The following is a 288,358-nucleotide window of genomic DNA, read 5'->3' on the forward strand; positions in this document are numbered from 1 at the left end:
AGTGGTGAATCTTTGAAATTCTTTGAAACCTGTGGAGGCCAAGTCTTTGAGCATTTTCAAGGCTTAGATCAATAGATTTGTAATCAGTTGGGGAATTGAGAGTTCTAGAGATAAGACAGGAAAGTGGATTTAATACACGTTAGATCAGCCACAATCTTTTTAAATGACAGAGCTTGCTCTTTTGCTCTTATGGTCTAATGGAAATAACTCAAGAACATAATTGTGCTGTTTTTTTCCATCTGTATCATATCTTTATCTATATGATAGTGTATGTAAAAATGTTGCATTTAAATCTCCAGGGCCAGTGTATTACAATAAATCACCTTCTTTATTTTTAAATTCACAAATGCTTGCTGCTGGAATAATTTAAATTGGGAAAAATCACTCTGAGGGTATGAAAACATACTGCCTCACATATTAGGACTCTTTGATTATGAATAACAATAAAACACAAAACATTTGTTCATGACAGTAGTTAATATAATTAGTTTAATCCATTTTGCCAAGCTGCATTTATTTTCTTGGCTTCAGCCTGCTGCAGCCTTCGTCTGTCAAAATAATTGTTGATATATAACAGCTGGCTCATCTTTGTCCACCTGTCCTGCTATTGACGACTTCTTATCATCCTAAGGTGGATGCTCAGCCTTTATGCCTCTGCGCAGTGAGGAAATTCCCTCACCCATTTTTGGACCAAGTCAACCAAGTCAAGAGGAGATTGAACGTACATTATGACAAGGGGGCCATCTCTACAGAAACCATATTCGGGAACGGTCACAGTACCAAAACCTAATTGTTTAATTAGAATCGTCCTGGACTCGACTCAATTAAACTCAGTAGAGTGTGAGCGCCACCTAAATGCATCTGTGGATGAAAGTCCCGCCAAATTCGCAAAAAAACACTTCTTTACAAAATTGGATGCATGCAGCGGCTTCAACTGTTGCCTCTGGACAAATAATCCAGATTGCTAACTACTTTTGCCACCTCATTTGGCCACTATCTTTCAGTAAGTTTATCATTCAGAATGGCTTCTGCATCTGAGATATTCCAAAGTCTCAGTCCCTGGAATGTGTGGAAGGAGTAGTATGCCACATGGACGATTTTCTCGTATGTGATTCATCGAGGGAAGAACATGGCCATTGAGTGGAAGCAGTTTTCAAGGTTCGCTGTGAAGCAGGTGCAGGTTTGACATTAAATGGCAGGTGTGCATTTGCAAAGTTGACTGTACAATAAAATTCTGAGGGCACATTGTCCAAGTTTCGGGGATTACTGCTGACCCATAGAATATCAAGGTGATTAGAATTCCCACAGCCTTGAACCATCACAATAATTCAAGGATTCCTTGGGATGGTCAATTGGATAAGTGGCTTCCAATCAAACGTGGCAGAAATCAACGAGCTGCTTTTACAGCTGTTGTGACGAGGTGGTGTAGGAACGTGGACCAGCAAATTGCCTTTGGAAAGATCAAAATTCTCCTAATATCACCAGAAATTGTAGCACACTATGACCCAGAGCTGCGAATAGTTGCAGGAGCAACACATCATCTGCAGGCTTTGACACAGTGCTCTTTCAAGTTCAAAAAATGGACAAAAGATACCAGAAACCTGCATCTGCTTCACAGCGAAGCTTGAAAACTACCAGTTTATTACACCCCAAGATCGCTCACAGATACAAAGAAGAGGGAAACAACCATTAAGAAAGAAGCATTAGAAGTCACATGGGTCTATGAAAGGTTCTCTGACTAGGTCATGGGATTAAGGTTTAAAATTGAAACTGACTGTGGTGTTCTTTGTGTTGCTGATTTTAGGATGGTTGCCATGGTGTTCACAAAGACCACAAATAACTTTTAACTTGAACAAAGCTATAAATTCATTAACACTACTTAATTTGATTTGACACTTACTCCTACATAATACAGAGCTGATAATGACACTATAACCTTCAACTAATCGCTACACTGTTTGGGGGCAGCACAATAGCATAGCGGGTAGCACTGTTGCTTCACAGCTCCAGGGTCCCAGGTTTGATTTCCGGCTTGGGTCACTGTCTGTGTGGAGTCTGGAGTTCTCCCCATGTCTGCGTCGGTTTCCTCCGGGTGCTTCGGTTTCCTCCCATAAGTCCCGAAAGACGTGCCGTTAGATCAATTGGACATTCTGAATTCTCCCTCAGTGTACCCGAACAGGTGCCGGAATGTGGCGATGAGGGGATTGTCACAGTAACTTCATTGCAGTATTGATGTAAGCCTACTTGTGACAATAAAGATTATTTTATTACATTAACTATGATCTGCTCTCACTCACACTATGTTTACTTCAGTCTGTCCTCTAGCTTTCTCCTCAACCTCTCACCCACAAGTCTTAGCACAATGTCTTATATAATTGTACATCTAGCTCCCACTAGTGGTTGATTTAGACATTACATTAACCCTTACAGTTCTTTACATTTATGATAATGTCACACTGACGACAAACTTTGGTTCTTCTCCCTAACCTACAGGAAATTGCAAAAATACTGATGAGAATTCAACAGTTGAGACTGAGACTCATGGTGCATGGTTCAGTTCTCCGTATGTTCTGTCTCTGGTACATCAAGGGATGTACCAGAGACAGGAAATGCATTTTCAGGAATACCAGTGGAAGGAGTCAGACTGGACGATTTACACTGTATTGAGGAAGTAGAAATATGTACTTCACTCATCTTTAAGCACCTATCAGCCAGGGATAGAGATTACAAGAGATTAAGCAAGCACAACAACAGAATGACAAATGCATCCAAATGAAAAAGCATTGCCAGAGAAAATGACCAGATTATACGCCCAAAAATCCAATACATCGCCAATACTTCAAATAAAGGAAACATTTCAAAATCATCAATGATTTCTTAGTTATTAATGATACATTAGTTATTCTCAAAACAATTTGACTTGAAATCCCCCAGAAAATCCATCAAGGTCACTTGGGAATAGCAAAATGAAGAACAAGAGCCTGGCAGTCAGTCTGGGGCCAGACATCAGTCACTCCATTGACAAATTTATCATGGATATTCTTACAAGTGCAGCGAACAGCCAAGAGCAGAGTGAACCACAGGCAGAGTTAATCACTGGCACCTTCAACTTCTCCTTCGAAGCCAAGATAGTGCTTGGGAATGGATTTATTTGAGTTTAAAGGCAATGGTTTTATCATCATCATTGATTACTACTCCAGATGGTTTGAGGTAAGTTTACTGCACAGCATCACGGTGGAGGCATCAATACATCACTAAAAAGAATCTTCACGACGCATGGTATCCCAGACATTGTGGTGTCAGACAATTATGCTCAGGTTGCTAATGAGCTGTTCCATAACTTTGTGCCGGAATATGGTTCCATGTGGGTGACTAGCTTTCCTAGATATCCTCGATCGAATGGAGAAGCAGAAACAGGAATTCAAACAATCAAGGAATTAATAAAAAGGAATGAAATACCAACATAACCTTTCTTAACTACAGGACCTTACCATTGAAAAAGAGGTTCTCACATTCGAATTATTGAGAGGAAGATGGCTGTGAAGACAATTTCCAGCTCTACAACAAAAATTAGAATCTAACATTACCTCAGATGATCATGAGAGAGTTAGAAACTGTGAGAAGCAGCATAGAGACAGTCAACTTCAGAATTTCAACTTAGACACAGAAACTTGAAAGTGTTACAGCCCGGGGTGAGAGTATGGATACAAGATCATCAGAAAGGCAAAGTAATCAAAAGAGCTCCACAGCGAGATCTCATAGAATTGATACAGTCCAGGGAAATATCAGAAGGAACCAAAGAACAAACCAATATTCTATTGGACATACTATTAGATCAGGATGAAGGCAGGGAACCAGAAACAAGTTGGTACTGAGAAACTCTGCTTAGCAATCCAGGGAGCCTTCCTAAAAGGATTGCAACATGTCTGGCAAGTGGCACTCAGTTGGAGGACAATCTGAATGAATGACGAGAGAGTGCAGTTCATCTTCAACCTCAAAATGAAATCAGGACCAGATCAGCGAGATTGGTCAAGGCACTACAGAGACTGATCCTGTGAAGTCTGGGGAAAATGTAGAGTAAATGGTTATGATCAGGAACACCTGATACTGATGTGACTGCTGATATAACTATGGTACAATGCTGCATGTCTGAATAACAGATCTGGAGAGAAGCAGAAGTATAACCTTGTGTAGAGGACTGAGATGCATCTCGGTCTGTAAATGAATGAGAATGTTTTTACGAATAACAGTCCATGGTAGCATTCTTAATGTACCAGGCAAACCCTAAAGAAACTCCATATAGACCCTGAACTCAGGCAAAAAAACAGCACCTCTCTTCCAGCCTTCAGTGGAACCTGAAACTTCGGCCCAGAGTGTAAGCATCTGTCAAAATCTTAGCTCCCACATTTACAGGCAGTAGTGCAAACTACCTGGCATTGACACTACAAAATTAGTTACGGTTGGCTCTGGGTTACCCAACAGCCAGATGTAGATATTATGAGCCAAAGTGCACCCCGCTGACAGTGTCAGTGATGGGCAGTTGTGCTCTAATTCCTCTTATTTTGTCTCTTGCTCGGCAGGTTACAATCCTTTTTGGAGGATCCCTGGATTGTTGAGCAGCGCTTCTTACTACTAAGCTGTTCTGCATTACCTGCACATCCCCAGCTACCAAAAAGTGAGTTGCATCTGACCACATACTTGGATACCTGCCATTATATTGATTGTTCTGACAGTTAGATTTTCCAGGTAATTTTGTTACCAGGACAACCTTCGCAAACACTGAAGTATATACTTTAAAATGCCAACAGTTTCCATAGGGAAACAGCTCTGAATGTATTTTGAATAAACATAGGTAGTGAATTACTTTTAATTGGCTGCTCCCCTTTAAACATAGCCATCAGCATTTGTACACAGTCCTTAAATGCTTATTTACACATAATTATCACTTCCTCTTCCAAATCTTTAACACCTGGATCAATATAGGCAAGGAACATGCCACATTGTTTAAAAACCAGTGCAAAATCAAGCGATCAACCCATGGTTGGGTAGGTATAATGATTCACATCTGACTCATGGACGATGGGAGTTCAAATACAAAATTTTGCCCTTTAACTCCACATGTCACTTTATTTACTGTATGATGATGCTTCGAGCAGCAGGTAATCAGAATGGAGATTCAGGTAATCTTTTAGCATTACATAGATGACACTGAAAACATTTTTTCAATCGCTCAAAATCCATGAAAAGGCATAATGTTAGCAAACTTTAATTGCATATTCTTTATCCATTTAAATGCTATTTTAATCATGCCAATGGTATTTATTTACTTGGAGAGAAAAATCTGTATTACATGCAACATTTTAAGCCCTTCAGTAAAGAAGCCATTTATAATTTTGTTATGCATAACATGGAATTGGAATCTTCTTTATACAGTATAGAGTGTGAGTTCTTGAAATATGCAAGTGCTGTATTAAAAAAGGAAACATTATAATCTGATTTAATTTTAAAATGTAAATTGGAACAGCAGCAAATTAGAATCATCCCTCCAATCTTTAAACAATCTGAAGAGCATAATTACTGTTTTGTAATAAATTTGCTAATTAATTGGACAAAATTAGATCCATTTTTGTAACAGGCACCAATTTGAGACTTTTAACTCTTTGGGCCTAAGGGATTTCAAGTTTCATTTATATTATTCTATCAATATAATGTCAGGCTCCATCAAAAGGTTAAATCCCCGAGATACAGAAGGCATTTAGAATGTTAATTAGGACATTCAGGTGGAATACCAGATTGAAAAACCATCACATGATGTACTTTTGCACATCGTGTTAGTTTTGTGAGAATGGTTATTAATCGAGCACAGCACAGAATAATTCCCATCCAGGCCTTAGAATGGATTTTCATTTCATACATTCATCAGAGGTAGTTGGAACTTTCCAATCAAGGGGACAAAATTCCATTCAAAGTGTTAACTTTGATTGGCACCAGAACTGGGAGGTCCCTCCTCTCATTCAAGAAATGAATATAAGTCAGTCTGGAGCAGACAGAGAGACAGTGCAATCACACTTTCCAATCATCTTTGAAGACTGCGAGACTCGTGACGAAAGTGTTAATATGAAAATTTACAATAGAAAGAGTTAATCCTAGTCTGATCAAACGTCAACATAGACGTGAGTTCTGTTGGTGGTAGGAAATAGATGAGCCAAAATCGCAAATTTTGTCTTTTCATTTGAGTCTTCTGTGGAACAATATCAGCTCCATCTCACTGTGTTTTTCAATCTGTCCCCTGAGAAAGACACACCATAAGGTAGCAAGCACCAATAGCTCATAGTTAGTGACCTATCTGACCATTTTGCTTTCATAACAGGAGTGCTGAACTCAAAAGATAATATTGTCTGAAATATAGTGAAACATAATCGACGGAAAGGCTCATGTAAACCTAAATGGCAACAAGGGAAGAAACAGGACAAATATGCATAAATGAGCTTGTCGGGAATTCCTTTGGGGTTTCTCTCAATCTATCTCCACAACTTCATAAGTAGATAGGCGGAACCTAGTCATTTTTAGCCACTTGTGCCCTTTCTTCAAGGGTTCCGCGAGAGTTACTACAAGCAATTGGGAAAACTATGTGGAAAATTCACTGACATTGTGTCTTTTCTGTAAACTTCAGGATATTTTTCACCCGAGAGCAGTGAAAAATGGTGTAGCCAATGCCCTTTTAAGGCCCTTCATTGAGAATTTATGGATGGTCAGCAACATTATTATAGATATGCTGTGACTGGCTACTCAATCATATTTAGTTGAAATACGATGATCTCCAAGAAAGCATAACCAGTGAGTTAAAGAGCAAATGAAACCTGAGGAGAACATTTTCACTCCGATATTATATAGTCTGTTGGTGTGCATTGAATAAACACTGACTTTTTCCATGTACACAGCTTATGATTTATCAGCTAATGAGATACTATGTAATTGTTACTTGGCTAATATATACAGTTCTGTTTCTGAGCCATCTGTGGAAAAAAATAGAATGAACTTAATTTGTCAATAATGACAAACTAGCATCACAATAGATTTAGTCCCGAGCTTAATACATTAGAACTTGCTACCTTATGCTATTGGGGAATTTCAATTGTCTAGTTAAACTCATTAGCATAAACAATATATTAATATAACAGTTACACGTTTTTCAGAATTTTTTTCTAATTAAGGAACAATTTAGCGTGGCCAATCCAGCTAGCTGCACATCTTTGGGTTGTGGGGGCGAAACCCATGCAAACACGGGGAGAATGTGCAAACTCCACACGGACAGTGACCCAGAACCGGGATCGAACCTGGGACCTCAACGCTGTGAGGCAACGAGAATGTTAATGGCAACGGGAAAATGTTTACTTTTCCATTAATTACACTCCTTTCCAATTCCACACCGATATTTGCCTTGCTAGTTATGAAAGCAAATCTTGCAAACTGAATGCCAGCCCCACACCCTCCCCCACCTCCACACAATTGTACACTTAGTAATGTTTTCTTCATTCATTTACGGGATGTGGCACCACTGGCTAGGCCAACATTTACTGCCCATCCCTGGTTTACCTTCAAAATGTGGTGGTGAGCTGTCTTCTTTAACTGGTGCAGTCCCTGAGGTGTAGGAGCATGTACATTGCTGTTAGGGAGGGAATTCCAGGATTTTGACCCAGCAACAGTTGAAGGAACGGCGATTATAGCTCCAAGTCGGGATGGTGTTTCCAGGTGTCTGTTGCTCTTGTCCTTCTAGATGGCAGTGGTCATGGATTTGGAAGGTGCTGCCTAAGGAGCCTTGATGAGTTCCTGCCATTCACCTAGTAGATGGTACACACTTCTGCTACTGTTCATCAGTCATGGAGGGATTGAATGTTTGTGGAGGGGTGGCAGTCAAGTTAGCTTGAATGATGTTGAGCTTCTTGAGTGTTGTTGGAGATACATTCATCCAGGAAAGTAGGGAGTACTTCATCACACTCCTGACTTGTGTCCTGTAGATAGTGGACAGGCTTTGGGGAGTCAGGAGGTGAGTTGCTCTTTGCTGTATTCCTAGCCTTTGTGCTGCTCTGGCAGCCACAGGGTTTTTATGGCTAATTCAGTTCAGTTCCTGGTCAATGGTAATCTGGCGGATGTTGATAGTGGGGGATTCAGTGACGCTAATGCCATTGAATGTCAAGGGCTAATGGTTAGATCCTCTCTTGTTAGAGATGGTCATTGCCTAGCACTTGTGTGGAGTGAATGTTACTTGCCATTTGTCAGCCGAACACAAGATATTCTTCAGGTCTTTCTGAATTTGGACATGAACTGCTTCAGTATCTGAGGAGTCGCGAATAGTGCTGAACATTGTGCAGTCATCTGCAAACATCCCCACCTCTGACCTTATAATGTAAGTAAGATCATTGGTGAAGCAGCTAAAGATGGTTGGGCCAAGGACACTACCCCGAGAAACTCCTGCAGTGATGTCCTGGAGTTGAGATGATTGACCACCAACCATCACAACCATCTTCCTTTGTGCCAGGAATGACTCCAACCTGCAGAGACTTTTTTCTCCTGATTCCCTTGACTCCAGTATTGCTAGGTTTCCCTGATGCCATACTCGGTCAAATGATGCCTTGAAGCTGAGGTTACTCATTTTCACCTCACTTCTGGCATTCAGCTCTTTTGTCTATGTTTGAACCAAGATTACAATGAGATCAGGAGCTGGGTGACCCTAGTGAAACCAGTTACAGAACAAAGAGATCTAGGAATACAGGTTCATAGCTCCTTGAAGGTGGAGTCGCAGGTGGACAGGGTGGTGAATAAGGCATTTAGCATGCTAGGTTTTATTGGTCAGAATATTGAATACAGGAGTTGGGGCGTCTTGTTGAAGTTGTACAAGACTTTGATTATCCCACACATGGAATACTGTGTTCAGTTCTGGTCACCCTATTATAGGAAGGATATTGTTAAACTAGAAAGAGTGCAGAAGAGATTTACGAGGATGCTACCAGGACTTGATGGTTTGAGTTATAAGGAGAGACTGTATAGGCTGGGACTTTTTTCCCTGGAATGTAGGAGGCTTAGGGATGATCTTGTAGAGGTCTATAAAATATGAGGAGCATCGATCAGGTAGATAGTCAACATCTTTTCCCAAAGATAGAGGAGTCTAGAACGAGAGGGCATAGGTTTAAGGTGAGAGGGGAGAGATACAAGAGAGACCAGAGGGGAAGTTTCTTCACACAGAGGATGGTGAGCATCTGGAATGGGCTGCCAGATCATTGAGGATGGTGATATTTGTGGAAAGTTTAAAAATCAGTTGGACAGTTACATGGGCAGGGAGGGTATAGAGGGAGATGGGCCAAATGAAATGAAAATCGCTTATTGTCACGAGTAGGCTTCAATGAAGATACTGTGAAAAGCCCCTAGTCGCCACATTCCGGCGCCTGTCTGGGGAGGCTGGTAAGGAATCGAACCGTGCTGCTGGCCTGCTTGGCCTGCTTTAAAAGCCAGCGATTTAGCTGAGTGAGTTAAACCAGCCCCTATGCAGACAAGTGGGACTAGCTTAGTGATAAAAACTGGGCGGTATGGACGGGCTGGGCTGAAGTGCCTCTTTCCATGCTGTAGACATGTAAGAGTAGACTGATAGGGTGGTAATTGGCAAGGTTGGATATTCCTGGGCAATCTTCCACATTACCGGATAGATGCCAATGTTGGAATTGTACTGGAGCGGCAACTTCTGGACCACAAGTCTTCAAGACTATTGCCAGAATATTGTGAGGGTCCATCGCCTTTGCAGTATCCAATGCCTTCAGCTGTTTCTTGATATCATGTGGGGTGAATTGAATTGGCAGTCCACAGACTGACATCTGTGATGCTGGGGACCTCCTGAAGGCTGAAATGGGTCATCTACACAGCACTTCTGGCTGAAGATTATTGGGAATGCTTGTCTCTTGCACAGATGTTCTGGGCTCCCACATCCATTGAGGATAGGGATATTTGTGGAGCCTCCTCTTCCAATGTGTTGTTTAATTGTCCACACAGCTGGCTGTGGCAGGACTGTAGAGCTTTGTAGCCATCTAAGATGGACACTGGGCTACAAAATGGAGAACTGCTAAGGCTGCAGGGAAAAACAGTCTTAGTGAGGACAAGCAGTTTGCAGAAGACTAATTTGCATTCTGCACGTACAGAAACCAGTTTTTGGCCAGGTGCAGAGTTTCAGCCAAAGGTGCAAATGGAAACAGATCTGCATAGTAATGAGGTGATCCAGATCCAGACCCCACACAATAGAAACATTTAAGTATCAATGGATACTTTTGCGAAGACGCCAAGACAGAATGGCGCCACAGCAACCAACACAAAGAGCCGTAGGGAACGCCCCACCCATCGAGGAACGACCCTCAGATTGGGGGGTTTGGAAGATATCGATTGGGAAAGGTCCAATCGATACCTGGCAGGTAAAAGAACCGCCCCAAGGGGGCACGGACTTCTAGGACCTATAAGAGTAGACCCCACACATGGTTCGGTCTGTTGTTGCTCCGGCTCTGCTCTGCTTTGCTTGCTACATCGCATCCTGACTCCAGTTTCATCACCAGCCGTTGAGCCATCAGCCATCGAACTGTAAGTGCCAATACAACAATCGCTACGTGACCCAGACCTTGCTAGATTTTGACAACTTTACGATTCAGAGAGTTGCAGACCAAGAACGGGACAAAGGCCTTGTTCCCTGACCTTGCCTGTTCCTGTCTAGATAAGTATTTAGTTGTTTAGTATTAGAAGTAAGTTAGTCTCTTTATTGTATGCATGTGTATTTATTATATTTGTTATAATAAACACCAATCGTTTGGACTTACTAATCGGTGTACAGATTTACTACTTTGAACCTGACCTTGATATACTTGTGACGGTGTCTCAATACGGCACCTGGCGACTCCGAGCATAATTACATATACAGAGCCATAGTAGTGTTAAGCACACGGCCTTTAAACGGAGGCGTGTTAATCACACTCCAGTAAAACGAGCAACAGCTTAGATCTGATTCTTTGGTAATGCCAGGGCATCAACAGTGCTATCAAGCAGCACTTACTCAGCAATTACCTAATGGACACACAGTTCAGGTTTCGCCAGGGTCAGTCAGCTCCTAATGCCAGGCCATGAGGTTATAGATTGTGGCTGATAGCCCACAGAGCCTCATAGATACCCAGTCTTGAGTTGCTCGCTATTTTCAAAGTCTATCCCATTTAACCCGATGGGAGTGCCTCACATCACGATGGAGGGTATCCTCAATGTGAACATTGAACTTTGTCTCAAGGACCGTGCGGTGGTCACTCCTATCGATAGTGTCATGGACAGATACATCTGCAGCAGGCAGGTTGGTGAGAATGAAGTCAAGTATGGTTTTTCCTCTTGTTGGTTCACTCACCATCTGCTGCAGTCTCAGTCTTGCAGGTATATCCTTTAGGACCTGGATAGCTCAGTGGTGCTACCAAGCCACTCTTGGTGATTGCAACCCTCACTCAGTGCTCCCTCCAAGTGGTGTTCAACATGGGAGGAGTACTGATAGCACGTGGTAATCAGGATTTGAACTAGTGCCATGAGACTTCATGGGGTCCAAAGTCAATGTTGAGGACTTCCGGGGCAACTTCCTCCTGACGGTAGAACACTGTGCCTCCATTTCTGCTGGGTCTGTTCCACCAGTGAGACATACCAAGGAACAGTGATGGTGGGATCTGGGGCATTATCTGTAAGGTAAGTATGACTGTCAGGCTGTTGCTTGACTAGTCTGTGAGACAGCTTTTCAAAATTTGAGTTAGTAAGGAGGACTTTACAGGATCGACAGAGCTAGGTTTGCCATTGTCATTACCAGTGCTTAGGTTGATGCTGGGTGGACTGTTTGGTTTCATTCCTTGTTGTTTTCTTTGTAGCGGGTGAATACAACGGTGTGTATTGGCCATTTAAGAGTTTTCCATATTGCTGTGGGTCTGGAGTCATGGTCGGCCAGACCAGGTAAGGACAGTAGGTTTCCTGTTGGGTTTTTATCAACAATGGTTTCATGGTCATCATTAGACGTTTAATTCCAGATTACTGAGTTTAAATTCCACCGTCAGCCATAGTGCGATTTTAAACCCGGGTCCCTGGTGGATTATTACGAATCCAGAGAATAATACCATTGCGCCACTGCCACCACCTCCCTTTATGTTTAAGCAGGTGTCCAATCTGCAGAGTTTGTATATACATCCAGCATACATTTTCATGCTATTTTACAAATGTGCTGTCATAGTTGACAGGGGAGGAATAGGAGAAATGACCACTATTTGCAGCCTGTCATAACTGTGCTCACTGCTTGAAATGAATAATTTATACCGCTTAAGGAACTTAAATTCGTTAATGGGTCCCCACACAGCTAAGGCTGCTTTGGTTCTGCTCATTTGATGTTCATAACATCTTGGAAGGGTTTTAACTGAGAATTCAAAAGGTAGCTGTGAACTTTACATGTATGGAAAACTGGTAATGTTTCCAATCAGGACATTTCTGATCTTGCTGGTGGACTACTCATCCCAGAACGTTAGTGGGGGAAAGTGACTGGTCAGTGAATGCCTAAATACCTCAGAGATGATGTAGAGGGCACAGCGTTGTTATGAAGCCAATGTTCTCAGATTTTGTATGAAGAATCAGTGGCACATCTCTATATGCTTCCTAACTACTGTTATGGATAAATTCTGACATGTAAATACTGAGGGTGTAGCATCAGAAAAGACAATCAAGTTCATCACGGATTGGGAGAGAATAAGAAATAGGATATTAGGTGAGGCCAGACTAAAAGGGAATACACCAAGGACTATATTAGGCTTACAGTCCATGTATGTAAATACATGAGGTGTGGTAAATAAGATTGATAAGCTTCAGTTCAAATAGCCAGATGGGAATATGATGTTGTGGTGATAACAGAGGCCTGGCTCAATAAAGAGAAGAGCTGAGTATTGGCAACCTTGAAAGAGGAGATGGTTTGGATATGGTTGATGTGCATTTCCTAAAGGTGAAAAATTGGAGCAAACAATTCACTGAATGCCAAAAGAGATAGAGTTGGATGAAGCTGCAAAAATGATTATGACAGATGCCAGCCTGACAATACAAATGTGAACCACTATTAGGATTACACAAGATGCAGGCCATTTGGCTCAACCAGTCCTTATCGGTGTTTGTGCTCCCTTCAAACCTCCTTGCACCTTTCTTCAACTGAGTTATCATCATAACCCTTTATTTCCTTTTCCCTCATATTCTTGTTTAGTTTCCCCTTTAACACATCTATATTATTCACTTCACCCACTCCCTGTGGTAGTGAATTCCATCTTCACACCACTCTTTGAATGAAGAATTGCTTCTGAATTCCCCGTTGAATTTTTTTTGGTGACTATCTAATATTAATGGCATCCAGATATGTTCTTCCCACAAGGGAAAACATTCTCTCTTAATCCATTCCATCAAAACCTTGCATAATTTTAAATAACTCTGAGGTCACCCCTCAACCTTCCTTTTTCAAGAGAAAAGACGCAGCGGTCAATCCCTTCCCAATAGCTCTCCCCACTTTCTGGTATCGTTCTTGTAAGTTTTCTTTGCACCCTCTCTGCTGCCTCTGTATCCTTTTTCTAACATAGTGACCATAAATGCACCAGGCTGAAGACAGGAAGTTCGGAGGGGAATTGAAAAAGCAAGAAAGAGAGAGCATGAGAAGAGATCGGCAGCCAATAGGGTCTTATAGAAAGATAGAAAATAAGAGCAGGAGGAGGCCATTTGGCCCTTCAAGCCTACTCTGCCATTCATTATGATCATGGCTGATCATCCAACTCAATAGCCTAATCCTGCTTTCCCCCATATCCTTTGATCCCCTTCGCCCTCAATGCTATATATAACTGCTTCTTGAAAACCTACAAAGTTTTGGCCTCAACTACTTCCTGTGGTAACAAATTCCCAAGCTCATCACTCTGTGGGTGAAGAAATATTTCCTCATCACTGTCCTAAATGGTCTACCCCATTTCCTCAGACTGTGACCCCTGGTTCTGGACACCCCTACCATTAGGAGCATCCTTCTTGCATGTATTCTGTCTAAACCTGTTAGAATTTAAGGGTTTTTATAAGCTTACCCTCATTCTTCTGAACTCCAGCGAATACAATCCTAAGCAACTCAATCACTCCTCACATATCAGTCCCGCCATCCCAGAAATCAGTCTGTTAAACCTTCGCTGTACTCCCTCTACAGAAAGAAAATCCTTCTTCAAATAAGGAGACCAAAACTGAACACAATATTCCTCACCAAGGCCATGTATAATTACAGCAAGACATCCCTGCTCCTATACTCAAATTTTCTTGCAATGAAAGCCAGCATACAGCAAATCTGAGTTGCCCGTTTTTATTTTTTTTTAAATTTAAAATGAGCCACGAGCCAGCATGGCTCGTGCCATGCAAGTACCTGCAAGTTTACTTCCAGTGACTTGTGTACGAGGACACCCAGTCGTTGTACATTCCCCTTCCTAATTTATGGCCAGTCAGATTTCCTGCTTTCTCATTTTCCTTACCAAAGTGGATAACCTCATATTTATCCAAATAATACTGCATCTGCCATTCATTTGCCCTCTCACTTAAATTCTGCAAATCACAGTGAAGGAACTCTGCATCCTCCACAAAGCTCACCATCCCACACAAATTCGTGTCATCTGCAAATTTGGAGAGTTACATTTTTTTCCCTTATCTAAATCATTCATGTATATTGTGAATAGCTGGGACCCTGGCATCGATCCCTGCGGTATCCCACTAGTCACTGCCTGCCAATTTGAAAAAGACAAGTTAATTCCTACTCTTTGTTTCCTGTAAGCCAACCAGTTTTCTATCCATCTCAATACACTACACCTAATCCCATGTGCTTTAACTTTACAAGCGAATCTCGCTTTTTAAAATTTAGAGTACCCAATTATGTTTTCCAATTAAGGGACAATTTAGCGTGGCCAATACACCTAACTTGCACATCTTTGGATTGTGGAGATGAAACCCAAACAGACATGGGGGGAACGTAACTCACTAATTTCTTATGCGGAACTTTGTCAAAAGCCTTCTGAAAGTCCAAATATACATCCACTGGCGTCCCCTCATCAACTCTACTAGTTACATCCTCAAAAAATTCCAGTAGATTTGTCAAGCATGATTTCCCTTTCATAAATCCATGCTGACTCTGTCCAATCCTGCCTCTGTTTTCTCTAAGTGCTCTGCTATAAAATTGTTGATAATGGATTTAGAACTTTCCACACTATCAACGTCAGGCTTATTGGTCTATAATTCACTGTTTCCTCTCTACCTTCCTTTTTAATTAGTGGAGTTACATTTGCTACCCTCCAATTTGCAGGAATTGTTCCAGAGTCAATATAATCCTGGAAGATGACCACCAAAACATCTGTTATTTCCAGAGCCACTTCCTTAAATTATCTGGGATGTAGATTATCAAGCATAATGATTTACCAGCCTTCAATCTCATCAATTTCCCCAACACCAATTCTTTACTAATAGTGGATCTCCTTCAATACCTCCTTCTCACTAAACCCTGCATTCCCCAATATTCCTGGGAATTTATTTTTGTCCTCATTAGCGAAGATAGACCAAAGTATATATTTAGTTGCTCAGCACGGTATTGTCCCCTATTATATATCCCCTGTTTCTGACTGTATGGGCCTACGTTTGCCTTCACCAATCTTGTTCTCTTCACGTACCTATAGAAACGTTTACAGTAAGTTTTTATCTTCCCTGCAAGCTTGCTCTCTTACTCTATTTCTGCCTTCTTAATCAATCCCTTGGTCTCTCTGTGCTGAACTATAAACTGCTTCCAATCCTCAGACCTGTTGTTTATGGTCAATTTGTACGCTACTTCCTTGGATTTATCTTCCCTGCAAGCTTACTCTCTTACTCTATTTCTCCCTTCTTAATCAATCCCTTGGTCCCTTTTGCTGAACTATAAACTGCTTCCAATCCTCAGACCTGTTATTTGTGGCCAATTTGTATGCTACTTCCTTGGATTGAAAACTATCTCCAAATTAATAATAATCTTTACTGTCGCAAGTAGGCTTACATTAACACAGCAATGAAGTTACTGTGAAAAGCCCCTAATCGCCACATTCCGGCGCCTGTTCAGGTACACTGAGGGAGAATTCGGAATATCAAATTCATCTCACCTAACAGCATATTTTTCTGGACATGTGGGAGGAAACTGGAGCACCTGGAAAAAACCCACGTAGTCACAGGGAGAATGTGCAGTCTCCACACAGTGACCCAAGACGGGAATCAAACCTGGGACCCTGGTAAGCGAAGGGTTGGCCATCTTTCCAATTTTACTTCTGTGCAAGACATGAATAAACAATTGTTGCAGTTCCCCCATGCGCCCCTTGAATGTTTGCCATTGCCTATCCACTTTAAGTAACATTCCCCAATCGATCATAGCTAACACATGCCTCATATCACCGTAGTTTCCTTTATTAAGATTCAGGACCCCAGTCTCAGAATGAACTACTTCACTCTCCATCTCGGTGAAATGTTCTATCATTATTATGGTTCTTCATCCCCAAGGGGTCTCATAGAACTAGATTGCCATGATTCCGTTCTCATTACACAGTACACAGTGTAGGATGGCCTGTTCTCTAGTTGGTTCATCAACGTATTGGTCCAAAACAAAATCCCGTAAACACTCCAGGAGTTCATCCTCTATGATATAGTGGCAAATTTAATTTGCCCACTCTGTATGTAGATTAAAATTTTCATTTCAAAATCACCAATAATTACAGATGTTCCTTTATCGTATGCATCTCTAATTTCCTGTTTAATGCCATTCCCAACATCACCACTGCAGTTTAGGGGTCTATATATGATGCCCACTAAGGTTTTTTGTTCCTTGGTGTTTCTCATCACTACCCTCACTATTGCAATAATTTCCTCTTTAACCAGCACTGCAATTCCACCACCTTTTCCTTTTTGTCTGTCCTTCCTAAATACTGAATACCCCTGGACATTCAGTTCCCATCCCTGGTCACCCTGCAGCTATGTCTCCGTATGTCCGATTATATCATAACCATTTACGTCTATTTGCGTAATTAATTCATCCACTTTATTGCAATTAATTCACCTGCGTGTTAAGGCATGAAGCCTTAACTTGTCTTTTTAACATTACTTGTCACACTCCCAATATTTCTCATTGTGTCCCTGTTTGAATCTGGCCTTTGGTTTATCTGCCTATCATTTTTCTTTTTCCCTTTCTGTCTTTTGTTTTTGTCCTTTTTTCCCTCCTCCTCTGACTCCTTGCATAGGTTCCCATCCCCCTGCCTTTTTAGTTTAAACCCTCCCCAGCCACTCTAGAAAATACCCCCGCAGGACAGAAGTTCCGGTCCTGCCCAGGTGCAACCAGAAATTATGAGCATTAAAACAGTGAAAGGGTAGTAAGTGGGACGGGGGACTGAAAGATGGATCTATACATGTAGGCAGGGGCCATGGCTGAAGTGTTAAATTATGCTATTCTATCTTTATCAAGGAAGATTCTGTTCCCAAAACCATTGTGAAATTTGAGGTAACTATGATTCCGGATAAGTGAAAAATTGATGAAGAGATAAAGTTGATAAGTCGCGAGGACTGGATGGGATTCGTCTGAGAATGCTGGGGGAAAAGTAAAGGTAGAAAGTTAAGATGTTGTTTTCTTTTATTTATTCTTACATGGGATGTGGATGCCACTGTTACTTATTCCCAGTTGTCCATGAGAAGGTACTGCCTTCTTGAACTGCTGTAATCTTCCTGGTGCAGGTCTTCCCACAGCGCTGTTGGAAAGGATGTTACAGGACTTTGATCCCAGGACTATAGGCAGCAGGGTAGCACAGTGGTTAGCACAGTTGCTTCACAGCTCCAGGATCCCAGGTTTAATTCCTGGCTTGGGTCACTGTCTGTGTGGAGTCTGCACATTCTCCCCGTTTAGAGTAGGTTTCCTCCGGGTGCTCCGGTTTCCGCCCACATTCCAAAGATGTGCAGGTTAGGTGGATTGGCCATGCTAAATTGCCCTTAGTGTCCAAAAAAGGTTAGGTGGGGTTACAGGGATAGGTGGATGTGTGTGGATAGGGTGGAGGTATGGGCTAAGGTAGGGTGCTCTTTCTGAGGGCCGGTGCTGACTCGATGGGCCGAATGGCCTCCTTCTGCGCTGTAAATTCAGTGAAATTCTATGATCCAGTTATAGGTCATCATTTGTTTGCTGCCCTTGTCCTTCTAGGTGGTAGAGGTAATGGTTGGGAAGGTTCCGTCAAACAAGCCTTGGTCAGTTGCTGGTGGTGGAGCGTGTGACTCTTTATGTTGGTAGGTCGGGTGTCATTTAGGTGGGCTGCATTTCTTGGATGGTGTCAAATTTCTTGAATATTGTTGGAAGCTGCACTCATCCAGGCAGGTTTGCGGAGGATATGAAATTTGGAAGCATTGTGAACTGTGAGGAAGATCGTGCAGTACTTCAAAAGGGCTTAGACAAGTTAGTGGAACAAGTGGCAGGTGACGTTCAATGTGGAGAAATGTGAAATGATTTATTTTAGTGGAAGAATACGGAAATAAAATATAAAATTAAGGGAAGAACTCTAAAGGGGGTGTAGGTGCAGAGGGACCTGGGTGTACATTTGCAAAAATCATTGAAGGTGGCAGAACAGGCTGAGAGTGCGATGGGCAGAGTGGGCTAATTCTGCTCCTATGTCTTATGGTCTTAATAAACATACAGTAACCTATTATCAATGGGGCATAGAGTACAAGAGCAAAGACTTATGCAAAGCTTGCCCAGGACACTAGTTCAGCTTCAGATGGGGAACTGTTCCCAGCTCTGGGTGCCACACTTGAAGAAGGATGTGAAGGCATTGGATGGCGTGCATAATAGATTCAAGAGGATGGTTCCAGGGATGAGGAACCTCAGTTAAGAAGATAGATTGGAGAAGGTAGGACTGTTTTCCTTGGATAAAAGAAAGTTGAAGAGATTTGATAGAGTTGTTCAAAATCATGAGAGAGTCTGGATAAAGTAGATAGGTGGAAACTCGTCCCACTCATGAAAGGATCAAATACAAGGGGCACAGATTTATTGAAGTAATTGTTTTTTTTTAAAAAGCAAAGTGTCATGACAAACCTTTTTCATGCAGCGAGTGGTTAAAGCAACTGAAATGTAGTTTCTAAGAGTGTGGTGGCGGTAAGTTCAATTCAAGCATTCAAAAGGAAATTAAATAGTTATTTTAAATGGAAGAATCTACAGGGCTCTGGGGTGAAGACAAGAAAATAGCTCCAAGTGAATTGTTCATTGGGAGAGCCATTGGAGATGTGATTGACTGAATGACCTCTTTCTATGTTTCTGCATTTCTCTGTAGCATTTACAGAATCCTGGTCATCACACTTTAGTGTGCTTGTCAATTTTTGTCATCACACTTTATGTGATGGTTTTGGAGAGGGTGGAGGAAAGGGGTACGAGGATGGTTTCAGGTATGATGGATGTCAGTTATGTGGACAGATTCATGACTTTGGTGTTATTCACCTTTAGAGAACAGAAAGTTGAAAGGGGATTCAACAAAGGCATTCAAGATCTGAGGGGCCGAGATGCAAGTGGAAAAGATAATTTTTTCCCATTGGCAGAGCAACCAAGAATCAATGGAGACAGATTTACGATGATTGGCATAAGAAGCAGTCAGGACATGAGCAAGAATTTGTTTTTACACAAGTGGTTATGGTTTGGAATTCACAGCATGAGACCGTGGTGGAGGCAAATTCATCTGTGGTTTTCAAAAAGGAATCAGATAAGGTTCTGAAGAGAGGATATTTCACAGCTACGTGAAAAGGATGAGAGAATGGTTCAGTTTCTGCTGCAGAGAGTGGGCATGGACACAAAAGGGCCAAATGCACTCATTCTGTCCTGTAATCATCCTGTGATTTGATGACAAAATCATTAAGTGTTAATACAGAAATACAAAAAGTAACCAAAGAGGTTGATGTAATGTTGGTCATTATCTCAAATGAGTTGTGACATTAAAGTGTGGAAATGATGCTTCAGTTCTTTTGAGTGTCGGTCACACTCCCATCTGAGCTACTGCAGTTCACTTTTGGATACAGAACATCATGAAAGATATATTGATCTTGGAAGAGGTTCAATTCTGATTCACCAGAATGATAGTGACATATAAAGCCAGGTTGCATAACGTTGGTTTATAATTCCATGGAGTCACGAAAGTAGGCAAGTGACTGAATTGAATGAAGTCTTTAGAATTGTAAAGAATGTGGTAAAGTGGATACAGAGAAATGATTTTGGGAAACTCCAGAATGGGGATGGGGGCACAATATTAAAATTAGAACTAGGGTATTCATGAGTCAAATCGGGTGGGGGTGGATAAAGATAACAAAAGTCAGAATATTTCACAACAGGTTCTGGATGCCAGGTAAATTCCAACTTCCAGGGGCAAGATAGATAAATATTTTAAGTAAAAGTGTGAATGAATATGAAAGTAATGTCCAAATCACCTTTGATCGCATTGTGGTTAGCACTGCTGCCTCACAGCACCAGGGACCCGGGTTCATTTCCGATCTTGGGTAACTGTGTGGGGTTTGTACATTCCTCCTGTGTGCGTGGGTTTCCTCCGGGTGCTCCGGTTTGCTCCTGCAGTCCAAAGATGCACAGGTTAGATGGATTGAGCATGCTAAAAATTGCCCCTTAATGTCCAAGGATGTGCAGGTTAGCTGGATTGGCCATGATCAGTTACAGGGTTAGGTCGGGGGAGTGGGTCTAGATAAAGTGCTCTTTCAAAGGGTCAGTGTAGACTTGTTGGGCCAAATGTCCTCTTGCACAGTAGGGATTCTATGAATGGCTTATGTCCATTGACGTTATACTTCTAATTGTCTTCAATGGTGAATCTAGGGGATCAACAAACTCATCAAAACATAACCAAGCAAATTTTAAATTACAATTTGCCAATTGGGTGGCAATAATCAAATGGTAACTTAAACACTTCGTAGCTAGTCAGTTCAACAGTAAAGTTACAGACAAAATGTGTGGCAGTATCCTGAGGCTTGGGAGGTGAACATTTTAACACACTCCGAGTTTACGTTTACAGCTATCTGAACAATGGCTTCCCACTGAACCTTTCACATTTTTATGTCGCTAATATTTCTGTACGAGATGGAAGGGGCCATTGACATATGTGTTTTGGGCATTTCTGACGCGAATGGGTAAATAATGAGAGCTGCCACAAGGCGGCGCCATTGAAAATTAAAACGAGGAGTGCGATTCAAAGCTGCTTTGAGTCCAAGTGGTGACATTTTTTACAGAGGCTGAATAAAATGGGTAGATTAACGTTATCTTCAAACAACAACATTTAAACTTGTTTACAATTTCCCACCCTTGAAACAATTGCAGTGCACTGTTTTATATGCACAAGACCGCAGCTGAACTTTCCAATCATATTTACAGATTTTTCTTCACCTAAATCATATTCCTAGATGTTAAGTTGCATGAAAACGCCCGATCTGTAAAACACTCTTTGTTTATAAAAAGCAGATTCACTCGTGATTTAAAAAAATAGATACAAGAAAGGCCAAACATGAACGAAAAGGACAGTGATAAACTATTCGACATGTCTGCGTGTAAAGTACTGTGGGAATAAGGAAGTGAATTTAAGACGGGCACTGTGCATCTATTGCATTTTCACCGGGGTTGCACTTATTGCTGCTTGCTCGTGTCTTTTATTTCTTCATCTTGTTGTCCTACTTGGGGGGTGGCGGTGGAGTGGGGAGGATGACTTAAATTCGGACAGGATTTTATTTTATTTTATTTTCCTTTAAACAAGGGGACGGGAGAATTCATGAGCACCGCTTACTCCTGCTAGTCTTTGAAAGTGGAGTCGGTTGGTGACATCAAAAACCAGAGGGATTCGCGACGACACCGACTCCTAACTGCAACCACTTCTGGCACCTACCCCAGAGTAGACAAGGAGCGCTCTGCAATCTGGCTGGCAGATTCAGCACTGAACCTCGGCAATCGATAGCTCGCCTCGCATTCACCAAATCGGACAGGGGATATTACTAACTGATATGGCAACGTCAAGTCATGTTTTGTTTGACCAGAGACTTTCCCATCGATAATTCGCACAGGGACTTATACATCAAGAAGGGAGAGGGGTGGTGGGGGCTGTGTGTCCTCTCTCTCTCTCTATTTTTTTTCAAGTCCGAGAAGAGATACTTGCAAGGGACGGACGAATGTGAGGTGCAATGTTTTCAGGAGGGGGTTCTGCTGATTCATATTGGAGTATCCAGATATAGAGCGGATTAAGAGGAGCTGCTTTCGCCCTTGCAGCTGATATCTGGGAAGAAGGAAGGAGGGGGAGAATATCCCGGAGTTCAGCTGGACGGGACAGAGAGAGAGAGAAAGAGAGAGAGAGAGAGTGAGGCTTGCTTGGAGATCTTTTGGTTGCAGAGTGGTGGGATTGGCTTCTGGCGAGAGAATGGCGCTGTCCATGGTACTGATACTGGTGGCTGCCCTGGCGCTGTCCATGGAGCCGGTGCTGACACAGAATGACACCGAGCCCATCGTCCTGGAGGGGAAGTGTCTGGTAGTGTGCGACTCCAATCCGACTGGTGACTCCAAGGGATCGTCGTCCTCTTCCTCCCCGCTTGGGATCTCTGTCCGCGCCGCTAACTCCAAGGTGGCTTTCTCAACCGTGAGGAGCACCAACCACGAGCCATCCGAGATGAGCAACAAAACTCGGATTATTTACTTTGATCAGGTAAAATCCGGGGAAGATTTAGAATTAAGAACAACACTGCCGGGGATTTCACTTCAAAAGACAGCGTGCAGATAGAGGGACAGTTGGCAGATGTAAACCAACGTTAAGCGGAAAGGTGGAGGGGCTTGCTTTAAGGGTCCAGATGTTTCAAACGCAGCGATGCAGTCGCATTGTACAAGGGGTTAAATGTTCTGTGGGTATTTCACTCCATAAATCGATTTATTTACACATCTCCCTATCTGTTAAGAGACCTAGTATTATATTTAAGGAAAAAAGAGGTGGATTGGGAGCGGGACACATTGGCGAATGGTGCAACAAGTGTTAATAGGCAAAGAGTGAGTCTCGGTTATATCGAACTGCCTGGTATTACTGACACAAAATACACCGAGAGGAAGAGATAAGCGTTTTGAAGAGAGGGTGTCGGATTAAATCAGGAAAGATTTAAAATGAGAAAAATCGGAAAAGATGGGCTCAAAATATATATACAATTACAGGATCACCGCCAATAAATAGGAATGGTATTCAATAATGAAATAATAAGAGAGGCTGAATATAAAACAATTCATTCAAGTCGTGCATTATCCGCACTCTAATATTCATAGGTTCCAGTAAGTGAGAGATATTACAGTCATGAACTCAGTTTGATAATATTACGCAGCTTCAATTTTAAAAATTGCCCGTGAGGGATTTTGCACTTTGGCAAGATGAATAAAGTTGCTGGGTAGAAGTAAGTGGCTTATGTGTCTGGTTTCAGGTAATAGGGTGTCTCTTTGGAAGTGCTAGCTAGCTGCGTATTTAACAAAGAAGTCACGTGAAGAAGCATAGACACACATTGCGTTAATAACCTCATTCACCTCCGTTAACATCTCTTAAAATGTAAGCATGGGTGAATTTTGCATGTTAATCGTTTAGGACAGAGAGTGTACGTTGCAAAATACAAGCCTGGGGTCACCAGCTCACTTAATCAGCTTAGCTCAAATCCCATATTTTTTCCCCCGCAAATAATTATTTTCTCCGCAAAGACAAAATGATGAATGATTTAAATTTGACTCAAAAACTTTTTCACGTTCTATTTTCAGGCCGACACCTTCATCTTTAAGCCAGGCATCAATATTAAAAATCGGCCGTTATTAATAATCACTCGGCATGTAGGCTGGAGGAGTATCGACTCACGAGACATGTATAGATCTTTTCAGACCAACTCGATGTTGAATTGATACAGATAGCATCAATATCACTCAGGGCAATGATGGGATGGAGAGTTGGAGATATATGTTTCCATTTTGGACAATTTTAAGTAGCACCAACTGGGGAGAATGTATATAATTGTAATATATTGTATTAAAATACTATAATATATGAAAATGAATGAATATATGAAATTTCCAGCCGTTCTGAACTGGATGATTTCCCCACCTCCCCAGGCTGACAGCGTGCTCTGATCGAGTTCTCTCTCTCTCTTGCAGATATTAGTAAATGTCGGTAACTGTTTCACGCTGGAGTCAGTCTTTGTAGCCCCCAGGAAAGGCATTTACAGTTTCAACTTTCATGTCATCAAAGTGTACCAGAGCCAAACTATTCAGGTCTGTATGTTAACGTTTGTACCTATTGAAAGTCCCATCACCGCAATGTGGTCATTTAGCTCTCTCGGTGGCTATCCAAATGCAGTCAAGCTGTGATGTATATGACTCATGCTGCAAAGTCACGGGGACTGACATGTGTGAACTCTGGACATTCTCAAGGCATTTTCTGACAGAAATCTGCCATAGAAGCCATGGGATCACTGAAGGATATGTTGTTGCTGCCGTCTTGTTCTTTACCAGGGCGATTGAGATCTCATTAGGAGCGTCAAATGTTATTATTTTAAATTGGTTATTTTTCAATAACAATCAGGTCCAAATCACAAATAGGAAATTAGGGTCAGAACCGCCCTTTGAACTTCCTCTGAGGACTAAGTCTGATACTGGAACTTGCAACTGACAAATTGCAAACTGTGCAGAGATAAACTTTTAAGAAACGCACGATTCACTGCACAAAGTGCCTGGCATTTGATTACATTAACCACGTGGGAGAGGAGAGACTGAAGCTCTCGGGTTATAGAAAATTTATAAGGAACCTTTCAGCCAGTTTCAGTTCTTTTGATATAATGGCTTTCACCCTGCAGCACTAACTAACTGTATCATTCAGATCATTGGTTAATACTGACTTTAAGGAAGAACTTTATGCATCTATGTTGTTTGAATTCCATCATTGTGTGGAATTTGTATTTGTGAAGTCTTCCACTGGTATTTGCAAGATACATCTTAAATGCATCAATGTACCATTTGTTTATTTATAGTTAAAGTTTTGGTAACATTATATGTGTGTGTATATCAATGCTGCAACATAGAGCTTGCACTCTGTTATCAGTATCAAATATTCAGATGTAGTGGGGTTAGCTTCAGAAATACACTTCACCTTTATTAACCATTCTTTAACAGCAACTGTGTAACTCTTGCCTTTACTACACCAGCAATTAGTTTTCCGTTGTAATGGGTCCAGCAATTTAAAACAATTACAAGAAGATTACAAGCAGTTCATGTGTTGTCTATAAGTCAACTTGGAACTGTTTAAATTTTTTGAATGTACTTCACTATAGACAGAGAAGTTCTTTAAGCTGGGATGAACTCCAAGTGAAAAAGCAGAGTGAAGATGATACTGCAAACCCAATTCTCTGTTTATTTCGATTTGAGCCTTTCCCTGTAATGTTATGAACTTCTTTCTATACATGGATGACGTTGTTGATCTTTATTAAGTGTGGAGATTCCACAACGGGTGAATATTTTGCCTTTTTTAAATGGCATGTTTAATAATATATTGGACCTCTGGTGACCTTTTTTGCAGACTATAAGGTTGTGTCCACACTAAGCTCTGATCATATCTCCCAAGGTTTATCGGAGATGTAACATAAAGCCAACACTGATCCAAATAAGGAGATATGAGAATGCATCAATCAGATGGGTTTAAAGGACCTTCTTAAAGAAGAAAAAGAAGGTAAAGAGGTAGAGCGTTTAGCAAGGGCACTCCAAAGCATCCATTCGGCATGGCTAAAGTCATGTCTGCAAATAGTAGGGTAAAAAAAGCATGAGGTGCACCAGAGACTGAAGTCAGTGGAATGAATAATTGGGATGGGAATTTAGGACTGGAAGAGGTTCCAGAAGAGGAAGCGCTATTATCTTAGCTGATGTTGCTACTGGACAAGTCAGATCTCAGGGTGGCTTGATAGACCCTAACTTTTACTTTATGTTTAGAAACATGGAGGATGGCTACTGAACAGTGCAATAGGAGTCTGCTAATGAACTTTCAACAGATTAATAAAACATTTAGTCAACAAGAAAATATGAATTATACTACGCTACTCCTTCACCCCAAAACAGAGATGTATATACAACTTGGTAAAGTTAACACAAGTGACAAAGTTCACCTTCTACTCTAATGTTCACAGTAAGTATACAGTCCATGTAAACATGTAGGTGAATTGCAGTCAGACACAGCACACTCCAAAACCAAGCTTCTATGGATTTTTCATCAGTCCCCAGAAATTTGTCACATCATGAGCAACTGGTCTCACTGACACTGTGGCTTTCTACAATATCCAGATTCAAAGAACACACCTATGAATTCTCTCTCAAATGATGCTTTCACTCTGATGTCACCAACAAGGATCCACCTCCAGTATATCAACCTCTCTTTTCAATGTTCCTTACCCTTCAATCTGCATGCATTTAGGCTGCACCTCCATGCACACTATGAGCTATTTGGCCATGCCAAATATAACACCGCTGCTCCAAAGGACTGTAGTAAGGAGTCACTATCTTTGCTATCTCTTCAGATCTATTGCCTTCTCGCAAGCCCCCTTTGTTCCAAATTTTCTCCCTGAAACTCTGTCTCTTTAATGTAGAGTCTTCTCTTCTGCTCCTTACTTTCAATTCTACTAAACAGGACTTGTTTCTGATTCCTGTTTGTTCTCCTTGACTGTCTTCTTGCAACCTCTTTCTGTCCCACCCACTGGTTTTGTTCTTCCTTCTTCATTTTGGGACTTTCTCTCGGTCTCTCTCCAGTCTCCAGCTTCTTTTGGCACTTATTTCTGAATGGTGTTCTCGTCTATGTCTCTTGACCTTTTTGCGCTGTTTTGTTTTCTTCCACCTTTTTCATCTGTGTAGACACTGGGAAACAGTTTATAAGTTAAATAAAATAAAATAAACAAACTGTGCATGTGTGAGGTGCGCTTTAGGCCTTAAGACATGAACATGCCCCAGCTACACATGTGTAGTCATTCTCTGGCGGTGCATGTTAACAGAAGATTGCTCACAGAAAAAGATGATCTGTGCACTTGCAACCATTTCAGGACTGACATATGCATAAATAAATATACCACAGCGTAAATATGCCTGGTGAAGGACAATGGGATGATGTTTTCATTTTTAAGATTGTGTAATTATAGGTAAGGTAAAGTTACCATATTTCTTATGACCATGGGCTGCTTTCCCCTTTGAGGAGGAGAGCTGACTGGTGGGGGTTCAACCTGTGGATCACCACACTTCAGGTGAGGTGCGAGGTTGAGAAGGCGAGGCCTTCATGAATAACAGGAACTGAATCCACGCTGCTGGCCCCACTCTGCATCACAAACCAGCTGTCCAGCCAATTGAGCTGAACAAACTTATAGCTTTCTTTCGAGCCACTTTATTTTCTCTTTGCTGCGCCAATGTGGATTTGCAGTATCTCAATTTTCTTATTTTCATTCATTCCACGTTTAGTTTGGATATTCGGCCATTCTCCTTAGTTGATGATGCTGCTTGTTGCTTTCTTTCTCAATGTATTCTTATCATTTTCGTTATCGTCACCAGTTCCTGAGCTCATCCCTGCTTCTGGGATATAGTCCAGCACTTCCTCAGGTAGTAGTATTTAATTTGCTATTCTTCAGCATCCTGAGCCCTTTCCTCTTTTATTATGACTATTCTTCACTGTGGTTACCACCAGTGATGGTGTGATCTGCCCCATTTGCTCCACCACTGTTTCCATGAGTCACACAATTCCAAGTTTCAATGGATCCTGATTCGTGGGGCAACAATAATAGGATTTCCTTCTCATTTTGGAACAATCATCAAATTTCCTGTATTTTTTTAGTAGCCTGTGCTCTGAAGCATTGTTATATATAATAATGCTATGATGCATTATTATAGCTCTTTTAACATTGAGTGCTTGCAAGAAGATTATCGATTAAATTATTTTGATGCCAAGTCACAAAAAGAGATATGAGGACTTATAACTAAAAGCTTGGTCAAATAATTTGTTTTTAAAGATAAAGGAAGAAAGGGAGATGGAAAGTAAGGACGATTCAGAGAGCAAATTCCAGAGCTCAGGGAGCAGGCAGCTGAAAGCATGGTGGAGCGATTAAAATCAGGATGTGCAGGAGGCCAGATTTTATAAGTGCAGAGGTCTAGAAGGCTTGTAGGTCTGGATAAGTTTACAAAGATAGGAATGGCTTCGGCCATGTAGTGATCTGAAAAGAAGGTTGAGGATTCCAACACTGTTGAATCAGGAGTCATTATAGGGCAGAAAGCACAGGAGTGGTGCTTAAACAGAACTCGATAGGAGTTAAAAAGGCAAACAAATTTGGATGAGTACAGTTTTACATGGGGTTACAATCGTGATCAGGGTCAATCTGATGAAGGCCAGGAGTCTGATGAAGGCCAGGAGTCTGATGATGGTCAAGTCTGATGGTTGTAGTGGTGACTCGGGGAGTAGGGGTGCGAACATACAGATCATGGTGTTGGTCATGGAGATGTAGTAGTGGGGTCATCCCTTTGCTCAGCTGTACTGGGGCTAAGGGCTGTTGTAAGGATGCAGCATGAATGCAGCAAGAGGTGAAATTCCAAATCATGTGCTCAGGTGGCATAATTTATTGTTTTTATTGATACACCGTTTTATAAGGAAAAAAACATTCAGTTGGGTTGGGAATACCTATTGGAGCGTAATTCTGACTGAGCCACACTCACGCCTTTGAGTGGCTAACACAATGAATCACGGATGAAACACAGAAGAATATGGTGGCTGAAGAGATGGTGTGAGAGGGAGGGTTTCAGATTCCTGGGGCATTGGGACCGGTTTTAAGGGAGTCTGGACCTGTAAAAACTGGACGGGTAACACCTGGGCAGGACCGGGACTGATGTCCTTGTGGGTGGGGGGGGGGGGGGGGGGGGGGGGTGTACTTGCCAGAGTGGTTGGGGAGGGTTTTAACTTGTATGGCAGGGGGATATGTGAGGATTCAGAGCAGGGGGAATCAAGAACAAGAGAAAAACACAGCAAGGAGAATAAGAAAAGTGCTAGGCAGAGAAACCGAGGGGCTGTATCAGATAGAACATAGAACAGTACAGCACAGAACAAGCCCTTCGGCCCTCGATGTTGTCAATGATCACCCTACTCAAACCCACGTATCCACCCTATACCCGTAACCCAACAACCCCTCCCTTAACCTTACTTTTTAGGACACTACGGGCAATTTAGCATAGCCAATCCACCTAACCCGCACATCTTTGGACTGTGGGAGGAAACTGGAGCACCCGGAGGAAACCCACGCACACACGGGGAGGACGTGCAGACTCCGCACAGACAGTGACCCAGCCGGGAATCGAACCTGGGACCCTGGAGTTGTGAAGCATTTATGCTAACCACCATGCTACCGTGCTGCCCTCACACTGTTAAAAAAAATAATAGGGATGGGTCAAGGAACATTAAAACAACTAGCCTTAAGGTTTTGTACCTGAATTCTCAGAGCATTCAAATTAAAATGGATGAATTAGTTGCACAGATAGATGTAAAGGGGTATGTGTAGTTCGGATTACGGAGCCATGGGTCCAAGGTAACCAAGGATGGGAACTAAACATTGAGGGCCACTCAGTTTTTAGGAAGGATAGACAGAAAGGAAAAGGTGGTGGAGTTGCATTGTTGATGAAAGAAAATATTGATAACAATATTTAGGAAGATATTAGCAAAGATGATATGGAATCTGTATGGGTTGAGTTAAGAAACAACAGGGGGCAAAAATCATTTGTGGGGGTGGTATACAAACCACCAAACTGCAGTGTAATGTTAGGAATAGTATTAGATAGGAAATCAGATGTGACAAATGAACATCTGTGATTATGTGTGACTTTAATCTGCATCAAGATTGGGTGAGTCAAATTAATCACAGTACAACAGCTCTGGTTTCCTCCCACAGTCCAAAGATGTGCAGGTTGGGTGGATTGGCCAATCTAAATTGCCCCTTAGTGTCCAAAAGGTTAAATGGGGTTACTAGATTATGGGGATAAGATGGAGGCATGGGCTTGGGTAGGGTGCTCTTTCCAAGGGCTGGTGCAGACTCGATGGGTCGAATGGCCTCCTTCTGCACTGTAAATTCTATGAAGTTCTGAGAAACACAAGTTTTAGTGAGGAGCAGAAGGAAATTAGTATCAGTCGATAAATAGTTTTGGGGAAATTAATGGGTTTGAAGGCAGGTAAATCTCCAAGGCCTGATGATCTTAATTCCAAACTATCTAAGGAAGTAGCCCTAGAAATAGTAGAGCCATTGGTGGTCATCTTCCAAACTGTTTTGGACCCGGGAATTGTTCCTAAAGGCTGGAGGGTAGCCAATATAACCCTGCTATTCAAAAAGGGAGGTAGAGAGAAAACCGGGAACAATAGACCAGTGAGCCTAACATCAATAGTAGGGAAGGTGCTAGAGTCCATTATCAATAATTTCGTAGCATAGCATTTGGAAACCAGTGGTATAATCAGACATAGTTAGCATCGATTTATGAAAGGGAAATCATGCTTGACAAATCTACTGGAATCTTTGAAGATGTAACTAGTAGAGTTGATCAGGGAGAACTGGTGGATGTGGTTTATTTAGACTCTCAGAAGGCTTTCAACAAGGTCTCACGTAGCAGATTACTATGTAAAGTTAAAGCGCATGGGCTGTGGGTAGTGTCTTGAGATGGATGGAAAGCTGGTTAGCAGATAGGAAGCAAAGGTTGGAATAAATGGATCTTTTTCCAATTGGCAGGCAGTGATTAGTGGGGTACCGCAGTGATTTGTGCTAGGACCTCAACTGCTCACAATATATTTTAATGATTTTGATGAGGAAACTAAATGTACTATCTCAAAATTTGAATATGATACAAAGTCGGGTGGGAGGGTGAACTGTGAGGAAGATGCAGAATTGCTTCAGTGGGATTTGGACAGGCTGAATGAATGGGCTTATGCATTGCAGGTGCAGCATAATGTGGATAAATGTGAGTTATCATTTGGTTAGCAAAAATAGAAAGGCAGATTATTATTTGAATGGGTTTGAATTGAGAGAGGTCATTACTCAGTGAGACCTTGGTGACCTCATGAAAAGGTCGCTGAAAGTAAGTACACAGGTACAGAAGTAATAAAGAAGGCAAATGGTATGTTGGCCTTCCTAATGACAGGATTTGAGTATCGTAATAGGGGTGTTCTACTACAATTGTACAGGGCGTTGGTGGGGCCCCGCTGGAGTATCTGAGGAAGGATTTTCTTGCTCTTGAGGGAGTGAAGCAAAGGTTTACCAGGTTGATTCCTGGGCTGGCATGACTGTCATTATGAGAAGAGATTAAGTCAGTTAGGATTACGTTTATTGGAGAGGGGATCTCATTGAAACGTATAATGTTCTAACACGATTAGACAGGGTAGATTCAGAAAGAATGTTCCCGATTATGGGGGAGCCTAGAACTAAGGATCATTGTTTGAGGATAAGGGGTAAACCTTTTAGGACTGAGGTGAGGAGAAATCTCTTCACCCAAAGGGTGGTGAATTTGTGGTATTCACGACCACAAAAAGTCGTTGAGGCCAAATGTTTTGTAATTTCAAGAAGGAATTAGATATAGCTCTTGGGGCTAAAGGGATATGGGGAGAAGTCAGGATCAGGATATTGAACTTGATGATCCGCCATGATTATAATGAAATGAAATGAAAATTGCTTATTGTCATGAGTAGGCTTCAATGAAGTTACTGTGAAAAGCCCCTAATCGCCACATTCCGTCGCCTGTCCGGGGAGGCTGGTACGGGAATCGAACCGTGCTGCTGGCCTGCTTGGTCTGTTTTCAAAGCCAGCGATTTAGCCCAGTGAGCTAAACCAGCCCTGAATGGCAATGAATTGCGGAGCAGGCCTGAAGTGTCGAATGGCCTCTTCTTGCTTCTACCTTCTATGTATGCGTCTATGTAATTCCTGCAGTAGTTGGTTTACACACCCGTTTCTCTTGGACCACAGACTCATGAAGGCACTTACATCATGGATTTAACCTTTCTTGCTTCCTTCCAGTTGCTGAGTTTCCCAAGGTCTGGGAAACCTCGGTAACTTGCCTTGAAAATTGAATAACTATTAAAAGGAAGGCATGGAAACTCATTGTAATATTTATATAACCAAACTTCTCCTTGCGAGCTGATTACTCAATCCTTGTTCCACCTCCTTTAAAATCAGATGTGTGAGGGCAGGTCCAAGGTGAGTTAGGTTCCATGTTCTGATTTTAAAAAATAAATTCTAACCTCTGACCTGATACAAAGGCACATATTTTGGGGAATCAAAATTATATTGGTGGCATTAGTTTTTCCAATATTTAGCTGATAGATTGTCTGCGGTCTGGAACACGGCCGTGATGTTAATGGGTAACCTAAAGTCCACTGAAATTAAAATGGGAGAAATGGCTGAGGGACTGCTCATCCGATTGCACTCTGTTTCACACTGGACAGAGCAATGGTAGATGGAATTTAATCCTGATAAGTGTGAGGTGTTGTATTTTAGGAAGTCTATTAGGGATAGGTTGCACACAATGAACACTAGGTCTTTAGGAAGTATTGAGGAATAAAGGGACCTTGGTGTAGTAATCCATGGATCCCTGAAGGTGGCAGCACAGGTAGATAGGGTGGTGAAGAAGGAATACGAATGCCTGCATTCATTCGCCAGGGAATTGAATATAGGAGCAGGGAGGTCTTTGCAAAACTTTGTAAAACATTTGCTCGGCTGGAAATGGAATATCGTATGCAGTCGTCATCGGAAGGACATGATCGCACTGGAGGGGGTACAAAGGAGATTCACCAGGTTGTTGCCTGGGAAGGAAAGTTTCAGCTATGAGGAGAGACTGATAGGCTGGGTTTGTTTTCCCTGGAGCAGCGGAGGCTGAGGGGGGAATCTGAAAGCGGCATTCAAAATGATGAGAGGCATAGATAGGGTCAATCGTAAGACTCTTTTCCACATGGCAGAGCTATCTAAGACCAGAGGGTATAGGTTTATGGTGAGGAGTAAGTGGTTTTGAGGGGACCTGCGGAAACATTGTTTTTCACCCAGAGGGTGGTGGAAATATGGGACGTGCTGCCTGAGAGGGTGGTGGAGGCAGGTACTCTCGCAACATTTAGGAAGCATGTGATCGAGCACTTAAATCAGCAAGGCATAGTAGGCTATGAACGAAGTAGGACAGTACAGTACCACAGTGGTTAGCACTGTGGCTTCACAGTGCCAGGATCCCAGGTTCAATTCCTGGCTTGGGTTACTGTCTGTTCGGAGTCTGCACGATCTCCCCGTGTCTGCGTGGATTTCCTCCGGGTGCTCCAATTTCCTCCCACTAGTCCTGAAAGATGTGCTGTTAGATAATTTGGACATTCTGAATTCTCCCTCTGTGTACCCGAACAGGCGCTGGAAAGTGGCGACTCGGGGCTTTTCATAGTAACTTCATTGAAATGTAAACCTACTTGTGGCAATAAAGATAATTATTATTATAATTACAAGTTCTGTTAAATGCGATAAGTATAGATTGGCACTTGATGGTTGACATCAACATGGTGGGCCGAAGGGCCTGTTTTTGTGTTTTACGACTCTCTGTCTCTAAGTATTGGCTAAAGTAAACATGATTGTCAAACCACCCCTCCGTCCAAATTCTCCCACCCCCTTTGCTTAGCTTACGGTGATGATCACACTTTCAGACCAGTTAATTGGCTTTGTGGAAAGTTAGGATAATGTGAACCATGATGAAGCCCCATTCTTTTTCTTTATTTCAATTTATTATTAGATCAATAAATATTGATTCTTGTAAATGTTAAATTTATTTGCTGCAGATGATTACATGGATAAATATTTATGAAATGAACATTGAAGATCTCAAGAAAATAAAGGTTTGAAAAGTTAGAGAAATATATTCCGAAAAAAAAAATCAATTGCTGTGATAAAAGGATAGCTAAGAATGTTTTATTAATGAAGAAAGAGTCCAAAACTCTACCAGAGATTGCTTAGGAGGTCTGGGTTGCTTCAAGCTGGAGTTAGAGTTCACATGAGGCAGGATAAGTCTGCAGGCTAAATCTCCGAAACAGTAAGCTGTAAAAAGTTAGGTAAAAATTTATTGCGGAGGGGAAAATCAATTAGGTTTAGCAGAGTCAGAGTCAGAAGCCAGGGGAGACCCTTACTTTTTTTTGTGGAGGTAAGTAAAACAGCTGGACTGGGGCTAAGGATTAGTGTGAGGATACAGCTCAAATGCTGAATTTCTGGACTGATGGGCCACAAATAATTTTGTTGCATAGAAATAATTCCGTCCTACGGGTGACATTTGTTTTTTTTAATTTCAGAGTACCCAATAATTTTTTTGCCAATTAAGGGGCAATTTAGCATGGCCAATCCACCTAACATGCACATCATTGGGTTGTGGGGGTGAAACCCACGCAGACGCTGGGAGAATGGGCAAACTCCACATGGCGGGTGACATATTTCTAACATTGAATGATAGCGCGTAGGTGATGGTATGCTGGTATTATCATTGTATTAGTAATCCAGTGATTCAGAGTACTGCTCTGGGGACCCTTGCTTGAATCCCACCACAGCAGATGGTGAAATTTGAATTCAGTAAATCTGGAATTGCTAGTCTAATAATGACTATGTAAAAGGATTGTCAATTTTGATGTTAAAACCCATACGGTCACTAATGCACTTGGAAATGGCCTAGCAAGCAACTCCGTTCAAGACCAATTAGGAATGGGCAACACATGCTGGTCTTCCCACTGATGTCGACATCCCATGAACAAATAAAAAATATTTTATAAGGAGAAAATTTGGATTATAAGTGCCTATTGGAGCATGTTCTGAGTAGATTAATCGCATAACCTCCTGCCACCAACCATCCCAAACTCCTGGTTTTGCCACACACATCAATCTGTATGGTAATTGGTTAACAATGGTGATAACTAACAATTCTCGGTTCACGAGAAAATGCTTTATCCACTGTAAAATTATATCAGTCAGAGAATCATTTTTACCATGTGCATTGTGGGTGCATTCCGGCCCTGATATTAGTTCTGAGTCTGGCTGGAGTGATTTATTTCTCCTGATTTCCTGCAGCAACGTCCAGGAAAGCAATCTTTAATTCTGGGTGGCTTCATTAAAGTATGAAACCCGAGTGTTAGATCATGTAACACACATAATGAACAATGTTAATGCAGATGTGGTCCTTTACAGCTGTTGTAACCCCAATACTGGTCCTGAGATCCGGACTATATGATTTCCCGTAATTCCCCAGACCATGAACTTCCCCTTTAATTCAGGCAGGCCTTCCCCTTTAAGGGGGCGGGGTTTTCCCCTTTACAAGAAGAGCCCCAGTTGTATAAAAACTCCGGCCTTGCTGCAGGTCAGTGAAGGAGGCCCTTAGGAGAGTTCAGGAGTATTGTAATTGTATCAATTATGGCATTAAGTGAGATTGCTCTCCTTTATTTTGATATCTATGCTCTAATGCTCAGAGTTGCCAGGTATCAAATGATACCACCACAAGGTTCAACCAGCTATCGATCAAAGAGCCAAACACCAGTTAGTTAGTTCAAGGTCAAGGGTACTTTATTTACACACAATTAGTCATGCAACATAAATGCTACTAGTTAACTACGCCTATCGAGTAAGACAACCTGTACTTAACTTCAGGCACCCGGCTTAGGTCAGAGAAACAGTGGCCGCTGTTCGATTCTGGATCTATCGAGTCCGAAGGAGTAACTGCTGCTCAGCTAGCCTCATCCGTCTGGTGGCAAGCGTTGAACTTGGACTTGCTTCTGATGTTGCTGCAATTGGAGATGGCCGTGACCGGGGTACCAGGTTCAAGAGAGGATGAACATATGGCAAACTCTTCTTCTTATACTTGGGGGTGTTCGTGCTCTTTTGGGCGGTCCTTCAGTTGGGGCTTCACTAATTGGGTGATCCCTAATCACTCCATTCGACTCCTAACCAATAAGTGGGCGGTGATCTGGATGGCTGGGCGTGTCCCAAGCGGTCACTGACCCCATTGTTTATGCTTCCCTTGAACAGGGAGTGGCGCCGAAATGTCTGGGACTGTACCGGTCGCTCGAGGGTACCAGTCCTTTGTTTTGGTGAGGATGGGCCATCAAATGCTAATCGGCCCCAACAAAATGCTAATTGGTCGGAGTTTCGATACCGTCTGGACTTCTTGCTTGCAAATATGCATTTCAAGCTCTGAGCCTGCCTGAGTCTTGCCTTGCCCATTTCACCCACTAGACTTTGCGAATTTCTCTGACCCTAGTTATAAGTGGCCATCCCAGATGGCTACTGTTCTGCCAATCGCGGGTTCAACACTGGCTACAGAATGCGGTGGAGCTGCCGTCGTCACCGGTTGATACATGCCAGGCCCAACTCATCCAGGCTTCGGCAGGCCCCACTACTAGCTATCAAATTTCCGCTCATAGGAAAGCTGGAACCTTTTGATGCAGGTACAGACGGTTGGGGGCAATATGTTGAACGCATCAACTAATTTTGTCGAAAGAATAATATTACCGGTGATGCATTTATAAACTGTGATATTACTGATAGCTTGTGGAGGGCCCACCTACAGTGTGATAAAGAGCTTGACACACCCGCATGCCCCAGATTCCCAGTTGTTCGCCACCCTAGTGACTCTATTGGGGGGAGCTTTTCGACCTGAAATCAGCTCTCATCGTACGTCGTTTCCAGTTCCACACGGCTGCTCAGGATGAGACTTGTTTATTCGGAGTGTCACTGACTGAGACACTCAGAGACCATTTGATTTGTTGAGTCTGTGATGCGGCTTCGCAACGGAAATTACTAGTTGAGGTTCACCTGAACCTGCAACGCATGGTGGTGAAAGCTATCTCCAGAGAAAGCCCTGAACAAGTGGTCCAGGAAATCCTGGGACCGACAGTGCTCAGTCTGGGATGCAATCGCAAGCACCTATTACACTTGGTTAGACCTGAGGAGGCTGGCCTCCTACAATGGGACACCTACTGGAGGAACCCCTCTGTAATAGAGGCCGAGGACACTGCCAGATATTCTCCCCCGATCAGGAGGAACGGGAATATGACACCAGCCAGCATGGGCCGGCACAGGTGGTAAAAACCAGAGAAACAGGAGGCCCTGTGAGCATTTACCCACTCTCATTTTCTAATGAGAGTGCTGCAGCAAAGCTCAAAGTCTTCAGTCCGCCACCAGTCCTTTCCTTCTAGTGAAGTTCAGCGCTTCCTCGGGCGACTCAAAATAAAAATGTTGCTCCTCATATGTGACCCAGAGATGGGCCGGATACAGCAATCCAAACTTCACGTTTTTCTTAAAAAAGGGTCGCCTTTATTTGATTGAATTCCGCTCTTCTCCTGGCCACCACCGCACTCAGATCCTGATAGATCCGCAGGATACTGTTCTCCCACTTACAACTCCGTGTCTGCCTGGCGCACAGTAAAATATGCTCGTTGTCCAAGTACCTGTGGAATATCACCACCATTGCCTTCGGGAGGTTCTTAGAGCAGTCGTTAACAATTGACTGCTGGGTCGACAAGCCAGGACTCCGGTCATCTGCCATGCTTTCTCCCGCTGCAGTTTCAGCCCAAGCCATCTCTGTCCGTCCCTTTCTTCCTTGTGAACACTTCCAGTCCGCCTCTCCATGCACCGTTGTAGGAATCCACTCCACAATTACCTCTACCATCAATTTAGCAAATCCGTTCTGATAAAAAATCGGGGAAAAAGGTCTAAAGGTCCGACCCGAGCAGGAGCCACCAAATGTGCGACCTGCTCCTTCACAGCTGCCACCGGAAGCCTTCTTGTCTTTTTTTTTCCTACTGCGGATTCAACAAACTACAAAGTATAATTGCGCTAAGCAAACAACATCTTAGGTCAAGCAGGGTTTACTTGTTGTCCGGTAAGTGGGATATTGCAGATTGGAATATCTTGGTCAGCTTCAGGCTGCCTATCGGGAATATCCCAAATCTTCAGATTGTAACCTTTGAAGGATGCCACTTACACATGATGCAAATGCCGACCCTGAAATTTCATTTGAGTCACTCTATTGGCTGAGGTAGCCTGAGTGAGAAAGCTCAGATCCCATCACGAATTACAAGACTAGGGTCATTTTAAAATACCTCAATATCCTACCCAAATGGGGAGCTAGAATGTTGCCGCTCCTTCAGACTACTCCAATGGGGAAAGAAGACTTGGCTCATTGGCGAAGAACACTTGGAAATCTTCAACTCTTCAGAAGATGTGCTGATCAATAATCAGTGGCACCTGAAGATGATTTGCAAGTTCAATATTCTCTCAGATATCACACCCATGCTTGGCTAGAAAGACCTCTAAGCATGTGGACAAGGGTGGACAATCTGCCAGATATATCATTGGCTTTTAAACTAGCCAAATAATAGACTGATTATCTCTCAGTCTTGTGATATTATGTCTGGTGTCTATACCTGAAGCGTTAATGTAATATTTTATCCTTCCACCAGATGGAGCTGGGGAGCAGACCTATAAAAAGGAATGCCTCTCAGACTTCTGGGTTAAGGCGGGAGAAGGTTGGAGAGATTAGAAGGAGAGCAGAGAACAAGTAAAGATAGTGTGCGTGAGATAGGTGTTGGTATAGTGTAGATTGTAATTATAGTTTATAATATTGCTAGCTTTAGGAATAGTGTTTGAACTGTATAATAAATAGTATAATAAAATTTAGCTTTGCTAAATTAACTTACACTATGTCCAGAATCCATCCTGAGTATTACCACACAAAGAACACCACAAGTCTTAAACAAATCTATTTGGTTATTATTAAGGCATTTGGAAGAAAAACCTCAGGGCAAATTTCAAAACTATAATTGAAGGAAAATTAATCAAACATTCTTTTGTTAAACCAAAGGCTGTTGACAAAACAAAAATACATCTTAAGTTGCTTTTCCCATTACAAATACATTACAAACATTAACAAACCTTTTGAAATGGAAGAGAAAGAGACATCTTAAATTGTGTTTATAAAAAGATTATGAGTTTTGAGAGCAAACAGAGGGCTGGAAATTATTCCTCACCATTTTTGTGGTGTGGGGGTCATCATTCATGACTTGCTTATGTTTGTCGCTGTCAGAGTCAGCATCAGGCAAATTTGGTGCTATTCCCTAATTTTGAAGAGTGCTGGGCCGACTGGGACCTGTGTTGCTGGCTGTCTGAACAATCAGCAGTGTAAGGTGATAGCACGTGGTACAGCCAGCTTTCTCTTCTTAAATACAGTCTGTTCCTCTTAAAGTGGAACTGCACTAAATTATAGGAGATTATAGGAGGCCACTGCTGAATTCAATTTCTGAAATTATACACAAGGAAAATGGAACACCGAAAACCAAGATAAGGGTCCAGGGTCATGGATATGGTGCTGAAAGCCTTAGTGGTTGAGATCAACAGGCTGGGAGATGCCATTGTTTTGCAAAGTGTCAGCAGATCTTTTTGGGCCATCTCCCAAAGGGATTTGGACAAGCTGGCCATCAAAGTTAATTCCCAGCATCTGAGCACATAACAACAGTGCTACATGAGGTTGAATGACTTCATGTGGGTGGTCCAGGCAAGTGATTGCACCTTCAACCTCCCAAGCCATGAGCCTTCCCAATGTGCCATACTTCTTTCATTCACTCACTGGGACGCCCTGGTACTCAGGACTCACATTTAACATCCAGATGCTCACCCTTGCACATTCCAATTACACATTCCACATTCCATTACACTGGGGCTGGTTTAGCTCACTGGGCTAAATCACTGGCTTTTAAAGCAGACCAAGCAGGCCAGCTGCATGGTTCGATTCCCATACAAGCCTCCTTGGACAGGCGCTGGAATGTGGCGACTAGGGGTTTTTCACAGTAACTTCATTGAAGCCGACTCGTGACAATAAGCAATTTTCAAATTTTAATTTCAATGCTGTCAGACTCGCACCCAGCTCACTAACAGTGTAACACAATCATGAGCATTCTCTTTCCCCTCTATCGCAGGACAAGGGGCAATGGAGTACAAGGATACAAAGGAGTACTGTAATGGAGATAGTTCTGACAGTGTGACCATGGTGCTCTTGCTTTCCATCCCAAATACCGTCTCTCACCACAACATAAAGCTTCACTTTCAGGAACTAATTACGAAACACCATGTTTAATGGTCAAAGGTCTCAGGCCTGGGTTGCTCTGGCTGGCTGCCAGCACATGCTGTCTTGCTCTCCCTTCATTGCTGGCGACATCAGGAGCCAGATTTGGAAAGGGTACGTCAGCGAGATTTAAAAGTCACGGTTCCTGACGTCTTCTCAGAATTCTGACGGCTCCAGAACAAGGCAGAAATTTCAGAGGGCGAGCAGTGGGGAGAAACTAGAATCGGCAACTGATGGCCCAGTAAACACCCTAATAATATTGTTACAGTGCCTTTTGCAATTGCAATTCAGAACCTTCAATGCGGCAAACCGCAACGATCTAGTGCACGTTCGCGCACAGCTGTGCAGCTATCAGAAACATTCACTGCAATTTATTCAAACTAAGCTTTGTCAAACCTCCTTTCACCAGTTCCAGCACTCTCACCAGCATCTATGCTGCATGGTTCCTTTCACCGTCATGGGTGCCACTTGTCTTATGATGAGCTGCCTACTCTAATCGGTAAGGCAGTCACAGTCCCCAACTTGACTGCTACCTGTGTTTGCCACTGGCATCAAGCTTATAGCTCCTGCCTCCTGGACAAAAAGCTTGGAGGGAATGAAGGTTGTGAGGAGGATGCTTCAAGGGGATTTGCACAGGCTAAATGAATGGGTAAGAATATGGCAGATGGAATATAATGTGAATAGGATGCAGTTCTCCACACGGGCAGAAAAGAGCTAAAAAAAAGGCAGAGTATTTATTAAATGGTGAGAAAGTGGGAAGTGTTGATGGGTTTCCTTGTTTATTTGTTTTTAGGTGTCCTTGTTTATGAGTCAGGAAAAGCTAGCAGGCAGGTGCTGCAAGTAATTAGGAAGGCAAATGGTATGTTGGCCTTTATTGCAAGGGGTTTTGAGTACAGAAGTGTAGATGTGTTTCTGCAATGAGAAAGATTCTTGGCGACGCCGCACCTGGTTTACTGTTTACAGTTTTGTCTCCTTACCTAAGGAAGGATATACTTGCCGTTGAGGGAGTGTAATTACCTCCTGGGATGGCAGGATTGTTTTACGAGGAGAGATTGACAAAATTGGGTCCATATTCTCTCGTGTTTCAAAGAATGAGAGGTGAACTCATTGAAAGCTATAAAATTCTAACAGGGCATGACAGGGTAGAGGGAGGGGAGGCAGTGGTGTAGTAGTATTGTCACTGGACTAATAATCCCGAGACCATGGGTAGTGCTCTGGGGACATTGGTTTGAATCCTGCCATGGCAAATGTTGGAATTTAAATCCAATAAAAATTTGAAGATAGAAGGCTAATGATGACCATGAAACCATTGTTGATTGTCCTAAAATCCCATCTGGTTCACTCATGTCCTTTAGGGAAGGAAATCTGCCGTCCTTACCTCGTCTGGCCTACATGTGATTCCAGACCCACAGCCATGTGGTTGACTCTTAAGAGCCCTCAGGGATGGGCAATAAATGATGACCCAGCCAGCGACACCCACATCCCATGAACAAATAGAAATAAAGATGTGGATGTGATGTTTCCCCTGGTTGGTGAGTCTAGAGCCAGGGGATCGGTCTCAGAATAAGGGGCAGGCAATTTAAGACTGAGATGGGGAGTATTTTCTTCATTTAGAGGGTGGTGAATCTTTGCAATTTCCCACCCTTGAGGGCTGTGGAAGCTCAATCATTGAGCATGTTCAAAACAGAAATATATAGATTTCTGGATACTAATGACATCAAAGGATATAGAGATAGTGGGGAAAAGTGGGCATAGAGATAGATGGTTGGCCATGATCTGGTTGAATGGTGGGCAGTCTTGATGGGCTGACTCCTACTCTTATTTTCCGATTAAAAATTGAACTAACCTTCTTGATGCACTCTACTTCTTAGCCCTGCTGTTATTTACTGAAATGTATGGCATAAATCATCATTGTTATATTCCAAAAGATCCTTTGACACACAATGAGCAATACCATGTGGGATACATTAGTAGTCATAAAAGACTGAGTATATTCTATCAGGCAAACTAATAAAGTTTGGTGCTTGTAGAGAGCACTGCTTGGGAAATAATGAGCCTACAGACCAGGCTCAGCCCTATAATTTCCCAGCTCATGTTCCCTTCTAGCACTGCCCCTTACTGTTGAGAATCAGCCCTTCCTTTTTTTTTTAGAACAAGTTAAACATATGGTGCCCAATCTAACCAAATAGGAACAGAGTTCAAAGTGACTGGGTTTAGCCACATTTTCTCCGGCGCTTGCAGTGTCGAGAAGAACAATGCTTTCTAACGTGACTCCGGTTTGATATGGGGCCTCAGCGGGGAATACGCAGCCGAGGTTGCACTTAGTCCCGTTTCTTGCACTGAGAAGCCTCACTCACCAGAACTCATTGCAGTGAGACATTGGCATGCTATGTTTTAATGGCCTTGTGATCTCTCAAGCCCCCGACATCACTCCTGAAAATCCCCAAAGCCTCAACATGCCCCTAAGGGGTCCCTGGACCTCCCCGGACACCACCTCACAAGCACAGGCCACCCTCCAGGCCTGATACCCATCAGTAAAGAAATGCCAGCTTGGCACCTTGGTACTCCCAGCCTGGCATCCTGACAGTGCCCCTGCCAGCTGGCAGTGCCAACTGGGCACCTTAACAGTGCCAGGCTAACACCATCAGTGCCAGAGTGCCACTCTTCCCAGGGACAAGCTTGGGAGGCTCTAATCCATTCGGAGACCCCCACAAGTGCCGTTCTGCTTGGTCCCCATTTTTGGGAACCAGCACTAAATGGCACTCGTTTGAGGTCTCTGAGGCAAAGGGGATAGATACCAATGCCTCGGTTACCTCAGGGAAGTGTACATGAAAGCTGTCTTGCTCTAGTATGCAGATTTGCCAAAAAGTGATCCCACTCACAATGGGCGGGATTCACATTGCGTTAGATCTCATGAGGCTTAGCGAGCCGGGTAGATCCCGGGAGCCTGGTCTCCCGGCATCGACCTGCCTTGTTGAGCTGTGGCACGCTGACTTTCAGATCGCTCCCATGATTTTCCTCTAGTTTACAGTTAAGGTTCCAGTTATTGTAGAAAGCCAGTATCACCAACATGGCTATCACATAGCTGAAGGTTTTGAATTTACTGCTGACTTTAAATTGCCCTATGTTTGTTTACAGATTCTACCTTACAAGTTGTAATATTCTGATAAACCATTTTAATGAACCTTAATTATAATTGCATAAATGTAAATGGTTCTGTCCAATTACACTAAATATCCCATTGAGGAATCTTCTGAAATAAAATTACTAAACCATTTTGAAATACATTTTCACTGTAGTAATTCATTCCAATACAGAACAATTGTTTTTTTAAAAACCTGCTTTTCAATTGTTCTTTAAGCAGTCCAACTTAATACAGTGTAAGCATAATCATCACATTTCAATATGAAGCATTTCTCCCATGGTATGTGGTATACTGGCATCCTGACAGTGCCCCTGCCAGCTGGCAGTGCCAACTGGGCACCTTAATGAAATGAAATGAAAATCGCTTATTGTCACGAGTAGGCTTCAATGAAGTTACTGTGAAAAGCCCCTAGTCGCCACATTCCGGCGCCTGTCCGGGGAGGCTGGTACGGGAATCGAACCGTGCTGCTGGCCTGCTTGGTCTGCTTTAAAAGCCAGCGATTTAGCTTGGTAAGCTAAACCAGCCCCAAACAGTGCCAAGTGAACACCATCAGTGCCAGAGTGCCACTCTTCCCAGAGGACAAGCTTGGTCTAATGCCACAGTTTCTCCCTCACTTGATTGCAAAGCCATTAGAGACTCCCACACACAACTTCACCCTCTGAATTTCCTGCTCCCTGCAAGCAGACAGCCTGCACGTTGCAACTCCTCCGATTAGCAGGTAGGAGTTGAAGCTTTGTCAATCTCTCATTGCACGGGGATAACTTTCTGAAATCTCTAGTGCAAAGTATAATTAGCAATACCACCAGAATTAGCTTTCTTCCATTATTTGATTTGAGAAGGATAGGCGAGGATCAACATCAGGGCCTCTGTGGTAACTGTCATCTCATATTCTTTTAGAGGAGACTAGGAATGTTTCCCCATAGACTTTTATACTCACATTCTCATTACATATAGAATAATGTTCTGCCTTGTGGATCACAGGTGCCCATTCAAAGTATTTTTTAAAGATTAAAGTCAGCTCTGTTCATTGTTTTAAAATGAATTAGCTTTGGTCTACCATTCGACACAGTTCCTCTTGTAGTTGTACAAACTTTCATTCAATTGCTTTAATTTATTTGAAGAGCTAAGCCCATTCCAATCTAAGCAGCAGCCTTCCGGTACTCTGGGAATTCAATTAATCTGTAAGCAGTTATATGATTGAGGAACAATGGAGCTAATTTTATACCCGCAAACTGGGGGAGTTTGTGTCAGGTGAGAAGTGAAAATCAAACTTCTGACCTGCCTGAAACCTATTGACTTCCAAGTTTAGCGGGGTTGGGATGGGGTGGCAGGGTTGGGGAGGATGGTTGCTGATGGGAACAGGTGACCTGCCCAACACTTGAGGGTTGGTCAGCCAGAAAACATTTTCAGGAGGTGAGCTGGCTCTATTCCAAGAACAATTTTATTATTTAGTCATAGGCTGAGTTATCCTGGTCAAAGGAGGCAAAGGCTGGGTGGCATGTGGCGCAGTGGTTAGTACTGGCACTGCGGCGCTGAGGACCCGGATCCGAATCCCGGCCCTGGGTCACTGTCCGTTTGGAGTTTGCACATTCTCCCCATGTCTGCGTGGGTTTCACCCCCACAACCCAAAGATGTGCAGGTTAGGTGGATTGACCATGCTACACTACCCCTTAATTGGAAAAAAAAATAATTAGGTACTCTGAATTTATTTTTTTTAAATGAGACAACGCTGCAGCCATCAGACAATTGTGTTTAAAGCACTGCTTGTGGGTCATGAGGAACAGGAGTAATTTCTCACAGCTGGTTTACCTTGGGGAACCTCACAATCTGTCTGACCCAGGTGCCATACCACAAGTGTCAGCCCCCTCCCCATTCAACATTTCCAACCACCTGATTGTGATACATTCCCTGACCACAATCTCCAGCCCCTACAGCGATCTCTTCCCACACACCTTCTGTAATCTCTCCCCATCCACCATCTGGATTTCCAAAGTGATTTGGAATTGGGTTTAATGTCATGTCATGTGTACCAAGATACAGTAAAAAGTATTGTTCTTCGTACAATTCCTGACAGATTATTCCATACATGAAAAAAAACATAGGACATAAGATTGATACAAAAAGTAAATACATAGATGCAGATATCAGGCGAAGCATACGGAGTGTAGTACTACTCAGTAGGGAAGATGTGTGGAGAGGTCAGTTCAACCCATAAGAGGGTCATTCAGGAGTCTGGTAATAGCAGGGAAGAAGTTTTTTTTTAATCTGTTAGTGCATGTACATAGACCTTTTCTTCAATCTCTTCCCACTCCGTTCCGAGGTTCCCACCTGGTTCAAGAAGGCCAATATCATACCGGTGCCAAAGAAGAAACAGGCAACGTGCCTCAACAACTACCTTCCAGTGGCCTTGACATTGATCATTATGAAGTGCTTTGAGAGGTTGGTCACATCAACTCCATACTCCCAGAATGCCTTGATTCACTACATTTGGCATACCGCCACAACGAGTCCAGAGCAGATGCCATCTCGCCTGGCCTTACACTCATCCCTGGAGTGTCTCCTATTCATTGACTACAACTCCGCCTTTAACCAAGCTCAATTTTAGCCAAGCTCATATCAAAGCTCCAAAACCGAGGACTTGGTTCCTCCCTCTGCAACCAGATGCTCAACTTCTTGGCCCATAGGCTACATTCAGTAAGGATAAGCAACAACACCACCTCCACAATAGTTTCCAATACCAGGGTCCTGCAAGGCTGTGTACTTAGCCCATACTGTACTCCCTATACACAAACGACTGTGTGGCAAAATTTGGCTCCAACTCCATCTACAGGTTTGCTGATGACACGACCGTGGTGGGTTGGATCTCAAATTACAATGAGTCAGAGTACAGGAGGGAGATAGAGAATCTAGTGGAGTGGTGTAATGACAACAATCTCTCCCTCAATGTCAGCAAAACTAAAGAGCTGGTCATTGTCTTCAGGAAGCAAAGTATGGTACACACCTCTGTCTGCATCAATGGTGCCAAGGTGAAGATGCTTGACAGATGCACATCCTAGGTGCGCACATCAGCCAGATCGAAGAGAGAATAACCCGATGGGAGGGGTCTTTGATTATACTGCCTGCTTTCCCAAGGCAGTGGGAGGTTTAAATCGAGTCAATGAATGGGAGGTGGTTTCGCGTGATGGACTGGGCTGTTCACAACTCTTTGTAGTTTCTTATGGTCTCAGGCTGAGCAGTTGCCATACCAGGTTGTAATGCAGCTGGATCGGATGCTTTCTATGGTGCATCTGTGAAAATTGGTAAGCGTCAATGTGGACATGCTGAATTTCCTTAGTTTCATGAGAAAGTAAATGCATTGTTGTGCTTTCCTGGTCATAATATCGATGTGGGTGGACCAGGAGAAATTGTTGGTGATGTGCACACCTAGGAATTTAAAATGGCCATCTTCACCTGGGCACCACTGATGCGAACAGAGGTGCGTAGGATACTTCAAAGAACAAAGAAAGAACAAAGAAAAATTACAGCACAGGAACATGCCCTTCAGCCCTCCACGCCTACGCCGGTCCAGATCCTCTGCCTGAAACTGTCACAAATTTTCTAAGGATCTGTATCCCTCTGCTCCCTGCCCATTCATGTATCTGTCTAGATAAATCTTTAATGACGCTATTGTGCCTGCCTCTACCACCTCCGCTGGCAATGCGTTCCAAGCACCCACCACCCTCTACATAAAGAACTTTCCACGCATATCTCCCTTAAACTTTTCTCCTCTCACCTTTAACTCATGACCCCTAGTAATTGAGTCCCCCACTCTTGGAAAAAGCTTCTTGCTATCCACCCTGTCTATACCTCTCATGATTTTGTAGACCTCAATGAGTTCCCCTCTCAACCTCAGTCTTTCTAATGAAAATAATCCTAATCTACTCAACCTCTCTTCATAGCTAGCACCCTCCATACCAGGCAACATCCTGGTGAACCTCCTCTGCACCTTCTCCAAAGCATCCACATCCTTTTGGTAATGTGGCGACCAGAATTGTAGGCAGTATTCCAAATGTGGCTGAACCAAAGTCTTATACAACTGTAAGATGACCTGCCAACTCTTGTACTCAATACCCCTTCCGATGAAGGAAAGCATGCCATATGCCTTCTTGACCACTCTATCGACCTGTGCAGCTACCTTCAGGATACAATGGACCTGAACACCCAGATCTCTCTGTACATCAATTTTCCCAAGGGCGGGCAGCATGGTGGCGCAGTGGGTTAGCCCTGCTGCCTCACGGCGCCGAGGTCCCAGGTTCGATCCCGGTTCTGGGTCACTGTCCGTGTGGAGTTTGCACATGCTCCCCGTGTTTGCGTGGGTTTCGCCCCCACAACCCAAAGATGTGCAGTGTAGGTGAATTGGCCACACTAAATTGCCCCTTAATTGGAAAAATGAATTGGGTACTCTAAATTTTAAAAATAAATTTCCCCAGGGCTTTTTCGTTTACCATATAGTTAGCTCTTGGATTGGATCTTCCAAAATGCATCAACTCGCATTTGCCCGGACTGACCTCCATCTGCCATTTCTCCGCCCAACTCTCAAATCTATCTATATTCTCCTGTATTCTCTGACAGTCCCTTTCACTATCTGCTACTCCACCAATCTTAGTGTCATCTGCAAACTTGCTAATCAGACGAGTTACTGACTCGTGATTTCTTCATTTTTCCGCTATACTTGCTTTTGAAAGAGGCAGCACCAATTTTTATTTGGTTGCTCCAGGTGCAGCAATCTTGGGTTATCTTATCTCAGAAATCAATTGCGATATCAAAACTCCGAAGTGAAACCTTCAAGTGTCCTTGTAGAATTTTCTTTGATAGTCATGAGAGTGCACCACAGTTTTCCATCAAAGATTTGCTTTGATACGCGAGTGCCAGGCATTGCGGTTATATTTTCAGCCCAACTCAGCTGTGATTGTCTCAATATGATGTGGATGCTTGGCATGCCAGCTCGGATGGGGACTTTGGTTCCTGATATTTTGTACTGCCATTCGATCTTCTGAAGGTAGCTCAGGTGAAAGTGATTGAGCTTCTTGACATGACGCTGCAGAACTATAGCTCCATACTTTCCATTTGGTAGGCAGACTTACTCTTTGTTTGCAGACTGAAGTTTAAAGTCTATGAAGGTTACATTTGACCTGACCTCACTACCCAACTGGACAAGGGGAGTGGGGCGGGGAGACCCTCCGACTCCGGCGCAGTGTAGTAAAGTCAGAGCGGAGTGGCAATTCATGGTGATTGCCACCCCTTGGAAGATTTGGGCCAACATAAAATGGGTGCCAGTGAGTCGGCAGCACACTTTACAGTTCGCCAGGCTTTTATTTCCTTTGACTTCAATGGTATCAATTGTTATCACATATTTTGCACCACAGCACAAACTGAGATCCAACCTACAGTTTTTCAATTTATTTTCCAAAGTATGAATCTTCTGTTTATTTTGTCTTTAAATTAACATACATTATCATGTTGACCTCCGCCCAAAGAATAACAATGATTATGATATATTTTCTGAAGGGCTATCAGCAAATTGCCACATGCTTCAAGGGTTAACACTTGGAATGATCCTAGCTATACTATTAACAGAACTATTCAGCCTGATCGTTAAGCTTAAAACTTGTGACTGAGGGGCCAGAGCAAAACTAATTTGTTAGCTATTTTGGAATATATATTAGGAGATACATTTTGTCAAACTGCATTTGCAGTATGAGGCCTTGCTCATTTAGGCTGCGGATTAAAGAATCGGACATGGAGGATAGCATGCCGGATTCACAGCATTCCCAATTTTCTAGTGATTTGCAAAAAGTTGAAAGAATCGGACGATATGTGTATTCTCAGAAGGGAGCATTTTGAGTGGCTGGAACTGCTTATTTGAGAAATACAGCTCATCTGAGATCTCCATATTACTGGATCCACCATTACCTCCCAGCTCATGTTCTGCAGCAGAAATCTTGGGATTTCAATATTGAAGTAAAAATCCTTACTAAGAAATTTTCAGTTTATACACATATAATCACTGGCTCTATCTTTATTTAAGTGAACATCTGGAGAACTATTTTTCCCCTGTTTTTACTAATATAAATCTCTTCATCCAAGGGAGTAGCCATGCTCAAAGTCTGGGTTTGAGAGGGAACTATTGTCTGGTTCCCTATGAACATCACTCTCTCTAATAACTTGCACGCACTGAATTTCCTTTATAATGTAATGCAACATCTTTTTTAAAAGGAGTTGCAATAAATCTAATTTTTGAGTCTGAAGAATTTTGCAAGCCTTTGCTGTTCAAGCACGTTTAGATCAATGTGATCCTTAAACAAGGATACGGGACAGTATATTGTGCAGCTTTTATAGAATCCAGTGAGTTAGATTTTTTTTCTGTTCTGATTTGGTGGATCTCAGGGGGCAGGATGAAGAAACATGATCAACAACGTCATATCTCCACCCCGAACAACTTTCACATGGTTATGTCAGTGGTTGGAAGGGCCCATGGATGAACTGCCTGACAATGGCAGTTCAATTCGTTGTGTGATGAATAGAGGAATTTCAGATATATTGTATTGTACGTATTTGGTGCAGTAAGGGTTTAACGTCTGGGCTAGTGTGTGACTGCTACAGTCATGTTTTGAAAAACCTTGGTCTGATAGGTATCAGACACTTTTTGGAGACAAAGGTGCAATTGAAGCATCGTAAAAGTGAGATCATAATTCATTTCCAGCCGTGGATATTGTTTGCTGAAGTTGGGCTAATGGAATTGTGTTTATATTAAGAGAGTTCTCTGGGGAGTAGATAATTAGAGGCATTGGACACAATTCAGCCATCGTGTTGTGTCCACCACGGGTGAAGCCTGGTAGAGCCCCAAATCGGGCTTTGCGCCGGGCAGATTGCGAATCACTCGACTCACTATGCCCAGTGCGATCTGGATCACTTCCCCACTGGGTGTGATCCAAATATTGATATTTAGATGAGCCATTAGGCACATTTAAATATCCTGATGCCCCATTTACCGGAAGTCCGGGAGTCAATGGCCGTGCCTGCAAAGTTTCAACCGGGCACCGATTGGTACAGGTTTCCACAAGCATGGACCAGACGTGATGGTACCTTGAAGGGTCTTGGAGGTCATTAATGCCCCCTGGATGGTTTGAGATAGGACAATGTAGTACCTTTGCATCCCCCCTGGCATCCAGGCAGTGCTAACTTGGCAACCTGGCAATGTCCAGTTGACACTGTCAAGTTGCCGGTGCATTGTCAGGGTTCTAGGCGACAGTGCAAAAGGTCTGGGGGGGGGGGGGGCATATCCTCTCAGAGGTTTCTGAAAAGGCTGGCAGTTCAATCAGTAGTTTGAGACTGGCAAGAGTCTGCAAGCTGTTTCCTGGAGGATCTCTCTCTTAAAGTTGGTCAGCAAAGACGTCTCTTTACAGCAAGTATTCCTGAGTCTGCCAACTGAATTTAACATTGGTTAATCATCTGTCCACAATACAGCATTATCTGCTTGAGCTGCATTTTGAGGTTCATTTATATTTATAAAGCGTGTAAGGAGATATTATCCTCACCAGCACCAACCCCTCAACCCCCTCTTCACACCTCCACCTCGATCCCCAAGCATTGTTGCATGAGGGCCCTCCCAAAAAGTCTCCTTTAAAAGCTCCCCTTTCTCGCTAGCATAAGCCCCTCCCCCCCGCATCAATCACCAGTACCAGCACCACCCCGCACTCCCAAGGTGAGCAACACCCCACTATCGGGTTGCCAGATTCCCCATTTCAGGCCCTTCCCCTTGGCAAAGCTAACCTGGCTATGCCATGGTACTGCCTTGCCATGTTCCCAACCACCTGGGGACTCTAATGTCCTCAGAGCCCCCCACCCGTAATGGTCATCACCCTGATATCTCATTGTAGCGACTTGTAGTGATTCCCGCCGTCTTCACGCTCCACCTGTGGGAGTGGGGACGGGGGTGTAGATGTGGGAAGGATTGTGGGAGCCGGGTGAAGCAGCCTCAAACCATCCCAGCATATTTGAATCCATTTCTAAATTTGATAATCTGGTTCACTCCAACCTGCAGCAGGCTGGGAACATTGCGCTCTATTTGAAGCCGGGTGTGACCCCTCTTTTTGGTGCTCTTCCTACGTAGCGGGGTATGCTCCAGGAGCAACGTGACCGGAGAATAACCCCCATTAGATCAGATGATGATGATAAACTTAATCAGAGAGGTAGGTTTTAAGGAGTATTTTGAAGGTGGGGTGGGAGAGAGCAAGGCCGGGAGGTGTTGGGAGGTAATTCCAGAGCTTGAGACTTTGGCGACCAATGGTGCAATAACGATTGGTAATGCAGAATAGGTCAGAATTAGAGTGCAGACATCTCAATGGTTGAGGGGTTGGAGAAGATTACAAACATAGGGAGTGGCAGGGCCATGGAGGGATTCAAAATTAAGACTGAGAATTTTAGGGCAGCACGGTGGTGCAGTGGTTAGCATTGTTGCCTCATGGCGCTGAGGTCCCAGGTTCGACCCTGGCTCTGGGTCACTGTCTGTGTGGAGTTTGCACATTATCCCCATGCCTGCGTGGGTTTCGCCCCCACAACCCAAAGATGTGCAGGGTAAGTGGATTGGCCACACTAAATTGCCCCTTAATTGGAAAAAAAAAATGAATTGGGCACTCTAAATTAAAAAAAAAAGGAATTAAAATTTTAAAATCAAGACATTGCTTGTTCCTACAAACCTATCATTCAGTGTGAGAGGCTATGAAATGTCACAGTCTGCAAAGTTCAATTGACTGCGCTGACATCACCCTTTACAAAAGCTATCAACCTTTCTCAGTAGAAAGTTCACCCAATGAGTGGTAACAGATCATATGCAACTGATAATGCATGCCATGATTCTTCTATTCCTGTCAACTGTACCACCATTGTTTTAATCTTAACCCCAGGTATCTGAGTGGTTTACTCAGAGATTAGGGTTCACCTCTGCTGCAGTAGCTGACAATCCCACTGAAATCCATGCTGAGCACCTGTTCTAATGGAGCTCATGCTGCCTTCAGAGTCATAACAGGATAGATTATTGACATTTGGAGGAATGCTCAGGTGCCTAGGTAGATCTGGGAGGAGCTCTCAAATAATATCCATCCTGGTATTCTCAAACGTTGTAATTTGCCATGATGTGGAGATGCCGGCGTTGGACTGAGGTGAGCACAGTAAGAAGTCTTACAACACCAGGTTAAAGTCCAACAGGTTTGTTTCAAACACTAGCTTTCGGAGCACTGCTCCTTCACCTGAGGAAGGAGCAGTGCTCCGAAAGCTAGTGTTTGAAACAAACATATTGGACTTTAATCTGGTGTTGTAATTTGCTGCACGTTAAATCATTTTCCAACTCTTGGTACTGGTGAACTTCCAGGAGGTGGTAGAGGAAATTACGCAGTCCAGCAGGATAAACAATGACCCAGATCCCTCTTCATGCATGATGTGGAGATGCCGGCGTTGGACTGGGGTGAGCACAGTAAGAAGTCTTACAACACCAGGTTAAAGTCCAACAGGTTTGTTTGAAACACTAGCTTTTGGAGCAATGCTCCTTCCTCAGGTGAACGGAGAGGTATGTTCCAGAAATATATATATAGACAAATTCAATGATGCCAGACAATGCTTAGAATGCGAGCATTTGCAGGTAATTAAGTCTTTACAGCTCCAGAGATAGGAGTAACCCCAGGTTAAAGAGGTGTGAATTGCATCAAGCCAGGACAGTTGGTAGGATTTTGCAAGCCCAGGCCAGACGGTGGGGGATGAATGTAATGCAACATGAATCCCAGGTCCCGGTTGAGGCCGCACTCATGTGTGCGGAACTTGGCTATAAGTTTCTGCTCGGCAATTCTGCATTGTCGCGCGTCCTGAAGGCCGCCTTGGAGAACGCTTAGCCAGAGATCAGAGGCTGAATGCCCTTGACTGCTGAAGTATTCCCCGACTGGAAGGGAACATTCCTGCCTGATGATTGTCGCACAATGTCTGTTCATTCATTGTCGCAGGGCTTGCATGGTCTCGCCAATGTACCACGCTTCGGGACATCCTTTCCTGCAGCGTATGAGGTCGACAACGTTGGCCGAGTCGCACGAGTATGTACTGCGTACCTGGTGGGTGGTGTTCTCACGTGTAATGGTGGTATCCATGTCGATGATCTGGCATGTCTTGCAGAGATTGCCATGGCAGGATTGTGTGGTGTCGTGGTGGCTGTTCTGAAGGCTGGGTAGTTTGCTGCAAACAATGGTTTGTTTGAGGTTGCATGGTTGTTTGAAGGCAAGTAGTGGGGGTGTGGGGATGACCTTGGCAAGATGTTCATCCTCATCGATGATGTGTTGAAGGCTGCAAAGAAGATGTCGCAGTTTCTCCGCTCCAGGAAAGTACTGGATGACGAAGGGTACTCTGTCAGTTGTGTCCCGTGTTTGTCTTCTGCGGAGGTCGGTGCGTTTTTTTGCTGTGGCGCGTTGGAACTGTCGATCGATGAGTCGAGCGCCATATCCCGTTCGTACGAGGGCATCTTTCAGTGTCTGTAGATGTCTGTTACGCTCCTCCTCGTCTGAGCAGATCCTGTGTATATGGAGGGCTTGTCCATAGGGGATGGCTTCTTTAATGTGTTTAGGGTAGAAGCTGGAGAAGTGGAGCATCGTGAGGTTATAGAACGATACAGCGCAGTACAGGCCCTTCGGCCCTCGATGTTGCACCGACATGGAAAAAATCTGAAGGCCATCTAACCTACACTATGCCCTTATCATCCATATGCTTATCCAATAAATTTTTAAATGCCCTCAATGTTGGCGTGTTCACTACTGTTGCAGGTAGGGCATTCCACAGCCTCACCACTCTTTGCGTAAAAAACCCACCTCTGACCTCTGTCCTATATCTATTACCCCTCAATTTAAGGCTATGTCCCCTCGTGCTAGCCACCTCCATCCGCGGGAGAAGGCTCTCGCTGTCCACCCTATCTAACCCTCTGATCATTTTGTATGCCTCTATTAAGTCACCTCTTAACCTTCTTCTCTCTAACGAAAACAACCTCAAGTCCATCAGCCTTTCCTCATAAGATTTTCCCTCCATACCAGGCAACATCCTGGTAAATCTCCTCTGCACCCGTTCCAAAGCTTCCACGTCCTTCCTATAATGAGGCGACCAGAACTGTACGCAATACTCCAAATGCGGCCGTACTAGAGTTTTGTACTACTGAACATGACCTCATGGCTCCGGAACTCAATCCCTCTACCAATAAAGGCCAACACACCATAGGCCTTCTTCACAACCCTATCAACCTGGGTGGCAACTTTCAGGGATCTATGTACATGGACACCGAGATCCCTCTGCTCATCCACACTACCAAGAATTTTACCATTAGCCAAATATTCCGCATTTCTGTTATTCTTTCCAAAGGGAATCACCTCACACTTCTCCACATTAAACTCCATTTGCCACCTCTCAGCCCAGCTCTGCAGATTATCTATGTCCCTCTGTAACCTGCAACATCTTTCCGCACTGTCTACAACTCCACCGACTTTAGTGTCGTCTGCAAATTTACTCACCCATCCTTCTGCGCCCTCCTCTAGGTTATTTATAAAAATGACAAACAGCAACGGCCCCAGAACAGATCCTTGTGGTACGCCACTCGTAACTGAACTCCATTCTGAACATTTCCCATCAACTACCACTCTCTGTCTTCTTTCAACTAGCCAATTTCTGATCCACATCTCTAAATCACCCTCAATCCCCAGCCTCCGTATTTTCTGCAATAGCCGACCGTGGGGAACCTTATCAAACGCTTTACTGAAATCCATATACACCACATCAACTGCTCTACCCTCGTCTACCTATTCAGTCACCTTCTCAAAGAACTCGATAAGGTTTGTGAGGCATGACCTACCCTTCACAAAACCATGCTGACTGTCCCTAATCATATTATTCCTATCTAGATGATTATAAATCGGATCTTTTATAATCCTCTCCAAGACTTTACCCACCACAGACGTTAGGCTCACCGGCCTATAGTTACCGGGGTTATCTCTACTCCCCTTCTTGAACAAAGGGACCACATTTGCTATCCTCCAGTCCTCTGGCACTATTCCTGTAGCCAATGATGACCTAAAAATCAAAGCCAAAGGCTCAGCAATCTCTTCCCTGGCTTCCCAGAGAATCCTAGGATAAATCCCATCCGGCCCCGGGGACTTATCTATTTTCACCTTGTCCAGAATTGCCAACACTTCTTCCCTACGCACCTCAATGCCATCTATTCTAATAGCCTGGGTCTCAGCATTCTCCTCCACAATATTATCTTTTTCTTGAGTGAATACTGACGAAAAGTATTCATTTAGTATCTCGCTTATCTCCTCAGCCTCCACACACAACTTCCCACCACTGTCCTTGACTGGCCCTACTCTTACCCTAGTCATTCTTTTATTCCTAACATACCTATAGAAAGCTTTTGGGTTTTCCTTGATCCTACCTGCCAAAGACTTCTCATGTCCCCTCCTTGCTCGTCTCAGCTCTCTCTTTAGATCCTTCCTCGCTTCCTTGTAACTATCAAGCGCCCCAACTGAAACTTCATGCCTCATCTTCACATAGGCCTCCTTCTTCCTCTTAACAAGAGATTCCACTTCTTTGGTAAACCACGGTTCCCTCGCTCGACCCCTTCCTCCCTGCCTGACTGGTACGTACTTATCAAGAACATGCAATAGCTGTTCCTTGAACAAGCTCCACATATCCTGTGTGCCCAACCCTTGCAGCCTACTTCTCCAACCAACACATCCTAAGTCATGTCTAATGGCATCATAATTGCCCTTCCCCCAGCTATAACTCTTGCCCTGCGGGGTATACTTATCCCTTTCCATCACTAACGTAAAGGTCACCGAATTGTGGTCACTGTTTCCAAAGTGCTCACCTACCTCCAGATCTAACACCTGGCCTGGTTCATTACCCAAAACCAAATCCAATGTGGCCTCGCCTCTTGTTGGCCTGTCAACATATTGTGTCAGGAAACCCTCCTGCACACATTGTACAAAGAATGACCCATCTAATGTACTCGAACTATATCTTTTCCAGTCAATATTTGGAAAGTTAAAGTCTCCCATAACAACTACCCTGTTACTTTCGCTCTTTTCCAGAATCATCTTCGCCATCCTTTCCTCTACATCCCTAGAACTATTAGGTGGCCTATAGAAAACTCCCAACAGGGTGACCTCTCCTTTCCTGTTTCTAACCTCAGCCCATACTACCTCAGAAGAAGAGTCCCCATCTAGCATCCTTTCCGCCACCGTAATACTGTCCTTGACTAGCAGCGCCACACCTCCCCCTCTTTTGCCCCCTTCTCTGAGCTTACTAAAACACCTAAACCCCGGAACCTGCAACAACCATTCCTGTCCCTGCTCTATCCATGTCTCTGAAATGGCCACAACATCGAAGTCCCAGGTACCAACCCATGCTGCCAGTTCCCCTACCTTATTTCGTATACTCCTGGCATTGAAGTAGACACACTTCAAACCACCTACCTGAACACTGGCACCCTCCTGCAAAGTCAAATCTGTGCTCCTGACCTCTATACTCTCAATCTCCCATACCCCAAAACTACAATCCAGGTTCCCATGGATCCCATGTATCCGTGGGCTTGCGGTAAAGCAAAGTGCTGAGGTGACCGTCCTTGATGGAGATGAGTGTGTCCAAGAATGCAACTGATTTTGGAGAGTAGTCCATCGTGATGTAAGACTTCTTACTCCTCTTCATGCAGATATTGCATATGAGTTCTACCAGCCATTTGTGACACAATGCATAAAGGACATCTTTATTGTAACTATTACTTAGTCACTGCAAAAAAGAATCCTGGCATTAAGACAGCACAGTAGCACAGTGGTTAGCACAACTGCCTCACAGTGTCAGGCACCCGGGTTTGATTCCAGCCTTGGGTCACTGTATGTGTGGCGTTTGCATGTTCTCCCCCTTTCTGCATGAGTGTCCTTCGAGTGCTCCAGTTTCCTCCCACAATCTAAAAATGTGCAGATTGCTGGATTGGCCATGCTAAATTTACCCTTAGTGTCCAAAGATTAGATGGAGTTATGAGGTTGTGGGGAGTTGGCCTAGGTGGGTCCTTCAGTGGGTTTGTGTAAACTCAATGGGCCAAATGGCCTCTTTCTGCACTGTAGGTATTCTATGATCATATTCTACATTTTCTATGAATGCTAAATGGTTTATTTCTAGACATTTTAACCCCACACGTAATAATGTGGGCTTCTATTATTAAACATACACCAATGCATTTCCCACCTTGTTCTGAAGCAGGTCTCCACGTAATAGGACAAAAAAAATCCTTTGGGCCAAAAAACCGAGACACACATGGGGCTGTATCCCAAGGAGGAGGCCAGTGGATATCCCAAAAATGAGCCATAGATAAAACTGATACTATCTGAGTGAGCCGCTGACACCTTTCGCAAATTCACAGGTAGCTCTGCCCTTTGACAGCATTGAATTTTGGGCCGCTTGTATAGCTGAAGGCAACGGACAATCCAGGAGGGACTTACAAGTGGCTCTGACTGGATGTGCTGGGAGACAAGAGAGATTCTTCTCACTGAAAAATTGAGAAATGTTCTCTTTGTGCTGTGTCGGGGCTTGTGATGATTGTAATATGCAATCTTGTACGGCACGCGTGGCTGTATTCCAAACTGCCAAAGTTTAATCTGGATTTAAATAATTTTCAATTCAGACTTTGGTAAGGTTAAATAGAACAGAACTGTGAATATTTTCCTCCATTTTTGTGGTTCATTTTAGCTGTATTTTGCCTGTGCACCTGTGACATAACATGATAATTCAGAGTGCCTTCTCACCATTGATTATGATCAGTAATCCAACCTTTTCACTCTCAACAAAAATATTGGCAGGAAGGACATATTTTACGAATGATTGTTACGACCCAGGTGATCACTATTTATGGCTGGGAAACTAAATTACAACCAAGGTGGATATACAATTTAATTCAGAAGGCAGAATTTTTAGCTCAGTGGACTAGACAGATGGTTTGTAATGCAGAACAAGGCCAGCAGTGCGAGTTCAATTCCTGTACCAGTTTATCTGAACAGGTGCCAGAATATGGTGACTAGGGGCTTTTCACAGTAACTTCATACTTGTGACAATAAAAGATTATTATTATTAGCTGCCTGAATCACCTGATGCTGTTGCGCTGTCTCCTTCTCATCAATTCACTTAACCCCTGTGCCTGGAGAACTTCTCCTTCCTCACCCCTTGGATCATCCTTGCCTTCAGCACGGTAGCATAGTGGTTAGCACAACTGCTTCACAGCTCCAGGGTCCCAGGTTCGATTCCCGGCTTGGGTCACTGTCTGTGCGGAGTCTGCACGTTCTCCCCGTGTGTGCGTGGGTTTCCTCCGGGTGCTCCGGTTTCCTCCCACAGTCCAAAGATGTGCAGGTTAGGTGGATTGGCCATGCTAAATTGCCCTTAGTGTCCAAAATTGCCCTTAGTGTTGGGTGGGGTTACTGGGTTACGGGGATAGGGCAGGGGTGTGGGCTTGGTAGGGTGCTCTTTCCAAGAGCCGGTGCAGACTCGATGGGCCGAATGGCATCCTTCTAAACTGTAAATTCTATGATTCTATGATTCTTAACCATTCTGCAAGTAATTTCACTGGAAAACCATGCATTTTTAAAATTGTAATCGGTCCTTCTGTTTGAGCAGCACATTATAATTACGAGCAAAATGCTTCACTCGCCCTACCTCCCACGGGCCTGCGCGCTTTCAGAATTAATTAATCCGTGAAAGCAGAAAGAAAGTTCTGCACCCACACATCAACTGTCCAAGTGTCAAAATCTTACTTTAACAGCAGCAGTGCGTTTACATCGTAGTCAGTCCACAATGGTTTGATTAACATCGACATTAAATCATTGACATATGATTAAATATATCTATTACTGCATTCCAATGAAACCACCATTATTCAGTAACTTTGTCTTATTTGTGAAGACTGATTTGTGCCTATGTAACATCACTCGATTTTTAGTTTTACTTTTCTCCCTTTTTTTGCTGGAAGAATTCTCAATGCTTTCCAGGGTAGTGATCAATTAATAGATTGAGCAGATGTGGGAAAGGAAAATGGATTGGTGGAAGGGAGTGAGGTGGATGGGTGGGTGATGGTGACAAGGAGGAGATGTTAGACTGGCAGTGGGAGTATCACCGGTGGAGGGCAGAGTGTGGACTACATGAGATAATGTTGGTGTTGGATGAGCAATGGGTGCAGGCAGTGATGTATGACTAGAGGAAATGGTGCAAGAATTTGAACTCTCTGATGTGGGGGAACTGTTAATTCAACAGGCCGAGAGTTACATGTGCAGATTAATAAGGACTTGGATAATGAAAGTCCAAATTATGAGATAGTTAAAGATGCAACAAACGTACCAAACCTTCTTTTACCTACACCTTCCAAATTCATGACCACCATCATGGTTTGATTGAATGAAACAAAGATGGAACCTAGAATAATAGCATTGGAAGAAATGAGACTTTGGGTAATGAACGTATGGATATAAGTTTTTTTTAAAAAAAACTTCATTCATGGGATGTGGGCTTCGTTGACTAGGCCAATATTATCGCCCTCGAGAAGGTAATGGTCAGCTGCCTTCTTGAGCCACTTCAGTCCATGTGAGGTAGGTACATGCATGTTGCTGTTAGGATGGAGTGTCAGGATTTTGATTCAGTGACAATGAGGAAACAGTGATACATTTCCATGTCAGGATGGTAAGTTGCTTAGCGGGGGGGGGGGGGGGGAATCTTCCAAGTGTTTGTACACCCACGTGTCTGCTGCCCATATCCTTCTAGTTGGTAGTGGCTGTATGTTTGGAAGGTGTTGTTAGAGCTCCATTCATCTGGGTAAGGAGAGCGTATTCCACCATAATCCTGACTTGTGCTTTGTAGATTGTGGACAGGCTTTGGGGAGTTAGGAGGTGAGTTACTCGTCACAGGATTCCTAGCCTCCGACTTGCTCTTGTCACCACAGTATTTATATGGCTAGTCCAGTTCAGTTTCTGGTCAATGGCAACTCCCAAGATGTTTATAATGGGGGCTTCAGTGATGTTGGAGGTGGTCATTGTCTGGCACTTGTGTGGCATGAATGCTACTTGCCATTTGTGAGCCCAAACTTTCATTGAGTATCATACTCAATGTGAAATATTATATATTTTAAAAGTGTTCTTTTTAAAACGGTACTGAGAGTTAAATTTTAAGATGACTTCTTGGGGATCAGATAATCTATGAAACTTCATCACAGACGAGAAGCTTCCGGAAAGTTCAAAATTGAATTATAATGGATGGCGCCCTCCCCCTTAAATCAACATGCTTAAACAGCTCTCCTTTGTGAAGCTTCACATCTGCTATTATTGATACTTATTCCAAAACACAGAGACAATGGATCCCTAGATTCTATGGGGGTGATTTTCAGCCTGTAATCGCCTTCCGAGAGAATGGAAATGTGGGCAGAAATTCTGAGGAAATCACGTTTTGTTGCTCGTTCTGGGTGAGTGTGCTTTACACTCAATTGGCTCTGTTTTATTCCTTAGCTCTAGAGTCGCCAGGTATCCTTATGATACCACCACGAGGTTCAAGTTCAAGTTCAGATCAATGACTCAATGCACCAATTAGTAAGTTCAAACAAGACACGTTTATTATTACACAGTTATTTACTACTCATGTATATAACACTATTCCTACCACTAACAGGCCAATACTTATCTGGAATAAGGGAACGCCGGATCAGGGAACAATGGCCTCTTGCTTTGTCCTCGATCCGCAGGCTTCCAGTTGGTGTGGACTAAAGTGGTCAGGAGTGTCTACTCTCGTAGCGTGCGTTGTATGACACTTACTTGATGGCGGCTGCTGACCAGGCCTCTCCTTCTCAAGGTCTTCTGCTGCAAAGGTGTTCTGCTGGGAGGGCCGGCTGGTCAAGAAGAAAGAATCAGTCCTGGGACCTGACTTTTATGGGTCCCAGGGGCTTCGCGCCCTTCTGGGCGGACTCTCTATAAATTTGAATTTCCCCAATAACGGGGCTGTTCCTCGATCACTGGGCAGTTCTTTCCACCTTATTTGTGTCCTTTGTTTTAGACTCCACTGGCGCCGGGATGTCTGACCTTCTGTAGGATGTATCAATCTCTTCTAATTGTTGTGTCCATTGTGCCTGGGAATCACCGGGAATCGCTCATTTAATATGCGCAACTCGTTAGTTACAATGCTGTCTGGTTTCTTTAGCAGCTAGAATACACGGAATTCTGCAAACTGCTTATCTCTTTGCAACTGTCCATTTTTCCCTGTAACCTTTGCGTTCTTCCATTTTGTGTGAGGAAGTGGCCAACCCAGGTGGCTACACTTTCCCAATTTTTTTTTCCTGCTCCTCACTGGCGACATCACAAGGTTCATGAGGGTGGGAACCTCATTTAAATGGATTATCATAAATGTTAATATTATTAATCGACCACCCTACCACATGATATTCCTTCCTTTAAATATTCACGAATGCAAGGTTTACAACAGTTATTTTAGGGATTCTTCTGAAGGCACAAAGGTAAATGTAGCCTTCACAGGGTGAGGGACTTGCCCTGACACTCTGGCAGTGCCAATCTGTGCCAGAAGCTCTCATGGTAGCCCCATGTGGCGGGGGTCCATTTATTTGTAGTGGGAGGTAAGAGAGTGTGCAGTGAGGGGGGGAACTTGCAGGCCTGGGGTGGGAGCGATCATTAAGTGGGGGGGGGGGGGGAAACACCGACGATATCTCCGTAATGGCGGTTAGAGAGCGAGCCCGATGATTGTCCGGGAGGAGGGCTTGGGTGCGGGCATGTGGAGTTCCTAATTAGTGATTTTCCGAGAGGTGCTGGTGGCAAAAATTTCAGTTCTAATCCGGGTTCCTTTTAAAGATGGCGCCTTGATCTCTGTGGAACCGGTTGCGGTTCTATCAGGCCCCGCCCTGACTCTAATTGGTGAAGGCATTGCCCTGCCAGAGTGATGGCATAAACCACACCCACTCGTTATTTTCTTTAAAGAGACTCAAGATTTGGAGAGAAAGATGACAAGTGTGGCTGGAGAGTTACAAACCAGTTTTCATTCTGAGCCTGACAATTTGAAAAAACATAGTAAAATTCCCTCCTCTGTCTCCAGTTTGCAATATAACAAAGAAAAGCTAATGAGACTAGTTATTCACAAGTGTGAAAGGCTAGCCTTCACCTTCTATTGATTATCAAACACCTTTGACCATGTGACTGAAACTGGTCCCCTGATACTGAAACATTCTTATCTCAAAACACAAAATAACACCAACCAACCTACAATTACACCGAAAGGCTGTGCAACCTTCCTTCACCTTTCAAGAACGGCAAGGCTTAAATGTATTTTTAAAAGCCTGCTCAGGCTGATTCAAAAAGCTTTGAGTTCACCTGTGAAGAAATTGGACTGCTTGATTCAACAGCTACAAATAGACATGCTTGAACATCTTCATGACTTGCTGAAATATTGCTGAAAAAAAGTGACCTTTTGTCAAAGCTTTCTGTGTTGCACTCATCAGGGCAACCCAAAGAATACGCATGTCAGGAGAAACAACAAATTTCTACTGCAAGAGAAGAGAGTGCTGATTGGCTGACAACTGGACTCTGGTAGAAATGTTTCCATGGAGAATTCACAAGGTCTTGGTGACCAACAGTTAACTGCCAAGCAATTTTTTTAATTATAACATTCAGCTTGACTCTAATTGGTGAAGGCATTGCCCTGAAGAATGAACCAGTGAATGGCTTTCACTTACTCTGCTTAGCTGTAACAGGCGCAATGTGTGTACATGTTCTTTATGTCTGCAAAGAACATGGCCCTATACACTAATATAGCTAGGTTCCAGTATGTGCAAATGCACCACACTGCAAGTTAGACTGACAATCTTAAACTGGTTGTTAGTGTAACAAATGTTGTCCAATTTGCGAATCATATATGATGTTGGATTCTGTCTTTTGAGGTTTGCAAGCCCCGGCTTGTTGGATGGAGTCTGTACCTTGCCATTTTGAACACTGGAATGGACATGCTGTTTGATCCAATCCATCAGTCTTTTGGTGATTGGACAACATTTGCTAAATGCTAAGCTGCTGATTGATGTGGGCCTCTCATAGTGCTGGTTAAATGTCAAGGGCAGTAAAAATTGATGCCTTTAAGTGAGCAATCATGGCCCATTGAGGCCCACCAGCTTTATTGCGGCACGGTAGCACAGTGGTTAGCACTGTCGCTTCAGAGCTCCAGGGTCCCAGGTTCAATTCCCGGCTTGGGTCACTGTGTGGAGTCTGCACGTTCTCCCCATGTCTGCGTGGGTTTCCTCCGGGTGCTCCGGTTTCCTCCCACAAGTCCCGAAAGACGTGCTGTTAGGTAATTTGGACATTCTGAATTCTCCCCCTGTGTACCCGAACAGGCCCCGGAATGTGGCGACTAGGGGCTTTTCACAATAACTTCATTGCAGTGTTAATGTAAGCCTACTTGTGATAATAAGATTATTATTATTATTATAAAGCTCTGTCACCAAGGATGGGCAGTATTGAGGCACCTGTTGCTTCTAACATGTCCCCGTCTTTAAAACCAACAGCCAGGAGAGCATTAAAATCAGTGCAATTATGAGGTCCACAGTTCAGCCAAGCATTTGCAATGGTCGTTCAATCTGAAAGAAAATTCGTAAATCTAAACAAAGGAACACATGAAGATATGAAGGGCAAGTTGTCTGAGGTAGATTGAAAAACTACATCAAAAGGCTTGATGATGGACAGGAGTGCATATAAATAATTAATACAGGATTAACAACAAATATATATTGATTTAAGGAACAAAAATCTAACAGGAAAAGTGATGCAAGTGTGGCTAACAAGAGAAGTTAAAAATTGTATTAGATCGAAGGAAGAGGCTTATAAAGTTGCCACCAAAAATTGTAAACCTATGTATTTGGAGCATTTTAGGTTTTGACAATGGAGGAAAGAGAAAATGGAATATGAGAGTAAACTAACGAGAAACATGAACAATTGTAAACGTCCTATAGGAATGTAAAAAGGAAAAAGTTAGCAAAAACAAATATGGCAGAGTCAGGAGAGTTAATAATGGGGGATAAGAGAATGGCACAGAAACAAAAAAAAAAAGTTGCCGGGTATTCTCTTGATAGAAACCTACTTTATTATAGGTAATACTGGGTTCAGGGAAGTAATGATTTTAAGCCAGGACAGCAGATGCTGAGAGCATGAGAAAGGTCTGATAAAGATAGTCAGTATTCACATTGCATTGTTATCATTACTGGGCAAACCTTCCAGTTCTCGAGAATATGATGGGAAAGCAGGTGGTCCGACCACACCACATTATGGAAACATAGCAAAATCTTCCCATGGCATATTGTCTCTTAAAACTTGATTTTCTGACCCCTCGGGGGTCAATCCCGCCCCCGCCGTGGCCCAAATTCTCCGCCACCCGGGAATCGGCGGGGGCGGGAATCGTGCCGCGCCGGTCGGCAGGCCCCCCGTGGCGATTCTCCGGCCCGCGATGGGTCGAAGACCCGCCGCTGGCAGGCCTTTCCCGCCGGCGGGAATCAAAGCACGTCTGGTGCTGGCGGGATTGGTGGTGCGGGCGGGCGCCGGGGTCCTGTGGGGGGAGGGCACGGGGCGATCTGACCCCAGGGGGTGCCCCCACGGTGGCCTGGCCAACAATCGGGGCCCACCAATCGGCCGGCAGGCCTGTGCCGTGGGGGCACTCTTTTTCTCCCGCCTCCGCCACGGTCTCCACCATGGCGGAGGCGGAAGAGACCTCCTCCCCCGCGGCATGCGCCGGGATGATGTCAGCAGCCACTGACGCTCCAGCGCATGCGCGGACTTCCGCCGGCCGGTGAAGGCCTTTCGGCCCCGGCTGGCAGGGCGCCAAAGGCCGTTCGCGGAGCGGAAACCACTCCGGCGTGGGCCTAGCCACTATAGGTGCGGCAAATTCCACACCTTTGGGGAGGCCCGACGCCGGAGTAGTTCTCGCCACTCCACAACGCCGGGACCCCCCGCCCCGCCGGGTAGGGGAGAATCCCGGCCTATGATTTCTTTAAGAGACCAGGAAAAACCTTTTGCACTCTCTCGGAATTCATCTTAAACTTAGCTACAAAATCTATTTGTACTTTGCTTCGCAAACAGCTATTTACTTTCGTTCCAGTGTTAGATAGATAGAACAGTACAGCACAGAACAGGCCCTTCGGCCCTCGATGTTGTGCCGAGCAATGATCACCCTACTCAAACCCACGTATCCACCCTATACCCGTAACCCAACAACCCCCCCCTTACTTTGTAGGACACTACGGGCAATTTAGCATGGCCAATCCACCTAACCCGCACATCTTTGGACTGTGGGAGGAAACCGGAGCACCCGGAGGAAACCCACGCACACACGGGGAGGACGTGCAGACTCCACACAGACAGTGACCCAGCCGGTAATCGAACCTGGGACCCTGGAGCTGTGAAGCATTTATGCTAACCACCATGCTACCGTGCTGCCCGTGTTGTATCGTGCATTTTGCAAACTGAATTGTATCTCAAATTCGACTCATTCATCTGTATTTGCATTGGACAAACAACTTTTAAATTCTGTATTCGTATGAAATTTGACTTGATCAATGGACTTTGCAACTGACTTAAATACTGACATAAATAAAGATATTTTTGACTTCACTCAAGAAGCCGAGTCTCGAGTTCTGTATGATTGATATATAAGTGCGGCGACACATAAAATTATTAACAAAATACAGATCCATCAGCTGGGTATTCTCCGGCCATTGGGATTCTCTGGGCGCGATTCTCCCGACTTACGAAAAATCGGAGAATAGCGGGCGGCGTAAATTTTTACGGACACGCTGGTCCGACGCCCTCCCGCTATTCTCCCCCCCCAAGCCCGCCTCCCGATACGAATCGCTGCCCGCCGTTTTTTTACGGCGAGCAGCGATTCACTCCTGGCCAATGGGCCGATTTCCAAGGCCTTTACGGCCGTTTTTACAAGCGTAAAACACACCTGCTCTGACCGTTCGTAAAAACGGCCGTAAAGTCCCGTTCTCGGGAACCATGGCACCGATTGGCACGGCCGTACCGCGATCAGTGGGCACCGATCGCGGGCAGCGGGTACTTACCCCGCGCACTCTTTCTCCCTCCGCCGCCCCCGCTGGATCCATTCGCGGGGCGGCTGAGGGGCATACCGGCCCGCGCATGCGCGGGTTTCACGCATATGCGTGATGACGTCATCCGCGCATACGCGGGTTGGAGTCGTCCAATCCGCGCATGCGCGGCTGACATCATGTGACGCGTCAGCCGGCGCAAACTCTGGCAAGCGGGCTTAACGAAATTCGTTAAGCCCGCGATGCCGGAGTTTACGGCGGCGGCATGCTAGCCCCGACCGGGGACCAGAATCGGTTCCCGGTCGGGGAGGGGGAGGCTGGCGTCAAACCCGCCCGGATTTGACGCCAGCCTTACGATTTCTCCCTCTCTGGGAGAATCGCGCCCTAAGTGTTGGAGCCAGGGCAGAATTTGTGGACTTCTATGATAGCAAAACCGTTGCTGCACCTTGACTAATTAAGTGACTGTTAAGGGGGTAGCACTGTTGTGTCACAATTGATTCCAATGAGAAACGATGCAGGATTTACCAGATTCACGATTGACACTCAGGCGGCTGACAAGCTGCAGCCATATAAACAGACTTTGCTTCCCACACACACCCCATCGCAGCGAACAAGATGGCAGCGAGGAGAGAGGCCGAGCTCAAGACCCTGCTGGACACCGTGGAGGAGAGGCGGGCAAACCCGTACCCTGGCCCGGGAAGGAGGCTGCCAGCTGCCGCTGCTCACTGTTTGGCATTCCTGGGCGCAGGTGGCAGAGGCTGTCAGTGTCGTCAGCTACATCGGCCAGACAGGCCAGCAGTGCCTTAAAAACCTGCGCAACCTCCTCAGGGTGGCCAGGATGAGTAGGCAGCACTGTACCCCTGGCACCAACACCTGATCCACACACCTTCTGCCTTCATCGAGAGGATAATTTTGAAGGTGATATGCAGCATAGCAAAGAGGGAAATGGAGAAGTGAGTTGGTGAAATGGTAGCCTTATTTGACACCAGTTTTCACTGATATGGCCAGGATTCTCTGACCCCCGCCGTATCGGAGAATTGCCGGGGGAGCGCAGGAATAGCACCATGCCGCCCTGATGCCGGCTCACCGATTCTCGGCGCCGATTCTCGAGTGCCCGCGGAATAGTCGGTGAGCCGGTTGGGAGATGTTGAAAGTAGCCCCTCCCAGCGATTCTCCAGGCCTCGATGGGCCGAGTGCCCGCCAAGTCTTGCCGGCATGGGTTACGTATGGTCCCACCCAGCAGGACCTCAGAGTTCTGTCTGCGGGGGTCGCCCTAGTGGGAGGGACAGGGGGATCTGACTCTGGGGGGGGGGGGGGGGGGGAAGGGGTCCTCCACGGTAGCCTGGTCCGCGATTGCGGGCTACCGATCGACCGGCGGGCTTGTTCTGTGCGGGCCTATGTTCCTCCATGCCGGGCCCCTGTAGGGTTCCGCCATATTGCCCTATGGGCCGGAGCTGAGATGGAAACCCACGCGCATGCGCAAACACACGCTGGCTCTAGCGCACATGCACAGACTCACGCCGGCTATGGTGCGCATGCGCAGATGCGCGTCAGCCGTAGTGCGCCGGCTTTCAGGCGCCGGAGCTGCAGACATCACTCCGGCACTGTACTAGCCCTCTAATAAGGGGTGGATACCTGCCACTTGAGGCCCATTGACGCTGGAGTGGCTCATGCCGCTTTTCACCCAAGTGTCAGAACATGCCCGTGGGTTTGGAGAATCCCGGCCAGGGTCAATGTGGTCCCGTTGGGGAAGATATTAGCCCGCATCATTGTGGAGTAGGCAGAGAATGGCGACAAATACATGAAGTGTTCCAAATTTAAGGAGGATGTTCCATAAGCTTTCATGGTTGACGGAGTTATGATCTCAAAAAAGGGCATGTACAGAGTTGGTTCTGTTCCTTGGATTTGTCTGGAATTTGTTGGGCAGTAATGATTATGTCTGTGGTGCTGCTCAATGGGTGACAATCAACTCAGGAATGGGTTCCCACTGAACCACGACATACAGTGTGGGCAGAATATTCCTCACTGATACCAAGGTTGGCTTCAATTCTGGTTTGGGAACTAAGAAGTGCCATGGTGGAACATCAGTCCTGGTCTTCCCAGAGGCAACTAATTCAGCTTGGCGCGCAATGCAATTAACCTGGAGGCCTAATCAGAAGATTTGCAGCATTCTGGAACTGACAACTCCACTCCAAGTGGTGGACGTTGCAACATAGGTAGGATTAAACAAGGCTGTCCCAATATGGAGGTCGTCTCTGATATATTTTCAAATATGTGTGGCCACAATTGCCAGGTCAAAAAGCGAGTGGGGATTCATAAGGATAGATGGCCTCCCGATCTACCACTGACAAGCTGTCTCCAGGCAACAGCTGGGCTTCGACCTCAGTGAGGGGCCTGTTAAAGATTGGGAAGGTCCCAACAACATTACCAATTTACCTAGAAATGAGGACCTAATTGAGCCAAATTAGCTACTCTCTGTTGCTGGGCTGGTAACTGATGCTAATCCGACCCAAATTGGGCAAGAGCACTCCAAGGCTGGAACATGTCAGGAAGCTACCACAACATGAGGATCTCTCATTTTTGGTCTTGATCCCAAATCCAAACCCTTCTCTGGAATTGTGTAAATGCAATCCCATATGGGTGTTGGTCAGGAATAGGAATAGAAACACAACAAAGCCTCCATTAGTGACTAAACTATTAATATAGCTTTTTCTTTGTAATTGATGACATATATTGTAATCCATTGTTGTACATTACTGAGGTTAATAGGCTTTGAAATGCTTGCATCTGAATCCAATTTATAGAAACAATTATATGTTACAAATTATACTGGAACTATTTTTTTTCACAAGAGGATGAAAACTTCACAGTAAACTTTGTATTTCAGTTTTTCATTCGTACCCTGCCAACAATGGTAATTTAATGAAAATATAATTTTTAACTGAAATTTCTAAGTTTGGTACAATTTGTCTGAGTAAGTAATGAAATCCTGAGTAAGTAATGAAACACTGGTCAATACACTTAACACACTTATTCAGTTTACATCTTACATCTGAATTGACAAAATAATAGATAAACTGCTATTGTTTCAATTCACAGTTTAACCGCATATATTTCTATTTCAGACTTCAATAAATGAATATATACGTAGTTTGCTAATCTGTCAGAATTCATTGCTTTCTGTTTCCTTCAGCCTTTCCTTAATCTTTTTCATTTCAATTGTTTTCATCATCCTACACTGCTTAGTAATGGAATGTTCAGTCCTTGCCTGCTACACCTTTTATTTCCAATTTGTTTTCAACTTAGTTCTGTTTCTGTGTGTTTCTTTTTCTTGTATCCATAAATGTTAATGAAAGGCTCAGTAGTCTGGCTAATTTTGAACAGTCTCCAAATACTTACTGCATAAAACGGATTTCAAACGTGATTCTATTTTTGTTATTACTTCTGAATTATACAAATAAGCCTGAGGATATCAAGTACATTAGCATCAAAACCTCGCTAAATGGATAAAGAAAATATATTGTGCAAAACATTTAAAAAAATATCTCCACAGAAGGCCTCAACCATCTGGAAAAAAAAAACCCAGCAGACAGATGGAAAATGATTGCTACAATTAATACATATGTGATAAAGCATACATTGACACATTTAAGTTTACCAAACATTTAGCAACCCCCAGGCTTTTGAAACCTTTTATTGAGAGATTTTGATTTGCCACACAAGAGTAGGCCATTTGACCCATTTTGTTAGTGCTGGTGTGGAGTTCCATAGCTCGTGGGTAGATGAATTATATTTGGTGATTACAGCACATAAAGATTGGAGGTGATCTCTCTGGATGCATAACGATGATCCCATTAAATTTTGAGATTTCACCTCCTGCAGATATGGAGTAAATTTTGTAAATTAAAGTGTAAATAAGGGTGTTATTTAAATTATTTGTAATTGCAGAGATAAAAAAAAATCACCACTGCTAAGATTAGCATTGACTCTGGATGTACAATTACAATTGCCATTGCCCAGATCTCATGAATGAATGAGATATAATAATTCCTTAGTGCTTGGAAAACAGTGCTGTAAAAATAATGCTGTAATACAATGATTACCTGGAGAGAATGCTGTAACATTAAATCTCCATAGACAGTGCTGTAATACGTTAGTGATCTGGAGATAGTGTTGCAATGGAGATGAAAATATGAATTATTGCTGCAATGTTTTAATGTCCTGGAGATATATTAGATTTCTTGGAATGTAGCATATTGATGCTGTTTAGAAGATGCTGGACACTATTGGAGCTCTGTGGAAAGTGCTGCAATGCAATTGGGTTATGATAATGCTGCAATATATCAGTGCTTTGGAAATAATCCTGTAGTATAGTAGTCCTGTGGAAAAGAACTGTAATATATTAACACTCTGGAGTTATGTTCTGGAGATGGTTGTTATTGTCTAGCAATCGGGAGTTAATTGTGTTCAGGTGGTGGCTATTAATTTGAAACACACCTGTGTTCAAATAGAGGCAGAATGAAAGTAGGGATTATTTTGAAGATCTGTGATGAGTAATGTGTGCCTCTGTAAGTAAAAGATTATACCTGAGTCAAGATGGCTTCTAGTATTCTGTCCCGTACGCTTTGCTATCTGAGGTTTCACAATCTTGCTATAATATGTAGGTGCTTGGGAGATAATTATGTCATACACCTGGCAATTATGCTAGGCTATTTCCGTGTCGGGGATGGCGTTAAAGTGTTATCAGTGCTCTGGGGGAGAGGGTTTGGTGTTATCGACGTTCTGGGGGAGAGGGTTCGGTGTTATCGGTGTTCTGGGGAGAGGGTTTGGTGTTATCAGTGTTCTGGGGACAGGGTTCGGTGTTATCGACGTTCTGGGGGAGAGGGTTCGGTGTTATCGGTGTTCTGGGGAGAGGGTTTGGTGTTATCGGTGCTCTGGGGGAACGGGTTCAGTGTTATCGGTGTTCTGGGGGAGAGGGTTCGGTGTTATCAGTGTTCTGGGGAGAGAGTTCGGTGTTCTAGGATGAGGATTTGGGGTTATCGGTGTTCTGGGGAGTGGGTTTGGTGTTATCGATGTTCTGGGGAGAGGGTTCGGTATTGTTGGTGTTCTGGGGAGCGGGATTGGTGTTATCGACGTTCTGGGGAGCGGGTTCGGTGTTGTAGATGTTCTGGGGAGAGGGTTCGGTGTTATTGGTGTTCTGGGGGAGAGGGAACGGTGTTATCGGTGTTCTGGGGGAGAGGGGCCGGTGTTCTGGGGGAGAGGGTTCGGTGTTATCGGTGTTCTGGGGAGAGGGTTCGGTGTTCTGGGGTGAGGGTTTGGTGTTATCGGTGTTCTGGGGTGAGGGTTTGGTGTTATTGGTGTTCTGACGGAGAGGGTTCGGTGTTCTGGGGTGAGGGTTTGGTATTATCGGTGTTCTGGGGAGAGGGTTTGGTGTTATCGACGTTCTGGGGGAGAGGGTTCGGTGTTATCGGTGTTCTGGGGAGAGGGTTTGGTGTTATCGGTGCTCTGGGGGAACGGGCTCAGTGTTATCGGTGTTCTGGGGGAGAGGGTTCGGTGTTATCGGTGTTCTGGGGAGAGGGTTTGGTGTTATCAGTGTTCTGGGGACAGGGTTCGGTGTTATCGACGTTCTGGGGGAGAGGGTTCGGTGTTATCGGTGTTCTGGGGAGAGGGTTTGGTGTTATCGGTGCTCTGGGGGAACGGGTTCAGTGTTATCGGTGTTCTGGGGGAACGGGTTCAGTGTTATCGGTGTTCTGGGGAGCGGATTTGGTGTTATCGATGTTCTGGGGAGAGGGTTCGGTGTTGTTGGTGTTCTGGGGAGCGGGATTGGTGTTATCGACGTTCTGGGGAGCGGGTTCGGTGTTGTAGATGTTCTGGGGAGAGGGTTCGGTATTATTGGTGTTCTGGGGGAGAGGGAACGGTGTTATCGGTGTTCTGGGGGAGAGGGGTCGGTGTTCTGGGGGAGAGGGTTCGGTGTTATCGGTGTTCTGGGGAGAGGATTCGGTGTTCTGGGGTGAGGGTTTGGTGTTATCGGTGTTCTGGGGTGAGGGTTTGGTGTTATTGGTGTTCTGATGGAGAGGGTTCGGTGTTCTGGGGTGAGGGTTTGGTATTATCGGTGTTCTGGGGAGAGGGTTTGGTGTTATCGGTGCTCTGTGGGAGCGGGTTCAGTGTTATCGGTGTTCTGGGGGAGAGGGTTCGGTGTTCTGGGGAGAGGGTTCGGTGTTATCGGTGTTCTGGGGAGAGGGTTCGGTGTTCTGGGGTGAGGGTTGGTGTTATTGGTGTTCTGGGGGAGAGGGTTCGGTGTTATTGGCGTTCTGGGGAGAGGGTTTGGTGTTATCGGTGTTCTGGGGAGAGGGTTTAATGTTATCGAAGTTCTGGGGAGAGGGTTTGGTGTTACCGGTGTTCTGGGGGAGAGGGTTCGGTGTTGTCGGTACTCTGGTGAGAGGGTTTGGTGTTATCGAAGTTCTGGGGCGAGGGTTCGGTGTTATCGATGTTCTGGGGAGAGGGTTCGGTGTTCTAGGGTGAGGATTTGGGGGTTATCGGTGTTCTGGGGTGAGGGTTTGGTGTTATCGGTGTTCTGGGGAGAGGGTTTGGTGTTATCGGTGGTCTGGGGGAGCGGGTTCAGTGTTATCGGTGTTCTGGGGGAGAGGGTTCGGTGTTCTGGGGGAGAGGGTTCGGTGTTATCGGTGTTCTGGGGGAGAGGGTTCGGTGTTCTGGGGGAGAGGGTTCGGTGTTATCGGTGTTTTGGGGGAGAGGGTTCGGTGTTCTGGGAGAGAGGGTTCGGTGTTATCGGTGTTCTGGGGAGAGGGGTCGGTGTTCTGGGGTGAGGGTTTGGTGTTATTGGTGTTCTGGGGAGAGGGTTCGGTGTTATCGGTGTTCTGGGGAGAGGGTTTGGTGTTATCGGTGTTCTGGGGAGAGGGTTTAATGTTATCGAAGTTCTGGGGAGAGGGTTCGGTGTTACCGGTGTTCTGGGGGAGAGGGTTCGGTGTTCTGGGGGAGAGGGTTCGGTGTTATCGGTGTTCTGGGGGAGAGGGTTCGGTGTTCTGGGGGAGAGGGTTCGGTGTTATCGGTGTTCTGGGGGAGAGGGTTCGGTGTTCTGGGAGAGAGGGTTCGGTGTTATCGGTGTTCTGGGGAGAGGGGTCGGTGTTCTGGGGTGAGGGTTTGGTGTTATTGGTGTTCTGGGGAGAGGGTTCGGTGTTATCGGTGTTCTGGGGAGAGGGTTTGGTGTTATCGGTGTTCTGGGGAGAGGGTTTAATGTTATCGAAGTTCTGGGGAGAGGGTTCGGTGTTACCGGTGTTCTGGGGGAGAGGGTTCGGTGTTCTGGGGGAGAGGGTTCGGTGTTATCGGTGTTCTGGGGAGAGGGTTCGGTGTTCTGGGGTGAGGGTTTGGTGTTATTGGTGTTCTGGGGGAGAGGGTTCGGTGTTATCGGTGTTCTGGGGAGAGGGTTCGGTGTTATCGGTGTTCTGGGGAGAGGGTTTGGTGTTATCGGTGTTCTGGGGAGAGGGTTTAATGTTATCGAAGTTCTGGGGAGAGGGTTTGGTGTTACCGGTGTTCTGGGGGAGAGGGTTCGGTGTTGTCGGTACTCTGGTGAGAGGGTTTGGTGTTATCGAAGTTTTGGGGCGAGGATTCGGTGTTATCGATGTTCTGGGGAGAGGGTTCGGTGTTCTAGGGTGAGGATTTGGGGGTTATCGGTGTTCTGGGGTGAGGATTTGGTGTTATCGGTGTTCTGGGGAGAGGGTTTGGTGTTATCGGTGCTCTGGGGGAGCGGGTTCAGTGTTATCGGTGTTCTGGGGGAGAGGGTTCGGTGTTCTGGGGAGAGGGTTCGGTGTTCTGGGGAGAGGGTTTGGTGTTATTGGTGTTCTGGGGAGAGGGTTCGGTGTTGTCGGTGTTCTGGGGAGAGGGTTCGGTGTTGTCGGTGTTCTGGGGAGAGGGTTTGGTGTTATCGGTGTTCTGGGGAGAGGGTTTAATGTTATCGAAGTTCTGGGGAGAGGGTTCGGTGTGACCGGTGTTCTGGGGGAGAGGGTTCATTGTTGGTACTCTGGTGAGAGGGTTTGGTGTTATCGATGTTCTGGGGAGAGGGTTCGGTGTTCTAGGGTGAGGATTTGGGGGTTATCGGTGTTCTGGGGAGCGGGTTTGGTGTTATTGATGTTCTGGGGAGAGGGTTCGGTGTTGTCGGTGTTCTGGGGAGCGGGTTTGGTGTTATCGACGTTCTGGGGAGCGGGTTCGGTGTTGTGGGTGTTCTGGCGGAGAGGGTTCGGTGTTATCGACGTTCTGGGGTGAGGGTTCGGTGTTATCGGTGTTCTGGGGGAGAGGGTACGGTGTTATCGGTGTTCTGGGGGATAGGGTTCAGTGTTGTCGGTGTTCTGGGGGAGAGGGTGCGGTGTTATCGGTATTCTGGGGGAGAGGGTCCGGTGTTGTCGGTGTTCTGGGGGAGAGGGTTCGGTGTTATCGGTGTTCTGGGGAGAGGGTTCGGTGTTCTGGGGTGAGGGTTTGGTGTTATTGGTGTTCTGGGGTGAGGGTTTGGTGTTAACAACGTTCTGGGGGAGAGGGTTCGGTGTTATTGGTGTTCTGGGGACAGCGTTCAGTGTTGTCGGTGTTCTGGGGGAGAGGGTTCGGTGTTGTCGGTGTTCTGGGGAGAGGGTTCGGTGTTTTCGGTGTTCTGGGGAGAGGGCCCGATGTTATCGGTGTTCTGGGGAGAGGGTTCGGTGTTATCGGTGTTCTGGGGAGAGGGTTCGGTGTTCTGGGGAGAGGGTTCGGTTTTATCGGTGTTCTGGGGAGAGGGTTCGGTGTTATCGGTGTTCTGGGGAGAGGGTTTGGTGTTATCGGTGTTCTGGGGAATTGGTTTGGTGTTATCAATGTTCTGGGGAGAGGGTTCGGTGTTGTCGGTGTTCTGGGGAGAGGGTTTGGTGTTGTCGGTGTTCTGGGGAGAGGGTTTGGTGTTATCGGTGTTCTGGGGAGAGGGTTTGGTGTTATCGGTGTTCTGGGGGAGAGGGTTCGGTGTTATCGGTGTTCTGGGGAGAGGGTTTGGTGTTATCAGTGTTCTGGGGAATTGGTTTGGTGTTATCAATGTTCTGGGGAGAGGGTTTGGTGTTGTCGGTGTTCTGGGGAGAGGGTTTGGTGTTATCGGTGTTCTGGGGAGAGGGTTTGGTGTTATCGGTGTTCTGGGGAGAGGGTTTGGTGTTATCGGTGTTCTGGGGAGAGGGTTTGGTGTTATCGGTGTTCTGGGGAATTGGTTTGGTGTTATCAATGTTCTGGGGAGAGGGTTCGGTGTTGTCGGTGTTCTGGGGAGAGGGTTTGGTGTAGTCGGTGTTCTAGGGGAGGGGGTTCGGTGTTATCGACATTCTGGGGAGAGGGTTCGGTGTTGTCGACGTTCTGGGGAGAGGGTTCGGTGTTATTGACATTCTGGGGAGAGGGTTCGGTGTTATCGACGTTCTGGGGAGAGGGTTCGGTGTTATCGGTGTTCATTGGAGAGGGTTCGGTGTTATCGGTGTTCCAGGGAGAGGGTTCGGTGTTATCAGTGTTCAGGCGGAGAGGGTTCGGTGTTATCGGTGTTCTGGGGAGAGGGTTCGGTTTTATTGACGTTCTGGCGGAGAGGGTTCGGTGTTATCGGTGTTCTGGGGAGAGGGTTCGGTGTTATCGACGTTCTGGGGAGAGGGTTCGGTGTTATCGGTGTTCATTGGAGAGGGTTCGGTGTTATCGGTGTTCCAGGGAGAGGGTTCGGTGTTATCAGTGTTCAGGCGGAGAGGGTTCGGTGTTATCGGTGTTCTGGGGAGAGGGTTCGGTGTTATCGACGTTCTGGCGGAGAGGGTTCGGTGTTATTCCTGCTCTGGAGTTAGGGTTCGCTCTTATGAGTGCTCTGGTGGAGAGGGTTCAGTGTTATTAGAGCTCTGAGAGAGATGCTTAGGTGTTGTCAGTGTTCTGGGGGAGAGGGTTCCAAGTTATAAACAAGTAATATTTATTATTGTCACAAGTAGGCTTACATTAATACCGCAATTAAGTCACTGTGAAAACCCCCTAGTCACCACACTCCGGCACTAGTTCGGGTACACAGAGGGAGAATTCAGAATGTCCAGCTCACCGAACAGTATCTCTTTTGGAACTTGTGGGAGGAAACCAGAGCACGCGGAGGAAAGCCATGCAGACATGGGGCGAACCTGCAGACTCCGCGCAGGCAGTGCCCTGGTGCTGTGAAGCAACAGTGCTAACCACTGGGCTACCGGGGGAGAGGATTCGGTCTTATTTGTGCTTGGGGCAGAGGATGCCATGTTATTACTGTCTTGTGGAGAATACTGTGCTTAATCTTGCCTGTACCACAAGACATCTCTTTGTCTGTCTGTTGGAAGTAAGTGTTTTCAACCAGCCATGGAGACATTTCAGGTTTTTAACCTCCTTTCAAAGTGGGACACTTCTAGAGCCAGAAAGAGCACCATGCTGCAGTTATTGCATATTGTTGGTAGTGGAATTAACCTATCTAAAATAAATAATTAAGTGCTTTTGACTAATATAATCGGACATGAATATACTTCACAACACATTAAGGCCCACAATTTTTAGTAATTTTTCAAAAATGTTTTTATTGTAGTTTTTCATTTTCTACACTGCACAATAAATAAAGGCATGTGGATCATGTACAATTTACATTAGCTGAACATTATAATTGGCCTGTGATGTTTTCTGGGCAGAAGATCTTGTCGGCCAGACGGGCCATGTCCATCCTCAATGGGAGGGGCATTGGGAGCAGTCCCTCTCCAACCTCCCATCCATGTAATGTGGAACGTGGTGGGAGATTACGATGGCAGAGTATTCTGCTCTTTATATCGCTGGAAGCACTGATTTCCCCACTACAAAGAAGTCGATGAGAGAATAGACCTTGTGTTCTTGTGAAGAAAATGAGGACTCCTTCACACCTGCGTGCATGAACCGCCATGTGTCCATTGACCCCATCTGAAGCATAAATGTCCCTAGTTCTCTAGCCATGGGCGAAATTCTCCGACCCCCAGCAGGGTCGGAGAATCACTTGGGGGCGCCTAAAATCCCGCCCCCGCCGTGGCAGATTCTCCGCCACCCGGGAAGTGGCGGGAGCAGGAAACTCGCCCTGCCGATTGGAGAGGCCTCTGCGGCGATTCTCCGGCCCGGATGGGCCGAGGTCCCGCCGCTGGGAGGCCTCTCCCGCCGCCGAGGTTTAAACCACCTCTGGTGGCGGCGGGCACAGCGGTGCGAGCAGGCCCCCGGGGTCCTGGGGGGGCGGGGGCCAATCGGACCCCGGGGGTGCCCCCACGGTGGTCTGGCCTGCGATCGGGGCCCCCCGATCAGGGGACGGGCCAGTGCCCTGGGTGCACTATGTTCCTCCGCGACCGCCACGGCCTCCACAATGGTGGAGGCAGAAGGGAACACCACATCGCGCATGCGCCGGCCGGCGAAAGCCTTTCGGCCAGCCCTGTGGCCGGGGGCGCCGGGTGTTTGCGCCAGTCTTCTGTCACCTTTGGGGAGGCACGACCCCTGAGTGGTTGGCGCCACTCCCCTACTCCGGCACCCTCCATCACGCTGGGTAGTGGAGAATGCCGCCCCATATCTGCCGTTGTTCCTATTTTGGGGTTCGATCTGCACGTCATTGGGTCCTGTACAGTTGAAGTCCCCCTCACCCCCATCATGATCAGTCGGTGTGTGTTGCTTTCGGAGATATCCGGTATGATCTTTTTGCCAAGCTCCGTGTCATCCCAGTTGGGCGTGTACACGTTTACCAGGACTACTGATGCCTCGTACAGGGCATCGCTGACCATGACGTGCCATCTCCTGGGTCTGTAACCGTCTTCATCGCAGTAAACATCGTCCTCTTATTTATCATTCTGGCTACCCTCATCTCTTGTCCCGTGGCAAGAATGGTACGTCTGTTCTACCCATTCCTTCCTTACCCACAGTCGGTACTTCACTCTCAGGTGCGTGTCTTGGAGGAAGACTGTCAGCTTTCATACTTTGCTTGATCTTTTCACTGGGCCGTTAGGTCCCCTGACATTCCAGGTGACTATTCTGATGGAGGGGTTTTGTTCCCCCACCTCCTGCTGGATCAACCATACTTACCTTATGGATCCGCCCATGCACTCCGGGGTTTCCATTTAGTAGCAGGCCATCCAAAATTGCCATGGTCATTGCATTCACCAAGAGGTTCGGCCTCTCCTCTCCAGGATTTCCCTTTGTCCAGGGGTCACCCAACATGGCCACCAACTGTGTCTATGCCATATGGTTGAGCCCCTGCACTCTGGAATTTCCCTATGTTCAAGGACCTTCCAAAGTGGCTGATCGTGATGCCATCTTTCTCTACATTTCCATGAGTGACCTGTTGAAACCAGTGCAGAGCTCCCCCCTCCCAACGCGCTGTGTTTTGGTTCCCCCTGCGGATATGTTCCCCCCCTCCTTCTGCTGCCTCATCCCACTGCTGCTCCGCCCTTTCATTCCCCCCGCCCCACATTTGTTCTTCTAGTCCCCCCCCCCCCCCCCTGTGTGGTATATCCCTCCTCCCCTTGCCAGGCATTCTCTCCCTGATGGGAGATGAATGCGACCCTCCACCTCCCCCTCACTCATACCTCCTGGTGTAGCTTTGTTGCTAGTGTGGTGGATCCCCTCCTACGCCTGCTATGTTGGTTTCCCCTCTGTCTCCTCCTCACCCTCTCCTGTGCTTTGCTGCACTCATCCCCTCCTTTCTACGAACTGGTTCCTCTGTTCTTGATGAGTTTATACAGTCCTGCGCAAATTGTTTATTGGTTTCTCTGCCTCTTCTGTGTTTGCCAAATCGTTGTCTCCCTTGCTGTTTGTCTTTTGGACGAACTCGTCCGCATCTGCGGGAACAGTGAAATAATACTCTCTATTCTGGTATGTTACCCAGAGCCTGGCTGGGTACAACATCCCAATTTGATATTTTTCTTGCACAGTTCCGACTTCGCCCTTTTAAATTCTGCCCCACCCTTTGCCAACTCCGCCCTAATGTCCTGACAGAATGTCCCTCCCAGATGCAAGCACTTGTTTGTCTGCGCCAGAGAAGGCTCCTTTGCCGGTCCTGGCATCTGTGCAACTTGGCAATGACCACTTTCGGCTGCTCCCCTGCCTTGGGTTTCATCCTGAATGACCTTTGGGTCCTCTCGACCTCTGCCAGCTTTGGGAAGCTGTCTCCCCCCACTAGGTTACCCAGCATCTGGGTCACGGTGTTGGTTGGGTCCTTGCCCTCACTTCCCTCTGGTAGACTCACTTTTCCTAATATTTTAGTCACCCCCAACTGGTTTTCCTGGTCCTCCACATTCCCTTTTAGGTTCCCCTGGTCACCACCAACCTCTTTATTTTAGCCTCCAAGATGACGATTCGGTCACTTTTTGGTCAACTGAAGCTCCTTTATCGTGTCCCCCTAGGCCTCCAGTCTCTTTCCCATTTTATTGAGAGCCACCTGTATGGTGGCCAGAGCCTCCGTCACTGCCATCTTGACTGCCGCCATTATTTCTGCCTTGGTGACCTCCTTCAACTCTTTCAGTTTCATTGTGAGGAACATCTTCCATCCATCCCCTGGCGGTTGTGGGGGGGGGGGGGGGGGGGCTCATTTTTCAGGTCCCTGGTTTCCCTCTCTCGGTAGTGGCCCAGGACCCCTCACCTGTGGATCCGCTTGCTTGCCGCTCATGAACCTTGCCACAGTTTGTGTTGTCTCTGCGGCCTCTTTAACTGCTACACCCTGGCATTTTTGTTGCTTTTAGTATCATTGAGGGGGAGGGGATGTTTTAATCCTTTTTTTTTAGCTAATTTCAGCTATAAGTGCCTGTTATCCTGTCTCTCGGTGAACAGCTACCTGAGACACGACTGCTCAGCACATTCCCATCACTGGACCTCTGTGCCTTTGTTAACATGGTGCAGGAACCCTGAATTTGGAAGTACCACTCCCAGACCTGACACTGTTCATTTTTGTTCGGGTTGAGGGGCAGGGAACGGGAAGAAGGCATAAGGTGAAATTCTCCCAACGGTAGACTAAGTGCCGACGGCGAAGTGAAAACCGGAGTGTTTCACTCTGGCGTCGGAGGCCGCTCCTCACCCCCTATTCTCCCACCCCCAGGGGGCTAGGAGCGGTGCCGCGTCAATTATGCGCGACGGGCCTTGGCGCCACGTCAAAGCGGCGCCGCGTAAATGACGCGACTGAAGGCGCTTAAATGACGTCACCCGCGCATGCGCGGTTGCCGTCCTCCCCGCGGGCGCCCAGCAAGACATGGAGGATTGATCTTGCGGGGCGGCGGAGGAAAAGAGTGCGTCCTTTAGAGACGCCAGCCCGCCAATCGGTGGGCACCGATCGCAGGCCAGACCCCTACAGAGCACTCCCCTGGTGCTCGATCCTCCCCCCCCCCCCCCCCCCCCCCCCCCCCCCCCCCACAGGCCGCACACGCAGAGTTCGCGCGCTGTTCACGCCAGCAGTGCAGTGACCAGGTGTGGTTGGCGCCGGCGTGAACCCGTCGGATTGGGCTGGCCACTCAGCCCGTCCAGGCCGGAGAATCGGTGCTCGCCTGTTAGAAACGGCGAGCGGCGACCGAGCGGCCTGTCTTGAAATGCGGCACGCTGTTTTTGGGAGGGGAGGGGTGGGAGAATCGCGTGCGGGTGCCAGGGCGGCGTGGCGGCAATTGCCCGGCACTCCCGCGGTTCTCCCACCCGGTGCGGGGGTCGGAGAATCGCGTCCATATTTTATGTATTCATGGTTCTTGGAACTCAGAAGAAAGTTGGTACCCAGTTTTCTGAAACACAATTTTTGAGCAAAATGTCTCAGCCTACTAGAGTTCTTTAGAGAGGTCAGGTAACTGTTTGGGATGGTTATGGGGTACATATGAAAAAGTAAATGGAAAAGACCTGTGGAACTGTCAATCTGTCAATTAATTCAAATCCCTCACTTTTTTTTGAAAAAAAGTGCCTGCAGTATTGTTTGTTGACATAAAGCCTGGGGCTTATTATAGCATTAGTGTTGCTTGACTGCTTCTACAACAGATCATTATCACAATGGGTGGCCTATAGGTTCACAGTTTGATTGGTAGCTCAATGTAGTTACAAAGAGATTCGCTGCCTTTGAGTTGGGGGACTATGACTACTTTTGTTTCTAAATGAGGAATTAAGTATGGAAAGGGATTCATATGTGTGTTTTCATCAGTGTGTGTTTTTCTTAAATATAGTTAAGCTTCTAATGGAGCTTAGAGCTTTATTTCATTCATCGCACCATAGCTCCTGGAACTCCCTCCGTAACAGCATTGTGGATGTACCTACTCCACATGGACTGCAGAGATTCAAGGAGGAAGCTCACCACCATCTTCTCAGTAGGCAATACATGCTAGCCAATGTCCACATCCTGTGAATTAATTTAAAAAGGTTTGCCACAGATAATAGTGGCATGGAGGTTGTAAGGGCAAAATGTGGTTGGTGGGAGACTTGGGTTAGCATGAGTTGGCACAAAGTTGACAGAGATGCTGTAAAGTGCCATGGAGGAGGGTAGAGGGCATAAGTTGATTTGGAGAGTATATGGGCCTTGGAGGTAGATGGGGGGAGGGGTAGCATGTGATTGCATGAGTTCGCACGCATGGGACATGAGGAATATGTTTTGGTGTGAGCATATGAGGAGTGAAGACTAGAGGGCTGGTTTTTTGTTTGTTTAACTCTTTTTTTTTTAAATTACAACTGGGTTCCCAGTGCACCAAGTGGGCCTTTATAACCAGCCCGCTTTGGCATTCACTGGCCCCTGTGTATGTCTCCAGATTGGTCCAGGGATTGAGGCCCTGACTCCAGTAGGCACCTGTTCCCTGGAATGACAATCCGGTGGTTCACAGCAGTTTCTCCAGAGTCAGATTGGCAGAGTCGGAAAATTTCTCAACTCTGCAAACTCTACTTGGAGTGAAAATTCTTCCCTAAGTGTTCAGTCACTGCTATCCCAATGCCAGAATTTTACGTGGTTTGAGCGAGTGCGTGCGCGTGCATACATCCGACAATGTGTAAAACCACGCAAGAAGATGTGGAGTGCACACCCCAACATGATCATGCACTCGCATGGTATCGTGCTCGATTAGTGTGTTCAGGGTTGAAAGTGCGTTCGCCGGCAATTAAGCCCATGAACGAGTCAGATAAACTGAATTTTGGGTGGCCCATCCACTAAGTCAATTTGCAACATCTTTGTTTTAATCTTGATCTAGGGGGGGCTGAATTGTCTGAGATGCAATTTAATTAAAAAGAAATGGCTGGGGCATGAATACTGTTGCCAGATGTTGGACTGTACTGCATAGATACAGTTTGCTGCATTTTCTTCATCATTTTGTTTTAATGTGCAGAGGCCTGCAGCTGTCTGAAAGCTCTCCAAGGCAGTTGTCCACCTTGAGGATGCCCAAGTGGGGTGCCAGGCTGCACGCTCCCTGGTCTTGGCGCCCACCCTCCCCGCAGCGCTGACGATGTCTCCAGTTGCGTTTGAAGCTGGCTGCCTGTTAACTGGCCAGCCAGCGTGAAATGATATCCCAGGGCCGATTGCGGCCAGAAGCACATTTTGCGCCTGCTTCAGGCCCCACAAAATTCAGGCCCACAGTGTGTTTCAGGGTCACAATTTATAGGCGTGATCTTTGAGTAGCTAAGTTTACGCAGTTACTTGAATCATAATAAGTGCTTCCTTGCAACCAATAAATTGCTTTGAAAGTACAGTCACTATTCCTAAATCGACAAACTTGACAGGCAGTTTCTTACAAACAATAGGCAAATGAGGCAAAAATGCCATGTCATAGAATTTACAGTGCAGAAGGAGGCCATTCGGTCTATTGTGTCTGCACCGGCTCATGGAAAGAGCACCCTACCCAAGGTTAACACCTCCACCCTATCCCCATAACCCAGCAACCCCACCCAACATTAAGGATAATTTTGGACACTAAGGGCAATTTTGCATGGCCAATCCACCTAACCTGCACATCTTTGGACTGTGGGAGGAAACCGGAGCACCCGGAGGAAACCCACACACACATGGGAAGAATGTGCAGACTCCGCACAGACAGTGACCCAAGCCGGGAATCAAACCTGGGACCCTGGAGCTGTGAAGCAATTGTGCTAACCACAATGCTACCGTGAATGCTGAAATGAAAAAAAATAAATGGTGAAAACACTCAGCAGGTCTGGCAGCATCTGTGTGGAGACTAAAAACGAGTTATTGATTGATTTTCCGCTCTTGTTCACGTCAGGCGGGTCCCACAGCGGGAGCTGAAAATATTGTAGCAAGTCCAAAGTTGCGATTTACGTTGACAGAAAAGCTTGCCGTGATTGTCCCCTCCCCTGCCTGTCAATGATGGGCTGCATTTCTTCTGTTCAATGTCGGGAACCTCATTTAAATTCTTTTGTATTTCATTATCGAGCCCATTTGCCGGAATTATACACCCCCGTCAAAGATTCCATCAATGGTGGCTTGCTGCCTTAATAGCACGACTGGCTTCTAACGAGGTGCATCTGGCGAGGACACCTCTGAGCTCCCCTTAGAATGAACACAGTGCTCGCAGTGTGGCTTCACGTATTAAGAGGGTTGACTTGGGAGTGATCAGTTTTGACTCGGTAGTGGCCAGGCTTGACTCAGCAGGGAGACCAGGTTTGACTCGGGGATACCTCTACACACAAGTGTATCCAGGAGGTGACTGACACAATAGTTGCAATGACACATAGCTTCATCCATTTTGACTGCGAATAGGCAAGCCAAGGTGTAAGAGCGATGGACTGCACAAATCTCTGTTATTCCACAAGTGCAAGGTGCCATTGATTGCACTAACGTGGCACACAGATCTCCGGGGCATCATGCTTTGAACTATTGTGAAGCTCAAGGGCTTCCACTCGCCGTATATTCAGCTGGTATGCCACCATACCAATGCATCCTCCAGGTGTGTGCTCGATTCCCAAGGAGTGTGTGTGCAACTCCTACATTCTGAGCCGCTCTCAGATCTTTGACATGTTTCATGGTCCACGGAGCCTGCAGGGTTGGCTCCTCGGGAACAAATGCTGCCTAGTGAGGAGGTGGCTGTTCATGCCTGTGCGGAGTTATGCATGTCGAAGCGGGCAAGGTTGACGAGGTCCTTGAGAGAGAGGATGTCACCCATGAGGCAATGATGATGTCCAGAGAGGATGTTGGCCATGAGGCAATGATGATGTCCAGACAAGATAGATCAGCTTGGGATGAGCTCATTGCCGCTGGATTCATGGTGGGTGATGAGGAGATTAAGTGAGAAAGTACCATTATCTTCAATAACTTCTGTGAGCATTGCTCTCCCATCTGACTGATGACAGCACACACCCTCTCTGAGATACAGATCCTGTCATGGAGCAGAAGTGGGTTAACATAGTCTCTACATTCCAGCAGGATGTTGATGACTCACAGTGAGGGCATTGCATAGAACCTCACAGAGCTTCTGTGAATATCTGGCGCCTGTCTGGCTAATGGCAGCTCGCTTACTCTCAATAACCAGGGTCATATCATGCTGATGCAGCGGGGAAAGTTTCACCTCTCCTAGAGTTGTGCTCTTGAGGTTCAGTGTCACTGGAGGATTTGGCAGTTGGGATGGGGCCAGGAGCTCCTCAAAAAGGTGCAGAGAGCACACATGGACAATGACTGGAACGAGTGATGCTGGTCCTCTACATTATGGGAGACATCGTCATCCCCATCAACACACAGGCAGGACTGATGTGTTCAGTCACTGTGAAGGGGCATCATTAATGTGCTGGGAACCTTGCACGAAGAGAGGGAGCCCTGGACTGAGCACCCTGCCTTTTTCTGCTGCCAGAATTAAGATTTCAGGTCTGGACGAGAGGGACGCAGCTCATCAGAATGAGGAATGGGTGCAAATAGTAAGTTTATATACAGAGATGAACATTATGCACATTAGTTAATGCCCATGCTGTTTAATGAGAGCTTCTTAACCTTTCTCACCCTGCTGCTACGTCTTGATGCACCTCCAATATCCATGGCAGAGGCAGCCTGCTGTCTGCCATGCCCTGTTGTCCATGGTGACACTGGTGGGTGTCATCTGGAGGGCAGAGCCCTGGACGGCTTTGACCTGATGTTGCATTGCTGCATCCTCACTTGGATTATCACCGCCAACCTCACCATCAGTACAGGAGTGGTTGATGCCCTTCCCGGTCAGCTGGATGGTTATGTCGTCTAAGTCCATGAGAACCTTAAGCTTTGGCATTCCTCCACCCATCTAGGATCCCTCTCTCACTCTTATTGTGTGCCAGCTTCTCCTGCATGAACACAGATGGAGAGAGTGTAAGCAGGATAGTTGCCAGAGTTGATAAGGATGCCTGGCATGTGTTAATGGTGAGTGGGAGCAGTGAGGTGATGAGGACATGACGCACAAGGGAGATGATGTGCATGGGAGAGTGAGTGGTGGTGTCCTTTGAGCTGACAGTGAGTGAAATCCCTGTGGATGTGTGATGGGTGTGTGAGCTGAGCGCAATGAGAAGAGTGACGTAACCTGGCAGAATGAAGGAGATCATTCATCCTCTTCCTGCACTGGGTGGCTTTCCTCCTTTGCAGATGTTAGGTTCAGCAGGCTGTAAAATGCCCAGTCGAAAGGTGAGGTGCTGTTCCTCTAGCCTTGGTTGTGTTTCATCAGGACAGTTTTGTTGTAAATGAATGAACGGCTTTGGTGACATTGCTTGAGCAAGGAATGCTGGCCAATACGCCAGGAGAACAAGACATCAGGAGAACTGAGACCGACAGCAGAAAGGAATGCAGTCATTTGTTGCATTTATACCAAAGTGGATTATCCCAAAGCATCCAATAAAGCTGCAGTGAATGGTGCAGGTCTTTGTCAGAGTAAAATATCTTAAGCTAACAAAATCAGTAAGCTTTTAATTTTCCTTATAGTCTAACCATCTTTGGTCTATCCTGCAGTAAAACCCACTGGACTAGCAATTTCCCTGATATTAGATTAACATGGAATCGGGTTCCATAAAGATTTGTTGAGAAAAAAACAGAAGAACTATTTCAAAATGGCCTCAGTATTGTGTCCATCCAGTTGATTTAAGCTTTATGTGTATTTCCAAGCTAACATCAACAGCTTTACTAAAATAGACAACAAACCAATCAATCATTGCTCATTATGGCCAGTAGTTCAAAAGGAAACCAAACTCTCCTTGTCAATAAAGGAAGCCATAAGCTGTTTGATTTCTGAAAATTTATTTCTTGCTAAACGGCTAGTTGTAGATCAAACAGTAGGTATTGAATCACCTCCTTTAGCAGAGCAGGTGATTGCTTTTGTGGAGCTTAAGTGTTGGGTGCAGTGCCGATTAGAAGCCCACATGCTGTGGGAACAGCTTTACCATTTCAAATCAGAATAAATCGCGAGGCTCTGTGAAGGTTTAGTTGAATGAATATTTAAATATTTGCATATGATTTGCTCTTAGGTAGCAGCGACAAAGCTGATATTTATCATAAAATCAGATTTGGGGCTTGATTTAATCTCAAGAACAACATCAGGCTAATTGATCGCAAAGCATGAATATAGACTTTAATTTTTAAAAAGTCTTCAGGCACTGCAGAATTTACAGTTGCTATTTATATAATTATGATAGAAAACTTCACCAAGAATTTTAATGCATGTATGCTATTCAATCACGGCTCTTGATAGTAGGATTCTAGGATCAAGACCCAGTGTTTTTTTTTTCAATTTTATTCCGATAGGTACTAACAAGAAAGGTTGATGTAATAATACTGTGCTATTTATGGGTGTTAATAAGCGATCACAAAATTTGCAAGACTTTCAAATTCCGCATATAGTCTAAAGGTTAGCTCAATTCCAATTACAAATTCTGTGCTCAAGCTCACCCACTATTTCCCCTCCCTCTCTTCCTGAAGCCTAGTTTCATCACAATTACCATTTGATACCTTTGCTTCTCTTTATACTGGATGTCTTCATTTTCCCTTGAATTAATTTTCTCTCTCTTCAGACAAGTCGGGATGACAGACAAAACATTATTCAAGATGTGCTGTTGTTCTGAAAGCACCATTCTTACCATCAGCGTATACCGTTGAACAAGAGATTTAAAGCAGTAGAATTTGTTGAAAATAGACTTGTAGACTGGTTACCAGTCACCAAGCTATATCTGTGCCAACAGAGTGATCTCCATTAGAAAAGGAATTGTATAATGGGATTGAATACAGCTCACAGCTGACTTTAAAATCATGGAGGTTAACCTGCTAACTAAATAAATGATTCTAGGTTTGGTACCATTACAAAACTACTTCTATTCAACTCAAGAGGGATTTGAGAGAGTTAAACCATTATGATTACTCAATGAAATAACCGTTGCATTCTGAAATCACCCAGTGAATGTGCCATTTGATTACAGTACTCAGGAATCCTTGTATTGCAATGCAATGCCAGCACTCATTGCATTTGTTGAAAGCACAAGGATTCCACACAAAAAAAATCAATCATAATTTTCGATCCAAGCACAGGCAAAGATTCACAGAAACAAAATGCTTAGCAATTCAACCCAGCAATAACTATTAGTCCTGCTGTAACTTCAGGAGCACAAGTTAACAAAAGCTGCAAATTTTCATAAAGTGCTCCTGAGCTGAAACAACCAAACCCATCAAAGCTAATGGACTGCATTTTGAAAAACAGTCATTGCTTTGTAAACAAATGCAGTGGGCAAGTTGTGCACAGTAAAGCCTCAAAATCAGCAGTGAGATAAACAATCTGGGTGTAAAGAGGTACATTTGCTCCGTACACTGAGATAAGGAGCAGAATATTGGAAGCTTGTTGAAGGTGGGAACTGAGACGGTCTGGCCTCAAATTTCCATCTGGCAACTAGGGTATTGGTTTGCTGGCAAGGTTTCACCACTGGGCCAATTTTAAGTAGCCAGTTTAGGCATAAGACCACTAACTGTCTGCAAATGACAAGAAGCTAATCTAAAATTCAGGGACATGTTAATACCCTCAGATCACCTGTGGAAATGCTCCCCCTCCACAAAGGCTGTTTTGCAGTTGTGGCCATTTCTATGCTCAAAGATGTCAAAAGTTCAAAGAGGGCACCTCCATTTGAGGGCCACCTCTCTCTCCTTTACCTATGTTAGCAGTCTACCTCATGGAGCTTCCTCATGGCACTCCAGCATCAAGAGTGCACCCCCTGTCTTTAATTAAACCCCTTGTTCATAATTTGTCATAGTCAAGCCCTTTATGTTCCTCTGTGCAATATCAAAACCTACCTACTTTTATAGAGAGTTGATGACGTGCAGCACGTCAATGTGAAGTTAGCTTCCTACTACAGCGGTTTACACCTATTCATTTGCAGTTGATTGGCAATTAGCTGTCAAGCAATTTGTTACCTACCCTTCTCAAGTAGCTTGCATTTTTAAAGTTTTATGTCAAGAGTCTGACTTCTATCTAAATTATAGCTTCAGAAAAACTCATCAAATTCCAATTTTGCACTCGTCTCTCATCGCACTTGGGTCTCATCACATTCTAATGCTCCCATACTTGCCCACGTGCTTCTAAATGGTGCAATGCCTGTGGCTTCAGCAAAGGTAGAGCCAAGCTGCCACATCCCTGATCTAACTGCTGAGATGCTTGATCCTGTTTCGGAACCCATGAAGGCATTCCTGAAGACTACTCCACATGCATCTAAGCCCCGGTAGACCAAGCCACCGGGATACAATGAAACAAGTTGGGTATTGACTGGGGAAGATGGGACAACAGGCAAATACTGCAATAATTTAGAACTGAGTAGCCATTTTCATGTCCTTTTCAACATCATCCCTCTTATCAGCCAGCCACACTTAACTGCTAGCAATGAGGTGTAGCGCAATTCCACTGGGGTGTCCAGGTGCCAGAGGTGGTGCCAGAGTGCCACCCTGCCCTGTCCCCGACCACCTGGGGATCTCTAATGGCCTGGGTGACCCCTCAGATTGCATTACGACTGCTCCATGTTTGTGGAAACCATTGCTTCAGATCAGTGTTGGTGAAGAAAGGCCAAGGCTACTGAGCATCATTCACCCGATTTATGATGCCAATCATAGTGCATAAACCATTGGAAAAGGTCTGAATGCAATTGAGTAATTGCTGTGCTTGTTGCTCTATGCAATTGACCTTTTTTCCATGGAATGAGGCTTCAATGAAAAACTTTGTGGCAGCATGTCACTCATGCTTGTGATGAACTTCTCCAAACTCTCTGCAGTCATGCACCGTGCATTTGGAAGACCCATCAGTACATCACACATCCCATGCTTCTATCTCAGACATATTCTGTTTATGGACAGCCCCTGTAGCACTGCATCTGCAATCAGCCAAGCAGAACGTGAAGATTTCTATGCCCTCCTTGTCCATAGTCCGATGTCAATCCTGTCTCTGATTGCTGGCCCTGTATCCACCATGTCACCTTGCTCACTTGTGAAATGCGAGCCAGCATTTAAAACCTAACTGTTTTACAAGTTCCGTCAATGTTGTGTATATATGAACTGGTGCATGGTTCGTGTGAATCCTGTGGAAGTGTACCCAATCGAGGGAATGGTGGAATGGTGAATGCCTGAAGACTTGTGGAAGACAAAAATCAAGAATGTCTGTCTATTGTTGAGATGAGGATGCTTGAACTTATCTTCATGCACATGATCATATTTCACTCGTTGTTGTCATCAGGTCAACATGACTGAATGTCATACGCAATCTAGCTGTCTGACACCTGATTGCTTCACGTTCTAGCTTTGATGCCCTCTTGGCTGGTCAAGCACATTGAAACTCCACTGATATGCATCACTTGCTCCTCTGCACTGGAGAGCTGTAAGATGCTTAGAGGGCTGTCCGCAGTTCTCTGTGTCTACATAGTGGCTTGTGCTCTCTCTCCTCCTGAACAAGGAAAAAAAAGAGCCGTGAGTGGGACCTTTGGAATATGTTCAGCCACCGGATGGAAATAATTGGTTGAAGCTGGGATCAGCATGACATTGCGTAAGAATGCGGGTGTGTTTTAATGGTGAATGGACAGGTGGGGATTGAGGAGCAGGATGGATGCATCTGCAAGAAGTTGCTATGAAGTTTAGCTTTGAGTCTAGTTGTTTTCCTTCGCTCCCCCATTGCTTCACTTTTAATAAATGTGAATTACTGCGGAATCTGAAACAAAAGGAGGAAATTTGTGGAAAACCTCAGCAGGTCTGACAGCGTCTGTGGAGAGAACAGAGCGAACGTTTTAAGTCTGGATGACTCTTATTCAGAGCTTTATTTTTGAGTTGGTTTTAAGTGCATTCCTTTCTTTATCAGTTGGTGCAATCCTTGCCATTCTTCAGAAGGGTTTATTATATCTTGTAGGTATCTATTTTAGTAATGTCGAGTTTATTTCCGCTTTCAAAATTTACCAATGCCATGTTGCTTGAATCAAGCAACTGTGTTCCGGATTCTGAAAACATCATTGAATTAATTCATTATCATCTAGAGGTCCTGTTAGAATTTGTTTTACGGGTCTCAACAAAATTACCTTTCTATAAAATAAAAGTTCCGGTTGTTAGCTGAAAATAATTAAAAGTTAGGAACGAGGGTGTGGGGAGTCAAGTTCTCTGAAACATGACTGCCACATGAGCACAGACCATGTTGAGAAGCTGCTGGAATAATCTTGCACTGTGATGATTCAAGAATTAGTCTTCCATTCTCCCACTTGCTGGTTTCTAGCTTAGTGGAAATCTAAAAGATTACAGTGATTTTTGAAGAATTATCCACTATTTAATTCCAAGCCGATGCTTGCTGAGTTTGTGAGCAGATTGTATTGGGTCTATGTAAATTAAAGTGTGGTACATGATTTTTTAAAAATAGGAACACTAACTGTGAAGTCAAAGTAAAGTTTCCACTGCAAGCATTGTCTTTTTTACTGTATGGATACAAATTAACGAGCATAACTTGTACTCATATCAACAAGTTTGTGGCTTTGAGATATTTTCCACATTCATGGTGTTGTACAAAGGTAGTATTGTTGTTGCAAGTTTAAACAACGGAGGAATGGATGTCCTTTACAAAGGGAAAACACAGTCCAAATCACACAGGATTTTGTATTCATTCAAATGTTCTCTACTAATGGGGAAACCTTTTACACTGGTCATTAGTGTGACTTTAGGTACTGAAACATGGCTGGAGTTTTCTGGCCATTCACGGGTGGCGGGATTCCCTGGTTCTGTCGGCAGTCTGTTGGCATCAGGTTCCTGAGACCCATGGGTCTCCCGGCAGCATGTGTGGCTTTAATGGGCATTCCTATTGACATCTGCAGGAGCAGCGGATTCCGCTGCCAGTGAACAGCACACCGCCTCTCGCCAGCAAGAAACTTTGGCTGGGAGGTTGGTGAATCCTACCCAATTTATAAGTGTTGCAAATCCACTGCTAGCAGCAGAGAATCCAATGGTGAGCATGCTCTGGTCCCCCGCTGGTGTCGGGATCGAGGTACACACCCTGCATCAGCGAGAGGATGCAAATATCATAGATATCATAGAATTTGCAGTGCAGAAGGAGGCCATTCGGCCCATCGAGTCTGCACCAGCTCTTGGAAAGAGCACCCTACCCAAGGTCAACACCTCCACCTTATCCCCATAACCCAGTAACCCCAACCAACACTAAGGGCAATTTTGGACACGAAGGGCAATTTATCATGGCCAATCCACCTAACCTGCACATCTTTGGACTGTGGGAGGAAACCGGAGCACCCGGAGGAAACCCACGCACACACTGGGAGGATGTGCAGAATCCACACAGACAGTGACCCAAGCCGGAATCAAACCTGGGGCTCTGGAGTTGAAAAGCAATTGTGCTATCCACAAGGCTACCGTGCTGCCCTTACTGAAATGGTTCAGTAAGACCCAAATGCATTCTAGTAACAGGTGGGGCACCATATTTTCCAGGTCCACGAGATTCTCCTGTCCTCTGGGTGAGAAATCACATGGGTGAGAATTGGTGCAGGTCTTGCCAAACATGGCCCTGACGCGGTGGGCCAAATGGGGTAACTCTTTAAGGGAGTTTCCCCCCAAAGTCCATCAGAGGGCCGCCCTCCCCCTCCACAATGTAAGGCCTGCCCAACCCACCCCCAACAAACTCCACCAATTTACCCACCCAACAGAGACCCCCTAATTAGAGAGACCCCTGGCTGGAACCTAAAGAGCATTTTTGACAGAGGAAATGAAAATATTCACTGTTTTAAAACTCCCCTGTGTAATATACCTGAAGAGTTAGGCACAGGGAGCAGCACCTTTCAATCATGGAAAGAGAAAACCAGTCAGCTGGTTCTAAACCCCTTCAGATCATTGATCTGCAAGCCTTTAATTCATCTTTTTGTGAAATTGCTTTCCCTTGGCTTTGATTGACAGCTTCAACATACACCAGCAGTCTGTGTTGTTCCATTAATTTCCCTTCATGCTTGAGTGGCTTTGAGGCATCCAGCTGTGAAACTAACCACAATGTTTATAAATATCCAAGCTATGAATGACAGCTTCTGGAACACATCAAAGAGGGTTAAGTGGTTTCTGTTACTTTACAGGGGAATCTCTAATGGGGGGCTTCCAGTCACAGGGTCTCTGGTGCATGTCTGCCGAATTAACAGGTCTCTGGTAGGAGTCTCTTTAATTAGGGGGTCTCTGGTGGGGGTCTCTTTAATTATGTGGTCTCTGGTTGGGGAGATCAGGTCACCTCAGTACCTTAGGGGGTGCTGAACGAGGAACTCCTGGGGGAGTGGGGCTGAATTGCATTGAGGGGAGGGGAAGGGGTGCAGTTGCCCGACCTCGCTATCGTGCTGCCCATTCAGAATGACGGCCCGATAGTGGGATCCCCCAGGAAATCCCTCGCAATGCTCGCCATGCATAAATTTGCATGGCATAGTATTGGGACTCGCTTCCTCATTTGCGCCCCCAGCAATCCAGCTGTGGCAGGAGAACAATTAATGTGCAGTGAGCTTTCCAGTGATGGAGACTCAGCACTGACAAGTTGCATTAATTTTGGAAGATTGTGTATGGGATTCTCCCATTTAAAACAAAGGGCGTAATTCTCCGGAAACATTTCTAAGTGTGTTAGCGAGCAGGAACTGCTGCGAGCATCCCGGCGAGGCCAGCAATACTATTCAACGGTAGTTGGTCCACTTAACAAAGCCCCATGGGATTCTCACCACACTTGAAGGCTCGCCAGCATTCTCCGGCATCAGTCTCGCCAGCCCCACACTAACAAGGTCGAGGAGCACTTGCTCAGCCAACCGCAGCCAGCTCGCAACAATGGTGCCCAGTAGACCAGCCCCAAGATTTGGAGATGCAGATCAGGGGAGGCTACCAGATGCAGCGGAGGCCAGGAGGGATGTCCTGTTTCCCTGAGAGTCCCGGAGGGTTAGCCACAGGGCAGCAAGTGCTGCCTGGGTCACGGGGCTGCAGCTGTGAGCGCTGTGAGTGTGACCAGGAGGACTGGCCTCCAGTGCTGGAAAAAGGTCAACCTACATCATGGAGCATGAGTGAATAGACATCAATGCCCCCCTCCCCGCAAGATGTGTGCGCCCCCATGCGAGCATTGAACTCTCCATGCGACCCCAATCCTCCCTCTACCTCTTCTCTCGCTTCAAACCCCCTCCCCCCAACACTTCCATCACAGCATCCCCACCACCACTGTAAACCACGCGTGTAGCTAATGAAACCCTCTCTGTGTCTCCTCAGGGAAAACTCTCCCACAATTAGCAGCATAGGGCCCAGACTGGCGGTGGTGTGTCAGAGATACGAATCCTCACCTACTTTGAGAAGCGGGCTTTGGAGGTTGCTGGGGTGGCCGAGGACAAAGCAGTCACCAACGGGGAGTCTGGTGGATGTCGCAGAGGTGAGGAACTACCGGACCTCACCTGGAAGTCCTGCCAAACGTGAGTTGTCACTACCTTACTGACTGACCCACCCCTCCCACTGACCACGTATCCATTCTTCCGCAAGTCCTCCAACCTCGGCGCCAGCCCATCCTGGGTGGCCCTCTCTCCTGCCTCCCATGAGAACATCTCTGAGGATGCTGCCATAATAGTCACATCACAGCTGTCATCCCCACCATTCACCAGCACACAGATGGGAAATGTTCACGGTCAGGCTTCTGGGGCACAATCTGGTGAGCACCTCACAGCTGCGAATGTACATCAGGTGAAGACAGGAACTTCCAAGTGAGACAGCAGTCGGTGGGCTGCTGGATCCCAGGACCCATATGGGCCCCAGCCTGATGTTGAGCCTGTGGAAGAGGCAATCGCAGAGCTGATGGAGACGTTAGGGTCTGGCCGGGACATTCAGAGGGAGATGTCAGCGACTCTCCAGCAGTTCCAAAGCCGCTTGGAGGAGTCCCAGAGGCTACGAGCATAGGAGATGTCGCCGTCAATACTTGGTACTGAAGCCAATACTGCTAGGATGGCAGCCGCAGTGGAGAGCCTGGTGCACGACATCGACACGACATTAGTAAAGGTGTCCAAGGTGTCGTGCAGTCGGCCATGACTGAGGGCCTTGGCAATTGTAGGATGTCACCCAGTACCAGGCTAACCTTGATGAAGTTCTGTGGAATATGTCCCACTCTCAGATTGGAATCACTGAGATGCTGCAGAGTTTGTCCCAGTCATTGAGGAGCATCGCCGAGGATGTCAACACCATGATGCAGACATTGGGCAGAGTCAGATGATGCAGCAGCAACCCAAGGTGAACCCCACGGCCCTACAGGTACTGAGCAGGAGGAGGGGGTGCTGTGTGTCAAACGGACCCATCCCAAGGAGTGGCAATGGTGGCCACCAGGTTCCCCGAGTTCCACCTCCCTGTTGAGACTGTGTCTCACAGCCAGCACATGGGACAGGGCGGCATGGCTGTGCATGTGCCGCCAACAAGTGAGCCGGGGCCCTTTGGCCCCAGAGCCCCAGAGGACACCTGTTAGGCGCAACGGATATCATGGGACCTGGTAAGCAGCTGACTGCCTTCACCTCTGATGTGCGTCGTGGGAACACAGCTCAACGTAGCGGTAGAGCTAGGAATGCAAAGCACATCTTGGATCACTGAGGGCACCGTGGGAGGGAGAAGGGGGAACAGGATGGGGGGGGGGGGAGGGGAGGGGAGGAATTGTTACAAACAATAAAATCCTTGTGCACAACCAGTATGATGCCTCTGTCACTTTCTTCCGCAATGCGGGCTGACCTCCGAACCCTTGGTCCATCTCACCAGGCATCCCCCCCTCCCCGTGGCACTCACCCACCCTCCAGCCGTGGATATGTCCCCGGCGTTGTGTCCTATCCCCTTGGTATGGGGATGTTGGCTGCTGCATGTGTGTGTTGCCTCCCACAGTGTTCAGGTGCAGTGTCCATGCATCAAGGTGTGTTTGGGATTCTAGGCGAAGACTCCCACAAGCTATGTAGCCCGCCTACCCAAGGGAATCCATTGGGGTTGTGTGAAGTGCTCACTTATTTTTTGTTTTTTATAAATTTAGAGTACCCAATTATTTTTTGTTAAGGGGAAATTTAGCATGGCCAATTCACCTAACCAGCACATCTTTTTGGTTGCGGGGTGAGACCCACGCAGAAAAGGGGAGAATGTACACAATCCACACTGACAGTGACCTGGGGCAGGATCGAACCCGGGTCCTCATGTGAAGTGCTCACTTAACCACAATTGACAATTCCCCAATTCACTTTAGCAATAGCCTTCAGCTGCACAGCCAAGGGCATCGGCAGTCAATGGGGGGGGGGGGGGGGGGGTTTATAGGTGGTCGATGGAACAGACGGGCAGGGACAAGGGTGTCATAATATACACCAGTATATCATGGTGCAGACACACACTGATGGACATACTTTAGGACCAATCAACATGCACAAACACCGCAGTCAATCACCAGTTAGAACACACATTATAAAGACAGAGGGCTTCACTTTTCCCGCTCATTCTGGATGCTGCCTCTCGGAAGCACAAGAGCTCATCAAGTACAGTACAAACTCGCACCACATGCTGAGAGATTCAACTGGTTCGGACAGGCACAGGTCTCTAGTTAAACTAGCATTGTGTAAACCCACCGTTATAGTATGTCTAGTATTTTATAAGAGTTAATAAAATAGTGTTGAACCTTCTTCAGTGTTGGTGGCATATGTCTGCTTCACAAGTCCACAGTGCCCAACGCTTCAAAGGGTTGCTCCTGGAATGGGTACACATGATCCAGGGGTTGGTGTGATGGTGCCACCTGCAGTTTCCCCCTGGTTTCTCATCCAGTGCCTCACCCCACCCTCCCATGGTCCACCTCTGCATCTGATCCCCCCCCCCATCCCAGACGAAGGTCCCCCTCGCCCCCAACCGAGCACCTGGATGGCAAGCCCAGCGACCCCGGGCTCTTTGCCTGTGAGCAAAGATGGCTACTCACCTCCTTGGCTCCCAGCAGAAGCCCTTCTGCCAGGTTCATGTTTTTTAAAAGGAGTACTAATTGTTGCAAGAGTGATCACTTCCTGGGGAGGCTGCTGAATGACAGGAGGCCATTGGATATGGGGTGGCTCTCATTTATTGTATGGAAATAAGCTTTAAGTGTTGATAATTGGTATCTTGCCACTTACGGGGAGATCCCGATTTTGCCGACAGGAGCAGGCCGCTTGAATCGTAGACTGTTTGGCGCCAGGCGTGGTTCTTATTTTCTGCCACTCCCGCTATTCACCGGCCTCGTTTCACTCGAATGAGAGCACAACAAAGCCGAAGAATCGCACCCTAAGGATGCAATTTTCCTGGTATTTGGTAAAAGACAATGTTGGGCAGATAAAGTCATGTTGAATCCCCCGACAGCAACAGTGACTTTCTGCACTGTGCAGTGCTGGACATAAAGCAAAACCTCAAGGAACGGGTTGCACAAAGTGACACTGGAGGGCGGCCTCAGATTTGCCTGCCCCGCCTGCAAGTTAGCCTCTCGGGGATCGGGGCGCTATTTCTTAAAGGCCACTCCATTGCAAAGAAGTTCACCTGGAAACCACTCCCCCGGCACTACAAGCGCCTCATGCAATAACTTTGTTGTGAAACTCGATTTGTAAGTTTTCATGAGATTTTCCACTTCCATCACTGAACCCGCCTGACAAAAACAGGATCAGAAAATCCAGGCCTAAGTTTAGTGGCAGGGATAGGGGCAGGATTCTCCGTGCCTCTGTGCTGAAATCGCACTCAACGTAGAGGCGGAGAGTGGGTGGCAAACCCGAGATCGAGACCGACGCCGCTCCCGCGATTCTCCAGTCCCAAGAGAATCGCTGCCAATTGTGCATGCGCAGTCGATGCGGCACCAGTCTGGGGCCATTGAAAGAGGCTCTGGCGGCGTGGTCCTCTCATGGTTCCACCCGGCGGACACTCAGCAAGCCTGCTGCACACTCAGTCCAAGGCCGCCCTGGTGGGGGGTGGGGGGATCATTAACTCGGGGGGAGGGGGGCGGGGGGGGGTTCTCCAGGACGGTCAGGCCGCCACCGATCCACGGGTGTGCGCGATCTGGGGGGGGGGGGGGCTATCTACTTGGTGCCGGTCCGCGGTGTGGGTCGGCCATGTCGCGCGGTGCAGCCAATACAGGCCGCTGCCGTGCGCGTGTGCGGACCAACGACCGAAGTGCAGGGCCGCGTATCGGAGCTGCGAGGAGCACCCCGGGGCCCTGCTAGCCCCCTGCAAATTGGAGAACACCCTTGCCTTTCTCCAGGTAGGTCAAGAGTGATTCACGTGCGTTTTCTCACTGACATGGGGACATAGCCCCATTACTGGAGATTCCAGCCCAGAGAGTGTTTCCCGCTATTGAGGGCAAAGAGAAACAAAGCTATACCTCCATCCCTGGCGTAACTAATTATGCATCTCGGGTTTTGCTTCATCTTCAGTGACTTGACGGCCTTGATGGAACATATCCCGTTTACATATCTGGGTGCCATATTTGTAAGCTGCTGATATCACCGATCCACCATTGAAGAAGGAAGACGGACCTCCTGAAGAAAGGTGATGAACTTCCAGGAACATTCTTGAGGCCAGAAGATGTACCTACTCGATGACACTGCTGAATCTGGATGATCCACCTGATTTCTACCCCACCCCCTGCTGTGATAGTCCAGGGTCCAGGGTTGCTGTCGGCCAAACTCCCACGCAGCCCCAGGCATTCTTCAGGGAAGTCCCGTTTCTGCAAGCCATGTTGGCCCAGATGTGATCCGAACCAGCGTATTTTATTGCTGTTGCCACAGAGAATTAGGCGTGGGTGGTGGAGGTTCGGGGCGGTGGGGGGGGGGGGGGGGGATATTCCTGTCAGGCCTCCATTTGCATTCCATTAGCGGGATGCAAATTGGTTCGACATTGACTTCCAATGGAATTCCTGATGAACCAATAGAAGATCCTGCTGTAAATTCAAGCCAACATGAAATCGATTTTTGCACTCCACCTCACCGAATTCTCCACCTCCCCCCCCCTCTCCCCCCCCACCCAACCATTGATCCTGCCGGAGGGGCCATGGGAGAATTCCACTCTGACAGAGCAGAGCATGGGCTCTCTCCAAATGTTAAAAAGTTCCAATGTAAGGGCAGCACGGTGGCACAGTGGTAGCACGGTAGTCTCACAGCGCCGAGGTCCCAGGTTTGATCCTGACTCTGGGTCACTGTCCGTGTGGAATTTGCACATTCTCCCCGTGTTTGCGTAGGTTCCGCCCCATAACCCTAAAGATGTGCAGGGTAGGTGGATTGAACATGCTAAATTGCCCCATAATTGTAAAAAATTAATTTTTCTAAATTTTCTGGAAAAAAAAGAAAGAAAAAAAAGTTCTAATTTGGAGCTTTATAAAATTTTAGATGTTCTGGAAATTTCATTGTCTCTGAGATCCTCTCCAAGTGGCAAGCCATTGTATCTTCGTCACTCAGTCAGAATTCTTGAATTCTTACTGAAGAGCTGCATTGCCTGAGAGCTTCCACCACACAGACTGCAGTGCTTTAAGAAGATGACCTAATACCAACCCCCAGGAGATACTGGGGAAGAGAAATAATTGTTCGCTTTGCCAGCACCGGTCACAGCCTGAAAATTAATTAAAAGAAATGTATTCATGAGCTTGAACGATCAGAAAGGGAGATTTTACACATTTATCATGGGTTTAGGAAAAGAATGAAAAATAAAAGCTAAATAAGGAGCAATAATTAAATGTTTATTTTCAGCAGGTAATTTACAACAATACAAATTGCAAACAAAATTGCCTCCTTTCGTAAATATAATGAAACAGAGTAATTTCATTCTTTTGGAAGCACACATTATTCTGGTTGTGAAAATACGGAATGAGTTGTACATAGAAGCCTGATGTTCTAATCAATCCTGCCAAAGGATTCGAGGAGCTCGCTTTGTAATATTTGCACTCTGTCATGGGAATGACAACCTGCTGAAAAGTTTTACCAAACAAATTGGGCTCAGCCAAAGTAATAAAGTCAGCAGATTAGTAACTTTGCGCAATTGACTTGCAAGCTGGCCTACAAATCCTCTTTCTGAATCTCAAACTGTTCCTGTTACATATCATAGATTACCCATTGCTTGGTAGCTGTTTGTAATTTCCAGTTGAAAAGAAAATAAAGAATGAAAATGTCAAAACCAGACAGACATCTCGCCACATTTCATGCAATTTTTTATTCACTAGAGACACATACAAATTCAGTGAACTCTGTGAACTTCAATTTTCATCAACTAAAGCCATACAAATTCATACACTGCCATCTTGATTATCCTAACCACACTGATTAGTCGAACCAAGGGGTTCTCAACCCTAGGGGTCCTCCAAAATAAACTACTTTGTCACAAGGATTATGAATACAGACAATTAAAAAATATATTTATATCTAAACTGTTGTGGGATGTTGTTAGATCTCAATAGCTTTGATAAAGTATTTATAGTCTTTAACTGGTTAAGATGAAGTCTGTAGCTATTAGAACTGCTGTGGTGAAAGATTAAAGGCACTCAAATCTGTACGGTGCATGCACTTTGTAAATAAATACTTTGGTGATTTGGACCCACTGAAAAAAAAAATCGTCTTTTATTCATAAATATGCTTGGGAGACAAAACCTGCTCTGACATGGTGTCGATCTGATACAAAAGCTGCATAAATTATTTATATATTTTGGTTATCACTCTTACTCTATAAAATCCTAATAAGCAGAATTATACAGGGTGTAGTTGCCCCCTTATATCTAACTGCTACTTGAAACCATACAATGTTTTGGACTCAACTACTTCCTGTGTTAGTGAATCCCACATGCTCACCACTCACTGGTGAAGAAATTTCTCCTCATCTCTGTCCTAAATGGTCAACCCCAGATCCTCAGACTGTGTCCCCTGGTTCTGGACATACCCACAATCGGGAACATCTGTCCGGTCCTGTTAGAATTTTATAGGTTTCTGTTCAAAAGACCAGCAACGCCTGTACACCTTGGGCTATCACTGGCTTCCCTCTCTGGGTCCCTCCCTTGCCTGATGGCGGCTGGGTCCTCAGGGTGTGGAATGGGGTCCTGCAAATGGACTTCCGCCTCGAGCGTCTGTCGATGCTGCTGGCACTGTCTTCTCTGGCATCTGGCTGCCTAGCCTGCTAGAAACACCGTGAGAGAAGTCTTTGCTGGGTCCAAGATATCATCCATCCTTTGCAATAGTAACTTCACTGCAGTATGTAATGTAAGCCTACTTGTGACACTAGGAAAGATTATTATTATTATATCTGTTTCTGTAAAGAGTTAGAGAGGGTGAGACTGACAACCTGTGGTGTCTTCCACCCCGGACCCTCCATTCCCCCAGTGCTCCCCACCACCCCTCCCCTACCAACATCCCCTGCCATCCAACACTCTGACCACGCACCCCCAGCTGCAGCATGGATCCTTGTTCACTGGACCACAGACCCTGTACCCCAGACACCTGCACATTCCGTTCCCTGGACTGGCCGCTGGTCCCATCTCTAGCCCACTATCTGGTGGCGGAAAGCCGCTGGATTTTAGTCACAGCAATCTGTGGTGTTGCTTCCTGCAGTGTTCAGGCACAGTGTCCAGGCTTCAGGGCCTGATTGGGATGCTAGGCAATAACCCAGGCGTGCCTACCCACAGGAATCTACTTGGAAGGTGTGAAGTGCTCACTTAACTATGATTGCCAATTCTCTATTAGCAATAGCTTTGAGCCACATGGTCAGAGGCCTCCATGGTCAGTGGGGCTTATGTGTGGTCGGTGGGACAATCATGCAGTGGCTGGGGTTGCACCCGATATGGTTACACATGATCCAAGGAATGGCATAGTGGACCCACGGATGCTGCAACACCAACCTCCCCCACCCTCACCCCCCAGCTCAGGGGCGACCCTGTCCATTAATGGTGGCCCACCCCACCAACTGAGGCTGCCCCCATGGGGGCTCCCCCACCACTCCCCTCCGAGCACTGGGGCAGCAAACCCAATGCCTCAGGGCTCATTGTCTGGGAGCAAAGATAGCTACTCACCTCCAACTCCCCCAGCAGCTATTCCACCAGCTTCATATTTTTAAAAACGTGTACTGATTGGCACTTGTACTACCACTTGCTGGGGACGCCTTTAGTTCATGGGAGGCTGTTAGATAGGGTGTTGCTCCCATTAATGGTATGGAGATTGGCTTTAAGTGGTGATTATTGGTTTCTCGCCATGCCACGGAGGGACCCTGAAATGAAATGAAATGAAATGAAAATCGCTTATTGTCACGAGCAGGCTTCAATGAAGTTACTGTGAAAAGCCCCTAGTCGCCACATTCCGGCGCCTGTCCGGGGAGGCTGGTATGGGAATCGAACCATGCTGCTGGCCTGCTTGGTCTGCTTTAAAAGCCAGCGATTTAGCCGAGTGAGCTAAACCAGCCCCTGATGTCATCAACGGGAGTCGGCCGGTTAGATTGCAGACCGATTGGCATCCGGCACGGTTCCCAATTTTGGCCTCTCACGTAATCTAACGGCCGAGTCGTGCTCTCGCTCAAGCGCCACGCGACCGTAAAATCGAACCCTTCGTCTCTCAAATGGAGAATCCACCCCCTCATGTTTGGTCCTGGCGAAAGATGAAGAACCAAAGAGTGTGCCTTGTGAAGAAGACAGCAATAAAATATAATATTGTTTGATGAAGAAACTACACACTGCAAATTTTCTGCTACATTTACCTTCTGCAGCAATTTTACCTTTACAATCCCTGTATCTTATTTTATGAGCCAATTTATAGTGGATTATTACGATAGTATATTATAACAGGTTCATTGTAATTCCCAACCAGCTCTCCGTTAGAATTCAAAAACTCTGATTTATTTGAATGAGTGTTTGTAAGTGTGAGTAATGATCTAAATTGTTCAGTCAGTGACACGTTATTGCATAAAAGCCAAATCAGGATTACACCGGACGCTCCAAAATATAAAGAACAAGGAGGTTCAGACTAGAACAAACCACAAACATTCCTCTGCTCCTGTACAAACCAGCCAATAAAAATAATGGGCAGGAAGTAATGCCGATGCAACAGCAAAATTTGGGAGCGCTGAGATCTTTGGCTGCAACTGATACAGATGTCCCAGTCCACAACTTTCCCCTTGTTCAATTGTATTTCACTTAGTTATAAAATAACTTGTAGAAACATCACTGCTAACTTATAAATATGCATAAAACAAAGCATTATTTGAGGAGATAGAAGTGTGTAGAATTATAAAAGCCCCAATCTCTTTCTTCCCATATCTTATGGTCGTAGTTTTTGATGGTCAATCAACCTCTAGGAAATCAAAACAGGAGTTCCTCGGGGTGATCTCCTCGGACCGATAATCCTCAGTCGCTTCATCATAAGTGAGGATGTTCACTGATAATTACAAGTGTTCAGACCTATTCACAATTCCTCAGATAATTAAGCAATTTATGATCGCACACCACACAGCAAGACTTGGCCATCAATGCAGGCTTTGGTTGATGAGCAACAAGTAATATTTGTACCACACAAGGTCCGAACAATGACTATCGCCTACAAAAGAGATTCTAACCATATTCGCCTGACATTCAATGGCAGGCAAAGTTGTAGTGGCATTCACCGGACTAGTAATCCAGAGATCCAGGGTGATGCTGTGAGAACATAAGAACATAAGAACATAAGAACTATGAACAGGAGTAGGCCATCTGGCCCCTCGAGCCTGCTCCGCCATTCAATTAGATCATTAGGACCCGGGTTAAACTCCCACTGTGGCAGATGAAATTTGAATTCAACAAAATTCTGGAATTAAAAGTTGACCATGAAACCATTGTCGATTGTGAAAGTTAACTTGACTCATAGAAACAGGCGGTGATTTTGAGCCCTCTCTCTCTCTCTGTCAGTGAAAAATTTGGTGTGGGCTCAAAATCCGGAGAAAATCGAAAAACACAACATGGCTCCTCCAGTCTGAGGAGGGATGCAGCCTCTATTTCTGATTCTCGGAACTCTGCCTTTGCAACTTGGGAACAGCCAGACCCAGGAGCACGTCATTGGCCAGGGGCTCAGCAGTGTCCAGGGCCCCAGCATTCCTCTGAGTGCTGAATTCCTCAGATGTCCCTGCCGTCATCTGATGTGGATCATCACCTGTTAGGTGCTCACCAGTGAGTGACCCAGAAGCCTGCCTATTAGGTACTGCCACCAAAGTGTGAGTATCAGTGCTGCTGGAGGATGCGGGTGACAGCTGTGATGCCCCTTCAATGGTTTTATCCAAGAAATTCTTCGAAGAGCAACTCAATCTGGTGATTCCAGAAGGCGCGAGGATGGTCCGAGCAGGGGGGTGGGGGGGGGGGGGGGGGGGGGGGGGGGGGCGCCGCCAGGTGCCAAGAGCCAAGAGCACAGTATGATTCTCTTGGGGAGAAAAATCCTTTTTTAAGAGGTTTCTTTAAGACTCAGTCAATGGAATTCGCTCAGTTTCTGTCACTGGGTCTGACACTTTGACATTTTTAGGTCAGAATCCATCCATAGTGTTGATAGAAGAGCAGGTCAGAGGCTGGGAATTGTGTCGTGAGTAACGTGCCTCCTGACTCCCAAAACCTTATTCACCATCGACAAGGTACAAGTCAGGGCCGTAATTCTCCGACACTCAGCAGGGTCGGAGAATCGCCTGGGGCCGCCGAAAATCCCGCCCCCGCCGTGGCAGAGATTCTCCGCCACCCGGGAAGTGGCGGCGGCGGGAATCATGCCACTCCGATTGGTGAGGCCCCTGCGGCGATTCTCCGGCCCGCGATAGGCCGAAGTCTCGCAGCTGGGAGGCCTCTCCCACTGCCGAGGTTTGAACCACCTCTGGTGGCGGCGGGATCGGCGGCGCGACCGGGCCCCCGGGGTCGTGGTGGGGGGGGCGCGGGGCGATCGAACCCCGGGGGGTGCGCCCACGGTGGCCAGGCCCGCGATTGGGGCCCCCCGATCAGGGAACGAGCCAGTGCCCTGGGGGCACTCTTTCTCCTCCGCCGCCGCCACAGCCTCCGCCATGGCGGAAGCGGAAGAGAAACCCACAGCGCACATGCGCCGGTGGTGACGTCAGCGGCAGCTGGCCGCTGACGTCACCGCCGGCGCATGCGCAAACCGGCGAAAGCCTTTCGGCCAGCCCCACTGCCGGGCGGCGGGCCTGAAAGGCCACTGGCGCCGGTTTTTGCGCAGTCGGCGTGGTGCCAACCACTCCGGCGCGGGGGTAGCCCCCAAAGGTGCGGAGAATACCGCGGAGTGGTTGGCGCCACTCCCCTATGCCGGGACCCCCCGTCCCGATGGGTAGGGGAGAATCCCGCCCCAGGAGTGTGATGGAATACTCTCCATACGATGAATGCACCAGTATCAATCTTCAATAAGCTTGACACTATGCAGGATAAGCCCCCCTTGATTGGCACCCTATCCAGTACTTTAACCATTCATTCCCTCCACCACCAGCACACAATGGCAGCAGCATGTACTACATAGAAAATGTATTGCAGCAATTAGCCCAGTTTCCTTCAACAGCACTTTGCAAACCCACTCCCTCCACCATCTAGAAGAACAAGGGTCTCAGATGCTGGGACACCACCACCTGAAAGTTCACAAGCCATACACCATCCTGACATGAAACTGTATCACAGTTTATTTACTGTTGATGGGTCAGCATTCTGGAACTCCCCAATAGCCCTGTGGGAATACCTATACTAGATGTACTGCAGCGGTTCAAGAAGTTGACTCACTGCTGCTTTCTTAAGGCAAGGGCAATTAGGAATGGACAACAAATGTTGGCCTAGCCAGTAATGCACAGATTCCATGAATAAATTGGAAAAAAAGCTCTCAAAATTTAGCACAAGCCCCCAGATGTTAGTTGGGAGGGCTTTGCAAGGTTGTTTTTCAGGATCCTCGGCCAATATGCAGTGGTCTGTTTGGTTTCAACCATTTTCTACTTTTCTGTAGCAAATTAGTACAGCTAGTTTTCTGAGCTATTTCAATAGAATGTGGGTCTGTAGTCACATTTAAGCCTGACTGGATAAGGACCACAGGTTTCCTTCCCTAAAGGGTACTGGTAAAGGAAAACAAAGGTAGTTTTAAGGGATTATATCTGTATTGGTAGACATTAGAAATAAGGTATCAATTTAAGAGTGTTTAATTTAATGCTTCGGTGCCTCCCACAGTCCAAAGGTGTGCAGGTTAGGGGGATTGGTCAGAGAAAATTTCCTCTTCGTGTACAAAGGTTCGGTAGAGTTACGGAGATAGGGCGGGAGAGTGAGCTTAAGTAGTGCTCTTTCAGAGAGTCGGTTTGACTCGATGGGCTGAATGGCCTCCTTCTGCACGGATTCCATCCCTCTGAAGTCTGCTGTCCTCCCACTTTAAATCTAGTTACTGTGATTGTCTTTTAACTCAGAACATGTTGTTTACTCTTCCTTGAATTCTTCTGAATAATATCTTGGTCTCTGTTCACTGATCTCCAGACTTCTTAGTCACTCTTGTTGTCTCACTTCCCTGGCACCTGGAGGAAACCCACACAGACAAAGGGAAAAAGTGTAAACTCCACACTGTCACCCAAGGTCAGAATTGAACTTGTGTCCCTGGAGCTGTGAGGCAGCAGTGCTAACAACGGTGCCACTGTAGGTATATGAAACATTGGATGTCATTTTAGTGCCATCTGTGAGTCAACAGTTAAAGCAATTGTGAACAGTTTGCACAGCAGTTAAGACAAAGAAATCCTAAAGGGTTTGGTGCGAAATCCTGGACTGGATTCACTGTTAAAATTGGAGTGGAACTTTTATTTGAAAGAAAGAAAGAAAGAAAATCGCTTGTTGTCACGAGTAGGCTTCAATGAAGTTACTGTGAAAAGCCCATAGTTGCCACATTCCGGCGCCTGTTCGGGGAGGCTGGTACGGGAATCGAACCGTGCTGCTGGCCTGCCTTGGTCTGCTTAAAAAGCCAGCGATTTAGCCCAGTGAACTAAACCAGCCCCTGTCATTTGTAAAGCCTGGAATGGCGTTTTTAAATGCAAGCTGAGGGAAGCATTATTTTGAGAGACAGATTTAAAACAAGCTTTTCGGAGTGGGGCTTGGAACCTTTCATGTGTCAATCATCTGGAGGAATTCTGAGGAGATAATTACAGACATTAACTTGAGTTCACAGCAGAGCGTGTACTTGGCCACAGTCATCCTGTGTGCTTAAAAGGGGCTTTCTATGTTAATGAGACCATTGTAGCTTAAGATATACTTTGTAACCCATGTTGAACTTTAAATCTGTGTGTATTTGTTAAGCTAAGGGGGGAGTAATGAGTATTGTGTAATAACCCAACTTTGGTGCAGGGACGACATCGGGTGGGGGGCGGTTGGATAGCCCCCAGGGTCGTTGGACATCAGGAGGGGTGGAGATCATGACGGGGTGAGGGGTGCGGGGGTCAGGTTGGGGGTTCTGGTCAAGTCAGTGGTGGGAGGGCAGCACGGTGGTGCAGTGCATTAGCCCTGCTGCCTCACGGCGCCGAAGTCCCAGGTTTAATCCTGGCTCTGGGTCACTGTCCATGTGGAGTTTGCACATTCTCCTTATGTTTGCGTGGGTTTTGGCCCCACAACCCAAAGATGTGCTGGCTAGTTGGATTGGCCATGCTAAATTGCCCCTTAATTGGAAAAAATGAATTGGGTACTCTAAATTTATTGTTAAAAAGTCAGTGGTGGGGGGTCCGGTTGGGTCACAGGGGGAGGTGGAGTGGGGGGTCCAATCAGTTTGGGTCCAGCCAATTTGGGTCAGTCTGGGAGGATTAGGTCAAGGGGGAATGCTAGTTGCTGATGCTAGTGGATGAATCCCATGAGGGTGGGGAGTCAGAGGTGGAGAATACCGGGAGTGGGGAATACCATGAGGGGTTGGTTGGGAGTGTGGGAGGTGTTCTGTGTGTGGAATGGTCTGGGTATTTAAAATAGTTACACTGAAGTTCGAAGTGCCTTTATTTCTTCTAACACTATCATCCAAAGTTAGTGATTTAAATATCTTTGTTTGGGGTACCCCCAAAATCCTTAGCTAGGCAGCCAGGAAGTTATAGGCCCATATGTTTTAGAATATAACCTTTAGTTAAAAGAATTAACATCGATGAAAAGGCAACTTAAACAAGTCTGGACTTATCACAATTAAAAGGTAGCCTGCGTACATTCAATAAAGTCAGAGTTAACCATTGAAAAATGGATGATGTATAATAAAGCTTGTGGTAAAGACAGATGGCCTCCAACTAAATTCAATAAAGGTTTTAAATTATACATTTATTTTCCAGGTGAAAATAAGTCATTAGCTTTCTTTTTGCACTTTGTTTTGGAACAACACCTCCTGGCATTGACCTCCACCGCAATTTTTTCTGTCTCCTTCTGAACATATTTTAGGAGGGTTCCCTACCTGCTATGGATACAGTATATCTCTCCTCTCCTTCTCTCGCACCAAGACCTCTCGTGCACTGTTCGAAAGCCTACATGCATGGTCTCCTCCCTGTTCAGCCATTCCTCAAAGTATTGCAGTACAGATGACTTTTCAAAGGATTCCCACAACTATTTGCCACATTAATGCACCCCCCCCCCCCCTTTAAGGGGTGTATTGCAATCGTTGTTGGTTACAGGATGTGTCAGTTAAATAATTATTTGTATTCTTCTGTGTGTTGAACTCAATTCTCTATCAACTACTTGTAACTATATACATATCTACAGTAAAGGGTACAGGTAAGGAGTTATCTTAGCATGTCTAAGGCCAACACCACATTGATGCTAACTCTATATTATGTCCTTATATCATTTGTGAGTGGTACTGTATTCAGTCCCACATTAATCCTGTGCAGAATCATAGAATCCCTACAGTACAGAAGGAGGCCATTCAGCCCATCAAGTCTGCATGGACCCTCTGAAAGAGCATCCTACCCATGTCCACTATAGGGTGCAGATTACTCTTTGCTAGCTTGAGCTACTTGTGGCATCAGGACCACAGTAGATAAATAGTGCCAAAGAACAATACTAATTTAAAACACCAGCCATGAGAATTTGTGCTGCCACATCCTAATGAGCTGGTGCAGGTTAATCGTGTCTCGTGGTGCTATGTTATCCAAATTAACTCATACCAGCTCCTTCGATAATTAGTGCCCACAAGTTGCAATTTTTTCTTGATGATTGAATGGTAAGCCTGACATTCACTGAGCATGCCCAAACCTTCTGCCTGGGAATACATCTCAGCTAAAGTCCTGTGCATCAGTGCAAACTCTGCAGCAGAATAAATCCCCAAAGGAAGCTATTAGTAGCAGCAGTTAACCTAATTTGATTTTTTCCCCTGTAAGTATTAAAAATAAAGTAAGCATACTTTGTTTTGAGTTAAGCAAAAATGATATTGATATATTGCATATTGCCTGATCACCTGCAACTGCTGCCAGCAAGCACAGTACTGTAATGTACTCCACTATACAGCTGAGGAAGAATCTCTGTGAGTGGAGACCTGGACAGGAGCGGTTCATACCCAAGCCCACCCCATCCCTGCAACTCAGCAACCCCACCTAACTCTTTTGGACACTAAGGACAATTTATCATGGCCGATCCACCTCACCTATATTTGAAATTATTACACAAGCTGTATTTCTTATATTTACAGCTATCTCACAATTTTAAAAACAACAAACCTTCCCATAAATAGAAATGACAAATATTCACATAAATCATATGTTCTATTCAAGCATGGATGCTAGACACAACACTAATAATAGTTTGTAGAACTAAAACTCAAATTAGTTTCTTACCTATGAACACGGACAGTAAAGAGCAATTGTTTCCGGTTATATGTGGTAGGCAAGGCTAACGTTGTTTAGTTTTGCAGAAATTTAAAAAAATATATAAATTTAGAGTACCCAATTTTTTTTTTCCGATTAAGGGGCAATTTAGCATTGCCAATCACCTAACCTGCACACCTTTGGGGTGTGGGGATGAAACCCACACAGACATGGGGAGAATGTTGTTTTGCAGAAAATCTTTGAGAACTCTTGCAAACTGTTTTTCAAATTCTTTCAAATACATGTTCAAGGTTTTCACTTCCATACCCCAAGGGTTCATCCTTGACTTACTGTCCTATCAGTTTAGCTACTAGCAAAATTATGGCACACCCAGCAATAAATAATGGATATGCATTTACAAGTTATGTCTTGTATCCGGCATGCTTCCTTCCACCATGCACTATGCTTTTTTCACTGTGCGATGATTTAAAGAGGTAAACTGTAGTTAACTCAGCAGGTCCATTTGAACTTAGTGCTGAGTAAAATAGACTCCATTTTCATTATTCCAAGGCCTGAACATGCAATATGGAAGTCGCGAATTGAAGGAATAGATGTAAAAGCTGTTGAAGGGCAGCAAATAAATGTATTATTTTCATTCATTCAAGGGATGTTGTCTATCACTGGCTCGGCCAGCATTAACTGCCCATTCCTAATTGCCTTTGAGAAACAGGTGGTGAGCTGTCTTTTAGAATTGCTGAAGTCATGTGGTGTAGGTGCACCCACCATGCTGTGAATGAGAGAATTCCTGAAGTTTGGCACAGCGACAGGGCAATATATTTCCAAGTCATGGTGGTGACTGCCTTTGAAGGGAACTTCAACATGGTAGTGTTCCCAGGTGCCTGATACCCTTGTCCTTCTGCATGGTAGTGGTCATGGGTTTGAAAGACGCTGCCTGGGGAGTTTGTGCAGTGCATCTTCTAGATGATGCACACAACTGCCGCTGTGCATTGGTGGTGGAGGGAGTGGATGTTTGTGGATGGGGTGCCAATCAAGGGCTGCTTTGATGGTGTCAAGCTTCTTGAGTGTTGTTGGCGCTACAGTCATCCAGGCATGTGGAGTATTCCATCACACTCCTAACTTGTGCATTCTCATGGTGGGCAGGCATTGGGGAGTCAGGAAGTGAGTTACTCATTTTTGGATTCCTAGCCTCAGACCTGTTCTTATAACCACCGTGTTTATATGGCTGGTCCAGTTCAGTTTCTGGTCAATCGTAACTCCCAGAATCTTGATAGTGGAGGGATTCTGCAATGGTAATACCATTGAATGTTAAAGGGTGATGGTTACATTCTCCCTTATAGGAGATGGTCATTTCATGGCACTTTTGCGGCAATGGGAATTTTACTTGTCACTTGTCAACCCAAGCCTGGAGATTGTCCAAGCCTTGCTTCATTTCGACATTTGCATCACTTTACTGATGAGCGAGAATAGACTGATTGGGCAGTCATTCTCTGTTGGGTTCTCCTGCTTTTTGTGTACATGACATATCTGGGCAATTTTTCACATTGCCAGGTAGATGCCAATGTTGTAGCTGTACTGAAATAGCCTGGCTGGGGGCACGGAAAATTCTGGGGTGCAAGTAATCAATGGTATTGCTGGAATATTGTCAGGCCCCATTGCCTTTGCCATATCCAGTTCCTTCAGCCATTTCTTCAATATATCATGTGGAGTGATTCAAATTGGCTGAAGACGTACATCTATGATTCCAGAAATTTCTGGAAGAGGACAAAATGATTCAGCCACTTAGCACTTCTGGCTGATGATTGTTGCAAAGGTTTCAGAATTTAGCTGTTACAGTATGAGTTTTTTTTAAGTAAAAGCTCTGCTGCAGTCCTTTGATTGACAGGCCACTTGGTCTAATTTAGAACACATTACGGTCTGTTCATGTAGTTTCAATACAAGTCTTTTTTATTATTTCTAAAAGTCTATTACTATGACATAATTAATGCTTGGCTGAGTTTCAATAGCTACAATTATCTCAGCAGGGGAAGGAAACAGTTTCATAATTTTAAAAGGCTATTAAAGGATAAGCTGTGTGGCATCTAAATAGATGGTTTTGTAATAGATTAAGAACTTGAGAGAATTTGAAAGCTTTTAATGGGTTTTCATGATTGGAAGTTATCACCATCAAGTGTATATGATTGAGAGCTATATTAGATTGTTCGCAAATAACTTTTTCCACCTTCACATATCCCCTGAGGTCTGCCTAGGGTGGATACTGGATGAGTGGCTATGGAAGTGGAATAGGAGTGGTATGAGGGTACTTGGGTTGGGTGGGGATGTATGAATGGCTTCGAGGAGACAAACATGCATGATGGAGAATGGAACTGGATGGATGGGTGAGGGAGTATGAGGAGTGAGGGATAGAGGGCTTAACAGTTTGGAAAACAAATTGTACCAAGTCTGAGACAATCTAATCTTCTAACCAGACTGCCCTGGCACTCACCCGTCTCTGTGGTCACCTAGCATTTGCTTCTCGGTTCAGTGTGACCTACTCAACCATGCCCCTGCCTCTCTGGAGTGAAGACTGAGTCTAACAGGGCCCTTTTAACTGACACAGATGTGCTGAGCAGGGGAATTTCCTGACTTATGCCACCCTCCTCACTAGCGCAAATCCGGCCTTCTAAACGACAAGTACTGAGTTACAATGTTAATTCCAGTGTTACTTTTGTATATTACCAACATTTTCAATGCACCATTGTGTGGCATTTTCTCAGGCCAGTTTATGAAAATTCAGGGGCAGGATAGAATGGGATAGAGCTTGGCATGGGGACATGGGGATACATAGGTGGGTGGAGGACAATAGGTGGCATGGATGAGGAATCAGGAGTTTTTGGAGGGTGACGTATGTGGGGTAGTGAGGGGTAGGTCGCCTTTATATTTTTTCACTGTGAAATTTCCCACGGTGCCGAAGTGAACCTGTTAACTAGTCCAACTCAGATGCGACAGCCCCAATGGCAATCTCTGCACTTCTTCTTGAGTCAACTGGCCTAACTCCAGCTCACACACAACCTCCAGACATGAAGATCCCACCTTTGCAGGCTCTTTCTCCTGAGGTAGGTGGGTCGGGCAGATGTTTTCCCAATTCCTCCTACCCGCCTCAAAGATAAAAATTCAGACCATGAACTCTGTTTATCTCTCTACAGATGCTGCCAAGCTTGCTGAGTATTTCCAACAGTTTCTGTTTTTATTACGGAAATTCACACCAAATTGGGCCACCTTTATGATTGCAAGGGCTTCCTCCTCCATTGGTGCAACTCCACCCCAGCTTCTCCATTTTGCCCAGGAGTTGTAGGCTACCTTCTTCTGTAATGAGAAAAGACAGAGAGTTAAGAGTGTGAAGAGTGAAGTCTTTGCTTAGGAAGCAGACACCACATTTGTCAGGAATTCCTGTGGATTAGGGAACACCAGGTCACCATACTGAGGGTGAGTGTCAGTGCTGTCTGTAGAATTGGAAAGGTAAGGTCTGTGGAGTCTGTGGAGATAATACACTGTGTGACTGTGAATTGTGTTCCTCAAAGGGCATCGGTGTTAATGACTGCCAAGGAGGTAAGAGTGATTGCTGCCAGTTGAGGGTTGCATACCACCCACTAGACCTCATAAGGTCAACAAATGTTTCCAGCATAGCATCCACATCCTTCGCACCACACCGCTTCTGCAACCTTCAAGAGAACCTGTTTGCTGAGGCTGTTTGAGCTGCTTTTGTCATTCTCTGGAAAAAGTATCTGCCCTCTATGACCTCACTACTTCCAACATCATCTCCCGAGAATTGTCTGTGAAGCAAGGGACAGTTCTTCCATTTCTTCCATCCATTCTCCATCCCCTTTGTGCCTTTTAATCAGCAAACTAGGCCACACAGGCTCTGCAAGTGCTGCCGGTGTTCCTTTTAAATACTGCTCCTCCATTTGTGTTTCTGATGTTTTACGCCAACTGTTCTCCCTAATTGGATGGCAATTCAATGGTCACCTCCCTGACAGAGCAGTGTTATATTTTAAATAATGACTTATATCACTACAAGCAGCAGGAAGACCACTGATCAAGTGCCCTTGAGTCCACATTTGCTGAGATGGTTTAATTCCGCCCATTATTTCAATCAATAAGAAACCTGTAAAACACCTCTTAAAATATTGAAGATGCAGCAGGAGCTTTTAGCTGAACCGGATTACATTTTAAACAGGCCTTCGAATCCTCTCCCTGATTAATTTAGATAGTTTGACCTTTTTCATTATGAGGTATTTCTTTTACATGTAGCTGTACCTGGCTGAAATAATGAGGAACAAAATTTGAATACAAATAGCTGAAATTGTGCACCGATCAGCCAATGTACGAATGCCAGAAGAGCAGCTCACATTTTGGTTGGGACCCTTCATTAGACCTTCAAGACGCGGCATTTGCAACTTCGGATTTTATCTTTGAACTTTTTAAATCAATCCTTTTAGTTCAAAGGTACCACTGCAAGACCCTAGCTTGCTCACTGACAGCACATGACATACTCATAAACTTCAGCACAGGTCGTTAGCCTGTAACACTACCCAAAGGAATAGAGACTGATTGATAGTCGATTTATATTTCTACGGCCAGAGACTTGAGGCTTCAATATGATTGTAACCCCAATCTGAATATAGTTGTAATAAAGACACATACAGATATATTTGATTCAGTAATCAATATACTTTTCCAGTCCAGATTTGACAAAAGCCACTTTGTCTCAGAAATTGGTGCTTTCCAGCAGTTCGAACTAATTGCAGATTGCTTTTATACAATGAATAGATGGCGACAATTTCCAAATGATTGCTCTCTATTTTGGTGTTTGTTCTAGCTAATTTTACATTATTGTCAATAATTGATGAGCCATTTAATTATTTCAAATATTTATATAGCTTCAGTACAAAATGAATGTCACAGCTGTACAAGAGTAAAGAACAGTCTAGCTCAGCTTATCTAAAGAAATATAAAGTAAAATGGTAAAATGAGCACGAGATCGTATGAACTCACGCACCTTCAATCAAATGCACCAGAAAGGTGAATGTTCAAAGTAAGAAAATATATTTTAGAATTCAACATTCTTGTGAAACTCTGCATTATTAGGTTATATTCGCACTACTGCAGCAGACCAGCTCTCTGGAATATTCTAGCGAATGACATGTACATGTTGTAAGTGTGCCTTGACTTGTACCTGCAATGTAGAAGTGATAGTTTCTCTTCACACTGATGCCTCAGTTATAGTGTAAATGCAAATTGAATGTCGATTCATGATCTGAACAGACACTGGAGTTGAGTATGAATCCATGGAAGGGACTATTTTATTATGCTTTGCATTGGACTCTGTTGGGATTTAGACTTAAACTTCTTGCATGCAAATGAGATTTCAAAAGTAGTGAAAAGACAAACCATGCATCACTTAACTGATTGTTTGATAAATGGATTAATGGCACTACATTGTTGTTCGTATTTGCAAGGTCAATTTTACATTATCTTACATTAATTACATGTGTGAACAGACCATTGTTACAATAGAGACATTTGCTTATTTCTTATCACTCCTTGTCATACCAAAAATAATAAATAAAGATACTTTTATACAGACCTGCCTCATTTTACAAGCCATAATCACTGAATCAACTGGCACTGTAATTCATTTCTTTCTAGCCTCAAACTTTCTGCAAAATCCCTTCTTCTAGGGATAGAGGAAACCAGAAGCTGCTCCTCTCCAATACAAATTTGGAGACACACTTCACAAAAAATGTGAGAACAATATTATCAGTGTTCACATTGGATTCCAGAAAGCAGATTGACAACAAATCTGGTGAAGAAATAATTTTAGGATGGTCATCATGGTCAAAATACCATAACTTATGTTTATACAGAGCCTTTAATATATTCGAGCATTTCACAGGCACGTGTTAAAACAGAATTTAGCACAAGGCCACAGAGAAGATATTAGGTAGTCAAAAGCTTGGCCTAAATAGTAGGATTTAAGGAGGAGAGGGAGAGAGAGGTAGAGATTTGGAGAGAGAGAGATGGAGAGATTTAGGGAGGGACTTCTGGACTTTGCAGATAATGCCCAGCCATTAACAGTGGAGGGATGATAATCAAGGATGTGCAAGAGGCCAGAATTGGAGAAATGCAGAGATCTCGATCAGTGAGGGCTGGAGCAGGTGACAGAGAAAGGACGGGGCGAGACCATGAAGGGATTTGAAAAAGCAAGGTGGATATTTTAAAATCAGGAAATTCTAGAACCATGAGTTAGAACATAGAACAGTACAGTACAGTACAGGCCCTTCGGCCCACAAACATTTATCCTAATCTAAGATCAACCTTACCTACAGCCCTTCAATTTACTGCTGTCCATGTGCCTGTACAAGGGTCACTTAAATATCCCTAATGACTCTGACTCCACCACCTCTGCTGCCAGTGCGTTCCATGCATCCACCACTCTCTGTGTATGAGTTAATGTAGATAAGTAAGCATAGGATGAATGGTGAATGGCACTTGGAGGTGAGAAGTTGTCTATTAATGTCCTCAAGGTTATAACTGGAGGAGAAAATTAAACAATGATTAATTTTCTCTTTAAACTATTTAGCACCTAAACTGTTAGGATTTTCATAGGGATGAAAAGGATGGATACCAGATCAAAGAATGAGAGGTTCTGGAAGCTTTTGAAGATGGGAAAGTATGCAACAAAACTGAGGGGTTCAAGAGACGAATGTCTGAATGATGGGCCATGAATAACAAATGGGGCAGAGGGAAGGACTGCACAGTAACCAGTCTTTGGTGAAGAGAGTTATGATGTATGACTTCAAGAGACTTTGGAGACAGGTTGGAATAATGCCATGGAGGGATTTGTAGCCGTGATGAGAACTTTGAAATCAGAGCATTGGAGATTGAGACTTAGGAACTCTTCAATTAGATTTACAGAAAATTTACAGAAGTTGTTTAACAATGCTTCAAGGTACTCAGTGCAAAAGGTTGATTTTTTGCAAGAGGCAAAATAATGGTAGGCATGACAAAAGCAAGCTATGGTACTGAATCAATCAAAGAAAGATTAAGGTGTGAAATGTATTGCAGGTTATAACAATATAAGCATTTGAGGATGGAAAGGAACGGTCTGATAGCTTTGGTTCTTGTTAAAAGGTATTTCTTGGCTTTCCTCTATTTGCTTCAAACCAATATTCGTCTATCCTTTTACATATGAACACAAGAAATAGGAGAAGTAGGCCATTCGGTCCCTCAAGTCTGGTCGGCCATTTAATAAGATCATTACTGATCTGTTTATGCTGATTTCCACATTCCCATCTACCCTGATAACCAATGATCCCCTTGTATAACTAGAATCAATCTAGCTCCACCTTAAAAATATTAAGGCCGCGATTCTCCGCAACCACGATGGGTGGGAGAATAGCGGGAGGTCCGCTCCCGCACCTCCCGCTATTCTCCCCCCCCCCCCCCCCCCCAAAATGGCGTGTCCGGTTTTCTGACACGCCGCTCGGAGAAACGCGGGCCGCCGTTTTTCACGGCGGCCCGCGATTCTCTGACCCGGATGGGCCGAGCGGCCTGACGTTCCCGACCTGTTCACGACGGCGGCAACCACACCTGGTCGCTGCCGTCGTGAACATGGCGCACCAGGTAAGTGTGGGGCCTAGGGGGGTCGGATCGGGGATCGAGCACCACGACCGTGCTCGGGAGGGGACTGGCCCGCGATCGGTACCCACCGATCGTCGGGCCGGCGTCTCAAGGGGACGCACTCATTCCCCTCCGCCGCCCCGCAAGATCAAGCCGCCACGTCTTGCGGGGTGGCTGAGGGAAAAGACGGCAACCGCGCATGCGCGGGTTTGAGCTGTCCAACCCGCGCATGCGCGGCTGACGTCATTAGGCTCCGCCGCGGCATCATTCTTGGAGCGCTGGGCCTTGAAGCCAGGGACAAGGCCCGGCCGCCGAGTTTCCCGGTACAGCCCGCCTATCCCCCCAGGTAGGGGAGAATAGGGGGCCGGGAGAGGCAACCTCTCCAGGTTTCACGACGGCGTCGGGCCTTGCGGAGAATTCCGCCCTAAGTGTCCCTGCTTCTACTTGAGTTCCAATGTTGCACAACTCTCTGAGAAAAAATAGATTCTCCTCATCTCTGTCTAAAAAGGTGACCCCTAATTTTGAAACACTGCCCCCTAGTTCTGGAGTCACCCATCCTTTCCAAGTCCATCTTATCAAGACCATTCAGGATTTATGTACTTCAATAAAGTCACCCTTCACTATTTTAAACTCCAGTGGAAAAAAAACCCGGTCTGACCGACCTATCCTCAGAAGACAACCTTCTCATTCCAAGTATCAATCTAGCTAAATTTCTCTGAGCTGCCTCCAACACATTTACATCCTCCCTTAAATAAGGAGACCAAAACTACCCAGTGTTCACCAATGCCTTGTGTAACTGGAGAATACCAACCTTACTTTTATGTTCAATTGCTCTCATAATAAAGGATAGCATCCCATTAGCTTTCTTATTTACTTTCTGTACCTGCACACTAACCTTTTGTGATTCATACACAATTCCCGTACCAGCCTCCCCGGACAGGCGCCGGAATGTGGCGACTAGGGGCTTTTCACAGTAACTTCATTGAAGCCTACTCGTGACAATAAAGCAATTTTCATTTCATTTTTCACAAGTTCCTCTGCACTTTGGATTCTGTAGTCATTCTCCATTTAAGTAATACTGTTTTTTCATTCTTCCTGCTAAAGTGAACAACTTCATATTTTCCCACAGTATACTACACCTGCCATCATTCAACCTCTATATATCTGTTTGCAACCTCCTTATATCCTCTTCACAATATATGTTCCTACCATCTTTGTGTCACCTGCAAATTTAACTAAGGTTCCTTCACTCCCCATCTAAGTAATTCCATTTGTAAAACATTTGGGTCCAGAACAGCCCACTGCAGGACTCCACTCATCACATGCTTCCAATCAGAAAAATAGCCATTTTTGCATACTCTTGTTTTCTATCAGCCAGCCAATCTTATATCCATGTTAATATGTTACCCTGACACCATGACCTTTTATTTACACAATATCCTTCATCAAATGGCACCTTTTAAAATCAATATTCTTTTTACTTCATCCAAGTGAGCAGTGCACTCACAGGTGCAAATCTCTAATGTAATGTAATGTAATGGCATTGACAAGGAATGTAGTTGTAAACACGATTAATTGTGCATTTATGATTCTGCTGCATGTGATGGACAAGGAAAACCTTTCCTGTAAATGATAAGTGGCACGCTTCTTATCTTATGCCAAAATTTCATCCTGTCCTCTTCTTACTCATTCATATCTCATTTCAGAATCAGGAGTTTTTCCTGTCCAGAATGGATTAAGATTATTTTAGTCACATGGACCAGGGGTGTAAAACTTGGAGTTATTTTTGTTCTGTTTTGAATTCTTTGTCCTAACATTGTGGCTGTGAAATTGGATCCTGTGGAGCCCAACTCTTCGGGACTTAGACTGCTGTTTTGCCTTCAATATAGCTTATGCTAGCCAAGCTGGATTCCATTTTGGAGAGGGTATTAGCATGTATACAGAAATAATCTGCCAGAAGTAAGCAGATTATGCAGATCATGGCAGTATGTAACGCTGCCATTTTGGAGCTCAGCACTCCACTTAATGCCCTCTCTTAGTGGGCAGCACGGTAGCATGGTGGTTAGCATAAATGCTTCACAGCTCCAGGGTCCCAGGTTCGATTCCCGGCTGGGTCACTGTCTGTGTGGAGTCTGCACGTCCTCCCCGTGTGTGCGTGGGTTTCCTCCGGGTGCTCCGGTTTCCTCCCACAGTTCAAAAATGTGCGGGTTAGGTGGATTGGCCATGCTAAATTGCCTATAGTGTCCTAAAAAAATGTAAGGTTAAGGGGGGGGGTTGTTGGGTTACGGGTATAGGGTGGATACGTGGACTTGAGTAGGGTGATCATGGCTCGGCACAACATCGAGGGCCGAAGGGCCTGTTCTGTGCTGTACTGTTCTTTGTTCTATGTTCTAAATGTATCTTCTGCTGTGCAAAGTCAACATGTGGGCAGCATGGTAGCACCGTGGTTAGCACTGTTGCTTCACAGCGCCAGCGACCCCGCTTCAATTCCTGGCTTGGGTCACTGTCTGTGCGGAGTCTGCGCGTTCTCCCCGTGTCTGCATAGGTTTCCTCCCACAAGTCCCGAAAGACTTGCTTGTTAGGTGAATTGGACATTCTGAATTCTCCCTCAGTGTACCCGAACAGGCGCCGGAATGTGCCGACGAGGGGACTTTCACAGTAACTTCATTGCAGTGTTAATGAAAACCTACTTGTGACATAATAAGAATTATTATTATTGTTATTATTAACGATCCCCACCACCCCAAACCAGCAATATTGAATGAGTCATTAGCAGCTAATTGGTTTCTATTGGTCCCTGGTGTAATTGTAGAAGTGTTTGATAGTTTGTCCAAAGTTTTTAAAGTTACTGAAGTCCACAGGGGGTGGTGTGGCTGTAGGACTTTTTCCTCATATCAAGGATTCTACCCGAACCACATGCTCTCAGATGTGAGTAAAATAGTATGCATTCCCCCTTCATCTGCAACATGATGGAGAAACAGTGCAGAGGCAACACAGAACCTGAAAAGTTGCTTGAAGAGGAAGGTAGAAAGGTTTTCAGTGGAAGGCCATTTCTGTCCAGAATGCACAGGAAGCAATTCCCCTGCCAGAACCTCATCTTCTCAGCTTCATGAAGGATGTCTTCACTGGAATCTGCCATCTCTCTGTTACTGATCACCAGAGTGTCCCCTTGACCACAATGCAAAAATAAAAGTCACCACAAAACAAACATTTCAAATCAAATGTATGAAGCAAACTTTACCATATTGTTACTGTTGTGACTTCTGTGTGAGTGTGCTTAACACTCAATTTGGCTCTGTTTCTGTTCTAAGCTCTGGAGTCACCAGGTGTCGTTAAGACACCGCCACAAGCTTCAAGGTGAAGTTCAAAGTAATAAAACCGTACACCAATTAGTAAGTCCAAACAGCTTATTCCTACCGCTAAATAACTAATACTTATCTTGAAGGAACTGCTGGGTCAGGGAACAAGGCCTCTTGCTCTGCTCTGGTCTGCAGACTTCAGGTTGGTATCAATTAAAAAGGGGGTCAGGAGTGCCTATCTCTGGTAGCGGTCGTTGGGAGGCACTTACTTGTTGGTGGCTGCTGTCCGAAGGCTGGAGCAGGAGACTGAACCATGTGTGGGACCTGCCTTTTATAGGTCCCAGGGGATCCGCGCCTCTTTGGGCGGACTCCTTTACCTGCTTGGAATCGATTGGGTCTCTTCCCAATCGATATGTTTGAACCCCCCAATCATGGGGCAGTTCCTCGGTCGCTGGGGCGGTTCTTGGGACTTATTGTTTTGGGCTTCTCTGGCGCCGAAGGGTCTGGCCTTCCATTGAATGTATCGATCTGTGTTTAACTTGTTTCCATTGTATCTGGAGATCGCCCGGTATCGCCTCATTAGTATGTTAACTGGTTTCTTTTCACAGTGCTGTCTGGTTTCTGCAATAGTCAAAACTGGTTTCTGCAGCCGTCCCAATATACAATCGCTTTGCAAGCTGCTTGCTTTACAACATGTCCATTTTCCCTGCATTCCTTGCAATCTTCCATTTTGTGTTGGGCAGTGGCCACCCCAGGTGGCTACATTACAAACATCAACTATCAACCTTGTGCTTTTCCTTAGCCATTCTTCATTACTACAACAGCAGACAAACACATGATATGACTCAAAGAAGTGTACAAGAGAATACACAAATATGGTTTAAAGTTGAACCAATGTATGTTTGCCACATCTTTCCTGAAATTTTTTGGTGACAACATCACAGCAAATGGTATCAAACCAGACAAAGACAAAATACAAGCCATCAAAACAATGCAGAAACCGAAAGATAAAAAAACTGTCTTACACTTTCTAGGCTTTGTGAATTGTTTAGGGAAATTCATCTCAAATCTTTCCAGCAGAACAACTGCATTACATCAGCTAATCAGAAAGAACACTCATTTTGAATGGACTCAGAGTCATACTGAAGAATGGATAGATCTGAAAGAACAGTTGATCCAGGCTCCAAGCTTGACATTCTTTGACCTGACCAAGCCCACCAAAATTTTGATTGATGCCAGTCAAAATGGCATAGGTGCAGTTCTGTTACAACAAGACCATTTCAATAACTGGGTTCCCATAGCCTACCCATCCAGATCCATGACTTCAACTGAGTGCAGGTCCGCCCAGATTGAAAAAGAGTGTCTTGGACTTGTGACTGGAATTATGAAATTCCACGATTATGCCTATGGTCTACCAAGATTTACTGTAGAAATAGACCATCGTCCACTTGTCAACATTATCGAAAAGATTCTAAATGATATGACACCAAGACTACAACGACTTATGATGAAATTGCGCAGATATGATTTTAATCTTATCTATACTCCAGGTAAAGAATTAGTCATAGCTGACACTCTGTCACGATCAGTTAAACTGATGATATCATGAAAGAAGAATCAATCAAGGACATTGATGCTAATCTGCAACTTTTCAAAGCGTCAGATCACAAACTTCAATAAATACGTGAAGAGGCACAGAAAGATGCCATTTTGACCAGAGTAATCCATCACCTGCGGAATGGATGATCAAAAGGTCATTGTCCATAATACCAAAGTATACAGTCTGAACTCCTTATTTTAGATGATATTTTACTAAGACATGACCGCATTGTCATTCCAGACAGCATGAAGTCAGAAGTGCTTACTAGACTTCACAAAGGTCATCTAGGCATAGAGAAATGCAAACGCAGAGCCAGACAATCGATACATTGGCCAGGTATTAATTGAGACATTTCAGACATGACTATGACATGATCTACTTGTCAGAAACACCAAAGTCAACAGTGCAAAGAAACATTGCATCACAATGATGTGGCGATGCCTGTGTTGGACTGGGGTGAGCACAGTAAGAAGTCTTACAACACCAGGTTAAAGTCCAACATGTTTGTTTCAAACACTAGCTTTCGGAGCACTGCTTTTCACTGCTCACCTGAGGAAGGAGCAGTGCTCCGAAAGCTAGTGTTTGAAACAAACATGTTGGACTTTATCCTGGTGTTGTAAGACTTCTTACTTGCAACAGAAGTTGTTACATCACCATGGGTGAAAGTAGGTATCAATCTCTTTCATTCATTTGGAAATGATTATATTTTAGTCATTGACTATTATTCAAATTTTCCAGAAGTCACGAAGTTGAATGATCTTACATCCACAACTGTTATCAAAGCATGCAGACACATATTTGCAAGGCATGGAATACCTCAAACCATAATGTCTGATAATGATCCGTGTTTCTCCAGCTCTGAATGGAAAGAATTCTCCACGACTTGCAATTTTGACCACATCACATTCAGCCCTCATTTTCCACTATCAAATGGAAAGGTTGAGAAAGGCATCCACATAATTAAACAGTTAATGAGTAAATCCAGAGACTCACAGTTTGATTTTTACTTTGCATTACTCACATATAGATCATCACCTGTAGCATTAGGATTATCTCCAGCCCAAATGTTATTCAACAGGAACATCAGAACAACTCTACCTCAGCTACATATTCCAGATCCTGATCAATATGATGCTGTTAAGAAAATTCATCAACAAAGAGAAAAACAAAAACAATACTGCAATTTACATGCCAAGAATCTGAATTCTCTAGCAGAAAATGATAGGGCGAAATTCTCCGCCCCCCACGACGGGTGGGAGAATAGCGGGAGGGCCTTCCCGACATTTTTGCCGCCCTCCCGCTATTCTCCCACCCCCCCACCGAAGTCCCGACCCGAATCGCTGCCGCCGTTCTTTTACGGCCGGCAGCGATTCACAGCTGTTAGATGGGCCGAAGTCCCAGCCCTTTCCGGCGTTTTTACGAACGGCAAACACACCTGGTCTTGCCGTTCGTAAAAACGGCGTCACAAACTCGCTATTAATAACCATGGCACCGATTGGCACGGCAGTACCACGGCCGTGCCAAGGGTGCCATGGGCCCGCGATCGGTGGGCACCGATCGCGGGCAGCGGGCCCGATGCCCGCGCACTACTTGTCCTTCCGCCGCCCCGCAGTATCCATTCGCGGGGCGGCTGAGGGGCAACCCGGCCCGCGCATGCGCGGGTTTCGCGCAAAAACGCGATGACGTCACCCGCGCATGCACGGGTTGGAGTCTTCCAAACTGCGCATGCGCGGCTGACGTCATATGACGCGTCAGCCGGCGCTAACTCCGGCAAGTGGGCTTAACGATTTTCGGTCCCCGGTCGGGAAGGGGCGCGCTGCCGTAAAACCCGCCCGGGTTTTACGGCAGCTTTACGATTTCTCCCGTTTTGGGAGAATCTCGCCCATAGTGTCCAATTCATTCCTGAAGGAGGTTGGTCTGACACTACTCATATTATTGGACAGATCTCTCCAAGATTGTATCTGATAAAAACTTCAGATGATGCAATCATTAGAAAAAAATCATCGAGATATTCTTCAAGTTAAAGCTCAAACACAAACTTTTCCTGTTCGTGACTTAAATCACATGGTTTCAAGGCATGTTGAACAACAACAACATTTTAATCCATCAATCAATAAGAACATTAAAACTTCCATCTCACCTGTAAAGTTAAGAAGATCCACAAGAAGAAAAAGAAAACCAAATCGATTAAATTTATGAACTTTAACATCATTCTTGTATTTGCTGTACTTTGTAATCACCGCATTTTGAATGTGAAATTTTCTTTTATATCCAAAAGAAAATATAATAAAAAAAGGGGATCTCTGTATTTAATAATACATGATAGATCAGACTATGTTAAGCAAGTACAGGCAAATGAAGATAGATGGCCACACTATCAGGACCTATATAAATGTTTTCCCGCTCTGTGTGTGTCAGGACTGCAGAGAGAACAGAAGTGAGAAAGCTAGAGAGAAGAAGTTAATAGTTATCAGAGTTTTGTATCAGTTTATTTAATAGTTGATATTCTACAGTTGTTTATTTGTTGAACTAGTTTAGTATTAAGTAAAAAGAACGCACAAGATTATTTTATATTACTCAATAAATTACTTAATAATTACTGGAAGATTATGGTTATCATTCAACAATTTGGCGAGATTAAAAGAGTAATATATATATTACACATCATAATATAACAGTCTCTTGCATCACTGTGCAGATGGTACTGTAGTCAGTTCCACTTTCACCCTTCATGTGCCAGACCCTTATACTACAACCTTCACAGTCATCTGGTGTTACTGATTGTTTAGAGGGCCTCCAGGCGAAAACTGAATGCCTTCCCCATGCTTGGCTGAAAGGACAACCTATCAAAGCTCAGAACTCAGAAATCACAGGAATAAAGACATGTATAGGCTTCAAAAGTGAAATAGGGGTCAAAATTCCACCCTGTGGATAAAGGATTTTGCTCCCCTTCACCTCGTCCAAGTACAATGAGCAACAGGAAGTCTTCTTGTGTTATTGTGTCCTTCCCTCATCAAAATCACTTTTGCACTGTCTTCTAGTACCTGCTCCAGCCAAAATGCAGGCTAGCTTTAAATAGCATAGACTAGCTAGAATTTATGGTAGCCCCTCGTGATTTTGTAAGTCCCGTTCAGCCATGTAGCCACCCAGAAATGAGCTGAGATTTGGCAACATGCCACATGCTGCAACCATTTGACAAAGCAGGAGGCAGAACTTTTGTGTGCTGCTTGCACTTGTGCTGCCTGAACTGAAGCAACACACAGGGGTCATTGTGAGTTGTGATACCTGCACCCACGGGGGCTTAACAGACTTTGCCACCTATATTTATAAGTAATAATGTTTTGACATAGTACTTTACATAAGGTCTCACTAATGCTTTCTACTCCATGGGCATAATAGGCTATGACCTCTATTTGCCATATAAATTGTTGCTTCGATACTTTTTGTATTTGTCAATTATTGCAGTCAGTAATGTACCCTTGGTTGAATGTTCACATTTTGCTGAACCGCATCAGTTCAGGTTTGTATTGTTCTATTTTCTCTACCCTTCCTCGTCTCATTCTCCTATTTCAATGTTATAATGTTAATTTTAACCTCTGTTTCACATTTCAAACCTCAACATGCCTTTATTCCCATAATTTCTGAGTTCTGAGCTTCAACAGATCGCTTTTCTGCCAATCATTGGTTGTATCTTATTGACAGTACAAACACCTGACTTTTCCATGGGCCTGAGCAGAAAGCAGTGCTGGTGAAAAAAATATTCTCATTAAAACTTATCTGCTTGTTTGTCCGCTTAGTTACCCTGCCTGTCTGGATCATGTGATGGAGATCAAGTCCTTTGCTTGATTTACCCATTCGCAAATTGTCATTCATCTTGGTGTAATTTTCAAACTTGGCCAGTGTCAGGAATGAGTCAGTCATCAGAAGGTATAACAACAAAGTGTCGACTGACATCACTGTATCACCAATGAATTGCAAGGCTGGCAGCACTTACAGCAGCACTTCAAGCAGCCTATTTAACAGCAAAGTCTGCATAGCAAACAGCAGACAAAATCTCTGCAATCCATGTACTACAGCAAAATATTCACTTTTCCAGCATGCAGGATCTATTTGAAAGAACCACAGCATACAGAATCCTTGACCAAAACTGCAGAAATGTCTCCCTTTAGAAGCCTGATTACTTCTTGAGCAAGATGGAGTGTGTGGAGAAGAATTAGATGATACAAATTATGTGCATAAAATCAATTCCAATGAATTACAGCGTGCAAGTTCCAGACGTGATTGATGAGGGAATTCCAAACCATCTCCACCCTAGCCGAAATCAATGGTGTCAGTGGTGCAACTGTATAACAAATAATGTGTAAAATTCTCATAAGAGAATTTATTTTTTAATTTTTAGTAACTGATTATAATTAGGATGGCACAGTGGCACAGTGGTTAGCACTGCTGGCTCACATCTCCAGGAACTTGGGTTCGATTCCAAACTTGATGACTGTGCGGAGTTTGCACATTCTCCCTGTGTTTGCATGGGTTTTTTCTGGGTGCTTCGGTTTCTTCCCACAGTCCAAAGATATGCAGGTTAGGTGGATTTGCCAAGCTAAATTGTCCAAAGGTTTGGTGGGGCTGTGAGGAAGTGGGCCTAGGTAGGGTACTCTTTCAGAGGGTCGGTGTGGACTCGATGATCCGAAAGGCCTTCTTCTGCACTGTAGGGATTCTGTGATTCTAATTTGTCTTCTATCATTGAGGGAATTAGTTACCTGATACACTGTAAATTGTTTATTTTCAGATGCTATGAATTAGAATATTAGGTTCCTATGAGAGACCTTAAAATGAATTCTGAAAATAAAGACATGAACTGCAACTAGTAACTCTTACATTACAAATGACCTTTATTTACGAGACATAATTCATTTTTCACACCCCATATTAACTTGAACTTTTTGCTATAAGTTTCACTATATTTCCTGCATTATTTCTGAAGATAACAAACTTTGGATGTTTCCGCATTACAAATATCAAGCTAGCTGGCCGACAGTTTTCAGGGTTAAACACAATTTCATCAAAAATAAAAACTGAACTTTTTCTTAGTCTTCTACAATTGTTGCCATGGTATATAATAGCTCATAGCATCCATTAAACCTGAGGCTTAGTCTTTGAGTACTTTGGATATATTCCATCTGGCTCTTGTACTTCATTAACCTTTGATCACCCTGATTTCTGAATGAACATCTGATGCCTGACAGTTATATTCTTCTTGAAATGTGATGCATTTCTCCCAGCATTTTAGGGTTAGGAATGTCCCAGGTATATTTTGGCAGTATTCAGACTATTACTTTCAAACATGCAGATTGTACTTCAGTGCACAAAGTTTTTCATCGGACAGAGACAAAATGAACCCCAGCCCCCAGACCACCTCAGAGGAAGATGATGAGGATCCATTTGAAGAAGACCCATCACTGTGTTTATGTGCATCCTCCACTAGTACAGAGATGCACATCCTGGTTGTTCACACACCTCCATTAAGCTCAGGGTCATTGATACAATCTCCACAGCAGCCATAGGCAACAACAGCACAGTGTACCTGACACTAATGTGCATTATGTGTTTCTGCTGATCACAACTGAACATTTGTGGAGTGGATACCTTTCCTGTTAATGAACATTAGGGGCTGTTGCCATGGAGCTTTCAAAGCCACATGTGTCCAATCGATTACACCCTGTATTCCAGAGAAGCCTTAGGTCGACACAAGTCGCAGAAATCTAGCAGCAAAGGGCATCTCTCACCTCCTTGATACATTTATGGGTTGAGGACTGAGATTCCTCTCTGGATCCCTGGAATGACCTATTAGTATAAAAATTGAGTGTTCAGTGACCTTTAGGGCACTGTCAGGGGATGTACCTCCAGTTCATGTGGTGTTCGATCCTCCCAGAGAATGTGGCAGATATGAGCCTTCATATCTATTGACAAGTGCGGACGTGTGCAGCATTGTCTCTTGTTCATCTCCAGAGAGGAAAGGCATCTTACAATCGGCCTTACAATGTGGTGCTTCTGTAGGATAAGTCTTACCTACCCATCCTCTGGGTGGTGTTGGTGCTCCCCTGGTCCTTGAACTTCAGTCCTGACCTCCTGTAGAAGCTGTACTGAGCAGTGCCGGTCCTTTCTCTTCAATTTGGATGGAGCCATGAAGATGGCAAAATTGAGTGAGGATCCATTACTCATTCCTCCTGCTCCCTGTGGACAGTTAAATCCAACAGATTAATGAGCATTGAGCATCTGTAGATGCCAACCTCCCATTCACAATCTTAAAGCCACTGTCATGCCCTCGAGCTGCGTCTGCACTACATACCTTTCTCTGGTCCAGTGTTCCAGCTGAGGTTCGTCTTCACATATCTAGGTGACCAAAATGCTGCCCCAGCTGCTTGACATCTTAGTCCTAGAGAGGTTAGATGAGGCTTTAGTGCATTCATGATATGTTCAACCAGACCTAATATACTCCTACCATGTCTGACCTGCAAGACTGATTCTGTCAAACCTGCATTTTTGAAATGACTGAGACAAATGACCAATGATGTCAGGACAATTAATAAACACAACAGTTAATAAGTTAGACATTTTGGAGGACGTCAATTTCTGTGTGGTTGTCAGCAAACTTCCGGCGTCTGCTTTTTACATACAAAGAAACACACATAGAAAATGGAAGCTGGAGGAGGCCATTCAGCCCTTCGAACCTGCTCCACCATTCATTAAGATCGTGGCTGATCATCAAGTTCAATGCCTAATTCCGCTTCCCCCCTCCTCATGCCCCTTGATTCCTTTAGCCCCACTCTCTGGGTGAAGGAATTTCACCTCAGCTCAGTCCTGAAAGGTTTACCCCTTATCCTGAAACTGTGACCCCCAGTTCTGGACTCCCCCATTATTGGGAACATTTTTTCTGAATCTACCCTGTCTAATCCTGTTAGAATTTTATAAGTTTCTGTTATAACCTGCTTGGATCCTATTGGCTGGGGACAATTGGTTAAATCATGAGGAATATGTGCTCCCCCAATGGAGAGGGGGACTATTGTTAACCTTTCAGTTGTATAAATGGAGTTGGCCAGTGTGGTACCAGTGTTACCGGTTAGAGAGAGAACCAGTAGTGAAATACTGGTGCTGTGTTAATATTGTTGTAAATAAAGTTACTTTCTGATTGACTCTACAAACTCGTGCTGCATTCCTTGTGGCCCTCACAAAAGTTACTATGAGATCCCCTCTCACTCTACTAAATTCCAATAAATATAATCCGAACCAATATAGTTCCGCCTCGTATGGTAGTTCCGCCATCCCATGAATCAGCCTGGTAAATCTCTGCTGCAAGAACATCCTTCCTCAGATAAGGACACCAAAACTGCACACAATACTCCAGATGTGCCCTCACCAATGCCTTATGTTGACTGCAACCGCAGGTGCTTTTGGTTTAGTTTGGACATTGACCTTAGTTGTCTCAACTGGATTCGACGCAGTTTTCAAAGGTTGACTTGTTTTGGAGTGTCCTCATCTGGGGTACTGACTTCCACAGTTGTCTCAGGTATTGTCACATTTCAGGAATATTTAGGTCTTCACTTGTCACAATTTGCTGTGAGACCCTTGGTTGACTCTGTCTCTGGCAAAATAGTTCTAGTTGCTAAAACGTGATCAGTGTGTCTACTCTACAATACATTGTCTGAGTTTGAACGATATAGGAGACCAGTCCTGTCTGTGCTAAGACAATGGCAGGTTTCCACTTCTCACTGGAGGTACAGTTTCTTGCCAATACTTCCTGACCTTTCTGAAAACATAGGTTTAGCCCTGTTCTCATGTCGTGAAACCTGATTTTGCTGTCTCGTCTCAATAATTTATCTTGTCTTAGACGACTTTAGCAAATCAATCACTGTGCATAACTGACATTTTACCTTGAGTAATGCCAGAGATCTTTGGGTTGTTGAATGTGTTGCATTCCTGTATGTTATCAGGAATTGGCTTAGTCTCTTCGACAATGAGCCTTGCTCCCGAGTTACCTTCAATGAATGCTCCATTGTCTGAACAAATCTTTTAGCCAGGCCATTTGTGGCAGGGTAATAAGGAGTGGATCGGATGTGTTGGATTCCGATCTCCTTGCTTTGTTCAGGGTAACAAAATCCTGCAAAAAATCACACATAATCTTTCTATTATTCTCTCTTAGACGTCATCTTCATAATGGCAACTTTGGGTCATTTTGATTGCCCATCTACTTTAATGAAAAACATTTGTCCTTCGCATGGCCCAGCAGAATCTATATGAACTGTTTGCCCTGACCCTTCTGGCCATTCCCATGGGTGTAATGGCACTAGTATTCAACTAATTTCTTCAAAGTAGCTACGAACTGTAAGATTGATTCACCTTTTTATTGGTTATGTTAATGGAACCTGAACTTCTTGTCGATGACCAAAGATTTTGGTGAGATGTGACCTTGCAATATCTTCACAATCTCAGCGTAGGTTTTTGAGCCTGTTTTTTTCTGACTGCACCAGACTTTGCAGGGGGTTGAATGGTCCCCCCCCCCCCCCCCCCCCCCCCCCCCCCCCCCCCGGGCCCACCACTGTACTCAGGAAAGTTGGGACTACAGTATCTGCTGCAATTTTATGCACCTGGACAAAATAATCACATTTTTCAGCATGTGAGCTCCATTGCTCTGTGTTCTTATCATAAGGTTACACAACGCCACAGATTCCCACCATTTTTACTGTGGAAAGCGCTTGCATAAGCACGATGTGCCACAAAAGTTTTAGAACTACTTTGCTTCTTTTTTTCAGACAAGGTCGCTCTGAGCTAAGACTGTTTCCTTCCGAGTTTTGGATGCCCCCAAGTCTGAACTATTATTGCATGATACTTGTGGCTCATAATGCTCATAATGTACCGTTCCAGATGTTTCCCAGCAGAGCACATGGCAAGCTTCTTTTGATGTTGTTTCCTCCGAAATCTACATTTAAATTTTGATTTCTTCAATGGTTGCTGCATTTGGTCCCCCTCGATATTTGGTCCCCCTCGATTGCTAGATTTGGGGTAGCAAAGTATTTCGCTTCTTAATCCTTTTTGGATGTTTGTGCACGATCGGCAATTTTCCATATTATTTTGTATTTCTCCAGGAGTCGGCCAGCATAGTTCCGAACTCCACATCGCTAGTTTTTTTTGTGGTATTTTTAAAGGATAGGCTTGCAGACCACAAAGGTATAAATTAAGAAGAGCTTTATTGAAAGATATTTACTGACCAGCGTGTTAGCATCGACTGCCTGTTTACCCTTGCAAACGGCCAATTATATCATCAATGTGTCACGTGATTGGACTCTTAAACCTTTACTTGTTCCAACTAGGAACAACATAAATACATAACAGTGTGTGCTGACACTGGATTGCTGCGCACCTGTTGCATGTCGAATGTTGCACTCACCTCAAAGACACGAGCGATGTGACGGTGGACAGCTGAGCGCTGCTTATATTTGTTCGTCAATTAGACTAGTCTTAATAGCCTGCCGGCATGACACATAATTAGAAGGAGAAATGTGATTCTCACGAAGTTGGGTTTTTAAAGGTATTCATAGATACATAGATACATACAAGATAGGAGCAGGAGGAGGCCTTTTGGCCCTTTGAGCCTGCTCCGACATTCATCACGATCATGGCTGATCATCCAACTCAATAGCCGAATCCAGCTTTCTCCCCATAGCCTTTGATCCCATTCTCCCCAAGTGCTATATCCAGCCACCTCTTGAATATGTTCAAAGTTTCAGCATCAACTACTTCCTGTGGTAATGAATTTCACAGGCTCACCACTCTTTGTGTGAAGAAATGTCGCCTTATCTCTGTCCGAAATGATTTACCCTGAATCCTCAGACTGTGAACCCCTGGCTCTGGACACACCCATCATTGGTAACCTCTTCCCTACATCTACCCTGTCTATTCCTGTTTGAATTTTATCAGTCTCTATGAGATTCCCCCCTCATTCTTCTGAACTCCAGCAAGAACAATCCCAACCTAGTCAATCTCTCCTCATATGACAGTCCCGCCATCCCTGGAATCAGTCTGGTAAACTATCGCTGCACTCCCTCGAGAGCAAGAACATTCTTCCTCAGAGAAGGAGACCAAAACTGCACACAATGCTCCAAGTGTGGCCTCACCAAGGCCCTGTACAATTGCAGCAACACATCCCTGCTTCTATACTCGAAACCTCTTGTAATGAATGCCAACATACAATTAGCCTTCTCTCACCCCTGCTGCACCTGCATGCTTACCTTCAATAAATGGTGGACAAGGACACCCAAGTCCCGCTGCATACTCCCTTCTCCCAATTTACAATCATTCAGGTAGTAATCTGCCTTCCTGTTTTGCTTCCAAAATGAATAACCTCACACTTAACCAAATTATACTGCATCTGCCATTTGTTTGCCCACTCGCCCAACCTGTCCAGATCTTGCTGTCGGATCCCTGCATCCTCATCACAATTCACCCTCCCACCTAATTTGGTATCATCTGCAAACTTTGAGATGTTACATTTTGTTCCCTCATCCAAATCATTAACATACATAGTGAATAGCTGGGGTCCCAGCACCAATCCCTGTGGTACCCCACTGGTTACTGCCTGCCAATTTGAAAAGGATCCATTAATCCCTACTCTTTGTTTCCTCTCTGCCAACCAGTTTTCTATCCACCTCAATACATTTCCCCCAATCCCATGCGCTTTAATTTTGCACAATAATCTCTTATGTGGGACTATGTCAAATGCCTTCTGAAAGTCCAAATATATCACATTGACTGGCTCTCCCTTGTCGACTGTACTGGTTACCTCTTCAAAGAATTCCAACAGATTTGTCAAGCATGATTTTCCCTTCATAAATCCATGCTGACTCTGACTGATCCTGCCACTGCTTTCTAAATGTTCCACTATAAAGTCCTTGATAATGGATTCAAGCATTTTCCCCACTACCTATGTTAGGCTTACTGGTCTATAATTCCTTGATTTCTCTGTCACTCCTTTTTTGAATATCGGAGTGAAGTGAGCTACCCTCCAATCTGCAGGGACAGTTCCAGAGTCTATAGAATCCCGGAAGATGACCACCAATCCATACACTATTTCCAGAAACACCTCCTTAAGCACTCTGGGATGCAGATTCTCAGGCCATGTGGATTTATCCGCCTTCAATCCCATCAGTTTTCCCAGCATCATTTCTCTACTAATGTTGATCTCCTTCAGTATTTCCCTCTCACTAAACCTTTCATTCTCCAACATTTCTGGGATTTGGTCTGTGTCCTGATTTGTGAAGACGGAACCAAAGTATGTATTCAATTGCTCAGCCATTTCTTTGTCCCTTGTTATGCATTCCCTTGTTTCTGTCTGCAGGGGGCCTACATTTCTCTTTGCCAATCTCTTTCTCTTCATATAGCTGTAGAAACTCTTAGTATCAGTCTTTATGTTCCCTGCAAGCTTCCTTTCATACTGTACTTTCCCCTTCTTAATCAATCCCTTTGTCCTTATTTGCTGAATTATAAACTGCTCTTAATCCTTAGACCTATTATTTTTCTTGGTCAATCTGTATGCTTCTTCCTTGGATCGGATACTATTTCTAATTTCCTTTGTAAGCCATGGATTGGCCCTCTTACCCCTTTTACTTTTGTGCCACACAGGAATTAACAGTTGTTATAGTTCCTCCATGCATTCCTTGAATGTTGCCATTGTCTATCCACTGTCATCCCTTTAAGTAAGTCTCCCCAATCTATCAAGGTCAACTCACGCCTCATATTCTCATAGTTCCCTTTATTAAGATTCAGCACCCTAGTCTCCTAATCAACTACTTCACTCTCCAGCTTGATAAAAAATTCTGTCATGTTATGGTCGCTCATCCCCAAGAGGTCTTGTCCAGCCAGATTGGCAACGATTCCCTTCTCATTACACAGTACCCAGTCTAAGATGGTCTGCTCTCTAGTTGGTTCCTCCACATATTGGTCAAGAGTTCTATGTTCTAAACCACCCGTATACACTCCAGGAATTCCTCCTCTATGCCATTGTGGCTAATTTGATTTGCTCCATGTATGTGAAGATTAAAATCACCCATGATCATTCACGACATGCTGATGCAGATGGGCTCCCTTCATTGGTCAGGGGGAAAACTGAATCGCACTAATCTAGCCAGGAAAGTGGTGAGGGGAAATTCCAACTTACTTTCCCAACAGCAGGATTCCAACCTCGGCCTCTCTCCAGGTTTTCCACTTCCGCCCACCGCAAAACTTGTTGCTGACGGGACCAGAAAATTCCACCCTATAAGTAATACGTTTATAAAATATCCAAAATGTTTATGACTTCACAGAGAACTATATTAAATAGGCTAAACGTAAACTCAATCAGTATCTCTGAATAGAAACTAACATGCATGAAAATAAGTCCAATTCGAATCCATGACTGGATTATATAACAATTGTGTTTGTCTTTTGTCACCGCCACAAAGCACAAGTTTTGCTTTTGATTTTTGCAGAATTTAATCTGTCAGGTTATTAGAGATATTGACTTGCATTATGTGAATGAATTAATAGTAAATCTTTTAGTGCTCACCTTTTGGTGCTGAAGAGCAAATCTGACTGCAACTTAATGACCGAACATGGCACAGCTCAATGTGAAAATCAGGACATTGCTGTACGATGCCCTGCTTCCCCAGAAGCTACATTCAAATAGTATCTCGCTGAGAGAGTATATAAACACATGGGGAAGGTGTGAAACTGGAGTACTTACCCACCAAACAAACCAGAGAAGTTAAGGTTTGTCCATTCAAAAGTATGTGGATTTTTAATAGTGCAATATATTTTAAATACTTCCACTCAACCACTGGACTGGAAAATTAACTTTTATAAGCGTGTAATATAATTTTCATCATTGTACAAAGTTTCAAAAATGTTTAAAATGATCTCTTTTTGCTTTTCCTTTATTTCTTTTATCTTGCTTACCCAACATCTTAAATTACACATCTTGGCTCCAACCAGCTCATTACTGCAGTCAAGTTCAGAGCTGGAAACAGGTTGGAAATGCCATGGGAATTTATCTCCATGGTATGCAAGTCCTTGGCTGCCTATTGCACTGGGAATGCCCCAGGAAGGGCTGTACCTGTGGGCACTGGCAAGGTTCTCTTCCAATTGCACCTGACAAGGTGGTTATGAGTCAACACTTGAACTGTTGCAGTCCATGAGGTATAGGTACACTCATAGCTCTGTTAGGAAGGGGGTTCCAGGATTTTGATCCAGCAACAGTGAAGGAATGACAATATTGCTATAAATCAGGATGGTGTGTGACATGGAGGGGAAGATGGTGGTGTTGCCATGTGCCTTTGGCCCTTTTTCTTCTAGGTAGTGGAGATCTTGGGTTTGGAAGGTGCTGTCAAAGGTGCCCAGATGAGTTGCTGTAGTGTTTCTTGCAGATGGTTTGGAAATCAACCGCAGTGTGCTGTTGGTGGAGGGAGTAAGTAGTTACTCTGGTGCATTGGTGAGGTGTTCCTGGAAAACATTTAAAATGGGCCTTGATTGGCCTGTTGAAGATACCAGTGCCAGGTCTTGTGCCTGATTTAAGGCCAAATTAGAAATTAATTTACGCTACATGCAGCAGATGCCAGTTTTCCACCTTTGCTCTACCAATGAATGCCAGCATCGAAGCCACCCCTTACTGGTCCTACACCCCTTTTATCTGTGTCCACTATGGCTTCTCTGGTGCAGCCTCTCCACAGGACTCCCTGGTGGGTAATGGTGACTTGCACACTCACCTCCGAACTCCCCCTCAGTGGTGATGTTGCAATGTTCATATTTTTATAAAGCGGTTGTAAACCACTCTGGCGTGAATTCACATCGGCTCGGTTACAGTATCCATTGAGGGTGGAAGTGCCAGGCCATCAATGAGATTTAACATATTGAAATGAGATTCCTGACCTTCCTGGGCACGCCTGAGGTTATGCTCAGGCCCATTTTTATCTCCGCTCATCGGAACCCTTCATGCAGTGAGAGATCATGATACCATTTAAAAATGGTGCTCCGAGATCTCAGCGCAAACTCAACCGCCCCCCCCCCCCCATGCAGTGCACCCCCCAGCACTATCACCACAAAGCAAAATATGGCAGTTGGGCACCCTGGCAGTGCCTGGGTGGAACCAGAAGTGCCAAGGTGCCACCCTGCCCAGAGTGCAATCACTTGGGGGCCTCCAATCCCCTGGGACACCCCCACAAGCATCGTTCCATCTGGCACTATTTATGGAGAGCAGCACCAAACGGCATTCGCCCGAGGTCTCCAAGGCAAAGGGGATAGATCCCAATGCCTTGGTTACCTCAGGGAACTGCATATTTGAGTGAGACTAGCTGTCTCGCTCTAATATGCAGATTTTCCCAAAAGTGACCCCGCCTAGAATGGGCGGGCTTCACATCGCGGCGTCGCGTGAGATCACGTTAGATCTCGCAAGGCGGAGCGAGCCGGTTAGATCTCGGGAGCAGGATTTCCCGTCATTTACCGGCCATGTTACGCTGTGGCGTGCTGCTTTTCGGGTGCAGCGCCCTTAGTGTCTATCAACTCAACAATATTTAGTTATTGTTTTGCTGGGGCCTTGTATGGATTCACAGCTTATTTATTGTGCAAGAAACAAGGCACCAATCACTCTTAAGGGATTGGGCAAACATGTCTTGTGTCATTTATTAGGATACAGCACATGTTATAAATTATACATGGGTATAACGCTTGAAGGCACCAGAGCTGTGTGTGTGTTCTTCTTAAATTAAAAGTGAAACTAAGACTGCATTTCTCTTTGAGTGATGACATTCAGCTACCGCTTCAGGGAAAATACAACATGCATGAGTCTTCCCTGTTAATGTCCCAGCTTAATGGCGATTAGTAAACATTCTGAGAGCGTAGGCATAAGCACCTAGTACCTTGCTGAGTTCCTACAAGTGAACCAGATGGCTCATTAGGCTGAGCTCTCCAATTAAATACATTATTGAAGGCGTCGATCAAATTTGAGGGGGACGGATAAGGTCAATCATTTTCTAATAAATTCTCCCATTCATGTCTTTTTAATACGGTGAAATGCAAGATGGGTTTTCGGAAATGAAGAATTGTTGAAGTGAAAAACAAAATTTGTACAGTGTAGCGACATGTCACCACTGTCTGACAAGCGCTTGATCAGAGCCAATTGAATAGCAAAGTACCTAACAAATAAAATACATTTAATTTATTTTCAGCATGGGGAAGTGCAATCACCTGTCAATCCTCACCCACATCATACATAAAGGACCATGCATCATGATCCATTCCAATGAAATTATGAACTTGCATGCCACTGAGGACATCAGGTTAATTATTAATGTCATGTATGCTTCGAGCATCAAATAATGAATTATATTGTTTTATTTTAATCATTTATAAATGTGTAACCAGATTCACTCAAACAATTACGAATAATTTAGTTTTCATTAACATTTAGTCCAAAAGTTTCAGATCATTAAAAAGAGTTGAGGAATGATGTGAGCCTGCAATGCAGATGGTAAATAGAAGAATGTATAAAACATTAATTCATATGTCGCTGATTAGGATAACCTCATTTGTGTCAATGACCCTCGCCAGTGAAATATCAGTTAATTATTTCACACTTGAATGTTCCACTTGTATCATAAGGATTCAGAATGTAATTAATGATTTTCTTTTTTAAAATGTTATGGAGGTATTGTACTGAGTTAAATTGTCACATTATTCAAAATGTTCTCTTCTCTTGAATGATCATCAATATCTCTTTTCCCCTTTTTGGCACCTAAGCCTTAGAACTACTGCTCAGAGGCAACCCAGGTGACAATATGTTTTACACAACTACACTGACGTGACATGAATGGCAGGCAGGAACATTCACACAGACTGAAAGAGATGTTTCTGCTCCATTGAGTCAGCATGGTGCATTCTCAAAGGATGTACCTTGTTAATAATCTTTATTAGCGTCACAAGTAGGCTTACAATAACACTTCAATGAAGTTACTGTGAAAAGCCCTTAGTCGCCACACCTGTTCGGGTACACTGAGGGAGAATTCAGAATGTCCAATTCACCTAACAAGCACGTCTTTGGGTTGTGGGGGCAAAATCCACACAAACATGGGGAGAATGTGCAAACTCCACATGGACAGTGACCCAGAGCCGGGATCGAACCTGGGGCCTTGGCGCCATGAGGTTGCAGGGATAACCCACCGTGCTGCCCTCAAGCACGTCTTTTGGCACTTGTGGGTGGAAACCGGAGCACCCGGAGGAAACCCATGCAGACACGGGGAGATGTGCCGACTCCGCACAGGCAATGACCCAAGCCGGAATCGAACCTGGGACCCTGCGCGGTGGAGCAACAGTGCTAACCACTGTGCTACCGTGGAGAGGGGGAGCAGTTGATTTTACTGACAATTGTTCTGTAAAATCCCAAAATGGGGAAGGAGTTAGAGCCACAGGCCTTCAAAATCCGACAGGTGCTGGGAGCTTAGGTACCAGGGATGTTCGTCAATCAGCCAACTAATTCGGGGGGATGCTTGAACTTTCGAAGGGCAACTCACATTTCTCAAGACTAAAAGCTGGTCAGGCTAAAATTACAGAAGCACACATGTGGTACTGGTGAAATATGTGATAGCTGATTGATGGGCACTCCTGAGTCATGCTTACAGGAATCATCAGCTTCTCAGTGCCTCCGAGAATAATTGGCAGGCCCAACATTTGTAGCCGTGCCCTTCCTTCACCTTGCAACTTCTTTGTTTGAACATTGCAGGCTTATTCATCTAACTGTCCACTTAGAGAAAGGATTGTAAAGTACCAATTCTGGAAAAACTCAGGGTGCAATTTTTCGCGCAACCTACCGCATATTTCGCAGTGGTGGAGGTGGCTTGCCATAGGCTGGTGGTCGGATCTTCTGGACCCTCCATTGTCAATGAGGTTTCACATTGAATGCATCTCTCGCTGCCAGGAAACCTGCAGTGGGGGTGTACCATTGGCAGGACTGGAAGATCCTGCTTGAGCGGCTGACAAATTCAGACCTGTCGCTTTCTGATGAGCAAACATGTTTTGAGCATTAGATATGTGTAATCGCAAATATAATAATAATGATCTTTATTGTCACAAGTAGGCTTACATAAACACTGTAATGAACTTACTGTGAAAAGCCCCTAGTCATCACATTCAGGTGCCTACTCGGGTACACTGAGGGGAGGGAGAATTCAGAATGTCCAAATTACCTAACATCATTTTTGGGACTTGTGGGAGGAAACCGGAGGACCCAGAGGAAACTCACGTAGACACAGGGAGAATGTGCAGACTCCGTACAGCCAGTGACCCAAGCCAGGAATCAAACCTGGAACCCTGGAGCTGTGAAGCAATAGTGCTACCCGCTGTGCTAACGTGCTGCCCACAAGCTAACTTTGCCTTTATATGTAGAATAACGGGCATCTAGCAACTTCTGAGCATGCGTAAAGGCCCCAATTGGCCTCATGAACCGATGGAATGAGTTACTTGTGTGTATTTACACATTTTTATATTTTTCCATCTATTTAGCAGACTTCAATAACAAATCAATATTTATGTCAAAATCTGCTCTTGTGCTGATGTAAATTGAACATGAGCCAAATTGTAAGCACATTTGGCAGCCAATACATAATTCACAGCAAATACAACATTACCACTTTAGGGCCTCCGCATTTTCTTTTCAAAATAAGTTGCTTTCTCCTGAATTGGCAAGCTCTTAAAGCACAACTCCAGAATTTGTGATTCTGTGGAGTTGTTATCAGTGAACGAGGAAGGGCGGCACAGTGGCACAGTGGTTAGCACTGCTCCCTCACACGCCGAGGATCCGGGTTCGATCCCGGCCCCGGGTCACTGTCCATGTGGAGATTGCACATTCTCCCCATGTATGCGTAGGTCTCGCCCCCACAACTCAAAACGATGTGCTGGGTAGGCGAATTCACCACACTAAATTGTCCCGTAATTGTAAAAAAAAGAATTGGGTATTCTAAATTAAAAAGCAATAATGAACCAGCATTCTTGGCCTCCTATCTCTGTTCAAATTATTTGTCAATTCGAGAAAGGGTACTTCAGTGCAGGCTCTGAGGTCTCTACCCCAGCTAGGTACATTTGAGGGAGTAATAAGGACACAGAGAAGAAATTATTAAACACTGATTAAATCGTTTTTTTACAATTGTATTTTCTCACACTGATCACAATATCTAAAGGCAAGTTTTAAATCCTTTGAAATTGTTTACATTTAGCTGCAGTGATAGCTTGTAATTGTCGCTTACTTCTGTGCGTTATCTATGTATACAATAATGTTTTCTTTTTGTTGCCACAATTTGTACACACTCCTCCGTGAGCCTCTCCCACTGTTCCCACAATTAGAATGGGAAGGCCTATGTAAACCTGCTACTGTGACAAAACTCATCAGTCAGTTGTGATGAGCGGCGCAATGACACAGTGGTTTGCACTGCTGTCTCACAGTGCCAGGGACCTGGGTTCAATTCCAACCTTGGGTGACTATGGATTTTGCACGTTCTCCCTGTGTCTGCGTGGGTTTCCTCCAGTACTCCGGTTTCCTCCCACAGTCCAAAGGTGTGCAGGTTAGGTGGAGTTACAGAGATAGGGCAGGGGAGTGGGGTCCTCTTTTGGAGGGCCAGTGCAGGCTCGATGGGCTGAATGGCCTCCTTCTGAACTATAGGGATTCCAAACTGTGCTGTGATAGGTCAGTTTTGTATCTTCCGGTTTCTCAATTTGTAATGCCAGGAAGCTGCTGTACCACAACCAAATTCAATTTCCAATTCATTGCCAGATTTTCAATACTAAATTAAAATAGTATATAAAATAAGGACATAAAATACAACTTGGAAATGATGTTGAGTATATAAATACATATTTTACATGATCTATATTATTAAAAATATTATATTTGCATACTCATATGTTCTTACTGAAACAGGAAGCTAGAGAGATGATTTGGTTGATATTTTAATTATTCTAAAAGGTGTAGATAATGTAAACCATGACAAACCTTTTCACTTCCATCATAACAGCAGAACCGGAGGACGTGCCTGCATTTGAAGTGAGTTAAATTCAAATATTTCAATGAGTGAGCCGTGAATCTATGGTTCAGGTTTCCAGGGGAGATAGTGGAAGCAGTTAGTATTGATTAATTCAGATACATATTAGATAGATTTCTTTCAGAAACTAATGTTTTGAGAGCAGTGACAGATTCATGCCACACAGAGTGCAACTAGGAAGGTCTCTGCCCCAGCCAGGTACATTTAAGGGAGTAATAAGGACACAGAGAAGAAGTTATTAAACACAGATTAAATCGTTTTTTTACAATTGTATTTTCTCACACCGCAGGATTTTTTCTCGCATCAAGTCTGGGTCTATTGTGGACTAAATGATAGAGATTGATTGCCATGACAAGTCAACGACTCCATTATCATTGTATAATGACAGTACCGGGATGGGTAAAATGCACCAAATGGACCTTGGTTATTTTTTTGTCGAGCAACTCATCCTTGTTGACTCATTGACCAGAATTTTACTGGTTCTCTCTTGTTCCTGGCATTGGAGCCAAGTAAGTGCCTGAGCAAAGACTAGCAGGCAATGAGACTGCAGAAGCTATTTTACTGATGGCGACCATTTAAGAGGCTGCTGTCAGCACTGTCATCTAATTAAGGGGGGGGGGTGGCTTACCTCTGCCGGCTGCTGGTCCAGTCAGATTCCGAGCAGTGCTGCAGCCTTGACAGCACCACTGATAGAAGTGCCTGCAGTTGAGGTTACCTTGGGAAAGAAAGGTGTCACCATGACACAAATGGTCATTTGCCCTCCGACTGTGGAACAGCCATAAAGGAAGGCTCATCCCCATAACATCCTCATCCCGCAAAACCACCAGGAGGCAGCTTCAATGCACCAGATGGTTTGCTCATGCAGCTGGTGGAGGAGCCCTCCTACCACAGTAAAAATACTTACTGACTGCAAAATGACCATTAAGAGTACAGTTAATTGGATTAGTTGACCGTTCTCCTCCAGTTGTTGTGCAGTCAAACCACGATCATTCCCAATTCTGGGAAAATCCCGTGGTGGTGGGATGACATTTGCCTTCTCAATGCCTTCAGCCACCATTTGCCGAGCCTCCTGCCTCCTAAATTATATCTAGAAGGCTGCTAAAATCACAGCCTTTGCGTGCAGTATTTAACGAGCATCAACTTTCTGAATTGGCACAAAACACATCACAATGACTGCAGGCCATTGAAAATGAGAGCTTGTTTTCTAAAATCTATTAAAAAAGAATGCTTGGAAACCAGGAGAGAGAGAATTCTAAACTTTTTTATTGAACATGCCCACTAGAGAGCTGGAAGTCAGTCAGACTTAATGATAATGTCAGAGACTCTAATGGGGAAAGTCCATGGTTTCTGAGAACCATCTGTCAACCCCAACTTGCAACCATTCTAAGTAAAGTTATGTACATAATGCAGTACAGTGAAATGTGGGCTCCCTCTGCAGTTCACATTAATTCAAAGAGTTGACGATGTTTTATTCATTAATATTATCTACTAGCTTAACATTAAAGGAGAAAATGTTCTATTTGATCAACAATATAAATGCAATTTAATTTCCAAAATTATCACTGGCTATTAAATTCCTATTAGCAGAATTACTACTTCCTAAGACAGATCTTGAAAACAGTTCATCACCTTTGTGAAGGAACTTTCCAACCAGAGAACGGACTTGCCTGGTGTGTATTATGAACCATTGCTAAGTAGATGATATTTGAGTTTCATGCAGTAGTCTCGACGCAAAAGATGTGTTACTGTCTTAGAACATATTGCAGCATGTGTTCTTCATGATAATACAGATAAATAATGATTTCTGAGTTAAACACTCTCAATAAAGTATCATGGTGGACAGAGGCACTCCTACAAGAGTATATCAGGGTCAAACGTGAAGCTATAGCGGGTTGGATGTTACAGGATGTCATGTTCCCTTCGTCCACCCATACTAAAAAGTCAATAAGTCAATAGGGTGCCCACCCACATTGCCTAAGATCGAGAGCTCTGCCCTCATCTGGTGATGGAATTTCCACTTTAGAGAGTTGCCGGGCAATCTGGTTGGCCGGTAGTTCTGTCATCCCAGGAACACTAGGTCCAAGTGGTGGCCAATGCTCGGATGACAGGCAGAACCTGAACAAAAGGAAGCAAGCAATGGAGCTGGATTTCTAGATAGGTCTGCGCTACTGACCAGCAACTCTTTTGATTTGATTTGATTTATTATTGTCACATGCTGTATAAGCAATGCATACCGTACATAGGGAAGGAAGGAGAGACTGCAGACTATAATGTTACAATAGCAAGGTGTAGAGAAAAGATCAACTTAACGAGGTAGGTCCAGTTAAAAGTCTGATGGCAGTAGGGAAGAAGCTGTTCTTGAGTCGGTTGGTATGTGACTTCAAACTTTGGTACCTTTTTCCTGATGGAAGAAGGTGGAAGAGAGTATTCCGGGTTGCGTGGGGTCCTTAATTATGCTGGCTGCCTTTCCGAGGCAGTGGGAATTGTAGACAGTCAATTGATGGGAGGCTGATTTGCGTGATGGATTGGGCTACATTCACAAACTTTTGTAGTTGCCTGCGGTTTTGGGCAGAGCAGGATCCATACCAAGCTGTGATAGAACCAGAAAGAATGCTTTCTATGGTGCATCTATAGAAGCTGGTGAGTGTCGTAGCTGACATGCCAAATTTCCTTAAGTCTTCTGAGAAAGTAGAGTCATTGGTGGGCTTTCGTAACTATAGTGTCGGCATGGGGGGACCAGGACAGGTTGTTGGTGACCTGGACACATAAAAACCTGAAGCTCTCGACCCTTTCTACTTCGTTCCCATTGATGTAGACAGGGGCATGTTCTCCACTACGCTTCCTGAAGTCGATGGCAATCTCCTTCGTTTTGTTGATATTGAGGGAGAGATTATTGTCGACGCACCAGTTCACCAGATTCTCTATCTCATTCCTGTACTCTGTCTCGTCATTGTTTGAGATCCGACCCACTACGGTGGTGACATCAGCAAAATTGAAAATCGGGTTGGAGGGGAACTTGGCCATACAGTCATAGGTGTATAAGGAGTATAGTAGGGGACTGAGGACACAGCCTTGTGGGGCACCGGTATTGAGGATGATCGTGGAGGAGGTGTTGTTGCCTATCCTTATTGATTGTGGCCTGTGGGTTAGAAAGTTCAGGATCCAGTCGCAGAGGGAGGAGCCGAGGCCAAGGCCATGGAGTTCGGAGATGAGTTTCTTAGGAATGATGGTGTTGAAAGCTGAGCTGTAGTCAATAAATTGGAGTCTGACATAGGTGTCTTTGTTATCTAGGTGTTCCAGGGCAGAGTGCAGGGCCATGGAGATGGTGTATGCTGTGGACCGGTTGCAATGGTAGGCGAACTGTAGTGGATCAAGGCAATCTGGGAGGCTGGAGTTGATTCGTGCCATGATGAACCTTTCGAGGCACTTCATGATGATGGATGTCAGAGCCACTGGACGATAGTCATTAAGGCACGCTGCTTGGCTTTTTTTGGTACAGGGTTGATTGTCGTCTTCTTGAAGCAGATAGGGGCCTCAGATTGTTGTAAAGAGAGGTTGAAGATGTCTGCGAATACCCCCGCCAGCTGACCCGCGCAAGACCCGAGTGCCCGTCCGGGTACCCCATCGAGGTCAGTGGATTTCCGTGCTTGACCTTTGAGAAGGCTTCTCTGACATCTGCAATGATGATCTCAGATACAAGTTCATCCGTGGCTTCTGGGGTGGAGAGCTTGCTCTTGCTGACCTCTTGCTCAAAGCGTGCATAGAATGCGTTGAGCTCATCAGGGAGGGGTGGGTTGAAGCCGGCGATTTTACATGCCTTCATCTTGTCGCCTATTATGTCTTGCAGACCTTGCCATAGATGGCGGGCATCCGTGTGGCTAGCCTGGGACACCGAGCTTGGTCCGGTACTGTCTTTTGGCATCTTTCATGGATTTCTTTTGATCATATCTGGCTTTCTTGTTGAGGTCAGGGTCGCCTGACTTGAAAGCCTCAGACCTAGATTTCAGCAAGCAGTGGATATCCCTGTTCATCCAGGGTTTCCTTTTGGAAAACACGCGGATTTGCTTCTTTGGCACAGTCTTCTACACACTTACTAATGAAGTCAGTTACTGTAGTGGCATACTCGTTCAGGCTGGTCGCAGAGTTTTTACATACTGACCAGTCCACTGACTCTAAGCAGTCCAGTCGGTTATCATCCGATTCCTCAGACCAACATTGCACGACTGTCTTTGACGGATTCTCCCGCTTCAGTTTTGGCTTATAAGCTGGGAGCAGGAGCACAGCCATGTGGTCAGATTTGCCAAAGTGTGGGAGGGCGCTAGATCGGTAGGCATGTTTGATATTTGTGTAGCAGTGGTCCAGGATGTTTGGACCTCTGGTGGAACAGGCGACGTGTTGGTGGTAACTTGGTAGTACGCTCTTGAGCTTGGCCTGATTGAAGTCCCCAGCTACAATGAACAAGGCCTCGGGATGTTTAGTTTCAAGGCTATTTGTGGTGGTGAATATTTCGTCCAGTGCGATTTTCATGTTTGCGTGGGGTGGGATGTAAACTGCCGTCAGGATAACGGAGCTGAAGTCCCGCGGAAGATAGTAGGGATGGCATTTAAGCATCAGGTATTCTAGGTCCGGGGAGCAGAAACCCGCCAGTGTTGCTACATCTAGGCACCAGGAGGTGTTGATTCGGAATCAGACCCCACCTCCCCTCGCCTTGCCTGAGGCCGCCGTACGGTCCATTCAGTGGATTGAGAATCCCTCTGGTTGTTGGGCACAGTCCCCTAAAGCAAGAGTGAGCCATGTCTCCGTGAAACAGAGCACACAGCAGTCCCTCAGTTCTCTTTGAAAAGTGAGTCTGGCTTTAAGTTTGTCTCGCTTGTTTTCTAGAGATTGGACATTAGCTCGGAGTAAGCAGGCAGAGGGGCTTTGGGGCCACATTGTTTCATGCTCACCTGCAGGCCTGCACGTTTTCCACGCTTCCTGGAGTGACTGCTTCTTTTCGAGCCAAGGAAACGGTGAGAGGAGAGTATGCGGTGTTAAGGGTATAGTTGTGTCCAATGAGGTTCTTCACTCTGGTCAGTGTGTGGATGGAGGATTTGTTGCCTTGCTTGCGGTTCCTGTATCAGTAGGTGTGTCTGCGTGGTCTTTGAGGAGTGTGAGGCTGTGTGGCTGGATTTGAGAGGTGAGGGTAAAAGGTGAGGTGGTATGACCTTGCCAGTACTTCCCCCCCCGCCTTTGGCCCAACACCAGCCTGCGCTGTAAAAACTACTGGGCTACCCACCTGTCCTGGGCCTATCCCTGCCATGAGCAAATAGTGACAGAGGCAAAATTAGGCCCTTAGGTCGCCATTAATTGGCTACTTAAGGGCCTCAGTAGACGTAAGAACGGGCTGCTTGGCACCTCATCCACTCTAAAATAGGAGAAAGCTGAAGAAGGTGGGAAGATTGTGGGAAGGTCACACAATGTATTTCATGAGCCCCACTGCTTTCAAATACTCCTGTAACGAGGGAGGGGCGTGTGAAACCTAGCCCAGTGAGATTAATAAAGAAAGCACTTTCATTTATATCACAGAGCAATGAGCAGGAGCATTTGTTAACTCAAAGTCACCATTATAAATCAATAACCTTTTAAATCAATTTAGGCATCCATTTATTGATATGGAATCAAAGTCTTTGCATAATGGAGGTCATTCCTTACGAACCTAACAAATGTACCGTGCCCATTATGGAATGTAACTGCAGCTAAAGTCACTCATATTTATAGAATTAGCATTAATGCACGTGATATAATTAATGCCCTACATCTTGAAGTGCACACTTTGTATTAAGGAAAAATACAATGAGAAGTATGCATCATGTGTGGCTAACTAAAGAAGCTAAAGTAGGTTGAAAAGAAGAATTGAAAGAAAAGGCAAATGAGGCAGATATGTTAAGAACATTTTGGAAACCTGCAAACAATTACTTAAAAATTAGAGAGAGAAATTATAATACACTAGTAGGCTACCAAGAAATATAAAACAAAGTAAGAGATTCTACAAGTATATAAAAAGGAGGAGAGTAACTAAAGTAGCGCTGGTCTCGTAGAGGATGAGATTGGAGAATTAATACTGGCAAACAAGGAAATGGCAGAGAATTGAACAGGTATTTTATATCTGTCTTCAGGAAAGAAGACACAAGTTGAACATCAAGGGGAAAGAAATGGAAGAGTGTAAAATAATCAGCATCACCAGAGAAAAAGGATAACTAATAGGACCAAAGATTGACATGTCTCCTGGACCCAGTACCCTGCATCCTTAGGTCGTAAAAGAAGGGGCTGTGGAGATAGCGGATATATCGGTTGTAAAATTCCAAAATAATCTAGATTTTGGAAAGATCTCACTGGATTGGAAAATGTTAAATATACCTTATTTGAGAAAGGAGGGAAATAGGAAGCAGGAATCTGTAGGTTAGTCAGCCTAATATTTGAGAAAACCATAATGCGCTCAGGCATTGTTAAAGTGGTTTTACAAAAGAAAAGTAATGTTTGACTAATTTATTAGAGTTCTTTGAGGGTGTTAAGCAGTGTAGATAAAGGGGTATTAGTAGATGTGTATTTGGATTTCCAAAAGGCATTTCATAAGGTACCCATCAAAGGTTACCACACTAGATAAGTGTTTGTGCTGTTGGTGGAAATTCATTAGCTTTTATAGAGGATTGGCTGATTAACAGGAAAAACAAAGATGGGATAAATTGATCATTTGAAGGTTGGCAAACAGCTAGTTGGGTGCCTCAAGATTCCATGCTGGGACCTGAACTATTTACACTCTATATTAATCACTTAGATGAAGAGATGGACTGTATTGCAGCTACATTTGCTGACAATGCATAAATAGCTAGTAAAGTAAGCTGTGAGGAAGACACAAAGGGTCTTCCAAAGGTTGTAGAAAGGTAAAATGAGTGGTCAAAACTTTGGCAGATGGAGTATAATGTGAGAAAATGTGAGGTTGGCCACTTTGGCAGGAAGAATAGATAAGAAGAATATTATTTAAATTGAAAGAGATTGCAGAATGCTGAGGTATAGAGGGAACTGGTTGTCCTCGTACATAAATCACAAGAGGCTGACCTTTAATTTAAGGAGGATGGAGCATATAAGTAGGTCTATTCTTATTGTAGTTTAGAAGAATGAAGGATTACCTTACTGAAACATAAAATTCTGAGGGGGCTGAGAGGATGTTTCCACTGCTGGGAGAATTGAGAACTAGGTACACAGTTTCAAAATAAGGGATCTCCCATTTCAGATACAGATGAGGAGGAATTTCTTCTCTCAAAGGATTGTTAATGTTTTGAATTATCTTCCCCAGAGAGAGGTGGTGGCTGGGTCATTGAATATATTCAATTAAATAGATATATGGGGCAGAATTCTCCCTTCTAAGTCCCCACGCCGGTGGGAAAACTGGCGCCAACCACTCGGCATCAACAGCCCCCGAAAGTAAGGAATTCTCCGAACTTTCGGGGGCTAGGTGGATGCTGGAGTGGTTGGTGCCGCTCCAGCCAGCACCGAAGCGATGGCGCGAATTTGTGCATGCGCAGAACAGCTGGCGTGATCTCGCACATGCGCGGACCGGCCGGTGAATTTCCACGTATTCGCGGGGGTTCTCTTCTCCCCACCAGCCCCCCCCGGGCAATATGCCGGAGCCCTACAGGGGCCCGGCGCAGAGGAAGGAAGTCCCCCAATGGAACAGGCCCGCCCGCAGATCGGTGGGCCCCGATCGCGGGCCAGGCCACCGTGGGACCGCCCCCCCCCCCCCCCGGGTCGGATCCCCCCGTGCCCCCCGAGGACTGCCCCCGCATACTCACCTGCCAGGTCTCGCCGTGCGTGAGGTGAGGAATTTACTCCGGTGGGACTAGCCAAAACTGGATGGCCGCTCGTCCTTCATCTTCATGATTTTTGTTTTCCTTTTTTCTCAAATAAAAGTATATTTGGCATTTTCCAATCCACTGAGACCTCTTCTGAATTTTACAACTGATATATCCGCTATCTCTACAGCCACTTCTTTTAAGACATGAGAATGCAGGTTATTGGGTCCAGGAGACATGTGAGCCTTTGGTCCTATTAATTTTCCTTTTTCTCTGGTCGTGTTAGTTTTAAGTTCTTCCATCTCTTATCTCCATGATGTTCTACTTGTGACGTCTTTCATGAAGACAGATACAAGTTGGTTGTTTAAGCCTCTGCCATTTCCTTCCCTGCCAGTATTAATTCCCCAATCTCATCCTCTAAGGGACCAGCACTACTTTACTCCAATACCTTTTATGTACTTTTTGAATCTCTTACTCTTTTTATATTTCTTGTTAACTTACTATTGTACTATAATTTCTCCCTCTATTTTTTAAGTAAATGTTTGTAGGTTTCCAAAATGTTCTCAATCATTTGGCTGACCACTAATCACTGCAGCCTTGTTTTTTCTTTCAATGTGATACCTTATTAACACCTTTAGTTAGCCACACATAGTACGCACTTATCATAATATCAGAGTGCACTTCAAGATGTAGGGCATTAATTATATCACATGCATTAATGCTAATTCTATAAATATGAGTGACTTCAGCTGCAGCTACATTCCATAATGGACACATTCCATTTGTTAGGTTCATAAGGAATAACCTCCATTATGCAATGACTTTGATTCTGTATCAATATGTGGATGCCTGCATTGATTTGAAAGATATACCTAGTTTGATTTATGATGACGACTTTGAGTTAACATATGCCCCTGCCTCATCGGTCTGCGATATAAATGAAAGTGCTTTCTTTATTAATGATTTTCTCTGCTAGCACATCTCCCTGGCTACTTGCCATTTGTAAACATTTTACTTTCATAACTCAAGCTGTTTCCTGTTTCACAAGGAAGCAAACATTACAGCTGAGCATTGCCCCAATGAAGTTCATCATTCTAATATTCTGTCAAGTCTTTTTATGTCCGCAGTTAATGAGAAGCCAAATACTGAAGCAGAATTATTTGCATAATTTAAAAAAAAAAAATTTGGAATGTGGGCATCGATGGCTGCGACAATAGCATTTATTACCAATTGCTAATGTCCCTTCAACTGAATGGCCTTTCAAGGCCATTTCAGAGGGCATTTTAGAGTCAACCACATTTCTGTGAATCTGGAATCACATGGAGGCGACTCCAGGTAGTGAACCAGATGGGTTTTTTATGACAATCATTCGATGGCCATCATTAGAATTTTAATCCAGATTTTTATTGAATTCAAATTTCACCATCTGCTGTAGGAGGATTTGAACGCAGAGCCCCACCTCCCAAGTATATGTTATAATTTAAAGTACTGCCCCACCTGGAGAATTGGAATGGCAGCTACCATTCTGTCATTGGGATAGTCACCAATCCAGTCTGTGGATAGTTCAGATAAAAGCTTTGGTTGACCATTTACCTCCTCCTTTACTGTAAGTGATGATTCTGGAATTAATTGCCTCTGTGAAACCACATGATTCCTTGTACCCCATTAACTGCAAAATGAGCAGGAAACATCAGCGCTTTGGTCCTGTCTCTTTTGACAATGTAAGGACAGGAGGGGATGATCATCAGAAGCATCGGCTCCCTCCAATCAAATGGATCATTTTCAGGGTGGCAAACTAACTATTGGGGACCGTCAGGGATCCATACTGTGACTTGAAATATTTACAATACCCCAACTGGACTCAAATCGAACATGTCCGATTTCCTAGCACAGATGGAACCTGAAGGAAGGCTTGGGTAGAAACCATCCTCCCAAATAAACCCATTGACCCAGATTTCCATCTCTGGGTCCAGTGAATCAAGTTGAGCGGTTTCCCAACTCAGCAAACCCAATCTTTAAAACCTGGATTTTCGAGCTGAGGGCAAGGGTGTGAGAGCAATAGTGGCAACCTGGAATAGGAGTCAGGGAAAGTGACCCTAGAATGAATGAGAGACTGACGGGTGCGGAGGTCCTCTGTGATATAGCAGTATGTTTAAATTAAAAACACATTGATCCAGCCCTTATTTCCTCACCTCCACACTCACATGCTCCCTATACCATATCGAGGCCAACCTATCTCAACCCATACCCTCTACCAGCCCCCATGGCCCTCATATTCCCAATGCCAAACAGGTTTTAGTTGAGGGATAAATAATGACCACGACACACACTGGGATAACACCCCTACTCTTATTGACCCAAAATCTTCTGACTTATAAATATGAATGCAAGTACACCAAGGATGCCACCTCCAAAAGGCGATTGTATTTTTATTCGCAAAGAACCAGTGGGATAGTTGTCATTTTAGCTATTATAGAGTTTAAAATGGAATTCGACAACTTCAGGGTAGTCGAACAGTCAAATTTCAAATTACACTTGCTGAAGTTATCATGGATATCTTGCATGAAGAAAGTTTCAGATGATCCCCTTTCAATCTGATTTCAACTGGGCAACTTTATTGTGGAGAAATTATACAAGTTGTAGACCTGGGACTCCCTAACTGTAAGAACCCCCTAGCTAGAGGGCCCCCACATAGACTGCCTAATGAGATGGACCCCGACAGAGATACTCTAACTAAAGGAACCATCTCAGAGGCCCCCTAACTAGGGGGACCCCCAACGCAGACCCGCTAACAAAAGGATCCCCCCCCCGCAGGGACGCCCTGACTAAAGGAACCCCCCCACAGGGACCCCCTAACTAAAGGGACCCCACATGGTCCTTGTTTGGCGTGAGCTTGGCTACCCCTGCTTCCCCAACTGTGAACTGAGGAGTGCCAGCACCAGGTGTGCCACTGATTGAGCTTGGCCACGCCCATCCCATTGATGGGTCAGCTGGGGTCTGAGGATTTCTAGAGGGGTAGTCCAGGTGGGCTCACACATCACCAAGAGGACACAGTGAACAGTCAGCAGAGTGAGCAGCCAGGGGCCTGTAACATGTAGCAAATGGGTGCATTTGAAACAAATACTGCAGCAATGGCAGCCTGAGCCAGGCCACCCTGATCCTGAGAGGGACACCCCAAATACACTGCCCATCTCCCTGTCGCTCCCTGTCTGGCCTGGCAGCAAGTACTACAATTTTTAATGGTTTTCAAACTTGGCTTACCTTCTCTCTCTCCCCCTCAACAGCCATTGGGCCCAGTCCACATTTGTAAATACCTGTAATAAATCATTTCAGCATGACTTCCACCTGCGTATTGCAGATGTCCGGAGCATGCTGGGTCAAACATTTGCTCAATACATTTAAATTAATGCAAATGCCGGTTTTACATCCCGCCACCGGCGTGAATCACAAACTGCGTTATCGCAAGAGACTGGAGCATGGCTCCTGAATCGGCGCTGGACGCAGACCTCTATTTTTGCCGGCGCACGATTCTCCGCCCTATCGTTGTTTGTGTTTGCAGCATCGCGAGGCGGAGAATTTAACCCAATGGTACAATGAGAGTCGACTTCATTGGAACTTATAGGGCTTTCCAGATGAATAAGAGACTAATTTTTATTCTGTTTTCCATTTACAATTCGGTTAAAATTGTTGTATTATGTGATTACCATTTTTGACTAGTCACAGCAATCAATCTCTGTCATGTCAGTCAGTCTCTTTCTCCCCCTTCTTCCTCCTCCTCTCAATACCTTTTGTGTCTGGTACAATGACAGGCCATTCAGGCCAGTCCATATTTGAAATGTAGGGCGAAATTCTCCGCCCCCCACGACGGGTGGGAGAATAGCGGGAGGGCCTTCCCGACATTTTTGCCGCCCTCCCGCTATTCTCCACCCCCCCCGCCGAAGTCCCGACCCGAATCGCTGCCGCCGTTTTTTTACGGCCGGCAGCGATTCTCAGCTGTTAGATGGGCCGAAGTCCCAGCCCTTTCCGCCGTTTTTACGAACGGCAAACACACCTGGTCTTGCCGTTTGTAAAAACGGCGTCACAAACTCGCTATTAATAACCATGGCACCGATTGGCACGGCCGTGGTACGGCCGTGCCAAGGGTGCCATGGGCCCGCGATCAGTGGGCACCGATCGCGGGCAGCGGGCCCGATGCCCGCGCACTACTTGTCCTTCCGCCGCCCCGCAGTATCCATTCGCGGGGCAGCTGAGGGGCAACCCGGCCCGCGCATGCGCGGGTTTCGCGCAAAAACGCGATGACGTCACCCGCGCATGTGCGGGTTGGAGACTTCCAAACTGCGCATGCGCGGCTGACGTCATATGACGCGTCGGCCGGCGCTAACGATTTTCGTTAAGCCCGTCTTGACGGAGCCTACGGCGTCGGGCTGCTAGCCCCGACCGGGGACCAGAATCGGTCCCCGGTCGGGAAGGGGCACGCTGCCGTAAAACCCGCCCGGGTTTTACGGCAGCTTTACGATTTCTCCCGTTTTGGGAGAATCTCGCCCGTAGTCTTTGTTGAGTACTCGTGTGTAAAGAAGATGAAGTATCACCGAAAGGTTTATGCTTCTATTTGTTCCTCAGTGATTTCAGTAATAATAAGCAGGTACGTTGATATAGAGTGACAACAAAAGTGGGCTTAACTTTGATGTTACTGAAAAGTTTGCCAAACCTGTCTGTAAGCTCACACCAAACAGAATACAGAAAGTACAGAGGGAAACTAAAACAGGAAATAAATGGTGCAAAGAGAGTGTAAGAGAATAAATTAATGGTAGCTTAAAGCAGAATCCTCAAGTGTTTAGTGTGCATCTAAAGAGTAAATTGAATGTGAACTCCATCATACTGTGAGTGTGGTGAATCACAGCCGGGATTCTCTGATCTCCCGCCGGGTCAGAGAATCCCCAGGGGGGAGGCGCGAATCCCGCCGCTCTGCCCCGACGCCAGCTGCCCTATTCTCCAGTGCCGTTTTTCGGGCGGCACCTGGATTCCCGCCACGCCGGTCGGGGGCCATTGACAACGGCCCCCCCCCGGCGATTTTCCTGGCCCCGATGGGCCGAGCGGCTGTCCGGTTTTGGCCAGTCCCGCCGGCGTGAATTACTCACCTCACCGGGGGGGGGGGGGGGGGGGGGGGCTGGAGGGGTCCAGGTCCGGGGTCACCCCTGGGTCAGGAGGGTGAAGGGCGTTTTGTACACAAATGTGTAAAGATACGTCTTTTTCAATCGCAGCTGCAATAGCATTGCCCACGGAAGTTTAAGGGTTCAACGAACCCTGTTCGGAGCAGTTGTTCTAATTCTACTTCTATCTTAAGTCTGATTGCATATGGTACTGAGCTAGCCTTTAAGCATCTTACCTCACTTTCTTTCTTGATTTTCAGCTTTACTGAGATATCCCTTGAAGACAATGACATGTTGCTTCAAGATTTTGGGTAGAACCGATTCGGAATCTGTCATGAGATTAACCTCGGCCCAATTTAATCTGACCTTTTCAATTAGTGCTGGATAATTTCCTTAAACTATGTGCAAGGACAAATCTGTCATCTGTCCAGTTAATTGCACCATTACATCAAAATGTCCCCTCAACGGAACCACTTCTCCAGTGTAAGCTTTTAGCACTGTCTTCGAGGATTTCAGAGCAACATGTCGGAGCTTTTCTTGATTAACAGTTTCTGGTACTTGCAAAATGGTTGCCCCATCTTCACCGGCTGACCATCCAGTAATGGAGTGACCCAGTAACAGCTTGTTTCACCAGCAATAGCCAGTACCTTTAATGACAGATCGGGCACAATCTAACCAAATTGGAATAGAGTCCCACGACAAGCACGTTAAGCTGGATGTTTTCCAGTGCTCGCTGCGCTGAGAGACACCGCACTATCTTTCGGGACTCTGTTACAATTTGGGGCCTCAGTGAGGAACTCCCCGCCAAGGCCCCATTGAGGAGCTCAACTCACCGGAACTCCTCAGTGCAGGAAGAGATCGGGGAACCATTTTTAAATGGTGTCCCGCTCTCTCAACACCCCAAAGTGACCCCCGAACCCCACCAAAGACCGAACTCAACTATACGTGGATCCTCGGGCCCCTTCAGACCCCAACTCATAGGCGCAGGGCACCCCAGGCTCAATCCCCACTGTGGGAAAATGCCAGCCTGGCACCCTGGCAGTGTCCCTGCCAACTTGTAGTGCCACCCAGTCACCTTTAAAGTGCCAGGTTGACACCCAGATGACACTTCGAGGGTGCCAGGCTGGCAGCACCCAGATGGCACCAGCAGTGCCAAGGTGCCACCCTACCCGGGGAGCGGGCAAGCACCTGGGGGTCCTCCAATCCCCTGGGAGACCTCCACAGGTGCAGGGCCATCTGGTTTGTGGGGACCAGCACTGCCAAAGGGATCTAAGGTAAAGAGGTGAAATCAGAATGCCTCGGGTAGATCAGATTTACAAAATAGTGATCCCACCCACAATTGACGAGTTTCAGATTGTAAAATCTGGTAGATCGCACTCTTCATCGTTGGACCCCGAATCAAGTTTCTTCTCTTGTCCTTTTGGTGCATGCTTTTCCCCTTCAATCAGGATCTCATTTAATTTACTTGGCTCCTGCTTTTTGCAACTTTTTCCAACAAGCACGATCAATGTGGTGCATTCTGTCTCAATCCTGCATCCGATGGGCTGAATTCTCCACCATCGGGATTCTCCGTTGCACCGGCAGCCTGGGGGTTTCCTGGTGGCTTGGGGCTGTCCCATAATGGGAAACCCCATGGGAGAATTCCGACGGCCAGTTCTGGTGCGGTGGGACAGAGAATGCCTCCCCATGTGTTTGCACCAACAGTCTGCTGTGAGTGCCTGGATTTTGCACACCTATGGCAAGTGCAAGCCGATTTCTGTGTTAGAGTTTCAGCCGATATCTTGTGAATTCTTCTGCCTAAACTCAAATGTTGAGCTTTTTTGGCTGCTAATTCCATGGTTACAGAAACGTCCAAAGCTTTCTTTAAGATCAGGTTCCTTTCGTCAACAACCACTTTAGAATAGCTTCGCTCCTTAAACTACAGACTAATAGATTGCTGATGGCATTGTTTAACACAACCCCAATGTTCAGCCATGTTCAGTCATTCCTTTAAAGGTAACGGGCGCGATTCTCCCAGAGGGGGAGAAATCGTAAGGCTGGCGTCAAATCCGGGCGGGTTTGACGCCAGCCCCCCCCTCCCGGGAACCGATTCTGGTCCCCGGTCGGGGCTAGCATGCCGCCGCCGTAAACTCCGGCATCGCGGGCTTAACGAAATTCGTTAAGCCCGCTTGCCAGAGTTTGCGCCGGCTGACGCGTCATATGACGTCAGCCGCGCATGCGCGGATTGGAAGACTCCAACCCGTGCATGCGGGGATGACGTCATCGCGCATATGCGCGAAACCCGCGCATGCGCGGGCCGGGATGCCCCTCAGCCGCCCCGCAAAGTGATACAGCGAGGCGGCGGAGGGACAAAGAGTGCGTGGGCATCGGACCCGCTGCCCGCGATCGGTGCCCACCGATCGCGGGCCCATGGCACCCTTGGCACGGCCGTGGTACTGCCGTGCCAATCGGCGCCATGGTTTTAAAAATCGGCACTTTACGGCCGTTTTTACGAACGGCCAGACCAGGTGTGTTTGCCGTTCGTAAAAACAGCCGTAAAGGGCTGGGAACTCGGCCCATCGGACAGCTGAGAATCGCTGCTCGCCGTAAAAAAACGGCGGCAGCGATTCGTATCGGGAGTCGGGCGTGGGGGGGGGGGGGGAGAATAGCGGGAGGGCATCGGACTAGCGTGGCCGTAAAATTTTACGACCCCCGCTATTCTCTGCACCGTCGTGAGTGCGGAGAATTGCGCCCAACGTTTTCCGTTGAATCGTGACCGTGCAATATTTACTCTATTTCATTGTAGATTTTTTTGCCTGGCTTTCCCAGTGGTACCAGCTTCTTCAGGAGGTTAAACATTTTCCCTTTCCATTACATTCAGGAAAGTTGCCGATGATATCTATCTGCTGCAATCTGGTGGGCTGCGGGCAGAACAAGGCAGCACCATGCCACTCGGGACACCCGAGCAGCAGCCAGGCTCATCATTTGGACAAAATGGTGAATCTGTATATGAGCTCCATTGCTCTGTAGCCTCATCAAATGGTATCACTGCGCCAAAAACACATGCCATTTCTCACTATGAAAGGATCTGTGTGCCATGAATTGCTCACACTACCTTGTTTCCTTTTCCCACAAAACAAGGCAAACCTGAGATCAGCCTGTTTTCCTTTCATGTTTTACAACAGCCCCCAGATCTAAATCTGTTGTTGCAGGGTACTTGCTTCTCTTTGTGCTCCTGGTACTGTTAAAAATCATTTCAGGCAGAGCATGTGGTGAGGTTTTTTCCAAAGTTGACCGGCACCAAAATTGCGAAATGCTATTGGGCGGAGAATCGTTTCTGACGCCAAAATCGCTGCGGGCGCTGTTTTGGCACCAAATCACAATTCTCCGTCACCCCGAGAGCGTTGTCAATGCATTCCGGAATGCACATACACTAAACACCATTTGCATATCATTAGCGGGCCCCACCTGGTATTCTCCGGGACCTCATTGATTCTCTTCCTCCGATGGGCCGAGTTCTCGACAGCGTGGATCACTTGTGCTGTTAAAAATTGTGAAATCGGCATTGTGGCTGCTGAGGGGGGGGGGAGAGAGGAGGTAGAACACAGAGCGGAGTGACTGCGGGCTGCCGGGCCAGATACTGGCGGATGGTGGAGCCCCGATAACTAATCTGTGCCCTGCACCAGTGCCAACTCAACTGGAGTCTAACTTTCTGGCTTTACGGGCCCTAATGCTACGCCTAAGTGGGCCCCCAGATGGTACAGCAGGAGCGGAGGCAGCCTGCTGTGATTGTGCAATCTCCCTCTGGGACTGGACCACCTCGCTCTGAATCTGTGCCACATTGGTCAGCGCCTGGGCAATGCCGCCGATGTTCCCAGCCATGGCTTGCTGTGACGGGGCCACGCTCAGGAGGGCTGCTGCGATGTCCAGGTGACTCTGGCACATGGCTGCCTGTGAGAGGGCCACCTTTTCCTGGCCCTTGGCCACCGCCTGCACAGAATGCCCCAGGCCTTGGACATGCTGATCCATAGCCACGATCATTGCCCCCCAATGCCTCCACTGCGGACTGCATCCGTGCGGTGTGGGCCTGGGTGGCATGCATTGTTGGCACCACCTCTTGTTCATGCACACGGTTAGACTCCTCCAACTGCACCTGCTGGTGCTGCGTGCTGAGCCTCCTGAGTGTCAATGATGATACCGCCAAATCCTGCACCATTTCTCATTGGCACCAGTGCTAGCCCCTTAACCATAGCAGAATCGGTCCAGCTGTGGCACCAGTTTTGCTGTCATGAAAGTCCATGGATTCTGCGTTGGCATCAACACTTCGTCTCAGAAACGGAGAATCCTGCCGGTTTGCTTCGGATTCCTCAATGATTTTTCGGTTCCTTGGTGGCTGCAACCATCGTTTGGCTCCCCTGTCGCCAGATTTCGTGTAACAGGGATTACATTTTTTTTTTACGGATGCCTACAAAAGCTGTTTGCACACCTCGCCAACAATTTTTCCGTGGTGGTTTTAAAATTAACTCTGCAGGCTTCAGAGGTGCAAAAAAATGAAGTGCTTTATCCAGGAGATGACGACACAGAGGCTGCCCGTTTGCCCGGGAAACAGCCGATGATGTCATCGGCCTCTTGAAGTGCCCCTGTAGGTTTGCAAATTGCTGTCTGAGAAATCTTGGTGAGTTTCTGCAGTGCATCTTGTAGACGGTGCACACTGCTGCCACTGTGTGGCGGTGGTGACATGAGTGAATGATTGTGGATGGAGTTCAGCTCTTACGTTTGAACCTAAGCTGTAATGAGGTCAGGAGCTAGGCGGCCTTGGCAGAACCTAAACTGAGCATCAGTGAGCAGAGTATTGCTACACGAGTGCCGCCTGATAGCACAGCTGATCATCCCTTCCATTACTTCACTGATGATTGAAAATAAACTGATGGGGCAATAATTGTTGGGTTGCACTTGTCCTGCCTTTTGTGTACAGAACACACCTGGGAAATTTTCCACATTGCCGGATAGATGCCAGTGTTGGCTAGGGACGTGGCAAGTGCTGGAGCTCAAGTCTTCAGGATTATTGTCGGGATATTGCCAGGGCACATAGCCTTTGCAGTATCCAGTGCCTTCAGCCGTTTCTTGATATTATTTGGGGTGAATCGAATTGGCTGAAGACTGACATCTGTGATTCTGGCAAATTCTGGAGGAGACCGAGGTGGATCATCCACTCGGCACTTCTGGCTGAAGATTAACGCAAATACAATTATTGTTGTACGGCGCGACTGGTGCAGCTCGTTGCCGTGCACATGTGCAGCCCGGGATCTGGCCATTCTCCAGCCGTTTTCCACGTGATCAGCAGGCATTTCACACGGCGCTGGTGCTAGCTCCTCACCAGTACCAGAATCAGTGAGGGGTTCACACTAATTTGCCAGGTATGAAACACCAGGGATCCCACGTCGGAACCGGCACTTAGCCGCAGTAACGGAATATACCGCCTGGTGTACGTCCGCAACTTTGGGGAAGGCGCCACATGAACCCTGGGCATCGTGTTAGCCCAGACAGGACTGGTCTCGTATTAAGTGAATGTACAGAGGCACAAATCGAATCATCACCTGGTCCACCTCCATGGGCACATCCCTGAGATGCCAGATCAGATTCCGGAGGCTCCAGACCAAAACCGCCCCCAGCCCAAGTTACCACCTCCGCCCCAGCTGCCACGTTGACCCCAGCCACATTTGCCATGGAGAAGCCAGTTTCAGACGTCGAGGGCGGCGAGATGCCGAAGGAGGTTCCACTCGGCTCTGTTGCTCATTCTGGGTGAGTGTGCTTAACACTCAATTTGGCTCTGTTTCGTTTGTAAGCTTTGGAGTCGCCAGGTATCGTTAAGATACCGCCACAAGTTTCAAGGTCAAGTTCAAAGCAATAAAACCATACACCAATTAGTAAGTTCAAACAAATGAGTTTATTATAATACAATTATAAACTACTCATGCACACGCTAAGATGACTAAACTATTCCTACCACTAAATAAACCAATACTTATCTGAATAAGGAACTGCCGGATCAGGGGACAATAGCCTGTTGCTCTGCACTGGGTCCGCAGACTTCAGGTTGGTACAGGTTAAAAAGGGTTCAGGAGTGTCTATCTCTGGTAGCGATCGTTGTGAGACACTTACTTGCTGGTGGCTGCTGTCCGAACCTCTCCTCTCTCTCGGTCAATGTCTTCTTCGGTAAAAAGCTGGTCGAGAGGGCTGGTCAAGAGAGGAGGGCTGGTCAAGAAGAATGAACTGAGTTTGGGACCTGTCCTTTATAGGTTCCAGGGCTTTGCGCCATTTTGGGCGGACCCTCTATCTGCTGGGGATCGCTTGGGTCTCTTCCTGGGCTACTGGGCGGGCCTTCAGGTGCTTTGTTTTGGAACCCCGCTGGTGCCGGGGTGTCTGGCTTCCCATACAATGTTGCAATCACTTCCCTATTTGTGTCCTTTGTCCCTGGGATCGTTCCATTACTATGCTAACTGTCCCGGAGATTGCCTCATTAGTATGCGGAATGTTCGTTTCGGTGCTGTCTGCTCTCTTAGCAGACAGAATACACAGTGGCTTGTTGCAGCCTGCTTGTGCTGCAAACTTTGTCCATTTTACCCTGCAAGCTTTGCGTTCCTCCATTTTGTATTGAGGGAATGGCCAACTTCGGTGGCTATACTTCTGATACCACAACTGACACGGATGTATTGACACCACCGCAGCTTGTCGTGTCGCCGCCCACAACCACTTTGTTCTGACCATCCCGCCAATGCGCTCTGCGTGGAAACGCAGCTCCCTGGTGCGCTATACGCCTCCGGATGACAGACAGTTAGCCCCGACGGCTGTTCCCAGGCTAAGATTTTTTTTTTTTTTTAATTTAGATTACCCAATTATTTTTTCCAATTAAGGGGCAATTTAGCGTGGCCAATCCACCTACTCTGCACATTTTTGGGTTGTGGGGGCGAAACCCACGCAGACACGGGGAGAATGTGCAAACTCCACACGGACAGTGACCCAGAGCCGGGATCGAACCTGGGACCTCAGCGCCGTGAGGCGGTTGTGCTAACCACTAGGCCACCGTGCTGCCCAATTCCCAGGCTAAGATGACATGAGGTTCTTTGGACCCGCCCGCGGAAGTCGACATGGACATCTATGTATCTCCGGACTTGGTGGGGAGGGGGGATGTTATAACCTTCATGGAGGTCACTATCAGAGTCCCAGTGACCTCCACTGAATATGGGCTTCCTTGGTAATGAGGGGGCGGGGCTTTCCCTTAAAAGCGGATTAGATCACTAATATAAAAACCCCCAACCTGGGTGCAGATCGTGGAGGGTGACCCCTCAGGGGGTGGAGATCTTGTCTATCATAAATTAACCTAACCTTAATTTTCTACCTGCTTGGTCAATGGGTGCTACTTTAACGGATTCTTTAGCAGGAAAAAACTGTTCTGAATATATCAAGTGATTGGAATGAGAGGAGAGTAGCAAAGCCAGAGGAGAAGAGAAATCATAAATGGCAGAGGTAGTGATTTTTCAAATGCTGCTTCAAACAAGAGAAGGAAGTAAAAAGGAGCTAGATAAAATAACACAAATTGTTGAAAGAGAAATAAGAAGAGAATTCTGCCTAGCAGAATATTAATACAGCTACATATAGAGAAAAAACAAGAGACAACATAAAGAAAGGAGAGTACACTACAGAAAGCATGGAGAAAGAGGGAATGAAATATTAAATAAACCACAGGGAGATACGCACTGATAGAAAGAAAGAGAAAACAGAAACTGGAAGCGGTAAAAGAGGATTGGAGAATAGAGTAACTCAGGAAAATAGGCGGCGGGATTCTCTGTTGGCTGATGCCGGAATCGGGAAACGCGATTGGGTGGAGGATTGGTTTTGACATTGAAATTGTGGCAGCTGCTGGATTCACGCCAAATCGCAATTCTCCGGTGCCTCAACAACGGCATCAAGGTGTTCCACTCCGCATGCACAGTAAAGGTCGTTGGCAGATCATTAGCGGGCCTGACCCGGTATTCTCCAGGGCCTCCGCGATTCTCCACCTCCACTGGGGGAATTCCTGGCGGCGAGGTTCACTTGTGCTTCTAAAATCGGGCAACAGGCGACATGGCTGCTGAGGGAGAGTGAGGGGGTACGGAAAGTGCCCAACATCGCCATAGCTTGCTGACAATTGTGCCGCTGTCCGGGGGGCATCTGCCATGACTGGGGGGAGTAGCGGGGGTTGGCCAGGTGGCGGGCTGTGGGGTCGATGGATGGGCATGGAACACCATTGCCGCAGCCTGAAAGAGCCATGCAGCTGCGCACGCCACTGACTATCCACTGTCAACTTAGGGCCACGGGTTATATGGGTGTCCCCCCAGACCAGCACCCCAGGTACCCGATGGCCCCAGCCGACCCATCAGCAGAATGGGGGTGCTCCAGGAGGACCAGTGCCATCTTGTTAGCTGGGATAGTTTGTGTGGGGGATGAAGTGTGTATATGCAACTGCAGCTTGTAAGCCTCCTGAGTGTCAATCTTGAATCTGGCGAATCCCGCACCATTTCTCATTGGAATTGATTGTGTTCCACGTGGTGCCATTGCTCGCCCCTCAACGGTCGTGGAATCGGTCCCGGTGCGGCCCTAGTTTTACTGTTGTGGAAGTCCACAAATCCTGATCCCGCATCAATACTTAAGGAACAGAGTCCCGCCCATGGTGTCGGTGCAGAGTAAAAAGCTAATGAGTGGCTGACCCAGCAGGAGAATTGGGATATTATGTTGATTGGATTGGTGAGGCCGATGGTAGCAAGTCAGATGGGAAAATCTTTGTTTTGGGCACAGGGAGTTTCCGGCTTGACTGGAAACAGGCGAGTGCTGTTACAGTTTAATGGATAAATGCAGTAATAGTCAATTCTGCGATTCCCCTGGGGAATGGCACAGGAGATCGACTATTAACAGAAACTCATTCCAATATGCATGATGTGTTTTTTTGTTTTTTTGTTTTACTGCTTTGGATTTTCATGTAAAGACCTTTGCTGTCTATCACGTCAAGTTGATAGGCAGCATGTCTTACAACAGGAGCTTTGTGTATTTCTTCAAAATGTCACCAGCAGGCTTAATTCATGCCTTGTAACTCAATGAGGATTAGGGCTGGCTCCGAAAGATTTAATGCAGGACAAACTTTAGGAGGGAAAATGATCTCTCCCCGAGGGAGATAAATAACATCTCCTCATGTCTTCTGACAAGCTCAGAATATTTATTTTTCCATTTGCTGGACCATTTCAGTGAAGATTGAGGAGCTAAATTGGATAGCCCTGAAAATGGCTGCAGGGAAGTGGTGCACAATTATCCTGTGCCATTCACTGCAAAGCAGGCAGCAGGCGAATTTCATGCTGCGTACGCTGATTTGAATGATTTCAGTGTTCCGGCAGCAATAAGTCTGCTGTTAATTGGCTGGACACATCAACAGAGGGGGTCAGTATTGCGAATGACTGGCACCACTTAAAACTAGCTGTGCTGTGTAAACCCAGCCAGTGCCGCTTGGAAGAGAGGTGCATTGTGTCTGGAGCAGACACTGACAGTCACATAGGCAAATACCTGAGCAATACTAAAGAATGACAAATGAGTTGATAATGAGTGGTGTCCAAGGTTTTCAACTGCTACACCGGAGGTTTTGGTGGAGGAGATAAAAAGGAAAGATGTTGAGAATCCAGAGAAGCCAGGAAGCTCTGGAGACACGTTGGCTCAATTCCAGGAGTTGAGCTCCAAGGACCTAGATGGAGTGCCACAATAGGTTCAGTGACCTCACATGAGTGATCCCACACTACCTTACAATACAAGTTCAGAAGTGGGGGTGTTCACTAATGATGACACAGTATACATATGGTTTTCAACTCCTCAGGTACTGAAGCAGTCCATGCCCATATGCAGCAAGCCGTGGACAATATTTAGGCTTGGACTGAGTGCCAAGTAGCATTTTCACTCCTCAAGTGCCAGATATTGGGAAAAACATATCTTGAAGAACTGTGTTTTTCTTTTAACATTTGGGAGGACATTGCATTATTTGGACACTTGGATGTTTTTTAGAAAGGTTATAATTGCATCTTGGACTGTCAACAAGCATGTCTTTTCGAGGAAATCTCATGATTTCAGCTATCTGATCAGCATGGCCCTTGAAGGGGTAAACTATTTGTCTCTATGAACTACAGTTATTTTAATTGTTGGAGAAAAAAGACAAATACCTGGAAATCACCTGACAGAGGACCTTTTAAGTTTTGAACCTTTTTCGGGGGATAAGTTGAGAAGGAAAGTTTTCCTATCTCGCTCTTCCTTCCTTGCCTGAAATTCCGTGTGTTGTTACCAACCTGCAGCCAGAGAATCCTTAGCTGAGTATAACTTGTCTGTATTTGGAAACCTGGAAAGCTGAGACAAGAAGAATTGACCCAGCTCTACATTACATTCTGTACCAAGGCACCATTGGTGAGAACTTCCAGATATCTACTTGGACCATAGAAGGGAGCTCCAGATCGACAGCACTAAAACCTTGTGAACTTTATCCTTTATTTTATTAAGCCTATCCTCCAAAGCCCATCTCTGAGGCGACAATGTTTGTCCTTTGTGTGTGTATACATGCATGCACATGAGCAACGGATAGATAATTATATTGCCAGAGTACAACTGTTTGTATCAGATCTTGCAACTTGTCAATTATTCTGAGTTTACTGAACAAATCCTGATTAAAGTCTCTTTATTCTGGGACTAACAGCAGCAAAGGCAAATAATTGACCATTTTTGTGAGGACATTGAACTTTGAAGCTAATGGTATGACCAGCAGACTAGTGGTGCTGGATAAGCTGTGCACTCCTCCCGTCCCGCTCGTAATAAAGCAAATAACCATCTCCAACTGGAGAGAACCTAATTATACCCCCTTGACATTCGATGACATTGCCATCACTAAATTCCTCACCATCAACTTCCTGGGGTTACTACTGACCAAAAGTTAGCAGGACCAGCCAAATAAACACTAGTGGTTACAAGAACAGGTCAGATGCTGGGAATTCTGTGGTGAGCAATGCATCACCTGGCTTCCCAGACTGTCCACAATCTACAAGATGCAAGTCTTTAAGAGGATGATCCCAGGTATCGAGGGACTGTCTTCTGAGGAATGATTAACAGATTGGATCTGTACTCTGTGGAGTTTAGAAGAATGAGTGGTGATATGATTGAAACTTATAAGATTCATACGGGGTTAGACAGGGTAAATGTTGGGAGGCTATTTCCAATCATGGGAGAATGTCGGACCAGAGGGCATAGTCGCAGAATAAGGGAGTTCTCATTTAAGATGGATTTGAGGCAGAATTTCTTCTCTTAAAAAGTGGTGATTGTTTGGAATTCTTCACCCCAAGAAGCTGTAGATGACGAGTTCTTGAATATTTTCAAGGCTGAGATTGACAGGTTTTTAATCAGTAGGGTAAATTAAGGGTTGCAGAGAGAAGGCAGGAAGGTGAACTTAGTGAGTATTAGATCAGCCATGATCTTATTAAATGGCGGAGCAGGCTTGAAGGGCTAAATGACCTACACCAGTTCCTTTCTTATAGTCTTATGATCTTATGTCAGGAGTATGATGGAATACTCTATACTTTCCTGAATGAGTGTTGCTGCAGCAAAACTTACAAAACTCGACAGCATCCACAACATAGCAGCCTGCTTGATCAGCACCCCATCCATCACCTTAAACATTCATTCTCTTTAACACCTGCTCATAGTAAAGGCAGTGTCGCAATCTGTGTAACATCAGATGCTCTGCAGTAACTCCCCAAGGCTCCTTCAAAAACACCTTCCAAACCTGTAACCTTCACCACAAAGGAGGGCAAGTGCGGAAGATGCATGGGAACACTACCTCCCCTCCAAGTCACTTGCCACCTTGACTTGAAATTATATTGCTGTTACTTTCCTATCACTGGGTGAAAATCCTGTAACTCCACCCCCAGCAGTATGATGGCTGTACCTGTAACGCACACACTACAGCTGTTCATGAAGACGACTTGCCACCACCTTCTTTAGAGCAATTAGGGGTGGGCAATGAATGACTTGCCACTGATTCTCATACTCACACATGAATAAATAGAAAAAACTCTCAGCTGCAGATGGGGTAAGCATGTAAGTCTTCTCCCCCTGTTTCCCACACAGCATCATCTTTCTCCCTTTCTTCTTTCAGATGCCATCAAGTGCCATCAGGCAGTGGGGAACAGGAAGGATACAAAGATGAAGGGGGGCAATAGGCAGGCTATCTTTCAATTCCCCCATTATAACCAGTTCAGAAGCTGATACAGTATGCCATTCAGAAGATAGATTATGGCTGGGATCTGCACATAGTGAGGCATCAGATGAGTGGGCCGCAGGCAGAATGGGGAATTTCACTGGAGGGTGAGGTTAACATGGGGTCTGCGGCAGAGGACTCAGGTGAGCACTTTAATGGGGGAGGCCTGTAAGAAGAAGAAATATGTACAGTTAAATGCTTGGTGTATTGGGATGCCTGCCAGAAAACATGTGTTCAATGTAGTTATGACTGGTTCCCAGGCGAGGTTCTCTAATATTTTAACCTCCTGAATCAGACCCCAATTTTGTTATGTTCCCATGTGAGGAGAGATTGGTTGACTCCCCTTTTTTATTCAACCTCACCCCAGTTGCTCACAACAAAACGGAACCACTTTTCCCAATCCAAATTGGGGCTGGTTTAGCACCGGGGTAAATCGCTGGCTTTGAAAGCAGCCCAAGGCAGGCCAGCAGCGCGGGTTCAATTCCCGTACCAGCCTCCCCAAACAGGCGCCGGAATGTGGCGACTAGGGGCTTTTCACAGTAACTTCATTTGAAGCCTACTTGTGACAATAAGCAATTTTCATTTTCATTTCAAATGTATTTACTCTTTAGAAGCAGCTAATTTAACCAGGTTTTCCCGTTAAAGAGGGAATAAGTTTCTTATTACAAAATAAACTAGAGAAAATAATAAAGAACACAATACATACATTCATAAACTGATCAGGTGAGAAGATAAAAGTCCAGGTAAAAGTAAAAGAATTATACGAACCAGTCATTTGGCTTGTCCGTGAGCATAATGGTGATATGTTGCGGCTGTTAAATTGGGTGAAGCCAGTAGAGCTGACTGTGGTAGTTTAGCAGCTAGTTTGGAGAAACTGGGTCACTGAAAAGTTGTCTTTTAGCTCGTGGCTTTGGCTGAGCTTTCTTCCATCAATAGAAAGAGAAAGATCACTTTCTGTAGGCTTCTAGGAGGGGTGATTGATTGTTGTCTCTTAGAAACAAAGAATCTATGGCACAGAGAAAGGCCCTTTGGTCCAAACTGGTCCATGGCAACCAAAAGACTAACCCCATTTGCCGGCATTTGACCCATATCCCTCTAAACCCTTTCTACCCATGTGTCTGTTCAAATGCATTTTAAATGTTGTCAATGCCGCTGCCTCAACCACTTCCACCGACAGCTCATTCCACATTCGTAACACCCTCTGTGTAAAAAAGTTGCTCCTCAGGTTCCCATTAATTATTTCCCCTCTTAACTTAAACCTATTGCTTCTAGTTCTCGATTCCCCAACCCTGGGAAAAGGACTGAGTGCATTCACCCTATCCATGCCGCTCATAATCTAGTACATCTCTATAAGATCACCCTTCAGTCTCCTACGCTCCAAAGAAAAAATTCCTAGCCTGTCCAATCTCTCCCTCTAACTCAGTCCCTTGAGACCTGGCAACATCCTCTTAAATCTCTTCTGCACTCTCTCCAGTTTAATAACATTTGTTCAAAAGCAAGGCGTCACCAACGTCTTATACAATTGCAACATAACTTCCCAACTTCTATATTCAGTGCCCTGACTGATGAAGGTCAGCATGCCAAAAGCCTTCTTCACTGCCCTATCTACCTGTGACTCCATCTTTGAGGGGTCCTATTCTCTCTCTTGTTATTCTGTTTCCTTTAATGTACTTGAAGCGTCCCTTTGGATTTACCTTAATCCTTTCGGCCAAAGCTACCTCATGCCCCCTTTTTGCCCTCTTAATTTACTTATTGAGTTTACTCCTATATCCCCTGTACACCTCCAGAGAATCCCTTCATTCCAGTGGCTTGTATCTGAGCCATGTCTCCTTCTTTTCCCTGGCCAAAACCTCACTATGTTTTGTTATCCAGGGTTCCCTACTCCTGCCAGCCTTGCCCTTCACCCGAACATAGAGACCCTGAACTCTAGCTATTCCACTTTTAAAGGCCTCTCACCTGCCGGAGGCCCCTGTGCCCTCAAACAAGCTACTCCAATCAACCCTTGAAAGTTCCTGTCTAATTCCATCAAAATTCACCTTGCTCCAATTTAGAACTTGCACCTGTGGACCAGTTTTATCCGTTTCCAAAACTATTTTAAAAATTAATAGAACTATGGTTACTGGTCCAAAATATGTCCCCCACCGTGACACACACTGAGCACCCCAGGACCCGAACACACTGATAGGTTTGCAGTTAGCTATTTTAAAATTCCAGTGCCTTTTAATTCCGAAATGGAGCAAACAACATGAACGCAAATTTCCTCCCCCTCTGCAGAGTGTTCTGCAACAACAGAGGGCGGCTCACCAATGGCCGGCGATGGGATTTTCTGGTCCATAAACTGCCACCAGTGTGAATGACCAGAAAATCCTGTCCCCTGGCTCTCTTACCCCAGGGTCAGTTTTCTGGAATTCAGACCATTACCACTTTTTGAGATATCGATCAGCAGGAAATGCGTTTTGGATGCTGTGCTATGCTTCTTCATGTAGCATAAGCTGCTTCCTTGATGTATGCTCTGACAAAGGAAGGTTCAGACTTGGGGATAGGTTTAATACATTTATTGAACAGTTAACAATTCTCCTACTTGAGTTCAACTCTCCTGCTAATCTTGCTATAGTAACTCAGTCTAACTAACCAGTCTGCTCTAAGCCATGCGGTGGGTCTGATGGTTCCAATCTGCCCCTGTGCTTCACTCTGAGTGTCACCTGTGGAAAGAGAAAGAGCATGTGTGCCCTGTTCTTTTATATGGGTTGCCCCCTTGTGGTAGGGTCACCTCTGGGTGTCTTGACTGCCCATTGGTCGTGTCCTATTCTATGTGTTCATTAGCTGTCTGTCTGCTTGTCATGATGCCTCTGGTGCTCCCTCTAGTGTTTACTTAGTTGTAGTGTATTTACGTTAACCCTTTGTGTATTTACAGTCATGCATATCACCACATCCCCCCTTTTTTCATGTTACATATTTTCTGTACAGTGTTGAAGAAAATTGAATAAAATCGGTAGATAAGTGATGACATGTACAAATCATGATACACAATACCAAATAATATGCATGAGTCCAAAGTTCATGAATTAATATGGTCGAGTGGCTTTCTTGTTTTGTTATTGAAGTGTCGATGTTGATGTTGTCATTCCCCTGTGAATGGTGGCAGTGTCCTTGTGCTTAAGGAACCAAGAAGTCATCAGGAGGTGTACAAATGGTCAAATCACTTTGTTTTCTGATTTGGACTCTTGTTTTCTGTGCTTGTGGTAGCAATGCAGTATGTCACCTGTGTTGCCTGACCTGGACTGTTTCTTGCAATTGCGATATTGATGCAGTATGTCATCTGCCTTGAAAGCTGGTTTGCTTGATTGTAGTGGAGCAAACTTCAAGCGGTGAGATTTGCTGTCATGCCATGGTATGGCTGTACTCTTGCCAGTGTTAGGACCTGTGCTGTTACATTGTATTGCATTGGCAGAGTTGTACCATGTCGTACCAGTCATTGTTCCAGTGTTGTTGTTTTTGTCATGCTTGTTGTTGACTTTGGTGCCTTTGGTACGCTTCTTGTTGTTGTTGTTTTCGTATGTTTTGTTGTGTTTGTTGCGCTCAATGACCACACCGAGTGGAGAATTTGAGTCCTTCACAAGGTTACTCGTGTCAGTGTCCTTTGTGGCATCTGCTGTTTCATTGAGCGTGCCGTCTCTGATTCCACGGCGCACCCGGTCTGGAGTCATGTCCGGTTCAGTAGAATCATCTTTGGCTTGTCGCTGCTCCCTGTCTGGAGTCCTTTCTGATTCACCTGAATCAGCTTTGGTTTCTTGACACTCCCCGTCCGGAGTCATTTCAGGTTCACTTGAATCATCTGAGGTGTCACTTGAATCATCTGAGGTGTCTTGATGCTCCCCACCCGAAGTCAGAACATTCAAAAATGCATTTTCTTGTGGAGAGGCTCGAGTGGATGAGGTTTGAATTAATATGGTGTCACTGGAGTCACTTTGATTGTCGGGTGCCTCTGTACATACTAGCTGAGATCTGTCAGTCTCGCTGAGATGTCGCACATCTTGTATGGGAATTGTGAAGCCGCACATACAGTGAGTAGACCTTCAGTGTCTTCTTGTCGGTTAGATGAGCTGGGTGGACTGTCAAAGTCTTCTGCTGGTGGCTCAAATAGCCTGGGTAGACTGTCATAGTCTTTTTGTTGTTCACATGAGCGTGATCGACTGTCATAGTCGTCTTACTGTGCACTTGAGCATGGCAGACTTACATCGTCTGCTGCTGGTTGCTCAGATAAGTTTGCTAGATCCTCGTGGTCTTGTTCATGCAAGGACTGTGCTCTGGAGTCTTGCGTTGCTTCCATCGTGTGGCCTGTCAACGAGCTCACTGTGGAGGCTTGTACCGCTCTCTCTGTGGAGTCTGGCATCGTTCCCTGTGTGGAGTCATGCAGTGGCCTCGCTGTGGAGTCTTTCTGTTTTCTCTGTGTGGAGACGTATAGTGGTCTCGCTGTTTTTCCGGTTTGCTTCTTTTGGGCAACTGCGCATGTGCGGCTCCTTTCTCAAGATGGCTGTCACTCAAAACTGCTGCAAGCCTACCTGAGCCTTGTGGTGAGTTTTACCGATTTTTTTTGTGTTCACCTCACAGTAGTTTTCAAACTTGTCCACGACTGTCTGGAAGTCAATCTTGTCATGCCCTTTGGAGTACCTGAAGATCTTGAAGATTTCTGCCGCATTTGCACCCACAATGGTGAGTAGAAGATCTATCTTCTCAGCATTGCCATGCCATCTAGGTCGGACACTATCAAGTAGATCTCAAATGTCTGTTTGAATGTACGCCAGTTAGCACTGAGATTGCTGTGGTACCTGAGCTGCTGAGGAACCGGAATCTCGAAAATCTTGCCTGGGTGCTGTTGCTCGTAGTCACAGTGATGCACGATCAATAACTCTCGAAGCGAGATTGGAGTACAATTGAAGGCTTTATTGGATTAGATGTTTCCCCCAGCAGCGCAGGTACAGAATGCAGCAGCTAGGGGGACACAGACTCTTATACTCCGCCTTACTGGGCAGAATCAGCAGGCAGGCTTCACCAATGATCTTAATGTCTCAGGTACCTCCCACACCAATGATCTTACAGCATCAACCTAAGTACCGTAATACCTCTAATACCGACTACCACATTCACCCCCTGTTTAAATAAAAAGAGTCCAGCGGAGGTGGCGGTTTCACGTTATACAGTGGTAAAGGTTATGGTGGTACCCGTCAGTGGTACAGTCTTTTGCCTTATTACATGTCACAACTATTTACAGTACTCATTTGCATGCACACATCAAAATGAAGCAATTAGTCGATCAGGGGCCCTGGTCATCCTCTGTGATCGTCGCAGTTTCGGCGGTGACGCAGGCGCCGGCTCGTGCATCCGTGAATCCGGGAGCGTGACTTCACCTTCTTCGGTAGCTTCATCACCCCTAGATGGGACCAGTGGAATAACCAATCCACCTGGGAAGCGGGCAGCCATGGGGTGCGCCGGTGGGAGGGAGGGTGGGATTGGTTGGGGGGGGGGGGTGTGGGTGGGGATCCACGGGCGCCAGGTCCCATAGGGAGACCGTATCCTGCCGGCCATCGGGGTACGCCATGTAGGCGTACTGAGGGTTAGCGTGAAGGAGGTGGACCCTCTCGACCAATGGGTCTGACTTGTGCGCCCGCACGTGTTTGCGGAGCAGAATGGGTCCAGGGGTTGCCAGCCAGGTTGGGAGCGAGGTCCCGGAGGAGGAATTCCTAGGGAAGACAAGGAGATGTTCATGAGGTGTTTTGTTGGTCGTGCTACACAGCAGTGATCGGATGGAGTGGAGTGTATCGGGAAGGACCTCCTACCAGCGGGAGACTGGGAGATTCCTGGACCATAGGGCCAGTAGGACTTCCAGACCATTCCGTTCTCTCTCTCTACTTGTCCGTTTCCCCGGGAGTTATAACTGGTCGTCCTGCTCAAGGCAATGCCCTTGCTGAGCAGGAATTGACGCAGTTCGTCGCTCATGAAGGAGGACCCCCTATCGCTGTGTATGTAGGCGGGGAAACCGAACATGTCGGGGCAGGGGATGGTGAATGGGAACCGGGGGTACTCGTCAATCACTTTCAGGAAGTACATGTTGCAGTCGGTGGAGGGGAGGGGCCCTTTGAAGTCCATACTGAGGTGTTCAAAGAGACGGGAAGCCTTTACCAGGTGCGCTTTCTCTGGCCTGTAGAAGTGCGGCTTGCACTCCGCACAGATTTGATAGTTCCTGGTGGTGGTCCTGACCTCCTCGATGGAGTAGGGCAGGTTGCGGGTCTTGATAAAATGGAAGAATCGAGTGACCCCTGTGTAGCAGGTGTCCTCATGGAGGGCCCGGAGTCGGTTCACTTGTGCGTTGGCACATGTGCCGCGGGATAGGGCATCAGGAGGCTCATTTAGCTTCCCGGGACGATACAAGATCTCGTAGTTGTAGGTGGAGAGCTCGATCCTCCACCGTAAGATCTTATCGTTCTTTATCTTGCCCCGCTGTGCATTATCGAACATGAAAGCTACCGACCGTTGGTCAGTGAGGAGCGTGAATCTCCTGCCGGTCAGGTAATACCTCCAGTGCCGCACAGCTTCTAGTATGGCCTGGGCCTCCTTTTCAACAGAGGAATGACGGATTTCTGAAGCATAGAGAGTGCGGGAGAAGAAGGCCACGGGCCTGCCCGCTTGGTTGAGGGTGGCCGCCAGAGATACGTTGGACGCGTCGCTCTCGACTTGGAAGGGAAGGGATTCATCGATTGCATGCATCGTGGCCTTTGCGATGTCCGCCTTTATGCGGCTGAAGGCCTGGCGGGCCTCTGCCGACAGGGGGAAAACCGTGGATCGGATTAGTGGGCGGGCCTTGACCGCATAATTGATGACCCACTGGGCGTAATATGAAAAAAATCCCAGGCAGCGTTTCAGGGCCTTGGAGCAGTGGGGGAGAGGAAACTCCATGAGGGGGCGCATGCATTCGGGATCTGGGCCTATGACTCCACCATGCACTACGTCGCCGAGGATGGCTAGACGGTCGGTGCTGAACACGCATTTGTCCTTGTTGTAGGTTAAATTAAGGATTTTTGCGGTATGGAGGAATTTTCGGAGGTTGATGTCGTGGTCCTGCTGGTCATGGCCGCAGATGGTGAAGCTGTCGAGGTACGGAAATGTGGCCCGCAAACCGTACCGGTCAACCATTCGGTCCATCTCCCGTTGGAAGACCGAGACTCCATTTATGACAACGAAGGGAACCCTTAGGAAGTGGTATAGCCGCCCATCTGCTTCGAATGCAGTGTACTTGGTGGTAGGCGGATTTGAGGTCCACCGTGGAAAAGACCTTGTATTGTGCAATTTGATTGACCAAATCAGATATGTGGGGGAGAGGGTACGCGTCGAGCTGCGTATACCTGTTGATGGTATGACTATAATCGATGACCATCCTGTGCTTCTCCCCAGTCTTTACACCAGTCTTTACAACCTCTACTTGAGCTCTCCAGGGCTGTTGCTAGCCTTGATAATACCTTCCTTCAGTAACCGCTGGACGTCCGACCTAATGAAGGTCCGGTCCTGGGCACTGTACCGTCTGCTCCTGGTGGCGACGGGTTTGCAATCCGGGGTAATGTTCGCAAAAAGGGAAAGCTGGTGGATCAAAGGAGGTCGTTGGATCCCATGCAAGCTGAAAGGGAAAGGGAAAGCACTGAAGGCACTGAAAGCGAGGCTGCAGACAGTGAGGGGGGTATAGGGCTGCCAAAGTTAAAGGTCAAGCTCTGGAGATTGCATTGAAAGTCCAATCCCAGGAACGTGGCAGCGCAGAGGTGAGGGGAGACATAGAGTCGGAAATTCTTAATTTCTCTTCCCTGGACCGTGAAGTTAGCTACGCAGAACCCTTTGATCTCTACAGAGTGAGACCCGGAGGCCAGGGAGATTCTTTGATTAACTGGGTGCATAGGAAGAGAACAGCGCCTTACCGTGTTGGGGTGTATGAAGCTCTCTGTGCTCCTGGAGTCGATCAGGCAGCATGTTTTATGTCCGTTGATGAGCACGGTCGTCGTCGCGGTCGAGAGAGTTCGGGGCCGAGACTGGTCGAGGGTCACCGAGGCGAGTCGTGGTAGAAGCTGAAGATTTTCCTTGGGAGGTGTGCGGTCATCCGAATAGGGGTCCTGAGACTCCAGCCAAGATGATGGCGCCCATGGGTCGCACATGGCTGGGGGTGGGCAAGATGGCAGTGCCCACGCATCGCACTTGGTCCCTGGGGAACAAGATGGCGGCACCCAGGGCCCGCGCATGGCTCGGGAAATTGAAGATGGCGGCGCCCACGGGCCGCACGTGGCCTGCGGAGAGAGTTGCGGCGGTGGCCCCGGTTCGCCCCCGGAGACAGCGGCGACTGCCTGGGCCTGGCATACCGCCACAAAATGCCCCTCTTTGCCACAGCCTTTGCAAATGGGCCGGACAGCGTTGCCGGGGGTGCTTGGCTTGCCCGCAGAAATAGAAGTGGGCCCCCCCCGGGGTTGCCTGGCAGCCATGCGGCACAAGCTTGTGGGGGGATGGAGGATGCATCGGGGTCGGCTGTGGTTGGGTTCCACGCTGCCCATGCGGGTCCCGCGCGGTCGGGGACATACATGCAGGCGTGGCGGGAGGCCACAACTAGGGAGCTAGCGAGGGTCCATGCCTCCTTGAGAAAGTGTCTCTTTCTCCAGCAGCCGCTGACGGATTTGGGAGGACAGCATACCTGCAACGAATGCGTCCCGGATTAAAAGTTCTGTGTGGTCGCTGGCTGAGACTTGCGGACAGTCACAGTTCTTACCTAGCACCAGAAGTGCGCGGCAGAATTCATCTAGCGATTACCCCGGGATTTGTCGCCTTGTCGCTAGCAGATGTCGGGCATAAACCTGATTTACTGGGCAAATGTAGTGTCGGTTCAACAGGGCTATCGCGGCCTCAAAATCGTCCACATCCTCGATGAGCGTACAGATCTCTGGGCTCACTCTCGAGTGGAGAACTTGCAGTTTCTGGTCCTCCGTGGGTATAGTCGTGGCCGTCCTGGGGTACCCATTGAAGCATGCTAGCCAGTGTTTGAAGGTTGCTGCTGAGTTTGCCGCGTGGGGGCTAAGTTGCAGACACTCCGGCTTAATGCGGAGCTTCATTCTTCAAAATCTAGTCCAATAAATTGATGCACGATCAATAACTTTCGAAGTGAGATTGGAGTACAATTGAAGGCTTTATTGTACTAGATGTTACCCCCAGCAGCGCAGGTACAGAATGCAGCAGCTAGGGAGACACAGATTCTTATACTCTGCCTTACTGGGTGGAACCAGCAGGCAGGTTCACCAATGATCTTACTGTCTCAGTTACCTCCCACACCAATGATCTTACAGCATCAACCTAGGTACCATAATGCCTCTAATACTGACTACCACACACGGATCTTGAGTTGAATTTTATATATTCAACTGGGCACTACTGGTACCATGTTGTGTTATGCTTCTTCATGTAGTATAAGCTGCTTCCTTGATGTATGCTCTGATAAAGGAAGGTTCAGACTTGGAGATCGATTTGAACACATTTATTGAACAGTTAACAATTCTCCTACTTGAGTTCAATTCTCCTGCTAATCCTGCTATAGTAACTCAATCTAACTAACCAGTCTGCTCTAAGCCATGCGGTAGGTGTGATGGTTCCAATCTGCCCCTGTGCTTCTCTCTGAGTGTCGCCTGTGGAAATAGAAAGAGCACGTGTGCCCTCTCCTTTTATATGGGTTGTCCCCTTGCGGTAGTGTCACCACTGAGAGATTACAATCCAGAGCTGGGCCTTCTAGGCTCGAGGCCATCTTCCAAAGCCATTTTCAGCCAATAGCTTCAGTGTAATGAAGAAAAAGATCTCAATAGCTTTATGGACTGTTCTGAAATCAAACCCTTCTCAACTCCTTTGAAAGGGCAAAATGTTAATGAATTAAGAATATGGATAATATCCTTTGGCAGTTTGCAAATAGCCTCAGGCAAACTTTGGGCAACCTTCATTTTTCCCTTGTATTGCTTTGTATGCCAGGATTTCATCCACTAATTGTGGATTATTATTCATGGAGCAACAGTACACAAGCCCAAATTCATCCTTGGCTAAGATCACTTTTCATGGAATAATGCCACGGAAGGTAGTAGTTTGGATTGTCAACTTTCTTCAGGCAAGTTTCAGAATCAATCACATTCAAAGTCTTGAGAACAGAAGTACCTCTTGATGAGAATAACCCTCAATTATAGTAAATGCTTTTTTTAATTTATCATTTTGTGCGTTAATCTTGTTGAATCAATATATGTGTCCTTTATCTGGTAACACTCAATGCCTTTTAGGATCTAACAAAACCTTTGTTGTACATAGCTTTGTTGGCATATCTACACTCAAACCAATAATCTGTTGAAGGTGATGGGATGTCAGAAAATGCCTTAGGTTGAACATTACAAGGTTTAGTGACTCCATCCAACCTCCCTCTGGAAGCAAAGTCATCATGGAGTTGATCCGTTTCTAGCTGGCCCACCCCCAGCTATATCATGCTGTGTGGGCGTGCTAAAGAGGGCCCGAGTGGAACTTCCACCCCTCACTGGGGAGGAATTCCCACCCCGGGAGCAGGCTGGCAGCTTCGGTACTGCCAAGTGCACATAGCAAGCGCTGTCAGGATTGCTAAAGGGAAGGTAGAGCAATGGATTCCCAGAGACTGGGAAGTTTGGGGTCTTGGTTAGGGAGGTTTTGGGCACATTAGCAAGGGGGCAGGGTGACGGGTCTTCGACTGATCCTATCTTGAGGGACACACCACCCCACTTCTGAAGTTGGAAACCCCACCCCTCCCACCTTCTGATTTGTTCTTTGAAGAAGTTACTTTAGAAAATCGGACTGCCTGCTCCTGCTCGACTGCCAATGCCAAATGTTTACAGTGTGGGCAGCATATTAGCAGGGTCAATTGGTTTGGTAAAGAGATTAATTGACCCTTGATTTAAATGTGTCAATCGACCTGCTAATTTTGAGTAGAAAATGTCACAGTAAAGTCTTCTGTATCTATCTATATTCTTGGACAGTAAGAAGTCTTACAACACCAGGTTAAAGTCCAATAGGTTTGTTTCAAATCACTAGCTTTCGGAGCACTGCTGAGTTTTGACAACATTCACCTGAGGAAGGAGCAGTGCTCCGAAAGCTAGTGTTTGAAACAAACCTGTTGGACTTTAACCTGGTGTTGTAAGACTTCTTACTGTGCTCACCCCAGTCCAACGCCGGCATCTCCCACATCATATATTCTTGGAAGTAACAGTTGCAAGTGTCTACTGTTGTGTATTGCCAGATTTCCTGTGGTACGTTTTTCAGTAACTCGAAAAGCAAGAGCAGGTGGCCTGTGCAATCAGAGGTAAACTTCAATTTCAGATTGAAAAGAAACTGTGTATCATTTTCTAATTGTACGGCAGTGGTGCAGCAAAACAGAATAATGCACAATGCTTGTGATAACTCAACTAGAACATGTGGTTTGTAAAATAAATTAAACTTTGCAATGATATATCAGTGGCTGCACACATACTTTACTTTAAGTAAAGTGTGGGAAAAAAAAGTCAGGTGCATTGCTTGAACTGCAGTAAATTTGAAAATGGGGATGGTTCATGATAATAGTGAATCAAGAAAAGCATGAAAACTAGGTTGGAAATTAGCTTTCTACAGATGGCAAGCAGATGAATAAACTTCTCCCCCAAAATTTCCAAGTTCATTTGTGGCGGGATTTTCAGAGGGTTTGCTAGCGAGCTCCCCACTGCTACTCAATGACATTTGGTCACTTTTTTGGACCCTGGAAGTTTTTCACCGGTTTAGGCCACACTTAAACCCGCCACAAATGAACTTGGAAATTTTGGAGGAGAATTGGGCCCTTAAGTGTATTTTCTTCTGCTTGCCATCTGTAGAAAGCTCGGGCTGGATTCTCCCATTTGGCCCACGCCGGCGTGAAAACGGTGACCACTGATTCCCCGTTTTGCTGGGGGCTAGCACGGAGGCAGCGTAGAGCTCCCAGCTCTAGCTGCCGATACGGCTTGGAGAATTGCCGGGTCCGAGTCGTGCATGTGAACAGCAGCGGCCGAGGTGTGCAACATGGCAGCGGCCGCTCGCGGACATGGCCCACGAAAGAGTCCACCCTTCAACCAGCTTGGGCACCCTGGACCGCCCCACCACAGTGCCCCCAGCCCCAAATATGTTCACCCCTGCCCATGGATCGGCCCTTCCCTGACTGTAGCGGCACTGGACTGAGTCCGCAGCCACCACGCTGTGTTCTCGACGGGTGAATCGACATGCGATCCACGCCGTCGGGAACTCGGATGGTTGGGGACGGAGCATCGCGGGGCGGGCCTCAGCCAAGTACAGAGGCCGTGGAAACATCGCTTTTCAGGGGGTGGAGCATCACCACCCCCCCACCCATGGGCAATGCCGCCCCCTCCCCCCCCACCCCACACACACGTGGACACTACCTCACACCCTCCCAAGTGAGGTCACCCTGCTATGGGGTCCCTGGGGTTCCACCCTCTTCAGGCCCCCCTGAGGACCCTTACAATACTAACTCCCTTCCAGGACCCACACCCATCACCCCCCCAACTTCCCGAGGCCCCTACCTACCCGCCCTGCACTCTCCCACACTTCAAACCCCCCCTCCCACCCTAATTTTCTCGAGATGACCCCCCTTGCCCTCTGGCCCCCGACAGTGCTCCTGCTGGATTGGGAATGCCACCCAGGCACCTTGGCAGTGCCAGGGTGGCAGAGGCAAGGTGCCAGCTGGGCAGTGCCAAGCTGCCCGCATTCCAGGAGGAGGGCCAGGGAGCCACCTTGCACTTACCCTGATCACCCAGGAGTCTCCGGTGGCCCGGAAGACACCCACCTCCCCCCACCCCAGGCGCCACTTTGCCTGGTCCACGTTTGTTTTGACCAGCACTGATCAGTGCCCAGCCATAGCCTCCCTGGGGAGGCCGGTGGATCAAAGGAGGCCATTGGATCCCATGCAAGTGCTTTGTAAGTATGTTTACAACCTAATTCCGCGAGCGTCATTTGGTCACGCCCTTTTGGGGCGAGTTTACGAATCTGACGTGTCGCGAGGCGTCGGAGAATCCTGGGAGGTGCGGAGGCTGTCGGGAGGCTCGTTGGATGGCTTTCCCTGTATTCTTTGGCCGCGTTTCGCTCAAGTGAAAGCCCAACGCGGCCGGCCATTCATGCACTCTGTGACAGTGCTCTTGCCAAAATAATGAATCAGGATCACCGACAGACCCAGGTCAGCAAATATTGTAAATTAAGGTATAAGGGTCAGGTTTAGCTTGGTTGACAGGGCAGCTCGTTTGTGATGCAGAGCAAGGCTAACAGTGTGGGTATTCATGAAGGCCTCGCCTTCTCAACCTTGCCCGTCGTCTGAAGTGCTGTGATCCTCAGGTTAAATTACCGCTAGTCAGCTCTCCCCCTCAAAGGGGAAAGCAGCCTTTGGTCATCTGGGACCATGATGACTTTACTTTATAGTTTTAGTCTATCATTGTGTAACTGCAGATCCCTTTGAATTTAATACTGAATCAAAAATCCTGACCCGGCACATGCATCATCAATGGTTTTTGGAACTAAACATTAAAGGGACACATTTCAGTTGTGTTTGTTACTGATATCAGTTCTGCTGAAGTCATCTTGAATAATTAGAATTGAAATTCATTTTGGAATTACTTGCCTCGGCATCAACATTCCAGATCTTAATAAGTACATGACCCATGAAACAGGAAAAGCAAACTTTGCAGTAATATATATCTGCTACTTACTTTCAAATTCAAATGAGCAACCAAGCAACGAGATATGTTCGCTGATTAATTATTTTTCTCAGTGTTTGCATTTTCAGTCATATATTTGAAGTAAATATACAAATTATGTTCAACAACATAGCTTCCAGCAGGTGCAGACCACGCGTAGCTCGTACAGCTGTCCTTTCTGCCCTGAATTGGACAATTTGACACAGCATCCGAACAAGTCAAACATGCTCCACATAAATTATTTGATCATCTGTCTTTGCTCTTCTCATCTTAGTGGATTTGTCTTAATTTTTGGGTGATGAGATTAGAAATGATATTTGTGGTGTTCTTTGTGTTTGTAAAACTCAGGATGGATAAAGGTTGTGGTGTACACAAAGAACCACAAAGCTATGTTGCATTAACAAAGCTAATTTTATTACACTACTCTCAATACAGTTTGAACACTATTCCTAAAGCAAGCAACACTGTAGAATACAATTATTATCTACACTATAACTAACTACTGTCTCTAACACACTACCTCTCTAACTATCTCTGGACTCTCTGTTCACTATCTATTCTCCCACTACACTCTCCCAGAAGTCTAAACAGTATTCTCTTTTATAGGTCTGCTCTCCAGCTCCATCTGGTGACCGAAAAAAGTATCACATTAACTGTTAATGTGCCAGACATTACACGTAATGTCACAATATTAAAAATAAAAAAAGGAGAAATATTAAATTCAGTAAATCCCATTTTAAGTGTCTCCTTTTAAAGTGGTTTCATTTGAAAGGGTTTCATTTGAATGTGCCTGGGTTGCATTTCAAGTGCAGTATTCCCCATTTTTAAATGTGCGAGCAATGTGATGACATCCTGTCCCGAGCCCGGCTTCTGATCAACATAATTTTGTATTTTTGCTGCGTTCTCAGGTAATCCCCACTGTACTAACCCAACTCCATGCTTAAACGTTTTTATTTTACTGCACCTTGTACTAGTTGAAGAACTCTGTGGAGTTCTGTTTTTGAAATAATAATTTGCTGTACAGGACTACTGTCCTGCACTGTACTGTGGAGAATTGTTTGTGGGACCAGTTGTAAACTTGATGTTTTAAAGAGGTCTCTGCTCGGATTAAGCTTGCAGGCAAGGAAGTAATTTTAAAGTCGCTTACTGTACAGTATTCTAGACTGCATGGTACAGTGTTTAATTTTTTACTTTGATTTTTCCAGGCAAGGATTGTCCACAGTAACATAACTCTGGTTTTAACATTAATTCCTGTGGAAAGCCATGCTTCATTAAAGGGGTATCACCTAAAGTGGTAATTTTCAGGAATGTGACCTGCACTTTAAGTGAGGACTTCCTGTAAATTCATTAAACTCAGGGTGGGATATTTTGTTGGAATCATCTGGTTCCGCCGAACGTCAATGGACAAGAATCTCTGTTTCTGAGGCTAAATGTTCTCGCCGACGCAGAATTCGTGGACTTTCACCACAGCAAAACTGGCAGCAAATCTGGATTGGATGGTTTCAGCAACTGTGGAGGGCTAGTACCGGTGCCACGTGGACCACAACTGATTCTAATGAAAAACCCGGGATTCGCCGGGTCTGTGATTAATACCTGGTATGCTGACAAGCTGCAGCCACATATACACATTACAATCTCCACACATACTCATCCCAGCCAACAAGTTTGCACAGGTTGTGCTGGAGCGCGCCCACACAGCTGATGGGTTGGTTGGGAACAGAGGGGTTGGCCTGGGGCGGACAGCTATACGACCTGTGGCCCTAAGTTCACAGTGGGCTGTGAGCAGCTTGTGTAGCTGCATGGCTGCCTTGCTGACTGCAGCAATGGTGTTCCATGCCCGTCCACCCCAACCCCACAGCCCACCTCCTGGCCACCCCCTCGTACACCCCCAGTCCTGGCAGAAGCCCCCCGGCCAGCGGTGAAACTGTCAGAAAACTACAGCAATGTTGGACATTTTCTGTGCCCCCTCTCTCCCTCAGCAGCCACGAGGCCAGATTCATGATTTCTAAAAGCACAAGTGAACTGCACCGTCGGGAACTTGGCCCGTTGGAGGCTGAGCAGTGCAGAGGCCCCGGAGTATACCGGGTCAGGCCCACTAACGACATGCAAACGGTGTTTACTATACATGCGTTCTGGACCGCATTGTAGCCGCTGTCAAGGTGACGGAGAATCGCGATTTGGCGTCAAATTGGCTCCCGCCCCCACGATTTTAGTATTGGAACCTATTCTCCGCCCAATCGCATTTTATAATTTTGGCATCAGCCGATGGAACATCCTGCCCAATGTATTTTGGAAGGGCTGCCGAATCTGCCAGATGTGACTGGAGGAGATGTAAGTTGCAAATCAGAATCATTACCAATGGTTGCCATCAAAAACAAGCCCAAATAAAACAAAAACAGAATACAATCAAAAGATGAGGCACTGTCCCTTGAGTTTAAGTTGGGTTTCATTAGAACAACATTGAAGAGTAAGACAAGAAAGGTCTGAGAGGGATTGGAGTGGAGAATTAAAATGACAAGTGACTGGAAGCACATGTTCACACTTGGAGGCATTCTGGAAAACAGTCACTCAATCTGCATTTAGTTTCCCAAACGTAAAAAGGATGGCCTCATTCGTGTTACTAGTTACTGTTGATCAGTGAGCTTAATATTTGTTTTTTTTTTTAAATTTAGATTACCCAATTCATTTTTTCCAATTAAGGGGCAATTTAGCGTGGCCAATCCACCTACCCTGCACATCTTTGGGTTGTGGGGGCGAAACTCACGCAGACACGGGGAGAATGTGCAAACTCCACACGGACAGTGACCCAGAGCCGGGATCGAACCTGGGACCTCAGCGCCGTGAGGCTACAGGGCTAACCCACTGAGCCACCGTGCTGCCCGAGCTTAATATTTGTGGTGTGAAAGATATTGGAATCCCTACTAAAGGAGAAGTTTAAAAAGATCTAGAAAAGAAAAATAGAATATTCAGCACAGGTTTCAAAAGGGGATTTTCAAAAATTCTTTCACAAGATAAGGGTGTCACTAGCTAGGCCAGAATTTATTGCCCACTCCTAATTGCACTTGAGAAGGTAGTGGTGAACTGCCTTCTTGAACCGTTGCAGTCCATGTGGTGTAGATACTCCCACAGTGCTGTAAGGGAGGGAATTCCAGGATCTTCACCCAGTGACAGTGAAGGAAAGATAATGGGCGGGATTCTCCGTGAACTGGCGGGGCGGGCCACTCCGGCGCCGAGGAGTGGCGCGAACCACTCCAGCGTCAGGCCACCCTGAAGATGCGGAATCCTCCGTACCTTCAGGGGCTAGGCCGGCACCAGCCGGTGCAGAAGGGCTTGGCGCCACGCCAACTGGCGCTGAAGGGCCTCTGCCCTTCGGTGCGCGTTGGCGCATGTGCTGGCATCATCCCAGCGCATATGCAGGGGGGTTCTTCTCCGCACCGGCCATGGCGCAGGTTGACAGCGGCCAGTGCGGAAGGAAAGAGTGCCCCCACGGCACAGGTCCGCCCACGGCCAGATCCCCCTGCACTCCCCGAGGACTCTGCAGGCTGCCCGTGGAGCCAGGTCCCGCTGGTAATGACCTGTTGTGATTTACGCCGGCAGAACCTGCCGAAAACGGGCGGCCACTTGGCCCATCGCGGGCCGTAAAATCGCCGGGGGGGGGGGGGCTGCCAGCAGTCACCAACCGGCGCGCCGTGATTCCCAGCGCCGGAGAATTCGGCAGCCGGTGTGAGCGGGATTCACGCTACCCCCCCGGCAATTCTCCGACCCGGCGGGAGTCGGAGAATCCCGTCCAATATAGTTCCAAGTCAGAATGGTGAGTAACTTGGAGGGGAATCTGTAGATGGTGATATACCCATGTGTCTGCTACCATTGTCCTTGTAGAGGTACATGTAGAGGTCATCTGTTCAGAAGGAGCTGTTGAAGAAGCCTTGGTGAGTTGCTGTGGTGCATCTTGTACATGGTACACACTGCTGCCACTTTGCATCAGTGGTGGAAGGAGTGGCTGTTAGAGGTGGTGGATGGGGTACCAATCACGCGGGCTGCTTTGTCCTGTATGGCGTCCAGTTACTTGAGTGCCATTGGAGCTGCGCTCATCCAGGAAAGTGGAGAGCATTCCATTGCACCCCTGACTTGTGGACAGCTTTGGGGAGTCAGGGAGTTACTTCCCTCAGAATTCCCAGTGCCTGAACTGCCCTTGTAGCCACAGTCTTTATGTGGCTAGTCCAGTCCAGTTTCTGGGCAATGGTAACTCCAAGGATGTTGATGGTGGGGGAATGAACTATGGTAATGCGATTGAATATCACGGGGAGATGATTTGATTCTCTCTTGTTGGGGATGGTTAATGACTTGCACTTGTGTGGTGTGAATATTACTTGCCACTTGTCAGCCCAAACCAAATTTTGCTGTATATGGACATGGATTTCTTCAGTATCTGAGGAGTTACAAATGGCGATGAACAATATGCAATCATTGGCAAACAGCCCCACTTCTGATCTTCTGATCATCAATGATGAAGCAGCTAAGGATGGTTGGGTCCCGGAGGCTACCCTGAGGAACTCCTGCAATGATGTTCTGGAGCTGAGATGATTGACCTCCAACAACCATAACCATCTTCCCTTGTACTAAGTATGAGTGGAAAGTTTTTACCTGATTCTCATTGGCCCCAGTGTTGTTAGGGCTGCTTGATGCCACACTTGGTGAAGTGTCAAGGGCAGCCAATCTCACCTCACCTTCAAATTGTTGTTGTGACCAACTTCAGAGAATGATCTGAAGCGGTATCAGAGAGATAGATGGTGCCATTTTTTTTAGATCATTCAGTGAATCTGAGTTGCTCTGGCAACGTACTCTTTTATATGTATGTATTAGTATGGAGATATGGATACTGATGATCGAAATTCCAACCATCTTTCCACCATGTGGCTGATCAGGAATCTATCCTGCTCTTACCGTCTGCCATTGGCGTGCTTTGGAAGTATTTGCAAGTTGATAATCAAATTGTGGAGCCATGTTATGAACACACCTTCCTCGGCAATCAAGTCCTAGGATTTGACTCGAACCCAGAACTTCTGACTCAGTGATTAGAATACTCCCCGCTGCATTATGTTGGATGGCAGCCGGGAAGAGTGGGAGAGTCAGCCGTACTGCGGAAGGCATCAGAAAGCCACTGCAGTACTTCCAAACATAATCATTGACCAATCTAATGGAGGTTCATGGGCATCAATGCCCTCAAAGAGCATGGTACCTGAAGGAAGAGGAGGACTTCAGTTTTAATTTTTATCCATTTCATTTGTTTTACAGCTGTAAAGTTTAATTAAAAATATTGGATCATCAATACGTTTAATGTTCTGGTTTGCTGTCTGTGAAAGCACTTGGAATGTGATTGGCTTCTTACCCTGCTGGACTGTTGCTGGACTTCTGGAAAACCTTTGACTTTTCCCCCAGATTCAAAGTAATATTGGAACAAGGAAACCCACTCCTAGATGGCTAGAACTTTGTAGACAATATTTTTAATGTACGCAGCAAGACCAGGCTATTGCTATTTATTTTTAGCATACGAATGGCAGAAGTTAAGTCAATGAATTGATATGACTGAATTAATATCATTGATGTGAATTGTTTGTCGCATTCTGTGGTGTAGAAACATGGTGGCACAGTGGTTAGCACTGCTGTCTCACAACTCCAAGGTTCTAGGTTCGATTCCGGCTCTGGGTCACTCTCTGTGTGGAGTTTCACATTCTCCCTGTGTTTGCGGGTTTTTCGCCCCCACAACCCAAAAGATGTCCAGGGTAGGTGGATTAGCCACGTTAAATTGCCCCTTAATTGGAAAAAGTTAATTGGGTACACTAAATTGATGGAAATAAAAACTGGTGTAGACTCAGGCGATTGAGTTTGAATGATGGACACGCAAGCTAATTGATGGCAGATGGAAGATGTCACCAGAAATTGTGTAAACAACTTGAATATTGTGGCAGCACTGTAGCATAATAGTTAGCACAGTTGCTTCACAGCTCCAGGGTCCCAGGTTCGATTCCTGGCTTGGGTCACTGTTTATGTGGAGTCTGCAAGTTCTCCCCGTGTGTGCGTGGGTTTCCTCCAGGCGCTCCGGTTTCCTCCCACAGTCCAAAGATGTGCAGGTTAGGTGGATTGGTCATTCTAAATTGCCCTTCGTGTCCAAAAAGGTTAGGTTGGGGATAAAAAGGGGATGGGTGGAGGCGTGGAGCTTAGGCAGTGCACTCTTTCCAAGGGCCGGTGCAGACTCGATGGGCTGAACGGCCTCTTTTTACACTGTAAATTCTATCATTGTGGGTATTTTCCTCATTTTTTGACATAAAGGAATTGAAAAGGGGTTTAGCTTTTAAGTAAAGTGGATTTAGACACCGAAAAGCACACTGATACAAAAGGTAAGAGAAATGCTGAGGAACCAGACACTCTTCAAGACTGAATGCAACAAAAATATTATTAGCCTGTCTCTAATAATTGATGCATGTCCATACCGATTTTCTTGGGAAGTCTCTAATTCTGGGATCATTTGGCATTGACTCATTCCTCTGATTGTCAGCATAAATTTTATTTAAATTGTAATTATAAAGTTCTGATTGTGCTAAGCAGCATTCATATTTGTTAATAGACAAATACAGGGGGCGGTTTAATAGCCTCGTCACGCCCGTCTCGGGGACACAATGAGACCAGTGAGAGCCCTCTTGTGAGATTTGCTATGCTCGGAATGCCTCACAAGAGCTAATAAGATCTGCGAGATGTCGTGATCTGGATCGGGAACTGGGTCACCTTGCCATGGTACCGTTTATCACTTGTCCAGACAAATGTGGCACCTAGGGGGCAGGTCTCTCAGGCCATTGGAGGCCCCTGGGTGTTCAGGCCCTGGGCAGGGTGGCACCCTGGCATTCCCTCTGGCACCTGGGCACCTTGGCACGTGGTCAGTGCCACCCTGGTGGGGCACTGACCAGGCTGGCAGTGCCAAGGTGCCTAGGTGCCAGGTTGCCCTTGAGGGGCCAAAGGATTGGGGCAGCACTTAAAAATGGCGCCTGATCTCTTCCTGCACTGACAAGCTGAGCTTGTCAATGCAGGAAATGAGGTAAGTGTGGCCTCGGCAGGGCATTCCTCGCAGAGGCTAAGTTTAAATAGAGTCCTGTTAGATAGTGGGGTGGTTATCGGCTGCAGGCGCCGAGAAACACTCCACTATACACGCCCAAAATGACATTCCGTTTTAATTACGCATCTAGAGTATAAAATGATTAAAATGAAATTTATTTCCCCAGATATAATTTACATATTTAAGTAATAATCAAAAGTTTCTGATATTTTTTTCTTGTTGAATTATTGCTTATCTGACATCTTAACAGACACTTTATGAAGAGGGAGAATGATTGGATTAAAATAAATTATAAAAAGTAGGCAGGATTCTTTGATGGAGATTACTAATATTGAATATGGAGCCCTCTGTGCAATAGGGGAAACTATTAATATTTGCGAATACTGAAGAAATAGGATCCAAAATAAACAAACTCCTTGCAGCTTTAAAGACTCAGAATAAAATATAAATGTCAATGTCTAATAACCATGTCTAATCCATAAATATGTTCAATATTAGCTGCCTTGGAATAAATGCCAAGACATTACCGAGGAGATATATTCAAATAATATATTATTATGTTTTTATCTTTCGAGTGCAGAGCAGTGGTGAAAAAGAATTTTATTGATCACATTAAATAGTTGTGGTTATTTGAATGTTATTGATCATATTAAACAGTTGTGCTTATAGTCATATCGAGTTGTTTGGATCTCGCTAGTCACAAAGCAATGGACTCAGAATAGTATTCACCCTTCCAGTATTTTAATTCTTCGTCAGCCTAATTAATAGCTGAAATTAATTAAATATTTTTATGGTTGCAATGGATTGTGGGATCAGTGAGGAACTCAGGTGAGGCTCAATAAAGTAATTGGGTGGGATCCTCCAGTGCCCAGTGCTGCCCACCGCAGGAGTCCTCACAGGCAGGACGGAAGGTTTGATGGGCCAGCAAATGGTCCATTGACTTCAGGTTGGAATTTTTGGTCCCCAGACGGATGGGTCCACACAAGGAGACCATTATTATGACCTTATGTACTCCCTTCCACCTTCACTTCCCAGGCAATGTTCAACGTGAGTTCCGTGTTTAAAATGTATTCCACCAATGACTTCAAATTACCAATGGCAGGTACGTCATGAGTTAATTTCACAAGAGATGGACTGTGTCATGGAATTCTCATAAATGAATCAAGTAGCCTGTACTGCTGTTTTATTCAGCATAAAACCGTGCACGCTTCTCATGTTTATTGGAAAGGTAAAATCAGTATTTTAAGTTGGCAAATCCGTAGAACCGCTATAGTGCAGAAGGAAGCCATTTGGCCCATTGTGTTTGCATGGAGCCTCTGAAGAGCACTACATCTAGGCCCATTCCTCCGTCCTGACCCTGTAACCCCAACTAACCTGCACAACTTCGGACACTAAGGGACAATTTAGCATTGCCAATCCACCAAACCTGCACGACTTTGGACTGTGGGAGGAAACAGGTGCACCCGGAGGCAACCCACACAGACACAGGGAGAACATACAAACTCCACACAGACAGTCGCCCAAGGAATCAAATCTGCACTATGAGGCAGCAGTGCGATCCAATGGGACATCCGCAATGTTGGTGTTCAACAATATTTTCCAATAATAACAGTGAGTCCCATGACAATGACACATCTAGGTTTCTTAAATTCCTTTGATCTTCTAATCATGTAAAAGAATGTTTAATTGACTGTTGCCAGCAGCAGATACATGAATATTAATGAATGCAGATGATTAGTGCAAATATGGAAGTGTCTGATACCAGGGTGATATTTCTAAACAGAATTGTTCGGCTAATTTATTCTGTGTTCTTTAGAATCATTAATTATTTTCAATTTCTGCATTTTATGGAATAAGGGCTTGGTGAAACATAGGAGTCGATTTTCACGTGTAAATCCACTTCAATAATCTGGACATCCATCGATTATCAGCAGTGAGAGGCCCAAACCTTTTGTATTGTCACCTTGCCCGGATAGCGTTTATTGATAGCTGATCCCTTTAGTGGGCAAGATGTCCAATGCGACTGATGTCTATTTAAAGTGAGCTTAAATCGCTTGGAGTGGGGGGAATAACGTGATGCAAATGCCGGAATATCAGCTCTTCCACAGGTTCTGGTACCACTTGCTTCATAATCTGTCATTTATCCTGATTGCCTGGCACAGATTTGCTTCCTCCATGAAATAACATTTGATGTGTCCCTAGAAGATTTCTGGTGAGAATATGCTGAAAAATGTGAAGAAATCCATTGATAAAAGGGCGCAGTTGAATTCAACGCCGGTGGAGCTGCCATTTCAATATGGCGACTTGATCCTCAAGCAGTCTCTTGACCCAGCACTCTCTGAGATGCTCTCGCAGGTGTTGGAAATGATGACTCTCAATATTATCCCACTTATTGACCAGAAACTTGACGTGCTGACACAAAACCAGAGTGCTCATGTGACCGAGTTGCCGAATACCAATAAAAGGCTTGATAAAACATGGGAAAGAATCCAGAACATTGAAAATGTTGCTTCTTCAGCTGAAACTAATATTCAATCCTTTGAAAACCAGCTATTTTTTAAAATTTAAAATATCCAATTCTATTTTTTCTAATTAAGGGGCAATTTAGCGTGGTCAATCCACCTACCCTGCACATCTTTGGGGTGGTGAGAGTGGGGTGTGAGACCCATGCGACACGGGGAGTATGTGCAAACTCCGCAAGGACAGTGACCCGGGACCAGGATAGAATCTGGGTCCTCGGTGCCGTGAGGAAGCAGTGCTAACCACTGTGTCACCGATCCGCCCCTGAAAATCAACAATGTGGCACATCAGAAATTCTGGAAGATTTGGAGAACCAAGATCAGAGAAAGAATATCCGAGTTGTCGGTCTGCCTGAGGAAGTGGAGGGTAAGGCTCCTATTATGTTCTTTGACAGCTGGCTGCTATTTTGGGAGGCTGGATGTGAAAGCCGAGTGGGATGCAGCTGAAGCATCGATGCTTCGATGAAGTTTAAAGGCAACTTAAGGTAGCTGGTGTTGCTCATTCTGGTTGAGTATGCTTAACACTCAATTTGGCTCTGTTTCATTCCTTAGCTTTAGAGTCGGCAGGTATCATTAAGATACCGCCACAAGTTTCAAGGTCAAGTTCAAAGCAATTAATCCATACACCAATTAGTAAGTTCAAACAAGACACGTTTATTATGTTACAGTAATCTACTAATCATGCATATAAAACTATAAGACTAGGCTAATCCTACCACTAATAGGCCAAATACTTATCTGGATAAGGGGACTGCCGGATCAGGGAACAACGGTCTCTAGCTTTGTCCTGGGTCCGCAGGCTTCCAGTAGTTATGGACTAAAGGGGATCAGGAGTATCTACTCTCGTAGCGTGCGTTGTGACACTTATTTGCTGGCGGCTGCTGTCCAGACCTCTCCTCCTCAAGGTTCTTCTGCTGCAACGGTGTTCTGCCGGGAGGGCTGGCTGGTCAAGGAGAGGCTGGCAGAGAGAGAGAGCTGGGGTCGGGATCTCTGTTTTATACCTCTCTCAGGGTCTGGGCGGACCCTCTATTCACTCGCAATCGATTGGGTCTCTTCCCAATCGATTGATTTGAATTCCCCAATAGGGGGGCAGTTCCTCGATCCCTGGGCGGTTCTTGGGACTTATTGTTTTGGGCTTCCTTTGGTGCCGAAAAGTCTGGCCTTCCATTTAATGTATCGATTTGTGTTAACTTGTTTCCATTGTACCTGGGGATCGCCCGGTATCGCCTCATTAGTATGCCAACTTGTTTTCTTTCACAGTGCTGTCTGGTTTCTGCAGCATTCAGAACTGGTTTCTGCAGTAGTCAGAATACACAAGCGTGTTGCAAGCTGCTTGCTTTTGCAACATGTCCATTTTCCCTGCATTCCTTGCAATCTTCCATTTTGTGTTGGGCAGTGGTCACTCCAGGTGGCTACACTGGCGTATATTATTTTATGCATTATCCCGCGACCATGAAAGTGGCATCTGACGACTCCGTTAAGTCTTTCGATTATCCAACTACTACCTTGGCTTTTGTTAAGTCTTCTATGAGAGGCAAGGACATGAACTGATAGTCGGCAACTTGGGATTCTCAAATCCTCAAAAGCTTTAATCCAAACTCTCCCTATCATGATGTTTGTCTGATTTTATTTTCATATATCCTGCTTAAAGGGAGAAGTTAATATTTGAGTACTCTAATTAATGTTTTCCTCTTGTCCTTGAGTGTTTTGGGGACTTTTAGTGTCTTTATACATGGTAGCTGTGCTGCATCCTAGTTACCATTGTCTTTTCTTATTATCCGTGTTTTACCATGGCAGAGGTGAGTGCTGCCATTTCCGGTGGGGTGATGGATACATGTGTGGCTTAAAATGCAGGAAGGGCATTTGACTCCCATTCCCTTGTTGGTTCTCTTCTCCTTCTTGTTGAGGAGGTTGTATCCTGTTGGTAATGACAGTATTTGCATTGGGTTAGTCCTATGGGTCCTCACTTTGGTTGAGGAATGTCCCTTTAGAACTATTGTGTTTGCAATTGTTTTGTATTATTATATTGGGGTCTAAGGTTAAGGGGGGGGGTTGTTGGGTTACGGGTATAGGGTGGATACGTAGGTTTGAGTAGGGTGATCATTGCTCGGCACAACATCGAGGGCCGAGGGGCCTGTTCTGTGCTGTACTGTTCTATGTTCTATGTTCTATGTCTCTATATTGTTGACTAAATCCTGCATCTGTACAGACAGGTCTTATATCTGTGAAAATAAGGTGTTGGAGATATTTTGGTGCTTCTGGTGAAAATTGAGATGGAGGAGGGTTGTTATGGCACATGCCCAAATTTAGCACGAAAATCCTACCCTACTTTTCTTTTGATACCTATGTGATGTCAATAACTAACTTTAAACTTTATTAATCGAATATATGAGGAATTCATCTTTCTATGAAAAGGAAACAAATCCTGAGCGTGTTTCTCCGGATTTCTGCTTCGGCACGCTGTCGTGATTCTCTGTTTCACCAGCTGGTCAATGGGGTTTCCCATTGTGGGGCAGCCCCATGCCTTCGGGAAACGCCCAGGCTGCCGGCAAAATGGAGAATCCTGACAGCGGAGAATTCAGCCCCCTCTCTTTTCTGAAGGAGAAAGTGGATATAGCCTTGTTACAGGAGACACACTTAGATGACAGGGAGCACTTAAAATTGAGGGGCGAATGGAAAGGGCAGGTCCTTCTTTGCCTCTTTTCAAGGAATAGTAGCAGTGTGGCAATCCTGATCAACAAGAATGTCTCCTAGAAGGTAGAGGACTGTGTTAAGGATAAGGGATAAGGGTGGCAGCTATGTTATAGTTAGAGGGCTTGTACACAGAGAAGCTGTCTCAATAATGAATGTGTATGGCCCAATGAATGAATCTCCAGTGTTTATTAGTAATGCTATTCTGGACTTCGCAGATTGGTCTTGGCTAATTTGTGTGTGGATAGTGACTTCAATTGTCACCTAAAAACCTTGATGGACAAGCTTCCAGTCACTAGACCCCTCCCCCCTCCTCATCACCCCCTCCCTCCGTTCTAATGGCTAGAGCACTGGCCTTTGTGTATGAGGAGCTGGAATATTTGGATGTGTGGAGGACTTTGAATCCTAGGGTTAGATAATTTACTTTTTTCCTCAGCCCCCCCAACCCTCACATTTTCAACTCACGCTTTCTTGGATTTTTTCCTTGAGGACTTACTCCTCCCCCCATCCAATTCCCATTAACTCATAACGAGTATGAACACACTCAGTAATTGGGGATGGAGCTTCCCCCTTAACAGGGAATGTTCCATAGAATAAAAATCCTAGCCTCGGTGCTCATCAGGAAGGGTGACCATTCGGGGCATGGGAGTTTAGTAGTGTATCTTAATAAATCTCTTTTTTGTATAATACCGTGCAACCTATGAGCATTTCTTGCCCATTGGATTCTACAGAACCCTTGACAGAGATCACAAGGTGGGACCCCCTAATAATGGGGCTGAAGTGTGGGGATAAACAGCACAAGATTAATGCTGATAATGTGCTATTGTTGTTGAAGCCAGGTGTTTTGATTTCTGCTGTTATTAAGGTGGTGGACAGATTTAGTGCCTTCTGTCGTTATAAAATCAATTTGACAAAGTCAGAAACTGTACTGGTGGGAGAGAGACCCCCTTCCTTACTAATTTTTCCTTCAGATGGTCCCCATTGGGGTTGGGGTTTAAATACCTTGGTGTGATGATTACCCTTATTTTAGGCAGTTGTTATGAAGCAAATTTCCCTCAGCTGGTTGCTTCTATTAGGTGGGATTTGGCTTGTTGGTGTCCTTGCCAGTTTCATGGCCAAGCAGGATTGCCTTGATTAAAATGAACATGTTGCATAGATTGTTACACTCCCTGCAGATGTTACCAATATTGCTATCACATAGTTTTAAAGGAGATTAATGGAATGATTAGTTTGTTTATCTGGAATAAGAAGAAGCCTTACGTTTACTAAGTTCCAGCTCCTGGAGACGAAGGGTGTGCCAAATATTAGGCTTTTCACCTCCGGTTCATAAGGGACTAGTTTAGGAAGAACCCCAACCCCATTTGACTCAACATTGAAGCTGTCCAGGCTTAACCTCTGCTTGTTATTATCTTGTTATTTTATGGAGACGTTAAGGCAGGCACTGCAACATGTGATAATCCTATTCTTATTAAAACTCTTAAGCGTGTAGAGATTGGTCTGCCAATTAGAAGGAAGACATAAACTGATGACTGCTCTCTCTCCCATCAAGGACAGCCCAGAACTCCCATTAGTTCTTATGGACGATGGATTTGATGCATGGAGGGATAGCGGCAATTGTAAGCTGGGAACATGTTCAGAGAGATGCTTCCTTGTCATTGTTTAAGCAGCTATGCCAATAATTTGACATCCTGAAAAACTCCTTTTATTTTACAACAACTCCTATTTACAACTAAAGGTCAATACCCTTCATGTTGGAACGGCCTGGAATCTTAGAGTTATCAACATGTGCCAGCTTGGCCATTTATCAGTCCACCAATTGTTCATTTAGTAAAAAAACAGAACTTGAGAAAGAGAATATGGAAGAGAGACAAATGCCTTTTAGATTTCGTTTACTTCATTTCTTTACTTGGAATTTAGAAGGATGCAGGGGGATCTTATAGAAACATAGGGGCAGCACGGTACCATAGTGGTTAGCATAATTGCTTCACAGCTCCAGGGTCCCAGATTTGATTCCCGGCTTGGGTCACTGTCTAGTGCGGAGTCTGCACATTCTCCCCGTGTGTGCGTGGGTTTCCTCTGTGTGCTCCAGTTTCCTCCCACATTCCAAAGATGTGCAGGTTTGGATTGGCCATGTTAGATTGCCCTTAGTGTTGGGTGGAGTTACTGGGTTATGGGGTAGGGTGGAGGTGTGGGCTTTGGTAGGGTGCTCTTTCAAAGAGCCGGTGCAGACTCGATGGGCCAAATGATCTCCTTCTGCACTGTAATTTCTATATAAAATTATGAAGAAAGTAGATAGGATAGATGCGGGCAAGTTTTTTCCACTGGCGGGTGAAAGCAGAACGAAGGGGCATAGCCTCAAAATAAGGGGAAGTAGATTTAGGACTGAGCTTAGAAGAAACTTCTTTAACCAAAAGGTTGTAAATCTATGGAATTCCTTGCCCAGTGAAGCAGTTGAGGCTCCTTCATTAAATGTTTTTAAGATAAAGATAAATAGTTTTTTTGAAGAATAAATGGATTAAGGGTTATGTGTTCGGGCCGGAAAGTGGAGCTGAGTCCACAAAAGATCAGCCATGATCTCATTGAATGGCGGAGCAGGCTCGAGGGGCCAGATGGCCTACTCCTGCTCCTAGTTCTTATGTTCTTATGTTCATGCTTTCTCAGCATGACACAAGAAATGGAGGAGGATCACCAATGTGAAGGTACAACATCACTTGCTTCATGAGAATCAGTACTGAATAAAGCTCCCCAATTGGCATAGAGGGTGAGTTGGAGCAGTTGATACATAGTTAATCCTTTAGCATTGGTGAGCTGGAGCAGGTTAAGGTGGACAATAGAGACCAGAAGACTGCTGACTAGAGGCAAGTTTGGATCCTATTTCTGGGGAGGAGGAGAGGGATACAGAATTCAGCAGCCCAGCCTTAACAAAAAATGAAATGATTGTCTATGAGCACTATTGGATGTGACTGCAGCCTAAGGGTTTCCCCCCATGTTGGAAAGTAAAAGATGTCCCTTCCAGCTTGTGCGGCATTCCATTTCAATAACGTGCGATCGGTCACCTTTTTGAGTGTAGTTGTGCCTGTTGCCTGGGAGTCTATGGCACCAGTATCTTAGATCCGAGCCCAACCTCCTGCCTGATCTCCACCAGCATCAAACGCTGGGGGAAACGTATTGATGGGAACATCATGATGGCACTCCTGGCGACTATTCACTTTCTGATGTGTGGACATGCTGAGCTATGGCCTTACAAAAATGAAAATGGTACAGTGAAAGTGATACATATTGATCTTTCCCATATTGGCAGCTTCCACCTCTGTCACAATTCCCTTAAAGCATTTTGTTACTGGTGTCAGACACCAAAGTGGACCATCCTGCAAAACTGCATTGAAGTGGCAGCCTAGAGTTCTTGAATAGGACAAGGCTGTCTCCAACCATGCCACCCCCATTCTTGGACTCCCTGTAGAACCAGGTGCAAGTCTCACACCTACTGTAGCCATGGCTGCAGCTCTCCCTTCTCTTCCTGCAGCAGGTATGGGATGACCAATATCACTTCCATCCTTCAGTGAAACAAGCACCCTGCTGTGGTAATGCTTGCAATGGCAGTGCATAACCCAAATATAAAAGCACAATTTCTGCTCGAAAATGATCTCACTAAAACTCTTTCAATGAGATGAGTATCAAAGATTTAAATTTTTTCATTTGTTCTTGGGAGGTGAACATCACTGTCAAAGCCAACATTTATTGCCCACTCTAATTGCTCTTGAGACATTGGTGATGAGCTGCCTTCTTGATCTGTTACAGTCCATGGTGTAGGTACAGCCACACTGCTGTTAGGGAAGGAGTTCCAGGATTTTGGCTCAGTGACAGTGAAGGAGCAATGATATTGTTTCAAGTCAGGGTGGTGTCTACATTTGAATGTTTCTTTTGATACTGTTTAAAATGACCAGTTCTAACCCCTACCACCTGGGAGGCTCCAGTACTGAGTGTGCATCAGGCTAAATTCATATTTATTCCATAGGAGCCTGATTTGCACATATTAAGGAGGCTCCAGCCTCTTTTAGCCACACTGGTTGCCGGTGCCTTGGTGCTGATGAAAATGGCAGTGGATGGTTCAGGAGCAGGAACAGTGTGTTCTAATTTTTATCGTGCTACTTCTCATTTCTGCCCATAAACAGGGGCAAAGGGTGGCACGGTGGCGCAGTGGTTAACACTGAGGATCCGAGTTCAATTCCAGTCCAGGGTCACCGTCCATGTGGAGTTTAAACATTGTCAGCGTAGGTTTCACCCTCGCAGCCCAAAAAGATGTACAGGGTAGGTAGGTTGGTCATGCTAAATTTCCCCGTAATTGGAAAAAAAAACAATTGGGTAATCTAAATTTATTTTCATTAAAAAAAATAAAAATAAAAAATAAACAGGAACAAGTGCTGGCCTCAGAGAATTTCCAATGGCGCCATTAGGTTTGGATTTCCAGCAATCCATCAGCACCTTTCACAGCGTACGGATAACTTATGGAGAGGGCAGTGCATAAGAGCTGCTGTCAGCATGATTTGTGTATATTATTATTTTTAATTTCGCTGTCGCATTGTAATGACAGCGAAGATGATAAAAATAACACTTCAGTCCCATAAAAAATGTTTTTTTTATCATTTCTGCGAAGGAAAGTCATTTTTGATTGCCAGACTCTCCATCATCCCCTGCACCTTAATTTACATGCCCTGCAAACAAACTATCTTATTGACAAATGTGAATTTTGTCTGCCATATTTTTGACACATTTAATAATTTATCTTATATTTCCTAGGGAGCTGTAAACTATTGATGTAAGTGTTTTAGAAGAATGATACCACAACTCATAAGTATCAACTCATATGTGATTTATTAATTAAATCCTTCACAGTTAAATATCATGCTCTGGAGGCTTATTTTTTACACGTGGGAAGCAAATACATTCTGAGACATGGGAGCAGTTGGGGGAGAGAAATCTTTCAAGTGAGAGGAGACAGGTTTGCGTGCTTTTTGGGGCCAACAAACCTCCTGAATTTGACTTTGGTTTGAAATCAGACATGGTCATTCCTGATCCCGATGTTCCTGGGGTGGGATTGAAGGCAAGTGGGCAAACACCTTGTGCTGGATTTTCTGGGCCTTCCCGCCAGTGGGATTTCCTGGTCCTGTCGAAGGCGACCACTGTGGCAGGTTCACTGATGAGAAAATCACTCAAAACCACAAGGATATCAGTGAGCTGACTCTACCACTGTAAAACATGCCATTGGGGTGGGGGGTGGGGGTGGGGGGTGATTCCTGGTTGATGGCTAAATGGCTGACTTGATAATGACCTCAAATCTGCAATTCGAAATTCTTCTTTTGACAGATTGAGCATATCATCCTGCCCACCCTCCCTTATTGGTCAGGGGCCAGAGGGTGGGTGGTAATCACATGGCCCTGGGAAAAATCCTCGACAAAGACCATCCTTCAGGACTTTGACCCGCAAACGGTCCCACCAAATGGTTAGGGACGAAGTTCACATAATTCTACCCATGAAATCATCTCAACTTCCTCACTATGTAAAGTGTTTTTGGATGAAGTGCTCAAATTGTCCAGAACCTCTTAAATACGCTTAGCTCATGTTTATTTTAGCCATGCCAACATGTATGTTGGCCTCTCACAGTTCAAGTCAGTACAAGTAGAAATCGAGCAATGAAATTCTTCAGCTCCCATTTCCTCCCACAGTCCAAAGATGTGCATGTTAGATGGATTGGCCATGCTAAATTTCCTTTTAGTGTCCAAAAAAGGTAGGTGGGGTTACTGGGTTACGAGGATAGGGTGGAACAATGGGCCTCGGTCGGGTGCTCTTTCAGAGAGTCAACACAGACTCAATGGGCCAAATGGCCTCCTTCTGCACTGTAGTGATTGTATGATTCTATAACAATCATCAGGATGTGCTACTAGGAAGTATCTCACCAAAAGAACACCAATGTGCACTGTCTAATTTCGTGAAAGTGGTAATGTTTTGACATTGACTCGCTAGTTTAGCAAAACACACTAGCGAGATGTACTGTGTCACCACCGTGTATAGCAAACATTTAAGTTGACATTCATTGTTTGTCACTGGTTTAAAAGAGAAAAATACCTCCAGGTGGAATAAAAAGACATTGGGAGAGATCTCCTGGTTGTTCACGCCAGCAGGATATTCTGGTCCCACCAACGACGCAACTCCGCCGCAGGTTTCCTGGTGGCGTGGGGTGGATTCAGTTGGAAATCCCATTGACAAAGCCGGGACCAGAAGATCCTGCCGCTGTCCAAGGACGGGCCACCTCACACTGTCGAGAAACACACCTCACGCAGGTAGGCCAGAGAATCAGGTCAAAGAGCCTCAACTAGTCTATTGGCAGGAAGGCTGAACTTGACTTTCCGCAGCCCTAGCTTAATCAAAGTTTGTCTGGAAGGTAATTGACTCTCTACCATATGGGCTGGATTCTCCGCTCACTGACACCGAAATCACATTCGGCGATCGGCCAGAGAATAAGAGTTCCCAACCAAATTGGGGGCGGCGACGCTTTCGCGATGCTCCACCCCTTCCAAAGCGGCATACTCCGAGTACACCACGCTACGTATCTGAGGCCCGTTCCCCAATGCTCCGCCCCCGACCGGCCAAGTTCCCAACGGCGTAGGTCACTCATGGTCTCATCCATTGGGAACTCGGCATGGTGGCTGTGAACTCAGTTCAGCGCAGCAACAGTCGAAGGAGGGCCGATCTGTGGGCAGGGGGGGACTTAATAGGGTCTGGGGGCACTCTGGAGTGTGGTCCGGTGTGCGCCACCAGGTCAAAGGGGGGCACGATTTCATAGCGGTCTCTGCCATGTGCATGCGTAGCCATGGACCCGGCAATTCTCTGGGCCATATCAGCAGCTAAATCGGGTGCTCTACACTGCCGCCATGCTAGCCCCCAGAAAAACGGGGAATCGGTGGCCATTTTACATTATTTGTTCTGGCATAAAACACCACTGTTCCTACGCCAACGTGGGGACATAGCCCCAGAATCGAAGAATCCAGCCCATGTTTTGACATCGGTGCTATGGAGGATAAGGTTGAATCCATTTGGGTGGAAATCAGGAATAGCAAGGCGAAAAAGTCACTCTTAGGAGTAGTCTATAGGCCACCAAATAGTAACATTATGGTGGGGCAGGAAATAAACAAAGAAATAACTGATGCATGTAGAAATGGTACAGCAGTTATCATGGGGGATCTTATTCTACATGTCGATTGGTTTAACCAGATCGGACAAGGCAGCCTTGAGGAGGAGTTTATATGGAGTGGTCCCGGCGGATTGGAAATTAGCAAACGTGACACCACTGTTTAAAAAAGGAGGTAGACAGAAAGCAGGTAATTATAGGCCAGTGAACTTAACTTCGGTAATAGGGCAGATGCTGGAATCTATCATGAAGGAAGAAATAGCGAGGCATCTGGATAGAAATTGTCCCGTTGGGCAGACGCAGCATGGGTTCATAAAGGGCAAGTCATGCTGAACTAATTTAGTGGGATTTTTTGAGGACATTATCAGTGCGGTAGACAATGGATGTGGTATGTCTGGATTTCCAGAAAGTCTTTGACAAGGTGCCACACAAAAGGTTGCTGCATAAGATCAAGATGCATGGCATTAAGGATAAAGTAGTAGATAGAGGATTGGTTAATTAATAGAAAGCAAAGAGTGGGGAGTAATGGGTGTTTCTCTGGTTGGCAATCAGTAGCTAGTGATGTCCCTCAGGGATCAGTGTTGGGCCCACAATTGTTCACAATTTACATAGATGATTTGGAGTTGGGGACCAAGGGCAATGTGTCCAAGTTTGCAGACGACACTAAGATGAGTGGTAAAGCAAAAAGTACAGAGGATACTGGAAGTCTGCAGAGGGATTTGGATAGGTTAAGTGAGTGGGCTAGGGTCTGGCAGATGGAATACAATGTTGACAAGTGTGAGGTTATCCATTTTGGTAGGAATATCAGCAAAAGGGATTATTATTTAAATGGCAAAATATTAAAAAATGCTGCTGTGCAGAGAGACCTGGGTATGCTAGTGCATGAGTCGCAAAAAGTTGGTTTACAGGTGCAACAGGTGATTAAGAAGGCGAATGGAATTTTGTCTTTCATTGCTAGAGGGATGGAGTTTAAGACTAGGGAGGTTATGCTGCAATTGTGTAAGGTGTTAGTAAGGCCACACCTGGAGTATTGTGTTCAGTTTTGGTCTCCTTACCTGAGAAAGGACATACTGGCACTGGAGCGTGTGCAGAGGAGATTCACTAGGTTAATCCCAGAGCTGAAGGGGTTGGATTACGAGGAGAGGTTGAGTAGACTGGGACTGTACTCGTTGGAATTTAGAAGGATGAGGGGGGATCTTATAGAAACATATAAAATTATGAAGGGAATAGATAGGATAGATGCGGGCAGGTTGTTTCCATTGGTGGGTGAAAGCAAAACTAGGGGGCATAGCCTCAAAATAAGGGGAAGTAGATTTAGGACTTAGTTTAGGAGGAACTTCTTCACCCAAAGGGTTGTGAATCTATGGAATTCCTTTCCCAGTGAAACAGTTGAGGCTCCTTCATTAAATGTTTTTAAGATAAAGACAGTTTTTTGAAGAATAAAGGGATTAAGGGTTATGGTGTTCAGGCCGGAAAGTGGAGCTGAGTCCACAAAAGATCAGCCATGATCTCATTGAATGGCAGAGGAGGCTCAAGGGGCAGATGACCTACTCTTGCTCCTAGTTCTTATGTTCTTATGTTTTGTGAGCCGACTTTTAGCACAATTCTACCACATTCCCCGCACCCCCACTCCCCCACCTGCAGCCCCTTCAAGGGGAGGATTAATTTCTGTCTCTGGTATGCATCTGAGAAATTAGCTTATGTTTAGTTGGTTAAGGAGCTCTTGAATAAAAAGTTTTTGGTATAAATGTTGACAAGACAATGTACCTTGATGACTGACGATTCCTACTGGAAGCTGTCTGTTTCTGAATTTGGTTTGGGAATAGGATCTGGCTCCGATGGAGTTTTAATACTTTTGGATTGGAGTTTCAGAAAAAATCTTTGTATCCTTTGGCTGTGACTTGCTTGGCACAATAACTTCTTCATCCACTTAAAATATAACAACTGTTTCTTTTTTAATCATAGGTCAACCTCATGCTTAATGGTAAACCGGTAATTTCTGCTTTTGCTGGAGACAAAGATGTGACTCGTGAAGCTGCCACTAACGGAGTCCTGCTCTATTTAGATAAAGAAGACAAAGCATACCTGAAACTGGAGAAAGGTAACTTGGTTGGCGGATGGCAATATTCAACATTTTCTGGCTTTTTGGTTTTCCCTCTGTAAATCCCAGCAACATACCTTTGAATCCACGTGCATACATTTCTCGATATAAACTGATTGTTCTACATGTTGTTCTTTGAAGATCATTTAAAAATTGTGGATCATTGTCCCAAGCATTAATCTGGACTTTACCTAATCGCACGAAGCAAAAACTGGATGTGAATTGTCTGGTTTATTTGAACCGCTTCAAAGACCTCTGGAGGGAAAGGAAAGATTTCAACATCTTACGTGTTCTGCGCAACGTGAGACAGGACTTAACGTGGCAAATTGTAAATTAAAGGAAAACACCCTAGCTGCAGTTGATGTTAAGATGGAACAGTTTGCCTGCAACATTAGTGACAAATTATCTGGACTGGATACATATGTATACATTAACAAATACGTTTTGCTTTTAACAAACCTGTCCATGAGGTTAAATGCATTTAATAATGGCTTAAAGTTTAGTTCCCTTAATTAACATATTACACTTGAGGAGGAAAGAAAATACCAATTTATCACAAATGTATAGTTGATTTGGAATGTGTGTATGTTCATGACCATGCTACATATGCTTACATTGCCTTAAAATGCATAGAAATAGATGTATAATTCTACTCTGGCATTTATCTTCATATTGAAAACTGGACCTTGCTTTAGGTTTTCAATGCACTTTACCTGAATATTCTCTTTTCATAGAATCCCTGCAGTGCAAAAGGAGGCCATTTGGCCAATCGAGTCTACACTGACCCTCCAAAAGAGCACTCTACCTAGGCTCCCTTCCCTGTCCTATTCCCATAACCTCTGTGCATTAATCATGGCCAACCCACCTAACCTGCGCATCTTTGGACTGTGGGAGGAAACCGGAGCACCCGGAAGAAACCCACGAGGAGAATGTGCAAACTCCACACAGACAGCCACCCAAGGATAGACTCGAACCCGGGCCCCTGGGGCTGTGAGGCAGCAGTGCTAACCACTGTGCCGCCGTTTTGTTAATTTAATAATTTCAGACCAAATGAGCTTAAAATTATGGGAAGCAAGATGTTGAACTGTGTTCTTTGTGTGCTGATGGTGATGTCATGTTGCCTTCAGGACACCGTATTGTAAAAGTTGATTTAATACCAAAATGCTTGGATGCTGGTGTCATTCTGGACATTAGTCACAAATGGTGGCATTGTTTCTGACACCTGTATGCATTCTTGGAGCAGTGACACCCCTGAGGTCACATTTGGGAAGTGTTGGCATTGTCCCAAATATGCTTATTGTTTCCTTCCTTCAATTCATAATCCATCTGCCAACGAGAGCCAAAAGGTGTGACCCAATTCTCACCAAAGCTACAATGTTTGTGGTTAGATTCTGTAACATATTTGACCTATGACTTACTATGTTTTATTTTAATTTATTATCTATGCCTCAGTGAGCTATCTGAACTTGAGGTTTGTGGCATGGGCTTGGAATTTTTTAATTGACCATTTTAATAGTGGGGATTCAAGTAATCCAAAGTTGCGGTTATTAGGAGTTGAATTCAGAAATTTCAGTGAACCATTCACCTGTTACAACTTCCAGTCTGGCCAATTTCTATACGAATGAGCATCAATCAAGATATTGCCACAGTGGTCAACGTGTTTTATGTAGTTTTACATCTTCTAAACCGACAGTGATGAGTTTATTGATATCTCACAACAAATCATAAGTCCTGAACAGTGAACCGAACTCTGACGCAAAAAAAAGCAGCAATGAGTTTTGGAATGTGAATATATCATTAAAGCCTGTGACATGTGTTGCCCCTGATAACATATCATTATGTTCTAAAGTTGTGGTTGATCCCTTTGTAGTTGATGCTTTATTTTTACTGGCAGACTCCTTGTGTGAATGTATTGTAGGCAATCCAAAATGACAGCAGACCTATTGAAACCTCAGTTTGCTAACCACTGGAATTATAGACTTGAGTCCAAGATAGAAACATTCAAAAAGTTTGCCACATTTTTCTGGTTACTAAGACTCATGCCAAATTTAGTTTCATATTAGTCACTGGTCTTGTTTTATTGAATAACATTCTCGAGTTAACACACACGATGTTGCATTATAGAGTGGCCACTATGCCCTTGAAAAAGATTTGCCTAAATATAATGGGACTGACAGTATTCCATATTTTGGTTTAAACCATGGCCGGACTTCTCCAGTGGCTGGGATTCATTTTTCCTACTGGGAGCGCCAGTGGGTTTCCCAGCAGATTGGGGGTGGTTTCAATGGGAAATCCCATTGACAAGCTGCGGGAGGATAGAATCCCACTGTCAGCAAATGGCACATTGGCGAGAAACATGCGGTTGGGGAACCGGAGAATCCAATTTTCACAAACGTCCGTGTAGAGTTCCACTCTCTTGTAGAAGCAAATTGAAAACAAATAGTGTTTGGAATGGTTGAAAAGTCAAGCCCCGAAATCATTCTCATGCTTTAAAAGAATATGTATTAATGCTAGTTTCTTATGGCTCACCATGTTTTATTTTGATAAACTTTATTGTAGTTACAGACCTAGTTTTCATGAATAAGCCCTCTTTGAATAGAACATAGTGAAAATGAACCAGTTTGACCTTGTGAAGTACAATTATGGTTTTGTATCAACACCCATATCAATGATTCAGGAATTAATTTTATTACAGCTGAGCATTCTTAATGTTGGCCAGTGAGAATTAAATCATGTAAAATGAAGTAGATTTGTGGTAGTATACTTCGAGGGAAATCTATTCAACTCATGATCACAATTAATGCCAATTTAATGATCAAGGATAATAATGATCATGGATTCCTAACGCAGCATATCTTTAATCGATCTTTGGAAGACCTGGATCACAAAATGTAAGGACAGAAATAGAAAGTTTCCTCCTCATGGCTTGACTGGAGTAATTGTTTTATATGGGGGCTAGTTAGCTCAGTTGTATAAATGGCTAGCATGGAGTCCAAAATAGCACCAACAGTGTGGCCTCAATTCCCATTCTGGTTGAGACAGACGTGGAATCTGCCTACTCACCCAGCTCGTGAAAGTGGAAGACAATAGCAAACCAACACTGGCAAAACTCTGCCAGGCAAAAAGTCCTGGATGAAGCATCAGCAGACCATAAAACAAGGACCTGCCTTTCGAGCAGAGCACTCGTGACGTGACATTGGATCATCTAAACTCTCGTCCCATGCTTTTGGCTGAATTGTGGTACCTCAGTCCAGTGTCTATTTTTCATTTGCAACTGGAGGCAGTGTGAGCAAGCTAGACAATCATGGAGGTTATTCGCCCTTGTCAAATCACCACATCAACAAACAATTGGCAGGTAGGAGCACCGAGGATCGTTTGTTTTTGCCTCTGGTGATCGAACCAGTGACAGCACCACTACTGTTACCAAGGTCGAGATTGGCTAACTCAATCCTGGTCTGTATGCAGGCCAAGTCAAGAGGGAGGACAATTTCTCACTGGTTTATTATTTTCTCCCGAAGTATTCCTAATATATGCTCCTATTATTTATGGAAATTAATGGAGGTAAGCGGGGTGGTGAAGGAAGGTTCAAACTTTAAGTGAATTCCATCATTTTGCTGTGAATTAAAGAAAACCATTACAAAAAAAGGAGACAAGTTCAACTTTCATTTCATCGCTGCCTTTTAGTTTAAAGCCTTGACAATATTATTACAGTGCCATCACTGTTGCGAGAATATGCTTCTTGTATATTCTGACAGTAATATTGGTCTTTTAAGAAAACATGTTGTTGTTTAAATTAGCCTGTGACTTATTCTGTACTCAAAGCTTACAGAAAGACCTTGAAGATTGTACAGTTGTGTGCATGTGTGTGTAATATGCAGTAGTGAAGGAAAGGCTAAATCTTGCAAGTCTGTAACCAGCAGTTTACATCCAATATATCAGATATATATTAATTCCTACTCTTCAATTTTGATCAAAGTTAATTTTATAACTGCAGAAAACAATCACAGATTGAGTAAGTTTCTTCCATGCCATCATTAGTTAAATGAATATATTCAATTCACTAAAATGACTGAGAGTTCTTAACAATCGCTCTTTCCAGCAAGTGACTCCAGTCTTTGTTGAAGCCATTTAATATCCATAGCAAAATCCTTCTAATTTGTCTTAAGATGTGGTGGTGTTCTATTTTTCCTTTTCAAATTCCGTGAGTTACACAAGACAGGCAATTTTATACGCCATTTTGTTCCAATCCTGTTAGTTTTAAGTCCGAATACTGAGATACTTCTGCTATTTGAAATAGTTCTTCCTCGAATTAGTCTTGAGAGCTGCATGCCAATAATAAGGGGCACAATTTAATGGAAAAAGTTCAAAGTGTCATATCAGATTCGACTTCCCTACAGCCGATCTGGTGAGATTGCGGCCCGTACCTAACGACTTAGTGCTGGAAATGATCCCCCACGAGCTTCAGAGCGCAACTGGCTGTCCCTCCAGCTGATTCTCCAGACTTGCGTCCACAGCTCCACACTAATAAGCGGGATCTGCTCATAAACGCTCCCTCCAAACTCATGCCTAGGCAACACGCGAGCACGGGATGTGAGACGGGACACCCTGTTCCTCCGAGGGCATTGGAGGTCCAGCAGCCAGGGCGCAGATGCCGCCTGGAAGGCAGTGGCTTTCAGTACTGGCAGCATGACTAGGATGACTACCTTGCAATGTCAGAAGAAGACCAATGACATCCACCCGGCCACACGGATAAGTAAACACCAGCCCCTGGCATCAGTCTCGCATGGCACCCCTCCGACAGGTCAGCAGTTGGTGCTGGTAGCACCCCACCCCCACCCCCCAGCCTCACAGCAGATAACCATGCTTGTGTCCCAGCACACCCTGGCACCCACCAGCACAATCAATCCATGCTCAGCTGCGGTGCTCACAATATGTCACATGTCATAGCAAGCGTTTCACAATTCCCCCTCTCTGTCCTCACAGGAGAGGTTGGCCCATAACAGGCAAGAAAGGGCCTAGAAGGGCGAAAGTAGGCCGGACATCAGAGTCCTCACCCGCGGTTAGGAATGGGCCCTGGAGATTGGAGAGGTGGCTGAGGAGAGAGTGGTCACTGACAGAGAGGTTAGCCTGTTTTGCAGATCAAGTGAGTTGTTCATGTCAAAGAAAATGAGCCTTCCCTCTCACTGACCACATGTCCATTCACTCGCATGGTCTCCATTTGATGAAGCCGGGCCATCCAGGGTCCCAATCCCCTCTCTCTCTCTCTCTCTCTCTCTCCCCCCACTCCTCCACGAGCATGCTTCGAGGATGCCGCCATTGTGACATAACAGTTTTCACCCCATCCTCCACCAGTGTGGAAAACACCTCAGTGGACAACATTAGTCAACAGGCTTCGAGGGTATAACCTGGTGAGTACCACACAGATGCTGATGCTCATCAGGTGGAGGCAGGAACATCCAAGAGAGTCAGAAGTCTGCTGCATCCCAGGACTGAGCTGCGTCTTAATCAGATGCTGAGCTTCTGGGCAACATTATCCCATGGTTGTTGCAGGTACTAGGACATAGCCATGGCATTCGGGAGGGTATGTCAGTGACTCTCCGGTCAGTGCATAACCAATTGGAGGAGTCCCAGAGGCTATGGGCCACAGGAGATGGTGGCAGCAATTCCTGGCACTGAAGCCAATACCCGAGGCTGGCGAACCCAGTGGAAAGCCTGCAGCATGAGGTCAGTGTCATGAGAGGTGGTGTCCAAGGCGTGGCTCAGTCAGCATCAACCATGGCTGAGGGCCTCAACATCATGTCCCAGTTGCTGAAGGACATGTCACAGATGCAGGTGGACATTGCGGTGGCACTGCAGAGCATGGCCCAGATGCAGGTAAATGCTAATTATTATGGATGCTAGAATCTGAAATAAAAACAGAAAATACTGAACAATCTCAGCAGGTATGACAGCATCTGTTGGGGAAAAGGGAGCTAATGATTCAAGTCTGGATGACTCTTTGTCAAAGCTAGGGAGAACTGGAAATGGGGTGGAGGGGGGAATGCATGGAGTGGCGGGGCTGGATATGGGCCAGTGATAGGTGAAGATGGACAAAGATGTTGAGCCCATAAGAAGTCTTAGAATACCAGGTTAAAGTCCAACAGGTTTGTTTTGAATCACTAGCTTTTGGAGCACAGTTCATTCCTCAGAAGCTGTGCTCCGAAAGCTAGTGATTCAAAACAAACCTGTGGGACTTTAACCTGGTGTTGTAAGACTCCTTCCTGTGCTCACCCCAGTCCAACGCCGGCATCTCCACATCAAAGATGTTGAGGACAGAAGATAAAAGGAATGTTAACGGAGGTGATTAAGGCTAAGAAGGGTGCTGAGAGTGGCACATTAAGAGATTAGAATATGTGAATGGCAGAACAAAGGTGAGCAGTATGTCAAAGGGCAACATGGAACAGTTTGTCCAAGTGGAGTGGGGGGGGGGGGATAATGGTGACAGTAAAATAGATAAATGGGGTTTGATTGATTGATATTTATTGTCACATGTGCCAAAATACAGTGAAAAGTATTTTTCTGTAGCCAAGCAAACGTACACATTATGTACATAGTAGATAAGCGAATAATCGGTAGAGTACATTAACAAATTGTATATCAACAAATAGTGATTGGTTGCAGTGCGGAACAAGGGCCAAACAAGAGCGTCGTGAATAGTGTTCTTACAGGGAACAGATCAGTCCGAGGGAGAGTCGTTGAGGAGTTTATTGCTGTGGGGAAGAAATTCTTCCCATGTCTGGATTGTGGGCCTTCAGACTTCTGTATCATCTGCCTGATGGAATGGACTGGAAGATGGCAAAGCCTGGGTGGGAGGGGTCTCTGACAATGCTGTCTGCCTTCCTAAGGCAGCAGGAGGTGTAGACAGAATCGATGGGAGGGCGGCAAGCTCATGTGATGCGTTGGGCTGAATTCACCACACTCTGCGGTTTCCTGCGATCTTGGGCCGAGCAGTTGCCATACCAAGCCGTAATGCAACCGAATAGGATGCTCGCTATGGCACACCTGTAGAAGTTTGTGATCGTCAATGCAGACATGCCAAATTTCTTTGGCTTCCTTCGGAAGTAGAGACATTGTTGGGTGAGGGTGGAGGAGAGAGTATATACAGTCTGAAGTTGCAACTAGTCATTGCTGAGGCTCGCCGGAGCGTGTCCCAGTCACTGAGGAGCTTCACTGACAGTGTCAATACCTTGGAACTCACCCCAGCTGCCCCTCCACCCCATGGGCCCTATGGGCATCATCGAGGAGGAGGGAGCGCTGTAGGCCTACCCGGTGCTTGCCACCAGGGAGACGATGGTGGTCTCCACCTCACTCGAATTCCCCCCTCCTCTCAAGGTCAGCGGCAGAATAGGGTGATACTGTGGTGCTAGTGAAACCGGCAATACGGCTGAGTCCCTCTGCACTAGGCCCCCAGAGGATGCCCGCCAAGGGCATCATAGGCTACAGGGTTCAAGCAGCAGCAGGCTGCCCCCATCTCTGATGTGCATCCTGGAGGTTCACCTAAATGTTGTGGAAGAGCACTAAAGATGAGGAAGATTGAGGATCACTGAGCAGGCACTGGTAGGTTGGGGGGGGGGGGGGGGGGTGCACCATCTGTAGCTGGGGACAATGGAGATTTTGAATGTTTACTATTGAAATATGTTACACCTGATACATGTGCAGACTCTGTCACAATTATTCTTCATAGAGGGCATGTCTACACCCCCATCCCCAGCTGCCCTCCACTCCTCCCATCACCTGCCCCCGGGCACAGTGATTTGAGAGCAAGAGCCCCCGATGCAGACTCCATGCAGGTGATGGGTGTGCGTGTGCTGTCAGCAGAAAGTCAGAGTCAGACTTGGGTGTGGACTGAAGAGCACTGGAGAGAGTTATCATCACCCTCGTGCTTTGTATAGTGACCCACTAACAGTCCCAACACAGAGCCATCATCCTGGAGTGTAGTTACACAGACCATGGGAAGGTGGAATAGGGTGGTTGCGGCAGGAATGGGGAAATAGGTGGGGGGGAGGAGAATAGGGGGAGGAGGAAAATGTGGGGAAGACGGTGAGCTGATGGATAAAGCCTCCGTTTATGAGAATTAGGTGAGGATGAGGGTCCCCTGCACCTTCGGGTGTGCTGGACCCTTGCTGCCACCTGTCCTCCTTCCTCCAGCTGCTCCCATGTTCCCTCCCTGGGCTCGTACTCCAGCCCCTCCTAGTCCTGCTCCTCCTCATCTTCCTCAGATTAGGCTGCGTGTCTCCCTTCCTCCTCATCATCATCTTGCTCTTCCTCCTCCACCATATCTCCCAATCTCATTGGGACTAAATCCTACCATCCACATCTTCCACTGGTGCTCAAGGTGCAGTGGAACATCCTTGACATCCAGCATGTTTGACCGCAGTGACTTGCGAGTTATATGCAGCATTCACCACAACAGTTGCAAACACATCAGCAATCTGGATAAGCATTTCTTCAACATCTTCATTAGGTGGCTCGTTTGGATCAATGTCACCAGATATTGCAGCTTCTTGCTTCAAAGCTGATTGCCTTCTGGACTCATACATTTCCCTGAGTCCGTTGTTCCAGGACCCAGATATCTTGGAAAAAAATATTCTTCTTTCAGGCTACAGAGAAAGAAGAAAATAGCAGCAGCAGCCTCCACACTTTTGCAGCCACAAGCAGCAGCAAGCAATATTGGCGGATGGCCTGCAGGCCCCCCAGACGCTCTGTCCTCAACCCACAACGTAAGGCGACCCTAGAGCTATGACACCCAGCCCCTTGACCTGGCCTATCCCCCCCGAATGGTCCCTCGTCCACCCTGAGTACTGGTGCAGCAGCTCCAGTCCCCCTGGGCTGCATATCGGGAAATGCAAATGGCTACTCACCTCTTCAGCTCCGCTCAGCAGCCATTGCATTAGCTTCTTGATTGAGAGCTAGCTATTTCCTGAGAGGTTGTTAGATTGGACATCCATCTTGCTAATGAGATGGAGATTGATCTTAATTGGTGCCTCTGCACATCTAGCAGGGATTTAGAATGCGCCACCGCAGATCGTGAACTGATTCACACTCGCCGTGAATCCTTATTTTGGCCTCTCCCGCTATTTAATAGGAATGACAGGTGTAATGCAGCTGTTAAATCATGCACTTAGTCTTTTTTAAGGGGTTCTTGGGGAGTTTCTCCCTAATCTAGCACACACTTAGAAATTTTTTCATCAATAGGGAGCTGTACTCACTGGCCAGATTGAATTTCAGAGATTGGGCCACCATTTTGAAAGAGTGCCCCGATCTCTGAGTAAGTTTGAGGCTCCCCCACACCCTTTACCCTCGGGCAATGTTACCCCTGCACACATGGACATTACCCCACCCCCCTCACAAATGAGAACACCCCATTATAGGGGTCACTGGGGGGGGGGGGGTCCCCCCATTTTCTGGCATCCCCACCCTCACTTTTGGGCACCCCCCTTTCAGGATGCCCACCTTTCAAACCCCCAACCTTTAGGATGCCCCTTCATACCCACCCTTCCCCACCCTTCATATCCCTCTCATCGTACCCTTCATAGGCATGGCCCCCCTCAGGCCCTAGCCCTTGGTAGTGCCACTCTGGAATCAGGTATCCTGGCACTTCCACCCTGGCAATGCCCCTGTCAGCCTGGCCATGCCACCTGGGCACCTTGGCAGTGCCAGGGTAGTAGTGTCAAGGTACCAGCCTGGCACTGCCAAGGTGCCTGCGTGTCAGAGGGAGAGCCAGGGCACCACTCCAATGGCATGGGGGACAGCCCCAAGTGATATTACACTCTGGGTCTCCCAGGGGCAGGGGTTCATTTCCAGACCTCGGGGGAATCGAGCAGCGGCATATTTAAATGAGCCTATTGGCTCATTTAAAAATGTATATCTGGACCTCACCCACTGAGACAGATCCAGATCATGACATCTCGTGGGATCCCGTTAGATATCATGAGGCTTTCCGGGCATCACAAATCTTATGAGATTCAACTGCCTCATTGTGTCACCGAGTTGGGGGCGACGAGACTGTTAGATTGGGCCCAAGGTTTTATTTGGCAGTTTCTGGTTTCCACGTTAGATCAATGAGTATACTTATTTACAGGAAAAATGTATAAAATAAATAATGGATAAGCCGACTTTTGATGCGCTCATCATCTTTTTTTTTAACTTCCTCACAGATTTCTCTATGTTTTCTTGTAAATATGCTATGTTGGACTTTTTATTCCTGTATCTCTCTTTTATCATTGTTTTCTGTGTCATCCTAATGCCTTCTCTCGCCTAATTCCACCCCCCCCCCCCTCCCCTTCCCCTGTTTTGATGCTTTCCCATAAACTAGTAAAATACATTTAAGAATGAATGGCCTTAAAAATCAGTATGAGAAGGTGATTAATTACTTACCATTGTGCAATGTGCTCAAAGCATACGTACTATAGAGTAAAACAAAAATGCAAAATATTTTTTTGGTAAAACAATGAATCATTGAACAGTCCACAGGTGACTCGCATTTCCACAGAGCTATTGTGTACACACAGCACTGCCATTGCCCTTTGGATATCAGATATATTGTTTACACCATACCCTCTTTTAAAGCAAAATTCCTCCCATCAATATTTCCACCTCCTTCTCCTGAGAATATTGCCCCCTTGTTGAGGGAGGAGATAGTGATTCATAGGTGTTAGTGGACCCCTTGCTCAATTAGTAATTTTGTGTTGGAAGCCTATTTGACCATGGCTTACATCACGGTCCAAACTGGACTGGATAATGATGAGAAGCAAGAAGCCTGAATTTGCTCTGCTAAACTTGAGGCACTCAGGCCAATTGTAACACATGTTTGTCTCTCCAATATGGAAGCTACATAATGCATCTTAAAGCCTAATATGCTTTTCACTGCAGTGCCTCTTTTGTGTAACTCTCAGAGATGTTCTTATAGATGGTTTCCAATAAGATGTGTGTGTGTGTGTGTGTGTGTGCAGGTCATACTTGAACACAGTATTGAAATATTCATAGAGTCTGACATTTGGAATTTGAAAAATAAATTATCTCTGTGTCTTTTGAACTCTATAAAAAATTCAATTACATTTCAATAATGTGTCTCAAACAGAAAGATAATATTTTCCATCCATCTCTGTTTAGATGGAGATAAATATGAAACTGTTGAAACTTGATAAAAGATTCCTCGAATGAATAGTCTCCTGAAATTTTTTAAAATCGCTTTTGGGTTGTCCTCGACTCCAGTTCCATGAGCAGAACTTAATTGGAATTGAGGGCACAACTTGGTTTGCATTCTTGTTGCCTTGCATCTAGAAAGAGACTGGACTGAATTTAATGGCTGCAGCCGTGGCCATGGCAGTGTGCTGGAACGCCGGGGGCAACGCCACAGCACCCATTTCCGGAAACCTTGTCGTAACCTTTTGCATTTCAGGTAATTAACTGGCAGGAGTTGGCACTTCCTTTCTTTTTAAGGGCTGAGATCCCATTCCAGGAGCTGCTGGACAATCAGAGGGCTCAGCAGCCCTGGCAGGAGTTGTGGCAACAGTTGGTACTGCCTGCTGACCAATACTGCCAACAATGGAGGAGACCCTGGAATGGAAATAGTCTGTTGGGTTCACGATGGTCAGTCAGTCAGGCCCTGATGAGGGAAAGTGCAGTACGGATCATGATGGTGGGAAGTGGAGGGTTGGGGGAGGGGTCTGTTCTTTCTGAGGGGGCAGCCCTCCATGTGGCCCAGGATACCTCCCCCCCCCCCCCCCCCCCCACACCACCAATCCCCTGGCTGCTGGTAGAATATTAGCAGTGACAGGATGAGGCCCTCAAGTGGACCTTAATTGGTCTTTGTGTGGGAAGGTCGTCCACAATCTTCCCTGTCCTTGAGTGAATTACAGGGAGTTGGGAAGGGGGTGGACTCTCCACCTCAGCCTTCTCGTCGAACTCTATGACCCCGCCTCACCTCCCAACCCACTCCTCAGAAAGTGTGCAAAGTGTGAAATGTAACCCAAAGTAAACTGAAATTATCTTTGCCTTCATGCTGCAACTGTAATCAATGATACATTCTGATTTAACATGACTTACATTTCAGCCCCGCGCTCTTAATCCAGTGTGATAACACCTGAATGAAAAGCAGTTCCAGTCTAATTGCCACTCAAGGTTTGGCACAAACCAAATTAATTATTTCACCATCTCACTGCAAGAAAGCCATTCCTTGACAAATGCTCTATTATTCTTATTTTTACAACTTACTTTTCTTTTTAAAAAAGCCTACTGAAATGAAAAAAAGTACTTTGGGTGAGAAAACAGAGGGAGAAACTTTGAATTGCAACCACGTGCAACATTCCTTCATTCTTGCTTGGTCATTTGGTCAATCTCTCTCACATGCGCCAACCTTTTACTTTAAAGTGACGCTGCCTTCATTAATGCAAAGTCTGGATAACTAAAGTACAGTTTTGTGCTCAGCATGATGGTTCTACCTCCACCAGAACAGCATTGCACTTATCCTCTTTCATGATTTGTGTTGCACTACCAGTTTTCATCAGTTTTAAAAAAAATTCTCGACCAAGCTCAAAGCCGATATTAAACTCTCTGAACGATGGCTAATGTGCTTTCTAACAGTAATGATTTTTTCCCCCTTTTGGAGTGCCAGTCCCACTGAGGGCTGTTAAGTACTTACCACCCTGTATCACTTGCCAAACTCAAAAAGAAAACCAATCTTAATTACTGTTAAGCCATATATTGAACTTGACCCCCCCCCCCCTTTTATTACCTCGTTGCACAATACAATGAGGTTGGGTCACCTCCCTGTATAAACACAAACTCCCTCAAAGCTGCCATTACGATTTTATTACTTCCTAATAGTTTTGTTACTGCTGTTCAATTATAATCATGGGGTAAGCGAAAGAAATATCAGACATGGCAGGATAGAGAATTTCTCCAAATCGGATGTGTTTGTCGATGAAATCAGTGGAGGTTAATGTGCCAGTTCTTCTGTAAGTGTGTAAGACCTGTAATTTACAATCACCGCAGGTGTGAGTGATTCCAGATCTTTATTATGCATGAGAGAATGCTGTTATGTATGATCATTGGTATGGCATTTTTGATACACTTTTTAAAGACGTTTTGCAATGCAACACATAAAAAGGTATTATTAAAAGATAATTTGCGGCGATTGTTACTTTTAAAATAAGTGGGCTTACATTTTAAATGTGGAGGAGTGTATGTTAAGAACTTGTGCAAGGTGGGTATGTGGATTGAGACCAATTTTTAAAAATAATCATTTCGCACTTTTAATAGATATCAGAGTGATGAGACCTTTTTCATTATTGTACCGAATTTAAATCTAATTCTGGAAACGATGCGGTTCTTGCTCCCTGTTTTATTTTTCACTCCAGTGAATCATCACATCTATTCACAGTGAAATGTACCATTATCATTTTAGCACTGTACAATATATATCAACTGCAATGTTCGTTTTATAAGTCGTCTCAAACTCCTGGTGTATTCTAATTTGTCTGTTTATTCCATATCCAGTGCACAATGTTTTCTAGCTTGCTGAACAGTAAATAAAAATCTATATGGTTAAAAATGGATTGTCTCTTAATTTGTGGCTCTTGACAAACTTGACAATTAGAGGAAGCACAATTATTATCAGAATTGAATAATTATACACTTTGATTACAGGGACAGGTATACAGATATATTGGGAAGCAATATAGCAAGCTATCGGTCATTTGCAAGTTACAAAACCTTCCTCTAATATGTAAAAAGAATGGGACCTCTCCTGAAATAGGCCTGCATGATTGGGAAAAGGTTTCTTGAGTATAGGATGCATTACCTGTGTTATGGGCCAGGGTTTACCGAACCCCAAAGTGTGTCGTGGAGTTGGCCTAACCCACAACTTTTAATAGTTTGTGGTATGGGAAGCACACGGCCCACTCTACAGGTGTGGTACAGCAGAAATGGAAAAGTTTTTTTTCAAACAAAACAATGTTTATTCTATGAACTCAAGTTAACCTTTTTAAAACATACAGTGAACATCTTAGCAACCATTAATTCAAATACAATACCCAAAGACTACAACACTAAGTAATCCTTTAAGCTTTCCTTTCAACATCCATAAGATTTAAAACACCATACCAGAAGCACATCAGGTGAAAATCACTTCTGTTATTAGTTTTAAATCACCAGGATCGATTTACAGTCTTTAGATTACAGAGAGAGACTTCTAATACACCTTCTGGTTGTGACTGCAGCTATCCAGCTCTGAAAACTAAACTAAAACACACCCTGCAGCAAACAGCATAAAATGAAAGTAAAAAGCTGACAGACAACCCTGCTCCCCCTACTCTCTGATATCACTGCAGTCGTAAACACCCATTTCTTAAAGGTACTCTCACTACAGATATTTGTATAAACATCCATTTATAAACACCCATTTCTTAAAGGTACTCTAACGTGACACCTCCCTCCAAGAAAAAAAAATAAACCATCAACTTCAAGATGGTTTCATTTTTCACCTTTTCACTATCCTTTAAGAAATGCACACAGTAAATATACTCTTTGTTTTAAAAAAAAACAACACACACAAACAGGTACAATAATATAGTCCATTTTTGTTCTTCTTCCTCCAACTGAAATCCTTCTCGATTGACTATTTGAACAAGAAGGTCTCTGCACGATCCGTCCATTTCTCTATGCTTCGGCATTTCTCTTTAAAGTCAAATGCTTTAGTTCAACTGATCACAGAGTCCCTTGTAAGTCTCCAACACATGAGCATTGGTTATCACAGCTTTCAGGCCGTTAAATGCTTGTTGAAACTCCGCTGTCTATTGAAATTTTCGATGTTTCTTCAGTAAGTCCATCAGTGGAGCAATCACACGACAAAAATTTTGCACAAATGTTCAATCAAATCCACTCATACCAAGAAATCACATTATTTCTCTTCATCTTGAGGGTATCGGAAACTCCTCAAGGAAAGTGACTTGGGCTTTTCCAAATTCACTTTCGGCTAGGTTTATCACCAAACCCGCCTCCTAAAGTCGATCAAATAACTCCATCAGATTATCATAGAATTTACAGTGCAGAAGGAGTCTGCACCGGCTCTTGGAAAGAGCACCCTACCCAAGGTCTACGCCTCCACCCTATCCCCATAACCCAGTAACCCCACCCAACACTAAGGGCAATTTTGGACACTAAGGGCAATTTATCATGGCCAATCCACCTAACCTGCACATCTTTGTGACTGTGGGAGGAAACCGGAGCACCCGGAGGAAACCCACGCACACACGGGGAGGATGTGCAGACTCCGCACAGACAGTGACCCAAGCTGGGATCGAACCTGGGACCCTGGAGCTGTGAAGCGATTGTGCTATCCACAATGCTACCGTGCTGCCACGGATGTTATACATGTTCTTTCCATGTCTGGCTGAAAATTACCAGATCATCGATGTATACCGCACAATTGGGTAATCCTGAAACAACTTTGTTAGTTAACTGTTGAAATGTGGCTGGGGTGTTTTTCATGCCAAATGGCATAACTTTGATTTGGTATATACCATCTGGAGTCACAAAAGCTGAAATCTCCTCTGCCCTTACAGATAAAGGTACCTGCCAGTAACCTTTAAGTAAAACCAATTTGGAAATAAAAGCTGATTGTCCCACTTTCTCAATGCAATCCTCCAACGTGGGATAGGACAAGAGTCCGTTCTTGTAACTGCATTAACATTTCTATAGTCCACACACAACCATTGGGTACCATCTGGTTTTGGTATCATCACTATGCGTGAGCTCCATTGGCTGCAACCCACTTCAATTATGCCATTTTTAAGCATACTCTCAATCTCTGTTAACCTGTGCAAATTTTAACGGGTTAAGTCTATATGGATGTTGTTTGACTGGAACCACATTTCCCACATCTACATCATGTATAGCCATTTTAGTACTTCCCCATTTATCTCTACAAACTTGCTCATGTGATATCAATAACTATTTCAGGTCAGTTTGTATTTCCTCTGGAAGGTAACTCAACAATTTATCCCAATTTTTAAGAACATCCTCATTTTCCAATTTAATTTGATGTATGTTAAATTCACAGTCATCTGGATTTGGTTCATCACTTTAAGTTAGAATCATTAAAACCTCCTCCTTTTTCTTTCCTTCCCTTTCAAAGTACTTTTTTTTTTTTTTTTTTTTTTTTTTTTTTTTTTTTTGGCATCATTCACATTTTATTTCAGTTCGTTATCAAAATACAGTATACATGGAATAAAATGGTCCAATTTTCAGTGATTGGCTCTGCTTCACCATGTCCTGATCCTGCAGTTTGATACAGCTGCCCTTAAAAAAAAAAGACCACGCAGTTAACAGAAAGACAATAAATCACCAGACACTATGCAGACAGCAGTATCAAAGTACTTTTTAAGCATATTCACATGACACACTCGGTGAGTCTTCCTTCTGGTGTTTGTACCACATAATTCACCTCACTTAATTTCCTTTCAATCTGATAAGGTCCACAAAACCTAGCTTTTAAAGGCTCACCTACCACTGGTAACAACACTAAAACTTTATCTCCAGTGGCAAAACTACAAACTTTGGATTTCTTGTCCGCTACCCGTTTCACATCACATTATGTGCAACTTTTAAATGTTGCCTTGCCAATTCGACCACTCTATTTAATCGTTCCCTAAAATTTGACACGTAATCCAATAATATAATTTCCGATTTCTCACTCACCAATTTTTCCTTAATCAATTTAAGTGGTCCTCTAACCTTATGACCAAAAATTAGTTCAAAAGGACTGCATTTTGTTGACTCATTAGGTGCATCCCTAATTGCAAACAGTACGAATGGAATTCCTTTATCCCAATCCTCTGGATAATCTTGACAATAAACTCTCAACATTGTCTTTAATGTCTAATGCCACCTTTCTAATGCTCCATGCAATTCTGGATGGTACGCAGTTGATTTAAATTGGTTTATTCCTAAGCTATCCATAACTTCTTTCAACAACCTTGAGGTAAAATTTGATCCTTGATCCGATTGTATTTCTATGGGTAGTCCATATCGAGTAAAGAATTTAAGTAACTCCTCCACAATCTCCTTAGCTGTAATATTACGTACTGGAATAGCCTCTGGAAACCTAGTAGACACATCCATTATCGTCAAAAGATATTGATTCCCACTTTTTGTTTTAGCAAGGGGTCCTGCGCAATCAATTAGGACCCTTGTAAAAAGTTCCTCAAATGTTGTAATGGGTATTCAGGGCACTGGTTTTATCACTGCTTAGGGTTTCCCTATCACTTGACATGTGTGACATGATCAGCAAAATTTAACTGCATCTTTATGTAGTCCTGGCCAATAAAAATATTTCTGGATTTTAGCTTGAGTTTTCCTTATTCCCAAATGACGTCCCACTGGTACCTCATGTGCAACTCGCAATACCTCCTTTCTATACCCTACCGGCAATACTACTTGATGAACGTCTGCCCACTTTTCATCTGCCTGCATATGCTTTCTGATAGATCCATTTTATTTCTATATCTTTCTGTTGTAACTCCACCAATTTTCATGAACTAAAAATATCTGCCTCATCCTCCACCTGTTCTTCTTTTTCAACCATCTGATCAAAAATTGTTTCTGATAATTGCACTTCAACTTCATCTTCACTCTTTGATTTCTCCTCTTGTCTTAACCTGTGACTTTGCAACCTTGTTACTGCACAATCCGGAAAAATCCCAGGATATTCGTCCTTTAACACTTCAGTTGTCTGATTTTTGACTGGCTTATCCACCACAGTAGGCATCACTCCCACCTGAGATCCAGCTATATCATTACCCAAGATAAACTGTATTCCTGGACAAGATAGTTTCTCTATTACTCCTACTACCACTTCACCACTCTTCACTGGACTTTCCAACCTTACCTTATATCATTGAACACTACTCCTAGTGCCCTGATTTCCACATATTACCACCTTTTCTGGCAACATTCTTTCCAAACTACATAACTCCTCATCTCTTACCATTAAAGATTGACTAGCTGCTGTATCTCTTAAAATTGTGACTTCTTTACCTTCTCCTCCGGATACACATGAGTAAACTTTACCCACGCAAGTAAATTCTTTGAAGAGATCTGGAACCTTCTGATCCATCACCTCTTGATCAGGCTGTACAATCTTTTGCACCTCCTTTGCTTCACTTGGGCTTTCCTTTACCACTTTAACAAATCCCACTGTCTTATCCAGTTTTACCACAGCAGCCTTCCCATTGCTTTTCTTCAACCACCAACACTGTGACTTTACATGGCCTAGTTTATTACAGTGAAAACATTTGAAACTTTTCATTTCTTTTCCACCTCCTGAATTTCTTTTTTTAATCTGAGGTACACTCTTCTTATTATCTCCCATCAGATCACTTTTACCACTTGAGTATTTCTCATTTCTCCTGTTTCTATCCCTCTCAGGCTGAAACTGATGTTGGAAACCAAGCTTTAATTCATGAACTAATTCATAATCATCTGCCATTTCTGCCAATAACCTCGCAGTTTTAACCCACTGCTCTTCCACATGAGTTCTCACTACATCAGGAATTGAATTTTTAAACTTCTCCAATAGTATAGTTTCTCTGAGAGCTTCATATGTTACTTTTACGGTAATAACACTCTGGTATACACTCAGATTCCTCTGCTGTAAATGCTTTCTGATAGATCCATTTTATTTCTATATCTTTCTGTTATAACTCCGCAAATTTTCCTGAACTAAAAATATCTGCCTCACCCTCCACCTGTACTTGTTCTTCTATTTTCAAAGCCCTTATCCACCTATCAAAATTATTCTGTTTGATCCTTTCAAACTCCATTTATGTTTGATCAAATTTTTTACTCAAATTTCTGAACCTTTGTCTGTGGGCTTCAGGCACTAGTTCATATGCACCCAAGATGGATTTTTTCACCTCCTCATACGACTCCGATACTTCCTCCGGTAGTGATGAAAACACTTCACTTGCCCTACCTGCCAGCTTTGTTTGAATCAGTAATACCCACATGTCCTATGGCCATTTCTTTGTTTAGCTATCTTCTCAAATTAAATGAAAAAGGCATCCACTTCCTTCTCGTCAAACCTTGGCAATGCTTGCACATATTTAAATAAATCCCCACCAAGCCTTCGACTATGATGCTCTGTCTCACTATCCTCATCACTATCATCCAACTGCACATTTCCCTTTATGCCTGCCAATTTTAACTGACTGTCATGTTTCATGGCAATTTTCTGAAGTTCAAACTCTCTCTCTTTATCCTTTTCCCTGATCTGTATCTTCCTTTCTCTTTCTTTTTCCTCTCCATATCTTTCATATTCAAACTGCTTTAATTCTTTCTCATGTTCCATTTGTTTATTTTGCAACTGAATTTTTGCCATTTCCAATTAGTCAAACTGTATCTCAGGCAACTTTAAATGCTTAGCCACCATCACAATTACCTCACCTTTTCGCATTTCGTCAGGTAATGTTAATTGCAATATTTTTGTCAAATCTAACAGTCTGCTTTTAGTCTCTGTCCGTAAGTTACTGAGTGTGAACGTCTCCACCCCAAAAACTTCTAAGCCTCTGAAAGAGCCATTGTCCACAACACACTCCCTACTTAAACTAGAATACCACACCTGAAAAGCAACCACATGATGCTCACCCCTCACTGTCTTTAAGTTCAATAAGCCAATCCTATAGATATACTTTTATGTTTTTTGAACCCCAAATTTGTTCTGGGCCACGGGATTAGAGAACCCCAAAGTGTATCATGGAGTTCATCTGACCCACAACTTTTAATAGATTGTGGTATGGGGAGCACAAGCCCCACTCTACAGGTGTGGTACAGCAGAAATGGAAATTTTTTTTTAAGCAAAACAATATTTATTCTATGAACTCAAGTTAACCTTTTTAAAACATACAGTGAACATCTTAGCAACCATCAATTCAAATAGAACCCCCAAAGAATATAACACAAAGTAATCCTTAATAACTTCCCAAACACCCAGAAGACAAAAGAAATACCTTTTAACAGAAGCATTTACATTCACTACTGAAAATATTTATAATTCTGAATTCATCAAATGATCAAGAGATAGTCTTTTCATGGCAGGGAGATCAACAGTGTACCTGCTCTGTCTGGCTTCAGATCCAACACTGAAAACAAAACTGAAACACTGCCTGCAGCAAACAGCCTAAAATGTAAGTAAAATGCTGACAGACAGCCCAGCTCCACTCACACTCTGACATCACTGCAATAGTAAACAGCCATTTCTTAAAGGTACTCTCACTACAGATATTTATATACACACCCATTTATAAATACCCATTTCTTAAATGTACTCTCACATGACACCTGTTATAGCTTTAACACTCTTGCTTCTAAATCAGCAGGCACATGTTCAAGCCCTGGCATGAAGCTGAGCACAACATTTAGGTTGAGTGTTTCAGTGCAAGATAGACTGAGGGTGTAGTGATCCAATTCAGATGTGGGGTAGGGGTGGGGGAGGGGGTCAACATGTTTTAAAATTAAAGTAATTTCTTTCTGCGCAGGCAGATGCGAAAGATCTGATACTATTTGAAGAGGAGGAAGCAATTCGCTGAGTATCCAGCCCAACAATTGTCCAGCAATGTACACCATCAAAGAGAGGTTATCCAGTCCTTCATTCATTTAATGTTCATGGGATCTTGCTGTGACTGTCAACAGAATGGCAATGACTGGACTTCATTGGTTGTAAAACTCTGGGATGACCTAAAAAAGTGAACGGCTCGATATAAACACTTTTGGTTTTTTTTGCAGGTGCACAGTTGGGTTTTTGTAGCAATGTGTTTGTGCTGGGATACTTCTGTGTCATTGCGTTCTGTTTCAATGATGCAGAATGCCAAATTGCTTGGTTCAAAATAATGGCCATTCATCCGAAACGAGCTTCAAAATTCAGTGCTTCAATTATTCAAAGACAGAATCAATGATAACATTAAAATGCAGTTTGTTCTGAGGTACAGTTCAATCACTTTGATGGGGTTGGACAATAAATGCTGACCTAACCAGTGATGCCCACGTCCCATAAATGAATAAAAAGATACATAAAAAGAATGAAACTTTTGTTGTTTATGACTGATACTTTCAAGTTTTGTCTCTCCATCAAGTTCATACATATGCTTGATGCACACCTATTCTTTTTTATCACTTGCATCACTGAGTTCAGTGCCTCATAAAGAAGACAGAACTAAGAATTCTACCTGGATTATTGCAGACAGACCATATGTAATTCTATCCAATGTTATCAAGTTACCTTAAATTATGCTGAATATGTTCCCTTTATGGTAATGATGTTTGTTTTTAATTATGGTCATTAAAATGTACGGAACTTCTGTTCATTTTCGGCTCCATGTTATTTTAATGTAAGTCACTAAATATTTGGAGATCTGCATCTTCCATCTGGCAATTTGGGGAATTCATGTTGTTACTCAATTTGCCTGAAATAACTCAAGATTATGGTATAATAGCAATATATAATTCTGGTGCCACATTATGAGTTTATGTTAAGAGATGAGCTGGAAGAGCATAGAAAATAAAAGTAAAAGATTCACTAAAATCTCCTCAAATTAGCAATGAAAAGTTATATTTTGGAGACTCACATCCTCCATCTGGCCATTTGGGGAATTCATGCTGTTGCTCAACATACAGATGGAATATAGCTAATTTAATTATATTTTAGTGAATGTTTCATTATAATTTCAAGGGAATGCAATTAAATGCCAGCAATAAGTTTGGGTGGGCTGTTATGTTTTATGCTGAAAATTGAGGGTCCACAATGCATGAAAAGATTTTGTTTTCAAGCTGGTAACCCCCTCGATAAGTACCATAAGATCTCTTTTCTCCAACAGAAAACAATATATAATCTACATGTTACAACCTATTCATATTTTAATATAACGGGATGTTTAAACACCTGAAACAGTTTTTTAAAATATTCTGAAAAGGGTTGCTGTGATGAATGAGAAAAATACAAGGGTTAAATGCTGCAGAGAGAGAACTGAACTGATTGACATTCTGGGTCAGAGAATCAGGATTAGAATGTTGAGTGAGCAGACATAACCATAGCCTGAACAGTTATAAAAGGCAAGAAAACTAAACCAAATTGAGGTATTGCGTTCCTTGCTTTCTTTATGACATGAACTGCAATCTAGTGTAAGAGTCCACCCTGTTTATTTCCTTTGTGCTTATTTCTTTTATTTTATTATTTTAGTCCTTAGACCTATATTCGGAATGTGCCTTTAAGCAGAAGATTCTGTTGAAACAGCCTGCTTGCCAGGACACTACGTTTCCTGGTTTTGTATTTTGGAGAGGAAAGGTTAGACTCCTCGACACCTCATGGATCTTATGAACCATATTAATTTTTCACCAAAAAGCACTCTTCAACCCCTCCAGTTTACATTCTTTTCCTTCACATGGTTACTTTCAGTCACAAGTAACGCTGAGGTTTAAATCTTTGCAGAGTTGGTTGGCTATATATGCACCGTTTTTTGTTTTACAGCTTTTACATCCTCATTAGAATCTTTGTAATCGCAGCCCTTATCTCTATTTAGTAATACGGACAGAAACAATTTGTGCTTTCCGGATTTCAACTGTTCTCGTTGCTTTCAGAATCATAGAATCATAGAATTTACAGTGCAGAAGAAGGCCATTCAGCCCATCGAGTCTGGACCAGCCGCTGGAAAGAGCACCCTACCTAAGCCCATCCACTCTATCCCCGTAACCCCACCTCACCTTTTCTGGACACTAAGGGCAGTCAGTACAGGGAACCCCTTTGGTCGTTCCCCTTAGTAACAGGTATACCGCTTTGGATACTGTTGGGGGGACGACTTACCAGGGGTCAGCCATGGGGTACACATCTCTGGCACAGAGTCTGTCCCTGTTGCTCAGAAGGGAAGGGGGGAGAGAATAGAATAGAATAGAATAGAACAGTACAGCACAGAACAGGCCCTTCGGCCCTCTATGTTGTGCCGAGCAATGATCACCCTACTCAAACCCACGTATCCACCCTATACCCGTAACCCAACAACCCCCCCCCCCTCCCTTAACCTTACTTTTAAGGACACTACAGGCAATTTAGCGAATCCACCTAACCCGCACATCTTTGGACTGTGGGAGGAAACCGGAGCACCCGGAGGAAACCCACGCACACACGGGGAGGTCGTGCAGACTCCGCACAGACAGTGACCCAGCCGGGAACCGAACCTGGGACCCTGGAGCTGTGAAGCATTTATGCTAACCACCATGCTACCGTGCTGGAGGAGAACTTTAGTCATTGGAGACTCCATAGTTAGGGGGATAGATAGGAGATTCTGTAGGAACGAGAGAGACTCGCGTTTAGTGTGTTGCCTCCCAGGTGCCAGGGTCCGTGATGTCCCGGATCGTGTTTTCGGGATCCTTAAGGGGGAGGGGGAGCAGCCCCAAGTCGTGGTCCACATAGGTACCAACGACATAGGTAGGAAAAGGGATAGGGATGTAAGGCAGGATTTCAGGGAGCTACGGTGGAAACTTAGATCCTGGACAAACAGAGTTTTTATCTCTGGGTTGTTACCCATGCCACGTGCTAGCGAGTTGAGGAATAGGGAGAGAGAGCAGTTGAACACGTGGTTGCAGGAATGGTGCAGGAGGGAGGGTTTCAGATTCCTGGACAATTGGGGCTCATTCTAGGGTAGGTGGGACCTCTACAAATGGGATGGTCTACACCTGGACCAGAGGGGTACTAATATCCTGGGGGGGAAGTTTGTTAATGCTCTTCGGAAGGGTTTAAACTAGTTCAGCAGGGGATTGGGAACCTGAATTGTAGCTCCAGTACACAAGAGGTTGAGAGTACTGAGGTAATGAGTAAGGTTTCAAAGTTGCAGGAGTGTACCGGCAGGAAGGAAGGAGGTTTAAAGTGCGTCTACTTCAATGCCAGGAGCATCCAGAATAAGGTGGGTGAGCTTGCGGCATGGGTTGGTACCTGGGACTTCAATGTTGTGGCCATTTCGGAGACATGGATAGAGCAGGGAGAGGAATGGTTGTTGCAGGTTCCTGGGTTTAGATATTTCAGTAAGCTCAGGGAAGGTGGTAAGAGAGGGGGAGGGGTGGCATTGTTAGTCAAGGACAGTATTACGGTGGCTGAGAGGACGTTTGATGAGGACTCGACTGCTGAGGTAGTATGGGCTGAATTAAGAAACAGGAAAGGAGAGGTCACCCTGTTAGGGGTTTTCTATAGGCCTCCAAAAAGTTCCAGAGGTGTAGAGGAAAGGATTGCAAAGATGATTCTGGATAGGAGCGAAAGTAACAGGGTAGTTCTTATGGGGGACTGTAACTTTCCAAATATTGACTGGAAACACAATAGTTCGAGTACTTTAGATGGGTCCGTTTTTGTCCAATGTGTGCAGGAGGGTTTCCTGACGCAGTATGTAGATAGGCCAACGAGAGGCGAGGCCGTATTGGATTTGGTACTGGGTAATGAACCAGGACAGGACAGATTTGGAGGTAGGTGAGCACTTTGGTGATAGTGACCACAATTCGATTACGTTTACTTTAGTGATGGAAAGGGATAGGTATATACCACAAGGCAAGAGTCATATCTGGGGAAAGGCAATTATGATGCGATGAGGCAAGACTTAGGATGCATCGGCTGGAGAGGAAAACTGCAGGGGATGGGCACAATGGAAATGTGGAGCATGTTCGAGGAACAGCTACTGCGTGTCCTTGATAAGTATGTACCTATCAGGCAGGGAGGAGGTGGTCGAGTGAGGGAACCATGGTTTAGTAAAGCAGTTGAAACACTTGTCAAGAGAAAGAAGGAGGCTTATGTAATGATGAGACGTGATGGTTCAGTTAGGGCACTTGAGAGTTACAAGTTAGCTAGGAAGGATCTAAAGAGAGAGCTAAGAAGAGCCAGGAGGGGACATGGGAAGTCTTTGGCAGGTAGGATAACCCTAAAGCTTTCTATAGATACGTCAGGAATAAAAGAATGACTAGGGTAAGAGTAGGGCCAGTCAAGGACAGTAGTGGGAAGTTGTGCGTGGAGTCAGAGGAGATAGGAGAGGTGTTAAATGAGTATTTTACGTCCGTATTCACACAGGAAAAAGACAATGTTGTCGAGGAGAATACTGAGATATAGGCTACTAGACTAGAAGGGCTTGAGGTACATAAGGAGGAGGTGTTCGCGATTCTGGAAAGTGTTAAAATAGATAAGTCCCCTGGGCTGGATGGGATTTATCCTAGTATTCTCTGGGAAGTGGGAAGTGAGGGAGGATATTGCTGAGCCTTTGGCTTTGATCTTTAAGTCATCTTTGTCTTCAGGAATAGTGCCAGAAGACTGTAGGATAGCAAATGTTGTCCCCTTGTTCAAGAAGGGGAGTAGAGACAACCCCGGTAACTATAGACTAGTGAGCCTTACTTTTGTTGTGGGCAAAGTCTTGGAAAGGTTTATAAGAGATAGGATGTATAATCATCTGGAAAGGAATAATTTGATTAGAGATAGTCAACATGGTTTTGTGAAGGGTAGGTTGTGCCTCAGAAACCTTATTGAGTTATTTGAGAAGGTGACCAAACAGGTGGATGGGGGTAATGCAGTTGATGTGGTGTATATTGATTTCAGTAAAGCATTTGATAATGTTCCCCACGGTAAGCTATTGCAGAAAATACGGAGGCATGGGATTCAGGGTGATTTAGCAGTTTGGATCAGAAATTGGCTAGCTGGAAGAAGACAAAGGGTGGTGGTTGTTGGGAAATGTTCAGACTGGTGTCCAGTTACTAGTGGTGTACCACAAGGATCTGTTTTGGGGCCGCTGCTGTTTGTCATTTTTATAATTGTCCTGGAGTAGGGGGTAGAAGGATGGGTGAGTAAATTTGCAGATGACACTAAAGTCGGTGGAGTTGTGGACAGTGCAGAAGGATGTTACAAGTTATAGAGGGACATAGATAAGCTGCAGAGCTGGGCTGACAGGTGGCAAATGGAGTTTAATGCAGAAAAGTGTGAGGTGATTCATTTTGGAAGGAATAACAGCGAAACAGAGTATTGGGCTAATGGTAAGATTCTTGGTAGTGTGGATGAGCAGAGAGATCTCGGTGTCCATGTACATACATGCCTGTAAGTTGCCACCCAGGTTGAGAGGGTTGTTAAGAAGGAATAAGGTGTGTACGCTTTTATTGGTAGAGGAATTGAGTTTCAGAACCATGAGGTCATGTTGTACAAAACTCTGCTGCGGACGCATTTGGAGTATTGCGTGCAGTTCTGGTCGTCGCATTATAGGAATGATGTGGAAGCATTGGAAAGGGTACAGAGCAGATTTACCAGGATGTTGCCTGGCATGGGGGGAAGATCTTACAAGGAAAGGCTGAGGGACTTAAGACTGTTTTTGTTAGAGAGAAGAAGGTTAAGAGGTGACTTAATTGCGGCATACAAGATGATCAGAGGATTAGATAGGGTGGACATTGAGTGCCTTTTTCCTCAGATGGTGATGTCTAGCACGAGGAGAAATAGCTTTAAATTGAGTGGAGATAGATATAGGACATATGTCAGGTAGGTTCTTTACTCAGAGAGTAGTAAGGACGTGGAATGCCCTGCCTGCAACAGTAGTGGACTCGCCAACGCTAAGGGCTTTCAAATGGTCATTGGATAGGCATATGGACGATAAGGGAATAGTGTAGATGGGCTTTAGAGGGGTTTCACAGGTCGGCGCAACATTGAGGGCCAAAGGTCCTGTACTGCGCTGTAATGTTCTATGTTCTAATTTAGCGTCGCCAATCCACCTAACCTGCACATCGTTGGACCGTGGGAGAAAACTGGGGCACCCTGAGGAAATGCATACAAACATGGGGAGAACGCCCAGACTCTGCACAGACAGTGGCCCAAGCCGGGAATCAATCCCTATGAAGCAACTGTGAAGCAACTGTGCTAACCACTATGCTACCATGCTGCCCAGAGGATGGCACATTGTTGGTTCCAGGAGCTTTCTGTTTTTTGTTCACAGATGCGGTGGCAGAATCATTACATGGTTCTCCATCCACCTTCCTCTTAATTTGCAAAAGAGGTTGATTACCGATTATTTCATCTCCTTGGATGTTTGCTTCCTTAGAGTCACTGCCGACCTTGAAAAGGAAATGGATTCATCAACTGTTTGCTTGGTGTCACTTCACAGTCCTTTCTGTCCTCATCCTGAATAACTGATGCCATGCTATTAGGTATTTTTCCTATCAAAACAGGCCTGCTGTGTGAAATATTTGCACCTGAAGTCAATGGCAATGTGTTTACTGCAGGCAATAACAAATCACTTTGGGAAAGACCAAGTCACTTTCTTCTTCCGATTAGCTGTCTTCTTTCATAGCTTTGGAAGAATTACTTGCCATTTCTTCGAGATCAGTTTTAGAGAGGTCTATTTGATAACAATTGTTTATCATTACTTCATTATCAGAACCAAAATCAGGGGCGGGATTGTCTGATCCTGAGGATAAGTGTTGACAACGCTCCAGCTGCTGATCCCAGTGTCAACTGGGCGCCGTAGGTCCGTGCATGCGCAGTGGCACCGTGCTGGCCCCGACGCAACATGGCGCAGGGCTCCAGGGGCCGGTGCGGAAGAAAGGAGGCCTCCAGCCCGAGAGGCCGGCCCGCCGATGGGTGGGCCCTGATCGCGGGCCAGGCCACATCGGAGGCCCCCCCCACCCTCCGGCAATCACGGCGGCGCCAATGGCAGCGATTCTCCACTCCGCGGAGCGGCGACAGGGCGGCATGCTGCGATTCGCTGAGAGAATCCGCCCCAGATTCAGAACTCTCTTCAAAATATTCATCAATGTTATTACTATCAGATTCGGACTTCTCTTTCGTAAGGTCAACCTTGGAGTCTCAGAATCTGATCCTCTAGTAGATTTAACCTTAACAAGTTTCTGCGAGGAATTATTCCTGTCAAGGTAATTCCATCAGTATCAGCAGAATCAGATTCATTACCATTGTTACAGTGAATGGTGACCTTCAACATTTCTTTCTTGAGTCATTTAATTCCCAATGAGCTTGTTTAATTTCCACATGCTCTCCTGTTAGTGTCTCATGTCCTATCCGCAGTACTTCTCTCAGACTCTCTCTGTGTAAGCAAGGGTGAAACTACCGCTTCCACTCCTGCCAAATGATTCCCCAAAAGTAAGTCTGCTCCCTCCACTGGGAATTTCTTAACCCCCCTTGACGACGACTGAACCCGACACTATATTGTGGTTCAATTGTACTTTATACAATGGAACTGGGATCTGGGGCAGGATTCTCCCATTCGGCGGCAGAGTGTCCATACCGTCGGAAACGCCGTTGTGAACGGGCACTGGGAGTACCGATTCAGGCCCCTATAGAGGGCCAGCACAGCGCTGGAGCGGTTCATACCGCTCCAGCCTCCCATCCCGGCATTAACTGTGCGCCGCGCCAACCCGCGCATGCGCAATGGCACCGGCATCAATGAGGACATGCGCAGAAAAAACCCGCGCATGCCTCCCTCAAAGAGTCGGCCCCAACGAAACATGGCACGGCAGTTCAGGGGCCGGTGCGTAAGAAAAAAGGCCCGGGGGGCGAGAGGCCGGCGCCCCAACTGGTGGGCCACGATTGCGGGCCGGGTCCTATCGGAGGCCCCCCCCGGGGTCGGAGTCCTCCCCCCCCCTCCAAAGGCTGCCCCCCCCGATCCTGCGTGCAGAGTTCCCGCCGGCTGCGACCAGGTGTGGACGGCGCCGGTGGGACTCTGCCTTTTTAGAGCGGCCGCTCAGCCCGGAGAATCACGTGCCGGCAGCGTGGCGGCATGGCGCGGTTGCGGGGATTCTCTGGCCCGACGCGGGTCTGGGAGAATCCCGCCCTATCTCCCCTTATCCCATTCACGAATACCTTAGCTTTCATTGAGATTTCAGGAGGGTAAACCAAATCCTTCTCCAGTAAGAGAATTTAAATAGCACCCGTGTCCCTTCAGATAGTTATGGGTTTGGCTCCATCAGTTGTGGAAAATGAGGTGATCTCCCTCTAGACAAAACCCCTGCATATCTCTCATTAACCTTATTCATCATACCTGCTCCCACAGCAGTGTTTATCTCAGGTCTCCTAAGTCCAGTTAAAGCTCCAGTCTGCCCTGTCATATTTTCTATTTTTGTTCCCTTTTTGGAATCCTCCTTATGAGCTCCCACAAGTCTCATGGGCTTTCTTTACAACTTCCAACAAGCTTAATTAATGCCCCACCTTGTTACAATAGTTACACCTAGGCTTCCGTGTCTCACCTCCACCCTCAGTACCTTGCTTCTTGGTTTGAGGAGGAGATCTTGGAGCAATCCCAGCTGTCCATTCTTTAACTTGGCTACCTGCCTCTCTTTCACTCTCCCACCTCGTATCCTTTTCAAGGTCCTGGTGACGGAACAAAGGTTTAAATTTATGGATTAGCTCATAATTGTCAGCCATAATTACTGCCTTCACCCTCCGGTAATCAACTTGGATTTTCATTCACCCCCAGAAAATGGGTGCGGCGGGTCGGAGAATCTCACCGGCTGTCTTTAAAGAAAAGTTGCAGTTGTTGTGCAGAAATCATTATCTCTATTTTAAGGATTTAAAGTGCCTTATTGTAGTGTGAGTTTCTACGTCTCAAACTTGCATTGAGCCTCATTCGAACAATGTAGGGGCCTGGGGATAGAAAGGTCAGAGAGGGGAAAGTTGGGCATTTAAAATGACATGGACCCCCCTTCCTTGTTTGAGAACCTCACCCCGGATTGCAAACCCGTTGCCACCAGGAGCAGACGATACAGTGCCCAGGACCAGACCTTCATCAGGTCCGAGGTCCAGAGGCTACTAAAGGAAGGGGTCATCGAGGCCAGCAACAGTCCCTGGCGAGCCCAAGTGCTGGTAGTTCGGACTGGGGAGAAAAACCGAATGGTCATTGACTACAGTCAGACCATCAACATGTTTACGCAGCTGGACGCGTACCCTCTCCCTCGTATTTCTGACCTGGTTAACAGGATCGCGAAGTACAAAGTCTTCTCCACGGTGGACCTTAAGTCCGCCTATCACCAGCTTCCCTTCCGCGCGGGTGACCGCAAGTACACCGCGTTCGAGGCAGATGGGCACCTCTATCACTTTCTAAGGGTTCCATTCGGTGTCACAAATGGGGTCTCGGTCTTCCAACGGGAGATGAACCGAATGGTTGACCAATACGGTTTACGGGTGACCTTCCCGTATCTTGATAACGTCACCATCATCGGCCACGACCAGCAGGACCATCAACCTCCAAAAATTCCTCCGTACCGCAAAACTCCTTAACCTCACATATAATAAGGATAAGTACGTGTTTCACACCGACCATCTAGCCATCCTTGGCTATGTAGTGCGTAACGGAGTGATAGGCCCCGATCCCGAACGCATGCGCCCCCTGATGGAACTCCCTCTCCCCAACTCCCTCAAATCCCTTAAATGCTGTCTAGGCTTCTTCTCTTATTACGCCCAGTAGGTCCCGAACTACGACGAAAAAGCCCGCTCCCTCATCCAATCCAACACTTTTCCACTGTCGATGGAGGCCCGCCAGGCCTTTAGCCGCATCAAAGCAGATATCGCAAAGACCACGATGCGTGCTATCGACGAGTCCCTCCCATTCCAGGTCGAGAGCGACGCGTCTGACGTAGCTCTGATGGCCACCCTCAACCAAGCGGGCAGCCCCTTGGCCTTCTTCTCCCGGACCCTCCACACTTCCGAACTCCGCTATTCCTCGGTGGAAAAGGATACTGGAGGCACTATCTGGCCGGCAGGAGGTTCACCCTCCTCACAGACCAGCGGTCAGTGGTCTTCATGTTTGACAATGCACAGCGGGGCAAGATCAAGAACGACAAAATCTTGTGCTGGCGGATCGAGTTGTCCACGTACAACTACAATATCTTGTATCGTCCTGGGAAGCTCAATGAGCCTCCTGATGCCCTGTCCCGCGGTACCTGCGCCAGCGCACAAATTGACCGCCTTCGCACCCTCCACACGGACCTCTGCCATCCAAGGGTAGCCCGCTTCTTTCACTTTATCAATACCGGCAACCTGCCCTACTCCATTGAGGAGGTCAGGACCGTGACCAGGGATTGCCACATTTGCGCAGAGTGCAAACCGCACTTCTACCTCCCCGAGCAAGCACATCTGGTAAAGGCGTCCCGCCCTTTCGAACGTCTTAATATGGACTTCAAGGGTCCCCTCCCCTCCAACAACCGCAACACCTACTTCTTAAGTGTGAATGACGAGTACTCCCGCTTCCCTTTCGCCATCCCCAGCTCCGACATGACCATGACAGCTGTCATCAAGGCCCTCCTCCCCATTTTCTCCCTGTTTGGTTACCCCGCATACATCCACGGCGACCGGGGGTCCTCCTTTATGAATGACGAGCTGTGTCAATTCCTGCTCAGCAGAGGCATCGCCTCTAGCAGTACAACCAGTTATAACCCTTGGGGTAACGGACAGGTTGAGCGGGAGAATGGCACAGTCTGGAAGACCATCCTACTGGCCCTACGGTCCAGAGATCTCCCTATCTCCCACTGGCAAGAGGTCATCCCCGACGCCCTCCATTCAATTCGGTCTTTCCTCTGCACTGCCACAAACCAAACGCCCCATGAATGTCTTCTTGTTTTCCCTAGGAAGTCGTCCTCCGGATCCCCACTCCCGACTTGGCTGGCCACACCCGGGCCCATCTTGCTCCGGAAGCACGTACGGGTGCACAAGTCCGACACGTTGGTGGAATGAGTCCAGTTACTCCACGCTAACCCGCAGTACTTGTACATGGAGTATCCTGACGGTCGGCAGGACACGGTCTCCCTTCGAATCCAATTGATGGTACATCAAAGAACAGGGGTGATACAACCATGTGAGAAGAGGTGAAGAAACGACTCCCCTAAACTACCACTCCACTGTCTGACCCTAAAGGTGATTTTTGTGAGTTCAGAGAAGGTGTGCTTTGCCAATACTGCAGGAGTCCGACTATGCTTTCAGATTCTTAAGAATTCGTCAGACAGATTTTCTAAGTTTAAATAAATAATAGTCTGTTTGTTGAAACTGCTTCAGAATTTTTAAAAAACAGTCAATTTGCAACCATCTTTCATACATCACACACAATCCATGGGCCTCATACATACTAGTACAGATAGTTGAATAAAAGGATATAAACTTCATGAAGAAGCTAAACAATCAAAACAAACCTGTCCTTTGTCTGTTCTCGATGAAGTGATTTCACACTGTCGCCGTTTTATTTAGTTATTTTCCTCGATGTAATTATATAGAGCAGATGTTAAGAGTCCATAATTTATTCCAAAAATTGGTTTCAGAGATTTATATTCTCAGGATGGTTATTTTGCAAATCCTGTTACAACAGAGAGAGAGAAAGCTTCTGTGTAGCCTTTCAGTACAGCGTTCTGATCTCTAATCTCTCTGGCTTGATAAATAGTTAAATTCCTGCTAGTTGTATATTTCAGAACAATTTGATTAATTTATGTCTACTATAGCCATTGGGCGGTATTCTCCGGCCGCACTCGCCCATCAACCAGAAATTACTGGCTGAGATCAATAGACCTTTACATGATCAACGTCCTGCCCATCATGATCTTGTGGTGGGCAGGGTGGAAGAATGCAGCCCATTGTTTTTTAGATCAGGTAAATGCATTTTGATGTGTCTCCTCAGAGACATTTGAATGGTTTCAGAATAGTACAAAAGCCAACAGGAGTTGGTCTCTTTCATGCTCCCCAGATGGTGGGAGTGAGGTGGATTTGAGTGTCTGCTCCATTTTCATGCTACGTGGATAGAATGCAAGTTGTATATTGTGGTTGGATGTAGTCCTCCATTGTCTCAATAGGATTACAGTTTATTGTTTTCCTTTAAATTCAGAAAGTGTTTATTTTTAAAGCCTCATAACATGGGTGATTAAGGAATGGACTAGTGGGCAGGTGTGTTTGGTGGCAGAATCACACTGGAGATGATGGAAATGGTAGAAAATGATCCATTGAATGTGGAGATTGAAGGGTTGGAAGGTGAGGACAATGGGACCCTATCATGATTTTGGGAGGGACTGGTAGGGTTGAGAGTGAAACTGCAGAAAATGGAAATAATTAAGTTGGCCAAGCCAACCATAATGGGGGGGAAAACGTGTTTGAGGAAAAAGGAAGTGATATTGGAAACACTGGCATGGAAGATAGCAGCATCAAATGGTGGGAAATGGTGCAGGAGAAAGACTAGTCTAAACAACTATAGTCAGCGGGTTTCTGGAATGGACCTTGGTTGATGGTCCATTCCGAGAGGTGGAAATAGAGAAATCAAGGAAGGGAAGAGTTGGAGATGATCATGAAAAATGAAAATCGCTTATTGTCACGAGTAGGCTTCAATGGAGTTACTGTGAAAAACCCCTAGTCGCCACATTCTGGCGCCTGTTCAGGAAGGCTGTTACGGGAATTGAACCGTGCTGCTGGCCTGCCTTGGTCTGCTTTTAAAGCCAGCGATTTAGCCCAGTGTGCTAAACAGCCCATTGTGAACATTGTGAACATGAGGGAAGACTGTCAATTGGGAATGAAAACTTTTTAAATTTTCAAGTGTAGGATGAGAGTAGGAAATGGCACCAATGCAGTCAATAATTCACCATAGAAAGAAGTGAAGGAGGGGACATGATCAGGACTGGGACGATGAAGATTACATATCGCCCAAGAAAAGACATATATCTCGGACCCACACTGGTTCCCACAGCAACACCTTTTATTTGGAAGAACTACGTACTGTACAGTTAGAAGGAGAATTACTTTAATGTAAGAACAAGTTCAGTCAGGTGGGCGAGGTTGTGTCGAGCCCAGTGGGCTTCCATTTGAGGATAAATTGGAGGGCCCTCAGGATTGGATGTCCATAGTTTTCACAAAGTGAGGAAAATGTTATAGCAGAATGGGATAGACCTAACGGCGAAAGGAATCTAAAGAGAACATTTGTCTTCATTAACCTAAACATGTTTTCAAACCCTATCTGGATGTTAGAGGGTAGAGCCAGTGAATACATTCTTGCAGGCGTAAAGAACCATGGCTTGCCTGTGAGAGACATCAAAGTGAATTATGTAAAGAAGAGCAGAAGAGGCACAAAAGGGTAACAGCCATGATGATCGAGCTTGGATTTAAACATGAGCAAAACATTATTCCTCCACTGCAACACCAAGTTACTTAGTTATACCAGTGCAGGATATCAAAAAAATTTAACCATCTACAATGAACAGAGGACTATGTTCAATATATTCTGGGGCTGCCTTCAAAACTGGGCAATCAGAGTTTAGCCTATTTATACTTAAGACAATACACTTTCCTCAACCTTCCCAACTGAAATCAGTCCAAGGAGAACGAGGGCTGGAAGCAGCTGAAGCTATATGGTCACGATGCATATAATGTGCAGGATCAGATATGTGGACAGAAACATCTCATTTGAATCTTCGCCAACATACTGGATACCTGGAACTGGATTAAGAAATCAATAGGAATTAGTATTTGACCATTGCTTGACCTGAAGACGGCAAGAAAAAAATAAAACTAATTAGAGGTTTGTTTTAGCTTTAATTGATTCTAACAATACAGGCTATGACTTCCATGGGACTAATTCTATTTTACATTGATAGCTACATTCATGCACTAATTATCTGTTAGGTTCCTGCAGGTTTCCTTAATTGTATTTTCAAAATTCTTTTTGTTAAATGAATGGGGAGGATTTATTTATGTGCCTGAGCAAATTAGCTTTTGGGTCTGCGTGGTGCTCTTTCTCCCTCTCAGGTGCAAATGAGGGCTGTGGGAGTCATCTCAGCATTTTAATCAAGGGCGTGTTGCATTTAAACAGCTCCACAGCAGTTGCTCACGGTCAAGCCAGGAGGATGGCAGGTCAGAAGCCATCTCCACGATTCACCAAGAGACCCTCACAAGAATGTTGGATGCCGTGGAGAAGAGAAGGGCAACTATTAACCCAGAGACCCTCCAGCAAGGTCACAAATCTCGCCTAGGAGAGGCAGCAGAAATCCATCTTTTTCTGAAATAAATTTAGAGTACCCGATTCATTTTTTCCAATTAAAGGGCAATTTAGCATGGCCAATCCACTTGTTTTTTGTAGAAATGTGTTGTGAACTGTTTTAATAATCAGAGTATCCACCCCCACCTCGCCGTACATTGGTACTGAGGGGAGGGTACGCTGTTTCTCCAACATAAAATTACTGTTTGTACCATTTGGCCTTGTATATATATTTTACTGCTTTAATAAAAAGATAAGGCCAATCTACTGTAGCCACCAAAGTTGGCCATTCCCTCAATACAAAATGGAGGAACGCAAAGCTTGCAGGTTAAAATGGACAAAGTTTGCAGCACAAGCAGGCTGCACCAAGCCAATGTGTATTCTGTCTGCTAAGAGAGCAGACAGCACCGAAACGAACATTCCGCACACTAATGAGGCAATCTCCGGGACAGTTCGCATAGTAATGGAACGATCCCAGGGACAATGGACACAAATAGGGAAGTGATTGCAACAGTGTGTGGGAAACCAGACACCCGGCACCAGCGGGGTTCGAAAACAAAGCACCTGAAGACCCGCCCAGTAACAGATGGACAGCCTCAGTATTGGGGGGATTCAAACAAATCGATTGGGAAGAGACCCAATCGATTCCCAGCAGGTAGAGGGACCACCCAAAAGGGCGCGAAGCCCTAGGACCTATAAAAGACAGGTCCCAAACTTAGTTTGTTCTTCTTGACCAGCCCTTCTCTCTGGACCAGCCCCTCGACAAGCTATTACCAAAGAAGACCTTGACCGAGAGAGAGGAGAGGTTTGGGACGGCAGCCGCCAGCAAGTAAGTGTCTCACAACGATCGCTACCAGAGATAGACACTCCTGACCCCTTTTTAACCCGTACCAACCTGAAGTCTGCGGACCAGTGCAGAGCAAGAGGCCTTGTCCCCTGATCCGGCAGTTCCCTTTCAGATAAGTATTGGTTTATTTAGTGGTAGGAATAGTTTAATCATCTTAGTGTGTGCATGGGTAGTATTATAATTGTATTATAATAAACTCATTTGTTTGAACTTACTAATTGGTGTATGGTTTATTGCTTTGAACTTGACCTTGAAACTTGTGGCGGTATCTTAACGATACCTGGCGACTCCAGAGCTAACGAACGAAACAGAGCCAAATTGAGTGTTAAGCACACTCACCCAGAATGAGCAACACTACCTACCCTGCACATCTTTGGGTTGTGGGGGCGAAACCCATGCAAACAGAGGGAGAATGTGCAAACTCCACACGGACAGTGATCCAGGGCCGGGATCGAACCTGGGACCTCGGTGCCGTGATGCAGCAGTGCTAACCACTGCGCCACCATGCTGCCCAAGAAACCTATCTTCGGGAGCCTGATGCACCACTCAATTACAGACCGGGTAGAACTGTGTGCCTCATTGTACCAGCGCTCTTTTCGGTATCAGGCCTCCGCACTTGCATTATCAGCCAAGACCTCACTAGGTGTCCTTTTTCACCAAGAAGCCATCCCTGCAGCCTTGATTGACCCTTGAATATTTCAGGGATTTGAGATTGCAGAAGGATGTAGCTATCATACACGCTCTATGGAAAACGTGCACACATGTGCATGATCCTCATCTGGTGGTCACACAACAGCTGGACATTAAGGGTGTGGAATCTATTCCAGTTGATGAACAGGACGCCCTTATGTCACGGGACACTTGGAGCAGCAGGAATGCAGTTGTCTGTGGCAGGCAGCTATGGTAACGAACCCCCCAGCCCTATCGTCTTGCTGGGCCTGGTCCAGGTCAAAATGGATAAAGTCCAATGCCCACACATGGAGTGCATCCGTGATCACATGGATGCATTTTTGGCTGGATGACTGTGAAATGCCACACCTGATCCTGCCCCCCCCCCCACATCCCTTGATTCCATTAGTCCCAAGAGCTATATCTAATTCCTTCTTGAAATTACACAACATTTTGGCTTCAACTACTTTCTGTTATAATGAATTTCACACATTCACCACTCTCTGAGTGAAGAATATTATCCTCACCTCAGTCCTGAAAGATTTACTTCTTATCCTCAAACTATGACCCCTAGTTCTGGATACCCCCCACCATCTGGAACATTCTTTCTGAATCTACCCTGTCTAATCCTGTTAGAATTTTATAAGTTTCTATGAATCCCCTTTCACTCTTCTAAGCGCCAATGAATATAGGCGGGATTCTCCGATCCTGGGGCTAAGTGTTGACGCTGTCATAAACGGCGGAGTGTTTTTTGATGGCGTCATCTGGCCCGAGGATCACAGGGGGCCAGCACGGCACTGGAGCGCCTCACGCAGCTACAGCTGACGATTCCGGCACCAGCACGGCCGACGCGAGTCTGCGCATGCGCGCCACAGCTGGCGCGCGTTCACGCATGCGTGTGGGTTGCCTTCTCCGTGCCGGCCCCCGGGCAACAGGGCGGAGCCCGACAGAGGCCCGGCGAGGACCAACATAGTCCCCCCCGGGATAAGCCCGCCTGCTGATCGGTAGAACCCGATCACGGGCCAGGCCACTGTGGAGGCCCCACTGGGGGGGGGGGGGGGGGGCCTCATTGAGCGGCTCCCGACCGGCGCTGCGCCGACCGTGCCGGCGCCATTGGCGCCGATTCCCCAGTCGGCGGTCGGAGAATCCCGTCCATAATCTTAACCGACTTAGTCTCTCCTTGTATGAAAGTCCCACTATCCCAGGAATCAGCCTGGTAAATCTTCGCTGCACTCCCTCCAGAACAAGAATATCCTTCCTCAGATAAGGACACCAAAACTGCACACAATACCCCGTGTGTTGCCTCACCAATACCCTATACAATTGCAGTAACTGTACTGTCTGTTCTCCCTGTGTCTGTGTGGGTTTCCTCCGGTGCTCCGGTTTCCTCTCACAAGTCCTGAAACGTGCTTGTTAGGTAAATTGGTCATTCTGAATTTTCCCTCAATGTACCCGAACAGGCGCCGGAGTGTGGCGATTAGGGGATTTTCACAGTAACTTCATTGTAGTGTTAATGGAAGCCTACTTGTGACACTAATAAAGATTCTTATTATTATTAATTTGACTCACCCACTCTATATGCAGGTTAAAGTCACCCATAATCCTTGATGTTCCTTTATCACATGCATCTCTGAATTTATGGGTTGCCACGACCTCCACAGCCTTTGGCAAGGGTGCCCTCCACCTTAACATGCCACCAAGTTGGACAGAATGTGGCACAGGTACCACCATACTGCCTCCCTGGTGCGGCGGAGTCTTCTGCACCATTTGTTGTCTGACAGCTCCATGAAATACACGTGGCTCCTGTATCCCCTTGGTCTCCTTCTTTGCCTTCGTGCTCCCTGTTCGGTTGCTGCTGCCTCCAGCCCTGCGTGCCCCCGGTCTCCTGTTGCTGGGTGTTCCATGGATGCTGCTGCTCATTTGTGCTGGAGGCTGCACTCCTTCAACACTGTAATTAGCAGCATTACCAGCTCCACTGTTTCCATACCAATCTTGATCAGTAAGCTGTGAAGGATGAGAGAAAAAGGGAATAGAGAGAGAGAGCCGGTCTGCTTGGTGTCGTAGCTGCTTAACCTCGGGAATTTCCCACATCCATTGTCCTCCTGGTTCTGGAAGCAGCCAGTCCTTCACCTGCCCCGGTCAATGCCCTCACCACATCAGAGTTGCGTCTGGCCTCCCATCTGGTTGGCCCCTCTCTTAATCTCTACATCACTGGGGATTCTGACAGGAGGTTTCAATGATCAGTCAGGTCAACTAGATCAGTGTTCTTCAAACTTTTTTTCCGGGGACCCATTTTTACCAAACGGCCAACCTTTTGGACCCAACCCGGCCGACCTTCGCGACCCACGCCGGCCGACCTTTGCGAGCCACACCGGCCGACCTTCACGACCCACGCCGGCCGACCTGTGCGACCCACCTGTGCGGTCGCACTGCGCATGCGTGCCCGATTTGCACATGCGCACCGAACATCATGCGCAATGCGGCCAAAATTTTTTGACATGTTCGTGGAATGCGCATGCGTGCCGAACATCTGTTGCCAAAGTTTTTTGACATGTTCCTGGCCGCTTTGCAGCCAGCGTTATGAAAAGCCGGCTGCTGCGCAGGGATTTGCGCGATCGGGAGTGCCGCGGACAACGGCTCCGCGACCCTCCCGACACCCGCCTGCGACCCACTCGCGGGTCGCGCCCCCGACTTTGAAGAACACTGAACTAGATGAACTTGACGGTTAATTGATCCTCAATGGCAGACATTGGGGTCTGAAAATTATGCAGCCACAGTTGCTCTCAACTCCATGCACCCAAGTGTTCATCCTTGAACTGTCAGCAGCCCCCTCCTCCAACGGTGTCCCCCCCACACACATACAATGGCATCCCCCCACCCCCACACAGGTTGGGAAATGGGTTTCCTTCTCTTTTGGGGTCTCAGCCACCCAGCCCAGTAGACCTGTCTCCTTCAGTCACATCACACCCTTTATCCCTGCCTCATGACTCCCGCATCCACAGGCATTCCATACCCCCATGCCACCAACAGTTGGCTAATTAGCACTCATCAAACTTTACGAACAACACAGGCTACAGACTGACACAGTACTCTGAAAAAATGTTTCAATGACACAAGCAGCAGGCTTGACGGCAACACACACCAGCCCCCATCCAGGAGGCACCTCTCCCCAACACCCTCAAACCTTTCCCCACTCTGATGCTGCGCAGCAGCTTCTGTCCCCTTGGACTCCCTGGTGTCATAGAATTTACAGTGCAGAAGGAGGACATTCAATCCTTTGAGTCTGCACTGGGTCTTGGGAAGAGCACACTACTTAAACCTACATCAAGCCTGTTGGATGGGAACATTCAGTGAGGCCCAAAGATTTGATTTCAACCTCCCTCAGTGCATTATAATGCAGTCAAATTGATGCAAATCGGGTTGACACTCTTTCTGGGTGTACTTTGCAGCCATAACAGGATTTGCCCCCACGGCTATCGTGCCCATGATTAGGATTTGGGACCCAAAGTGAGTGAGGCGGAGGATCCAGGATATGTGTCTTTATTGATCAAGAAATGCTCTATTTCTACAATTGTAGTGACTTAAGTATTGAGCAGCAATGTGTGGAACACCAGACATATCTTTGCAAAGTGGTGGCATTATAACAGGTACAGTACGTTACAGGAATACTTGCTCAGTATGATTTTAATGCTTCTAAAATTGTTTTTTTTTAATTAAGAATGATTGATATAAAACTAAGCATTTTACTGTGAAGTTATTCCTTTTTTCTCACCAACGTAATGGTGTTTAATTTTAAATCTAATATTAAATTTCCTATTAAATTGGAATTCTCACATTTTCGTATAGTCTATTTAATCTGGAGCTGCTTTAAAATGCTCATGGTTATGTATCTAGAATAATTTTAAAATATCACATTACCACGCATTGTGGCACAATTGAATAAGTACCTTTTTCTTTAATTTACAGAACTGTACATGGAAAAAATAATTAACCAAGTTCTGTTTAAAATAATTATCTATAATATAGAAGCACATGTGTTGTTACTGAATTTATTTATCTTGGTTAACAATCTAACAATTATCAGAGGTCGCAAAATCAGCTGCAGATATCTCCAGAGGCCAAATATTCTATTTCAGGAAAATGTTTCAATTTGCAATATGCCAAATTTTAAGGGCTTGATTTAATGCTGATGGCGGTGGGCTTGTTCACTAGCTGGAAAGCCAGCGGCAGCCCTGCCTTGGCCATTGCTGCTACACAAAATTAGTGTTTGTACCGTTTGGCCTTGTATATATTTTTTACTGTTCTAATAAGAAGATCGGCCCCAAAAACCAATCAGACACCAACCTGGTCAATGCCGGGTTTCCCGCGTCCTGCAGGATGAATGTTGAACCTCTGAGAGCTCCTGGCCAATTAGAGGCTGGCGGATGTTCAGTGCGAGCAGTGCCACCGGGAGCGGTGGTCACTGAAGGTAGTACAGAAGGTTCAGGAGAAGGAGCACACATGGTGCCCTGGAACTCAGATATGTTGGGCGGGTTCGAGTGACCAGTCAGGTAAGCCCTGGCGGGGGAAGGAAGGTTTAAAGGATAAGGGGTCTTTCCAAGGCAGTGACCCTTGCTGCCAGTGGGTCCCTCAATTGAGCACAAGCTTTCAGAAAAGGAAGGAACCCCCTTACACAAGCCTGCAGACAGCCCTGTCAGAATATGCCTTGCAATCTGCTCATGAGGCATCATGTCGTGGTAGAATGATAGTGGTGGCAGGCTGGGATCGTTGAGTGGCCTTCAGTTGGCCACTCAAGAACTTCAATTGATGTTTGTGCAGAATGGTTATTCTCAACCAACCTCCACTGGACTTAAACTGGAAGCAAGGAAGGTAACTGTCTCTCCACCCCTTCTTGGTGGAGGGAGGGGGGGGGGTGCATGGTGTGCAATGAATGTGGGTCTGTCCTTAAATTATTTCAAAAAGGCTATATGCCTCCATTTTTGCCAAATGGTAACTTGCCGGATGGCTAGAAGGAATGGATCCATAAGTGCCTTTACATAACTGTTTGTGAATTAAAAGAAGCAGGCATATTTCTCCTAGGTCCAACACACACCAATGCACAAACCTCTCGCATTCCTCCAAATGTTAATTCATGGCTATGCGTGATTTCTTCTCTATGATATACTGTTGCTCGTTCTGGGCGAGTGTGCTTAACACTCGATTTGGCTCTGTTTCGTTACTTAGCTCTGGAGTCGCCAGGTATCGTTAAGATACCGCCACAAGTTTCAAGGTCAAGTTCAAAGCAATAAAACCATACACCAATTAGTAAGTTCAAACAAATGAGTTTATTATAATACAATTTTAATACTACCCATGCACATGCTAAGATGATTAAACTATTCCTACCACTAAATAAACCAATACTTATCTCGAAGGGAACTGCCGGATCAGGGGACAAGGCCTCTTGCTCTGCACTGGTCCACAGACTTCAGGTTGGTATGGGTTAAAAAGGGGTCAGGAGTGTCTATCTCTGGTAGCTATCATTGTGAGACACTTACTTGCTGGCGGCTGCTGTCCCAAACCTCTCCTCTCTCTCGGTCAAGGTCTTCTTTGGTAAAAGCTGGTCGAGAGGGCTGGTCCAGAGAGGAGGGCTGGTCAAGAAGAACAAACTAAGTTTGGGACCTGTCTTTTATAGGTCCTAGGGCTTCGCGCCCCTTTGGGCGGTCCCTCTACCTGCTGGGAATCGATTGGGTCTCTTCCCAATCGATTTGTTTGAATCCCCCCAATACTGAGGCTGTCCATCTGTTACTGGGCGGGCCTTCAGGTGCTTTGTTTTCGAACCCCGCTGGTGCCGGGTGTCTGGTTTCCCATACACTGTTGCAATCACTTCCCTATTTGTGTCCATTGTCCCTGGGATCGTTCCATTACTATGTTAACTATCCCGGAGATTGCCTCATTAGTATGCGGAATTTAGTTTCAGTGCTGTCTGCTCTCTTAGTAGACAGAATACACATTGGCTTGGTGCAGCCTGCTTGTGCTGCAAACTTTGTCCATTTTAACCTGCAAGCTTTGCGTTCCTCCATTTTGTGTTGAGGGAATGGCCAACTTCGGGGGCTACAATACTGAGTGGAGTTTTCCCGTAATCTGTCCGAGTGTCAGGCTCTAACTGAAAAACAACGTGTATCTCTCCAGATGCCAGCTGAGTTTTCATACCAGGTCTGGAGCCACTCTGACAAAAGGTAATTTAGTGGCGTGGTTTACGCCGTCAGTCGGGTGGGATGGGACCTGAGAGAGCCAGCAAGGCCATCTCCACAGAGATCGGGACGCTATCATTAAAAGGCATCCCGATCAGAACTGGGAGCACGGTAGCATAGTGGTTAGCACAATTGCTACACAGCTCTAGGGTCCCAGGTTTGATTCCCGGCTTGGATCACTGTGTGTGCAGAGTCGGCACCTTCTCCCCGGTTTCCTCCAACAGTCCTAAGATGTGCGGGTTAGGTGGATTGGCCATGCTGAATTGCTCCTAGTGTCCAAAAAGGTTAAGTTGGGTTACGGGGATAGGGTGGAGGTGTGGGCTTGGTGCTCTTTCCAAGGGCCGGTGCATACTCGAGGGGCCGAATGGCCTCTTTCAGCACTGTAAATTCTACGATTCTATGACATTAAGCTGCTGCCAGAACTCCCTCTACCGAAAGGTATTTGAGGCTTTCCTCCCCACCCCCCACACCATGGCTCAATTATTGGGGGCGCTCACTACCCCCACAACCACTGGCGCTGCCGCCTCCTCTCAATGCAAGGTCCCCCTTTTCAATGAAAGATTCCATCCCCCCTCCCATGCCAGGTTCTTCAATCCTTTTTCCTCCCTCAATTCCAGATCCTGGTTCTCTTCCTTAATGCCCACTCTCTCCTCAATGCCACATTACCCCACCCTTCGTCCCACTCCCCCCGTCACTGCCAAGTCATCCCCTTCAAAGTCTTGGCGCTTCCCCTCCCACCAAAAATAATGGGAACTCCATGCCCCAATTGGGCTCCTCAAAGGGCCTGCCCCTGGCACTGTTCCTGGCGCTGGTGCCAGGTTGACACTGCCATATTGGCAGTGCCACCCTGGCAGTGACAACAAGTGTCAGAGGACAGTGCCCTGGGCATGTTCTTCTCCCCCGGAGGCTATACTTTTATTGACATCCTGGCGGGATTCTCTTGACTGCTTCACACTTTAAATCGCTGTTATGAAGTCACGTATGCAATGTATGGATATTTAGTGAGGAGGGAAACATCTGGCTTTCTCAAATTTAAATTGAACAAAATTTATTAAAATTAGGTCCTCACCCTTTCTGGATGTGAACATTATTACATCACTGGCAAAGGGCAGGGAAAATCAGGAATTGAGACTTTGCTGGCGAGGACCTCGTTTCCCGAGTCTCATGGTATTTTGCGCTCATGTTGCCAGAGGCTGTTACCTTCCATCCTCCTTCACGGCTGGGATTTTCTGGTGCCACTGAGGGTGAACGGAGTTTTGGCTGGAACACCAAATTTTCCGTTCTTGCTCTCAACGTGTCTCGCCACGGACAAGCGACAAGCCGGAGAATCCGGTCTGTATGTTTTCTACCTTGCTCCCTAAATTCTGATTGCAGTTCTACTTCCATACTTAATGATATGATAAATGTTATAACTATTGTCAAATAATCTCTCTGGTCCTGTAAATTGTGCACTCTCATACCTTCAGATCTTAAGTGTTGTGAGAGATGTGACATAAAATTTCAATAGTTTATTAAATTTTTTTTCTTTCAGTCTCTCTTTTCCTCCCTCACTTAATTCAATCTTCTCTCTCCTTTTTTGATTTGCTTTCTCACTGCGATTTGATAGTGAATTCACTTTCCAGCTGCTGATTTGGAATGAAATGTTTGGGCAGAATTTACTGTCATCTCTGATGGTGGTTTTGGTGACAAGGGAGCATTCAATCAGACGGGAGGGTGGTGGATGATATCCCACCACCTTTCCACCTCTTATCCCTTTATGTCCAGAGCAGGCAGGATCCTTCTCGTTCTGCCCCCAATTGAGGCCCTTAGGTGGGTGGGCCTTAAGTCCACTTAAGAGCTTCATCTCAATGTGGCCGGCGCTTCGAGGGGAAAGACAAGAACACCCGAGTTACTTGAGGGTTTTCCAGTGGGGAGGGGCATTTCTCATTCAAAGGCTGACATTCAATAGAGCTGCCAGTCTTTGGGACTACTGACCCCAGGATCCTTGATCCTGTGTCACGTACAACCTAATTTAGCATGTTTTCCAAAAAGAGGGTGATGCAAGGCTCCCACTGGCTCTTTTTTAAAATAAGTTTAGAGTGCCCAATTATTTTTTTTCTAATTAAGCGGCAATTTAGCATGGCCAGTCCACCTAACCTGCACATCTTTGGGTTGTGGGCGTGAAACCCATGCAGACATGGGGAGAATTGCTAACTCCATACGGACAGTGACTTAATAAAAACACACATCCTGGATCACGCCACGCCGGTCGGGGCCGTTGGCAGCAGCACCCCCCCCCCCGGCAATTCTTCTGGCCCCAATGGGCCGAACGGCCATCGGTTTCTGGCCAGTCCCACCGGCGTGGATTAGACATGGTCCTACATGGCGGGACCTGGCTAGTATGCCGGCTGGTGTGGTCCTTCAGGGGGCGTAGGGGGATCCGGCCCCACAGTGGCCTGGCCCGCGATCGGGGCCCACCTTTCTTTCACGCCGGACCCTGTAGGGCTCCGCCATGGCCGGCGCGAAGTAGACACCCCCCTGCGCACGCGCTTGAATATGCTGGCCGTTCTGTGCATGCGCTAACTCGCACCGGCCCTTCAGCGCTGGCTGGCGCGCCGTCAACCCCTCCGCCGCCGGCCTAGCCCCCGGAAGTGTGGAGGATTCCGCAACTTCCGGTCCGCCTGACGCCGGAGTGGTTTGCGCCGTTTTTTATGCCGGCATCGGGCCATCGCGGGTATTCGGGAGAATCCCGGTTATGCCAGGGTTATTAAATAGGCAATAGCAAAACTTCTAAATGGTGGAGCAATTTGCTTGCCAGCCACTGTAACTTTTGGCCCATCCTGTAAAATGTATTCACTAAAGCTACAGAGAAGAGACAAACAAATTTCATAATGGATGCAAGAGTTCTCAACGTCTGAATAATTGCAGCAATTAACCAAAAGCCAATTGCAGAGCTGGAAGACTTTCAAGCAAAGATGGATGAATTTTGAGCTAGCTGCAGGTGTTGCTGAGTAAGCAGAAGATTGTTCACTGCATTCCTTAACACAATATATGATGAAGCTGCTGATGTGGAACATACAGTTATTTGGAGGATGATGAAAAGAAAACACCAAAATTTTTAATGCAAGTCAGAGGGAGGGATTTATAAGGCCCATTTGCCGCAGGTGGAAATGCGTTATGACTGTTAACTCCCGCGGGAGGATCACAATGGGATTTGCACCATGACACCTCAGAGTGAAATTTTCCACACCTCTCCCCGCTTTTCCCCAATGGTGCTATAATCAGGTACATGCCCAGTGAGGGTGTGAACCTGATTACCATTAATCTGAATGTGCTGAAAGCCATATCGACCGAGGATTTTGATGCCCTACACGCCCCTCGCCACAATGAGATCACATCGGCGGGAATTGCTACTGCTCTCCAGCAGTCGTGTAGGCCACACCGAGGTCACAGAGGCCAGTGTAGTCCACCCCCAGGAGCTCAGGGACATGGTGGCAGTATCCTGGCAGTGTCAATCTGGCAGCGCCAGAGGGTGGGGCCAGGGGCTATGCCAGGGGCCAGGGTGATGATGGGTGGGGGAATTTGCTGCCGTTGCTCGATGATGGATGGGGGTGGGGGTGAGCAACGAGGATGGATGTAGGGTGGGGTCCTGATGTCTGTGGGTGTGCAAGGAAGGGCATGGAAGGAGGGGCACTGCTATCTCCTAGTTTTAAGATCCGGGCACCACAATCTCTCGAGCCAGGCTTACCAGCATCTTTAAGCCACACCCTTAAGAATGAAGCTGCAAAACATGCCCTCCTACTTTTTTTGCAGTGCCAGAAGATCTGGAAGACAACCTGGCTGTTTCACTGGAGAGAAAGACACTGGTCTTCAGTCAGAACCTGACACTTTTTGAAAAATTCAGACCACAGTATGTTTCAGCTGAAGAGGGATATTTTATGTGAGAGGAATGTGTTAAATTTAAGAAATCAAAGGGATTGAGGTAAGTATTGGGTTAACTGATGATCGCTGCTACGATATTGCATAACACGTCTTTTCGATGTATAATGTTACGGCAAGAATAAACCCCCCGATAGAAAATCCAGGAAACAGAAGCCAAATCTGGACATAAATTGATTGACAACCATTTCTGTGGAAAGAAACATCCTGAGAATAACAATCAGGCTACAGCATTGACATCGCTGTGTGTGTTGAGATTAAATCATAATTCTGCTACCAGCTGCAAGGGGAGGCAATGGTGTAGTGGTATTTTCACTGGACTAGTAAACCGGAGACCCACAATAATGCTCTGGGGACCCAGGTTCATATCCCACCACTGCTGATGGTGAAATTAGAATTCAATAAATGTCTGGAATTCAAAGTCTAATGATGACCATGAAACCATTGACGATTGTCACAGAAACCCATCTGGTTCATTAACGTCCTTTAGGGAAGGAAATCTGGGGCGAAATTCTCCGACCCCCAGCAGGGTCGGAGAATTGCCTGGGCCCGCTGAAAATCCTGCCCCCGCCGTGGCAGAGATTCTCCGCCACCCGGGAATTGGCGGGGGTGGGAAACTCGCCACGTCGAGCGGCGAGGCCCCTGCGGCGATTCTCCGGCCCGCAATGGGCCGAAGTCCCACCGCTGGGAGGCCTCTCCTGCCGCCGAGGTTTGAACCACCTTGAGGTTTGTGGCACAACCGGGGTCCTGGGGGGGGGGGGGGGGGGCGGCGCGGGGTGATCGGACCCCGGGGGGTGTCCCCACGGTGGCCAGGCCCGCGATCGGGGCCCCCCGATCAGCGCGCGGGACAGTGCACTGAGGGCACTCTTTCTCCTCCACCGCCGCCACGGCCTCCACCATGGTGGAAGCGGAAGAGAAACCCGCAGAGCGCATGCGCCGGTGGTGACGTCAGTGGCAGCTGGCCGCTGACGTCACCGCCGGCGCATGCGCGAACCGGCAAAGGCCTTTCGGCCAGCCCTGGTGCTGGGCGGCGAGCCTGAAAGGCCGCTGGCGCCGGTTTTTGCGCCAGTCGGCGTGGAGCCAACCGCTCCGGCGCGGGCCTAGCCCCCAAAGGAGCGGAGAATTCAGCACCTTTGGGGAGGCCCGACGCCGGAGTGGTTGGCACCACTCCTCTACGCCGAGACCCCCCGTCCCGCCGGGTAGGGGAGAATCCCGCCCCTGTTGTCTTTGCCTCGTCTGGCCTACATGCGCCTCCAGACCACAGCAATGTGGTTGACTCTTAAATGCTCCCTCAAGGGGGCAATAAATGCTGACCCAGCCAACGATGCCCACATCCCATGATCGAAAAAAAGATAGAAGGGAACAACTGCATCTCATTGAGACAATTGAAGAAACGGTAAGTACAAGGAAAGGTATGTATATTGTTGCTGCTTTATAAATTGCTAGAGGTAAAAGAAAGGAATCCTATGATAAAGAAACACTTGTGATTGCAGCAGATAATTATATTGAAGAAATTAAGGATGTTGTCCCTCTATATTTCCAAACAGCTTCTTCCTGAAATACAGCTGAAAACTAATTGACGAAGCCATACTGTAGATGTAACGCTCTTGACTAAATGCTGAAAGAAGCTGCTGAAAAAAACAGGAATGACCATTGTTTCCCTCTTGAGATTAAAGATTGTTTACAATATTGAGAATGCAGCATTTGTTCAGAACTAGACTTTCATGAAAGAAAGCAGAATAATTATCCTGAGATATCTGGGATCACAGAATGTTTGATAAAATCTGTTCCAGCCACATTGGAATCGAAGGTTGACTGTGCAAAGACTGGGATGTTACCAAAGGGATGGCATGAATGGAGACTAAGATTGTATCCCTTTGTATGGTTTTTGAAATATCATTCATTGATTACAGACCAAAGAAGCACAGAGGCTGTACTTGTGAAGTTCTAAAGTCAAAAAATTCAGTGTGTTGCCTCCAACTATATGATTAGACCATCAAGATGCAGGCAGATATTGTTTTGCTGAAGTCAAGCAACTATTTTGAGACAATAAAAAGGAAAAATGAATAGGGTATTTAACGGTGCATGACCGCCCATTTTCAGTCACTGCTGAGATTTCACTGCAGAAAAGCTGTGCTTTTCTGGGCTCACCCAACCCAGGGGCAAATCCCCTTATGGCCGTGAACTTTCATGAGAGGGCCATAATGAAATTGGTGGCGGGGAAATCTCAGCAGTTGAGATGACCATGCTGGGGCGTGGAGGCCAGTGTAAGCCCCAGGTTGGCACTGCGAAAGGATAAGGCCAGGAGATGGGATGACGATAGGCAGCATGGGAGATTGCGATCGAGGATTGATGGGGATGATGTCCACCGGGGGTGGCGGGGGGAGAGGGAGTTTGATGTTGGCTGTTCAGCACTGCAAATGAGCAGGGTTGGAGGGGCATGATGATGGGAGTGGGGGGTGTTTGCCAGCAGGAGGGGGTGCTGTCTCTTAACTTTGAGATCAGTGCATCCTTTAAAAAGGGCACCCCGATCTCTGTGGAGTTGGGCTTGCCAGCATCTTTAGGCCGAGTCCCTCAAAAATGGCAGCACAAAACACACCCCCTGTTAATCATTTTGACAAATTGGGTGCGATTCTCGCCTAGATTGTGCTCTCGCTCGAGCGAAACGAGGTCAGTGAATAACGGGAGGGGCCAAAAACAAGAACCTGGAGGCGGCAAACAGTTTGCGATGCAACCAGCCTGCTCCAGCAGCAAAATTGGGTTCCCGCCGTAGTACGGCGAGAAATCAATTATCACCAATTAAGCCCTATTTCCATAAAATTAACGGGAGCGACCCCATATCCAACGGCCTCGCATGATTCAGTGGCCTCCCCAGTAAGTGGTCACACAGGCCCAATTAGTACTCCTTTTTAAAACGTGAATCTGGCGGAAGGGCTTTTGTGGGGAGCTGCGGAGGTGATTAGCCATGTTTGTTCACATGCAAAGATCCTGGAGGTTCTGGTCTTGCTAAACAAGTGCTTGGCAGGGGTGGGGGCCACCCTCTGCAGGGGTGGGCCGCCATGGGAGGGTGGGCCGTTGGTGGGGGGTGCAACCGTGCACAGCTTCACCATGCCAACTCCTGGAAAGTGTGTACCTGTTCCAACCCGCTACCCTGTCTGTTTGAGCCACTGACTATCCATAACCCATACTGACAGCCGAGGCCTCTGGCCGTGCGGCCATTGGCTATTGCTAATGGGGAATTAGCAACTGGAGTTAAGTGCGCATCTCACGCAACCCAAGTAGATTCTCGTGCGGGCATGTGGGAGCATGCTTCTCAAGGAGATGTGGCCACTTGGGCTGTCATTGAGCAGTACATCAGAGCTCAAAAGGTGATTTGGATGCTTTGACCGCTCCGGTGGTGCCCGTCAGCACTGCTTGGAGCATTGCCCGCTTTGTGATAGTGTGCTGTTTCCTCCAGAACCTGGCACAGCTGCGGGGCGACGTGCTGGAGATTGGGGATGAGCGACATGTGCCAACCTCCGAGGAGGAGGAGGAGGAAGATGATGAAGTGGCTCCGGATCAGCAGGGCTTGTAGGAAGAGCCCAGGGATGAAACTGAGGACCAACCAGAGACTGCTGAACAGGGGTCAGTGGCGAGGGCCAGGGACGTCCTCATATTCGCTCGTTCCACTGAGGACCTGGCCTGGTCCGTTATCGCTACCTTACCTATCATCTGCATTTCCCCCCCACCCCCACTCTATTTTCCACCCTCCCAGGGTCTGAGTAACATCACTCTAGGGTGCTGGGACTGTGTCGCTACTGTCCGCGGGTCACTGTCGAGGGCAGGGAGGTGATGATAACTCACAGAGAGCTGAGCGCTGGTGCTCCTCAATCTAAGCCATAGTCTGACAGCTGCCTGTCTGCTGAGTGCTCGCTCACACCCATGATCTGCACGTGGTGTGTCCTGGGATGGGGGGATGCCTGGAGAAATGGGCCAAGGGTTTGGAGGTTGGTCTGCATTGCGGTAGAAAATGACAGAGGCATCATGCTGGTTGTGGTGAAGGGTTTTTAATGTGTCACACGTGTCCAACAATGCCCCACTCTCCTGATGGTGCCACCTCACTCTCCCTACCACCCTTTCACCACCCTCTCACCCCCTACCTACCCCCCCCCACCCTCTTCCCCCTCCCCCGGTGCCCTCAGTGAACCTTGACGTGCTTAGCCTTCCTTGCTCTACCACTACATCTAGTTGTCTCTCTAGGATGCACATCAGAGATGGAGTCAGTCAGCTGCTTATCAAGTCCTGTGGCCTTTGTTGCTTCTGGTGGGTCTGGGGCCGGAGGGCCCTGGTGCACTTGTCGATGGCACATGCATAGCCGTGCCACCCTGTCTTGTGTGCTGACTTTGAGTCTTCATCGCGCCATAACTGCGGGCTGAGTGGTGTTGGTTGTGCACGTGCTGTTTAAGTGCTGCTCGACCTTTTAGCGGGGGGCTGGCGAGCGTTGCAATGGTGCATCAGCTGGCGAGCCTTCATTTGAGGCGTGAAACCTGTGAGGAATCGTTACGCGGACCAATTAACTTTGAATAGCATTCCCTGCCTCACCGAGTTGAATGCTGGGTACTTGCAGCACTTCCCGCCCACTACCACGCTTTTCTGGAGAATCGCACCCAGTGTCAGACGATCAGAAGAGAAAACTTGACGATTTCTCTGTGGGGATACATACAGTATCAGTTTTCAGTCAGATCCCGATACTTTGCAATTTTTGGAGAAAATTCCACCCCAAATTAGCCCTGTAGGAATCATAATTTGTCTTATTGTCTGGATTTCTCAGTGATTGATTTAGTACCAGTTGACAATTATAGCAGAAATTTGATTTAATAACTGAAAATGAAGGGTCTTCCCATTTAGCCTGAGGTTTTGCACATACTTTTCCAAATAGTCAACTGTAACTCTTATTACTTCATTGTTGTTTATAATAAAAATATTATTGGCAATGACTTGCACTCTTGGAACGCTATCAAGTTATTCCTGCATTCACTTTTGCTCTCACTTGAGTGTTCTTCCCTCCCCTCCCCCCCCCCCCCCCCCACCCCCCTGCTGACTTTTTCAGGCACCAAGCCTCCTTCCCCTTCAATCCAGGTCTCAGTTATCACTCTCGCATTGCCTTCTCCACTCAATATCTATTTCCAGGTTGACAAAGAGTCATCGGACTCGAAACGTTAGCTCTTTTCTCCCCCTACAGATGCTGCCAGACCTGCTGAGATTTTCCAGCATTGTCCCTTTCGTTTCAGATTCCAGCATCCGCAGTAATTTGCTTTTATCTATTTCCAAGTTCCGATCCCTTCTCCTAAGTTTTGCCAGAGTCATGTCACCCTTGAAATTGTAATAAAAACAAAAAATGCTGGAAACAATGTAAGCCAGGCTAGCGATGTGGAGAGAGAAATAAAATTAGCATTTCAGGTTGGAGGTCTTCGGACCCTCAACTGTGTCAATTTCGAGTCTGCAATTTCAGTCAGAGTCAGACCATTGTGAAACAAATTCCTCCTCTTGATAACATAAAAGGTTTGTAAATCTACAGTAAAACCTTTTTATTTCTTCAGTGATTTAAGTGTTTTTTTTATTATTCCCCCCTAAGACTGGAGTTATGCTCAAACTATTGCAATGGAAGTCTTCTCTACATCTTAGCTCAATAAAAATTCTTACAACACCAGGTTAAAGTCCAACATGTTTGTTTCAAACACGAGCTTTGCTCCGAAAGCTAGTGATTTGAAACTGACTTGTTAGACTTTAACCTGGTGTTGTAGGACCTCTTACTCTGCTCACCCCAGTCCAACGCTGGCATCTCCACATCATTATATCTTAGCTGTAAGTCCAGTCAAAAGCAGCAACTGGCATATTTAGCCTGATGGTACAAACTTACCCATAATTTGTTAGGGTTACAATTTGAGATTTTAAACATTTTTTTTGTTTTAGGACTGTGCCTTTAATTTAAGATGCATAAGTACATAAGCATTAGTGAAAATGAAGGAGGTAAGGCAGCACAGTGGTGCAGTGGTTGACACTGCTGCCTCACGGCGCTTATGACCCGGGTTCGTTCCTGGCACCGGGTCACTGTCTGTGTGAAGTTTGCACATCCTCCCCGTGTCTGTGTAGGTCTTACCCCCACAACCCAAAGATTTGCAAGGTAGGTGGATTGGACACACTAAAATGCCTCTTAATTGGAAATAGAAGAAACAAAAAATAAAGGACGTCATATTTTCTGTTCTGGAATCTGCCTGACTGTCAGCAAACTATGGTGATGTTTGACACTTTCTGTACCCGCTCACTCTCCCTCAGCAGCCACGATGCCAGTTTCACGATTTTTAAAAGCACAAGTGAACCGCACCGTCGGCCCATCAGAGGTGGAGGCCCTAGAGAATATCGAGTTGGGCCTGCTAATGTCATGCAAACGGTGTTTACTGTACATGCATTCTGGACCGCATTGACGCTGCTGTCGAGGTGAAGGAGAATTGCAATTTGGCATCAAATCAGTGCCCGGCGCGATTTTGGCGTCAGAACCTATTCTCTGCCCAATCACGTTTCCTGATTTCAGCATCAGCCAATGGAGAACCCCGCCCAAGCGCTTTAATGGGGAGAAGGTGCAAGATATTTACACTTGGACATATGGCAGTATCCTGTGTGCTAACAGTGGATCGACTGCGAGTCTCTGAAGACCGAGTGTTGAGAATCTCAGCTTGTAAACAGTAATCCTTCAAATTCCACCACAAAAGAGGGTTGAGCTCCAAAGAATAGCTAATCAGTATTTCTACCTGGATACAAGGCTCATGTGATCTACTTTGACATTGCGATGGGTTTTGAGAGAGGAAGAGTCTAAGCTATCCCTAAAAACCTACAGACCAGGTAGTTTTACAGGATAAGGGAGAGGGAGGGCAGCAAGAGGCAGAAAAAATGCTGTGGCTCATCACAGGAATGCAGTGAAAGTTTTCACTCAGATTTGAAAGAGAAGTGAAAAAGAGTCCACAGAATTTGCCTGGCGTGTGCTAGAGGAGTATTATCTGGGGAGAATGCTTCACTGTGAAAGGTAGTTCTGAGATTAAAAGCTCCCAGGCAGAGAAAGGAAATGAACAGGAGTAAACCCTTGGGAATGAAGTTACCTTGGACTGACTCCAGGAGAATTGGATATTCTCTGAAAGATCAGTGAAGTGTGTTTTGATTGTGCTGAATAAAGGGCAATGTTCTGTTTTGTCATTCTGGCCGTTCTCGCCGGCGGGATCTTTCAAACCCGCCATCGGCACACCCCCTCAACGAGTTTCCTGGCAGCGAGGGCTGTATTTGACATTGAAACTGAATTGACAATGGCAGAACCAGAAGATTCCGCCACCAGGATTCCGCTCAATTCTCATTTATTATGGCTTTCAGTCTTTTGTTATATTAGAAGTCTGAAAACAGGACTTTCTTTCACATCCTCACCAACGATTAATTGGAAGTTTAAATTTCTTTCCAAAGCCATTGGCCTCCATGGAGATTGTAAGAGTAGTAATCAGAGATCTTGAGCTCTGAAATTAATCAAATGCGCAAAATGGGAGATAGTGTATTGGTATCTATACTTCTATGAAACACTTGTGCTTGTTGCATTGAACTCCACTGTAAATTTATAGTATACATCACAATCCAGTAATGAGGAGGATACATTACTCAGTTCATCCACCTTTATTCTAAGTGTAAACTGCTAGTCATTACACGTATCACAGAAGTGGGACTTATTATTTCTTTGTTTACCATTATAAGCTACGAGATAACGGCACAAGCATTTGTAACCAAAAAAAAAGGCTTGTGGTTTGGCATTCTTCCAGAATCACGGCAACAGAGAGCAGAGAGCTGTCTAATTCAAGTCTTGATGCTGTATAATTATTATCTGCTGTTGTCAGACTCAGTATCTGCAGGAGCCTGGAGTGAAATGAGTTCCTGAGAGAATGATGTGACGACAGTAACTCAGTTTAGGTTTAGAGTAATCTTTGATTACTGGAAAGAAAGATCATGTCATATTAATGAAAAATGCACAGCACGTTGCGACTTCATTTACAACACAGCATTGGAAATCAAACCCCCTGAAGTGACTTCAATTTAAATCTGAATGCTACTGTATAATACACATAAAGATTATGGGCAGGAATCTCCGAACCCCCACTGGGTAGGAAAATCGGCAGGGAGGCGGCGTGAATCCCGCGCCCGCCGGCTGCCGAATTCTCCGGCGCTGGGGTTTTGGCGGGGGCGGACATCGCGGCGCGCCAGTCGGTGGCTGTTGGCAGCGGCCCCCTGGCGATTCTCCAGCCCATGATGGGCTGAGTGGCCACCTGTTTTCGGCGGGTCCCGCCGGTGTAAATCATAACAAGTCCTAACCGGCGGGACCTGGCTCCACAGGCAGCCTGCAGAATCCTCGGGGAGGCGCGGGGGGAATCTCGCCCTGGGGGGTGCCCCACGGTGGCCTGTCCCGCGATTGGGGCCCACCGATCCACGGGCGGGCCTGTGTCGTGGGGGCACATTTTCCCTCCGCATCAGCTGCTGTCAACCTCCGCCATGGCCGGTGCGGAGAAGAATCCTCCCCTGCGCATGCGCTGGGATGACAGCAGCACGCGCTGGCACTCCCGTGCATGCGCCAACTCGCGCTGGCCGGCAGAGGCCCTTCGGCGTAAGTTGGTGTTGCGCCAAGTCCTACTGTGCCAGCTGGCACGGTGCCAAACACTCCAGTGCCGGCCTCACCCCATCCTCCGCATCTTCAGGGCAGCCCGATGCCAGGGTGGTTCACGCAACTCCTCGGCGCCGGAGTGGCCCGCCCCGCTAGTTCGCGGAGAATCCTGCCCTATATTTTACATTTTTGTCAAACCTGAGCAACTTTATTAGGTGGAGCAGATTGTATTTTGTTTTGGTTCCTTTTGTTTTGTTTTTCAGAGAATGGTAGTCATGGTTAACCAGAGTATTGACTCACAAAAACAAGAGCATTGAGGTTTGGTGCTGCTCAATTTACAAGGCAGAAAATGGAAAGGGGGAGTTGGACATTTCATAGAATCAGAGAATTTACAGTGCAGAAAGCGGCCTTTCGGCCCATTGAGTCTTCACTGGCACTTGGAAAGGGCAGCCTACTTCAACCCAGGCCTCCACCCCATTCCCGTAACCCTGTAACCCCACCTAACCTTGTGGACACTCCTGGACAATTTAGCATGGCCAATCCACCTAAGCTGCACATCTTTGGACTGTGGTGGCAACCACAAACACGGGGAGAATTGCAAACTCCACAGACAGTCACCCGAGGCCGGAATTGAACCCGGGACCCAGGAACTGTGAGGGAACAGTGCTAACCAATGTACCACCGTGCCGTGGAGCAGCGTGCCGTGGGACAATAATGTTATTCTTTGTATCTAAATGCTAAATGGTCTACTGTCACAATTGGAATTTAACAAAATATACAAGGAATGAGCTGACTTGCAAGCAGGTTTATCTATAGAACTGCAATGAGTAACTATAGGCCCAACTGTTTTACTAGTCTTCTTTGTTTCTGACTTGCTTTGTAGCAGTTATTCATCATCTAGGCCTTTGATGGCACATTTTCATTTATTAATATTCTTGACCACACTATCTCATCTGAATGGGGGGCAGCACAGTGGTTAGCACTGCTTTCTCAGATTACTAGGTACTTGTTTTACAGCGACAGGGACTCAGGTTCAATTCCAGCCTTGGATGACTGTGGAGTTTGGACTTTCTCCCAGTGTCTACGTGGGTTTCCTCCGGCTGCTTTGGTTTCCTCCCATACTCCAAAGATCTGCAGGTTTGGTGGAGATTGTTGCTCTATTTATTTATCTTGGTGAACCACTAGCCTTTCCCTTATATCGATCAAATGACCACCCAACCAGTTAGTTTGTTCAAAAGATGGTTTATTTACATACACAAGAGTTATCAAAACATGCAAACACAATATCTACTACGAGTTAAACTTCACTTATCAACTACAATAACCGATACTTAACTTCAGGACAACCGGCACTGTGCAAATGGATAAAGGCCTGTATCTGGATTTCACTTGGCTGGTTGGAGGAAAGTGGCTCTGTCTCTACTGGGCTCATCCGTCAGGTAGCAATCGTTGGTCTTGAACTTAGCTGGCTGTTCCTGCTGCAATTGGGTTGGCACAGGCCGGATCCAAGAAAGACAGAACACATGGCTGCGCTCTCTTTTATCCCCCTGGGATTTCGCGTTCTTTTGGGGCAGACCTTAACCTTGGACCCAATAGTTCGACAGGACTCTGATCACTCTCTTCAATTTTGGCCAGTAAAGGGGCGGATGCTTTGGTAGCTCGGCGGGTCCTTAGCGGTCATTGACCTTGGCAGTTGTGCTTTCTGAGCAAGGGAGTGGTGCCGATCAGTCTGTGGATGTACTGGTTGCTTGATTGGAGTTCTAGTGTCCTGGGAAAAAGGGCCATTGAAATGTAAACGAGTGGGGGTTTTGGTCAGGTCTGGTTACCTGTGTTTTACATACACATAGGCTATGTATCAATCTGAGTCCTGGGTTGGCCATAATTCCCATGGTCCTTTGCAGGTGGCCATCTTAGATGGCTTAATTCTGTCCTTTTGATCCTGAACGCGAATCGTGGTGGATCACACTATTGATCCCGCTTTATCCTTGGTGGACTGTTCACCCTTGGTCAAGGCAAGGTTCTATCTTATGGTTTGGGACATTTAGCTAGTATTCCATTGATACATTCATAAATTAATTCATCTCTAATGGTTACTATAATTTAGGTCACTATAACATTTAATTTATCCGCACAGTTGATCTCTACCTAATGCTATCTAATCTACTCTCACGCTGCTGGCGAATATCAAAGAACTTATATTCAGTACAAAATTTAAAATAGCAGCATCACATTTCTACTGAATCCTAATAAAGTTAACGAGGTACATGGTTTATTTTTAGCAGCGATTGTTACATGAGTTCAATTTTGTTGAATTCCAAAGAAGGTGGCTCGGACTGTATATATCGGGGAGCGGGAGGCTTTTGCTCGCCATTTATGGAGTCGGAGTGTCTGAACGACACAGTAGATTATTGCAATTACTAGAAGGGCCTCTACTCTGTATGAAAGGGGGCTCCATTTGGCAATGTTTTCGCACCAGGTGGGGGTTTTGATGTCTGTCTTCATGTGTGGTGTAGTGTGGGGTTTGTAACAAAAGTCCCTTGCACGGGCAGTCGCAGCAGTCCAGCGATGATCCAAACACATGTCAGCAGTCCTTGCTTCATCCTGTGTTGTCCGTTTTCCGTGTAATCCTGGGGATGCAAGCATAGTATCTGTTATTATCTTTGGTTAATATCTCGTTTTATTAGTCTTTCTCTCCTTACTCCAATTAGCAGTTATGATTGTCACCATGTGTGACTCCCTAATTTTTATTTTTAAATACCATTTTGGAGAGACAAGAAATGCAAATTTTTAAAGTAAAGAGACTCTTGCAGCTTGTGGTCGATACGGGGAGTGGTCGGACAATTTATTCGACCAGTCTTTCTTTACTTGCAACCAGTGGTGGTTGAGGCTCATGTTAACCAGCCGAATTTCAGGGCAGCCAGTTTTATATATTTGTTAGCCGCAGTCACATTTGGCCTGGGGTGTAATGAGCATTTGGAGTCGGTGTAGTGTGATGGAAGAAGAGAGGAAGGAGGAGAGAAACAAAAATGAAGTGGCATTGCTGAGGTGTCCCTGCCATGAGAAGTGGCGGGTAAGCGCTCACAGTTTGCATGGGGCAGCTGGGACCATGTAGTTGCTGTGGGTGGTGTTCTCTTTCATATCTGGGGGCTAGTCTAGCTGGTGGTGGGGGGTCTCCTGCAATCTCAGGCAAAGTGTCCTGACTGCCCACAGTTGTAATATGACCCCCAGGGCATGTAAGGTGGAGCAGGCTCTCTGGTGTATTGCTCCCTTGGGTATGGTTCCCTGGGATATTGGACTTCTCCTCTACCCTCGTTTATCCATGCAAGTCCCTGACTAGTCCGAACTGGGTCTATGTTTGCTTTTATATCGTCCTGATCTGTCCGTCAGTGTAGGGTTTGTTCCCATGCTCTAGAAAGTTGTTTAAGTACCTAAACCTCATTGTCTGTGTGGTCTGTGGGGTCGGAGATTACACAAGCCTTTTGACCTGCATCTGTGGCATGCAAGACTATGGTACGGGACCATTTAGTGGTGTCCTCCTCATTTAGGAGCGGGCAGCATAATCAAAGATCCCTCCCACCCGGCTTACTCACTCTTCCAAATTCTTCCATCGGGCAGGAGATACAGAAGTCTGAGAACACGCACGAACAGACTCAAAAACAGCTTCTTCCCCACTGTCACCAGACTCCTAAATGACCTTCTTATCGACTGACCTCATTAACACTACACCCTGTATGCTTCATCCGATGCCCGTGCTTATGTAGTTATATTGTATATCTTGTGTTGCCCTATTATGTATTTTCTTTTATTCCCTTTTCTTCTCATGTACTTAATGATCTGTTGAGCTGCTTGCAGAAAAATACTTTTCGCTGTACCTCGGTACACGTGACAATAAATAAATCCAATCCAATCCAATCAATTGTCTGTATACTGCCAGCAACGACCAGCAAACGCGGTCGGGTGTTCCCCCTTCATTTGCCTGCAGTGATTTAAACCCTCGACTGGATCTCCTTTTGTGATGAATGGGTACTGGAGACTCCGCCTCCGGCTCCGCCCACCAGGGAGTCGTACATAAAGGGCTGCCCTGTAGGTGGCACCCAGTAAGCACCTGTCTGGGCAACAAGCTAGTTCTCTGCCTATTAAAGCCTTCCTTTACCGTTCTACTCTCTTGTGTCGTTATTGAGGGTACTACACCTTTGTTATACCTGATGGCATTTAATTTGACTGTTTTCATTTCCTGTAGGGTTCCTCCTGCTACATTTTGGGGTTCTGGCAAAGCTGACCTTATGGACTGGCTAAGGCTCCTAATTATTAGTTTTACTTCCTCCCTCTCATCTCGGCCGTAGATAACTTTGTTGGCGCACCTACTCATAAAAGCTGTAGGGGCCGGGGTGGGCTGGAATAATTTTTGTGCAAGCGTCTCTTAATTGGGTTATGGATAGTGGGGTGGTGTAAGCGATATCAGGCTCCTCCTGATCCCGTGACCTGTGTTCTGTGGTAACTGGATTCATGGGGGTCGAAATGTGAGTGGGGTTAGTGCTGCCTGTGCCGTCGGTGCTGCGGGTGTTTTTCGTTTTGGGGTGTGGGGGATTCGATTTTGATTTTCCATGTCCTCTATGTATTTTTCGGTGCTTTCATTTAACTCTTGCCAATCGGGAACATTTTCCTCATCTAAACCCTGCCCAAAAGTGTACCTGAATCTATTCTGTACTGAGAGAAGCGACTGTAACTTTTCTATCTTCTGTCGGCATTTGGCATGGTCAACGATACTCTGCCTCTGTTCCTTAGTGGAGTTGTGGAGCTCTCTCAAAGCTGCTTTTAAATCTGCGCATTTGCTAGTTAGCTGGGCAACCTGTTGTTGTTTTCTCTCTCACCAGGACTGTGCACTGTGTATCTTGGTACGCTTTATCATACTGGGTCTGGAAGCTACTAAGGTGAACTAGACAAGATTGATATGCATGTTAACATCAGCCATTTCCTTGTACTTAGCTGCTAACTGTTCCCGGAGTTGCTCAATTATCTTCTCACTTTCGTTACTGTTTCCCTCGTTCTTTTCTTCCTTCTCAATTAACTGCCTACAGAGCGTCTTCACAACCTCTTCTGTGCCTCGCAACTGTGCCAAACAGGACACTATTGCCATTGGCTTTCTGACTTTCCCTACTGTCCTATCATTCCTGGAACTGGCTCACCATTAGCGCAAAAATTCGACCAAAGGGGCCATCCTTTCCCCTTTAAGTATTTACTTAACTCTTCCTCCAATATGGGGCATTGCTCTGCTATATTGGTCACTGCGATGTCGGGTTCCTGTGGATTAATCAATCTTTCCATTGCTTTAGTGGCCATTACTTCTCTTATCTCTTTCTCTACTTTTAACTTGGGACAGGGGAAGAAGGTGGAGATTTGAACAACAGGAATGGCTTAAGCTGTTTTCCGGCTCACAATCCCTTGATAGCTGTACACAATTCTAATGAGGTTACCTTACTCTTCCTGTTAGGTACGCATGTGGGTTAGTACACACTTCCGAAATTCGGTTATTTGGTCGATATGGGACTTGCACCTTCTATTGATCAAATGACCACACGACCAGTTAGTTAGTTCAAAAGATGGTTTATTTACATACACAACAGTTATTTCAATGTGCAAACACAATATCTACTACAAGTTAAACTTCTACTACTAGTTAATCTACACCTATCAGCTACAATACCCTACACTTAACTTCAGGGCGACCAGCACTGTGCAAATGGATAAAGGTCTTTATCTGGATTTCACTTGGCTGGTTCGAAGAAAGTGGCTCTGTCTCTGCTGGGCTCATCCTCCAGGTATCGATCATTGGTCTTGAACTTAACTGGCTGTTCCTGCTGAAATTTGGTAGGCACAGGCCGGATCCAAGAGAGACAGAATACATGGCTGCACTCTCTTTTGTCCCCCTGCAATTTCACGTTCTTTGGGGCAATCCTTTACCTTGGACCCAATGGTTCGACTGGGCTCTTCAATTTCGACCAATAAAGGGGCGGGTGCCTTGGTAGCTCGGCGGGTCCTTAGCGGTCATTGACCTTGGCAGTTGTGCTTTCTGAGCAAGGGAGTGGCACCGATCAGCCTGTGGCTGTACCGGTTGCTTGATTGGAGTTCTGTTGTCCTGGGAAATGGGCCATTGAAATGTAAACAAGCGGGGTTTCGGTCAGGTCTGGTTATCTATGTTTTAGATACACATAGGCTGTGTAGTCTGAGTCTTGAGTTGGCCATAATTCCCATGGTCCTTTGCAGGTGGCCATCTTAGATGGCTACAAGATAGGGCGGGGAGTGGGCCAAGGTAGGATGCTCTTTCAGAGGGTGGTGCAGCCTCCATGGGCCAAATGGCCTCCTTCAGCACTCTAGGAATTCTATGGATTCTTCTATGAATTCTCACTGGGCAGTGGTTGACTTTTGTGAATTGGCAAAGGACCGAGCCCAAGTAGATTCGAATCAAAATTCACAAGTAAAGCAGTTAATGAACGAAGGGGATATTTTGGATTTCAAATTAAAATTAAACATAAAATGATATTTATGGTAACAAAGGTGAATGCATACAATACACGGGGAGAAATGGAAGAAGAGATGAGCAGGGCCAAGACTGAGAACAGATTAATGTGTAACATGTGGGTGGCATGGTAGTACAGTGATTAGCACTGTTGCTTCACAGTGTCATGGTCCCAGGCTTGATTCCCGGCCTGGGTCACTGCTTGTGCAGAGTCTGCACGTTCTCCCTGTGTCTGCGTGGGTTTCCACCGGGCGCTCCTGTTTCCTCCCATAAGTTCCGAAAGACGAGCTTGTTCGGTGAATTGTACATTTTGAATTCTCACTCAGCGTACCGCGTGCTAGTGCTGTTGGGAAGGGTTTAAACTAATGTGGCAGGGGGATGGGAACTGATGCAGGAAGTCGGAGGGAAGTAAAACGAGGCCAGAAACAAATAGCAGTAAGGGGGAAAGTGTACGGCCGAGAAGCCACAGTCAAAAATCAAAAAGGGCCATAATACAGGGTACAGTGACTGAGGAGGGTGTGAAAAAGGAGGTGGCCAATGCAGGATTGAGCGTGTTGTACCTAAATGCGCGCAGTTTATGGAACAAGGTAAATGAGCTTGTTGTGCTCACTGAAATTGGCTGGTACAATGTTGTGGGCATCACAGAGACGTGGCTGCAAGGGGGTCAGGGCTGGGATCTAAATATCCAAGGATATATGTCCTATTGAATGGACAGGCAGCTGGGCAAAGGGGGTGGGGTTTCATTGTTCGTAAGGAATGAAGTTAAATCGATAGCAAAGAGCGATATAGGATCAGAAGGCATAGAATCTCTGTGGGTAGAGTTGAGGAATCGCAAAGGTAAAAAGACCCTGATGGGAGTTATGTACAACCCCCGAGCAGTAGTCAGGATGTGGGGCAGAAAATAAATCAGGAGATAGAAAAGGCAAGTAAAAAAGGCAATATTGCAATAATCATGGGGGACTTCAATATGCAGATGGACTGGGAAAATCAGGTTGGTAGTGGATCCCAAGAAATGGAATTTGTGGAATGTCTAAGAGATGGTTTTTTGGAGCAGCTTGTGACAGAGCCTACTAGGAAACAAGCAAGTCTGGATTTGGTGATGTGTAATGAGGCAACTTGATTCGGGAACTTAAGGTGAAGGAACCCTAAGGGAGCAGTTACCACAATATGATAGAATTTACCCTGCAGTTTGAGAGAGAGAAGCTGCAATCAGATGTAATGGTATTTCAATTAAATAAGCGTAACTACAAAGACATGAGGGAGGAGCTGGCCAAAGTTGATTGGAAAAGGAGCCTCGCAGGGAAGACAGTGGAACAGCAATGGCAGATGTTTTTGGGGTGATTAGGGAGGCACAACAGAAATTCATCCCAAGCAGGAGGAAACATGCCAAAGGGAGGACAAGGCATCCATGGCTGATGAGAGATGTCAAGGACAGCATAAAGGCTAAAGAAAAAGCATACAAAGTGGCGAGGATTAGTGGGGAACCAGGGGATTGGGAAGCCTTTAAAAGTGAGCAGAGGACAACTAAAAAAGCAATAAGGGGGGAGAAGATGAAGTATGAGTGCAAGCTAGCTAGTAATATAAAGGAAGATAGGAAGAGATTTTTTTCAATATATAAAAAGCAAGAGAGGTTAAAAAAAAGACATTGGACCACTAGAAAATGTGGCTGGAGAAGTAATAATAGGAAACAAAGAAATGGCAGGTGAACTGAATAGTTACTTTGCATCAGTCTTCATGGTGGAAGACGCCAGTGGGATGCCAGAGCTCCAGGAGAACCAGGGAGTAGAGGTGAGTGCAGTGACCATTACTAAGGAGAAGCTTCTGGGGAAACTAAAAGGTCTGAAGGTGGGTAAGTCTCCTGGGCTGGATGGACTATACCCAGAGTCCGAAAAGAGATAGCTGAGGAAATTGTGGAGGCATTAGTGATGATCTTTCAGTAATCACTGGAGACATGAAGGGTCCCAGAGGACTGGAATGTGGCTAATTTAACATCACTGTTTAAGAAGGGAGGGAGGCAGAAGATGGGAAATTATCGGCCGGTTAGCCTGACTTCGGTCATTGGTAAGATTTTAGAGTCGGTTATTAAAATGAGATTGCGAAGCACTTGGAAGTGCATGGTAAAATAGGACTGAGTCTGCACGGCTTTGTCAAAGGGAGGTTTTGTCTGACAAATAAGTTAGAGTTCTTTGAGGAGGTAACAAGGAAGTTAGACAAAGGAAAACCAGTGGACATGATTTATTTAGATTTCCAGAAGGCCTTTGACAAGGTGCCACATAGGAGACTGTTAAATAAGTTAACAGCTCATGGTGTTCAGGGTAAGATCCTGGCATGGATAGAGGATTGGCTGACTGGCAGAAGGCAGAGAGTGGAGATAAAGGGGTCTTTTTCAGGAATGGCAGCCCTTGACTGTGTGTGCCTCAGGGGTCTGTGCTGGGACCTCAACTTTTTACAATATACATTAATGATCTGGAAGAAGGTACTGAAGGCACTATTAGAACATAGAACATAGAACGATACAGCGCAGTACAGGCCCTTCGGCCCTCGATGTTGCACCGACATGGAAAAAAAAACTAAAGGCCATCTAACCTACACTATGCCCTTATCATCCATATGCTTATCCAATAAATTTTTTAATGCCCTCAATGTTGGCGAGTTCACTACTGTTGCAGGTAGGGCATTCCACGGCCTCACCACTCTTTGCGTAAAAAACCCACCTCTGACCTCTGTCCTATATCTATTACCCCTCAATTTAAGGCTATGTCCCCTCGTGCTAGCCACCTCCATCCGCGGGAGAAGGCTCTCGCTGTCCACCCTATCTAACCCTCTGATCATTTTGTATGCCTCTATTAAGTCACCTCTTAACCTTCTTCTCTCTAACGAAAACAACCTCAAGTCCATCAGCCTTTCCTCATAAGATTTTCCCTCCATACCAGGCAACATCCTGGTAAATCTCCTCTGCACCCGTTCCAAAGCTTCCACGTCCTTCCTATAATGAGGCGACCAGAACTGTACGCAATACTCCAAATGCGGCCGTACCAGAGTTTGGTACAGCTGCATCATGACCTCATGGCTCCGGAACTCAATCCCTCTACCAATAAAGGCCAACACACCATAGGCCTTCTTCACAACCCTATCAACCTGGGTGGCAACTTTCAGGGATCTATGTACATGGACACCGAGATCCCTCTGCTCATCCACACTACCAAGAATTTTACCATTAGCCAAATATTCCGCATTCCTGTTATTCTTTCCAAAGTGAATCACCTCACACTTCTCCACATTAAACTCCATTTGCCACCTCTCAGCCCAGCTCTGCAGCTTATCTATGTCCTTTTGTAACCTGCAACATCCTTCCGCACTGTCTACAACTCCACCGACTTTAGTGTCGTCTGCAAATTCACCCATCCTTCTGCGCCCTCCTCTAGGTCATTTATAAAAATGACAAACAGCAACGGCCCCAGAACAGATCCTTGTGGTACGCCACTCGTAACTGAACTCCATTCTGAACATTTCCCATCAACTACCACTCTCTGTCTTCTTTCAACTAGCCAATTTCTGATCCACATCTCTAAATCACCCTCAATCCCCAGCCTCCGTATTTTCTGCAATAGCCGACCGTGGGGAACCTTATCAAACGCTTTACTGAAATCCATATACACCACATCAACTGCTCTACCCTCGTCTACCTGTTCAGTCACCTTCTCAAAGAACTCGATAAGGTTTGTGAGGCATGACCTACCCTTCACAAAACCATGCTGACTATCCCTAATCATATTATTCCTATCTAGATGATTATAAATCGTATCTTTTATAATCCTCTCCAAGACTTTACCCACCACAGACGTTAGGCTCACCGGCCTATAGTTACCGGGGTTATCTCTACTCCCCTTCTTGAACAAAGGGACCACATTTGCTATCCTCCAGTCCTCTGGCACTATTCCTGTAGCCAATGATGACCTAAAAATCAAAGCCAAAGGCTCAGCAATCTCTTCCCTGGCTTCCCAGAGAATCCTAGGATAAATCCCATCCGGCCCCGGGGACTTATCTATTTTCACCTTGTCCAGAATTGCCAACACTTCTTCCCTACGCACCTCAATGCCATCTATTCTAATAGCCTGGGTCTCAGCATTCTCCTCCACAATATTATCTTTTTCTTGAGTGAATACTGATGAAAAGTATTCATTTAGTATCTCGCTTATCTCCTCAGCCTCCACACACAACTTCCCACCACTGTCCTTGACTGGCCCTACTCTTACCCTAGTCATTCTTTTATTCCTGACATACCTATAGAAAGCTTTTGGGTTTTCCTTGATCCTACCTGCCAAAGACTTCTCATGTCCCCTCCTTGCTCGTCTCAGCTCTCTCTTTAGATCCTTCCTCGCTTCCTTGTAACTATCAAGCGCCCCAACTGAAACTTCACGCCTCATCTTCACATAGGCCTCCTTCTTCCTCTTAACAAGAGATTCCACTTCTTTGTTAAACCACGGTTCCCTCGCTCGACCCCTTCCTCCCTGCCTGACTGGTACGTACTTATCAAGAACATGCAATAGCTGTTCCTTGAACAAGCTCCACATATCCAGTGTGCCCAGCCCTTGCAGCCTACTTCTCCAACCAACACATCCTAAGTCATGTCTAATGGCATCATAATTGCCCTTCCCCCAGCTATAACTCTTGCTCTGCGGGGTATACTTATCCCTTTCCATCACTAACGTAAAGGTCACCGAATTGTGGTCACTGTCTCCAAAGTGTTCACCTACCTCCAGATCTAACACCTGGCCTGGTTCATTACCCAAAACCAAATCCAAAGTGGCCTCACCTCTTGTTGGCCTGTCAACATATTGTGTCAGAAAACCCTCCTGCACACATTGTACAAAGAACGACCCATCCAATGTACTCGAACTATATCTTTTCCAGTCAATATTAGGAAAGTTAAAGTCTCCCATAACAACTACCCTGTTACTTTCGCTCTTTTCCAGAATCATCTTCGCCATCCTTTCCTCTACATCTCTAGAACTATTAGGTGGCCTATAGAAAACTCCCAACAGGGTGACCTCTCCTTTCCTGTTTCTAACCTCAGCCCATACTACCTCGGAAGAAGAGTCCCCATCTTGCATCCTTTCTACCACCGTAATACTGTCCTTGACTAGCAGCGCCACACCTCCCCCTCTTTTGCCCCCTTCTCTGACCTTACTAAAGCACCTAAACCCCGGAACCTGCAACAACCATTCCTGTCCCTGCTCTATCCATGTCTCTGAAATGGCCACAACATCGAAGTCCCAGGTACCAACCCATGCTGCCAGTTCCCCTACCTTATTTCGTATACTCCTGGCATTGAAATAGACACACTTCAAACCACAGACCTGAACACTGCCGCCCTCCTGCGAAGTCAAAACTGTGCTCCTGACCTCTCTACTCTCAATCTCTCGCACCCCAAAACTACAATCCAGGTTCCCATGCCCCTGCTGAATTAGTTTAAACCCCCCCAAAGAGCACTAACAAATCTCCCCCCCAGGATATTGGTGCCCCTCAGGTTCAGATGTAGACCATCCTGTCTATAGAGGTCCCACCTTCCCCAGAAAGAGCCCCAGTTATCCAGAAATCTGAATCCCTCCCGCCTGCACCATCCCTGTAGCCACGTGTTTAATTGCTCTCTCTCCCTATTCCTCATCTCACTATCACGTGGCACGGGCAACAACCCAGAGATAACAACTCTGTTTGTTCTCGCTCTGAGCTTCCATCCTAGCTCCCTAAAGGCCTGCCTGACATCCTTGTCCCCTTTCCTACCTATGTCGTTAGTGCCAATGTGGACTACGACTTGGGGCTGCTCCCCCTCCCCCTTAAGGACCCGGAAAACACGATCCGAGACATCACGTACCCTTGCACCTGGGAGGCAACATACCAAACGTGAGTCTCTCTCGCTCCCACAAAATCTCCTATCTGTGCCCCTGACTATTGAGTCCCCAATTACTAATGTTCTACTCCTTTCCCCCCTTCCCTTCTGAGCAACAGGGACAGACTCCGTGCCAGAGGCCCGTACCCCATGGCTTACCCCTGGTAAGTCGTCCCCCCCACAAGTATCCAAAACGGTATACTTGTTACTCAGGGGAACGACCGCAGGGGGTCCCTGCACTGACTGCTTCTTCCCAGTCCCTCTTACAGTTACCCATCTATCTCCAGTCTTTGGTGTAACTACTTCCCTGAAGCTCCTATCTATGACCCCCTCTGCCTCCCGAATGATCCGAAGTTCATCCAGCTCAAGCTCCAGGTCCCTAACACGGTTTTTGAGGAGCTGGAGTTGGGTGCACTTCCCACAGATTAAATCAGCAGGGACACTGACGGCGTCCCTCACCTCAAACATTCTGCAGGAGGAGCATTGTACTGCCTTCCCTGACATCCCCTCTAGATTAAAAAAAAACAAGAAAAAGAAAAAGAAAGGAAGAGCTTACCTGATATTACCTCAAACCCTGATCCCGCTGAAAGGTAAGCAAATTTAAAGGCACTCACTCACCTTCACGACAGGCCCCTGCTCCCGCTTCCCAACCACCGTGGGGTGGGGGGGTTGGTTAGAGGAGGAGGTAGGGTGGGAAACACTCACAAAGTGTTTCGGGTTTAACTGTCAGTTGCCAACAGCCCCTCCACAAACCACCTTCAACTTAGGCTGACCGCACTGCACGTATGCAAATTTCCCCAGAACAGCTGATCAGTAGCTCTGCTCTGCTGCCCTCTGCTGGTTGCTTGCCTTTACTCAAACTCCTTGGGTCTTCTTCGCAGGTTCACCTTCGACTTAGGCTGACCGCACTGCACGTATGCAAATTTCCCCAGAACAGCTGATCAGTAGCTCTGCTCTGCTGCCCTCTGCTGGTTGAATTGCTAAGGTTGCAGACGATACAAAGATCTGTAAAGGGACAGGTAATATTGAGGAAGCAAGGGGGCTGCAGAAGGACTTGGACAAGCTAAGAGAGTGGGCAATGAAGTGGCAAATGAAATACAATGTGGAAAAGTGTGAGATTATGCACTTTGGAAGGAGGAATTTAGGCATAGACTATTTTCTAAATGGGGAAATGCTTCGGAAAGCCGAAGCACAAAGGGACTTGGGAGTCCTTGTTCACGATTCTCTTAAGGTTATTGTGCAGGTTCAATCGGCAATTAAGAAGGCAAATGCAATGTTAGCATTCATGTCAAGGGGGCTAGAATACAGACCAGGGATGTACATCTGAGGCTGTAAAATCCTTTCCTCAGACCCTATTTGGAGTATTGTGAATAGTTTTGGGTCTCATATCGAAGGAAGGATGTGCTGGCCTTGGAAAGGGTCCAGAGGAGGTTCACAAGAATGATCCCTGGAATGAAGAACTTGTTGTATGAGGAACGTTTGCGGACTCTAGGTCTGTACTCGTTGGAGTTTAGAAGGACGAGAGGGGATCTTATTGAAACTTACAGGATACTGCGAGGCCTGGAGAGAGTGTATGTGGAAAGGATGTTTCCACTTGTAGGAAAAACCAGAGGACACCATATCAGACTAAAGGGACGATCCTTTACAACAGAGATGAGGAGGAATTTCTTCAGCCAGAGGGTGGCGAATCTGTGGAACTCTTTGCCGCAGAAGGCTGTGGAGGCCAATTCACTGAGTGTCTTTAAAACAGAGATAGATAGGTTTTTGATTAATAAGGAGGTCAGTGGTTATGAGGAGAAGGCAGGAGAATGGGGATGAGAAAATATCAGCCATAATTGAATGGCGGAGCAGACTCGATGGGCCGAGTGCCCTGATTCTGCTCCTGTCTTATGGTCTTATGGTACCCGAACAGGCACTAGAATGTGGAGACTGGGGCATTTTCATAGTAACTTCATTGCATTGTTAATGTAAAGCCTAAATGTGACAATAATAAAGATTATAGATTATAGGTAACGCAAGTCTTTGAAAAATATATTTACATAGTAAAAGGATAATCAAAGGAAGAGTTCAGGTTGATTAAGGGTAAAAAAAGGTGTTAGCTTTGTGAAGGTTGAGAACTACTATAAAAGTGCTTTGCAACTAATTTTACTAAAGGAGAGGATGGTACCAATAACTCTGTAAAGGGGAGTAGTAAAAAATAGATTGGATAAAAAATAGATCAAGATGTGGTAAAGAAACAAATGACAGCACTCAATGTAGAAAGGTCACCCAGGATGTTTCCTAGATTGTTGAGTGAGGCAAGAGTGGAAATTACACACAAGCTCCAACAATCCTTAGATATGGGAGTTATGCCAGAGGACTGGAGGTCATAAAGTCGTAGAATCACTACAGTGCAGAAGGAGGCCATTTGGCCCATCAAGTCTACATTGACCCTCCAAAAGAGCACCATACCACGGCCCAGTCCCCCATAACCCCACCTAACCTGCACATATTTACATACCATGGATCAATTTAGCATGGCCAATCCACCTAACCTGCACATCTTTAGTCGCTCAGGGGATATTTAGCTTGGTCAATCCACCTAACCTGCACATCTTTGGACTTTACACGCCTGTTCAATAAAGGGACAAGGCATAAACCCAACACCTCCAGGGCTGTCAATCTAACGTTCGTGGTATGGAAACATTTAAAGGCAGTTAGAAAAAGTTGGATAATGAGCCACAGCTAGCACAGAATTGTTAAATGTTACATCATGTTTGACTAGCTTGATTGAGTTTCTTGATGAAATGACAGATAAGTATCACACATATAACAAAATTAAAAACTATGGGATTAAAGTGACTGTGTGGATATTTAAAAGGCTAAAGGAAGGAAGCAGAGTGTTGTGGTGAGAGGTGCGTCTTCAGACTGGTTGGGAGGGGAGCATATTATGGTGTTTCCAAGAGGTCATTGGGACCATTGCTCTTTTTGAGGTATAGGATCCAAGAGACAGCGTTTCAAAATTTACAGATGGCACGAAACTCAGAGATGTGATAACCGTGAATAGGTTAGTAAGAGATGGGAGGAGATAAGCAGACTGGGTAAAGATGTGACAGGTGCAATTTAGCACCCAGAAACATGGAGTGATTCATTTTGAAAGGAAAAATGAGGACCGGGATGGGAAGGCTGCTTAAACACATATGGGGTCCGTGGCTTTATAAATAGAAGAATATAAAAGCATGTAAGTTTTGTGAAACATTTTTCTGGACTCTGGTTAGATACCACACTGAGTAATGCGCCCTATTCTGGAGACCTCATATTAGGGTAGATATTGAGGCTTGCGAGAGGGTGCAAATGTGATTCACCAGAATTCTGCTAGCAATTAAATACTTGTGGAGAAACCAGAGAAACTGTGGTTCGTGGAGGAGGCTAAGGGGAGATTAAATAAACTGTCCAAAATCATGAAGGATTTCAGTCGAGTAAATGCAGAGAAACCATTCCCACTGGCAGAAGGTTTGGTCACCAGATAACACATTTAATCCAATTGCCACAAAGAACCAGGAGAAAATAAGTTATGCCGTAAATTGTTTGTGATTTGGAAATCAGCGTCTGAAAGATTCATAATAAGAAGTCTTACAACATCAGGTTAAAGTCCAACAGGTGTGCTCCGAAAGCTAGTGATTCGAAACAAACCTGTTGGACTTTAACCTGGTGTTGTGAGACTTCTTACTGTGCTCACTTCAGTCCAACGCCGGCATCTCCACATCATGAAAGATTCAAGCTTAACTTTAGAAAGTTAATTGGTTAAAAACGTGAAGTGGGTAAACTTGCATGATTATGGAGAAAGGGAATGGGACTAATGTGATAGCTATTTTGAAATTGCGGGCCTGCTGATGGGCTAAGTGGTCTCCGTCAGTGCCGTGTCAGTTTGGAGTTAAATGCCAAAGATGATTTTTAAAAAATCAATTTTCTTATTTGTGACACATCAAGAAATTTTATAAGTAGGGAACGTAAGTCTGTCCAAAGTTCAGTCTGGTCCTACATAAATGAAGATTCTTGAAATGTCCCCCCTTATAATCCTCAGCATGAATTGTTCTTCAATTTGTCATTTGATATGTGCTTGGTTTTCTCCTGCTATCTTCTTTCTTTCCATTTTACTCTTCGAGTGGTTCTTGTCTTTCTCTGCTCAGCATTGGTTTTAAATACTGACATTTTTTGTTTCTCTGAACTTGCTACCTGTCTTCTGAAGTTTCAAATGTACCATTCTGGAACACTTTTTCCTCAATGCACAAAATTATGATAGTTCTCCACAGGAGGCTGAATGTATGATGGAGCACCCACTACAGTGCAATGGTCCCATTCCTGATGTGCGGCAGGGATCATGAAAATGGCTAGAGATATGTGCATCTCCAGAGATGAAACAGAGGCACCACTGCCTCTGTGACCCTGAAACTTCGGCTGATACTCAGTCACACTGATAGGAAGAGTCTTATGCACTGGGCTGAAGATGAAAGCAAAGAAAACCTGTGCTTTCGAGACAGTGTACCATTTGATTTCACAGATCAGGTCTAACTCTCAGTCGCCACCTTTTGAAGTATTTTGATATCTGTTTGTAAAAGAAAAGATAGTTCCTGAAAATCCCATACTGATTACAGTTTTGAACTTATGGATAGGATATGCCTCACTTACTGGACGTGACACTAGTCTCAGGTTTGGGTTCAGCTGGGAGGAAAAGTAGTAAAGTGAGTGAAACTCCTAAAGGCCTCCCAAGTAGCACCTAAATTGCTTTTGGATACAAGTCTCATAGGCAGAACATGCACACACTTGTACCAACTCCATCTTCATGTCTTGACTTTATAGAAACTGTTGTGTCTCAAGGCAGACACTGGAGAATTCCAGCAGTAAACAAAAGGAGTTTATTGATGAAAGGCAAAGGCAGTTAGATAACAAGCACAGAATACTATACAACAGGTCTTTGTTCTTCAGCTCCCTGGTCCAAACTGCCCGGGGTCCTGCTCCCAGGGTCCTGTGCAAACACCCCATTGGCCGGGGTCCGTGCGCTTCTGCACAATCCTGAGCCGATCACATGGCCAGTGTGACTTGCCCCCTTAAAGGGCCCCACACTACCACAGAAATGCAGCAGATCCAGGTCAAGTCTCAAATTCCAACCATACACTCATTGGCACATACCACCACCAGCACAATTCTGCTTCAATTCCAGCCCGGCTTCCTCAGGGGCATTCTAAGACTGCAATTTAGCAAACCTTTCGTCATTGAATAAATCAGAGTTTTAAACTAAAATAACTCAAATTTAGCTTTTTTTGGCTTTACTCAAAAATCTCCAATACACTTATTGTCAAATGTCTTCTGAAATATGCTAATATGTTTTAAAATATGCTGCAAATGAAGTAAATAACTCAGAACTTTTGCCAAATTGGTTGGTGTAATAAACAGAAAGGAAAGTTGTGAAAAAATACCAGAAAACATTAATAAATTTTCAGACTGGGGTGTGATTGGCAAATGAATTTCAATAGAGATACGTGTGGGATTGTGCATTCTATCAGGTAAAATAAGAAGGTCACATACTTACCGGAAAATAAGAGTCTAAATGGGGTAGAGGAGCAAAGAGATCTCAGGTATATATTCAAGATCACTAAATGTAGAGATGCAGGGTACTAAAGTCATAAACAAAGGAAATAAAGCATTAGGTTTCATTTACAGTGAAATCAAATATAAAACCGGGAAGGTTGGACATCTGCAACACAAAAGCATCATGGCAGTTCATTTGGGAAACTGATGCATCCCTGCAAAAATACCACTTTGCAATTACACACTTGCAAATTGATGCAGCTGCTGACTACTCCAGGGTGCCTGGATTGCCAAGTGTGCACAATTGACAACACCCTGGCACCTGTTCAAATCATCTGCAAAGTTGACACCACCTCTAGCCCTGGCAAATAACCTGTATTAAGAACTGCATTGAAGGAGAGGCAGCGGTGCAGTCACCAGATGAGTAATCCAGAGGACCAGGCTTATGTTCTAGGGGACAGGTTCGAATCCCAACACAGCAGCTGGTGGAATTTAAATTAAATCTGGAATTAAAAAGCTAATCCTGGGTAATATTGACAACAAAATTATTGAAGATTGTTGTAAAGACCCATCTGGTTCACTAATCACCTTCGGCCTTTCACTAATGGTCATAGTCAAGTAACAGCCTGACATACTCATGGAATCATACCTTACAATGTCCCAGGCATCACCATCACCATCCCCAGGTATGTCTTGTTCCATCAGCAGCACAGACTCACCAGAGGTGAAGGCACAGTGGTACACTGTGAGTTGTCCTGAAAGTTCTTAACATTGACCATTGATGCCTCATGGCATCAAGTCACACCAGGGCAATGAAATCTCGTGCTGATTACCACCTACCACCTCGCCCCCAGCACGTCCCCACCCCCTACTCCCTCATCAGCTGACAAATCAGTACACTGACATGTTGACCATCATTTGGAGGACGCACTGTGGGTGGCAAGGGCACAGAATGTACTCTGGGTGGAGGTCTTGACTGCCCACCACCAAGCATGGCTCAAAAGCACCATTACAGAGCGAGCTGACTGAGTCCTGAAGGACTTAGCTGCTAGACTGAGTCTGCAGCAGGTGGTGAAGGAAATACAAAGAGAGCAAAACCTACTTGACTTCATCCTCACCAATCTGCCTGTCGGAGATGTATCTGTCCATGATAGTATTGGTATGATTGACCGCAACACAATCATGTGGAGACAAAGTCCTGTGTTCATGAATATACTCCACTGTGTTGCGTGGCACTACCTCGATGTTAAATGGGATGGGTAATGAACAGATCCAGCAATCTCCAAATGGGGCATCCATTAGGCATTGCGGACCATCGCCAGCAGCGGAATTGTATATAGCCTCAGGAACTTGATACACCCACTTCATGGCCCAGCACTGTACCATTATCATCGATTTCAATCTCGATTTCCAAATCTCTATCTACTTCATCATTAATAATCTACTTTTTACATTTGTCTGTTCCTTTTTCATAGATGTTTATAACCCTGTTGCTATTTCCCTACCTCTATCTATTTGATCAGTATCTACTCCTTTATCTCTAGCTATTTTTCAATCTCTAAATATTTCATTATCTTCAGCCATTTAGTTGAAACTATATTTCTTCTTTTCTCTCTATTCCTCTATCTAAATATTTCTTCAGTGCTTACTAACTCAATCTATTTGTCCATCTCAATAAGTTCCTCTTTCACTGCCTGTTTCTTTATGAGCAGGTATTCCTCTTTCTCTTTTTATTTTCCCTATCTATTAACTCACCAATACCTGATTATCCGCCTGTATGGCAATCTGTTTAATTGAAGAGTACAGGAGGGCATGCCAGGGGCAACACCCAGGAATGTCTAAAAATATAGTGTCAACCTGGAATCAATCCTAGTGACAATGAAGAGTGCTGGAGGGCATATGTAAAAAAGAGGTGTCAACACAGAAGCTACAACACAGGACTACTTGCAAGGCAAACAGTGAAAGCAGCATGTGATAGAGAGCAAAGCAATCTCACAACCAACTAATCAGGTCTATACTCAGCAGGGTGCCAAATCTAGTCATGAATGGTGGTAGATAATTAAACAACTCACAGGCAGAGGAGGCTCCAGTTGAAGCAATGGAAGCAAAGTCACTGACGAAGCAGCTGAAGATGGTTAGGCTTACGACACTACCTTGAGGAACTCCTGCAGTGATGACAAGGAACTGAGGTGAACATCCAATAACTACAACCATCTTCCTTTGTGCTAGGTATGACTCCAACCAACAGAAGGTTTCCCACCTGATTCCCATTGTCTCCAGTTTTGCCAGGTTTCATTGACACCACAGTGGCATGGTAGCACAGTGGTTAGCACTGCTGCTTCAGAATGCCAGGATCCCAGGTTTGATTCCCGGCTTGGGTCGCTGTCGGTGCGGAGTCTGCATGTTCTCCCCATGTCTGCATGGGTTTCCTCCGGGTGCTCCGGTTTCCTCCCACAAGTCCCGAAAGACATGCTGTTAGGTGAATTGGAGATTCCGAATTCTCCCTCAGTGTACCCGAACAGGCACTGGAGTGTGGCGACTAGGGGCTTTTCACAGTAACTTCATTGCAGTGTTAACGTAATCCTACTTGTGAGAATAATAATGGTTATTATTATTATAAATGTTGCCTCACTCTCATCTCACTCTGGAGTTCAGCTCTGTTGTCCATACTTTGACCAAGGCTGTGATGAGGTCAGGAGCTGAGCAACCCTGGTGGAACCCATAAGTGAGCAGGTTTTTGTTAAGTAAGTGCTGATGGCCGGGAGTGCAGGAGGCGAAAGAGGCCGGTGTTCTGGCCTTTGCGTCCCTAGTAGCCCGGCGAAGGATTTTGCTACAATGGAAGGATGCGAGGCCCCCAAGCGTGGAGACCTGGATCAATGACATGGTGGGTTTTATTAAGCTAGAGAAGGTCAAATTCGCCCTGAGAGGATCGGTACAAGGGTTCTTTAGGCGGTGGCAACCTTTCCTCGACTTTCTGGCTCAACGATAGGGTACTGGGACAGTAGCAGCAGCAACCCGGGGGGGAGGGGGGGAAGGGGGAGGGAAAAGGGGGGGGATGGGGGGGACGATGACTATGTTTGTTTATTTAATTAAAATTAATTTTTAAGTTCTCTTGTTGGGGTTGGGGGGGCGAGGGGGATATGATACATGCGTTGATACGGTCTGGGGGGTGGTACAGTTGTTATGGGTTATTTTGTTGCATCCCATTGTTTGTTATTATATTTTATATTTTCTGTAAAAAATTCCAATAAAAATTATTTTTAAAAAAAAGTAAGTGCTGATGGATAGAACTATTGGTGATCCTTTCCCACACTTTACTGATGATCGGGAGTAAACTGATGAGACAGTAATTGTCCGGGTTGGATTTGCCCTGCTTTTTGTGTGCTGGGAAATTACTACATTGTTGGGTCGATATATTGTGCAGCACACCTGACAATCACAAAGCAGTCTGGGCAGATCTCTGCCCCAGACAACTTTTACCCACTGTCGCACTTTCTCTGCAAATTTGTTTTGGGTGAATCAATATTTATATTGTTCAGTTTAGCCATTTTCTCCTGCTAATGGATTTGGAGTTGCACTCCTTATCAATGTTGGAATAATACTCCCCCAAGTGCATATTCAATGAATAGTCCTGCTACAAAATATGTAATCTCATATATAATCTTTATTAGTATCACAAGTAGGCTTACATAAACACTGCAATGAACCCTTACTGTGAATATCCCCTAGTTGCTACACTCTGGTGCCTGTTCAGGTACACAGAGGGAGAATTCAAAATTTCCTATTCACTGAACAAGCACGTCTTTCGGGATTTGTGGGGGGAAACCGGAGCACCTGGAGAAAACCCACACAGATGTGGGATAACGTGCAGACTCTACACCAGGGGTGGGCAAACTACGGCCCGCGGTCCGCATACGGCCCGCCAAAGGTCTTTATGCAGCCCACCAAGATCAAGTCATCAAAAAAAAAATTTTTTTAAATTTGTTTTTAATAATTATATTTTTTTAAATAAGGTTAATGGGGGGGGGGGGGGCTGTTGGGTTACTGGTATAGGGTGGATACGTTGACTTGAGTAGGGTGATCATTGCTCAGCACAACATCGAGGGCCGAAGGGCCTGTTCTGTGCTGTACTGTTCTATGTTCTATGTTCTATTTGAGGCGCCCAGAATCATAACCGGGTGAAGCGCCATTTTTGAAAAGTAGAGAAAAAGAGGGCTAAAGGCAGGATGCCGCCGGGGGAAGCGCTGAGGTATATGCCGCACGCTAATTGGTTACAACTGGGACTATTAATTAATATACTATGCGGCCCTTTAAAATTGTGAATTTCTGAATGTGGCCCTTGCACGGAAAAGTTTGCCCACCCCTGCTCTACACAGACAGTGACTCAAGCCGGGAATCGAACCTTGGTCCCTGGTGCTGTGATAATGTCACAGAGTAACACACTAGATCCTTGCATACAGGACATTGGCAGCAAATACACCCACATCAATGTGTTGTGTTCATCACATTGCAAATTCACAGTGTGGAATAGAGCAGCCCAACTCACAGTGTAAACTCCCGCCAACAAGGTGCCCTCTGGTTCTAGTTTGCTGCCACTCTCTAGTTATTGTCTCTGTGGATTCTGGCACATCCCCTGAGCTCCCTGCACGTGCTCTAGTTTGACCACATTTTCCTGTAATGCTGTGCCCAGCCTGCTCATACTGCTCTCATTGTTGTCTATCCAGTGTTTTATACAGCTCTAGTATATCCTCCCTGCTCTTATATTTTGCACATAGGCTAAGCAAGGAGAGTATATCCTTCAAAACCATTTTGCCTACCTGTCTCACAAGCAGTCCACTTTGCCTCTATTCTCCTTCACTGTTCAGCACCTCACTATTTATTTTTTCTTTGCCCTCCTCATATGTGTGACCCTGAATAATCTCCCCCACCATGTCTCAGCCCGCCCTCTCTTTCCTTGCTGTCTCAACTCTCCCTCCATCCCTTACCTGTGTGTTGCACCCAGAAGTCAGCCACATCGCCAGAAGACCAATAATTTGTTCTATTATATCCCACTCTGTGCCATGGCTATCATTAAAACTCTCCACCTCACTGAGCAACTCTCCAACAGGTTTCATCAGCTTATCTAATGTCCCAGCCAGTGTGACCCACCCACTCACCCTCTCTCTTTCTTAAGACTCCATGCAGTCTCGTCCCACTCCTCATCCCACTATCCCCTTCATTTGTCTCACTCTTTGACATTCCTCTGTGCCCCGTTCAGGCATCTGATCCACTGCTAATAAAATCAGTAGGTTTTCCTTGTATGCGATTTGTGATGACTGCTATAATCTGCTTACATCCTTGTGTGCCACTGCATCATTTAGTCACATGCTGATTGAGCAATCAAGCAATGCAGGAGGCATCTTCCAGGAAGGTCTCAGGTTGTCTTCTGACACAGGATTAGTTTCTGTGAACCACAGAACTTTGCTCCTCCTCTGCAATACGTCACACCAGTCAGAACTACCAAGTTTCATTTATTTTAATGGCAGCTGAACACCAATTTATGTCTCTGAGCCAAGATAAAGCAGAGTATAAGCTGTCATAGCTAATTGTTTTCCCATGTTCTGAGAACATACTTCAAGTGCACCAACTGGGTGATTGGCAGACATTTGCATGGAAAGACAACTTGGTAAGATATATTCCAATGATCCTCTTCCTTACTGACCCCCCCACCCAGCATCCCAGCCTCCACCCCAGTATCTCAGCAGAACTAAGCACAGAGCTTTTCCGCTCATTTGAGCATGCTTGCCTGGTGTTGCCTGACTATTGTCACAGCCACGGCAGCAGTGCACAGATTTTCATGGTGGCTGTGCATGATGCCCATTGTTAACTCGGTTGCCCCACTCAGTGGTCTCTTCTGTCCTAAACTTGCAGAGAGCTACCTGGTGCAGAAACAAAAACGAGATAGAGAGGGCGCGATTCTCCGCTCCCCGCACCGGGTGTTGTTCAGACGTCGCTGGAAGAGCCCTCCTGTCCAAATTGTTAACAGCATGATTTCTCAATCAGCATGAGATCAGTCTTCAGCCATCTTGCATTTACGCGAGTTAAGTGTGAAAAATTACCAGCAGCAAAGCATTAGTCTTAAACAAAATAAATATTTGTTTATGAAAAACTGCTGCTGTAAGCTACTTGAATAAAAATAATAAACTTACTAACTGAATACATACAAAGATTGAATGCTGGTAATGATTAAAGCTGAAATTCAGTTCAGCCCTTTCAGACCCACAGCTTGCAGTTGAAGTGAAGGTTGTCTGGAATATTCAGCAGCTGCGATGGCTTCTGTAGTTGATCATTTGATGTTTGCCTTTTAAGGTGAAATCAGCAGATTAAGCAGGTTTTGGGAAAGGTTTCTTGTCCCTCACTAGTACTACGTACGGTTAAAACACTTCAAAGTTGTCTCGATTCTTTTCAGCAGAACAACAGTTGATTTCTTGACACCTTCTTTATTATCACTTGGCCGAGAATCGGCTCTGATGGTGTCTCTCAGACTTCGTCGTAGGGTTTTTGTACAAAATGGCTTTGCATTTATTTTATTACATTTCATTATAACCAAAGCAAAATGTCTGCTATGCTAATTTCAAACAAACCATTTGTTTGCAGGCAAAGGAATGAATGATGCTGAGGCCCTTTGAAGACCTTTCCTCTCTTCTATTCTATCAGAAGGGGTCTTTACCCCTTTGGAAGATTTCATGGGCACCCCTGCAGAAGCCTTGCATTTAAATTACTCTTTGTAGCCAGCTCTCAAGCTAACGGAGTCTGACAAATTCTGAACACAGAAAGCTGCCAAGATCTCTGTCCATTTTGAAAAGTGTATTTAAACTTAATTTAAAGATTTGAAAGCAAAAATATATACCTTCATAGAACATAGAACATAAGAACATAAGAACTAGGAGCAGGAGTAGGCCATCTGGCCCCTCGAGCCTGCTCCGCCATTCAATTAGATCATGGCTGATCTTTTGTGGACTCAGCTCCACTTTCTGGCCCGAACACCATAACCCTTAATCCCTTTATTCTTCAAAAAACTATCCATCTTTACCTTAAAAACATGTAATGAAGGAGCCTCAACTGCTTCACTGGGCAAGGAATTCCATAGATTCACAACCCTTTGGGTGAAGAAGTTCCTCCTAAACTCAGTCCTAAATCTACTTCCCCTTATTTTGAGGCTATGTCCCCTAGTTCTGCTGTCACCCGCCAGTGGATACAACCTGCCCGCATCTATCCTATCTATTCCCTTCATAATTTTAAATGTTTCTATAAGATCCCCCCTCATCCTTCTAAATTCCAACGAGTACAGTCCCAGTCTACTCAACCTCTCCTCATAATCCAATCCCTTCAGCTCTGGGATTAACCTAGTGAATCTCCTCTGCACATCCTCCAGCGCCAGTACGTCCTTTCTCAAGTAAGGAGACCAAAACTGAACACAATACTCCAGGTGTGGCCGCACTAACACCTTATACAATTGCAACATAACCTCCCTAGTCTTAAACTCCATCCCTCTAGCAATGAAGGACAAAATTCCATTTGCCTTCTTAATCACCTGTTGCACTTGTAAACCAACCTTCTGTGACTCATGCACTAGCACACCCAAGTCTCTCTGAACAGCGGCATGCTTTAATATTTTATTGTTTAAATAATAATCCTGTTTGCTGTTATTCCTACCAAAATGGATAACCTCACATTTGTCAACATTGTATTCCATCTGCCAGACCCGAGCCCATTCACTTAACCTATCCAAATCCCTCTGCAGACTTCCAGTATCCTCTGCACTTTTCGCTTTACCACTCATCTTAGTGTCATCTGCAAACTTGGACACATTGCCCTTGGTCCCCAACTCCAAATCATCTATGTAAATTGTGAACAATTGTGGGCCCAACACGGATCTCTGAGGGACACCACTAGCTACTGATTGCCAACCAGAGAAACACCCATTTATCCCAACTCTTTGCTTTCTATTAATTAACCAATCCTCTATCCATGCTACTACTTTACCCTTAATGCCAAGCGTCTTTATCTTATGCAGCAACCTTTTGTGTGGCACCTTGTCAAAGGCTTTCTGGAAATCCAGATATACCACATCCATCGGCTCCCCGTTATCTACTGCACTGGTAATGTCCTCAAAAAATTCCACTAAATTAGTTAGGCATGACCTGCCTTTTACGAACCCATGCTGCGTCTGCCCAATGGGACAATTTCTATCCAGATGCCTCGCAATTTCTTCCTTGATGATAGATTCCAACTATTACCGAAGTTAAGCTCACTGGCCTATAATTTCCTGCTTTCTGCCTACCTCCTTTTTTAAACAGTGGCGTCACGTTTGCTAATTTCCAATCCACCGGGACCACCCCAGAGTCTAGTGAATTTCGGTAAATTATCACTAGTGCATCTGCAATTTCCCTAGCCATCTCTTTTAGCACTCTGGGATGCATTCCATCAGGGCCAGGAGACTTGTCTACCTTTAGCCCCATTAGCTTGCCCATCACTCCCTCCTTAGTGATAACAATCCTCTCAAGGTCCTCACCTGCCAGAGCCTCATTTCTATTAGTCGCCGGCATGTTATTTGTGTCTTCCACTGTGAAGACCGACCCAAAAAACCTGTTCAGTTCCTCAGCCATTTCCTCATTTACCATTATTAAAACTCCCTTCTCATCCTCTAAAGGACCAATATTTACCTTAGCCACTCTTTTTTGTCTTATATATTTGTAAAAACTTTTACTGTCTGTTTTTATATTCTGAGCAAGTTTACTCTCATACTCTATCTTACTCTTCTTTATAGCTTTTTTAGTAGCTTTCTGTTGCCCCCTAAAGATTTCCCAGTCCTCTAATCTCCCAGCAATCTTTGCCACTTTATATGCTTTTTCCTTCAATTTGATACTCTCCCTTATTTCCTTAGATATCCACGGTCGATTTTCCCTCTTTCTTCCGTCCTTCCTTTTTGTTGGTATAAACCTTTGCTGAGCACTGTGAAAAATCGCTTGGAAGGTTCTCCACTGTTCCTCAACTGTTCCACCATAAAGTCTTAGCTCCCAGTCTACCTTAGCTAGTTCTTCTCTCATCCCCTTGTAATCTCCTTTGTTTAAACACAAAACACTAGTATTTGATTTTACTTTCTCACCCTCCATTTGTATTTTAAATTCCACCATATTGTGATCGCTCCTTCCGAGAGGATCCCTAACTATGAGATCATGAATCAATCCTGTCTCATTACACAGGACAAGATCTAGGACCGCTTGTTCCCTCGTAGGTTCCATTACATACTGTTCTAGGAAACTATCGCGGATACATTCTATAAACTCCTCCTCACGGTTGCCTTGACCAACCTGGTTAAACCAATCGACATGTAGATTAAAATCCCCCATGATAACTGCTGTACCATTTCTACATGCATCAGTTATTTCTTTGTTTATTGCCTGCCCCACCATCTCGTTACTATTTGGTGGCCGATAGACTACTCCTATCAGTGACTTTTTCACCTTACTATTCCTGATTTCCACCCAAATGGATTCAACCTTATCCTCCATAGCACCGATGTCATCCCTTACTATTGCCCGGATGTCATCCTTAAATAACAGAGCGACACCACCTCCCTTACCATCCACTCTGTCCTTCCGAATAGTTTGATACCCTCGGATATTTAACTCCCAGTCGTGACCATCCTTTAACCATGTTTCAGTAATGGCCACTTAATCATAGTCATTTACGATGATTTGTGCCATCAACTCACTTACTTTATTCCGAATACTACGAGCATTCAGGTAAAGTATACTTATGTTGGTTTTTTTACCTCTGTTTTGAATCTTAACGTCTCCAGTTTTATTCCTTTTGTTATTACTGGGCCTATTCACTGTGCTCCCCTCAGTCACTGTACCTTGTACTGTCGCCCTTATGGATTTCTGACTATGTCTTCTCTGCCTTGCACTTTTCCCCTTACTTCCTTTTGTTTCTGTCCCTGTTTTACTACCTTCCAACTTCCTGCATTGGTTCCCATCCCCCTGCCACATTAGTTTAAACCCTCCCCAACAGCTCTAGAAAACACCCCCCCTAGGACATCGGTTCCAGTCCTGCCCAAGTGCAGACCGTCCGGTTTGTACTGGTCCCACCTCCCCCAGAACCGTTCCCAATGCCCCAGGAATTTGAATCCCTCCCTCTTGCACCATCTCTCGAGCCACGCATTCATCCTATCTACCCTGACATTCCTACTCTGACTAGCTCGTGGCACTGGTAGCAATCCTGAGATTACTACCTTTGAGGTCCTACTTTTTAGTTTAACTCCTAACTCCCTAAATTCCGCTTGTAGGACCTCATCCCGTTTTTTACCTATATCGTTGGTGCCTATGTGCACCACGACAGCTGGCTGTTCACCCTCCCCCCCAAGAATGTCCTGCAGTCGCTCCGAGACATCCTTGACCCTTGCACCAGGGAGGCAACATACCATCCTGGAGTCTCGATTGCGTCCACAGAACTGCCTGTCTATTCCCCTTACGATCGAGTCCCCTATCACTATAGCCCTGCCATTTTTCTTCCTGCCCTGCTGTGCAGCAGAGCCAGCCACGGTGCCATGAACCTGGCTGCTGCTGCCTTCCCCTGGTGAGCCATCTCCCTCAACAGTATCCAAAGCGGTATATCTGATTTGCAGGGAGATGACCGCAGGGGACACCTGCACTGCCTTCCTACTCTTGCTCTTTCTTTTGGTCACCCATTTTCTATCTCCCTCAGTAACCTTCACCTGCGGTGTGACCAACTCGCTAAACGTGCTATCCACGACCTCCTCAGCATCGCGGATGCTCCAAAGTGAGTCCATCCGCAGCTCCAGAGCCGTCAAGCGGTCTAACAGGAGCTGCAACTGAACACACTTCTTGCACATGAAGGAGCCAGGGACAGTGGACGTGTCCCTGAGCTCCCACATCGCACACGAGGAGCATGACACGGGTCTGGGATCTCCTGCCATGTCTTAAACCCTTGGTAAACTTAAACAACTAGAATTTAAAAATAAAAATAAATAAATGAGACAATGAAAAGAAAAAGAGAGACTACTTACCAGTCACTTACCAGGGTTAAAAAGCACCTCCTCACACTCTGCACCGAATTACCTCACTGCACCAAATTACCAAGTTTCAATCTCCCACTCTGTATGAGTCTCACTCCGGATGAGTCTCCTGGAAAAGTGCTCGCTTAGAACAGTACAGCACAGAACAGGCCCTTCGGCCCTCGATGTTGTGCCGAGCCATGATCACCCTACTCAAACCCACGTATCCACCCTATACCCGTAACCCAACAACCCCCCCCTAACCTTACTTTTTAGGACACTACGGGCAATTTATCATGGCCAATTCACCTAACCCGCACATCTTTGGACTGTGGGAGGAAACCGGAGCACACTTGTTTCTAAAATCTATAAATTCATGGCAGCTGTGTTCAGGAATAATGTTTCTCGATGCCAGCAAAAATGAAGTGAACATTGGTTTTTATCCATGTGCTAAAAATTGTGTTTGAGATTAAATCATTTCTGATGCCTGTTAATGCACAGCTCCATCTTGAGCCATTTTTTCATGTTAACTGAAGTTTGTAGCAATTAACAAGGAGAATTTCAATTTATTTAGGGCTTTCCTAATTCCCACATTATGTTAATTTCTCCTTTAAAGCTAATCTTGAAGCACTGCAGCAAATTCTGAGCTGAGCAGGAGATAGATTGTGCATATGCAGAGTCTGAAAAAGGACTCTTTTGGAAACCTCTGCAGCATGGTATGTTGCCTCAAGGTTCTCCAAGCTGTATCACTTTGTGAAAGATCAGAAAGTCTGAGGGCAAAGGAGCCAGGCTGCCCTACTGAATCCAGGTTTGATTGCCAGCTTGGGTCACTGTCTGTGTGGAGTCTGCACGTTCTCCCTGTGTCTGCGTGGGTTTCCTCTGGGTGCTCCAGTTTCCTCCCACAGGTCCCGAAAGATGTGCTGTTACGTAATTTGGACATTCTGAATTCTTCTATGTACCCGAACAGGTGCCGGAATGTGGCGACTGGTGTCTTTTCACAGTAACTTCATTGCAATGTTAACGTAAGCCGACTTTGAACAATAAAGATTATTATTACTATTACCTAGACCTCAACAGGGTCTGCCGAGTTTGTCAGGTTAAACCCACCCCCACCTCGATATCCCCCCCCCTCCCCCCACCCCACCCCCACCCCGCCACCATCACTCCCTTTGAGTCCTCTCACATTTCATAGGTTCCCTTCAGTTAAGTATCAGTTGAAAAATGGGAAAGGAAACTTTCTGCTGATTTGCCATGTACTGCTCTCCCTCACCTGATAAATGTATGTTCCTCAATGTTGAATACAACTTGGAGGAAGCATTGAGGATGGCAAGGGTGCAGAATGTAATCCGGGTGGGGGACTTCAAGATCAATCTCCAAGAGTGGCATCACTGCACACCAAGGACATAGCTGCTAGACTGTGTGTGTGGCAGGAGGAAACCAACAAGACAAAAGGAAAAAACATACTTTGTCGCATCCTCACCAACCTAACTGCTGCAGATATATCTACCGATGACAATTAGGAGTAACCACCGACTGTCCTGCAATGTCCCATCTTCACATATAGGAGATCCTCCAACGTGTTGTGTGACACTACCACTGTGCTGACTGCGATAGATTTTGAACAGATCTAGCAGCTGAACACAAGGGAGTCATACTTTGGGCCATCAGGAGCAGATTAATGGTCCTCCATCACAATCTCTAACCACATGTGGGCAGCACGGTAGCACAAGTGGATAGCACTGTGGTTTCACAGCTCCAGGGTCCCAGATTCGATTCCCCGCTGGGTCACTGTCTGTGCGGAGTTTGCACTTTCTCCCCGTGTCTGCGTGGGTTTTCTCCGGGTGCTCCGGTTTCCTCCTACAGTCCAAAA

The 288,358-nt window shown here is 45.6% G+C and overlaps 1 protein-coding gene across 2 annotated transcripts; it reads left to right on the forward strand.

Annotated features, from left to right (window-relative positions):
- The first annotated feature begins 21,856 nt into the window (after window positions 1-21,856).
- On the forward strand, window positions 21,857-223,414 carry cbln4 (cerebellin 4 precursor). 2 transcript variants are annotated; one of them, XM_038803102.1, is made up of 4 exons: window positions 21,857-22,799; window positions 24,266-24,382; window positions 201,945-202,080; window positions 222,657-223,414. In XM_038803102.1, the coding sequence occupies exons 1-4, from the start codon at window positions 22,518-22,520 to the stop codon at window positions 222,683-222,685; spliced, it is 564 nt and encodes a 187-aa protein (XP_038659030.1). In that variant the 5' UTR covers window positions 21,857-22,517; the 3' UTR covers window positions 222,686-223,414. The 2 variants fall into 2 exon arrangements, with proteins under 2 accessions (XP_038659030.1, XP_038659029.1); XM_038803101.1 differs by lacking the exon at window positions 222,657-223,414 and having other exon boundaries at window positions 21,859-22,799; window positions 201,945-202,926.
- Window positions 223,415-288,358: the final 64,944 nt, after the last annotated feature.

This window comes from Scyliorhinus canicula, chromosome 7 (assembly GCF_902713615.1).
Source record: "Scyliorhinus canicula chromosome 7, sScyCan1.1, whole genome shotgun sequence".
Classification (NCBI taxonomy): Eukaryota; Metazoa; Chordata; class Chondrichthyes; order Carcharhiniformes; family Scyliorhinidae; genus Scyliorhinus; species Scyliorhinus canicula.

Bases quoted from the DNA above. Each gene is read 5' to 3' on its own strand.
- cbln4 (XM_038803101.1), top strand. From the start codon at position 22,518: ATGGCGCTGTCCATGGTACTGATACTGGTGGCTGCCCTGGCGCTGTCC. The intron at 22,800-24,265 runs GTAAAATCCGGG...TCTCTCTTGCAG, and splicing joins GGATTATTTACTTTGATCAG to ATATTAGTAAATGTCGGTAA. The intron at 24,383-201,944 runs GTCTGTATGTTA...TTTTAATCATAG, and splicing joins ACCAGAGCCAAACTATTCAG to GTCAACCTCATGCTTAATGG.